This window comes from Chroicocephalus ridibundus, chromosome 7 (genome assembly GCF_963924245.1).
Source record: "Chroicocephalus ridibundus chromosome 7, bChrRid1.1, whole genome shotgun sequence".
Taxonomy (NCBI): domain Eukaryota; kingdom Metazoa; phylum Chordata; class Aves; order Charadriiformes; family Laridae; genus Chroicocephalus; species Chroicocephalus ridibundus.
Genome location: NC_086290.1, coordinates 42,373,980 through 42,656,852, shown reverse-complemented (window position 1 = coordinate 42,656,852; position 282,873 = coordinate 42,373,980). Strand labels below are relative to the sequence as shown.

Below are 282,873 nucleotides of genomic sequence, written 5' to 3'. Positions count from 1 at the left end.
GGGGAGCCTGAGGTGTCTTGCCGGCTTTGTTTAGTCTTGTAAATGGTGTTATGGAAGGCAGACCCTGTTGGGAGGGCTGCTTCCAAAGGCATCGTGTACAACACGTGTGGAATGTCTCATGTCATGGTCCTCAAAGACCCACCTGAAGTCATTCAGAAAGTAGCACCTCAACGTGTGGGGCAGGTGAGGACCAGGTCACCTTCTCCTTGTGACAGTCCCACCCCAACCCATGGAGGAAGACGCTGGATGAGCCTTTAATTGTAACCTTGGTCTCCTTTCCAAGATTTAACCAATGCAGCCCTGTTCTCCAGAAGTGAGTACATGCCCTCTCCCCTGAGGACCTGCTCTGGTTTTGTCATTCAGTTGCTCCGTCCACGGTACGTGCCTGCAAGGCTCACTTCTCCCTCCACCAGGCCACGGGAAGCGTTATCAACCCCTACCTGCGAACCACAACGGAGGCTCAGGGAAATTTAGGACCTCAGCCCCAGAGCTGCCCCGTGTCCTGGGGAGGGCAGGTAGAGTTCATTTGCTTTGTGCTTTTGGGGGGACTTTTTGGAGGGGCGGGAAAAAGTGTGTTGTTTCGGTGAATTTTAGCTTCCTGGGGTAAAAATCATCGTGGCTGTGGGCAGCAAAGGAGACACCTGGAAATGGCCATGGGGTCATTGAGTCATGCAGGATGGAAGGGACCTCTGGATGCCTCTGGTCCAACACCCGGCTCAAAGCAGGGCCAGCTGAGGTGGGGTTGCTCAAGGCCATGTCCTGCTGAGTTTAAATTCATCCAGGATGGAGATTTCACCGCCATCTCCCAAGACATCCCAGTTTCCACCTTTTTCTAAGCTGGAAAACTCCAGGTTACCAGCAGCATCTCAGCGATGTCAGCCTGAATATCCATACTACACCCATCCTCCCTTTAAGGGCCACTGGGATTTCCCTCCAAATAAATGGTTTCCAGACGCTGGAAAAAATCACTCCACTGATGTCCACCATACAACGACAAAACCACGAGTTTCTCAAAACCTCCATTAGACTTTATTTAAAAGTTCTTTGTATAGACTTCCTGACACAGAATCCACAATAAAAATAAAATCCGCCACCCCACCCACCCCCACCCGCCGCTCCCCCCTCCCCCAAATTGCTTCGCTTTGTGTTTTATAAAACATACAACATCAGAAGAATGCCAGAGGCATCCTACACCACAATTTAAAAATTTGTTAACTGAGGCCTTGGTCCCAGCAGTGCATTTGCATTTGGAAACCTTGCTTCCTTTTTCCTTGCTAGTTCGGTTGGCCACATACATGGTTACCAATGCACACAAGAGGTCTGGTTTGAAATCTAATACAGCAAAAGGAGCGAAAATAAAAATATTAAAAAAAAAAAAAAAGGAAGAACGAAAAATTGAACCGCTTGTTTATCAGCATTAGCTACTCTCTTACACAAAGGCTTCCCCTGTAAAGTTATGCTCAGTTATGAAAACGATAAAAGCAAGCATGTAACAGTTGCAGTGAAATTATTATGATTTATTTTTTTCTTTTTGTCTTGTTTTTATGGTGCCTTAGCCAGGCAGACTGCCGGAATCGTAAAGAAAGGGTAATTTAGAGACGTGTTGAGAGACAATAACAATCTGCAATTAGGTAAATATTTGGTAATGTTGAAGCTATACAATATAACCCGGACACACGTAGCACTCAGTCCACAAACAGTTTAGCACCATATTGATAGGTCATGCAGAAAAACACTTTCCTCAAGGTTTGCTTGGAAGTTAAAAAGCATGAAATAGTACAGTGCAAGGTAGTCTATACCCTTAGCTTCTATGGGGGTAGGGTGGCAACGGCTGATGCTCCTGGCTGTCTCAGAGGTATGTGTTGACAGGTCGCTGGCTCTATGTTCCTATCGTCGTCACCATGCCAGGGTTGATGTTACCTGAAAAGGTTTGTTGGAGAAAAAGAAAAAAAAAAGAAAAAAAAAATGACGTTATTCCATGCGTGGGAAGCCATGCAGGGTGTTGAGGGAGTTCATTGCCAGCACGTGCTGTGGAGTCCGGAGCACCACAAGGAAACTCCCTACAGCCATGCCCCACACTGGAAATGCCAGGGACCTTGGCTCTCCAGCCACACGTTGGCTGCTTACCAGGGATGCAAACTTTTTCACATTCTTTCTGCGTGTTAAATCTGTTCTCGTTGCCTCCGCAGCCGCCGTACCAGAACCGGGCGCAGCTCTTGGTCTTGGGGTCGTAGTACCATTTCAGCACAAAGTTCCTGCAGGTCCCCTCGTCTTTTTGCAGCCAGCAGATATCCGTGACTGCGGAGAAAAGCAGGAGCAAGGAGAGTGAGCGATAGCACTCCTGGGGGAAACACAGCCCCTCTGAATGTATTTGCAGGGCAGAGAAGGGCCCACGAGCAGGGCTGGCATGCAAGCTCAGAAAGGGCAACCACAGCGCAGACTTTGCACGTCTCCTGTGACTAAATCCCATCTCTTAGTTCGCAAAGAGAAGGTCTTTCTTTGGAGGTCGCCAGCCCTGATCCACAAGCCCTCGGCCTGGTTGCTGTCAGGCATCCACGGAGCGATGCCGAGTGCTTCACGGCAGGAAATGAGTTGGCCAGTCTCAGAACTGGGAGAGGGCTGTCTGGGCTGCAAGGGAAAAAGTATTTGTGCCATCATTTTCCCCATTAAAAATCCTGTCTTCCCTCGAGAAGAGAAATCCTCTATGTAAAGATGCTCCCGGACCTGCCACACACTGCCCCGTGGCATTCCGCATCCTTTGCTGGGTAAGCAGGGAACCAAAATAACAAAGTACTTGGATGTGTTAAAATGAAATTGCCAAATACATTTAAAAAAATAACGAAATCTGATATTAGCCACTAATTTAACATCAAGTCGCAAAGAAGGCATCCCCTGCACACGGGGAGGGGGTGTGTGCTCAGCACGGCATAACCATCAGCCATCGTGGTTTGCCCTGGAAAAGCCTTGTTACCGCATTCCTGAGTCAGGCAGATCCCCAAAATTTCTGGTATTGCAGTCGTTGCTTCCACTTACCAGCAAGCATGGCTTCAAGGTGCTGGTGTCCAGCCTCGGGCATGCATAAAAATCATAAGTCATCAGTCAAACAAGCATCAGTAAAACAGCCAAAATGGAAAAATGAATGGGGGCAAAGGGGGAGCCAGATGGGCAAAGCGTTGGGTTCCCCTTACTAGAGGGGTATTTGCAACCAGGACCTTTTTTTTTTTCCAACTAAAAAAGCTGTTTGTATTCCCAATGTGAAGATAAAGCAATATATACAGAGTACCTCAGCAACGACTGCTGGGGTAATTCAGGTCTGGAAGTTATCTTCTGGTAATCTAGTTCTTCGAATCATGCCTTTTGTAAACCAGGTGCCAGAAATCAAGCTATTTAAAGGACTTGTCCGAAATTGTAGTTAACAGCCTCAAGCCTTTTGCAGCCCCCTTCCAAATCACGCTGGGTCCCCGGAAACAGCTCTTTGTTAACAACGAAGGTGCCTGAACCGAAGCCTGAACCTCGCGTGAAGGCGGGATTTTGTGAGACCCAGAGCTCAATGCTGGGAACAAATAATTTTATATTCACTTTTCTACTGTTCTGCCTGTCCTGAGCAATAAGAAAAACTAATCGACCGCTAATTGCGAGGGGCTGAGAGATCTTCCCAGGGCTCCCTGTCCTGGGAAACAGAGCCCCAACATACCCACGAATGACTATAGGAATGAGTATAGAGATATAGGGCGAATATATAAGAAGGTGCATTTGCCAGCAAGTTTCTCTGGGGTCTGGTGAGAGCAAAGGCGCGCTAAACCCTTCTAAAGTTTTCAGGGGCAGAAAGGCGCAGATCCTCCCAGAAATCCCAGCTAGAAAGTAGGTCTGGCAACTGAGCCCAGGCAATAAGAAAGCCCTGGCGGCGGGTTTACTTTAAAGGAAATTGTGGCCGGTGCTGGCGGCTGCCCAGAGCCCAGGAACGCTGCAGCAAGGCCGGGACGCTCCCGGGGTAAAAATGGAAATGCCCAGACCAATGTCAGGCATGCTTCTGGGCAGATCCTGCCAAACATCTAAACCCTTTCTGCCAGCTCAGTTTAATTGCATTTTCTTTTTTCCCCCGCCCTCCGTGCCGCGAGGGATTGAACAGATAGCTGCCAGAACAATGCTGTGGTCGAAGGGGTCAAACTCAAGTGGTCATGACGGAGATTGGGTGGTTTGTTTGAGCAGTGGGTTTTCTGTTTAGATAGGAGGAGCTGGGAATATGTCTCTTCCGAGAGAGGAGGCATGTCCGAAGGGACGTGCCTGCCCATCGTCCCACTCGAAATGCAACTTTTTGAAACAGGATTTCTGTTTTAATCTCTGTTTTTCCTTGGAATTTGAAATCAATATTGGCCTTCCAGTTCAGCTTTGCTCTTGGGCTCCTACAACCCAAAGCTTCCCCATGTCTTTGGCAGGCTCTTTGCCTTTTAATATTCAGATGTATTTTTTTTCAAAGTCCATCTCCCTTCTTTCCTGCCTTCCAAAGGCCAGCAGATATGAATACAACACCAGCTACCCCGAACCCTGTGCACCTTTTTGGGAATCCAACCAGTAGCCAAACCATCCAGCTGATGGGAGGTAAGACACAATTTTTCACTGCAGCGCGGGGTGCAGGCAGCCTGGCTTTTAGCCCCCTTGGTTCCCTCTGAGAGTGGAAGCAGCCTTTGGGATCGGCGGACGCACAGGGAAATTCAGCCACCGCTTTAGAGCCAGGTCTGGCTTCGGGAAAGCTGCTGAAAAGCCACTTGGATCATGATCTTCAGTTTGCCTGCCCTAATATTCACACCATGGCGGGGGGGCTTGTGCCACTGTCCAGTCTCGGAGCACCGTCAAACACCATCCAGTAACTAACTCCTCCAGATGAGCCACTGGATGGCGTTTTAGCAAAAACCTCCCCCCTTACCAAAAACCCCAAGCCCAAAACACAACAAATTAAACAAAAGCTTATCCAAAAATTTCAAAGAATTGATGGAGAGCAAGAAGTAGGGAGTAAAACTGCGTTCTGAACCATGGCTGGCTCTGGCAGGTCGAAAAGATGGGGACAGCCCCCGTATGCCAGAGTTTTAATTCGTCCCGCGCAGAAAATGTACCTGGGCTCCCCAGTTGCAATATTGTCACGGTAAATAAATAAATAAATATAAATTTAAAAATTCAATAATTAAAGGTTAGCACGACCTTTAAAAGGCTTCAAACGGGAGGTGGGTCTGGGGCATGGTTTTGCACCTAAAAAGCCCTGAGGTTTGGGAGACCAACTCATTTCTCAGTGTTGCACCTGGCTCTGGTGCCCGGCATGGGCTGAACTTGAGAACCCAACCCAACACTCAGCATTTTAAAAGCCAAGCTGCCCGTGAGCTCCCACATCTCGTTTTCCGTGGTTGAGTCAAGCTCTGGTTTTGCAGAAAACGAGAAGACAGTGGTGAACAGAGCGGGAGACCCTGGCAGGGCAGGCAGAGACGTGAGCGTCCCTCCAGGGCCCCTTCGTTGCTTTTCTTGACTCTCTGCCCAGGGCAGAACGGCGCCAAGTTCATGAAATATCACTTTAGCCTGAACAACAGTTGCTGGAAACATCATCAAGGCATGTGACGATGATCAGAAGGGGTTGGTCTAATGGGATGAGGCTAGCAGAAACACGTGCCCTCTGGAGAAAAAAAAAAAACAAAACACATCGGGAAGGCTTCCCTGCTCTGTGAGGATGAAATCCTGGTCCAGATTGGAGCCATAGGTTTCTGCACAAGCCCTACGCTGCTTCCTCTGCTTGAGAAGTCCTCAAGCAGCAACCAACGGATCTTTGTCCACGATATTTGTTCACAGCCCAGAAGCACCTTGTAATCTCCTTTTGCAGGCAGCTGCCACCCCAGGCATCTCCATGGCTAGTGGTGGCCTCCTCCCCGATTGCCTGTGTGTTTCTGCAGGGGAATCCACAGCTGGACTCAGGCTGCGCCGCTGCCAGTGACAAAAATTCCCAAGTCTGATTGAAGGAGCCTAAGATACACCTAAGAAAATCAAATGGGTGGCAGGAGTCCTTAATTTGCCTTTTCAAACCCTGTCAGGCCCCTACGAGGATTAAACCCCGCCTTTAGGTACCAGAGCTTGCTTCACGCCTAGGTTTCCCTCCCGTCTCTGCAAAGGGCCATGAAACGCCACCAGAAGCAGGAGGACAGCAAGGCTTTGCTGGGGTCAGATTCCCATTCCAACCCCTTGCTGAACCAACACAGGTGATCGCAAGTCTTTACTTCCTTCCCAAGTCTTAAAGGGGTTTGCAAACACCACCTCTTAATCTCAGAAGCTCCGTGAGGTGAGAAAGGTCGTTGCTCTTTTCCTGTGGGCTTCTCCCTCACCTTTGGGTTTTTATCTTTTGGCACAAAAGGAAAACATCTGCACTCAAGACCCAAGCCCCCGTGGCATAATTTTCTATCAAGTGTTTTGGTTACAGGCAGTGAAACGTTCGCAATTCTTTGCACGTCAACAAAGGCCCACCACTGAGTGGTGACATTGGTTAGTCATGCAGTGATAATAAAAACTGCTTTGGGACCGTGCTGTGCTCCAGTTCAGCAACCCCACACTTGTCGAGGAAATCCAGTGCGGGATTTTGCTGTGTAGCTGTGGTTTGCACTCGGGTCGTGCAAACACGACATGTCCTGGTGTGACAACATGCATGCAAGGTGACTTGCTCATGCAAAGCAGACAGCAGGGCATGGTCACGTCAAGGAGCAAATGAAAACCAAGCCTGTACTACTGGTGATCTCGTACTGGACAAGCTTGGATGCATGCTATGAAATGGTTGAGGTGAAATGATGGATTTGCTTTGGTTTGTGGTTATTTATCTTTTTTGAGTGTTACCTGACGATAATCTTTTCTCAAGGGGTGGCTGCTGCATGGCTTTCTCAGCTGCTGCTGGAGGAAAAAGTGCGTGGGTTTGGATTTGGAATGACGCTTTCTCTCCGATCCAAACATTATTTGACAATATGATAAAAAAAAAAAGGATTAAGCCCCACATGGTACTTACATGGTTTTAAGCATTTGCTAATGCACTCAGCTTCGGCCTCAAATCTATTGGCATTACCACCACAGCCACCATACCAACCCTGGCTGCAGATCTTGTTTTTGTAGTCAAAGAACCACACAATCTGATAGTCCTTGCACTGCATGCCCATGTCAAAGTCCAGCAAGCAAGGGTCTGGCCAATCTGCATGTCAAAAGGTGCAAAGGTTAACTGACTCCGAAAGGGTTAAAAGCTGAAAAAGCAAAGAGATTGAAAAGAAAAAAAAAGAAAAGCCCGGTACAGGACTGGCATTTCCTTGCCACGTGATTTCTCTTGCTGAAGGCGAACCTCCAGCTTGCCTCTCCCCATTCTTGATTTCCTCTCACGTCTGAGTCCCTGGACCAAGGTGGTGGGAGCCCCTTACTCCCCGCCGGTGCACGCAGGATCAGGCCCTCACACAACTCCCTCCCTGCCCATTTTCAAAGTTATTTGTCTCGACAGTAACTTTGAAACCTTAAGTGTGTTTGGTTTATCTCTAAAAGCAAGCCGCACCTGGTAGACTTTAAGGCTTGATGAGGATTTAAAGATATGCTCCTTTCCTGCCCAGAAATGATAATTTAGGTGCAAATCACGGAGTTTTTATTAGGAGAGACAAGCCATCCCTCCTAGCAGCTGCTTTGCCTATATAAGAAAGGCAGAATTTGGGGCTTCCTCTGAGGTCCGTCAGAAGATCGACACATGGGTCTCTCCTGTTGCACAGAGAAGACTTGCCCCGGGGACAGGACAAGAGGTAACGGGCACAAACTTGAGCATAGGAAGTTCCACCTAAACATGAGGAGGAACTTCTTTCCTGTGAGGGTGGCAGAGCCCTGGCACAGGCTGCCCAGAGAGGTGGTGGAGTCTCCATCTCTGGAGACATTCCAAACCCACCCAGACGTGTTCCTGTGCCACCTGCTCTGGGTGACCCTGCTCTGGCAGGAGGTTGGACTGGGTGATCTCCAGAGGTCCCTTCCAACCCTATGATTCTATGATTCTATGACTCGGCTAAACAACCCATCCCAAATCCCCTGCCCTGTTTAATGCCTTTATCCTTGAAAAACTTCAGGTTGGCACCCTCAGGGAACATATTCCCCCACATTGCTGGCCGCCATAAATCCTTGGGCAGAGGCGTTTGCCACAAGTGCGTCAAATGAGGAGCTGAGGTCTGCATTGAAGTGCAGAGTGAGCATGCAGCACATCCATTTTCCATCCCCAGGCAGACACAAGGCTGCACACCTTGTTTCCAAAAGGCTGGAACAGAGCGGGTTAAACAAAGCCTCCCCCTGAAAAGGGGTGTGTGTCACCTGGTGAGGGCTGCGGAGGGGATGCCTGTGCCAGGGAGAAGGATCAATCGTGTGGGAAGGGTGGGATGATGGGACATGCAGCATGGCAGAAACGAGATGGTCCCTGCCCAGCACCAGCCCTCAGCCCCTCTGCTGCAGCAAGCTCCGTTGGTGCCACCAGCCAGGCACGAGGTCCATGCTCATCCCTTGCAACACAAACCACCAGACCCCACCACCAGCTTTGCAACCCTTGCTGCTGCTCAGTGCCTTCAGCCAACATCTCCCCATGCTCTCGCATCTCCTCAGGAAGAAAGCGAGCCATAATACAAGCAAAAGGCTTTAAAAAAACAAACAAAAAACCCCCACAAAACCACAAAAGAGTGAAGATTCAGGGATGAATTTTGGATGCCAGATCCACAGTTGGTGCCTGCAACAGGGCTGTGCTGCTTTATGGAGGCTGAGAGCCCTTCCAGACCCATGGAAGAAGGGTTGCAGCCTGGCACTTACGGTACAACAGAGTGGAATAACACCGATATAATGAGCTTGATTGTCAACAAAAGCAGTGAGATGACACATGAACAGTAATTACGGGTTATTAACCCAGGTTAACAGGATTAACCACAGAGCAGGATCTGAGAACTTGCTTGTTTAGCAGTTTACTATATACACCACCAGTGGCAGAGAAACAGGGGATGGGCAGATGGGTTAAACTGGAGGGAGGCTACCATTTAGCCAAATTTGTGCAAATGTTTGACAGTAACTCCCTTGCGATCCCTGGCTGTTGGTCAAGCTCTTGTTGAGAGCTGAGTGATAAACTAAGGACCTAAGACCTACTATTTGCCCCAAATTGGGAGCGAGAGTGTGCACAAGCATCAGGTGATGTTCTGCATCCACACCTACACGTGCCAGGGAGGCCACGGGGCACAGCCTGTCCCAGGAGAGCGGCCAGAACCTGGACACTGGCTCATCGCCCACCCTTGCGCTGCAAACAAGACCTGGTTTGAGTCCACCATGAAGACCACAGCGACTTCAGGGGGCTCTGGTTCCCGACCCCAAGAGAGGGTTCAGGTCTGCATGGACGAGGCTGTCATCTAGCTCATAATCTGCCGGCTCTGCAAAGCAAAGGACTCGCAGATCCATTGGTCCTAGCAGGGCTCTGAGAAAGGCTGGGTTTGGGATCAGGCAAGGGGAAGGCTGGTGCAAATGGCCACGCTCTCGGTGAGGGTCCTGGCAGAGCCCCCCGCCCCAGCCCGGCGCTCCCACCATCACCCATACTCACCGCTCTCAGGCCCTTCCAGGGGCTCAGTGTTGAGCATCATGTTGGCCAGGGACACCTTGGGCTGCGCCGGGGTCTCTGGGGGAAAGAAGCAGTGGGGTCAGCCAAGGGGAAGGGGATCTGCAGCGGCGCCCTCGGCGCAGCCGTAAACAAACTCACTGGCCCCAGCTCCAGCACAGGGGACTCACACCAGTCTCAGGAGGCAGTTCTGGATCTGTTTACCCTAGCACATACATTTCAGAAATGTTTATTGGAGCCAGCTGACGGGATGAGTAATCCACGACCGCCCAGACGCACTGGGACGGGTTCGTCCTGCTCTCCCCAGCCGGCAGCTTTGCTGCGCGGTCGGGCTCGTCCTAGGTGGTGACTGTGAAGGAACATCCCCAGGGCCCCACACTACTGCTTTGGATGGTCCCTGCTCAGCCCACAGCACACAACTGGGCAGGGGCTCTGGAGAAGCAAATGTGGCCTCTCTGTCGTTAGTTTAGCTTTGCACCTCCAGCCTTAAGAGATAGCAGAAAAAAATTATGACATCCTCCAGGGGAACGAGTAGTCCATGATGGATCTTCTCATGCTCCCCTGCAGCCCTCAAGGGTTGTCCATGCCTGCTTCTCCTTGACCACACTCCTCCCATCACAGCCCTCTGAGAACTATGTTGTTGAGGACTGTTGCTGGGGGAAGAAAGCTTTTGTGATGGAAAGGAGAACATGGTTCCTGTTGCATCATGCCCTGCATGACTCCACCATATGGCATCACGCCCCTTTCCCAGGGCAACCTGTGGCTCACTTTCCATGGGGCTGGAGGGCAGAAGGGGGCTGCAGCCACAAGAAGGGTTGGATTTGCTTTTCTCTGGTGGAGGGTTATGAGTGTGGGTAAGGGGGGGAAGGTCCTACCCAGTGTCCAGGTCACATCTTGGGGGCACAGGTAGCATCACTGTTGCCTGCCCAATCTGTTCCCATTTGACATTTACTCAATGGGAAATGCAGCTTCCCGGGGCATCGAGAGCTCCAAGTGAACAACATGAAAATGTTTCTTCTACACATTGATGTCTTTTCTCAACATTTTTGTGGACACTTTTATTGCTCGCGAAGGTAAGAGACTTCAGACCTGATCCAAACCCACTGATGCCAATGGAAAGGCTCTCTGTGGTCGCTGAAATTGGCTCTGAAGTGCCAGAACAAGCCAGATGCAGCACTGGCAGGACCAGCGCAAACTTCTCCACACCACCTCTACGCCAAATTATGTTAAAAAAAAATTCACTGTGTCTTACACAGCAACTTTTGGCCATGCCAAAGGGTTTGATGAGGCTTACATGTGATCTGTACACATGGAGCTTGCTTCCCCAAAGGACTAAACCCTCTGCTTAATCTCTTCTTTATGTATTTTTGGAGGGGTAATGTAATATGTGCAGCAGGCAGGTGGCTATGGAAATAGTAATTGGAGAAACAGCTTTTCTTGCTTATTTTGCAATCAGGTTGGGCTGAATTTACTCTGTGTTAACCCAGTTTGACTCTTATTATTAATTACAGCAATGCTGGCTGGACCCCACCAAGACCCATTGTTCAAAGCCTCCTGCGTGCACAGTAAGACTAAGCCCCCACTCTGGGACTGGCTTTAATTCTCCCATAATCTGTGTCGATTTAACACCACTGAAGTGTCAACTTGCATGTGCTAAAGAAACACATTTGCAGCATTTCGTAACCAGGTCCCTGCTGCTGGTCCGGAGGATGCCAGCCATGCAGTGACACAACCGAGCATTGCCAGGGCCGGGATCGTTGGTACCAACTGATTCCTCCTCCCTTACATGTGTGCATACATTTTTCATGCCCATTTTATGAAAAAAATAAGCGTTGGTGTGTTTTCCTCAAGAGGTACTTACTTGTGCTGAATGTCCCTGTGTAGGTCACTTTGGGTTGGGATTTCTGGTAGCCGGTAACAACAACAAGGTATTTCTGTCCGCTTCTAAGTCCTCGGATGGTGTGCTCAGAGCCGGTCAGGTTTTGCTTCTGCACAAGAGAGTGGTCATGTGCTAAGGTGACGGTGATATCAAAAATGTAGGTGTTGTGTGGCTCGGGGCTGGCCCAGCGCAGCCTGGCACTGTTCTCCGTGACATCTGTGATCTGGATATCGTGGGTCTTTGCTGCAATGCAAAATCAGAAGAAGAAACACTAAGCAAGGACTTGAAGAGGAAAGGTCTCAAGGGAAAAGTGTCTCGGTGCTGCAGGATCTCCTTCCCAGTCCACAGCAAACAAATTTGTCCGCAGCCAGTTGTGGCATGGGCAAACTGAATTGTGACTTTGCTATCTCAGGTGCCCAACCCAGCACTCTGCAGGGAGGCTTTTTTTTTTCCCATAGCCCAGATGATTTACCAAGTGGTTTATTTATTTTCTAATGATCTGCTGCGATCTAACAAAGCAAAGCAATTTTTTTTTTTTTTTTTACGAGATTTACGCAGCTTGAAATGTGGTTCCCAGCACAACTTTCCCAACAACTGGAAACGTATCCTTCTCCAGGGTGCAATGGATTCACTGAACTGCTGAAGACCTTCAAGCAAAGCCTGCTTAAGATCAAATATAACCTCAGACAGGTCAAAGAAACTATTAGGGAAAGGTTTTCCTGCTATGGCAGAGTGTTGGAGGAGATCTTTATAAACATTGCTTGGAAGCAACAGTGGAGCAAGAAACGCCCAGAAATGCTTGTTCCTCGGAAGCTGATGAAAGTATTAACCTTGCAAAAGCTGATTGTTTTTATTTATTGCTTTTTTTATTTAGTATTTACACGGGGGCATGCATTCATTGACTGGTTAAGCATCCCTGTGCTTTGACACGTGTTCTTTGTTACTTGTTCCGCTAGTGCAGAGCTGCCTGCGCTCCCTTGGAAAAACACGTGGGGGAACTCCTTTACATGAGCTGTGCCGATGTGAAAGAGCTTTAGCGTTCCCAAATAGGTCTCTGCACTGATTCAGTGGTGAACTAACTCAACTAACTATTTATATTAGCTGACACAGAATTCAAACAATGCCATTGTATGAATCGCCATAAATAGCAAAACTTAGCCGAGGGATAACACTACAAGGAAAACATAGAAAGCAAATGGGCCACACTGAAAAGAGAAGCGCTCTGTCGCTGTACTGCTGAGCTAGGCAGCACATGATGGATTGTCCCTTCTTTAGATTGCTTGTGTTTTGCCTAGAGGCAGCCTGTCCCCCTCCCGGTTTTGCACAAAATTCTCAACACAAGTTGACAAAGCGCAGATTTCCAGTTTTGCACCTAAATACTTGTTTCTGCAAGCACAAAATCTGGCCTCTGAGTGATGTTCCCCAGAGGAATAATCCTCTCGGGGTGGAAGAAAAGCCACAACCCACTGTGGTACAGGCAAGTGAGAGGCCCTGCTCATTACCCCACCTGGAGTGCTGCATCCAGCTCTGGAGCCCTCAGCACAGGAAGGACATGGACCCATTGGAGAGGGGCCAGAGGAGGCCACGAAGATGATGAGAGGGCTGGAGCCCTTCTGCTGTGAGGACAGGCTGAGAGAGTTGGGGTTGTCCAGCCTGGAGAAGAGAAGGCTCCAAGGAGACCTTAGAGCCCCTTCCAGTCCCTAAAGGGGGCCTACAGGAAAGCTGGGGAGGGGCTGTTTACAAGGGCATGGAGCGATAGGCTGAGGGATAACAGCTTTAAACTAGAGCAGGGCAGGTTTAGATTAGACATGAGGAAGAAGTTCTTTGCACTGAGGGTGGTGAGACACTGGCCCAGGTTGCCCAGAGAGGTGGTGGAGGCCCCATCCCTGGAGACATTCAAGGCCAGGCCAGATGAGGCTCTGAGCAACCTGATCTAGTTGAAGATGTCCCTGCTCACTGCAGGGGGGTTGGACTAGATGGCCTTTAGAGGTCCCTTCCAACCCAACACATTCTATGATTCTGTGTGGGGACAGCCCTTCACGTACCACCTTGTCTCCTCCTGCCGCCTGCCGCGGCAGCTGTGGTGCTCGTGGTGGTGCGTCCGGCAGCCTTGGCGTGGGCGGTGGTGCTTGCTGCACTCTGCGTGGTGGCGTTCACCTGGACCACAGTGCTTGCTGTGGTCTGGTCGGTGGCTCTGGTCTGGGCCGTGGTGCTGGCAGTGGTGGTTCTGGCACGGGTGTTGGTGCTCGCAACTGGCTTGATGCTCGCATTGACTGTGGTGCTGGCATTGAGGGTCCGGCTTATGGTTGTGTTGGATGCCGCATACCTGTCAAAGCAAAAGCATCTGATGTGGCTTTCCCTCCCGCTTCCCCTCCATATAAGCAGAATTTTGGAATTGGAGAGGAGTTGATGTAGAAACCATTGGTAAGAATTCCCTGGAGGTCAATAGTCTTTGTCTGCTTTGGCATGCCCACAGCCAAGCAGTGAAAAGCGCCGCAGAGCACTGCCCACTGCTTGGGGCAGAAGTCTATACACCAAATTCATGCACATAAAAGTGAATTCAGTAGACAGATCTGTAGCGTGCCTGATTCCAAGGGGCTCATCCTTCTAAAGCCAGGACAGCTCTGTGCCAGTGACGAGTGAGTCACACAAGCTTTCACTTCTGTTCAGAAAATACGAGGATATATTCTATGATGGGTCCTGAATATTAGACAGTCCAGGGAAGCCCAGCCCCTGAAAAGAGTTTGTTGAATGGAAAACCCCAAATTAATAGCAATTTCTGGAATTCCTGACCTGCGTGACAGTAGCATATGCCTCCTTCATATCATTTATATGAAATTCAACACAAATTTTAAATTACGTGTGTACTCATCTATCCTTCTCTATTAGATCCGTCGTTGCTCTTTTGCCACCACACTAAAGGAACTGGTAACACACTGATAATCCTGATTGTTATCATTGAAGCTGCTTTTTCTTTTTTTTTTTTCCCAAACAGGGACTTGGAAATGAGTACTTCTTCCCCAGACAGGCTTAATAAAGCTTTTCTTGCAGACAAGGCACTACTTACACTGCTTTGTGCCCGGTGTGCCCGGGGCTCTGGCTCTTGGCTTGCTGGTCACTCTGGAACCACTCACACTGTTTCCTTATCTCTGGAGACAGGTAGAAAGCAAAGTCGCCTAGAGACAGAGAAAGCGTGACATTAAACATTGGCATTGAGGATGGTGGTTACCTACCAACGACACATTACGTATATTTCCTCTTGATTAAAAAACGCCTCTTCTCTTCTTGCTTGCTCTGACAAAAACTATGGAATATCTCTTGACCTTTGGTGTGGTTACTGCAGCATCCCGGGCTGGGAGATTTGTTATTACAATTTACAAACATGAGAACAGTAACTGCAGGATACCAGAGGGCTATATGTCTTAGTCTGTCACATGTAAACAGCTTTCTTATAACAAGGCACTTCCAACCACACAGTTAATATTTTTTCAAGAGTTTGAAGTTTCCAGGACCCCTGTAAGTGGTAAATGGAAAAAGCAAGCTGAGAAAACCTAAACATTTATTTCCAGGGAAAGATATGCTCATGTCTGCTTCCTATTTAGTGCAACACGTTCCCGAATCACTAGTTTATTAGCCCAGTAGACTGATTTTTCAGGACTTTTTTGATAAAGGTAGCTTTCCTAGAAAAGGCTCATTTCTTGTCCTTGCTGGCCAGGTCTGTTTATGATCTCTGGCAGCTGGCTTTAGCTGAAGATCCAGCCTGGGGTCTCCAGCTAAGACGAGATGCAAATTTTCGAGGCACAATCTGCACATCCCAAACACAGCAGCAGTATTTATCCCTCAGCAAAGAATCCTGCTCATCTGGTCCTTAAATCTGCGTAGAGCAACTCCAGATCTCAGACTGAGCCGTCCAAATGCCTGCGAGACATGATTATGCTGAAGTTGGGAAGAAAGATTTGCTGGCTGTTGAGGGAGTTCAGGAGGAGTGCCTGCAGGCTGCCGGGCTGCAGAGGTCCAAGAGCTCCAGCAGGACCAGACCCTATGGGACGTGCGGTAGATGTGACTAGCAAACCAGGCAGGATTAGGTCAGATCCCACAGATGTGCTAATGGAGACCAAGTCAAACCAGACAGAAGTATAGACTCTACTTGGAAGACCAACAGACTGCACGGGATGGGCTGGGGAAGCCAAAGTGAACAAAACCCAGATGTATTTAACTAGGCTGACCTATAAGCAGCAACAAAACAGACCAAACAACACAGAACATATAAAAAGAGATTAACATTCCAGTGGGCCCCGCAGCCCAAAGAGGTGGTTAGTCTAGAGCCCACCCAACCAATGGGCAGGTAGACCAAATCTGGCAGATCAACCCCTCTGAGGTCACACTTTGCTCCTTCCATAATACTTTAGCTGCAGGGTGTTTTACTTACTTCTGATAAAAGATGGAAGCAGTCTCCCAAAGCGTAGTAAGGGCTCTTCATGAAGCTCTCCTGGTTTATCGACCAGTTTGAAGAACACATCGTTTGGCTCACTAGCTAGGCTATAGATATTCTTGGCATTCACCTTCCTGCCGATGCCCAAGACAACGAAGAAGTACCCTTTGCATTTTGCATTGATAACAACCTTCTGCAGGTATTCTAGTTCTTGTTTATTCACCTTTCCGGTCATCATCAGAACTATGACTTTTAGATCCCGAGGGTTTGGTGCACTTTCAAAAATATGAGCCATTGTGTGTTCAATTGCACTTCCTATAGCTCTTGTGCCGTGGAGCTGGGTCATTTGGTTGTGAAGGTAATTAATGATCTTCTCTTTGGATCCATAATCAGTTAATGAAAACTCAGTTTTTACTGGCGGGAAGCTTGAGTTGGTTTCGTATTCATAAGGAGCTTGCTGGAGAACTGCCACTCTTGCGTGGTGCTGAGATACTTTTGGCTCAGAGCTGATTTCCAGGTTACTTACGAGGTGGGAAATGTACTTCTTCATCTCGTTGAACTGCAGAGGGGTGGTGGACTCCGAGCTGTCCATGATGAAGGCGATGTCAGTGTCTACATCTGTTGGGGCTGCCCTTTTGTCTCTGAATACAGGTCTCTGACTACCAAAACCACAGATGGGATCAGGGTCACACACATCTAGGGAAGAAACACAGTAGGTTTCAACTGGAGGAACTGAAGAAGACCCTCCCTTGTCACTGTAAAAATCTCTCGAGTCACATGAAATACTGCTATCAAGCCATGAACATTCACTGGCCCATTACTTGATACCAAAGTAATTTCAGCCCAAAACACATTTAGTTATGCAATGACTATTTTTACATGGTCCTTTGGCCAAAGGGATCCCTGAAGTGCTCTGTCATAAATGGCAGAAAGCCATGTTTTAGAGCACTTAGTTATCAGTATTTGGGCTGTAAAAATGGGAACCGGCCAAAAAAGGAGCTTCCAGTTGCAAAGTGGAGAACGCCCATGCTGAACAGTGAGCCTCATTCACAACGCCAGTGTTTTCTGCTCAACCTAAGAATCCCTTGTCTTCAACAGAAAAAGGGCTGACTCCCAACTGGGCTTCGCTTCTGCACCACTGACAACCAACTGCTGCACGACCAGAAGGACTTGGCACTGTCTAGAGGAGAAATTGGATGCTTTACCCAGACAAATGTGACAAGTCAAAAGCCTCTGGATAGTTTCATTCAGCTGACCGCCACTGGTTGGAAGAACAATTGCATGTCCAACCGCTGTGTTGTTGATCTGGTGAGACGCAAACAGAAAAACATGGTGTTAGTAATTCCACCTTCTGTTATTTTCAGCTCAAAGTAGGGGAGGGCAATCCACAACTCTAAGGGATTCTCTACTCAGCACGCTGCTTTTGGTGGATCCCATTTGGAGGAATCTAACACCCCTGACATCAGTTAGTGGGACTAGTTTAGAGACATAAGCTCCAAGAAAGGGGTGAAGCACTGCAAAAAGTGCTCAACATACTCGTCTGGGGCTTTTTTGTTGCTTTAAATCTCTGTACTTCCTCTCTCTCTCTCTGCCAATGGTACTTCTTATCGAGTGCACCCTCAGCAAGTTTGCAGGCAACACCAAGCTGAGTGGTGCTGATGACATGCCTGAGGGATGGGATGCCACCCAGAGGGACCTGGACAAGCTCGAGAAGTGGGCCTGTGTGAACCTCATGAGGTTCAACAAGGTCAAGTGCAGGGTCCTGCATGTGGGTCAGGGCAATCCCAGTATCAGTACGTGCTGGGGGACTGAGAACAGCCCTGCCGAGAAGGACTTGGGGGTACTGGCGAATGAAAAGCTGGACATGGGCCAACAATGTGCACTTGCAGCCCAGAAATCCAATCATATCCCGGACTGCATCAAAAGAAGCGTGGCCAGCAGGCTGAGGGATTTGATTCTGCCCCTTTACTCCACTCTCATAAGATCCCACCCAGAGCACTGCATCCGGCTCTGAAGCCCTCAGCACAGGAAAGATGTGGACCTGTTGGAGTGGGTCCAGAGGAGGCCACAAAAATGGTCAGAGGGCTGGAGCACCTCTGCTGTGAGGACAGGCTGAGAGACTTGGGGTTGTTCAGCCTGGAGAAGAGAAGGCTACAGGGAGACCTTATAGAGGCCTTCCAGTACTTAAAGGGGGCTTATTAGAAAGATGGGGACAAACATCTTAGCAGGGCCTGTTGTGGCAGGAGAAGGGGTAATGGTTTTAAACTAAAGAGGGTAGATTCAAACTAGATATAAGGAAGAAATTTTTTACAATGAGGGTGGTGAAATACTGGAACAGGTTGTCCAGAGAGGTGGCAGATGCCCCATCCCTAGCAACATTCAAGGTCAGGTTGGACAGGGCTCTGAGCAACCTGATCTAGTTGAAGATGTCCCTGCTTATTGCAGGGGGGTTGGATTAGATGACCTTTAAAGATCCCTTCTAACCCAAACTATTCTACCATTCTAGTTTCCCACCCTTTGCCTTTCTGTCTCAAATTAGACCTTTCTCCCTATAGGCACCATCTTTTCTTCTGTTTCATACCACACCTGGCACCCTGGAGCCATTTTCTGGGAAACAAATGACTCATAACCTCACTAGCGTTTCACAACATGCACTGTGTTTTGGATTTCTCTCCTAATAGACACACTGGATGAGTCTGGCCAGCATTGCTTTCCCAGCACTATGTACTTGAAAGGCCTGTGAAAGCCAACCACCACCTATAAGAGTCAACGCCACCAATCTCCTCAGCAAACCAGACTAGGAAAGAAAGGGTGAATGACCCAAACCTCCAGAGCTCTGGTGAGAACCGCATCCTGCCTGCTGGTGAGGAACACAGGCATGACCCCGGCATCGTAGAGTTTCAGTACAGCGTCGTTGAGCTGTGGGGAGGCTCTCGTGTCCCCATTGCTGAAAAAGACAGCCACCTTCCTCATAAGGAAGCCGCTTCTGGCACGCTTAAAGGTATTCCTGGCCACAAAGGACATGGCGGTCTCCAGGCTGCGTGGCTTCGTAGTCAGGGTTGCCTGGAAGTTTTGGATCTGCTGGAGGAGGCTTGATTTCTTCCTGGCATCAGCAAAGCGGATCTCTGTGGTGACCTCATTGTTGTAGGTGACCAGAGCCACCCGGGCACCCCGAGGACAGTTGCTCTCAGCGATGGTTAAGTTGTTGACCACTCTGAGCACGGTTTGCTTCATCCTGTTGAAAACTTCCCTCACGACACCCGAGGAGGTGTCGATAGCAAAGGCCAGCTCAGTTGGGAAGACTGGGCACTCCTTGGGACCTGCCAGAAACATGCGTTGGGAACAAATAGTGCCCCAAATAGTTGCCAGGGTGCAAGGACCATGTCCTCAGCGGGGGTAAACCATTCATACCACGTACGCGGGGAGAGAAACAATTCTGGCATATGGTCACACTGGGATTTAAAGGACTGAAGGTGACTTACCATAGCAGCAAGCTGTGGAAAAGATGGGGGAAAAAAAGCAGTTTGGTCAGTGCCGTTCATGTAACATGACAGGCATACAAGGGTAGTGGCAGGGAATTAGCAAAGCACTGATGTACTCACGGCATTTGTCTTTGATGTTCCGCACAAGTGCACATTGCTTTAGAAAATAAAATGAAAGAGAGAGAGAAAGGGAAAAAAAAGATACGTGACACAGCCAGCAAAAGAGTATTTCAAACCAAGAGAGAAATGATGCCACACTTACATCTCTGGATTCTCCTTTATCGCCTTTAAGTCCCTGTTTAAAAAAATAAAGTAAAATTGATGAGTGTGTTGTTTATTTTCAGGGTGCCCCATGAACCTAGTTGGAATAATTATTTAACCATGGGTCATACAGAAGCTAATGGAAAACCTGCCTGTTTTCAGTTGCATTTCCAACAACAGGAGGAAGTGTTTCCCCCTGTGAGGGGTGAACCTAGCTGAGACCAAACCCAAAAGGGACATTTACGATGCTCTAGGTTCATGTGCAAAGCAAGCCAAGTCACCTTGGCCTTCCTCGGGTGCTCTGTGCCAGTCAGATTTGGTCATGGACCACATCCTGTGTGGGGTGATAAATGATAAAGAGCTGAGAACTTCCTAGAAGGAGCTTTACGTGGCATGCTGCCGTGGGGACATCCTAGTGTCTGATAAGAACCCGTCTCTTGACATTTTCCTTCTGCTGTGCGTTGCGGTTTGAGCATGGGTGAATATTTATCAATGATAAACAGATAGTTAGAAATTTACAGAGACGCATCCAAGGCAAATAAAGAGGAATTTGCCCAACTTGAAATTAGCAGGAGATGGAGGTGGGCATATTTTTCAACCCCTGGCCCCAGTAGGGACCACCTCGTTTCTCAGAAAGGCAATCAGGAGTCTCTCTGGGGAGGAAGGCAGAGGTTCCATCAGCAATGCAATAAACACTTACAGATGGCCCGGGATATCCAACCTCTCCTTTCTGACCAGGCGTCCCAGGATCTCCTGCATTTCCCTAGAAAGAGAGAGAGAGCAAAAAATATCCTCTCCATGAACCTCTGCAAGAGGACTCCCAGGAGCGTGGGTCAACACTTAGGGGTGAAAAGATGTACACATCTTTCAGGCCATTCATGCAGAGGGGAAAAATTGTGTCATGGTCCAACTTACTCTGCGGCCTCTGTTTCCTTTAGGGCCAGGGCCTCCAGCACCACCACGGTCACCAGGTCCACCCTAGTTGGGGAAAAACACAAACGCGAGCTCTAAATTCTGCACAGAACCATGGGTAATGGCTACATTGCTTGGAAAATGAATGCATGGGTCATGGGCTGCACCATACCTTAGGCCCTGGGTAGCCTATGAAGCCACGTTCTCCCTGAAACAACATAAGGGTTTACATGAATATTGGGTTTTAGAAAATTATCCTGATTCTTCAGGCAGATCTGTAACAACTGAAGGAATTACATGGAGGAAAAAGAAAGTGAGACTGCAAATCCATTTTGCAATTTTGTTCCTCATATGATTAGCGAAAAGCTAACAGCTACTCTTTTTAAGGTCTGATTGCTCCTCTAAGGCTAAGTCCAACTGTAGAGAACTATCAGAGATGCTGGCATATTGTTTTCAAAGTCCGACAGGCATTCATGGGGCTTTCTGGCTAGAAGGTACAAAAGGATTATGCCTCCTCCTTGAAGAAGCTGATTTACATAGGCAAAACCAAGACAAAGACAGAGGGGAAACGTTTGAAGAGTCTTGCCTGATCTTCTCACCAGGGTGCACGCAGGGCTGCTTTTTGTCCCTGTATGCATCTGACTTCACCCAGGCTCTGTCCTTACCCATCTGCACTGGCTACTTCCTTATCCTTGGTAGCTCCTGTGGGTAGATGGGCACGCTGAGCACACACCTACCTTTCTGCCTTTAGGGCCTGGGCCACCAATTCCATCTCGTCCATCATCACCCTAAAATCAGAAAGCCAAAGTCATTAATATGCCATCATATGTGACTAGCTTAAACCTCACAGATCCAGTAGCATCAATAAAAAGAGCCCACTGATGCCACAGGTCTTTCAGAAGTCCTTCTTTAGGTGAAATTATTGCAAGAAAAAAAAAAGTACAAAACGGTGGTGCCAAAACTACAAATCTGAATTAAAACCTGCTTAGTATACACATATAATGTGTAAGACCCAGGTGGAAGCCAGAAATTGGAAGCAGGTTAGCAGGTCAGTCAATGCTAGGGGCGTACTTATAGCTATGTCTGACCCAAGCTTGTCCTCCCTTGCTTTGCACAAACCATTTTTTCCTCAGTTGGCTCCTCAATATACACAGAAATGAGAATCAGGCCCCACAAAAGGGCTCACTTAGTCCATACATCCTTTTTATAGGTTACTTTAGACTAGCACATGGGGTCAGCTGAGGGCATCTACCCATGCCTCATGCAATGAGCCAGGATGAGACCAAGCAACTCTGGACAGCCTCGGCCTTGCAGACTGATCTCCGAGATGTTAAAACTCGTTTTTGAAGTGAATATAATTCACCTCCTCAAAGGGACTACCATGCTCACGCCAGCTGAAGACATAAGGCTGATTTTCCTCTCTCATATTGTACTATGGAGGATGCAAAGACCAGAGGGGAGCTAAACTCTCCACTGTGGCTCTTTTGCCACAGGAGAGGCTTCAAGCCCAGCATCCTTAAAGGTGTGAATGCATGGCCACACTTACCATCTCTCCTCGTGGGCCCTGTTGTCCATTTGGCCCTTTGGGTCCAGGGTTTCCAGGCTCACCCTGAAAACAAAAGCATCTGTTAAAGCCTGCGCTGAAACTCCAGGCAACTCTCAGCCTTCCCCACCCCATCAGCTCTGGTTTCTTTACATAGACCAGCCTGCAGTGGTCCTTGCAGTAGAAAGTCATGGCTGGACCTACGTGGCCAGCAATGCTACAAAATGCTTGCCCTTTAGTGGCACCATTAGTGAATTCAGGAAAGCTGAGCAATGGGACATGGGAGACCAGCCAACTCCCACCACAGGATGGTGTTTGCTTTTTATAAACACTGCAAAAATAAAAGCTCTCAAGCTCTGGGCATTTCGCCAGTGCAAAGGGACAGTGGAGCAGCAGCCATAGACATGAACCAGCGTGTGTGAATCTGGAGAGAAAAAACCGTACGGCAGGTCTGGAGAGAGCCAGCATGACCACCTTCCCATGTGGGCACCAGCTGAGAATCTACCCTAGAAAATTACTCGGGAATCTCAGTTACTCAATTATTTTTGCCTCTGTTCAATGAAACAGGAGCCTAATGAAACATCAAGAGCACAGATCTTGCTCCACTCCACGCTGTGCCATCCAGTGAAGACAAGCTAATTCCACTCCAAGATGTTAATCTCCAGTATTTTTTTAAGCTGACTCTTATCCAGAAGCTTTTCATTGTTATTTTAGTTGCTGATGCCCCAATGTTCGTGAAGACATACCTTTCGTCCCAGGGGACCGATCCTGCCCTGCTCTCCTGGGGTTCCTGGTGGTCCACTACCAGCCTGGAACAGAAACAAGGAGAGGCACATTGGCAACGTGTCAATAAAACTGGGTGCCAGAAACTGGGGGATTGGTTGACCGTAGAAATTATGTATTAACAAGTAGGGCTGGTGCCTCCCAAAGGACCTTAGGAAATTCAGAAGTCTAAGTCACAGTTGGGAAGAGATGAAGAACCGGGTCAGTTGAATGCAAATATCAGCAGCAACCTATATTATTCCCAGGGCTACCACCTGAGAAAGGCGTAAACAGGAGGGAGAAAGTCCCGCTCAAGATGGGGAAATGCAAGATGCGTCTGGCTTTATGGCCACGAGTCTTGCTCGGGTGGGAAGCAGGAGAAAGAAATAAATGCATGGGGGGCCCCCAGCAAGCATGTGAGATGGCCACGCTCTGGCCTCAGAGGCTGAAACACCACAGAGGATGCTCTGCCAGTCACTCAGGGATGTTCTTTAATTAAGATTGCAAACCGTAATGAGCCATATGCTGAAGTCCTGATCCCTTTGTGATTGCCTCTAACTCTTTCTCTTTTGTAACTCCTGATCAAGAAATCTTTAGCATAAGTTGAGGAGGTCTGTACTCAAAGAGCGTGAGGAGGACTGTACTCAAAGACTGTGTTATAAGAGAATGAAACAGAGTTAGGGCCCTAAAGAGGGAAACGGAAAGACACATCGGCCGCATCTTATTAGCTGAGCGAGATGTTCGTGCCGAGCAGGGTTGGGTCAATGGCTGAGAAGTAGCAGAAGGGTTTACCCTGGGTCCAGGAATGCCCTGCTCTCCTCTTATGCCTGGCGTGCCAAGCTGGCCGGGTGGACCCTGTGCAGGGAGAAAAGAGAGACCGTGTCAAAGCACTTGAGCAAAACCACACCAGAGCTACATGAGATTGCAAGGGGAAGCAAATGCTGCAGCACCCGAAAGATGGTTTTCAAGCACGTCACAGCTCGGGAGGTATGAATGGAAGGGGAAGCTTGATGTCCCAGGGAAGGACAGCCAGGCCATAGACCACCCAAAAATAGCCAAATCCCAACAGTCCTCGCTGCTGAGACTCTTTGAGGGAGCAGCTGTGATGAAATAACACAACAGCATCATGACATAATACATACACTTTGCCATAAACTCACTGACCTGTGGCCCTCTCATGCCTTGTTCTCCAGCCGGCCCTGCTTGACCAAGTGAGCCTTTAGTACCCTTGAAATGCAAAACAGGACAACACAGGTTAGCATGGGGGGACGTGGTCAACACTGTGGGGAGGGAGAGGGAATTTGCAGCAGCATAAAGAGCAGGAAAGAACAGTTATTTTAGGGAAGAATAGTTGTTTGGGGTTGTTTTTGCAGAATATGGTTATAGCAGAGAATGAGCACAGAACTGGCAGGTTATTTTGCCTCCTGCAATCAGCAGACATCAATCTCCTCCATGCTTTGGCCCCATTATGCTGCTCCAGCAGCCTATGGAGGAAAAGTATCTGAGTAGGCAACACTGCAGAGGATGGCCAGGCATGTGGTTGCCTGGTTTTGCACCGAGTCCACGAAGGAGCAAACAGGGAGATGAGCCAGAGGGGAAGGAGGGAAATTTGAAGGAGAGAAGAGGCAGAGAGGAAGAAGCAAAGCATGTCTCTTCTCTTGGCACATCCCTTGGGGTCCTGTGGCGGCCTGGCCAGTGGCATGGCAGGGGCCCCAGGTGTTGTCCCCATCACCATTTACCTTAACGCCTATTGGTCCCCTTCGTCCTGTCATACCCTGCGAATGAAGAAACGAGACTTGTTAGGCAAATATGCAAGCACTTGTGTTCTCTGCTGCTTTCAGATCTGTGTGTCACCACTTCTCTTAGCTTTTTAAGGTTGAACCCCTGGCTCTTGTAAAAGCAAAATACTCGGGAAGGCAGGAGGGTAAACAGTTACTCTTGCTGGCTGTGGGTCTGGCAGCTCACCTTCCTCCCAACTCCACCTTCTTGGCCATCCAACCCTGCTGGTCCTGGCTCTCCCTAAGGGAAAAGCAAAACTCAAGTAAGAGCCCTGAGACAATCAGGGGCCAGGAAAATAGGTTGATTTCTCAAAAAATGGGTCCTTTCACACTCTCACCCAAGCTACTTGATATTCCCACATCAGTGGCAATCCTTCAACTCATGGAGACTTGCCATCAAATTTCCAAGCTAGCGCAAGCCGACATTCCCATTCTTTGGGAAATGCCTTCTGACATTTTAAGATGCATTTTTATCCTGAGCTAATATGAAAACAAATGTGTTTTTTTTAATTTTCCAAGGAGCACATGAGGTTTTCTTTTCAAAGGTTTGAGGTGAATCAGGACGTTCAGATTTGGTATCATCTAAACCGTTGTCTGCTTTTGACTATGAGCCTCAAGAACATGGGAAGTTAATTTCCAAGTACAAAGTTGTTTTCACTGACAATCTCCCAAAAAGGCATTGTAAAATAAAATAATAATTAAAAAAAAAAAAGCGCACTCTTTTTACACAAAACATCTTCTAAACTGACGTCTTCCCAGACAAAGTTTTGGTTGCAAAGCAGTAACATTTTCCAGTGGAAAAATATTCCATCTGACAAGTCACGATGAGTTTAAGAACTTGCACCTTTTTGGCAACATCCGCTTTTCTTACTTTCTCTGTCCCATCCTATTGTAAAAACCAAAAAATAACAAAAGACAACAAAGAAACTTTACCATTGGCCCAATTTCACCCTTTTGGCCTCTGGGTCCCCGTTGAGTATTATCAGCTCCTGAATCTCCCTGAAAGCAATAGAGCAATGAGAAACATCTGCGTAAGTGGGACACAGAAGTCAGACATCGTGAACTGCTCTGCTATAGCTCAGAACCAACGTTCCTTTTTTTTTCTTTTTTTCTTTTTTCACCGAATTAGGTGAAGCTTTATTTCAGACAGACACAGCTTTTCAACTGAGAAATAATAATATTGAGGAGGAGGAAGAAGGGGAATTTTAATATAATGAATTGTGATTGAGAGGTTGGTCTCAAGAGACATGCGTCACCCACATGTCTTCTTCGAGTCCCCGGACCTGCCACTGCCAAGCGGCATTTATAAGCCTAAGTGCCAAAGGGGGTCTTGCTGAAGACTCCCAGGACTGGTGGAAAGTGGGTGGAAAAATCAAGAAGATGCCTTAGTGATATTTACCGGATCTCCACGGAGCCCACGGTCACCTCGTTCTCCTCGTTCACCTTTAACTCCCTTATCACCCTGTGGGAAGAGACAGAGAGTTAGCAAGAGCAGCCCGGAAAGCGTCTCTGCTGCTGCGCACCTCTGCCCGGGTCCTCGGCCCTAAGGGGAGCGTGATGGCGTTCCGCTCCCTCCTGGCTCAAAGCCACCTTTTCAGCATCATTTAGCCCCACCGTAAACATGATAAAAACCTACCCTCCTGCCAGAGTATCCCTTCTCTCCAGAGGATCCAGGCAAACCTTTGTCTCCCTAAGAAAGAAAAATATTTTATGATGTTTGCCACTTTCAAGGTGCTTCTTAGATGCTTAACCAAAGGATCTCTTTATAACGAGAAAAATTATTAAAATGACTGACCTCTTCTCCATCAATGCCATCCAGACCCATTTCTCCCAGTTCACCCTGCAGAAGAAAGGCAAGGGACAAATGCTCACTGAGGGCAAAGGGAATTGGGGAGGGGGATACTGATGCGTCCATAAGCTCACCACCATGGCATGAGGAAATAGCTCCATACCTTCTCTCCTGGGAATCCCCGAGAACCCTAAAGAGATCAGAAAAGGGAGTTACTCCGCTTCTGCCCAGTCTGTCACCTTGGGAGGTGGTGGGGAGGGGGTGCTGTGCTTGGTGGCAGACCCAGAGCCAGGACCAGGGCAGGACAGCCAGGGCTTGCTGCACCAGGGTTTAACTGTCCCTTATTTCTTTTACACTAATCTTCTTCTTCAGTTGCCTCCTCAACACTTGTACCAAGATAAAACATGTGCATTATGGGGTTTAGCCAGCTGATCCAATAAAATAGCTTAATACTCAGCCACAACTCCTTCTCCACTGACTCTCCTTTCTCCCTGCACCCATTTTTATATGAGTCCAGATCCAGTCTCAGTGCCTTTGTCCAAGGCTGGACAGCTTTTTAAAGAGGCTCAGTACCTCAGCTGCAAAAAATGGGCTTGGTTCAGGCACTCCTCCGCTCCCTGCCAGAGGATCCTGTGGTCAGAGCAAATGGTAGGAAACATCCCCTTAATATCGCTGAATATTTCCCATAAATATATTATATGTTTCACCACCTTTTCTGGCTTGTGACACAGCTGCTGTCCTGAACCGTTTGCTCAAGGTTCCCCTTTAAAGCAGCAACCATGGCTCACTTCTCTCCCTTCTCCCCAAGAGCGGATTTCCATCCACGTGCCGTCCCAGCACCGGGCCAAGACACGCACACGCCGCTTCTTGGTGTTCAGAACAAATCCATCTCTTCTCACATCTTTCGCCTAGAGCCAAACTGCAGAAAATAAATCAGCCTTGTCTGCAGATTGAGCCTGGGTTGTTGGGCTGCCCTTTTGCTCTTCATAGCAACGCTAAAGCCATGACGCTTGCTGAAAGCCTTGGTGCTTAGCCAGGTGGACACCACCACTCGAGTGGACTTGGCAGCTGTCACATGACATCCTAAAGCAGCAGGAGTGGCCCTTGGTGGACTCCCACCAGCTGGACTCTGGGTCTGCGCCATGCAGGCTCCTTCCGCACGTACCTTGGTTCCTCTGTGCCCAGGACATCCCTGGAAACCTTGCGTCCCATTCATACCTGGTGGTCCACGCTCACCCTGTTGCATGGAGAGGAAAATGCAATCGTCAAGGTTTGCCTGCTGAGAGTGTTTCAGCTAACGACATGCATCAGCAAGCACAGGAGGAGGCTTGGAAGCACAGGAGCAAATGGAGCATCAGGTTTTGAAAGGTTAACTCCTGGCCACCCCACCATCACTTGCCCACAACCTTCTTCACATAGAAAGCAACTGCAAGTCTTCATCACAGAGAGAGAAACATCCTTCCCAACCTCTCAGCTAGGAAAGAGCTTTATAAAACTTCTCCTTCGAAGGTAAAATGACAGGATGAAACCCTCAGAGCTCACATAGATGTCTAACCCCATTCTGACCTTAAAGCCCCAGGAAAACATTTCATCGCACGTGATATCTGACAGCAGAATTTGGTCCCTGACTGTGCTACTGGAAAAGAGATGAGCACCACCAGCCCCTTGGCCTTGATTTCACCTCCTGGGCGTGATGCGTGGGGAGTTGTTTACTCCAGGGGTGACATGGGATTCGTGAAGTCAGAGTTTGGATGGAACAGTGCTAGTAAGAAGTCATGGGACTCATGTTGTCTGCCCCCGCGATGGATAGAAACACCCCTTCTTGGTCCCATTATTGGCCTAACTCACACCTTTCAGCTGCATTTGGTATGGATAACTTTGGGATAGGCTGCAGCTTTGCTGAAGCTGGGGATTTTGTTGTGTTCACAATCACTCTGCCCCACTCACAGGTGTTTGGGACCAGCTGCAAACATTCCCACCTGCCCTGGAGGAGCAGCACAGAGCTGGGTCACATCAAATAATGGGAGTTATTCCCCCTGTCCTGCCTTCTCCAGCTCTCAAGGAGCTCCTTACTGACCTTCTGCCAGGAGCAGCTGGCACCAGCAACTCAGGCCATCAGGTGGGGGAAACACAAAGTTCTGCTTGCTCTCTTGTCTAATCCATGCCCACATTCCCAGCAGAAAATATTTAGTGAAAAAGCCTCCAAATGCTCCACTATGGCGAGTTCCCTAATTTGAGCAGCACCACGCAGAATGAGGGCAATCACTCACCGGTCCTCCTTCATCACCGGGATAGCCTCCATAGCCAAGATCACCTGTGGCACCCTAAAAAACAAGAGAGAGGATTCTGCATTTCTTTCATAGTTCTGTGATCTCCCTCTAAATTGATAGTCAAGATTTCCCTAAATTAGCACAAAGCAGCTGCTTGGTCATGTGTGTAGACAAGTTAATGAGAGAAACCCTTTGACATCCCTAAATTGTTTCACGAGACACTTCACCCACTCCTTCCAGCCACTCATACCTGCCCTCTTGGTTGTTTTACAACACAGAGGCTGTGAGGAAAGGGAAGAAGAGCCGCTCTCAACCGCTGTGCACAGCCCAGGGCCAGTTTTAAAATGGCAGGTAAGTGGAGATGACCTCCCCGTTAGCATCACCTTTCTGCACGTCACCTACCCATCACCATCGTGGTGGACACCGACCTTGCACAGGGACCCTTCATCCCCAGATGAAGTGATCTACCTTTGGTCCTATGGGGCCAGGCACACCTCTGTCTCCTCTCTGCCCTGAGCACTTGCATGGGACCTTGCAGCATGTCCTCTCTGCGATGTTGTCCTGCAGCAAAAGGCACATGAAACAACAGGAAGGTGTTAGAAACCTGGCAGAGCCCCAGCGCCATAGCTCCTGCAAACCCTCAAGTCCGTGCAATTGCTCCAAATGCCAAGCATAACGTTGGTCCGGCAGCATTTTGGGGCCTCTCTGCCTTGAAACACCCACAACTGCAAGGAGGAAGAGGTGCGTGTTGGCAGACTGGTTAGGTTGCATGGTTAGAAAGCGGGAGTCAACATTATCTTTTGGATATCAGAGGCAAGGGTTTAAAAGGGAACCGTGTGGGGCAGAATTTGTAGAGAGCATTTAGTAGAAGATCAGTCCCCAGAGAGGTGCTTGTCACTGAAGAGAGCAATCTCATCTCCAAAGAAACAAACCCAGGCCATGGAAGAGGCCACAAGAAAGTCATTGCAGTGAGTAGCTCACGAGGAACCCGCAGGCTGAGGACAATTTGCGAGCACACAGCGAAAGAGGAAAAAAGAAAAAAAAAAAAAAAAAAGATAGATATGGATTCAGAGAAATCACAGCTTGGTTTTGCATCATCCAATAGAAAGAAAAAAAAAAATCACTTTCTTTGCCAAGTACATTTCTGGCTGCAAACGTTTCCTGCCAACTTTGCACATTTACATTTTGAAAGGATTTTCCTAGGCAACTGAATTACTTGGGAATGGGCTGAAGACTCGCTCTTATCCCAAAAACCAAGGTTCACTCCCAAGGGGCTGCACTTGGATTTGTGGAGAAGGGCCCAGCGAGGTTACCACAGGGATCAGTGGTTAAGCCCAATCTTATTAAATCGCCTGGAAAAGGAGCTTAACGACGCTGGTAGCAGATGTGAAGTTGGGAGGAACTGGACATACCGAGGTTGATAGCAAATGAACTCAATGAACTCAAGAGGGACCACATACATGGGAGGGAAGTAAATCTAGGAAGAAGAAGGGATAACTCCTTCATCTGTTAAAAGCATGTCTGGAATACAGGCAGTGCATCAACTTGAGAAAAAAAACCTAGAAAGCAGTGCTTCTGCAAGAGATTTAGCACTGAAAGGCATGACACTGCATTAGCCGTAAGGTTAAAAAAAGCCAACAGTATAAATATCGGTGGAGGGCGGACTTTTTGGCATGGCAGCTTTCGATGGCATCTTATCCCATCCCATTCAACCTGATCCCATGCGCTGTAGCCTTGGCCGGAGTAGGGCTTCTCCAGGAATGGTACGAGACCAGGCAGCACCATGATCTGCTCTTAACTTTGTTTGCAGTGGCATCTGTAAAAAGAGCTGACGTGAAGTAGGGAGGGGAGAGGACAAGAGCCAAGAGGGTGTAATTCAGCCACAGTTCAGCCCCGGAGGAGTTCCAGCCGTCAGTTTTCCTCCTGCATTACGAGACAGCGCTGCCTGTGCCAAGTTACTTACGAGCTGCTCTGCCAGCTCAAAATCCAAGTCCAGCAGATTAACTCTGAGCGGTCTGTTGTAGGTGAACCCACGGCCAAACTCCAGCTGCATCACTCTGTCAAAATTGCTCACTCGGTCCAGCCCGACGAAGATGAGAGCGTTGACACCTGAGAGGAGGGGAAGCAGAAGGGTCAAGGTGCTCTGCAGAGCCTGCAACACCCTCCCCAGCAAGGATGGGTCGTCATCTGCCTCTTCGATCACAAACGGAGCTTATTCAATAGAGAACAAGCATCTTCGAGCACATTCAGTGCAAGTTACCCACACACTTAGCTGCCAGCAGGTAGCTAACCATCACAGGAAGGCAACGAAGAACAGCAAGTGCATGTAGAGATCGTAGAAATCATTACTATCAAAAGGTGGTGGATTCGCGAGAAACAGTGGTAAAATGGGCCACGTGTTAACATGGAGTATAATCACTGCCTCAAGTAAAAAAGTTACCTTCTGTACGCAAAGTAGACGAAACAGCCTCCAGCTGATCTATCGAGTCATCCGCACCATCAGTAAAATGGATTATGACCTGGGAGAGAAACAAATTTATGTCAGGACCCAGCATATTTCAGATGTGAAACGCCATGAATGTGCAACCTGCAGGGCCTTCTTCCAAGGGACGTCTCATCTGAGAGGAGACGGGGGAATTGCTACGCCCTTTTCAGGCCACGAAACTTTGTATTTCTGTGCCAGCTTACGGTACATCATACCGTGCAGGTGTTTTTTCCTAAAGCACAAATAGGGAAAATTTGGAAAGCAATAGTTTGCAGCCAAGCAGTACTCATGGGTACTGGCTGCAATAAATTTCCATATTTAATGAATAAATTTATTTATTATGGATTCACAGTTGTTCTGCCAACTAAAATACATCAGAAGTCAGCTTTCCTGGCCAACGCCATCCCAGTGGCCTTGGGTTTGACTTACCTTGGTGCTGCCGGAGGGCGCAGATCTGAATTTGTTCAGATAGGACCTCAGCGTATCCACCGTGAGAAAATAGGGCCCGCGGGTCCGCATGCCTTGAAACCTCTCAAAGAGCTCAGGCTGGTACTCGGAGAAGTCCAGTCCCTCCACGGGTCCCTCCTGAGCCTGGGCCATGATGGCTACCCTGACGTTGGGCGCCTGGTTGCCGGTGCAGCTGATCTTCTGCATCTGTGTTATTCTTTTCAGCACGGACTCGAAACGGGACTCCAGAGCTCTCTGGGAATTAAATATCGTTTGGCCGGGCTCTGCATCCGTGACGTCGAAGCCAAGTATCACATCTAAGTCGCAATCTGAAAGGGAAATGCAGGGAGGGGAGGGCATCACCATTGAGCAATACAACCGCTGCGTTTCAAGTAATGACTCTCCCAGTTATTCTATTAGTCGTTAGAGAAGACACTGCATCAAGAACTGCCACCATTTGATATACAAGTGCCTCAGGCTTCCTTTCATCATAGCACTGATAACCCGAGAAAATCTACATTTTATGTATTTTAGTTTTATTTGTTTTTCCTGTGCAATTGGGGCTTAGCGTCATGATGAGCCTGCTAAACCAAATCTAAGGGGATTCTGCATTCCCATCACAAAGACTGCTGCTTTCTCTCCTCCGCATGGAAACCTGTCAGTACTTGCACAGTGTTCGTGCCCCTTCTGCCTGTGCTTCAAGCAACCAGCCCTCAGCCAGGTGGTTGCACAGGGATCCGGTCCCTGAACGGTTTATATCCTTGATTTATATGGGATAACTGGGAATTCGGGAAGAAAGAGGCATTGAAGTTGCTCAGCCCAAGCTCATAAGGCGGTGCACGGTCTGCCTTTCCGTGGGAATATTTATCACGGGCTTGGAGCCACCCTGCAGGCCTGAGCTGCCCCTTGGGCTGGAGCACGGGGAAATCAGCCCACCAGCCACCTTTGGCCTGGATCTCCTGCGCCTACATGGGCTTTCAGGCATGGAGGTGTTTGAAATGTCTTTGACGTTAATCACACAGGTGCTGCACTTGGGAAGCACCCCTGGTTACCACCAGGAGCAGTTTGCTTTTCCCCATGCTCAGTTTTTCATCCCAGCTGGAGCTGCTGCTCAGCTCAGGGCTCCTGTGGCTCTCCTTCAGCTCCTCCAGACATTCGGGAGACGCCTCTGCTCAAAAGCCAGAGGGCTGAGCCGCGGTCGGTTGTGCTGGGAGCAGGATTTGCCGTACCGTAGTAAGTTAAACCATCTGCAGGGACTCTGGTCCAACAGCAATACCATCTCACTTACTCACCCCAACTCCCCTTGCTTGGCTTCTGAAGTAGCCAAATCATACGATTCCTTCTTAAGGCAATTTTACCTTAAAATACAAGCACTAATGCCCTAGCTTTTTCTCATATACCTGTCACGAGATCGAGAGGGCACCCTGGATGATCTGACAAGAGAAATTCTGGTTTCTATCACGTCCTGCATGCCAGGGACTGAACGGCCAATGAGTCCAATTAGCTTGTTATAAATGCAGCAGGCAAAACAAGGACCGTGACTTTTCACTTCTGCACTAAACAAGTTGGTCTGCCAACATGCACCATGTGGCATCCTGTGCCTACACATCTGGAGAGGAAGGTAGTGAGACTTAGGCCAAAGGCAGCTAATTAAAGGATCCCCTCCAATGCGGTAGTTTCGGAGTCAGTTATTTAGTGCCTGCCTGCCATATCTGAAATTCTTCCACCACAACGGCACCTCTGCGGCGATGGTACACCAGTCATTCACGTGTTGAAGCACGCCAACAGACATCTCTCGTACCAAAGGCTCGCAGCCTACCACCACGCTTATGCAGGAGGTCTGAGCCCATGGTGCACCTCAGGCTACAGGCAAAGCACAAGAGCAGGCTGGAAGAGTGCATCAAAATGCCTTGGATATTAAAAGCCACCCTCGGGAATGACCTGAGCACATTATGAAAGGATCACACTTACCTCTTGTAACATCTGTTGTGCCTGGGCACAATTTCTCCTCCATAGCGGCTTCCAGTGTAACCAGGACCTGCTCGTTCAGCTCAGACAGCTCCTGGGCTGTGGACACTCTGAAACTCATGGCGCTCTCGCTGGCCAGCCTGCTGACTTCCTTCAGGTCGATGTTTCTCACACCAACCGCAAATACCTTGACGCCTTTCTGTGTGATTTCCAAGGAGGCACTCGGCCCGTCATCCGAGGACTTCCCACCTGTGACGATGAAGGCGATCTGGGGCACCCTCTGGTCAATTCGGCTGCCAGCCTCCTTCACAAAGTGTTTTGCCTGGATGTGCTTGATGGCTGCGCCGGTGTTTGCCACTCGGCCACCTTTGTAGATGACTTTGTTGATGGCATCTAAAATCTCAGGTTTGGTGGAATAGTCCTTGAGGAAAAACTCATCGGTGACATCTGAGTTGTACTGGGCCAGTCCTACCTGGATAGAGTCGCCATCCCTATAAATGGCGTCCACCACGGAGTAGACAAACTGGAGAACTTCTTGGAAGTTATCTCTCCCCAGATTGATGGAGCCATCCAGCAAAAACACAATATCAGCCTGCTTTTTACCTCCTGGAAGGATTACAAAGAAAACACAGTTATTAATATTTGTTTGTGGCATCTGTATTATTTTAGATGCTTAGTACCGTAGCACTGTGTTTCTCTCTTCTCTCTACCTTTTTAGTTTCATCGGTCTTTGCCATGATTTTACATCCGTACAAGAAGAAAGGTTTTATACCACACACTTATTACCCTTTGTATAACGTTACTTATTTTTGTGATAGACACTCTCATCTCATTTCAAATTTAATTCTATTCTTTCCTATGCTCAACAAGATCTTCTTCAAAGTCTTCTGTACAGTGACGTGACTAAATGGTTGGGAATCAAAAGGTGTTATTATGGAATCATTTTCACAGTATACAAATTCTATCCGTGCTCTATCCAGAAAAGTCTACAGGATGAATGGCAGTCTTACCAGGTGCTAAAAATCCAGGGGTTTCTGTTGTAGGTATCGGAAGCTCTTCAAGAATACTCTGCACTTTCTTTTCTAAAGTTGGGAGTCCTGTGAAGTCCTGTACCACAAGCACACGCTCAGGGTCATTGGTAATGACCTGCAGCTGGCCCCTGTCCACATTCCTGGCTCCAACACCCAGAGGTTTAATGCTCGTTGAAGTTATCACGTTAGCAGGTCTGTTCACGTCATCCTGGGACCGGTCTCCGAGGATGGCGACTAGGTGCTGGGGCACTCCATCTTCTATCCTGCTCCCCGCAGACTTGATGAAGTAGTTCTTCACCACATAGTCTAGGGCTTTGCCAGCATTCAAGGGGGAGCCTCCTCTAAGCCTCAAGCGGCGTATGGCTTGCAGGACGGCATTTTTGGACTTGTGGGTCTTCAGGTAGAACTCCGGGAAGACGTTGTTGCTGAACTGCACCACGCCAATTCGTACTTTGTTTGGCCCAACTTCCAGCTGCTGAACAATTCTGCTAATGAAATCCCGAATGTGAGCAAGCCCATCGGGCCTAACACTGTCAGAGCTGTCAATAAGGAAGACTATGTCCTTTTCGTCACCAGAAACATCTGCAGGGAAGGAAGGACAGAGGAAATTACTTGTGTGCCAAGTCTTTTAAGCTTTGTTGGAGGATTTCTGTGCTATCTGTTCTCGTGCAATGTAAAATTGCACGGCATATTTTAGCCAACTTTAGGCATGGTGCTACTCCAAAAGGGTTTGTGTGCAAGTGTGCATGCGTGTGTTAGCAGTCTGCCTAATATTCAAAGTATGCGTTACTCAGAGCCTTGTCTGTTTCATTCATTAACACTCTTCTCTGGATTTGTCAGTTTTTCCAGCTTCATTTAGTTCCAGATTTATGTTTTTTTCATAGAGAGCTGCTAAATGGGAAGAGATGGTATTTGACTTGAAAATCAAAATATGTAACATATTTAGGTACTTGACTTGAAAAACAAAAGTTATAATCTATTTATGTACTTGGGTAGAATTTCCACATATCTAAAAGTTTCCTTCTAAAACTGCATGTGCTACACCTTTGCTTGTAACTGAGGAAAATCTCAGTTTAGCGAGAAAGGATGGAAAGTTATTTACACATTTGGGCAATGTTTACTTGAATTGCAACACAGAGGCAGCCAGTATTGACAGAGCCTTACCTACGGGGGGTTGCACGTCTCCCAGCAGTCGTCTGATTTGGTCCCCAGTCAGGGTTTCAATAGGAGTCAGCAGCTTCTGCTCAAGGCTTGGCAGTTCCTGGAAGCTGGAGACTTGGAACACATAGTCAGGACTAAGGGAAATCTGTACCATCTCCTCAGGATCCACGTTCTTCGCTACCACCATAGGTGCCACCCCAACTTGTTTAACTTGGAGTGATGGGTACTCTAAGTCATCATCAGACTTGCGGGAGGAGAGGATGACCAAAAACTGAGGGACACCTTCCTCTATGCGGCTCCCAGAGGGCCGGGTGAAGATGGTCTTTGCCACAAACTCAAGGGCCTCCCCCACGTTCACCTGCTGACCACCCTGCGGCCGTAGCCGTCTCACGGCGCTCTGCACCTCATCCTTGGTGGAGTGGGCATTGAGCAGGAACTCCACATGGGGATGCTCGCTGAACTGGACCACCGATATCCTGGTGGTGTCAAAACCCACGTCCAGGTTGTTCACTAATCTTTCAATGAGGTCGCGGATGAGGTAGAACTCCTGTGCGGCGTAGCGGGAGCCGTCAACCATAAACACGACGTCCCTCTTCACACCCGCTGCAGGAAAGAAGGCAGCAGTCAGAAGCTGCATCAGGCATTGCTTATAGAGAGCAGCTAAGCCCATCATCTACTTCACTGGCCCATGCCTTTGGCCGTGGAGAGAATGTTCATTGTTTTGTTGCCTGTGATATCTTCTGGGAGCCCCAGCAGGCAGCTCTAGGTTCAACCCAGAGACAGGACCAGTCTGCTAGGCCCATCCCCAGGCAGTGCAAGAACAGCAACTTCCAGAGCAAAGGAAGCAAGAGGGAGTAGGGGAAACCTGGAACAATAATTCCTTGTGGGCTCTCCACCCAAGGAAGTGTAGCCCGGTGATGCTCCTTACTCAGGGCAGGTTGTAAGGCAGCCTTGGGTTGTTGGGGATAACTTTTTGCTTAATAAAGTGATTTCTGCAGTGGTAATGCAGGTCAGAGCCTGAATTATTGCTGAATATCACACCGATAAATGAGGTTCAAGGAAACCAGTCTGTCTCTGAAGGGAAGGAACAGATAAAGTAGGATGGTGGACCTCAAAAGGACTGATCTAGAGTGGGTACCTTTCATCCCAGGCATACGCTGGCTGGATTTCATTCCAAGCGAGACCAGAAATGGAAGATCTGATCCTTTTCCTGATCCCACTTCCAGTTTCCCTTCCCCCAGTGAATTAACATGGCAAATGTAAGACACATCATCAGGTCTTACATTTAGCAGAAAGCTGACCTTGATTTACAGTGGTCTGAAGGTGTCCCTGTATAATCTAAATGATGCAATTTCCATTCCAGGGAGTCCATAGCATAGACTTAAAATCTATCAACTTACAGTAAGATTAGGGTCGTAGCATCCACTTTGTGGGTCTTCCATGTGGATACAACATGGATCACTTTGCGGGATGGCCCTAAAGATGGCTCATCTGAATTACACAGCTCCTACCAACCCTAAGTACATTAAAAATATATATATATATTGACAGTGAGACCAAGATGGACTTGGAGTCTTAACCCTGAGCATCTTTGCTTTTCTCAGTTTGTGTTGCAACCATGATGTTACTAAACATCATATTTTGCTGCTGACTCTCGGTGCAGACACAAACATCTTCTCACCTGGGCTGGGTGATGTAAAAACCAGATCAGGGGCAAGTGACTCTATCTCTTTCTTGGTCAGCCGGATGACTCTGTTCGAGATGACCTGTTGCACTGTATCCAGCTGGCTGAAGTCGGGCACAGAGATAGCAAAATCTGGGAGGAAAGAAATTGTCTGCAGCTCTGTGAGGTCAGCATTTCCAACCCCGATTCCAAAGGGCACCGTGCCACTTGTCTTCAAGACCACCGAGGGCCTCCTCACATCATCTTGGGACCGGTCAGCTGTCAGCAGAATCAGGAACTGTGGGACACCCTCTGCTATCCTGCTGCCGCTCGACACCGTGAACACATTCTTGATGAGATAGTCGAGGGCTGCTCCAGTGTTCAGAGGAGATCCTCCCATAACCTTCAGCTGCTGGATGGCGCTGATGAGATCTGCTTTGTCTTCGTGGGTGTCAAGTAAGAACTCGGGTTGTATGACGTTGCTGTACTGTGCGACGGCGACACGGACCTTGTCACGACCAATATCCAGGCTTTCAACCACTCTTTGGACAAAGGTCTTCAGTAGAGGGAAACCTCTTCTGACACCATCCGAGCCATCGATTAGAAACACCACATCCTTCTTCTCACCTCTCTCAACTACTGTTTGAGACAAGTAAGGGTAGGGGGGAATAAGTGTGATTCTCTTTTGCAGTGATTATTATTCTCTGCACACATTGAAGCGAAGGAGGACAAAGCTTGGGGAGGGGATAGCGAGGTGTGAGGATGGGTGATTTGGTTCCTTTGCCATCAGATGCAATCCTGGGTGAAGAGGCAGATGGGTGCAAATCGGTGGAAACCGCAGTGCAATGTGTGCTCTGCCTTACCCACCGAGTCATAGAATCATAGACCCATAGGAAATAGGGTGCCAAGGGACTCCGGACGCCATCCCCTACCTGAGGCTGGAAGAAGCCATCTGCTCCCAAGGGGGCTGGGAAGCTGGCACATGGCTTTGCAATATGCAACAGGAGTCTGGGGCATCAGGGATCTTTTCATCCCAGAGAAAACTGAGTTTCTGAAGGAAATGACATACTGCAGAGAGGGTGCTCACAGGGAGCTGGTGAAGAGAGAGAGAAAAGCCTGTCTGAGGCATCTCTGAACTTAGAAATAAATAATCCTGCACATGCTCATACAAAATAAGAATTTGCTGGAAGGAACATCCAACTGAAAATGCTTTTCTAAAATGCATTTTTAACTAATGAAGTTAGTTATTTATTTTTACTAACTTCAAGCACAAAAAAAATGCTAATTGTGACCAAATAGTCTTCTTTTAAAAAACTGAGACTGTGAAAGGTCAAAGATCAGAGAACTGTTGACGTGTTCTGCTGTTGACTAACAGAATTGCAAAGCTTTGTCTCAGCCAAGCAGAAAACATCAGTGCCTCTCAAACACGGCAAACAATGGATGGCATCCCCAAAAACGCCATTGGTTTGTTTATAGCAAGGTCAAGTGAAACAAGCGGGAGCATGATCTGTCCTTCTGACGAAAATCTTAAATATCTGCTTATGAATGCTAGATATATAAAGAATTAACAAGGGCAGTTGAAGTCTCAATGCAGACTTCAGACCAAGTTTTTTTTTTAAGAGGAATGTTGGAAACTTGGTGGGTTAATGCATAGTACTGAAATATTAGTATAGCTTGTTGAGCAACAGAGGCAGGAAGAGAGAGCAGACACCGCCTGGTGTATCCCAGTTTCATCCACTTCCTCTGAAATTCAGGAGCAGGGAACGATAACCCTAACAAAGGTGTCTAAGTAGCAGATATAGAAGAAAAAAACATGGGAATCTTCTGAGGTGGCTCTCTTTTAGCCAAGAACACTAGGAAAAACAGGTGGATGGAGCTATTTGTGAGCAATTAGCTCCATTATTCACAGTACTCGGTGGTCAAAGGGATTCAAAATGATCTTGACAAGACAGAAATGGTTTGAAAATGGAGGATGCAATTCAAGACCACCAGTTGCACTACTCTATGCTGCGGCAAAAGCTGCACAAATATGGGAAAGGCAATGACTCCACATGGAAAGGATGGGGTAAGAGGTGACCAGTGGATACCATCGTTAATCTCCGGTCATTTGGAACAGATTGACATTGGAGAGACAAGGGTGAAAAGGTAGAAAACCTGAAAGACCTACAAGAAAAGAGTGAATGAGCTGGGTACACAGCTGGTGACATGAGGACCGAGACAAGATGTACACAGCAATCTTAAAGTAAAGGGAAGGCTGTCACACAAAACATGGGAATGAGCTAACACCTGTATCCTTGAGTTAAAAGAGATGTAAGAGACTTAAACTATCACCAGGAAGGCAGAAGTTTGTCACTGAGGGAAACTACCTACAGATAAGGATAAAAGCAATTGAACGCATTGATTTTGGAAGCTGGGGAAATCTCCTCCACCAGAGGATTTTCAGAACAGACTAGACCAATGTCAGCTGGTTCTGGACAAGAAGATCCTATTGGGGACAAGGGTACGTAGCAGATGGCACCCTGAGGTCCCTTCCAGCCCTATTTATTTTTATGTTTCTATGATTCTAAGTCCATCTGCCCAGAACATTTACAGAGAGATGATGTGGATATTATTACGCTTTTCCTTGTTCCCACCTGCTGTTGGGAGAGAGGTTAATCCTCAAATTAGGGCTGCCTCGGGAACTCACACAGCTGGACATATGTTGGGGAAGTTCCAATACCACAATTCATAATTGTGGCCGTGTGATTCTTTTAATGTTTGGGGTTTTTTTATTATTCTTTAAGTAATCCATACTCATCTACTGAGCTTGTAACGGTAACTGATTCAAGAGGATCTAATTTATTGGTGAGTAGGTACATAAAGTAGAAACTGCCGTCATATCCTGTAAAAAATAATGGAGCAGGAGTTAATCCAGAGTGCTGCAGTGCTCCTTACTCCCTACCACTCCTCCAGAAAAAGGAGGATGGAAAGAGAAATCAATACAAGCCTTTATTTGCTTCTTCTAGCCCTTACCCAGCATTGAACATCAATTTTTGCAAGATCTCTGCTCCAATGACTCTCTTATTTCAGGTTTGCACCATGTTGTACACACTGGTAACAGCACCTACTGCAGATCTTGCAGCCAAACAAAAGGCTTTTTCCTTATTCACCTTCAAAATTCAGTTTGGACCTTAATGCTTTGCTGGATCAGGGTCTGACCAGAGGAAAATCCAAATACAATAGCAGTTTCTACATAATCGTTTGAAACATCATGAGACCAAATTGCCCCAGTTACCAAATTGAAGGTGGCATGTAAGTGGTGTCTTTCAGCCTCCTGGAAATCCAGGGGGTCCCTGTACCTGTTGGCTGAAGCTGGATAGTTTTCAACAGGTTGACTATGTTTGGCTGAAGCTCTGAAATCCGAGGGAGGGAGTCGACGTCCAGAATGAATTGTGGGGCGTAAACTATTCTTTCCAGCTCTCCAGGGTCGGCATTTTTGGCTTTGATAGCAAAGGTCACAACTCCAGCTTGCTTCAGAGCATCTGACGGTTGCTCCACATCGTCGGTTGATCTCCCAGCAGCAAGGAGGACCAGAAACTGAGGAACCCCTTCTTCGATCCTGCTTCCAGCTTCCTTCACAAACAGCCTCCTTATAGTTTCATCTAGCGCAGCTCCGATGTTCAGTTGCTTCCCAGTTTTTATCCTCATCCTTTTCACTTTCAGAAGCATGTCTTGCTTAGATGGGAGCTCAGCAAAGTCAAACTCAACTTGGATGGTGTCACTAAATTGAGCTACAGCTACTCGTGTGGCATCGGGACCCACATTCAGGTCAGAAATTACTTTGTGTACAAAGTCCCGGACAGCAGGAAAGCTACCCAAGAGGTTGGCTGAGCCATCAATCAGGAATAAAATATCTTTCTTGCTTTCTAGAATAAATTCACAAATGAAGAGAGGGGGAAAAAAAAAAAAAGATATGAAGGCATTTTTCTTCTTAAATGTCATCCTAGAAACTTCTCTGCAAAATATCTGGATTTCAATGTGCAAAGCAAGTGATTTTCATTTACCAAAGTATTCAAAGGCTACAGGACTAAAAGTACCTTTGACTTATTTATCTGGGAAAGAACGGGAAGCAAGGACACCTCTCTCCTAAGTCTCAATTAATTCAGGCACCACACAGTCATATCATATATTGCATTGCATTGTATAATTCATATCATAAATTTGCTGTTTCAGATCACAGCGGTGATGCTTATATTCTAGCAATCTGCCGATAATTCAGGCGTGAAGTACAACAGCAGTGGAGGGGTCTTTCTCCTATTTAAAGGCTCAGTAGGTAAAGAACAGACATTAGTTCATACAGACATACACAAAGCATTTTCTTAACGTACTTCTCCCAGTTGTGACACAAGGAGGCATCTAAATCCACAGGTGAGTTTTGACTCTGGGAGGAGAAAAATCCTGTTACCTGTTTCTGTTCAACGCCTTTTTAATCTCATTGAATACTCAAGGAAAAACCAACCATCTCATGATTTTATGTCTTAACATCTTTCGTATTCATCGTAACGGTCTCCTTTCCACACTAAGCAATCCTGGTTGTTCTTATGTCTCCATACGCACTTAGCCACAGTAAGAGAATTAGTTAGAAAATAACTGTTTCAAAATGGTTAAACTTGCCAACAGCTTTTGGCTTTAATGTTAGAGGCCAAGTTGGAATATCTCGAGTCAAATTCAGCCTCTGTGAGTGCCTGATATGGCACTTTTGACAGTGTTTCTGGGTAAGGAATTGGCCACCTCTACCTGGCTAGACCTCTGCTCCTCTGTGCTCTTGGCACGACTTTAACCTTTCCACACCACTCCCTGTGGAAAAAAGTCCTTGCTCCCATATCCTGAGCTACTGCAGACGATGCATTTACAGGCTGTGACATTATAGCAACCAAAAGGGAACACACGAGTAAGTGACTGGTGGGCGCAGATTCACTCGGCTCCTCCTTCGGTCCTGAACTGCCAAAGGACTTAAAATCGTGCTGTCTTTAAGGTGCGCTAGCAAAGAATTAATCAACAAAATCAAGAGCTTCCAGCGTCAACTCACATATTTAAGGTTAAGCACACCCCTTACTGCTTTGATGACTCAGGGCCTTTGACAGATGTGGAGGTGTACGTTGGGAACAAAGAGTCAAGAGAAACAAGATTAACTTAATGCAGTCAACATGAAGGAAGGTAGATATTACCTGTTGGGGCGAGTGGAACCTCTTCCACACCTCCAGTAACATATGTTGTTATAGGCTTATTTAACTCCTGGGGTAAAGCTGCCAGATCACCGAAATCATCCATAAAATATACCATTCTTGGATTAAAGGCAATCTGTTCAAGTTCTGCCTTATCCGCACTCCTAACTCCAACAGCAAAAGTCATCACTCCGGCCCGAGCTAATTCATTGGAAACTTGCAAGAAGGGATCGGCAGACCTCCCTGCCATCACCAGGACTAGGACCTGCGGCACTTGTTCATTTATTCTGCTCCCACCAGCTTCCGTGAAGTGATTCGAAAGCACAAAGTTCAGTGCAGAGCCAGTGTTCAGCACTGACCCCCCCTTGGGCCTCAGCTGCCCCATACGTTGAATTATGTCTGATTTGGTTTGGTACGAGTACAGAAAGAACTCGGTTTTAGGAGTGTCGCTAAATTGCACTAAGCCAACTCGGATTTTGTCACTGCCGACATCAAGGTAGTTAACTAGGGTGGCAACAAAGTCACGCACATAGGGGAAGTTGGCATTTCCGACGTTGAGTGATCCATCCAAAAGAAAGATGATATCCCTTTTGGTTACTTGAACTGCAGTAGAGCACAGAAAATAACATGAGACATCACAGAAAAACAAAAATAGATTTTTTTTTCATGTGTGCATACAGCATACGCTGTACACACATGTAAACCTTGTTAGGAGGAAGGGGGGAGATTGGGAGACAGAACAGTGTGATCAGCACAGAAATAACAAGGACCTTGCTGGAAATGACTACATTTGGCAAGGGCAGGGGGGTTTCTGACTTGTATTGTTGAAAAGTCTTTTACACATCAGGCTTATCAATAGGGCTCAGTCTCTCTCATGGCAGATGTTTTCAACAGCTGCTAATGCCAGAGATGCATGTTCAGGACTAGGTCGTTATCTGGCAAAAGCCAGCCTCATTGATTTTGGTGGAGCAATGCTGAGTTAACGCCCGCAGACACCCTGCATATCTATCAAGTCACCATGCATTTTCTCGGGGCTTTCCAACAAAGCTTTAGGGAATGTTTCTGCTTTCTAATACCTAAAGTGTGGTTTGACACCCAAGGCTATCACCCCTTTGTTAAGCAATCCCCCGTTCCATGGGGATGCTCCCATACATCCCCAGATGTAGAGAACCATGTCCTGCCCTGCAGCGACTTCCACGGTCGCGCTACCTTCAGGCCGTGCAGCCAGCATCGGCTGGCCCGCGGCACAGCATTAGGCTCCACTTGCATGGGAAAAACACTTCTGCCAAGTGACCAATTTGGTTGGTATTTTGAGTGGGTATTAAAAACAGCTTTTACTCATAGGCATAGAAAAGCTGGTCCCGATGAGGCTGCAACGGCTGCCTGAGACGCCTGCCTTTTTGACGTTTGCATTTGAGGCAGAAAAATGCATTTTTATGTCAGACATACATTTTGCGGGCTGCTGAAGCGGGGAGAAATTTCCCACTTCTGGTAGTAATCAGCCAGTTCTCTGCTGCTTTTTTTTAAGGCTAAACCCTTCCCAGGCTGTCTCCCAGCATCTGAGCCTCGAGACACAGCTCTGCAACATCACCCCAAAGGCACCACAGCATCATCCCCCTGCACTTTTTGCTCTAAACACATCATGTCTAGATGACAGACCCAAATGCCAAAACTTTAATATGATCTCAGAGAACTGATGAGTGGCTTATCCAACGCATCCCCTGGATGCCGTCCTCCAAACAAGTTATTCAAGAATATATTTATGCCCATTGCTAATTCTGTTCAGTATCTTTCTTTTAAAGCATTTACCTATGGATATATGGCTATATTCATCCATCTCTCTAGCTTGCCTCATCCCTGTAAGCTTGCTGTCCTGTATATAAAATATATAAATACTGAGATATTAAAACCAAAATGGAGAAAAGGGATTTTTGGAGTACAGGCATTGCTCTCAGATTTTGCACATTGTCTTGACTTTCTGTATTTTTAATTTTTCCCAGAAAAGTGCCATTCAGGGCCCAGGGTGAGACAATACCTAGTTGAAATGTAACAGAGTGCCCAGTGCCAAAATCAGTTATGTTACTAATAACGGTCATTTTATGGACTAGGATATGATTACTTGGTTATTGTGTACGTGAAGAGCTGTGAGTACAGTAGAGCAAAAGGACTGGAAAAAAAGAGAAGCTGCATGAATGAGCTTTAAAGAACAAGGAAGTACAGGAACATTTTTAATTCACATTCAAAAATAAAAATGTCAAGTTTGGTGTATAGCCATGCAAAACTGTATTAGCAGGAAACACATTCTGAAAAAAAGCTTATTAAATGATAAGTCCCGTGATATTCATATTAATTAAGGACAAGTACTGGCAAACTGATTTTAAAATGTCTGTTCTTCATGTAAATCAGTCATAGGCTTTAATTCTTTAAGGATCTTTTCCATAAATTCAGTTTCTTTTGCACTTGGAGAAACTGCGAAAAACACGAACATGGTTTGACACCCGCTTAAGCCAATGGGAACCTCACTATTGACCTTACTGGGAGCTGGAAGAAGCCCTGTTTTTCTAATGTTCGTATGCCATGAGAAGGAAACGTAAGGTTCAAATATGATCTAGTGCAACACTAATTCAACCTCAAGCACCTCTATTGGGAAGAAATCCTGAGAAATTTGGTATAAAATCTCTATGCAGCTAGAGCACCTCTTGAAATGCAGGGGAAACTGCCTCAGAAGACATGACTCCAGCAACTGGATTGCTTCCAAAGTCTACTGATGTCAATGGCAAGACCAAGTAACAAGAATACACTGGCTTCACAGTGCTTTGGATCATCTTCCAAACTAATTAAATTATAATCAACATTGCAATAGTCTCGCCTTTTAGGGCTTGAGCTGAGTAAATAATAAGAAAACTCTAAATATGTTCTTAAAGTCCAACAGTGTCAGGCTAGCTTTCTCTGAACATCTCCATGAACAAACTTGCTTATTTTCTTTACACTCAGAAGCAACCTTTAAGCTTTCTTGAGCAAATATCCACTATGGATGATTTTCAAACTGGGGAAGAGATTATAACATTCACAGTGTGTCCTGTTCATAGGTTACGCAAACCCTAAGTGAGAGAAAAAGCCTCCACTGAAAGATTTCAGTACCTAACTAGTGAAGCACATCTTCCACGTCAAGGCCTTTAAATCTTGGTGACAAACATGGAATGGGAGAAAAAACTCCAGGAAGGAATGACAAACCTGTAACAACATCCACGCTACCAAATTCACTGATCTGTTCATCCACATTTTGCAAATCAGAGACAACATTTAGCTATGCTGAAACATGTGCTTGATGCTTTTTTTCCCCCTTATCTCTACACGTCATAGAGTAAGAGTTGACAAACTTATAAACCCTATCTCCATAATTAGAACAAGGTACTTAATTACCTGATGGTGGTTCTTGGACAATCAGTCCTCCAGAGAGTGTCCGGATAGGTGACAGCACTTGGGGAAGAATGGCTTGCATGAACTGAACACGGAAGTCATTTGGGTTGAACACAAAATCTTGCTCATGGGCAATTTCTTGAAGTTCTGCCAGATCAGCGTTTCTCGACCCAATGGCAAGGATCACTATTCGGTTCCTTTTCATCTCCACCGCAGCTTGGTCAACAGCATCCCTGGACTTACCACCAGTGATGAGCACCAGCATGGGGAGCACCCCTTCCTCCATTCTGCACCCGGCAGCACTGGTGAAGAAGTTGTTCCTCACAAAGTCCAGTGCTGAGCCAGTGTTGAGTGCTGTACCACCCATGAGCTTCATTTTCTTCACGTTAGCCATCACATCCTTTCTGCTCTGGTGGGTGTTAAAATAAAACTCTGGCTTCACGGTATCTGCGTACTGCGCCACTGCAACTTGGATCAGGTCGGGTCCAACCTCCAGCCTTTGGACAATTTTGGCAACAAAATCACGAATTGCATTAAAGGGGGCAGTCCCCAAAGCAGTTGAGCCATCTATCAGGAAGACTATATCCTTCTTGTTCACTTCAATAACTGCAAGTAACACATGAACATAAATGTTAGTGAAAGCCTTCACCATGCTCTGTGTATCAATTCTACGACAGTTCAGCAACATTTAGGACACCTTGTTTGTTTGAAGCATTGTTACTCTCAACACCATTAAAAGGGTCTTTCTTTCAAAACAGAATCATTTTTTAGGTTCTAGCAGAGGACTAATAAGAAATCGGGTTGAATGTTTCCCCTTCCTGAAACACAGGAGTGTTGCGAAAATTGCATTGTTTATAAAACTTGATATTAAAACGCATATACATCTCTTGCCAAAACAAGAAAGGCAGGCAAACAGTCAGGGGAGATCTTGGCTCTCAGCTGGCACATGAGATAAAAGAAGCAGGTGATGCTCCCTCTCCCTGCAGTGGAGCCGTCTGAATTATGCCAGAGTGTGGCTTGGTCTCAGAAGGATTACGTTCCCAAGAGCAATGACACAAGTAAAGAACAGTCTCCACTTACACAACATACCTGGACTTCGGGTCTTCACATCCTACATGTTATTCCTTATCTAACAAAAACAAGTTATAATTTTTCTTGTCACAGCTAGCCCGGTCATGGAAGAGCTGAATTATATTCTGTTTGCCATATCTTTAACAAAACAGGTCCCCTAGGTTGTAATCTCTGAAACTTTGTCATTGATGATGGCATAGGACACAGAAAGAACATAATTAGCTTTCCAGTTCCCTGGCTAATTTTGAAGGAAGATTGTTAGTGGGAAAGAACCCTGTTGTGCAGCATTGGAACCAAAGCACCATCACATTTAATACACCAAATGTACATGAAAACCAGTAAATATTAACAAGACCAATACCATTACGATAAAAGCATTCTACATGATCATCATGGGAGATAACCTTCATGCCATCTTTTAGACAACCCACAAGTATTCTTTGAAACAGTAAGCCACGGCCAATATTGTAAATAATCCCACTCTCATCATCACCTCCCTGTTTCATGCCATTGAAGTGAAAAAGGAAACCTTGTGTTGCTTCGAGGTTATGCTGGAGCATTATGGATCATTGTGTTTCATTGGACTTGGCGTGTCCTTAAATTGCCTACCCATCTAAGGGCTCCTGAGGTGGGGTCAATACTCAAGGCAGCAGGTACATCACCTCCCAGGCTCACTGCTATGACCCTGGGGGAAGAGGAGACCCAGCACCGTTGGAATCTCACACCCCTCAGGCCAAGTGGTGGAAAACGGCCTCATATCCTGCCTGGATGGAAAAGGGCAGTCCCTTGACCCATCAGGGCTCCTCTGCGTGAAGGCTATTTACTTTGGATTTGAACAAAGAACAAAGCTTTGGCTGCAGTCCTCCTTGGCTGGACACCAGCTGGCCACAGAAAACAGTGCTCCCAAAGGCTGGTTTCTGTCAGGTTTCTCATTACGGGCAAGTGCCATGAGATTGGGGTCCCCCAAGGAGTGATTTAGAACTGGAGATGACATGTGCGACTCATCTGCCCCCTCTGCCCTGGAACTCCAAGAGAACTGCCTCCGACGGTAAGTGCGAGCCTTTGCAAAAGCCTCTCACAAAGTCTTGCTGGAAGCTGTTTGAGTAAGGACTGATTGTCAAAATTTGATGCCTAAAATAGCCTGCCGTGGTGCTGTTGGACACAAAACTATGAGACCCCTGCACGAAGCGAATGCTATGGTGCCCTCCCCGAGCCACAGGCTCATGTGAGCTGCTGGTGGCTTGCAGTTGACTGCTCGGGCTACCAAAACAGAGCTACGCAGAAAGAAACAAGCATTTGCTTAAACTCTCCCCTCCCCAGAGCAGTAAGACTTCCAGCATTCATCCCCCCAGACGGGTTTTTTTCCCTCACCAGTTGCCCTGAGGAGCGGGCTGAAAACAGGAAACTTTCCAAAGGGAATAACAAGGGCTGGAATCCTTGCTGTATATCACTGAGGAGAGACATCCAAAGTGCTTCCTTAGTTCGTCAGCAGCTAGAAACTCAAAAATGGAGACCCTGGAAACTTTTGACTTTATGTAGAAGTTTGCGGGAAACATCAAAGGGGCTTTGCAGAGATGAGGGAGGCCAGGAAGTAAGAGCTCCCTCTGCTCCTCATTCCTCTTGCAGCTCTCAAATCCTGCAGCACATTTCCTTAGAGAAGAGGAATGCAAGAACCGAAACCAAAACCCACAGGAAGAAACACCCCATGGTGCTAATTTCAATGGACACAATTAAAGCAAAAGCATTTAAGGAAGGCTGTGCACATCTCAGAGGGTCTGATCCAGAGCCCAGTGAAGCTGATGGCTGCTCTCCCAGAAATTTGAAAGGATTTGGGATCAAAGCATTGTATCTTTGACTCTAGAAGCTGAGAATGTCGGAGCGTGTCAGCATCAAACCCAGCCCTGCATAGTTCCCTCCTCGTTGCCATCTCAGCTGTCTTTGGTGAAGCTCTTCATCTAATTTAATCACCCAGGCTCCCCCAGTAACTAAAGGAGAGGGGAGAAGAGAGGCAGAAAGGCGCTTCAAGACAACCATTCACATCCCAGGAGGGCTAGCGTACAACCGAGACCTAAAGTGAAGTGAAGCGACTTCAGTATTTCACAGGAACACTTGGCGTCTCAATGGGTTTGGCATCCCTTTTGGGCTGCGGTATGTGTCCCAAACCAGTGCTTTACGCTGCAGACTTCCAAGGCTGCCCTGGTTTGAATGAAGCAGACCAGTCAAAATCAATTTTCATGGACACTAGGCAAAGGAAATGCCCTAAAGCTTCTTTGAAAATGCCAACTTCTCCCTTTAGCGTATCCATCTATATGTAATTGCACAGGCTGGTGCTGTTGTAGTACCTTCTACAAAGGAGCAGGCATTTCAAGTGAAAAATATGCAAGTGCGGATGAAATCAAATGTACCAACACTTTTAATCTTGCCATTCAACACAGAGTTAAAAAGAAAGGGAAGTTTTCCATTGACTTGCATGGCTCCTGGTGCGCACACTTCAACTTAGTTAGCTAAATATGGTTCTTGTGGGATGCTACAAGCAAAAATGCTTTATGTTCTTTCCTGGAATAATCAAGGCAAGGTCATAAAACGATGTTTTAGGCAAATTCCTCCCTTTGATTTGAGCCACAGGACAGCAATCACATTTAGACATAGAGCAGCAAAGATATCTAGAATGCAGTTTTATATGTCGACATACATCATGAGTTGGACGGTATGTACAGAACTCCAGACTGGCACTTAGATCCCAAAAGTGTTGTTTGCATTAAGCGCCCTGGTAATTAAGTGCAGCAGCTCCAGCCTGGCCCTTTTCAGGGGCCTCTGAAGTACAACATATTGTTTCTTTCATAAAGCCACTCTGTCAGTAAATTCAACTTCGTCGTAAAACCACAGGGTGAGAAACTCTTAATCACCTCCTTGCTCCGTAAATCCAGATATTCATTATTCTACTGCACCCAAGCTAATGCCAGTCCAGAAACGATGTCAACGGGGACTTAAGAGGGACGAAGTGACCTAAGTGGAGTATTGACACCTACATTTTCATTTCCCATACCCTCATGGAAAGCTGTAAACTTTCTCAGCTTACAGATTGAAGGGGAATAAGCGCTAGCAAGGCAGGGATTTCACTTCAGAAGAACTAAGGGCTGTTTTGTTTCTAAGCTCAACAACACAGGAATTTCACCCTTTTCCCGAGGATAGTGCATTGTTTCAATGAGGTATGGAATTTTTACTGTTTTAGCAAGCTTATAACTTCAGTTCTGTGAAACTGGAATCCATTTAACATCCCCGTTAGCTTCCCTGTTCAAATTTCATTCCCTTGATGCTTTCAACTGAGATATAATGGAAGCTTATGTGACATAAATGTTTTCAGAACGGACAGTGCTGCGGTATTTACCCCCGGGGTGCTTAGATAGCCCAATAAGTGTTATATGAGCTTTTTAACACTGCTTGTGTCCTTTAAAACCCCATGTCATGCCAGTTATTGACATAAAACCTCACGGTTTTCAAAAGATAACCCACTGGGCAAATGAATTTCTGCACATTAGCCGCAGGACGATTTGTCTTTTCCATTGTTTCTCCATAACCAGACCAGAGAGATGCATTGCAAAAATAAAAAAAAAAAAAAATTAAATATGTTGTTAAAGCGTGCAAAAGCTTGTTCATTCATCGATATGCAACAGTCTAGAAAGGCATACATACCTTCAGTCACAATGGTTGGGGCCTCTAACAAAATGAGTCTTTGGGCCACTCCAACAATGTTGGGCAGTAATAATTCTCGAAGAGCATCAAGGTTACGGATATCCAGGGCAGTAAAGGCGAAGCTTCCATCAGTAGCAATCTGCTGCAGCTCCGCGCTGTCAGCATTCAGGACCCCAATGCTAAATGAAAATATACTAGCTTGCTTCACCGCTAACACGCCCTCTCGGATATCATCACTAGACTCTCCACCACTTATCAGCACTAAAATCTGAGGCACTGCTTCCTCTATCCTGCTGCCTCCCGCCTGGGTGAAGAGGTTCTCCACCACAAACTCCAGTGCCGCACCGGTGTTTGCTTCCTCGCCACCGCGAAAACTAAGTGCCTTCACGGCATCCAGAACATCTGCTTTTGTGGAGTAGCTGTTCAAAGCGAACTCGGTTCTGGGTTGATCACTATACTGCACCACCCCAATGTGTATTTGCTGAGCTCCAACTCTGAGGCTTTCAATCAAATTTACAAGGAAATCACGTATGGCTTGAAAATTGACACTTCCGATGTTGTTTGATCCGTCAATAAGGAAAATAAGGTCAGCGGACTCTTGAGCTTTAAAAAAAGAAATGCAAAAGGTGAAAGCATTAAAACGAGTGATTACATGCGGTTGTACAGTGTTCTGACATGTTTCTTGGAAAACCAGTAAGAAACACGAAAATGAGAAAACAAAACACGTGTTCACTGAGGAGGTGATGTTTGCCTCTTAGTTCTGCATTCTGATTGAATACGAGCTCCCAGCCCCATCCCAGCATCCGCCGCCCACCAAGAGACGGCTTAAGCGGACGCAACCCAAGCCGGTGGTTGAAGTTACCCGGCAGTCAGCGCTATTGGCACGCGAGGAGAAAACTTGGCAAAATGCAATTTTGGGAAATCTAGACCGATTCCATCAGTGGCCAGCGCTGTCCAAATATTTAGACAGAGCCGAAAGGAAAAGGTAGGTTTTGGTGGTAATTCATCCTGAAGACAGCGGGTGAGGACAGTAATATTCGTAGGAGGTTTTCCTCATTGCAGACTTTCTTTTTTTTTTTTTTTTTGGAGGGGGGAAGGGAGAAAGGCCACTGGAAAGTTTCAGCCTCTCTGTTGTAATTCTGTTCTTTTCCTGGTTAAAAACAGCGTCTGAATATATTGGCTTCTCCCACCATGAAGGATTATTATTTGAAATGCACTTGTTAGAAACAATTGAAAGGGTTTTAGGTATTATACTTGCACTGTAACGCTTTTACCAGCTGCCAGCATACACATGATGGCATTTGTCCAGCAAGCTGACCACGCAATTGCCAACCCATGCCGCGCAAAATTTGTCTTGCTTGAATTATTTTGCACAAAGGTGCATCTATTATCGATAGAGGTGTCCAGTCTGTATTTTTCATATGGACTTGGGATATTCAATCAAGGAATGCAGAATCAGGTTAAAACAGGGCGATGAAATCAGTCATGACACAATTATCCAACTCTCTTTGTTATGACCATACCCGTATGATCACAAGCATCTGCTGAGAATATACCCACACAAAACAAAACTTTTATATGGCATGAACATGGTTGTTGAGGGGGAAGCATTTTATGCTGTGAGACTTACCGAAGCAGACCAAAATTCCTTGGTGTCTGCTCTTACTCTTTTGCTCAACTGATTTTACCATCAACATCCCCAAGAGCCGTACGCATGCAAAAAGGGGGAGGAAGAAGACCCCCAAAGCATGCTCAGATGTTTCCATGCTATTACTCTCCAATCTTGCCAAGAAATCAAATTTCAGACTATTTGCAAATGAATGACAAGCAGCGTTTGGAAGTCACACGCAGCTCTCAACTTTTGAAAGCCGAAAGTGGAACCAGTAGCAAAACTGGCATGTGGTTTAGCATGGCCAGGAATAAACCTGCACTCTCTGCTATTAAGCAGCGGTGTCAATCTTTTTTTTTTTTTTTTTTTTTTTTTTTGGCCTGTTTTGTTTAGTTGTTTTTCTAGTAAATGTTTTCGTACATTGCAATGCCACCAAGAAATTCAAATAAATGCCACAAATCCAGTGACAAAGGAGAAGGTTTCCAGGGCATCGTCGCTTCCCTGGGCCAACTCAATAGCCAACGTTGGCTTGAAGAACATCACTGTGGCTCAGAATTGCAAAGGGCTCCAGGATTTATTTTTCCATCATTGAGCTGAAATTTAGGGGTGCTTAGGGCTGTCTTTACTGCGCTGTTTTCAGTTGGGATGTACACGGTCTACTTCATCATATAAACGAAAGGCAAATCTCAAAGAGGTTGTACCCAGTGCTGCTTTAGATACCCTGGACATCTCTTTGAGGAGCAAAGTTTCAGACACCAACGGGTGTCATCACGGCAGCGCGGGTCGCTCCCGCAGGAGAGAAAACAGATACGAAGCAGATGCGTTGGATAATTTGTCATCACTGTAAAAAAAACCCTTGTACTTCAGTGCACATTTATGGAACAAGCTGGTGCTGGAGAACAAATAAAAGCATGCTTGTTACACAACTAAGCGAGGAGGGCCAGGTGAGACAGACAGCTAAGATTCAACAAATACATCAGGGCAAACTTGGGGCTGACTTTCATACTTACGCTAGTCAGCTCCGGGGACTGCCACAGACCAACAGTTTTGGTACTCTATGCTGGAAGTACTGGGGGACCTTCGGTTTTTAACGTTTCTTGTTTCATATTAGGGCTCATTTCCAGCATAACATCCACAGCATTTTTATACATTTTAATGCTACATGGAGTAATCAGCTGAATAAATGTCTTCTTAAATTCTTATGTAAACAGGTATTTGTACCATGCTTTGCACGCTATTGTCCTCCAAAGTTTAGGACCCATAACATCTTTTCGCATCTTTAATGATACTCCGTAGATTGCCCATGCAAGTCACGCAGGAGCAAAGCTACAATAGTAGGATTAGCTTAAATTTGTGTGATAAGGGCGGAAGCAAAAAATATCTTCGAGTAGAAATTGTGTGATATACGTGAAGCAGGAATTTGCCTTTAAAGCTTTTAAAGAAATGTCTGTGGCTCCAGATGTTAATGTACTAAGGGGTTACCTGCTGGTGTGCCCTAGAGGATGACACCCAGCCACCAAAGACCAATTCCCCTATTGATTTCAACAGGGAAGCCCGTCGAAAACTTGTCCTTTGTGGCAAAGATGCTGAGCAGCCACTGCAGTGCTGTCAGCAGGTTGGGTAAAACATTCCTTTTCCACATATATTGACAGGATTTTCTCGGGATTGGCAAACTTTATGTCATGGGGCAGCTGCTTTTCTTCCCTGTGGCTTTCGTGTGATCTGGCTATTTGCCCTGTTGAGCACTTTGCACAATAAAAACACACGTGAGCACAGCATTTTGGTGTTGATTGGTGACATGCAGTGACGGAGAGCACCCAGTGGGGCTGGCGTGAGGGTTAATCAGGCAAGACAACACAGGGGAATTAATGTTACACTGCCTCATTACACTGCTGTTGCCTTACATCACCCCACAAGCTATTGACCTTCAGATGGAGTCTCGGGAATAAAAAGAAAGGTTTGATCTCTGGGACTTCTGTTTTGAAACACAAAGCTGCTCAGAAGGCCCTTTCCATGCTGAAATTTGATAAACAGAGAAGGGATGGAGGAAGACCGTTGTTGGGTTTTTTTGTTTGGTTTTGGTTTTTTTTTCCTCCAGGCAAATTGGGGCCCCGGCTTGCAGTGGGTTGCAGAGAAGTTTCAGTTACGGGGAAGGTCCAGTGCTCCAGCAGGTGGAAACCATCGACTTGTAAAGAGGGCGTTTGAGTGGCATTGCAAAAGGGACTTTCCAACCACATATGCTTTCTCCGAGTGGATAAGGAGTTCTCCCCTGAACTGCTTTTGCTGACTTCAGCCAAGAATGTGACTTTCTGGAGTAGCACATTGCCTATTTGCCCCGCTAGCTGTAAGGGGACATCCCACGTGGTGTTCCCACAGCCAGCAGTGACTTTCTTGGTCTCCAGAGGGTTTTTGGTTGGGGCCTCAAAGAGTCACCTTCGTGGCTGGTGTGTTCATCCCCTATTTCCCTGCCTTGGGAGTGCATAGGCTGGGATGATTTAATAACTCTGCAGAGCTCCCTACATTTGCATTTCCATGCCATGTGCGGGAAAGGATGGCCACAACGGGCCGCTGCCCATCCAAGGGCTCCTGTGCTACCTCCTGGCAGGGATGCTGGCTCAGTCTGCAAACACCGGCACCCCGATAGCTACAAACACGGGGCCGCAGGCTTCAAACCTTTGTTTTTAAACCTCTGAACATCCATCTCAGTCTTGCCCCTACAAAGGCTTTAAACAGCGCAACACCAGCAGATACCATGCTGATGGGAGCCATCAGCAGTCAGCCATTACCTGTGATGTCTTTAACCAGTCCTTTGGCCCCAGCCTTTTCTGGAGTCATGGATGAACGGACACTTGCCACTAAGTCTCCAACTATGCCGTGGAGAGCGGTAAAATTCTCTAGGTTGAAAAGGTGCTTATCGAAGGGTTCGCTCGCTATTTCCTTTAACTCCCCTTCCACTGCGTCCTGCACGCCGACCGCAAACATGTTTACACGGGCCGATTTAAGGACAGATGATGGCAGAGCCACATCATCCTGGGATCGTCCGTCCGTTAACACTATAATAACCTGGGGGACGCCTTCACTGGCTCTGCTTCCAGCAGCTTTAGTGAGATGATTCTCGATTAGGTACTCTAATCCTTTTCCAGTCTTGGTGCCTCCCCCCATGTAAGGCATGTTGGCAATATGGGACAGGACGTCTCGGGTAGAGGGGTAGGTATTTAACTGGAACTCTGTGTGGGGGTTTCCGCTGAACTGGACCAGGGCAAAGCGAAAATCATTTCCTCCCACATCTAAAGCTTTTATAACATCATACAGAAACTCTCGAACGAGTTGGAAATGTTCCTTCCCAATGCTCCAAGAGGAATCCACTAGAAATATTATATCAGCCACAGCAACGGTTTTGACAGCTTTAAAAAAACAGATGGGGGTTTAGGATTTTCTATCGGTCAGCGCAAGCATGCCTCCTCCTCCTCCTCCTCACCCGAACAACCGACGGCCTCTCTCGCATGGTGAAAATGAAGCTTCCCCTTTGTCGCCCGCAGCAAAACTAGAAGCGCTCGAGAAAAAACAGGCAGCTATCAGCGCCCTGACACCACCCCCAGGCGCTGGGGGACAGGAGGGGACAGCATGCGACCCACCCTTCGCGGGGAAGGGGAGGTGAGATGCTTCTCCCCCCTCCCGGACCCTCGCCACAGGGGTTTGGACAACAGCCCTGAGCCAGACAAAGGCGCCTGCAACTTCACGCGTGAATTTAGGCTTGTGCAGCTTCTAGCTGCCCATGGTCTCCTGCACCTTTTTTTTTTTTTGCTGACTCAGGGCTTCGCTTGCTCCGCGGTGGTGCTCGAAGAAGGAAAGGCCGCTCGGTTTAAACAGCCTGGATGCTGGAGTAAGTTTTCCATATTTTTCCTGCTGCTAACAACCCCCCCTCCCCATCATGACACCAGCTCCATTCCCAAAGGCACCAGCGTCTCCTCTTAAAAAAGCCAAACAGCTTTTCTGCAGGTCGGTGGCAACGCTCTTCTCACTGCAAAAATCCCCTCCTACGCATGCAAGGAGGGCAAAAGAGCTCTGCCCCAGAGAAAAGCCGCTCGGGGCCACCCTAGGTGCATATCCCGCACCCCTGTGCCCCCAGAGAGCATCCTCAAAGGCACATCACCGACCAGCAACATGCTCGGGAAGGCACCGCGCGCGTTGGCTAAGGTCTGGGTCTGAAAGGACCCTCAGCTGAGTGGGAGCTGAGGGGCAGAAGGTAAACCACAACGTACCATCAACATGCACGTTAAAAACCAAACGGTTTTTGCAAACTAGCGGCACTTTTGTACAGGCATGAAGTCAGGTGAAGCAGTCCGGTCTTACCTGCTTGCTGCTGGGCACGAACCGAGCAAAAGCCTGAGAGTAGGAGGCAAAACATTGCCGCAAAGGGCAAATGTCGGTGTTTCCTCATTTTGGTCTTTTATCTGTGTTTTCCTTTTATTCTCTTTGTTTTCAAAGCACCCAACGTGAGATCTAAGGGAGAAAAACAGGGTGAGTGAGAAACAGCGTCAGCGCTGGCCAGGCACGGATGAGGCACAAGATAGAAAAGCCAAACCATGTGGTTTTGCAATGCTTTTGCGGCACTTCGGCAGGAATAAAATATTTTAATGCCAGACAGTCTACTTCATAGCAAGCATTTCTATGGAAGAGGAATCATCGCTTACATAATTGGCATTTAATCACCCCTGTGGACTTCGGTATCTTTCTCCTTGTCTATGCTGCTCCAGGTAATACAATATCTAATACATAGGAAAATGGCCAGCCTAGGTTTTTACCACCAATCCTTAAAATATATGATGGCCTCCTACTTGTCCTCTTCATCCAGGGATGAACATCTGGGCCAACAAATCCTCTCTTGCTGTCACCCCCCACTTTTTTTTTTTTTTTTGTAAACAAACACCAGAATAAGAATTTCCCTTAACATCCCCTTTTTGCCTCAGCTCACCTTTTCGGCTGTCCCAAATATACAAATGGAAATTTAATTACTCCAGACCACGTGATCTGGCTGTATAGCAAGAAGCCCTTGGACTCCCCCAAGCTCACAGCCCTGGCAGTGGAACAGCCTGCGCTCACTGATCACATTCTGGAAAGGCACCAAGAATAATATTTTATGTGCTGGAGCCAAAAATATAATTTATGGAAGTTTCTTATCTGTGATCCACCTGGCAAGTCTTCTAAAACAATGTCTCCTTCAGGAAAGCTGTGTATCTGTTGTCATAGAGATGGCCAATTTATTATTTCATCTTCATTTCCAAGCCTACAGAGCAGAAACCAGCAGGACTTGCTTAACCAAGAAAATATCCTCTCAAAAGAGAATACAGTGATTGAATACTTTTCATTCCCCAAAAGGAGCTCAATTACTCAAATAAGCCAAAAGTGATTCAAATAAATCAAGCTATTAACTGGGTCATTGTTTAAAATAAATAAATAAAAATCAATTTTCTCATGACTATCCTTGCCAACTCCATCAGTCCAGAGAGTTGTGACCAATACAAAGGCCTAAGAGGGCTAGGGGGAAGACTAACCCCTCTTTAAGGAAAACCATGGTAGTTACACAGATGGCCATCGCTGGCACAGCTGGAAAGAGAACCAGGTGCCAGGAATTGGAGAAAATTCATGAATAAACATCTGAACAGCTGATCCCTCTTCCACTGAAGAGACATTCCTCAGGGCTATCAGAGATGGAGCTTAGTGGAAAGGCAGGGACAACATCCACCTCGTTTCCCGAAACCAGCCACAATCCTGACGCTTCCCACTGGCTCCCTGTGTGTCGAAGCCGGGTTGGGGTCTGGCCCTCTGTGGGAGAAGGGGTTTGTAGCGTTTGCTCTTCCAGGTGCTCCACACGGCATTTATGAATGCCACAAAGCATGAGTCAGGCAAAAGCTACCCCCTGCCTTTCCCCCCAGAATTTGTGCGTAAGAACAATAACAGCGCCAGGTTGAGAGACGTTGAACAGGCACCCAGAGCCAGCAGCTAGCCCGCAGCATTAATTAAGACATGACAAGTCTTCCCTCTTATTGGCAGCTCCTCCATTTATAGACACAGCTGCTGCAGCCCGGAGGTATTGATATAATTCATAAAAACACTAAAAAATATCATCCTTGTTAGCTGGCACTCATCCATCCCCCCCGGCTATTGGAGTCCAAGCCAAACCTCCCAGTGCCTCCAAGTGGGAGCCAACGTGCTCTGCTGGACCAGATTTACAGCTGATTTACGTCCTGATTTACAGCTTGCCCCCAGAAAACCTAGTTTCACCCAAAGGACAGGTGGGGAGGGGGAAGCTGGGCTCTGCTGCTCCATAGGTGCAGGATTTGCCGTGGCCTTTGCTACGACCTTCATCCCCTGAGCACACACACGTGCAGAAAGGTCTGCAGGTCCCAGAGCTGAGGTTTGCAAAAAGCACTGAGCTTGTGACAACCACCCATCCAACCCCCCACCCCTCCCCAGAGCATCTCTGCTCTGGGCAGAAGAGGTTTACAGAAGAGCTGGAAGTTTTTTGAGGGCTTGCCTTGCAACATCCATTGGGAGTAATAACGCTGCTAGCTATGAATGAAAAATGTGAAATAAAACGCACGCTATGGAAAAACAGCCTGTTAAAATAACGTACACCGTAAAAGTGCTAGTATTTCTTTTCTGAAATGCAGGGGGTTATGTTATCGTCCTGTTTATTAGCTGCTGGCATCCTATCCCTCCGCATTCGCAGCAGCTGGGGGTAAATCGAGCATCAAGATAAACCGGTGAAAATGAATGTCTTGCCAGCTAAGAAATGACAGGACTGAAGCAAACATTTGGGGTTTTTTTGGTTTTAACCAAAGTCTCTCTGCAGCTGCAAAGAGACTTACGGGGCTGTTTACAGCCATAAAACACAGCAGAAGGGAAAAGCAAATCCCCCCGGTGCTACGAAGCTCCTCACAACACTCCCGTGACTCTCTCGCAGTGGTGGGCAACTGGGCTTTACACTGAACGTAGACCGAAACTCAACGGTGGATCTATACCTACATTTTTAGGGCTGCTTTGGCTTGAAACGCCTTGAAGAACTGCCCTGCTCATGTTCAAACAAGTAGCCTGTGGGAGAGCTGGGGCTGAGCCCACCTCCGTTAGTCCCTTTAGGTTACGGTTCAGCCCCGGAGCCTCGCGGCAGAGAAGCCACCGGCTGTATTTCATGTACCTCCATCCTGGCAAACCCAAATGGCTGAGTCAGCCTTTGGGGCACCACGAGATAAACCTGGACATCACAGCGTGTTAGAACAACGCTCAGTCTCAGCTTTGGTTTATTTGACCTGGCCAGCTGGGAAATACAACACCTTTTCCAAGCAATAAAAAGTTGGCTGTTCGTTTTGGTCACCTTCGTTTTCATTTTAGCCTTTAGGAGGCCTCCACATCGATTTTCAGCTTTCTCTGTGACCTCCATTGTGGTATTTTTTAGTTATATGAAAGCAAAGGGACTGGTTCATCAACAAGAGATGAACTTTAGCATCATGCTTCCCCAAAATAATCCTAAACTCACAGGAACTAAAATTAGTTATTAAAAGGAAAGACAACAGCGAAGCCTTGCAGGAAGAGGTGACTGATGTCTCTTAGAGATAGACTGCCGATTTCTGGAAAAGAAGAGCATTTAAGCACAGGTGTTCCTGAGCAGGCTTTTTCCTTACATCCTCCCCTCCACAGAACCCTTATCAGCAAAGGAGGAAGAGTTGGGTGCTTGCAGAAAGCGGCCGGTGAGGAGATGATTTTCCAGTAGGAGCTAGCCCCTGAGAAGAAGCAGCAAGGGCAGCGGCTTTTTTTGTAAAGGTAACGTGCTTTCAGGGAGGGCTTTGAACTAAAACTCTGCTTAGAACCCGTCTGGCTGAGCCAACAGCAAGTCTCTGGCTGAACGAGCAAAGTGGGTCTAAGACAGTAAATGATGTGATTTTTTTTTTGTATTATTTGGAGGTAGGTCTTGCTTGGCTTGCCTTGGTAAGGCACAACGAGTAATGTGCTTTGCTCAATGTGTTCTTGCTTTATGTCCCTGATTACCACTGGTCGCAGAAACTGGAGGGGTCACCACCTTGCAGGGTAAAACCAGGGATGTGCATTTATGCTAATTTGCTTTAATTCTCAATTATGGCAAGTCTCTGTTTTGCAACTTTATTCTCCTGGATTATTGTCATTTTCAATAAGGCAATTTCAGCCTGGATTTTATTATTTTTATTTTTTTTTAATGAAAAGTTCCTTGGAGCCCTAGGGAGGGGGGTGAAAGCTCTGGTAGAGCTTTTGATACAACCACAGTGAGCTGGAAAAAAAAATGCTGTAAACCCTGACTACCGAGCGTCTTTAGAAAAGGAGAACACTTTCCTGAACTGTTAAGAATTAGCACCAAAGCCCGGGGAGCCAGTCTCTTAAGAATTCATGTGCTAAAAGATTAACTCATGTAATCTTCAATAATCTGAAGGTTTTATGTCTGTCTAGAGATAATATAGTGTGTGGTGACCTCTTAATATTACAGTATGTCCTCCATTTCATCAGAAGATATACATCTGTTAGTAATAATGCTTTCAAAAGGCAATCATTTCTACCACTAACGCAATGAAGTGATTTCCTTAAATATTTTTCCCAGCAGCTATTTTTTTTGCTTATTGCATACTTCTCTGTGCATAAAATCTGACGTTTTACATATTTTTTTTATTTGAGGGGATGCTCCAAGTTCACTTTCTAAGCAATCACTCATTTGTGCGTGTGTGTGTTTTCACTAGAGCGTAGTTAAAATAAAATCTGTAACAGTGCAAAGCAGATGAGCAGACTTTAAAAAGCAGAACATAAAAGACAGGAAAAAATTACTACAGCTGTTACATATCACTTTGATTCATTACATGTGCCTCTCAGCTGGGCTGGCTGACTTGGAGAGGGAGGGGAAGTATATGGCTTTGGCGCGAATAGAAATGCAATGTGTCATCCATAGATATGGATGGATGCTATGGCAGGTAGAGGGAATAATTAATGTTATTGCAAAAGAACTCTTAAATCTGAACTCCCAGCCGGGCAGCGCTTCAGGCATTGATGCTATCTACCTCGCTGGACTGCAAGAGAAAACAATTAGCTCGAGCTATCGGAGGGGTTTTCTGTACTAGCGTTTTGTAGTTGCCTGATGCTTTTCCTCAAGGCTAAAGGACTGAGATGGGCAGAACCAACTCTTGGGGTGTGATAACCAAGGAATCCAAAACTAGCGTGGAATCTGTTCCCATCAGCTCTCCTTGCCCGTGACGGTACTGTTGCTGCTGGGAGGTGAGCAGCCTTTGGGAGAGGACGGAAGACCTGAAGCAACTGCAGTAAGCGGAGCCATGACTTGTATGCTCTTCTGGGGATATAATGGCCTGGGTTTGGGCTTGGCCTTGGGCAGCCTGTGCAGCTTTGCTAGCTGGCGCAGCAAGGGACCTCTGGGATGTCTCACTGCCCTCAACCAAAGTGCATGGGGTCCAATATTCACCCCCATGAATAGCTTGAATAGAAGGCTGCAAAGCAGTTGTGTCCCTGATTTTCCTTTGTATGTGGGGTGTGTCATCTCGATCAGGGAGAAAGATGCGGATTTGCACCTGGATCCCAACAGCTTTTCTACAAGAGGAACAGGCAGGACCAGAGGGAGGGCAAAGCACTGTCCTGGAGATGAGATGCTGTGAGCATCCTTGGAGCCCTCCCAAAGTCTGCTCCATGGGGATGTTGGGGTCAAAACAAAGGGACCTCTGCCTTCATCTGTGTTTGCTTTGTGGGCATCTCCCCATGCCTCATCGTCATCCTGTTTCCCAACCAAACTGCTCAGCATAAATACCCTTGACTTGGCTGTTCTTTGCTATATGCACGGCCCCGGGAGGCAGCGGTGAAGCCATGAGGCTGCTGTAAGCCTTGCCAACAGCTTGGAAGTGGACACTGTCCGCCCAGAAGAACTATTTGCAGCCCCGACAGTGGGATGGAGCAAGCAGGGAGGAGGAACGGCTTCTGAAATCCTGACGTGGAGCCATCATAGCACAGATTGCCCTCTGGAGGTGATGCGTGCTCCTCTCTCGGCTGGATGAATCCCACCTTAAACTTCTCTGCACTGTTAAGAGCTCTGAGCTGGGGAAAACATTAGCCAAAAGCCACTCCTAGCAGTGATTTGGACATCTAGGGGCCAGATGCTGTGATTTTTCCCTGTGAGATAGCTCAGTTGCCTTTGAAAAGGGACATAAGCCTCCCAAGCCTCTAGGCACCTGGCCACCCCTTCATCATATGTCACAAAATATCACCTGGCCACACAGCCTCCAGAGAAGCAAGGCAATTTCTAGAGACTTGGGATGAGCTGGATGGGGCAGATTCTGAATTTATTCACAGCTCCAAGCGGTTGAGAGGGGCCATTTCAATTTGCACCAGCTCTTTTCGAGGCTTTCCATTAACATTGCTGCCATCTGGCATTGGTGGCACCGGGAAGGTGAGGGTTGTTGGGTTGAGGGCTGCTCCTGAAAACATTTCTTCCTACAAAGGCAGACCTGAGCGTTAAAAGCAAACAAGCCCAAAAGGGTGGAAAATCTTCCTGCTTCTGCAAACCGCTTGAACTCCGGTTTTTGAAAACCAGCGTTAAGCAAAGCAACGGAGTTATTTAGCATTAATATCCTACCTGGGTGCTAGCATTTAATATGAATCACATTTATTTCTGTTCTTATAAGTGTTCTGTTGGCTTAAAATCTGGTTGTTTTCTTCATCTGAAGACTGAGACCAAAATAGCATAGTTATTAAGAGGAAAGGGAGTATTTGCTAAAAAAAAAAAAAGGGAACTCCCTCAAAGATCAATGACTCTTTATGTATAGTAACCTAAGCCTCCCAGTGCCTCTCCACCCAAACAAATCTGCTCCTTAATGTGGAACACAGATCACTTTAAAAGGTGGAAAAAGTGATGGGCACGCGGAGGGGTAAGGCTGGCTGTGATTCACAGCGGAGAGCATGCATGCCATGCCACCCGCAGCCAGCCCCGCTGCCGTGCACACCCAGCGCGGGGCAGGTTCTCCCCTTTGCTGCGAACCAAATGCATCCAGGCTGGGAAAATACAGTCCAAGGCTGGCAAGGCTCTGCAGTTACCCGAGTTTGCACTGACGGAAGGAATAAGATGTTCCCTTCCCTCCTGTTCCCAGACAGGCACGTAGCAAAAGTTAGGAGAGGAACAACATTTTTTTATTTTTTTTTTTTTTCTCTTTGATGTGTGGGAATACACTGGGGGCTGGTTCAGCTCACCCTGAAATTAGGGAAGTTAATGCATTTCAATGGAAAACTGCAAAGATGTTTGAAAACCAGGAAGGGAACCACCTATACTGCTGATAATTGGAAAAGGAATGAATGAATGACAAGGGGTGGCAGGAGCAAGCGTGCAGCCTTGTGCTCCTGTCTTAGAGATGCCATCACACCCCTGGTCATGGTCTACATCTCTGCAAAGACCAGGGTGGCATGGGGTATAAGGTTGGGGGTGGAAAGCTCATTTTCCTGAGCTCTGGGAACTGTGTCCGTATCTCTGATACTACAAAGTCAAGGGATGGCACCAGGGAGGTGTGTAGTATCATAGAATAAATTTGGTTGGAAGAGACCTTTAAGATCATAAAATCCAATTGTTAACCTGACGCTGCCAAGTCCACCACGAAACCATGTCCCTCAGCACCACATCTGCATGTCTTTTAAATACCTCCAGGGATGGTGACTCAGCCACTTCCCTGAGCAGCCTGTTCCAATGCTCGATAACCCTTTCAGTGAATAAATTTTTCCTGATATCCAGTCTAAACCTCCCCTGGCACAACTTGAGGTTATTTCTTCTTGTCCTATTGCCTGTTCTTTGGGAGAAGAGACAGACCCCCCCTGGCTACCCCCTCCTTTCAGGGGGTTGCAGAGAGCGAGAAGGTCTCCCCTCAGCCTCCTCTTCTCCAGGCTGAACACCGCCAGCTCCCTCAGCTGCTGCTCACAAGACTCGTGCTCCAGACCCCTCACCAGCTCCGTCGCCCTTCTCTGGACATGCTCCAGCCCCTCGGTGTCTTTTCTGTGGGGAGGGGCCCAAAACTGGACACAGCACTCAAGGTGGGGCCTCACCAGTGCCCAGTACAGGGGGACCATCATTGCTCCAGTCCTGCTGGCCACACTGTTCCTGAGACAGGCCAGGACGCTGCTGGCCTTCTTGGCCACCTGGGCACACTGCTGGCTCATATTCAGCCTGTTGTCAACCAACATTCCCAGGTCCTTTTCCACCAGGCAGCTCTCCAGCCACTCTGCCCCAAGCCTGTAGCGTTCATGGGGTTGGTGTGACCCAAGTGCAGGACCCGGCACTTGGCCTCTTTGAACCTCACACCATTGGCCTCAGCCCATGGATCCAGCCTGTCCCAATCCCTCTGTAGAGACATCCTACCCTCCAGCAGATCAACACTCCACCCAACTTGGTGTCACCTGCAAACTGACTGAGGGTGCACTCGATCCCCTCGTCCAGGTTGTTGATAAAGATACTAAAGAGAACAGGTCCCAATACTGAGCCCTGGGGAACACCACTCGTGACTGGCCGCCAACTGGATTTAACTCTGTTCATCACAACTCTTTGGGCTCAGCCATCCAGCCATAAGCAGCCAGTTTCTCCAGGAGAATGCTGTGGAAAACTGTGTCAAAGGCTTTACTAAAGTCTAGCCTTTCCCTCGTCCACTAAGCATAGTTGTGTCTCTGCTCTGCCACCGCATTCGTACGTGACATTGGAGAAGTTCCCTGGCTCCCTGAAACAGCCTCAGGCTGGAGACATCTCTCTGGCCTCCACAAAGCTCCCAAACTGGGTGGCTGTGCCCCAGAAACAGCACTATATAAGCACAATAATTATCCAACCATAAATACTGATTTTTTATTTTTTTTTTTAAACCAGTAAGTAATGGGGTAAAGCCAGAAGTTTGAAAAATGCAGCATTCGTCCCCTGAGAGCACACTTGAGTCATCACAGCAACCAGAAATGAGCTGAGAGTTTCCCATTGCACCCACTGGAACCAGAGTGTCTTTGGCCACCTCCGCTCCAGACAGTTTTGGCCCCTGTGCCTGGTCAGGAAACCGATTTGGCCGCAACCCTTTCTCGCCCTGGCCTCCACTTGGGAAGGGAGGGCTTTGCTGACCCAAGAGGGACAGTGGCCGGGTGTCTCCATGATTAGTCATAGCCACCCGTCGGCAAAAGCATCACTGTGTGCAAAGCCCTGGGGAGCTAAGGGCAACTGGGGCTATGGAGGGAAAAGGCTGGCAAAGGCAGAAGGGAGCAAGGATGGGGGCTGTGGAGGCAGGAGGTGGCTCCATGCAAGGCTGGAGAGCCCTTGGGGAAAAATATCTGACGTTTGGCCCATTTCTCTCTCCATTGATGAGCATGAGAGGATGACGATTGTCCCTAGAGCCACACAGTGCTGGCCCACCCTGGAGCAGCAGGGACATTCCCAGCAGCGGGACCTGCGTGGGGTGGACAGGCTGAGCAGCATCTCTGGCCAGTTCATCCTACCTCGCCTTGAGGCAGGAAGGGTGAGGGCTGCTACCAAAACAACGCCCAGCCTCAGGAGCAGGAGAGGGGGCAGTGAGACACCCCCTTAGCCAGGCTCCTTGCAGGGTCCCATGCATGCACCCGCCTCCTTGTGCCCAAGCAGCTCCCCAAACCACGGCATGCGCTCCTCAGGGCACCCACCCCACCGCTTCCCGGGGCATCCTGCTCCCATCCCACCAAGCTGCCGCGGCAGTGATTTCAGGGCATCAAAGGCAAACACCGTCCTCCTGCAGCAGCAGGGGAAATCCTCTGCTCGGTGCTGTTGAATGGATTTAGTTCTCTTGCCCTGGTGGGACCAGAAGTGTCCCTGTGCACATGCGGTGCATCGGCTCGGGGAGGAGGCTCCTGGTGTGAGCAAGGCTCCGGCATCGCTCCGCTTTTCCAAGCGCAATAGCTTTCCTCTGAGGACACCCCTCTGCGCATAGGATGGGTTTTGTCCAAAATTCCTGGAAAACTCCCCAAAGACAAACACACCGCGGAGGAAGGGGAACGTAGCGCGGCAGCTGCTGAGCCCAGGCTAAGGGCTCCCGTGTGGAAAGCAACACTTACCCCTGAGCGAACCCCCAAAAAAGTTGCTTATTCCAGGATTTTCCACTCCGAAGCACCTCTCACCCTTGCTTCATGGTGTGCTGGCCCTGTTCAGCCTTCCCGGTCCCTGCTCGCCTTGCTTGGTGGGGTGCAAGCGGCGGCGGGGCGAGGGAAATGGGGGTGCACTGGTCCCTGCACGACGGCCGCCGCGGGTCTGAGGGAGGCCGGAGGCGGCGGCTGGCGCGGGAGTGCCGAGGGGCCGGCCGATCGCAAATGGGATCCAGATGGTTGGTGTTGGCGTTCCCGGGGCTGAACGCAGAGCTGCTCATCACATGCGGTTCCCGTCACCACCCCCCACCGTGTATGTGTGTCCCCCCCCAGCTCCAAGGGATGCCTCCACACTGTGTGTCTTCCCCTTCCCGTGCTGGCCCCACTGTCTCCAAAAGGCTTCTCCCTCTTATCGTCAGGAAGAAAAAAAATAATATTTTTTATATATATATATATATAAAAAAAAAGTCCTGTGGGGTCGCAGGAGCTGATTTAAAAGGGCTTTTTGGTCAGGAAGGGCCGGACTTGGATGTTTGCAGGAGCCAGGAGGTGCCAAGGACCATACCAAGTTAGGCAGGGCTCCCTCACAGTGCCGTTCGGAGATGCTGGAGGCTGCAGAAAGCTCAGCCTCATCCCCCCAAACAGTCACGAACGTCGGCGCAGTGGGAGAGAGTCTCTCCTTAATGCAGTTTCCTCTTTACATTAACAGGGTTTTTTTTTACACCTGCCCAGATTCGGAGTAAGAAGTGGAGGGATTATGTCATAGCATAATTTATAAATAAAAGTCAGGTCTTTAGCATAACGACAAGTATCTTAAAATATATGTAGCCTAGTGGAAAGTTTCAAGTAAAAGTTTGAAAGTTGCTGACAGGTGATTTCCGCCCCCCCAACCCCCCCAAAAAGTATGCACCGTGAAAAAAATACCTTTAACCTTTTATTAGGCAGATCTGGGGCAGTTATTTTATTCCTCTGCCTTGAGCGGCAGCATGTCGCTGGCCAAAGTTAAACATTTCAGCCCAGACTGGGTTGTGTTTTGCAAGAAATGATGGTATGGAAACATTAATCCTTATCTCTTGCCCTTGTTTGGTTCCATATAAGGCTGGAACTGAGATGGCGGCCCTGGAATCAAATAGTCAAACTCTCTTGGTTTCAAATGGGGATTTATTATGTTTGCTCTAGGTTTCTTGTGCTGTTTGAAAGACCAGCCACATAAAGAAATAGCTGGAATGCTTCAGGAAAGTGCTGAGCCCTTGAACTGATGCAATAGCTCGTTTTTAGAAATAAATGGTGCTTGGCTTGGCGCTTGCCGGGCCGGAGTGCCGGCCTCGCGGAGGGACTCAGCACAAACATCCCCAGCCGTGTGCCCCAAAGCAAGCAGGGTGACGTGTCCCATCCCCCCCCATCCCAAATCTGTCAAGCTGGGCCTGAAAGGCAGGGTGTTCCCAAATAAGAGCTGTGCCTGGGAGCTGCAGGCACGTCTCCTGTGCCTCGCAAACTCCTCCCCGGGTGTCGGCAGGCAGGTGAACTGGGCATGGAGGAAACAGGGTCCACTGGAAAGCCATGACAAACACACTGTGCTCTCTTGAGACCCCACCTGGAGTACTGCGTCCAGCTCTGGAGCCCTCAGCACAAGAAGGACATGGACCTGTTGGAACGGGGCCAGAGGAGGGCCACGAAGATGAGAGGGCTGGAGCACCTCTGCTGTGAGGACAGGCTGAGAGAGTTGGGGTTGTTCAGCCTGGAGAAGAGAAGGCTCCAAGGAGACTTTAGAGCCCCTTCCAGTCCCTAAAGGGGGCCTACAGGAAAGCTGGGGAGGGGCTGTTTGCAAGGGCACGGAGCGATAGGAGGAGGGGCAATGGTTTTAAACTAGAGCAGGGCAGGTTTAGATTAGACATGAGGAAGAAGTTCTTTACACTGAGGGTGGTGAGACACTGGCTCAGGTTGCCCAGAGAGGGGGTGGAGGCCCCATCCCTGAAGACATTCAAGGCCAGGCTGGATGAGGCTCTGAGCAACCTGATCTAGTTGAAGATGTCCCTGCTCACTGCAGGGGGGTTGGACTAGATGGCCTTTAGAGGTCCCTTCCAACCCAACACGTTCTATGATTCTATGATAACAGTGGCCAAGATGGGCAAGGGACCCATCTAAGGATAAAGGATTCCTTATCTAAGGATAGGACCCATCTAAGGATAAAGGCTAAAGGATAAAATACATATGATAGAGGTGCACTTTGCTGGAAGAAATGTCCAAACCAAATGATTTTCCTTCTAAAGAGGGAAGAGCCCAACTGGGAGGGCACCAGGGCAACACCATAAAGCAGCAGCACGTGGCCACAGGGGCTCTCAGCCCCTTTGCCAGCCTCCTACTGAACAGGCAGGCGCAGGCAATGTGCCACCCTGCATCTTCTCCGGCCTTTGGGCTGTCAGGTTATCACCTCTCCTGCCCATCTCAGCCCCGCTGTCACCTGTACAAGGCACTCGGCAAGAATCACATCCCCCAAGTGGGGTCCCAGCGGTCCCAGTTTGCCGCCACTGGTGGAAACCAGTATGGCTTGGTCATACAAGCTCAATGGCAACTGGGATCTATATTGGCATAGGTTCAGATAACCTTCAAAAAAACCGAAGTTTTCTGCGTGGCAATGAAGGAACGCAGGAAAACATTTTTAATTGACTGGCAAAAAGAAAAGAACAAAACACAGGGAAGCTGCAGACACCCCAGAACAGTAGTGAAAAACGGCCAAGATAGAGGATCAGAGACAAATAAGGTTAGCAATATTGGCAAAACGCGTATGACCTGCAGGGTATGCCTATCGCAGCTCGCTTGAGAACATATTTAACTTGGGAAGTTAAAATTTATTCTTTTTGCACTGCAGAATTTGTCTTAATATGGTTTTAATATTGAAGTGACTTTTACCAAGTGCTCCGATAATTAAACGAGACTACGAGGGGTCTCAGATTCCCATCTGACTGCCTTTATGACCGGATTAACCAAGCTGAAAGGTTTTCCTTTCCAAAAAGGGGCTTTGTGGCTGGCGCACAGGCGGAGAGCAGCCAGCCAGGATGTTGAGGGTGTTTCAGGATGGGTTTGTTTTTTTTTTTTAATTCCTATCTTTGTGTTCGTGACCCCCTGAAAAGTGGTCCCCGTCCATCACGGCAGCAACAGGGAAGGCGGGCAGGTCTCCACTCCAGCTGCTGCAATGTTCCAGGTGTGAGTGAAACCCCTGGGGACGGGGTGGCATCTTTCCAGCCCCAGCCATCAAACAAACCCTCTCTGATAATTAGTAAAAGACCGAATCACATGGCATTGGTAATTTCTAGAGACAGCTGGGACTAAGTTTAGCAAGATTTCCTCCCTGGTGTATTAATAACTAGACGTGATTAATGCTATGAGTCAGGAAGAGGATTTTGAGGAATTCTCTTTCCACCCACGATACAAAAAGCTCTGTGTGCTCTTTTCTTGCCCAGATGCAAAGGGGACCCTCATGTCCTCCTGTCCCCGGCATAAGGGTCTCAGCTTGGGACCCTTAAAAAAATTAGGGTCCCAAATTAATTGAAACAGGCAGCCATCGGTGAGATTTTGCAGTTCTCTTCTGCGTGTGGATGCCCTTCAGCCAGGCCATTTCTACCCCCAATTTAAGAAATGTTGTGTGGGTTTCCCCTGTGTGTTTCACGCAAGCACAGGGTGTCTGGCTCCAGGTCACATATGGGTGGGGACACCCAGGAACATCCCGCCTTGGCTCCGTCCTTGAGCACCATCTGCTGGCTTTTTCCTCCAGGGATTCCTTGGGCATCCACCAAACCCATGGTCACCTTCTTTCCCTCAAACAAAACCTGCTCCTGCAAGATGGGGCGGCTGCTTACTCTGAAATCGGTGGGTACCACCAAAACCAAAGGTTGCTCCGCTATTTTTCCATCACCAGCAGACCAGAGGCATGGGGTCCAGCCGTGGCCCTCACCCACCCTGTTTCAAAGAACATGCTCTTTCTCCTGCTTGCAAAGCAAGGCAAAGAGCTGCTCTGCTAGAAGGGCAGGGTTGCAGATTGCATTTTCGTTTTGCTCCCAGTAGATGGTTTTCATTAGTTCCAAAGGATTTGCCGTTGCTTGCGTCCAAATACTTCCCCCACCACCAGCACCCCGGTTAGGAAGTGGGCCAGGAAATATTTTCTGAAGCTTTTCTTGGTTCTGGTTTTCTCCTACACTTTCTGTTTGCCTGTCTGCCTCTGCGGAAACGTCTCCTGTTGTATTTGTGCCACATTTGATACCACCCTCTGCTTTGAAACAGCCAGGGTGAAAGGAGAGGAGCATCTCTAGAGCATGCAGAGAGGGTGGGGACAACATGAGCTGGGCAAGTCAGGGTGGGAATTAAGGCAAGAGAAGAGCTGCCATTCCCATCCCACAAGAAATTAAAAGAAATTAAACAAAGAAATTAAAACACTGCTGCAAAATCCCCCTCTCACCCTTGAGGCTGAAGTCGCGGTGGCAGGTTCAAAGCAGGCTGCACGAGGAGGGGGCCTTGGGAATGCCACGAACATCCCAACAACCGGGGTGCAAACCGGGCTTAATAGCAATCAAGGGCACATCCCCTAATTTGTAGCAGGGGTGAGAGGTTTGTGCCCCAGCGCAGGGCAGTGTGCTCTCCCCTTTTTCCCCGCCCCGGCTCCTTCTCAAGCCATAACCATCAGTGGGAGCTGTCATGAGTTGCACCTGGACTTTGGGGGATGGCTGGCAACACAGTCAAAACACTGTCTGGAGCGGGGAACTAGGTATTATTTTTTTTTTCCCATGCGAATATGACTGTAGGTTGATTATCTTACTCTATAAATAGCGAACAGACCAAGAGCCCTTTAAGCCTTCTGCGCAGCAGCGGGCTGCACGCCAGCATCTCCCCGTGAGCGGGGATGCTCGCCTAAGGCTCTGCTCCCCAAGGTTGAGAGATTCTTTGGCGCAACAGATTCCCGGTAAGTGACTAATAGCATGCTAAACTTTGAAATCTTATCTAAGGGACATGAAGGATTGATTGCGAGTATATAATCCTTTAGATGTAAACAGTTGACCAAGTCTGGGACTAGGACTGGATCCAGCCGCACCTCGACTCCTCTCTGAGAAGGAGTTTAGAAAGCCAGGGGGTCCTTTCTGAACCTCAACGGGAGGGTGTCCCTGGACAGCTTGTCTGACCCTGGCCTCTATGCAGGAAATAATCAAGCGTACCTTGCCATCAAATCTGGTAAAACACTGTTGCGTTCACTACTAACTTCGTTAAATCACTGTTTTACATTAATAAATATTTCACTGCGTCTCTCTTAGGAGTGGAGTTAATCGCTACGCACGTGACAGTCGTTGGGGAGGATATTAGTGCATTCCCTAATGTAGTGCTGGGGAGCTCTGCCGCTGGCTGTATAATTACAGGTAATTGCTCTGCTCTCAGCTCCTTATCTCTAAGATAAAGGGGGTTGCCTCCCTAGTTTACCTGAAGGGCAAAAAATGGGGATCAGTGCAACTGCTACAGGGGGAAGAGCCGCCTTATGGAGCTGGGCACGGTTTGGAGTCTTTTGGTCTTGGTTCCTACCATTTTAAATAGCAACAGCAGGAAAAGCCTTAAGAATGAAACAGAGAATTTTGGCGCCACCCACACGACTGGAGGAAAAGCCCTGCCTGGGAGGAGAAATGGCTTAAGGCTGATTGAAAAGGGGTTTCCTTCCTTTCTTCCCTCTTCTTAAGTGTTATCATTTGAAATCAAAGGTGAAATAAAAGCTTCACCTAGTGGGGCTTGTTAGGAGTTATTTTTATTAATGTTATTGTTTATTAATATGTATTATTATCGGAGTTACCGAAATGCATTGCTCTGTGCGTCTTCTTTTTTTATCCCCCAATCAAAGCTTTTTAAAATTTCTGCGTATGCTAGAAAATATTTTGCTTTCGAGAAATCGGTGGCCTGTTTTGCTGCAACATTTCCAACTGAGGCTGACACTGCTGAGAAATCGCAGCAACGGGCTAACCCCAGAAGCAGCAATAAAAGCAAACCTACACCCGGGCTGCATGTTTTATCTGAGCGTATATACTCTTAATCTGCGTTTGTATGGCCTTCAGGAGAAATTGAATCTCAAATGAGGAAACTTGGAGCCCTGACCGACTGCATCCTGCGGAAAGCCCTTCTGCTGGAAGGGCTTTCCAGCGTCAGCGATGACAAGGAACAAACTACTCTCAAATATGTAAATAACATGAATATTTTCCCCTCTAACACAATGCGCAGCTTGTAGGTCACTAAACTGCAGTGTGAACTGTGATGCTCAGCTTCTAGGAAAGATGTTAGTTAAGCTCTTTCTCAGAATAAAAGATAACTTGGGGAGCATGTGTAAGATGCGTTTTGGCCAGTGCAGACCTCGCCAGCCATTGCTTTGTGTTGCTCCTGTTTTCTTGGACTAGATACTTCCAAGTGATGCCTTGCACAAGGGGATCAAAAAATCTTTCAAAGTCTTGGCCACCATCAGGGAGTGGAGCGATAGGACGAGGGGTTATGGTTTTAAACTGAAAGAGGGGAAATTTAAATTAGATATTAGGAAGAAATTCTTTGCTGTGAGGGTGGTGAGCCCCTGGCCCAGGTTGCCCAGAGAAGCTGTGGCTGCCCCATCCCTGGAGGGGTTCAAGGCCGGGTTGGACGGGGCTTGGAGCAACCTGGGCTGGTGGGAGGTGTCCCTGCCCAGGGCAGGGGGTGGCTCTGGATGATCTTTAAGGTCCCTTCCAACCCAAACCATTCTATGATTTTATGTCTTGTGGCAACTTCAAAGCCCTGTGCTGCATAAAAAGCCGTTTGAAAACGGGCTGAATTTCAACGGTTCAATGAAATTTCTCATTTTGTGATGGAAACGACTGTTACTAATTACCAGGGAGAGAAGTGAGGTGGCTTGAAAAGAGCTGGAGTCGGGGAGAAGCCAGAAATACTCACTGCCAACACAGGCGGGATGCTGGAAGGGCAGATGAGCCAAAGAGGAATTATAGGGAATTATTTATACCCATGAATGAGTGTTGTGTTAGTCGGGAAGATATGGAGGGGAGAAGACCTAAGGGTTTCCTGTAGCCAGTTCATTGGAAATCTGTGGTCATTGTGCACCAATGACAAAGAGAAAAAATTGTGCCTTATGCTAAGAGGGAGAGGACAGCACTGGAAATGAAAAGCTCCGTACCGATGTACCATACATCCCAGTCTCCAGGGACTGAGTTCTTGTTAACTTTCCCTTTTAAAGGAATAAGAATATATATTATTTTTTTTTTCATCTTGCCCATGTGGGGTTTTCCACAATAAATGGAGCTTTCCGCAAACAGCACTTACTTGCAGGCAGGGTGAGAAGAAAGCCAGGGGAGCAGCAATGCTGGAGTCTCAAACACCCCATGGGGATCGTGACCCACAGCCCAACCCGGCCAGGGCTGCTGCTTCTCCCCTGGGGCACCAGGTCCTTAATCAGACCTCGCCATGCTTTCCTGCCAGGTGATCTGCCAGAAACACTGCTGCTTTTCAATCTCTGGAGGTGATGCTCAGCTAAACAGGCTTAATTCTGCTGTGAAAACTGGCCCACTCCCCTGAATTGAAGAGAGCTGTGAATTAAGGGGAGGAAAAACTCCCACGTTTTGCTCAAGGTGATCTGATGGATTTGAGGTTGGATCCCCATTCCCCTCTCCATCTCTCACATCATGCAGCTTCTTGTTTACCTCGCTGGGCATATTTCCTTTGGCTTCATTCCACACCTGATAGTCCCTCTCTGGTCTCTTGGGCCTTAATATAGGACACGTATTTTCTTTCCTGAGGGTGTAAGTGACTGCCAGAGCTGGCAGAGCGCTGGTAGCAAAGCCTGGGGAGGGTCGTGGTGGGCAGAGGTGGCTGCTGCTCCCCAGGGCACCACGGATGGCTCCGACAGGGTGGGTGACACCATATTTCCCGGTGATAACAAAAAGTAGCGTTAGACACTGAGCATCCTCGCGTTGTGTTGCATCCCAGTGTTGCTGTTGCTAAAGGTGGGTGCCCCAGGGTGGGATGCGCTTGTTTCTCCTCTTCTCCTCCATGGTGGGGGGGTCCTTGCTGTCCCCAGATGGGTGGCACAGGGCCTCCTCCTGACAGGCAGTCCTGCTGAGTGGCCACAGGGGTCCAGGCTGCCTAATCTTGCTCTCTCCCTTATAAACATCCTGTCACTCGATAGGGAGCCGATATAAACAGCATCTCCACATTGTAGCTGTTTTGTTTGGAATTAGCATTGGAAAAAAAAAAACAACAAACCAACCCAGGAAATAGCATGTATGCGGTCGGTATGTATTTATTCCTTGGGGGCCTGTCTGTGATTTGCACCAAGCATATGGAACAACTTGTGCTTGAGATGTTTGTGTCTGAGGCATCTGGAGATGCCGAGTTTCTAAACAAGGAGGTAAAATTGTGTTGTTTCCACCGTGCTCGTCACTGCTTTGGGTATAGCCGATGGGGCATCATTTGGGAGATGCTGAGTTTTCCCCTGTAAATGGCTGGAACTCCTTTGGAAGCTAAAAAGCTAAGGCCTTTGCCCAAATCCATCTAGAAACTCACCTGGAGGATGGCTGCGTTTCTGGCTGGTCTAGGCAATTTTCGGAGCAATGTATTTTTCTGCGTGAGCCGCATCAGAGACGCAGACACAACCTCGATCTTTGATCAGATGGTTTTCCTTTAAGCAAATATCAGTTCCTCAGCACTGTCAGGTTCCTCACGCACAATCAGATGCAAACCAGTAAGTCAGCGGAATTAACTTCAATACCAAATAAAGGTCTGACAGGGGTGGAAAAAACCAAAAGTAATCTGATAAAGCTGGACAAATGACCAGATATAAGCTCTCACTTAAAATCTGAGTCCAAGAGGTGAAAAAAAGCTTTAAGAAATTATTTGCCTGAGGAGAAGACTTGGCAGGTGGATTTGTTGTTTGTTTGCTTTTTTATTTATTTATTTTTGTTTTTCCACTGAGGAAGCCAGGCTGGTTTTGCACAGCCGAAGGAGGAATTGAGTCTTTTCATCCCATAGCTCAGTTTTGGGGAGCAAACATTGGCTGGAGAGGCTCGGGAGGTTATTATCCTCCTTGCCGCACCTGGAAATATCTCCCAGTTACCGGGCCACCTCTGTGGCAATGAACCTTTCCCCAGATTTAGGCATCTCTTTGGGCAATCATCTCCTGCCAGCACCCGCAGCTCCAGCGGTGCCGGGGCCCAGCTGCAGCCCCTGGGCTGGAGATGTCCCTGGATGTGAAAGATCAACCTATCCTGGGGCAGGAAGAGGTGGGGTCAGGTTTGCATGGTTACCGTTGCTGTTTATCACCCTTTCCAACTGCTCATGGCAGAAATGAGTGGAAAAAAAGCCTTCAGCTTTCCTTATAAAACCCGGAGCCAGCAGGCTTGCCAGCCTTACTAATGTGTCCTCTGTCAAACGTCTCATTCATTCATCCTGCAGAGGGGACACGTGAAAATCGCATGATTTCCTCGAGGCGGAAGAACAGCATGCTTGTCCCTAAAAAATCCCTGCGCTACCTAGCAGCGAGGTGCCTCTCCACTACAAGCAAGATGGAAGGAGGCTGATCTTTATGGGACTGAGCCTATATGCGGCTAAACCTCGGGAGGAGTGAGCCCGTGTGCCAGCAAAGCCTGATGGAGTTGTCCTGGCTCCCTGCGGTCCATAAATAACGTGGCCAGACACACTGGGCCCTTCCCTCCGGGATGGCACGTCGCCACTCCTAGGGAGGAGGCGTGTGGAGAGGGTGAGTCTGTGGCAGATGATGCTCTCTCCTAATTTCTTGCTCCCAAACCAGCTGTGAACGTGCACTGTGTGCCGTCACCCCATGGGTTTGCCTGCAAAGGTGAGCTTTCCCTTGGCAGAGTCCAGCCCAGAGCTGGTCCTTCTATCTCAGCCTGCTCTCCGAAGCTCAGACGCTGGAGTTTTTGAGTGGATGGAGCCTGATTGGCTTTCACAGGGAATGTTTTATCCTCTTGTGAGCAAATAGGCTAATTCAATACATGTAACCTCCGTCGTCCTGTCCCAATCTCAGGCTATCTGCAGGCTGAGGTGGTTTCAGTGTGAATTTTTAAAGCGGGGACGACTTGGAGCTGGACTGAAGGTGAACACGCCGGGGGCTGTCTGCCTTCCACCAGGTAATGAGTGGTTTCGGTAAAAAGATGGAGCAGCCAAAACTCTGCTTTTCCAGTCTGATAAACAGGGGAGGGTTAGCAAATTTTCTCCACCTTAAACGCCCTTTCTTCATCAAACCTTCTGGTAAACACCGAATCAGCAGAGGCTTGCTGGGCACAAGGAGACACTATTTCAGGCCATTTCTGGGCTTTGTAAAGGTGTAAAAAGACTGCAGGCCAGCAGCTTTGACACAGTGCTGCTGCCCAGCAAGGCAGCCACGTGCCAGGGCAAGTTCTTGCCTCCGAGATAACTGGTGCTCCATCCCAAAGCCCAGCTCTATCCCCATGGGACGCACCAGTGTGCATCAGCTCTTGTGAGACTGGAGGCTGCGTACCAACACGCTCATCTTCCTCTTTGGGGGTAGGTCCCAAAGCTCGGACCCTCTTGCCTTGCTCCATGCATGGTTTTTCCTGCTTTATCTAACACTCAGGAGCCTCTGGTCCTCCAAACAGAGAGGAGATGGATGCACCATCCACAAACACCAGCATTTCATTCACTGGTTTCCTCTCCCCAGTCACAGTTAATCTGCATTAGGCTTCCTCCCCGCCTTCAGAGCAATCTAATACTTTTGAAGATTTTAATTTTTATTTATTTATTTATTTTTGTCCTCTGGCATGGGCAGCTTTGATTCCTCAATCCATCCAACTTATTGTTCTTGAATTAGAAAGACTCGCATCCATCCTGGCCACCGTTGACATGTGTTTGCGCTTTGTGGGGTCTCGTGCCAGCAGCATCTTGCAGGGAGGATGGGTTTTCTCTCGCTGCCTGCCGTCAACGTGGGAGCAGCTTCGGCAGGGAGGAGGTGGCAGGCACGGTGGTGACATGGACTTCCCCGGCTTTTCCTTTGTTTGCAAGGAAAAGGTACAGGCAGCGGCAACGAGGAGAGCTGTGTGGCGAGTTACTGTTTTGGTCAGGAAAGTGAAATGCTGGTAGGTTGCCAGCTGTCCCAAAATGATTCCTAGCATGAGTCAGGTATGAAGGTAAAAGCTAAATGAGTTCATTGCCCTCAAACGCAAGGCTCCAGAGATGCATTCCCCTACCCGGGGTGGAAACCCAGAAATCCAAGAGGGAATTGCCTCTCACAGCAGCCCGTACTTGCCCCTGGCTCCCAGAATCACTCTCTGCCTCTTGCTCTGCTGGATCCTGCCAGCACACCCGCGGTGACATTGCCTGTGACCCAGTCCTCTGGCTAAACTCATCCCAGCCTCTTCCCCCCCCAAAAAATGGCTTTGGAGTTTGGAGATGAGTGGAGCTTGTCCTTAGGCCCAGCTTTGAGGAAGCCTCGTGGCAGAGCTACCATTGCTATACATCGAGATGCTCATTTTGGGTGCCTATCCCAAACCTGTCTTGCTATGCTGATTCGAGGCGAAGTCGTCACCAGCCAGAAAATAATTGTGCGATACATTGGGTGATGGCGGTCCTTTTTTTGCCTGTAAGGGAAGTATTATCCACCGCGAATGAAATGCTGCTGGCGGGCTAGGGCTTAAGCCTTAATGCATGGCCTTTTCTAACCCAAAATCACATTGAGCACAAACATGGAGGAGATGAGATGAAAGCAACTTGAGGCTCTCTCTGGGAGGAGGTGAAACAAGCACCCTGCCGACGGGCTGCCAAGGCAGGAGCTTAAATCCCACCCCACCTCCTTGTGCTGGTCTTAGCACCACCTCCACTGCTGCCCCTCACCTTCTGCTTCAGCGAGGCCGCCTTCGCTGGTGACAACAGCATTTTGGGTGCTAACGATGTAAGGATTGGCCTAGCGACGGCTGGCCGTGCCAGCACCCTCCTGGGGGTGAATGGATTATTACTTTGCAGCACATAACGTGTCTTTTTCTGGAGACCTCTCCAGCGCAGGGCATGCAGCTTGGTGGCTCAAGCATGACAGAAAAGGCCGTATCCTTCAAAAGCTGCAGCAGTGGGGTCCGAGGCTGTCCATCGGTTTCTCCAAATTGCCATTGCCCCCCCCACCCTGCCCAGTTTGTGCATACACACCAGAACGTGAGCTCTGGCAGGGCATTTACATGATGCCCTGACCAAGGAGGGGACACTGCTGTCTGGCAGCTCCGTGGTCCAGTCCCAGGTGCCACAGCAGCCTTGCAGAGCATCCTGCTCCCTCTTCACCTCCAAAACCTGGCACTGAACTGGCATAAAAATACCCCAGAGTGCTGGGGCAGAGAGCAACCTGGTGCGGAGCTAACACCAAAGGGGTTTTGTGGATCTGAAGCACCGGTTCAGTAATGTGACCTCCTCTGCTCTGCAGCAGGGAGGCTTTGGTGGAGCAGGAACGTGCAGTGATGTACAGAGTACAGCATGTACGTTGCTCGTGCTGACAGCAGCATGTTCTCACTAATTTCTCCATTGATCTATATTCTCGAGCAGGCTGCCACTAACATCCGTCTCGCTGTGCCACAGAGGAGTGCAGGCCTTCTCAGAAAACATCTGGTCATCTCGTTTTGCCAGTTCTCCGCTCTGCGAGTCCCTGGATCAAATTAGACGCTCGCAGGCTGAAGGAAAAGCCATTGTATGTGAAGTAATCCCCCGCCAAGACTTGTGTCTTGGAGCAGGCAGCAGGGATGTCTGCAGGGCGCTGATGCTTTGTCTTCCCTGGAAGGGCTGATCCGGCCGATGCCTTCACAGCGGGGAGGACTGTTTCATGCGAGATGATGCAGTAACTGGATACCTGGCAGGGGGATGCTCTCCCCGCGCCCACGTCATCATCCTGGAAGCTGGATAAACCCCCCCCCGAAAGGGAACAAGCTCAGAGGGTGTTCAGGGACCACCCCTGTGTCCAACAGCTCCCAAAGGTTGCTGGCTTTTGCGATGTTTTGGGGGCTTGGGGTGCATTATGTGGCTTTAAGCTGACCTATATGGCTACGGAGATACCAGGTCCTGTATGGAGGAGTGCCTCAGAGGCAGTGGTTTCCTTCAGCTGGGCTTTGGTGGAGCCCAGGAGCACTGTTTTGGGTGAAGGCTGTGCAGGAGGCTATACACACATCGGGTGGGAAATGACTTTGGTCCCAGGGGCTCAGTCCAAAGGACGAGACCAAAGAGGCACAAAGAGAAGGGGAAAACACTCCTTCCCCTCCCTTCTCCCCCTCTCAAACTGAGCACTTCCATATCACAAACTGGTAGCCCACAGGCATCAAAACAAAGTTGGACATAAGGTTTTTAACTGTTGCAGGGTGTGGGGTGTTCAAAGGAGGATGCTGCAGCGGGGTCTAGATCTACAGCAAACAAGGGTCAAATCTTCTTTGGTATTTAACAGCAGGAGCAATTTTTACGTAAATGACCTGAAACTCTTCACAGAAATGCCAGTTTGGCCTGTGTTCAACTAGGATGAGGAATACCAGAGAGAGAGGAGGAGATTTGTTTTTTCCTCCCACCCCCGTAAGAGGCCAACCCTGGCTGGGCTTCACCAGTCATGGGATAGCAGTCGGGATTTTCCTTTTCTACCAAGAGGAGGAACAGGGAGGAGATAAAAGGCTATTGTAAGCCCTCCCTAGAGTTTGGGAGAGCTTTCCAAAGGTAAAAAAAAAATAAATAAAGTAAGAGGGACTCTTACATAAGGTGTTCGTTTCTTTTCTGTGGTTTAAGCTTTTGGGAGGGTGAGGAGGACACCTCTCCCTTGAGAGTACCTGGCAAGAGTGCTGTGAAAAAGTTGTTTATGAAAGAGAAATACTCAGTGTCTTCAGTTATACACAAAAAGCCCATGTTTTGTCTCCAAGACGGGGCAGTGGAGCACGCAGAATGTGTCTGAGCTCAGGAGGCCAGGCTGAGCTGCTCCTGGGCATCACATTGCCAGAGATCATGACTGCCCAGGGTGGCAAAGGGGGGTTTCTAGAGAGGTCCTCTAGAAAGGACGTCCTTGGTCTGGCTGATTGGAGGAAGGCAAGGCAGAGCTGTTGGGTGGTGTCCAATTTGGGGCATGAGCACTGTACTCCTGGCCCAGAGCTTGTTTGAGCGATGCTTTGGATGCTTCCACCTTTGGGTCATGGCCCAGATTTGCTTTCTCTGAACAGAGCAAGCGGTAGGACGGGGGGCTTCAGCATCCAGAGCTAAGGCAAACACCTCCAGCCTTGGGGTATCATTTGAGGCGATGGCAGGGGGGTTAATATCCTTGACAGATAGCTATTCTTGCTGCTGGGCTGGCAACCAGCACAGAGCAAACAGGAAGGCATCAAGATGCACGTTAGGGAGGGAGGTTTCTCTTGGGGTTAACGTACAGATCAGAAACCAGAGCGCTTGGCTTGGGAGCAGCAGAGAGAGAGCTGCTTTTGCAAAGCAACAACCGTTTTTAATAGAAAAAGGTCCCTTCTCATGCGCCGGCTTCTCATGCTCGCTGCCTGTATTTTTTGCTGGACTCCACAAGGTGGCAGAAGGAAACTGCTTTCTCCAGAGGAGCATCCCCTTGGGCTCCCCAAACTGCACCTTTCAGCGCTGCATCTGCACCAGCAACTGTTTGGTTTTGTTTTTCTTTTTTTGGGGGGGCGGGGGGGGCGCTTCAGCTCTAGCTAAAGAACTGGGAAAATGTGTTTTTTCCAGCAGAACTGGAAAAATCCTACCTGGGGATTATTCTTTCTTAGCTCGAGCGACGCTTTGCTGGGTGCCCAGGGAGGACGTGCCGAGCAGGGTGACGTGCAGCACGACGCCTTTGTTATTGTTGGGGGCTTGCAAAACAAGAAAGGGTTTGGGGCTGGTCCTACTTTGACTGCTGCATCCACAAGGGGATACCTCCCCTTCCCCATTCAAGGTTCATTGGGGCCCTTCTGACATGGGGCACCCACCTTGTCCCCCGCCCTGGGTACACCCCAGGATGAAATCTGAATCACACCGGAAAGGGCCTGGCTGTGGCTGGAGCTTTATCAGAAATGCCAGCAGAGGAGGAAACCAGAGCTGCAGACGCACGGGAGGTTGTTTTTCTTTTATGAAGTGGAACACGCTTTCTGGCTGGGATGGGCTAAAAAGTTTGCCTTTTCCTACCAATTCAATGACCGTGGGAGGCAGCTCTGCCTCTCCCACGGCTCACCTGCAGTGCTTGGTGCTTCTTCTCATGTCTAGAATCATCCGTGTTGTAGCCTGCCAACTCCGTCATGTCCCACGGACCACCCTTTACCCCTCCAGCCAGAGTATTCCTGGGTGGCAGCTCCAGACTGAGCAAGTCATGCCCGCTTCAAGCCGCCAGAAGTTAGATGCTTTGATTTTACATCTCCCTTTGAAAAAAACCCACCAGGCTGCCATTCCTAACCATGCCACAAATGCCTTTCCTTTGCCAGCCCGTTCTCATTGTCACTGTTATTCCTGGGGTTGAAGTGGGCTCAGATTTGGGGGGGCAGGTGGGGACAGGACACATACGACTCACCCAAAACCACACAAACACAGCCAGGGTTCTGGTTTCCCCTCCAGCTTCCTCACTCCGTCTGCCTCCATGGCTGGGAGGAAAAGAAAAGCAGCTTATGTTCATTTATTGCTGGGTGTAACGAGAGGGTGTTGATGAGCAGATGACTTATCCGAGCATCTCCAGCGGCTGAGGGAGATGAGCTGTATCCTGAGGAGCCAGTGTGTCACGAGTAGTTCGTGTGGTTTACAGAGCTTTGCTGGGGGGGTGGTTCATGCCAGCTGGCTTGCATCGCCTGCTCGGTGCTGTGCAAGTCGCCAGGTCGTAGAATCATAGAATGGTTCGGGTTGGAAGGGACCTTAAAGGTTATCGAGCTCCAAGGCCATGCCCTGGGCAGGGACACCTCCCATCAGACCAGGTTGCTCCAAGCCCCGTCCAACCTGGCCTTGAACCCCTCCAGGGATGGGGCAGCCACAGCTCCTCTGGGCAACCTGGGCAAGGGGCTCACCACCCTGACAGCAAAGAACTTCTTCCTAATATCTAATCTAAATCTCCCCTCTTTCGGTTTAAAACCATTACCCCTGGTCCTATCGCTACACTCCCTGATCCAGAGTCCCTCCCCATCTCTCTTGTAGGCCCCCTTTAGGGACTGGAAGGGGCTCTAAGGTCTCCCCGGAGCCTTCTCTTCTCCAGGCTGAACACCCCCAACTCTCTCAGCCTGTCCTCACGGCAGAGGGGCTCCAGCCCTCTCATCATCTTCATGGCCTCCGCTGAACCTGTTCCAACAGGTCCATGTTTACCTCGGCAGATCCAAGGCCTGGCATTGCTGGGGGCTTTTATAGGTGCGGGGAGGTGACAAGGCTTGCAGAGTCTCCGGAGGGGTGGCTGGGAGAGGCACCTAAAGTCTGGCAGAGACAAAAACCTCTTGCCCTTCCCATGTGGCCGGGATGGCAGAGATGCTACAGAGGACATAGACTAGGACCTGAGCTGGGGGACCTCAGCGCAAAGCTGCTGCTGAGGTGCTAGGTGGGACCTTCGTGGGTGATGCTCAGACGAATGACTTCATCCCTCAATATTTCCGCCACCAAGCCTGTGCCACAGCAAGCTGGCGATCTCAAGCTGAAGCTTGGAGGAACAGGAGGGGCAGGCAGAGTCCAGCTTTGCCCCCCGGCACCTTCTGCAGCCCCCCTGTGCCCCATCCAGGTCTGCTCGGGCACAACCATCCCTGCCCCAGCCAAAAAAGCCAAGGCATGGAGCCTCAGGCCCGGTGCATCCCTGAGGATGCGAAGTTGCAGTACCACCGCATCATATATATAATATATACGTGTAATTCTATAATGTGTGCATCTCGCAGTGACACAAGTGGCTCCAGCTCCATCCGGGCGAGCAGCACCCCAGCGCAGTTGCCTGCAGGGGTAGGCTGTGAGCCATGGAAAAAGGATCAGGGTTGATGTTGTCTCTGTGGCCTGGAGCAGCAGACGAGCAGGAACGGTGACAAGAAGCATAGGAGCCGGATCCTAGCTTGAACCTGCTCATCAGACACTTGTTAGATCAGCAGGGAGCAGCCCTCTGGGCTGTCGCATCCCCAGGGGTGGCGGGTGCCTGGGCTCTGGGATGCGCCCTGCCTTCCCCGCATCACCCCAGGGAGTAGTGCCAAGCCAAGGTAATGCAAGGAGCTTTCTGGATTCACTGAGGGGATAATTGCAAGAAGGAGTCTTTCCTCACCCTTCCCCCTCTGCAGCCTCTTTGTGTTTGGAAGAAGGACTCTGCCTTCCCTCCCCCTGCCTGCTCTGAGCCCTGGCGAGTGGCCACCTCATCCCAGCAAGGCGACGGGAGCCAGCAGCACGTTCAAAAAAGGACGGGAATAATGGTGCTCACTGGCGGTACAGTGCAGAGACGGACCCACGGAAACTCATTAGAGAGCGGATCGACCAGCGAGGCTCTCCTTAGGCGACCTTGCTGGGAGCGCTTGCACGGCGCCCAGGCTGCCGGCTGCCTCCCACCAGTTCTTCCCATCCCTCCAAGGTCGTGTCTGGTGGGGAGAGAAAGCAACGTGCTCTGTCTTTTCTAGCTGGAAGGCGTCTCACGTCTTGAACAAGGAGGGCAATGAAGCCCTGGGACAGCTTCAGGAGGGACCAAGGAGCCTTCTGGAAGCTGGAGCTTAAAAATAGAGCCTAGGGCAGGTCGGTGGGCTGGAAAGAAGCTGCAGCTCAAAACAAATTCCATGGCTGGAGCCCAAAACACTCAGCTTGAGAGCAAAGAAGGGCGCTGCTGAAGAGCACGGGAAGACCGACGTGGGGACGGCTGCCAGGGCAAACACGGCCAGGAGGTGCCCAGGGCTGGGTGGCGAGAATGGAGCAGGTCTCCTTTGAGACCAAACCATCACAGGGAGCTTCTGCAGGCTCTCTGCTGGTTGGCCCAAACCCAAGCCACAGCAGGTAGCATGGACAGTTGTAAAAAAAAGCCACGTGGTTATGGAAGGGATGGGTTTCAGCTGGACACCTGTGGAGCTGCAGGCCATGGGGCTAAGCCAAAGGCACTGCCCATCCACCTGTCCCTAGCCTCGGGGCCCATCTCCTGGGCTCTGCACCTTCATTTCCATGCCCACATCTGCCCCATCGTACACTTGCCCGAAGTTTCTCCAGCCTGAGACATGCCTTCCTGCTTCATGCCCTTGCTTGGAGTAAAGGCAGGGACATCTCTGAGCAGGAGGCACCTGGGTGGGTTTGGGAGTGCCAAAGGGCTGCCTCACACGGCAGCAGGTTACTGGGAGGCAACAGAAGACAAGATCATTATTTCTTTCAATGTTTATTGAAAACAGAGCAATAGTCTGAAAACAACCCACAGCATGGGCACACAGCCCCAGCCAGTGACTTGGGCACCATGAGCCCTTACAGACCTCACAAATTAGCTCAGACCAACTTTCAGCCTCTACAGAGGACAAAAATAAATAAGGCTAATAAACAGGGTGAGGGAAGGAGAGTTTTGCCATTAGGGCATCCTGGGGAGGTTGGCAGAGGTGTGCCAAGCCGCTTTTCAGCAGCAGTGACTGGCCCCGACACCGGCCCTCTGCCTCCTCTGGGGGGGTCATGGGTTGCCAAGCTCCAGCCCCGTTCCCCGGTGGTGGCTCTAGGGGTCAAATACACTTATTTTCTGCTTAATAGTTCAGAAAATCATGTCTTCCTCCTCGTCAGGTGCCGAGCGTAGCTTATCTCTACCCCTCTGCTGCATGATACCATGCTCCTCAGGGGCGCTGAGAGATGTGTTATGTGCAAGGTTTTAGGGTAAAAAAGGATTTAGACTTTAGGATTTTCATGTTAGATAACTCCTTCTGCAGACTCGCAACTGCTTGTTTGCTGTTTCTGGTATTTAAATACTGAAAGCAAAAGGAGATTGACTTTATTTGCAACCCAGTGCCCAGGAGCAGCCCTTGGGAAGGAGAGCCCAAGCCAGCTTCAATCTTGGTTCCAATGTGCCCCAAACCCCCCCATTCAGTGAGGCAAGGGCACTCAGGGTACGCAGGGATTTCCAGAGTGGAAACCATCCTGCCTGGCCTTGGAGAGGCCATGGTTTAGCCCGCGGGGGTCTGTGTCGGGGTCCTCTGCCTTTCTGGGGCCTCGGGGCTTTCATTGAGGAAGATGTTGAGCTCCTTCCCAGTTCTTTGTCCTGATCACCACCTTGGGTGAGTTAAAAAGCAAAAGCCAGCTGTGATTGCTTGCGTGGGCAGTCAACAAGACCTCCAGGAGAGTTACTGGTTTGGGGTTTCCCGCTGGTGGGCATGGTCTGCTTTTCCTGATCACAGCTACAAAGCCTTTTCCAAGCTGTTTTTAGGCTTGATTTTTTCCTCTTTTTGACACCTGCAGATCTCTGCTACCTCCAGGGACTTGCTTCTGGTGTCCTTCAGACAAGCTCAGTGCTTTGTTATCATGTTTCCTTATGCTGTCTCCCCAGCGTCGTCTCTTAGCAAAGGCCAGATCTCTGGGGTCTGTTTCTCCTTTGCAGTGATACCAGCCTCTCGTCGTGGGAGAGACCCCCCCGGGCTTCAGCAAAGCAGGACTGGGTTCAGCGATGACAGCCTGTGCCTTCAGACAGCCTGGAGCAAGCACCCTTAGACATGCACAAGCTGCTTTGTTTCTCAGGCAGTCCGCTTTCTAAAACTGTGTTTGTTTCGGTTTTTGACCCTGCTAACCGTCTGAACCGGAACATCCAGTTGGTGCCCTCACCCCACAACTCTCACCTTCTTCACGTCTTTGCAGATGCTCAGGCTGTTTCCAGTGTAACCGGTGAAGCCTCCAGCCCCTTCCACAGTGTTGCTTTCCATATGGATAGCGTTAATGCAAGTCCTCACTGTGGGGTGAAGTCCCAGGCACAGCATAATTACTTTTAAGATTTAAAGGGGGAAAAAAAATAATTTGAAATTGTCAGGACGTGACCCTCTTGGGCTTTTGCTGAGAGCGCTTGAGCTTGACATCTGCAGCAAAACTTCCGCTTCATCATTGTCAAAATGGAGTGAAAAACTGTAGGTTTTCCTGCAAACGGGATGGGACTATCCCAGAATAGTGCAGCTGGTCCATCCCCTGCCTCGAGAAAAGATTCCTATGGCCTATGTTGCGTTTAAGCTGTTTGCAAAGACTTCCACCTCTGCCAGTGACAACTGAGGAGCCCTCAGGTTATTCTAGGATATTGCAATGGAGGGTATTTGAACACGTGGTTTGAAGTTCAGCCCTCTGAGATAGGCTAAAACATAGTTTCCAGAGAGAAGGGGTAGAAATCTGACCATCGTGATCTGTCCTGGTCTCCTCGTGGAGCACTGGGAAGGAGAGGGGATCAGTGCTCTTGTCCGCAGCTGCAGAGGAGTGGGAATGGACTGGCCTGTCTAATGAGCAGTCTCCTCCATCCTAGATCTCATGATCTTTGAAGTATCGAAGTGCTCTTGGCCCAATCCATCAATATTTTGCATTTAAGATGTATTGAACTGTTGGTCTCTGGCATAATTCCTACACCCATGCGAACATCAGTGATGAACTGCAGCAGGACCCGGGGGCTGCCCCTGAAGGTGTTTCTCAAATCACATCTCCCAAACTGTGGGTGGGACCTGTGTGGTCTCTACAGTCCACGTAGCCCAAAACAGTCTTTGTTTTCATCCTTTGCTGCTGGATTGCAATCCGTTAAGACGCCTGTGTTGGAAGTGACCTTGAATCCATATTGATTTTGTAGGGATTTACTCGTGTTTGTTCAGCTACTGTTTACCTTTGTAATTCCTACGAGCTGTAGAGGGTGATGGCCTTTGCCAAGCGTTTTACCACCTGCCCAAAGGCAGATACTTGAATTATATTTTCGATCACTGCAAATGATGCATTCCCACAGGACCAAGCTAACCTAGCGTGCTAGGGGAAATCCTGTTTCTGTGAAAAGCCTTCATTTCTGATGGGATCTTTCCCAGCTAGCTTTTTGGTAGGCAAGTGTCTGTGTTTCTCTTATTATTAAGGCACTAATTGGCAAACAGAGGTTGTGGCATTTGCTCCTTTCCAAAGGCAGAACAGGGATGGTCCAGTCTTTCTCCTGTTAGTAAAATGGGGGAGGGAAGTGGAAATAATTCCTGATACATGGGAATATAGGGCTGAGAGCGATACGAGGGGGTACGGTGAACTTGGGTCAGGTTTTGGAGCATCGTCCTCTCTGTAAACCATGAAAAGACACAGCGCTTCTCACATCAGGCTGACAGTAGGCCTGTGGCATAATCCATCAAAAATATGATTAGATCCACGTTAGAAAAATTGGGGTAGATAAAAGAAGGGAGGGATGACGTATCCTACTGCGTCATCACCCAGACTAAAGGTCCATAACATTCACATAGTTAGGAAAAACATCCTTACAGCTTCAACCCTATAAATGATAATCCACAAACTTTGTTTTCAAGTCTTCCCTGATGGATAGTTTTCTAATTGCAGCAGATGTCAGAGCATCATTTTCTGTGATAATTAATGTGTTGAATGGACATCTTCTTTAAGTGAGGCCGTTGGGGTCATTCCAAATGAGATGGGGTCATGCTGTAACATAATTAAACCGTTGTATCAATAGATAAAACCCGTAACGATCCCTTGCGGGTCACGTACAGAAATAGCAGCGGCATTGTACATCCCTTCCCTGCCCTGCTTGTTCTGCTCCGGCATCATGGGGATGATAAGAGGTCTTTGTAAAACTACCAAGAAGCTGAAGGGAGAAGGAATGCCATCCCAGCCCTAAGACATCTCATGACCAGGAGATGATTGCAGGGGGATGGGAGGAGAGGCAGAGGCATCAGTGAAATTGCCTCTTCCAGCAGCAAAGCCTTCCTTAGGGTCATCACTAGTATGTTTGCTGTTGCCTTGTTTGGTGGAGCTGCCCTGCTTTTGCCATGCTCCTGTGAATAAAGGCCTTGTGTCCTCTCTGCCTGTGCCTTGGAGGTGGGCTGAAGCTGCTGGTGGGTGCTCCTGGTCTGACTCGACCTGGCTTTTCGAAACTCCTCTAGCTTGGCCAGGTGATGGGGATGACCCTACCCCAATGGGAACCAAAACAGTCATTGCAGTCCTCTGTGGAGTAAGGAGCAAAGCTGGAGTTGGCACCATTGTAAATCAACCCAACCCCTAAGCTTCATTTCAGCAGCTTGTCCCAATCAGCCTGATGGTTGTTGCCTGCAAGACCCTGTTTTCCCACCTCTGAGCCTTCAGGTGCACCATGCTCTGCTGCAGTCGCCCCAGCATGGCGAGCCACCGCAAAGCACTGCTTGTGAGAGGTGGAAGCAGCGTGGCGCATCCTTCTCCGTGTCCCCAAATGCCATTTGACCATCTGTTTGGGTCACAGCTACCTGTGTGCACCAGCATTGGTTTTATGTGCATGGTGGTGGAAACCTTGTGTAGGCACATCTTCCCTCTGCAGCACTTGGGGCAGCTGTTTGGAAACCCAGGTATCGTTACACTTAGAGAAATTGTTGGGATTTACCCCTTGGTTTGGCCAAGCAGGGCCCTCTGCACCTGGAGACGCCAGGCTGAAAATGAGGATGGGGCAGTGAGAGTGTTAGCTGGTGTCACTGCGATGGCACTTGCTATCTCTAGAAGTGACCAAATAGTATCTTCATCCATCGTTCTTGTTGAACTCTGCCTATGGGTTTACTTCCAGTTATCAGAAAAAACACTGCAAAACGGACAGCTGGAGAAGGTCCAGGCCACACGTCCTCTCTATCAGTTCACAGTTGTCTTACAAAAGATTACCAAGAACTGAAAAGATAACGGTTCATGTGAATACTATTTTTATAAGAGTGGCCCTGCATCTAAAAGGGCATGTTTCTCTTAAAGAAGACACTCCAGAAATCCAATTCTTTTTTCATCTGGCAAGACTGAAAATCAGAAGTCGAGCCCGAGTTCCATCCATACCTGGTTTCTGAGCAGAGGCTTAGCTTGTAACACGTCTCTCTCCCATTTTGCCACCCAGATGCCCGGACCCCCAGGACCCAGACTTGAGGTCCAGTTGAGCCTCCAGCTAATAAACACATAACTCGCCTCGTTCTTTGCGTCCCTGCTCCTAACTTCCACCCCACACACACGTGGTCACCACAGGTGCTGGTGAACTTCATATCACATCATCTGTCCCTACAACATGTGATAGCATCTGTGTGAGCGGCTCTGGGTTTGGTTGGTTGGTTGTTTTTTTTTTTTTTTCTTTTGCATGAGTTCATAAGATTTGGGAGCCTTTATTCGTGGTTGGATGATGGGGGAAAGAGCTGTGAGCAGGCGGGCTTAATTGTCCTTCTCAAAGCAGAGGATTGCTGGAAGCTGGTGGTTGCTGGGTCTGAACTGCTACAAAATTCAACAAACTGCTTTGAAAGAGGGAAAAAAAAAGAGTCTGTCTTTGCTGGCACACACACCACCGAGCTGGGGGAGGAGAGTTTCCCTAAGAGACGCAGTTCCCAGGCCAAAGTAATACTTGAAATTTATTCTGTGGACCTGAACCTGGGACGTTTCCCACACAGTGGTTTTCTGGCTAAACACGGGCTTTTAGGGGGCATTGGCACTGCTGAGCACTCGTGTTTTTCACATTTTCATTGCATAGCAGGCCACATCTTCCTGATTTTATGCAACCTCCTTATCCTTTCGGAGAGGAAAATATTCGGATCTGGGTGGCGCAAACCCCAGCATTGATGCTCCTGGCATGATTGTACCCACAGGCCTTGAACAGGGTCTCGTTGTGATGTTAATTAGTATCTATTGACCCGCTCTGCTGTTCGGATTCAGTGGGGTGCACAAGGGTGCTCAAATACGCTTACATAAGGAGCAGCTCAACTGATGTCTGGCTCCTGCCCATAAACTAATTGCTTTTGCTGGGATCGCAGCTCCACTGGAAGAGGAGCTAGAAATCCATTTCTGGCTTCCGGCGAAAATCACGCATTCCTGATATCCAAGCTCAACATTACATCTGTAATCATCACCTTCTCCACACAAAATTCACCCAAGTTTGAATTCAAAATCCTTTCCTGGCTCCGCTCGTAGGGTTTAATCTAATCTTTGTTTCAAGTGAGTTACTGGGGTGGATAATTCCCTGCAGTGTCCGAGCAGCGGCGAGGCTGGTCCCACCAGGCAGAATACTTTTCTGCCTTGCCGTCTTACTCCCTGTTTAGCTACCTGTCAGGGGGAAAAAAAAAAGTGTGGTTAGTATCAATATTTGCTCTGATGAAGAAGAGAAACAGGTTTCTTTTAATATCCGAGGTGCGGGGAATTCCTGCCCAGACACACAGGGAGCGTTTTACTGACCAAGGGGGCAGCTTTGGTAGCTGGATTCTTGCAATATCTACCCCTTTGGGTATGTGACGTGTTTAGCATTTTTCTCAAAATCCCATGAAACCATCTTTTCTGGCTAACTGTAAATGAGGGCAGTGTTGTGTCCTAATTAAGCTGTTTGCTGCAAGCAAAGCTCAGCTTCCCGAATCGCTGTGACGGCAGTCAGCAAATGCTGGGGGCCAGCCCCCCGTGTGGCAATACTCGTGGGGGACAGCCAGATGCTCTCGCTTTTTCCTTAGAAAGTTGTTGGCAGGGGTTGGGGGGGAAACGGTTTAATGAGATTAGGCACAGAAAAAAGAGCCAGGGAGCAAGCAGCAGGGGAGCAGAGGCTGGTGGCGGGGCAGGACCCATCCTGATGGAGCCGGTCCCCCTGGGTGTGCTCCTCCCAGGGATGCTCAGCCCCCTCCCAAACCCCGTGGCGTTGGAAGGTTTTGTTTGATTCGCGCACCCTGCATAAAACAGGCAGCTCCGCTGAGAGTAAACATCTCCTTTCACCCCAGGCAGCCGATCCAGAGGAGGTTTGGAGCTGCCAGCGGCTCCGGGCAGGACCCTGGGGGAAGGCAGGGCTGCCCGCCCGGCTGACGGGGAGTCCCCGCCGCAGATAGGCACCGCGCCAGTCCTGCTGGCCGCCCATCTCGGCGGGCAGGCTCACCCGGCAGACCGGCTGCTGTGCTGCGAGGAGCCGGCTGGCCTGCCTGCAGCTCTGCCCCTGCCCGTTCCTACGGGCAGCCACGGCGCTGGGGCCGAGCTCTTCGTCCCCCTCCATCAGCATCCCCGGGTACGGGAGAGCCGGCACTCGGCGTAGCAGGTAACGGGAGCGGGTTGGACTTGCCGGGACAAGATGGGGAGGAAGCTGGACCTCTCCAAGCTCACCGACGAGGAGGCCAAGCACGTTTGGGAAGTCGTGCAACGGGACTTTGATCTGCGGAAAAAAGAGGAGGAACGGCTGGAGTGAGTATCTGCTCTCGGCTCTGCAAGGTTGGGTGCAAGCAAGGGGCCGCAGCGGATCCCTGTACGTCCTGCTGCATAGGGCTTGTAGGAATAAAGCAAGGCGTTGAGGCTGCCGGCGGGGAGGAACGGCCAGGAGCTGGCTGTGAAAATCACACACAGTGGTTAATAGATAACGTTATCAGTGGCCAGGTGACGCATTTTGGGGCTGCAAAGGTGCAAACTGGTGCCGCGCCATTGGCGGCGATGCTGATGGGTGTCGCTACGGCGGTTTGGGGAGACAAATATCTGCTCCCCTGCTCAGGAAATGCCTTTGTGGGGCTTTAGGCTGGCGTGGCTCCCACGGAGAGACCTTACCTAGGGGCAAAGGATGGGATTTGGCTGCCTTGCTTTTGTTTCGTGTGATGATTCTTGTGCATTTAGGGCAGGAAGGGTGTTCAGTGATTCAGTGGGTCCTGGAAGTCCACAGACTCCTGAAAGATCCTGGAAAAATGACTGAGAGAAGTAGTAAAGCTACTGTAGTAGCCTTAAATATGCTGTGCAGGGGGCTGTGCCATCCTGGGGAAGTTTTAGGGGGCTACAGACTGGGAAAAGATTGAAAATCACCGGAGCAGCAAATGGATGTATCCTCTAGGTTCTTATTAACAAGGCATTTGACAGAAGTGCTGTTTAAAAAATGTTCAGCTGGATTAGGCTGGATTTTGAGCATGAGAAATCATGGGGGTTTAGGTCTTGTTCGTTAACTACGTCAGGTGTTGAACTTCATAATTTTTTAACTTCATTTCAAGAAGCTGCAGTGTCCCTGTTCGGGGTCTGGCCAAGTTCTCATGACTATCCCAAGGGGTGGCCCTTGCTCCCAGGCCGGGTTTGGGCAGTGCTCCTCTCCCACTGAGCCCTCCTACCCTCCTACCCCTGCATTTTGTGAGCCGGGGCTGGTGCAGATAGCATGGCGATGCCTGGGGACCAGGACCTCCTTGGTTTCTCAGTCAGATCCAATGGGCAAAGTGAGGGGTGAGAATTCTCCTTCTTCAACTGGGATATCTGCATCTGAGCCGTCGAACCATCCCCCAAAAGCTTGCCATCATGGGTTTCCATGCAAGGCTGTGTGGGAGCCTCTCTGTTTACACCATTCGCCACGAGAAGCTCTCAGTCATATATTCTTGAACCTCCTGATTATTTTTTTGCCTAAGAAAAACCAGCCTGCGTGGGAGGCAGAGATAATTCAGTATCATCAACTCCAGCCTGCCTCTGCTGGTGGCTCTGAAGTGCAGGATGGAGATCAGACGGGGGCATTTAGAAAAATTATCACCCTGGAAAGGGTGAATGTTTCCCTTGTGATGGATCTGAGCTCTGCCCGGAGGAAGGAGGTGGGGACCCACAACGCTGTGCCCTGCAGCAAAGCAGTGGGCGAGGTGAATTCCTTACAAACTTGACCTTGGCGCCAGACTGGCTTGTCTGGGTCCACTCGGATGCCCAGGAGGCTCCCAGATTGAGTGCTATGGCATGGGAGGTGCAAGACAGGGAGAAGGTCCCAGGATGCTTCTACCCCTGGCTGCCATCTCCCTCAGCAGCTTTCCCTCTGTCCCAGCAGTCATGGCTTTTTTTTTAAATTTTGTTGTTTAATCCTTCCCCGCGGAGGGCTGGCGTGAACCCAGCAGTGCCCGGCACTTCCCAAATATCAACGGTAGAGCATGACACATGGACCAAGGCTTGCTCGCCTCTTTCCGTGGGCTCAGTTAAGGCCATACATCAGGTATTTCTCTAATACCTGGCACAGACCGGACCACCAGTCTGGGAAGGTCTGCCATGCTCCTGCATGCCGGACTGGGAGCTGCGTGAGCATTTTCTGCCTGTAACAAGCTGGGACATGATGGGAAGTTAGGGGAGACCCTGCAGCCGACCATCCTCATTTGCTTTTCTATTCATTTCTATTCTTCTATTCACTGGGCTTGTCTCAACCTGCAAGCCTGCAAGAAACGTTCCCCCCCCTCCAGCTTGGTCTTTTTCTTCCCTTTCTGCTGCTTCTTTGCATTTTCTTTTCTATTTTCTATTCACCGACAATGGACAAAGGCTTCAGCTGGCCAGAAACTGCACAGCCATGCGAGGGTAATGCTTTGCCCGAGAAATTTAATAATGGCCACTTTGTGGGGGTCTCTCCGGGCTTCCTTCCATAAACATCCCTCAGAGCAACCCCCTTGTTGGGGGGGACGGCTCCCCACATCTCTCCTGGAGCTCAGCTGGACCAAACCCACCGCAGTTTGGCATCCCACTGCCACTGGTGTATTCTGCCGTGATGAGAGCAGGGAAAGAGGAGACGGGAGGCGCGCGGTTCCTGCAGGTTTTAAACTGGTTTGGCGGAGACTTGTCCTCCCTTCAGCAGGTCTCGTGGGCGAGGGAGGGGAGGTGAAGGAACCCAACCGCTCTCCGGGAACCAGAAAAAGCAGTCCAGTGAAAGAGCAGCTCCTGTTGGAAACAGCCTTAGCACAGGAGTGGGAAAGGAACGCTGAGCAACCCAAGGGTTTTCTCTTTGGGGGTTTGTCTTTAGCAGCCACATATAAATTTACTGCTGAACATTTGCACTAGGTCACTAGAAACGCTGCTAGGATGGCTGAATGGATGAATATTTAGGCGCCCAGTTCATTTTTTATACTGATTTGTACATGTCCCAGAGCCTCCGTTAATGCAAGTTGGTGTCACCCCAGTGTAAGAGCTAATGCAGCCTGGTGTGCTGGCAGCGAGCTGGCGATAAAAGGCTCCCACTGGAAAAAAAAACCAACCAAACAAAAAAAATACCAAAAAAAACCAAATCAAGAGCTGATCCCTAACGTGCAAACTGATTTGGTTAAACAGAGATTAGCTAGATTGACATTCGCGTTGTTCCCACCAGCAGCCACACCGCCGCTCCCGTGGCCGTCCCGGCACCGTGCTGCCACGCCAGCAAGGCTCCTGCTGTGGTCACCCCGGCGTCAGCCTGTCTCCCCAGCGGCTGGGGGGCACCAGGAACATCACCAGAAGCCTTGTGATCCACGCCGTTTTCCTGAAACAGCCTCCAAACCTGATTACTTGAGATTTTTTTTTTTGCCCAGGTTGGCTTCTGCTCTGGAAAACGTAGCTTCCTAACCCTGCCTAGACAGAAAACAACCTTCCAGGACCTTCCCTACAAGTCAAACATTGCCTCCCAGCCATAGCCCCAAAGGCAAACATACCTGAGGTGGTGTGTGGCATGGGGAACAAACAGAAAGCCTTTGGGTAGCCCAGCAGGCCCCCGCCGGCTCAGACGGAGTGTTTGTCCCTGGCTGTGGCTGGGGGTTCGGCACCTTCCCACGTGGGGACCCGCTCTACCGGCCGGGTCTGGATGGCAAAGGGAGCCTGTAGTGATGGGCTGCCAGAAGAAGGTGCTCTTGGAAAGTGCTTGTGCTGGCATGGAAAGCTCTTGTGAAAGCATTTTCACAGGACCATCACGAGCATTTCCTCCAGCTGCTGTCCTCTGAACAGCCCCGCTGCACACCGCTTCTGTCCTTAAAAGTCTGTGCTGCATTTAGCACTGAAGGACTGGATCAAAACCCCTTTTAATCCTTTTTACTCTGATTGCGTTTTGGTTTGCTTTGGTTTTTTTTTAAACTGAGAATTCCAGAAAGCTTTTAATTCCCAGCTGGACCACAGGCTCAGAGATTGGGTTGGGTTGGGATGCAGATGAGACCTCAAGAGCCGCTCTCCCGAGGTTCCTAGAATTTATAATGAATGCCCAGTGAAGCAAACGGTACAGGTTTTGGCACAACCAAATCTAATCTTAAATTTAACAGTGGCAGATCCTAATGTACAGTAAACCTGCCCTGAATCTGAAGCCGCCGCCTTTGCTCAGCCCATTTAACTTGTGATATGTTATTTATTAGATTTGCCCTACAGCTGTTCCCATAAGCTGTGGGACCCTGGATCTTCCCTAGAAAATTGTTCCCGAAATGATGGAAGCATGACGGGGTTTGCCACATGAGAGTTTGCAGCGAGATGCTAACAAAACCAAGTTCCCGTGTTTTGGGCTGTTTTCCGCAGGGAGCTGAAATGCAAGATCGACCAGGAGAGCAGCAAGAGAGAATTTCTGACGAATCAATCCCACCTCAACGAAACCCACTGCGTCCACTGCCTCCAGCCCTTCAAGTTCCTGCTGAACAGCAAGCGCCAGTGCCTGGACTGCCACTTCTACACCTGCAAGAACTGCAGCCGCTACAACAAGAAGGAGCAGGGCTGGGTCTGCGATCCCTGCCGACTCTCCAGGTACCGCTCCCGTGATGGAGGGCGAGGGGCAAGGCGATCCTTCAGGGCTGAAGCTCAAGAAGAGTCGCCCAGACTCGGCATGCCTTTATGCTGGTTAAAAACCAGTTATGCTGGTTAGAAACCAGGCCGTGTTTTTGTCAAGAGGTGGTTTCTGGGTGAGGATCTGGTCACCCTGAGTTGGCTGGACTGTCTCACCCCTATGCGCATCCTCTTTTTGGGCAGGATCGTGAAGATCGGTTCCCTGGAGTGGTACTACGAACACGTGCGATCCCGTTTCAAGAGGTTTGGAAGTGCCAAAGTGCTGCAGTCCCTCTACGGCCGGCTGCAGCCAGGGCAAGGGGTGAACTCCACGTTTCTAGGTGAGGAGGAGCGCCGGGGTTTCTCCTACCCTGCTGTGCGTGGGGTGTCTGGGCATCGGGATGTGCACCAAGGGAGGAACATCAGCCTTGGTGCCCCTCTGAGCCCCACGTGGTTTCGAGACTGTGCTAACCATTTTGGGGAGGAAGAGGAGGTTCAATGCGGTGTGTTCACACTGGGAGCAGCAGAGCAGATGTTCTTGGTGGATTTTTTTTTCCTCTGTTAAGGTTTAAGGTTTTCCCACAGACTGGAGAACATCTCGCGCTTAGTTTTAAAAGTCTCATGTCCTGCAGTTTGTAAGTACGTAAGAGCAATGGCTCTTGGTTTTCTTTCTTTTAGCTCTTTTCGTCACAAGGGAGAGCTTGTGAAATTAACCCAAGTTTAACCTGCGGGTCCAAAACATGCAGCTGGCTGCATAAAGCCAGCACTCATTTCTTCCCACGATCTAATGATTTTTCCAGTTAATCTGATGATGCTCTGGCACTGAGAGAACCGTAGCAAAATTAGTGAGTTAGCTGGCATGCTAGCTATGCTCTTCGGAGTTTATGGATCTTTGGTATTTCTGAAATTGGTCCCATAGCGCATAAACATATGCTGAAAGCTGTTAATACAGTATTATTTACCGGGTAGCTGCTAGTTGGCACTCGTACAGCTCCTGCACTGCTTTGCCTATTGCCTCTGAAAACCAGCGTGGATTTTATTCCCGTCTTGAGGAGCCACAGAAAAGTTTGCCCAAATACCATAGACATGAGCCAATTCAACTGGTCCAATCGTTCTTTTATCCAGACCACTCACGGCAGGAATATCAGAAAGAGCGTGGAGAGTAGAGGCATTGAATATAAAATTAATGGACCGAGAGACAATTTATATAGCGTTCAGTCTGAAAGCACATCAGACCAGGCGGAAAGGACAATCCGAGAAAAAACCAAACCAAGCGTGAGGATAACAGTGCTTCAGGCTTCTTTAAATTGAGATTCTGATGGCTTTGTCAAAAAAGAGATGATGTTGTTGTAATTACTTCATTAACACCAGTGAATTGGCTTGACCCTCGAGCAAGCAAGTGTCTCCTCCTGGGATGTATTTCTGGTTGCAGGAGGTACAGCAGAATGACATGAGACCATTGCATTTTCCATGGCCATCTGCTGTTGGTCATGCCTTCCTCCGCTGCTGCACCCCCAGGTGTGTTGCATCAAGTGTGTTGCATCAGGTGGTGGCAATAAGCTCTTTTAAAAGTCAAGTCCTGTCACCAAGTGCCTGTTTTGTTCTCTCCAAAGAGCCTTTTTGGTGATTGTGCCTTGTGATGGCTAGAGAACAAGAATTCCAGTTAACCATAGCTCTGAGGCTTGTTCTCTGCGAGGTACCTGGAGAAAATGGGCTTGCTTATTTTTCCCCACTATTTTTCTTTTCTTTTAGGTCTTCATGACAGAGTTTACAGCCTGCCAGACATTAACAGTAAGTAACAAAGAGAATTGCAGCACATGGCTTACAGTTCAAGAGAGGTTTCCAAAGTCTTTTTCGCTTCATACCCTCTGGCTATGGGCACTCCAGCACAGGTTGGTGTGGCTGGACCAGGGCGGACAACTCTCCATGGTGGTGGAGGTGGACTGTAACGCTCATGTCTTGCACTGTGGTACACCTGGGGTCTCCAAGGGTAGACTCGGATATACCCGGACTCTTAGTTATGTGCTAAACTTGAAGCTTGCAAGTGCTCATCATCTCAATGCACTTAAAGCTGGCCATATTCTGAAGGAATCCACTGAATTTGTGCCTTGAGGTTGTGTTCCCTAGGAGCCCTTGCAGGAAGGATTCGCTCCACCCCATTTTGTCTACCTTGACTTTGGACTCGATGTGGCTTTGGACTGCTGCTGGGCTTGGCAGTGGTCTGGGCACAGAGATGGGGACCCAGAAAGGAACAGGTCACTGATAGATAGCGGAACTGGCTGAGGGCAGCTGTGAGTAGTGGAGGCAGGGCCATATCGAGCTGAGCTGTAGTGCCTTCAGACACTGGAGTCACCCAGGCTGACCTCACGGCGCTCTCTGTGGTGCGGGTGTCCTTCACCTTCCTGCGGTGGCCACTATGACAACTGTGGTGGTGCAACTGGAAGGGGAAGCAATGAGAGGCCAGCCAAGCTTTTGCAAGAGCACACGCTAAGAGTGGGTGTCTGCGGCAATGCCCGGGAGCTGCACGCCAAAGAGCTTCTACCCTACAGACCTTAGACTGCGTTCACTGAGTGCCAGCTGCAGCACTGGGGCTACCTTAAGATGTTCCCATCTGTTTCCCATCCTTTGTCCCCTTCCCTTTACTTGTGCAACCTACTGGCCATGGTGCAGTGTGCAAAGTAAAAATAAAAATAAAATGTGGGGAGGCATTTGTAATCCAGACCTTTTACCCCATGTAAGAAGCATGGCCTCGCCTACAGGTGCATTGGTGTGACCACCACGGCGGGGACCACCACCTTCCCCAGGAACGGGGTGCGGGAGCTGGCCATACACAGCGTGCCGTTGTCTCCCCTCCAGGTGAATGCCAGCTCCTCACCAGTGGTGGCATTGGGGACGACAGCGATGACGAAGACGATGTCCTTCGTGGAGCTGAAGCAGAGTGCTACAGCAGAGTAAGCATTTTGGTCTGGGTTCCCTCCTGCCTCACTTTGCGCCCTCAGCTGCTGCTGGTCTGTCTTGGGTAGTGGTGGCAGTGCTGGTGCTGGGGGTGGCTTTCTGTGTCACGTTCAAAATGGGGCCTTTCTCTCTCTTTTCCTTCACTGAGATAAGCCCCTCTCCCAGTTTGCATAGAAACAGCCAAGGCAGTAAACTCAGAGATACTTGCCCTCTGGAATAAAAGACCCACTCCAGAGAGTATAGAAGTCCCTAATTAATACGAAAGTCCCAGCTCCTACCTGGATAATGACAACCCACCTGGGTTTTTTTACGAGAAAAAGAGATACCTGGTAGAGTAGTAAAATGCAGCTTTGGTTGTTTTTTTTTTCTGGGACTCCGTGTATGGACTGAAATGCAGATTAAGAAGCCCGATGGGAAGAGTGTATTTATCCTTGAAACACGTGTGGAATCTGCCAGTGTGTTTGAGATGCTGGTATGGTTCCATACATGCTGTTACATACATACCATCTCAGGCTGCGGCTACGGGTGTGTGCTGCCTTTCACACACTTGGTAACTCATTTTGATCTGCTTCTGAAGTCTTAGAGGCTTGTACAAGCCGCTCCTGCCCCCAGGTGGATGATGACCTCCCAAATATCTGAGGAGATCTGCCCACGGCATCCCTTCTCTGAAGACAGGGAGATGCCTCAGTCCTCAAAAGCATCTCCTGGGTCTCTCACTGAGCTGTAACCTGGCTCAGCTTTCCCATGGTGTCTTTATAAAGCAGGAGAGAGCTTCTCACTCTCTGCTCGTGGCCACAGTCCTGAGCCAGACTGTGGAAATCAGGAACCCGCTTTTCCTTGGCTCCAGCATAAGCACACGCTGTCCCTATGTACCTGGCTCCCTGAAAGCAGGACAACATTGGACCCAAATTTTCTCTGCACAAAGCAGGAGCCTTGCTTTGGGCTGTGCGGATTCTGGCAAACTAGGGAGACAAGGGCACTCCTTCCCCCTTTCTTCAAGGTCGATTGTGTTTTATGGTGAATTTTCCTTTCTTGCACTTCCTACGCTGACTAAGATGCGCAAGACAAAGCGCCTGCTGTCTGTCCATCCCTTTGATTTTGAACTGGACTCAGAGTACTCTGCTCAGTCTCGCCGCCAGTCTATGCAGCTCTCTCCAGCAGCCAGCAGCCCGGATGCTTTCCAGGTACTGGGAGAGTGCTGGGGGGTTCCTTTCCTCTCTTTTTTCCTCCTTGCTACCTCTGCTACCTCCTCCTTTGGCCAGTGTTGAGAGGTGGTGGTGCCCACGCTTGATCCCCATAACCCCGCTTGCTGTCTCTTCTCCCATTCACTCCCTTTGCCTCAGGCTGAGTCAGAAGTAGGACATCAGACTGAAGCGAGGATGAGTGGCACAATGAGATAGCAAGAGGCTCTCTGCATAAAACAGTTTTCTTGCGCTGTCCCAAGGCTCCGGGATGCCCTAGTTTCCAACGAGCTTTTGGAGGTTCAGTACTCAAAGGACAAAATGAAAGCAGGCTCCTCTCCTGTCAGCCCATCTAGATTGGGGCTGGTTTTGCCAGGTGGCGGCACTGAGGATGTAGTTGCTCGGGGACACGCTACCCTTCTCAGGTTGAGAAGATGAGTCCTGCAGAGCCAGAGTGAAGATGAGTCCTGCAGAGCTAGAGTGACAGCAGGGACGGCACCTGTGGGGTGGGGGTCCCCATCAGTCAGAGGGGAGAGGGTGGGGGGAACAAAACCTGCATGACCACTGGTTATTTCTGTAGAGGAGACTATATGCGTCTTAGTGTCGGGAGCCCCTGACCAGGAGCAGGAGCCACAGGCAGCTCTGGCACCAGCGACGGCAGTGAGCTGCTCCCCACGATCCCAGCAAGGGCTTTGGGCCAGCCCTCCCCAGCTTCCAGCTCTGGGGAGCAAAAAGTCTTCCAGCCTGAGATACTTCAGATCAAGCTTTTTGAGCTGCCCTTGTTTAGCTTTCCTGGTGAAATTTCACTTTTTAAAAAATAAATAAATAAATAAAATAGGCAGCTTTAAACTGTGCCCCTGGGTAGGACTCGGATGCCCTGAGTTGTGAAGCAAAGGCTTTAAAAAAAAAAAAGGGGGCAAACAAAAAAACCCAACCCAATTCACACCATTCCATGTAAATTGATAAGACTTTTGAACAAACAAGTAGATTCATTCTTTCGTTATCTATGCCCGTCTTTATGCAGCAGAATCCAACAGGAGTCTCGGGAGGGCTGGCCTCTGTCAAGATCATCTGGATTAGATTTATCGGTTGCAGATTATTCGAGGGGCAGGAGGTGGCTGTTGTTGGAGGAAGCAAAAGGGTACGGTGTCTTACAAGACGAGAGCTTTACCCATTCGAGCTGAAGGGACTCTGTGCCTAGTTCTTGTAAAAATTAACAGTGCCCTCTGGCAGTGATGAGAAGTATTGTTCAGGGCTCACCAGCCAGAGAAGGCTTTTAAATGGATTATTAGGAATTGGCATTACAAAAAGTCAATCGATGCATGTTGATGCAATTGATGGGAGGAGAAAGGTAGGAGCTGCTGGCAAAGGTCAGGAGAGGCAGGGAGACCTTGCGGCAGCTGCTCAGCAGCAATCCTTGTCTCTCAGTCCTTCCCAGATTTTCCCAACCCAGCTGAAGATGCCTCCCAGAAGGAGTCCAGGGTCGCGGAGGCGGATCTGGTTTTCCACCACATCCTGCAGGAACAGGGAGCAGGCGTGAGCCCACCGGAGCAGCTCTTCAGCACAGAGGTTCGGCTCACCGTCAATTCACGGAGAAGGAGCCTGGACAGGAATGCGAAACCTGGTAGGTGTCTCTGGCCAGGCTCCTCTTGTATCTTGGGGAAAAGTGGCCACAAGACTTGGACCAATATGAGAATGCCTTTGATTTTTTTTTTTTTGAACAACTAAAAAGCTTGAGTGTTAAGACAAAATACCCCTCTGCAAAAGCGACCCGACACCCCCCCCCCCCCCCCCCCGAAGGAATCGGCTGGAGTTAGTTGTTTGAAACGGGCTGGTCTTGTTCCCAACAAACCCATTTCTCAAAGCCAGAGGGGTTGTCCTTAAGGTGTGAATCCCTTTCATACCTGGAGGTCAGGGTAGAAACTAGATGGAATAGAATGACGCTATTAGGAACGGCGGGATGTGTTTCCTCCTGCAGGCAGTAACAGATGAGTTGAACTCCTTGGCAAAGGATGGAGTGGGCGCAGAAAGCTTACAGTTTTAAGGGGACTTGAACTGGAGTAAGACTGTCCGAGAACTGGAGGCAAGCGCTGGGGATTCCTAAGTAGCTACAGGCCACAGGATCTGTGGTTTTCTGAGTCTGTAAATACACCCCAGCAAATGATGGTGGAGAATTTGCCTTTTACTACCACAGTTTTTCCTGCTGTGATAGCAGAGCCGGGAGGGTTGCATACAGTGGCTTGTGCACGTGCAGCTGTAGGATATATCCTTCTGGGTCTCCGACTGCTTGGTTGTATTTTCAGGGCACTTGGAAACGCTGGGTAAACCTTATTGTGCCTTGTTTAAATTCCCACTCTGAGCCCCTCAGAGGGCCCTCTGGCTTGTTAATCCCATTTTCTCTCATTGTTTTTGTTGTTTGGTGGTTGTTTTTTTCCCTCATTTGAAATTCCCCTTTAAAAAGGAGACTTTCCACTCTTTTAAATGCTCCATCCTAGACTGGTACCTCTCTAGCCTGAGCTAAACATCTTCCAGCACCTGGACAATGCATGAAAGGCAGAGTCTAAATCTGGGCTTCAACAAAAATGGGAAGGCAATAGCAGTTTTTGGTGAGTGGCCTGGCTGTTTGGGGCATGCCAGAGCAAGGACATTGCTTCTTGTGCCCACCGTTATCTCGGCAGCCTTGTGTGGGACCCTGCTGAGCTAGGTGCTGTGCGGCCACAGTGGATGGAGCTGCAGCCTGGCCCAGGGTAGCCATCCTTAACCTCGGTCTCTCCTGCAGAAGCATCTCCTGCCAAAGGATAGAAAGTGTAATTTGGAGAAGTGCCTCATTATTTGCTTGTCTTAAGGATGGGACCTGTGTCCAGGAAGGAACTCAAGGGTGTCAGTCTCTTGTGCCTTTGTGCTGAAGCCTTCTCTCTCCAAAGGCAGCCCCTGGAATGAGCAGCCCCGGTCCCAGTGCTCTGCAGACATGGACACCTCTGATGAGGATGTCAAGGGAGCCCAGTTCCCTGCCTACCCACCCCATCACGCGAAACGCCGGAACAGAACCTCCTCCCAGGATAACGTCAGCCACTCCGGGAATCAGGTACCAAACAGCTGTCAAACCTCTTTTGAGACCAAGTCTACGGCCAAGCCTCGCTTGTCATAAATGAGGCTTGTAATCTTGTGAGGTGCAGGATGGTGCCATCTGGTTCAGAGGAGATGGGAAGCAGTGATGGCAAACTGGGGTGCAACCACAGCAATCCGTCTGCCAGCCAGGATGGTTGTGGAGCACGAGCAGAAAAGCTGGTGTGCTTTTCTGGTGGCACACGATCATTGCCCCTTCTGCGCAGGGGTGGTTTGGTGCCCACGCTTCCCATGTGCAGATCCAAGAGTGAGCAGAGTGGATCACAGATCTCTGTAGACTCAAGATCCCTCTTCAGCTCAGGAGCTGAAGAAGCTGGGGCAATTTTGCATTGCCAGAGCGATACAGTGGGCCTGTGGGATGAGCTAGGAGTTGGCTCATCTAGGTGCCACATCACGGTTGCATGGCACCAGCTAGATGAATGCCCAGGCCATCTCCTGCTCTCCAAGTTGTGAGGAACCTGCCACGGTGGTTGTGAAATGGGAGCAGGGCTGAGACCTGGGGAGGTGCGTTTAAGGCCCCGTCATTCCTTAAGGTGAGGAAGAACAGACTTTTCTCTGCACCGTTAGGATGACACAGAAGTACTCTGGAGCTCTGTGCGGCTTCTCCCAGGTCCTCCTTCCAGCCCTTCCACTTTTACACCTGTGGCAAAGAGAAAATCGGGCACTGGTGCTTTACTCTGCCCATGCTGCTGTCGCAGTAACAAACCTGCCTTTGTTGCTGTTAATTTCCGGCCTGTCCTTATTAATCTGTGAGTTACCTATGGCTTTCTGCGTCCCCAAAAAGGCTTTCTTCAATTGAATGTGCCGGTGCTTTATGATCAGACCAAGGTTTGGAGAGGGATACTTAATAAGCATCAAGATCCTTTTCTTCCCTTGCAGTGCGGAGTGTTCCTGCCCCAGTAGGACTGGGTCGAGACGACCTGTCTTGTATCTCTCCTGAATGATGATAACAGGGGGGAACAGTCTAGAGGAGGGTGTCAAAAAGGCAGCAAGCTTGTGTTTTAATTGTGAAGCAAGGACCCGCAGTTCCTGATGCCACCTTTGCAAATGGTGGGTGGTGGGAATGGTAAAAAGCATCCCTCAGACCTCTGCAAAAGCCGCAAAATGCACAGTGATGTTCAACTACGCAGGTACACAGCGAGATCCCACTGCTTGTTTCTGCTTACAGATGGTAACTTCGCACACCCTGGACCCCTTTGGGGAATCGGTGGGGGAATCTGTCACCACAACCATCCTTCAGCACCACACTTCACGTGCCTGTGTAGGCAAACTTTGCCTTTGCCTTTTACTTCTCTCGGCACATGTTTTAATCAGCAAATGCCGTTCCTTTTTCAGTCAGCGGTAAATGGAAGAACCCTGGAGTGGTTATCCTTAATGAGGCCATGGTACGTTAGGCATGAAATGTGCACCGTGCTTTGCGGTGGGGAAACGGGGACAAATTCCTACCAATGCTTCAGTTGACTTCCTTCATCAGCTGTGTGAGCTCTCGCTACAGGGCAGTCCGGCATGCTTTGTGGTTTGCTCTGTCACACCAGTATGAAGGCTGCTGTGGAGCGTTGTCACTCTAATGGTTACAAGGCATGTTCTCACTCCCAATTTAACCCCATTTTCTCTTATGCCAACATTGATCATCCGCTTAAATGGCTCTTCACCCTTCCTGCCCTTTGCGCTGCTGATGGGTTTACAGCTAGCAACCACCCTCCCACAGAGCCTTCTCCTCGGCCAGCAGGAAGAGACCCAGGTCTCTGCTGGACCATTAACTTCAGAATGATGCACACGTTCATCACTGTTGCTGTTGGCCAAGGAGAGGCCAGATACAAGCCCAAAGAAGAGAGAAGGCAAGAACATCCAGGCTTTGGTGCTAGCCAGCTCTATTGCATTGGCAGGGCTGGAAGAGTTTCAGAAGAGGCTGGTGTCCATCATCTCGTTCTGAGGTTGGAAGAGATGGAGGGGCTGAGGCTGGCACGAGGGCAGAGACAGACCATGAGGGATTTGGGACAGCGAGCAGTTGCATTGTCCCGAGCAGCAAAGCAGCCCTTGAGCTGCTTACAGGCACTTCCAGGGTATGCCAAGTAACCATCATCAGGGCTTCTGAGCTATCCCAGCCTCTCACGGGACATCCCAGGGCACAGCAAGGATGGGTGAGCACAACTGGTCACCCTGGTGCTGCATTTCGGAGAGGCTGCGCCCTTGGGCGACTCAAGATGTTGACCTGTGGGGTGTAGGGTCCAGAAGCACGTTTGTTAACCCTGTATTGAATCCCGTAGCCTGGCTTCAAAAGCTTCAAAACGCAAAAGTTTTCCTGGTAGACACCTTGTTGACGTCTGAAGGTTTCGAGAGTCGGAAAGCTCAGCTCTTTGCCCTGCATCTCTGTGACCCTCTTTCCCAAAACTGCCTTAGGTGCAAGTTTGTCAAAATATGTTTGATCTGAAAATTGCTTTTGCTTTAATTCTGGGAATAATACTCTGTTCAGTCACAAACACAAGAAAATTAACTTTTCCAGTGACAAAAGCAGAGGCTGTTCCCTAGTCCTGTGACTCCAGGAGCTCAGCAATTCTGGATTCCTGAAGCTTTGATGCCATCTGGCTCCTCCTGTTTGCATAAAGCTTCTGCTGGGGGTCTTGGGTAGTTGAGAGACTGAAGGCAGCACCTCTGCTAGAGCAACCTGTCTTCTCTCCCCAGCAGCAAGTGATGGTTTGCCCTAACTGATGTCCTCCTTATGGGCTGTGTTTTAAGTTTCTTTGCTTTAAATATTTTAATACAGAGCAGCATTTGCTAGCCTTTTGTCTTGCGGAGAGCAGCACAGGGCGGTCCGGCCCCTGAAAAGGATGCACCCCTAATGGGGTGGGTGACGCTGGTGGGGTGACCACCAGGCCTTAAAACCAGCCTTGCTTGGGAAGGAGAACGTAAGCAAGGTCTTCAGCTCCTGTCCTTGTAGCCCGTCAACAGCAAACCGTGCGTTATGCTCTGACCTTTCTGAACCTCTGTTACGGTGGTGCCGGGTGCTCGGTTTGTCACCATCTCTTCTTCTGAAGCTGATGGCCCATCACAGATTTCTCATTGTCACCAGGAGCCATGCAGGAGTCAGGCCTTAAACAGTAGGGAGAAACCACTTAGAGATGGATTGGATTGCGTCCTGCCTGCGGGTTTAATGCTGCTTGAAGATGCATTGAGTTCGGGATGGTAATTACAGCGCTCTGCTCTCCGGAGTGTCAGGTTTTTATATTCATCTTCCCTTAAGCAGATGCAATCTCTCCAAGCTGTTGTGAGGATCTAATTAATTGAACACTAGGAAGCACAAAAACTAAGTGAGAGGACGGGAATGTTATAAAAACAAAGCCAAGCCCTCGCATCTCTTTGTTAGTGCATTTACTTACTGCATTTGCTGCTCATTCCCCTTTGAATGGGAGGCAGCCACTCAGAACAGGAGTGATGTGGGAGACAGTGTTTTATCTATATAAAATGGGCAATATTTCTCATCGTTTGTGTTTTATTTGTTTGCATCAAAGGAGAAAGACTTTTTTTTTAAGGAAAGCAAAATGTCGATTTCTAAAAGAAGAAAAAAAAAAGCTTCATTTTATGTTTTCAGTGATTTAACCACAAAAGTTTGTCTTGGCTCTTGAGCATGAAAAGCAACCCTTTTCCCCCTTCCCTTCCCTTTTCCCCCTTCCCTTCCCTTTTCCCCCTTCCCTTCCCTTTTCCCCCTTCCCTTCCCTTTTCCCCCTTCCCTTCCCTTTTCCCCCTTCCCTTCCCTTTTCCCCCTTCCCTTCCCTTTTCCCCCTTCCCTTCCCTTTTCCCCCTTCCCTTCCCTTTTCCCCCTTCCCTTCCCTTTTCCCCCTTCCCTTCCCTTTTCCCCCTTCCCTTCCCTTTTCCCCCTTCCCTTCCCTTTTCCCCCTTCCCTTCCCTTTTCCCCCTTCCCTTCCCTTTTCCCCCTTCCCTTCCCTTTTCCCCCTTCCCTTCCCTTTTCCCCCTTCCCTTCCCTTCTTTCAGTTGGAAGAGTGAGGGCAAAAGGAGGGCCAAGCACCTTGTAAATCAATGCAGGCAGAAGTCAGAAAATTTCAAAGTGTGTTGCCGTAAACTTTCAATTTTAGTTTTTCTCTCCAGAATTTGCCATGGGAAATTCTTACCTCTTCCCTCTTACTTTCCTGCGCTGTATTAGCAGGGGGGGTGATGGGGCAGTCGCTGCTTAAAAAAAAAACATGTTAGTAGGAAGATAATACTCCTGTTGACTTGAAATTGAGGCAGCGAGTGAATGATGGCAAGATACCGGGCTTTGTTACAGCCTGATTCTTTTTTCTGGACAAGGGACACAACGAGGCCAGTGAATGAGGCTTTATGTTCGCTGCATCAAAGCTACCGACGCTGCTTTGGTGAGAATTGCGGTGTGCCGGGTACTCCGCATCGCTTTGAGTTTTCCAGATTTGAGGAGAGGCCGTGCATTTCCTGGAGCTCTTCAGGGTATCCAGGGCTGTATTTTCAAAACATAATTTTTTAATGTCTTTTAATTCAGCTCGCGGGGGCAGCGTCTTGCTGCTTGCTTTCTTCTGCTGGTTGTGCTGTTTTCTCCCTGCCCTGGCAGCGGTGGCTGGTCTGTTCTCTACGCCTTCTCTCTCTCTCTCTCTCTCCTCTTCTCTAGATTCATGAGCTCAGCAAACGCATGTCCGCAATCGAACGCATGCTGAACCGCTTGGAGGAAAAAATCCTGGTGCGGTCTGATGAGGTAACTGGGCAAAGCCAGGCGCTCTCTCTGCAGGGAGACAGCATGGGACGCACCGGTCCCTTCCCCTTGTCATCGGAGGGGCTGCTCTGAAACAGCCGGGGTTGCAGGGAGAAAGCCGGATAGACACAAAGACTCACTTTGTTCAATTTTAATCCTCTGGTTTGGCCTTGGAGGCTCTTCTCTAGTTTCAGGTGATGGAGCGCTTTAGAAAACATTGCATAGCAGGACAGAAACAGAAGCAAATTTAACCCATGCATATGGGCCCCCGTGCAAGCTAGTGCCTCCCTCGCCCCTCCTGCACAAGGACAATTTGGCTTCAATTTAATATTCTATGAAAGGCTAATTTCATGGGTGTTGGTACATCTGCAGAGCTGTGATGGCTCATTTGAAACCATGGGAGAATCAATTAGTACATACGGGGAAGTGACCTGGTTGTTGTGAATATGAGATCTGAGTCAAGAAGGGTTTCAGTATCTCTTCTGAGCCGTCCTTGTCTAACCATGCCATCAAGCTTGGAAGCAAACAGCCAAATTAAGTTAGAGCTGGGCAGCGATGTAGAGTCTGTGAATGCTTCGATCACTTAACATTGATTTTGGGTTTCTAATTTTGGACTAGGTACCCTTTTTTTCCTTTGCGTGAACCCATCAACACGAGCTGCTCTGGCGGCTGAAGGCTCAGTAGAATGGACAGTGATAATTACAGACAAGTCCCCTAGACATAGATGAAACAATGCAATTTCTTCTTTTTTTATCTTTTTTTTCTAAAATTCCTAATGGGGATCGCCAGGTTTGTAACCATTCAGCGTGTCTGTCAGTAACTCTGACCAAGGGAGTAGGAGATGTGCAGGTTTGCAGGTTCCCATGACTTATTCCTATGTCTAGGGCAGATCAGAGTAGAGGCAACAGGTCCAAACCGCTGCGGGACAGGCTGAGGTTGACTATTAAGCAAAGCTTTCCAGGAGAAAGGATGGCAGAGCCCGGGAATAGATTGCCTGGGAGAAAGATTACCTGCTGCGGATGCCATTGCTCAAGGCTGTGAAGAACAGCTTAGACAAAAACCCATCAGGTATGACACAGATAATCGTATTCCCGTCTTAACGCGAGGGACAGTGAGTTCAGTAACTTCTGGAGCTCCCTTCCAGCGCCTGGGAGTTTAAAGGATGCTTCTCCAGGTAAGGTAGATTGCACCTAATAACAGGGTCGGGTGGAAATATGCCATCTATCCTACAGGAAAACTTGCTGTGTGTTTTCCCTTTACAAGTAAGGTTACCTAGATGCTCTGAAAGCTACCTCGGGGAGCGGTACTTCATGTGGCTGCTTCCCTTAGTTTGGTGGACCGTGTCTTTGGGTTGCTGTGATCTCCGCTCTCAGAGCCAGCGTGGTTCTTAATGAAAATACAGTGGGTTTTCACCCCAAATCCCTCATGCACACCTTTTTAAGGAGGGGGAAAAGGCACTTTCCCATAGGGAAGAACAAGCAAGTTCTGGGGGCGGTGGGGGGAGGGGGAAATGGATGGGAGATTCCTTAGATCACAAAATGATAGGGGTTGGAAGGGACCTCTGGAGATGTATTCCTTGGTGTGGAGCTGGAGTGCTGCTTCCCTGGGCAGTCTGACCACCCCTTGTGAAAATGGGCACTCAAAGGGGGTCTCAAAGTCCCCTTTGCAAAGTCCATCTGCGGAGCACTCCTTGAGTTCCTCCACTGGCCAGTCGTGGTGGCTGTGTCTGGATCTGGCCATACCCCATTGTCCACCACAGGGGACTCTTACACAACTCCCTTCTTCTCCTCCTTCAGTCTCCAGCCCCAGAATCCCAACTTGACCCTGATGCCGAGGAGGAGGAGTTGAAGAGGAAGCTGGAGGAGTTAGCCAGCAACATCAGTGACAAAGAAGTTTCTTCTGAAGAAGACGAGCATGAAGAAAAAAAGAGAGGGAAGAAACCAGAGATGAGTTGCTCCAGTGATGACATGGCCAGAGAGGCTCGAAAGGTAATCTGTGTCCTCCCTGCCACACTGTTTTCGGCTCCGTCTGCGGCTCCTTCTGCTCTCAGTGGCTTATAGCTTACACCGTGGTAATGCATCTCTTGTTCTGTCCCACACCTCCACTTCGATGCCTCCCAAGGCTGTCTGGTCAGCTGCCTGCTTAAATGGGGTGTCAAGGGATAGGGAAGTCCCCAGGTGTTGGATCTGGTCCTTGTAGGCTCTCCCAGTCTCATCCAAGAGTCAAAAATGAAGTCTCCTAAAGGTTGCGTGGGCTACTGCCTGCCACGGAGAGGTACACAACCTCCACATCTGCTTAGAAGAGTTGTCTCAGGATCTGGATTTCATTACGGAGAAGAGTCCTGGGCTGGGGGAAGAGCTCGGCGATGATTTAGTACTGGCAGCCTTTGTCGGGCACCTGCTACAGCCTGAAATGTCTCTTCCAGACCTGTCAGTGCTCCTGTGCTAGGGAAGGGGCTCCCAAAATCCCTGGCCCTGCTTTCACTCTGCTGGTCCAGCGTCTCCTGTACTTACAGTGCTGTGCTGGCTCCTGTCCCCTGCTCCGTGCTGGGTGATCCGCGGGGACATGGGTTGGGGAGAGGAGGAGGGACCACAGCATCTATGCAGCCCATCACCCCAGAGGGTCCCTCACCCCCATGGCCCAGCGCAGCTCTGATTTTATCCCCCTGCCTGCTGGCTGCGTTTCGGAGATCTGCTTTTTTCCCCCCCGCGGGAAGGGGCTGGAGGGGCGTTCGTTTGTGTGCAGCCTTGCAGGGCAGCGGCTCCCCTGGCTGGGGAGCGAGAGCTGGCAGAGGTGCTGGACCACTTCCCCCTCACCTGGCCTGGCAGGAGGCAGGGCTGGGTGACAGCATCGGTGATGGGCAGCCGGTGACAGCCCGGGTGACTCAGCCACACATCAAAGAAAGGGAGATATTGTGTGTCTCTGGTAGCACAGAGCCTCCTGAGACAGTCCATTAGCACAACACAGAGGTCAGCGTTCCTGGTTGGGTCTCTAATGGCTCATTTGTTCATCCCCTCCCTTCCGCCATGGCGCTGGAAGGGGGTACGTGTGCGTTTGCTCTGACACATCCATCGCTGGCGGCCAAGGGAGCGAGCGGGGGCTGCGCCGCCCCTCTCCTCTCCTGCGAAGCTCCTTCGTCTGAGGCTGTGGAGACTTTCCTGGTGCCACGAGGCCCCTCCTCGACGTGCGGAGCAAAAGCTCCTCAGCCTCGCAAGGCAAAGCCTGGCTGGGCTTGGAGAGCGTGGCTGCGTGTACACGCTTAGGGAGTCCACGCGGTGCCTTCAGCGAGTCTCTCGGGTACGGGACTCTGCACGGCTCTATGTAAAATCTCAGGATTAGAGCAAGCGACTGTTCCCAGGACAGCTTCCCTCGTGGTTTGGGGTACCATTTCCTGGGCTCTTACTGCCACAGGATCAGCGATGCGCTGCATCCTTACCAAAGGCTGCCTTTACTGCCTCCTTTTCCCTAAAAGCTGCTTTTAGATTACTGCCTCCTTTTCCCTAAAAGCTGCTTTTAGATGATTGCTGCAGCCAGGCTTAACTACTTAACTTGGGCTGAACGACACGCATCTTCTCCATAAGCATTTCCAGCTAATTGCAGCACAGGGGTGAGTGGTAACTCCCCAAGCCGAGGTAACTTAGTCCCTGTCTCCGATCAGCAGCAGGCTCAAACCCCGACCTGCACTGAGGAAGACATTAGCCGGGTATCAGTGTAAGCTCCTTGATTCTTGTAAAATGAAGCCTGGATTCTCTAGATTTGCTGCTTTCTTTGACCAAAACCCAGCCCCAAAGTAGGGAGGATACGGGCACGGTTGTGTCTCAGTGGCGTTGTGCAGGCAGTTTACGACAGCAAAGAGAGACCCCGCCAGGTTGCAACAGCTCAAGCAAAATCATCTGAGAAGCGAAGCAAAATTTAACTTTTCACATTGTGGTAACGCCCAAAGCGTCAAATACCTTCTTGCGGTATTGAGTTAGAAACGCCTGCAGTGATGTGTAGATGGCCCAGCCTTGGCTAAAGGCTGTCGTGTCCGTGTGGATCTTTTTAACAGCAACTTCCCTTATACCGGACCCAGGGTTGGTGTTTGCATGAGTCTGACTTTGTTTTTATGGGAGTCTCCTCTCTGGTCAGGAGGAAGTCTTCTAACTGGGGCACGTGGCGATGAAAGCACACGCTCCTAATGGAAAATGGGGGAAAAAAAAATTCTGCTGTGCTGTGAAGGCACCATAAAATGATAAAAACATCAGCTGGACTGAGCGTGCTGGTTCTCTGCAGGGTGGCTTGCCTGGAAATACATGGAGTTGTAAACACCACTGTTTGCCTTTGTCACCAGCGCGTATATCACCCCCATCTCCTTGGTTTCTAGGGAATTATCAGTTGAGAGAGAGATGATGAGTTTCTTCAGTCTATTTTAACGTATGCTTAGTGCCTTAGCAAGCAAATACGAGTGTTATTGCCGTCAGTGCTCCTTGAGGTGGGAAGGGGACATTAGTCCCAAGTTCTGGCGGTGTGGCAACACAACAATTTTACGGGCTGGATTATTTTTTGCCACAAGCTTAAGGAGTTTATTTGCCTCCGTGCTAAGGTCTGCTGAAGTGTAAAGCAATATGCCGCAATTAGACTTTAACTGCTGAGTAACTGAGTGGCTTTCGGGTGGCCAGGCGCTGCTGCTCTCAGCCAGCTCCGGTGGCACCGCTGCCAGCGAGCTACGCATCCCTTGATAACCTATTTTCCAAGCCTTTTGAGGCGACTTCTTTTGTCACAGCCATCCTCCAGCAAGCACGGGCTGAGATCAAAGCTCTGCTTTAGCCACGCATCCATCTCCGGTTGGAGAGCCCTTCAGGAACGGCATAAGCCCTTTAATTATCGCTTCTCCGTCTTTCTCCAGCTCCTGAAGGTCTGATGCCCCTTTCACCCCCTGACATGCGCTGGTTTTGTACACCACGTTAAAATAACGTCCTTTTTTTTTTTTTTTTTTTTTCTTCCTCCCCCACCTCCTTCCCACCCTCTGCTTTGGCTGTGCCGGGCCTTTGCAGAGGTCGTCGGCTCAGGCTTTGAGCGAAATCACGGCCAAAGTACTGAGAGCCATAAACGCCACGGAGCAAGCGGTGTGCGAGTCGTTGCATGGAGAAAGCCAGTGCAACGGTGGCTGTGCCCTCCCCGCCGGGCGGCTCCCCAGCCTGGGAGATGGGAAAGAGGTGGCCGAAGCCTACCGTGAGCTTGAAGAAAACGTAAGGTTCACGAGAGCTTTCCGCAAGCAGGGAGGGCATCGTGGTGGGGGGGGAGGGGGGGTGGGAATAGAGAAGAAACCCCTCCCCCCCAAAAAAATTTCTCGTTAGCAGGTGGTTGAGCATTAAAGGGATGGGCACCACAGAGGGATATAAAAAGTCTGGTCTCGTCTGACGGTGGCATGGGCTGTGTTATGAGGGAAATGGCACAGCAGCAAGTGGAGACGCTCTCGTCTTGTGCCTTCCCTTGCCTTGGTCCCTGGTTCCCCCCTGGGTGAGCGCCAGGGAGAGAGAACAAGCGTGGTCCCTAGCTCGCGGTGGCGTTGCTTTGCTGGACGTCGGCAGTCCCGCGCTCCGGCTGCAGCAGAAGCTTTTGTCCCACTTCTCTTCCGCACGGCGTTTCGCTGGGGCTTTTACGAACGAGGATAACGTGAACGTGACCTGTCTGTTGGCTGAGGCTGACTTGTGCCTGGGGCTGGTAGGCTCGCGTGGGTGATAAGTTTACGTCCAGAGCACAATCCCCTGCTGGGTTTGTGTGACTGTGTGAAGCACCGACAATATGGGGTTTTTTTTAGCTGCCATAAACCCGGATGAATCGATTCCCCCGTGGGAAATGGATTGCATCCGCAGTGCCATTTACCAAGCGGCAAAGAAACAGTTCACAGATGGGGCAAGGAGTCGCGTCTCCATCTGGGTGGTCGTGTTTCACTGTCAGAAACGACCTGCGATGGGGGAGCAGGGTCTTAAGACACGCTCTGCAGCTCATCTCTCGTCGGGGAGAGCTTACGCGTAAAAGCAGGGAGCAGAGTGCGCTCAGAAAGCGCCCCACCTGGCCGGTTTCTGGCCAAACACAGCACCCCAGGGGAAGAGGGGTGGCTGGGTGAAGGTTTTGAGGTCCCCCCCTCCTCCCAGGAGAGGGGACGGGGCTGGGGATGCTGTGAGTTTAGTTGCCATCAGCGGTGGGGAAGCGGCAAGGCGGGGGACAGACGATGGCCCCGGGGAGCTGTGCGCTCATCCTGCCCTCCCCTCAAGGGCCCCGGCTGAGTCACGGCTGACTCGCGCTCTGAGGGATGCCACCGGCCTCGCAGGGCGCTGGGAGGGTTTGATGGCCCAACAACAAACCACGTCCCTGTGACTCACGGGTTGAGCGGCTTCACGGATGGCGCCTGCAAGTGTTCGCAGCTGGTTACAGCCTCGGGGTCTGCACGGGGATCGGTGGGACCTATGGGCCGTGGGGCGCGTTGCTGTGATTTGGGTGGATGCCCGGTACTTCAGTGCGTGCAGGGGGCTCGTGCCAGGCAGTTCAGTTCCGTGCAATGGAAAAAATGGTGAGGGCTGGAGGAACGGGAACTGCATTAGTAGAACCAAGATTTTTGGAATCATTCAGCAAAAACGTGGCCCCACAACCCATCTGATCACCTTGTGTGGTTGCATACCAACATCCTAAATTGCCTTGCTTGGACTTGCGTCGTCGTAGTGGCCCAGGAGGAGGCAAGTGACAGTAAAACCAGTGGGTTTATTGGGGTAGGACCTTTTACCCTTCTTACCTAGGCAGCAAAGGTAACGTGTTGCTTCCCGTGGCGGCTGTGCATCCCCAGCCAGCCCTGCCATCTTCACCCCACCGCTGCACTGTGCTCCGTTTGCACCCGTGATTGCTCTCAGCCAGGATCATTCCTGCGTATCCAGAGCAGTTCCTGAGCAAAGCTGCCTTTTGCAGGGGTCAGGTTAGTTAACTGCCTGGGGCCAAACTCCCAAATCCTGACCCAGGCAACCCAGCAGCACCGACTGAGCAGATTTGGAGTCAGTCAGTCTCTGTCCCAGCTTGCTGCCACCACGCGTCATGGCAGCCAGCGCCTGTTTGCGGGTACCTGCCTCCCCTCTGAGCACGCAGCATGAAGATGCTGATGCTACTCAAGTAGGTCATCGAGTTTTGGTCCTTCCTGTGTTCCCATTGAACCTCTTACCATTTCACCCCCTTGGTAATTGCTCTCAAAAAGCCTGGGGAAAGGAGGAAATGAGACGAAAAGCCCTGCCAGAGCTGGCTGGTACTGTCTGTGCTGCGAGGCAAAGCAGCAGCCGTCAAATAGCGGCAGGAGCTGATGCATCTGGGGCTGTAGCCGCACCAGGAGAGGAGGACTCCAGGCAGATTAACTCTGTAATGTGGTTTTTTTTTTTTCTTCTATTTCAGGTGTACCTGACTGCTGGAAAGACCTACCAGCTTGAGAAGACCCTGAAGGAGCTTGAGGAAGGGGCTCAGCACAGCGGCACTACCGACTCAGAGCTGTCGGAGCTGGAGGACAAAGTGGCCTCAGCAGCTGCTCAGGTGCAGCAGGCAGAGAGTGAGGTGAGGGCTTGGCTCTGAGAGCGGCTCTGCCCAGACCCCTGGCCAGCAATGGCAAACAAAGCCGGTGCTAGACCCTTCCACCTCCATCTGTGCGTTTATTTCCTCCCTCTAAAGATATCAGACATCGAATCCCGAATTGCGGCTCTGTCCGCTGCAGGGCTGACGGTGAAGCCGGTGGAAAAAGCGAGGAAGAAGTCGACCGGGCAGGTGAGCATGGAGGACGGTGGTATGAGAGGTCCCAGCCCCAAGACTCATGTGCACCCCCGGGTCGTTGCTGCCGTCCCCGGGCGCTGTGAAGGGCTGTTTGGTCTCCTGAGCTGAGCCCAGCTCCCTCCCTGCTGCCCGCTGCTCTCCCCAGGGCTCCCAGAGTAGAAGTCTCGTGGAGGATGGTGGACGACGCTGATTCCTTACGTGCATCAAGGGAGGGTTTTGTATTTGGGGACTGATGCTCTTCCTGGGGCTGCTGGAGGGCACAGTGGGCTGCTGCATGCACCGCAGCCTGGACTCAACTCCTGTGCTCCCATACTGATTTTCATAATCACGGTCCATCGGGCAGAGTTGCTGCCATGGCAGTACGCTGCCTCTTCTGCTCGCCTTGGGATCAGTCCAGGCTAAATGGAAGAGGTGAAAAAGCAAAGAAAGGCAGACCAAGTCGTCCTTTGCACCCCCAGAGAAAACTCTGCCTTTCTTTGCCTGCAGGCTGCCTGCCTCCCCTCTCCTGGTCCTGCCAGCAGCAGTCCCGGGGAGTCTTCGGATGACATTAAAGTGAGTATGTGCTTAAACTGTGCCGGCTCGTGCACCTTCTCGGTGTGCGTGTGGCACAGCATTAAGCCTGGGGACAACCAGGGTCTCCAGGGAGCTGCTTGTGAAGTGGTGGTTCCCGAGGGGACCTCTGTCCTCCCATCCCTTTCCCCGCAGCAGGCTGCTCCCCTTCTCTTGCAGGCGATGCCCGGACTGCAGGGGTTCAGGAGGAAGTTCAACAGTCCCATCGAAATCACCAGTAAGGACCATGGCTCTGCCTGCGGGAGGGGGGGACATGTGGGTGGACGGGCTGGGCTTTGGGGGAGGCTCAGTCCTCTCTCTCTGCATCCAGTGGCGTATCTGCATTGAGGGTCCCCTTCCCCGAGATCGTGCGCTCCTGTTAGGACAGATGAAGGGGAAACCTCTTCTGTAGTGGATAACTCCAAAGGAGGAGGCAGCTGGCAGGATCAGGGACAGTGATGGGAGAGCGGAGGTCAGGCTGAGTTGGCTCAGTCCTCCAAGAACCAGGACTTTCTCTGCAGCTTGGGCTCCTGCCGCCCCAGGGTCCAGGGAGACATCTGCATTACTTCTTTTGTGGCAATCCCGTTGGGTGTTAGACCTCAAAGTCTCGCCTAAGACCATCATCTCTTCTGAGAGCAATTTCTTCCTTGCTTGGTCATCTTGGGGAAGGTATCCTTGACCCTGTTGGCCACCTGCCACGGTCACTGGTCTCTGGTGGGGAGCAAGAGGGCCCTCCACAGCCAAGCTATGACAAATGGCAGCTTGGGAGTGCTTCAAATTTGGTGGTGACCTGAAACTTGGCACAGCAGCTTGTGTGGCAGGGGGCAATCACTGGAAACGTTTCATCCTGCCCGGTATCAGCAAGACCCATTAGGAAATTACTTTTCTATTTCTCTCTTATCTTGCCTCTTAAGCTGACAGGCAGAAAGAATGGCACTTCTTCCAGATAATGGAAGATGAAGGGAGGCAAGGGGGGAAAGATCATTTAATGCAGAGAAGGAATGGCGTTTCCCCTGTGTGTGCAGGCAATTAACGGCCACGTTTCCCACGCTGAGGTTGGCAGGTGGAAAGGTCCCTTCTCCTTGTGCTGAGGAGGAGTCATCTGCTCTCCTTCCTGCGAAGGGCAGGCAGATAAAGGCAGCCCAGGGGACACGTCAGCTCCGCAAGAAGATGGAGGCATGTGCGATCCGGATGGACGTCACCAGGAGAGCCTAATCCCCTCTGCCTGGGATGGGTGATGGGGCGACTCAGTCTCCTGACCGTCTCCTGCGCAGGTCAATGACTTGCAAAGTTGGGCGAGCAGAGGTGCAGCTGGCGGAGGTTGATGACAGAGAAGGAGAGATGACTTAGTAGGTCAAGGGAGGGTGAAAGCCTTGGGAGCTGAGATGTCCTCCCAGCCTAGGCTTTGCTGTACCATGGAGGTTTCCAGAGTGAAGGCCTTGGCAGTTGACCACTGGCTGGCTGACCCAGCTTGCACAGCGCTCTGCAAAACACAAGTAGCAGCAGCTTTTGCCTCCCTGTTGGCAAAGGGCTTCCCACCACCCTCCTGGAGAGCAAAGTGCAGTCATGCGTCCAAAACCACAGTAAGCAGGGGACAGTAAAACCCAGATGGCTTGGTGGGTAACTGAAACCTCTAGCGGGGTGGATGAGGACCTGCTGCCCATCTCTCTTCTTTTATGACAGGTCTTGATGACTCCTTCGACCGCAACTCTGTTTACCGTGGCTCCCTGACACAGAGAAACCCCAACGGAAAGAACAGGAGAGTGGAGCGGCTCTTTGCGGTACGAACCCAGCCACCCAAGAGGGTGTCTGGCCAGGGGTCCGTGTGGGACCCGACTCCCTGGGCACGCAAAGAGGGACCTGTCCCTCCCCATGCTCCCCTCGAGCTGGTGGAGCCCCAGGTCGCAGCATGCTGGCCGGCGAGGGCAGGCACATATATATGGGCATCACCCCCTGGGGTCTGGGATGTCATGAACCCCAGGGTGAAGGGACCAAACAAGACGTGTGTTTTTGAATTCCTACTGCCCGCGTGGCCCATGGGATGAGGCAGGTCCTCACTGCATGCAGTGGTAGCTGGAAGGGACAGGGAGCACGCTGGCCTCGTCACCTGGGGTGGCAGATGTGGCTGGGGGTGGTGTGGGCACGGCAGTGAGCTGAGGTTTCTCCCTCTGGTGCCTTGCAGAAGCCTGTGATGACCCACCTGTCCTGAGGAGAGGGGGACCCTCCTGCCACCGCATTTCACTGATGATACAAGACCTCAGCACAAAGCCTCGCTGCCTTCCCCCCAGTGCTTGCTCTTCCTTCTTCCCATGCACACCTCTCCCTGAAAGCCTGGACAGGAGGGAAGCCAAAGGCCACAGGCAGGGGTCTTGCTGGGGAGAGGAGCAAGGCACTGGGGTGCGGACACGTGGCCAGGGGCTGTCGTGAGAGGATGCAGGCATGAGACCTCAGCTTTGGGCAGCTCTTTGGTACTGGGTCAACCAAGGGGACCAGGGGGCTGCAGAGCGGGAGCAACCTCCTCAGAGGGAGCTGGACACCAGTGTGGCTTCCCAGCATGAGAACTGGGAGCAGTGACATGGCCCTCACTCTGCAAAAGCTAGTCCCAACCCTTGATAAAAGGCCAATGTCATCTGCCACAGCCATCTCATCGCTGTCAGGGCCTGTCCCTGCTCTCTCCCGGGTTGGTGCTGAGTGGGGACAGGAGCCGGCAGCAGGCACGGGATGCCCTTGGGGTACCCCGGGCAGAGCAGGGACCCAGGCATTCCAGGCTGGGATTTGCATCCCAGTGCTGATCCCGACTCCCTGCGATGTCCCTTGGAGTATCACTTCCCTTCCCTGGGCAGCAAAGCAGTGCGAGAGCAGCACTGGCTCCCTCCCAGCAAGCATTTGGCCAGCAGATCTTTGCATGAAGCTGCGCAAACACTCGCCGAAGCTTCTCGCCACCGTGCCTGAAGCAGCTGTGACCACCTGGGGACATGAGTGAGGCGAGGCTTGCAGGAAGCAGTGGCAAGAAAGGTGGAAGAAAAGCCGGAGGGCTCGTTAGGGATTGGTTTGTTTTTCCAGCTCTCGAAGATGTCCCCTATCCCTGCAAGGTTACACCAGCAAGTTCAGAAGGACTTTAGCAAGCAGAGTGTGGGTGCTTCTCTGGAGGCTTTCTCTGCCCCACAGAGGGGTCAGCCCATGCCAGGAGGCGCTTTGTGGACGAGCATGTCCCCTGTCCCTGATGATGGGATTATAGGATCTGGTAGGACCATCCGATCCTTTGGAGGAGCCGGGGGCTGCGGTGGCCCTGGGCTCCTGCCAGTTGACAGCAGCATTAGAAACGCCCTCCCCCAGAACCCCCAAACTTTTCCTCCAGCATTTAATTCTCCACATCCAGTGATCCCGGTGGATCAGCGCCTGGCCCCATACCCACTCCTGGGGCATCGGGACAGGAAAGGGGTTGCTTTCTCTTGCAGGAAACTTTGGAGAAGGTCCATGGTAAAAAATCTTGCTCGGTACCCACCGGTCCCTCTCCTTTATAGCCCCCACCTTCCTCCCTCCGCAGCAGGCAATGTGGGGAGGATCGCTTACAGCCGGAGCAGGGATGTCAGACAATGCTGGCAGTTTCCCATCGACAGCCACTCAGACTGGGCCATTTTAGGCTATTCCTGTGAATCTGAACTAAAATCACTTTAATTATGAAGCGGTAGTGTGAACTCTCACGCAAGTAACACGTACACTTGCCTTTGGTAGTAGTAGAGGTCAGTAGAAATGGGTCACGCGGTCAGCGCAGGGCAGTCTTGTAAGTCCATAGTCCAGGCTTCCCAGCTGGAAACAAAAGCAGTTTCTTATTTTAAAATTAAATCCTTCTGGCCTGAAGTTGAAAAGGGTAAGTGCAAACCACTGCCATAGTAGGAACTCTCCCAAGGGGACACCATGGCGTTGCCGGGGGCATGTCTTGCTGCCAAGGCGCCCTGGCTGCTCGGCTGGCAGAAGGGAGCCCCACCAAGAGCTGGGCCCCCCTAGGGGTTTGCACCCCTCCTTCTGGCGTCAGGGCTCAGCCTTCGCCCCAGAGGCGCCTCTTGCTGCACCCGGTTGCAGCTGCAACTCGAGCCCTTCCCCGCACCTGCTTGGATGCTCGTCCCCAGGGAGAAGTCCTCGCAGCGAGCCTCAGCGCTGCAAAGCAAGGTGTCCTTCAGGCTGTAGTCACCCACGTTGTTATTTGCTGGTTTCCTGCCCCATCTGCCTGTGTAGAGAATATATATATGTGTATACTAAATCATTCAATAAAGCCAACTTTGTGTCTGGAACCTAGAATCCATTTTTCAGTGTTCTTTCAGCTCGTTTGAGCAAAGGCTCCTCTCTCTCCCTGTCCTCTCCTTTAACCACCTGGTGCCCCCCCCGCACCGCGCTTTAAAATTAAGCAGGTGAAAGCAGACGGGTGCCACATTGACAGCACCGGAGCAGAACGGGGGGAGATGGGGATGAAGGGGATGGCAATACGACTTGTCAGACGCCGGCGACAGGCACACAGACGGGCTGAGCAGGGTCGGTGGTACCCAGCAGTGAGGCCGGGCGCAGGGGGTGCACAGTGTGGGGATAAGGAGGGGCTGGCTCTGAAATGCGCCGCTCCAACTTCTGTGGAAAACCAGGAGCAAATCTGGGAGCCACCCGAAACACAAGCCCACACTGAGAGGTTGTTTTAAAGCTGTATTAAATCGCAGCAACAACCCTGGGCTCGAGAGAGCGCTGCTGAGCCTGGGGTCTGGGTTTCCTTGGCTGGCGGGGTTTTTTTTCCTCCGCTGTTCATCCCCTTCCCTTGCCTTTGATGCCCCTCCACAGCCACCACCCTCCATCCCCTCCCGTGACCACCCCCGGCACTGGCAGCACTCAGGCGTCAGAGCCGACCGCAGCACGATACGGAGCTCTGTCCCGGGGCACTGCCAGCCCCACGTGGGCCGGGGGGCAGACAGACCCTTTCCCCCTGCCCACACCCCCCTCGTGACAGCGTCTTCACCATCCTGCCAACGCAGAGATGTCCTTGTTTCGGCATGTGCCTCAAAGTCCCAATAATTCCAGTTTTGCCGGGGGGTGGATGTGTGTTTGGACCCTGACCACCCCCCCCACCCCGTGCTGGGGACCCGAGCTGGCTCCAGTGTTGCATCTGGCAGAACAAACGCCATCAGAAAACCTTCACCTGGGGGTGGTTTATCCCCTTGAAAATGGGAGGTTTGAAGCCCTCACACTGCGGGGACGAGCCCGCTCCTGCCAGCCTGCATGCCCCAGCAAGTCACCTTCCCCTCGTCTCCGTATTTAATTTTCTGGTTTCCTTAAAGCAGCCTTTGTGGGGGGCGGGTGAAGGAGAAAGGGTGGTGGCGCCCAGCATAACTCCTGCAGTGCAGCAGGAACAGCACACCCCACAAGTGGGGTGACAGAGCAGAAAACTTCCCCTTGTCCAAAATAACACCGGCTGAAGGATGGGGATTTAACACGTTCCCAAGCTATCCGCCTCGGCCGGCGGAAGATAAAACGCTGGTCCCTTCTGAGTCATGAAAATCCCTGTGCTGATTTGATGAGAGGGGACGGCAGGGAGGGGAGATGCCCCAGCTCGGTCCCCGCGGGGCCTCGCCTCTGACATCAGCACGAAAAACGGCCATAAAAAGGGCTCCTGGCGGGGACTCCGGCTCAGACGGCAGCTGCTGGGCTCAGTGGGACGGCAGCCGGGCACTTCGCCTTGCCACGCCGCGGTAAGTGCAGCCTGCCTCTCTCCCTCTCGTGATGCTTTTCTTGCCGAATAATTTCCCCAGAACCGCTTTGCCTCTGTGCGTGCATCCTCGTGTCCGTCCAGCTGGCTGGGGAGGGGAGTTCCGTAAGGGGATTGCAAACCTGAGCCCTCAGGAGCCACGACTGGGTCCTGCCCGCCACGCTGCAAACTTCTCCTTTGCTGAACTCCCCGGAAATAAAGCTGTCGCTGTGTCCCCTCCGTGTCCTGCTTAACCCGGCTCTCCTGCTTCTGCCCCTGGCCCTGCTCCCTCGTCGCTCGAGCCCATCGCTCGGCGCACCCTGCACGGTCCCCGCTCACCGCCTCGGTGCCATAAGGCGTGTTACAGGGTGGTCCTGGGTTATCATTTGGGTGGTGGGGGACCAGGGGTGGGTGCCAAGGGTGCAGACGTGACCGGGGTCCATCCATCACCCAGCATCTGGCAGCAAAGCCCCTTTGTGCCTCCAGCCCTGCGTTTCGGCACTGGCCGCCCTCCCCATCTCCTGGGCTGCAGGGTCCCACCACCGCGGGCATGCCGGGGGTCCTGGCCAGAAAGAGCGATGCCAGGCCTGGCCTAAGGCGCTAGGCTAGGACAAAAACCTATTTTAATTGACTTGAGGTTTGTACAGCTCCCGTTTGCGGGGGATATTTTCCCTAGAGGTATCAGCTCCAGCAAAACCCCCGGGTTTTGATCCAGCTGCCTCGTGCCCTTTGCACGGCAGCCAGTCTGGGGATGCTGCGACAGGGACAGCAGCCCCATCCCCTCCATTGCAGCTGTCCCCTCCTGATGGGGGGGGACACCCCCTGATGAGCTTTTAACCCAGGAAACCCAAGCGGGGTGTCTCTGCAACAGCCAAACCCCTTCCCACCCGCAGCCGCGTCGGAGGCTGCCGTCTTCGTGGTACCAGCAGGAAGCGCCAGGGGCCAGGGGGCTTTGGTGCCAAGCCATCGTGGCCAGAGAGTGTCGGGGATGAAGCTGGGGACCACCTGCCTCCTCTGCCTGCTGCTCACCTGCCTGACTCTGCCCATCGCCCACGGCCACATCCGCGAGCGCTCCATGGAAATCAGGAGTAAGGAGAGCAGGAGTAAGGGACTCCCCCAGCCCACCCCCCACCCCGCCTCCAGCCCCTTCTGCATCCCCAGACTCAGCTGCATGGATGGGGCCGGGGGGGGGAGGGAAGGGGGTGACTACGCAGAAGCAAAGGTTTGCTTTGAAACAGCCTCTGCAACAGCTTTTATACTCCCACCCCAGCCCCTTTTCCCCCTCCCCTGGGGTTCATGCCCCCCTCACCTCCACGGGTGCAATGCACCATCACCCCTCTGTGCCCCCCCCTCATCACTCCCCGACGGTTCCTTGTTTTTTTTGCCTTGCAGACCCGGACATCGACCCCTCCTGGTACACGGGGCGCGGGATCAGGCCGGTGGGGCGGTTCGGCCGACGGCGAGCCCTGGGCCAGGGCATCATCCATGGCGGGGGGGCTGGCCGGCCGCAAGCCTGCGCACCCTCCCGCCCGCACCCCCAGCCCCCCCGGGAGGAACGCAGCCCCTGAGGTGAACCCCACAATAAAAGCCCTTCTCCTCTCAGCCCCTGTGTCCTAGCCTCTCTGCTCCCAAATGCAGCGCAGGGGGGGTCACGGGGGGGTTGCAGGGAGTTGGGGGACGGGACGGGGTTGGGTGGGGGGATGCGACCCCCCAAATTGCTGGCCTCGCGGCAGTTTTGCAGCCTGCCCCAGCGGTGTGTGCAGTCCTGCATGACACGGCATGTTTATCCCACACACACCCCCCCACGCACAAAAAAAACACCCTAAAAATAAGCCCCAGAGCCCCTCCCCCATTTCCCAGGTGCATGCCCTGGGGTCCCTGCAGCATGGTGGCACCCATGGGTGATGCCAACACCTTAATTTCCATGGTGTTGGGGTCAGAAACAGACACTCCATTTCCCCGGCCCGGGTCAGAAACGTTTGGGGAGCACGTGGGGCCCCATCCATCACGCTGCATGTCCCCAGACATCCCCTCGTGAGCTGTGACCCCCAAGGCAGATCATTTTCTCCACTTTCCAGTTTTGGGGGCAAGAGGGGCAGGGGGGAAGGTGACCCCCAGCCCTCAGCATCCCCGTCTGCAGCTCCTGGCCCAGCACTGGGGGTCTGGGGCTGTTTGGGAAGGGAAGGGTTAATCTCGGGAGGGAGGGGGCAGGTGGGAGGGGATGAGGGGCAATTAGCACCCCTGCCTCCCAGCTGCCCTAAGGATTGGGGATTTAGGCAGGAGGAGACAGCAGCTTTCCTTTCTGGCTGGGAAGGAGTTCCTGTCCTGTACTGGGACGGCTCGTCACGCTGGGGAAGCATCGCAGGTGGGCACCCTGGCTGGTGTGGGGTCCCTGGGGTGGGACCTGACCTGACAAACCTGGGCAAAGAGTGCTGTGGTTCCCTCCTCAATGTGGGGAGCATCTTCGAGGGTGTCTGCTGCCTTCGTGGCCAAGCCCAGCCTGGCCAAGCCTTGCCCCTCTGTCAAGGGGTGCCTCAAAAACCCAGCGGTGCATTGGGCAAGCGGTGCCACCCTTCCTCTGTGGCCATGCTCGTGGTGCCGCAGCTGTCCTGGAGAGGGCAATGTCTCCCCCTGGGTTTGTTGGGCACTGTCATAGAACCATAGGGTCAGAAGGGACCTCTGGAGATCGCCCAGTCCAACCCCCTGCCAGAGCAGGGTCACCCAGAGCAGGTGGCACAGGAACACGTCCGGGTGGGTTTGGAATGTCTCCGGAGACGGAGACTCCACCACCTCTCTGGGCAGCCTGTGCCAGGGCTCTGCCACCCTCACAGGAAAGAAGTTCCTCCTCATGTTTAGGTGGAACTTCCTATGCTCAAGTTTGTGCCCGTTACCTCTTGTCCTGTTGCCGGGCACCACTGAAAAGAGCCTGGCCCCATCCTCCTGACACCCACCCTTTCAGTATTTATAAGTGTTGATAAGGTCCCCCCTCAGCCGTCTTTTTTCCAGTCTGAAGAGACCCAAATCCCTCAGCCTTTCCTCATAAGAGAGGTGTTCCTGTCCCCTCAGCATCTTTGAAGCCCTGTCGTGCTTTTGGAGACAGACCAGGTGCTCTGGGGATGGAGGAGGTGAGAGAGCATCCTTCCCTCGAAGAGCAACAGCTCTTCCCTCCTTGCAGCTTGGCCAGGCTCCTGCTAGAGCTGCGTTGGCACGGCAGCCGGTCAGGGAAGGCTTTGGTAGCCCCATGACACCTCTCGGCACAGCTCCCACCTTCTCCTCTTCTAGCCAAGGCATGTTCCCCCGGCATAACCCATAATGGGGAGGCCCTGCAAGCCACAGGGTACCGTGATGCCTGACATTTGCTTTGGCCCTGCTCTGCCCCCAGACCTGGCTTTTGCATCAGTGACAAATCAGTGATTTCTCCTGAGGATGGGCTGTGACCCCATCCCGTGGTGCAGCCCCAGGCAAGCAGGGCTCAAAGGGGTCAGGCAAGGGGAGCGCTGGTCCTGGCTGCCTCTGGGCTTCCTGCAGTCCCTACTTGTGGGCTGACATCCAGGTCAGGAAAAAAACCCCAATGCCTTTAGGGCAATATTCTCTTTATTTGCAGCCTGGGCGTAAAGCCCCCAGGATGCACCTGCTTCGCTCCAGAAAGTTAAACCCTCCCTTTTCAGATGGGAAGGGATGCAGAGGAGCTGACGTGCAGCTGGAGTGGGGGGGTGTCACCAGTCAGGGCTGGTGGCAGCAGTGCCAGAGGGTCATGCTCCTCTCTGGATACAGAAAGTTGGTAGAAGAAACCCCCAGGCCCTACCTCCTGGAGGAAGCCAGAGTTGGAGGGTTGAAGAGGTCCTGTGCCCCCCAGGACAGGCTCTGACCTTGCTCCGAGGGGGAGGGTGGTTGGGCCGAGCTGCCCCTGTGGTTCTGTGTCTCCCAGCTTTGTCACTGATCCTCTTGGAGACCTCATCCAGCCACTGCTGGCACTGCAGCCTGAGGTCCAGAGCTGCCCATCCTCAGAGCTGGCAGCACCCAGTCCTCGCCCCGCTCTCCCCCAGCTCAACCGTTGACCTCCCGTGTGGGGACGGGGCAGACGTCTTTGCTTGCTCCCTCTGCAGGAGCTCTCGGGCTGGGAAGAAATACAAGGGGAGAAAGGGGGCTCAGTTCCCCTGCCGTTGGGGTGGGATGGGATGGCTGTCCTGTCCCACCTCAGGGGAGCCGCTGATGGCCACCAGTACCACCCCCCAGTGACCCTGTTAGATCTCTACTGAGCAGTTACGCTGGGGATGCCATTACACCTAGGGTAGATACAAAAGCAAAAGAAAATTGTAGCTTTGGGAGAGGGTCTGACATCCTTCTCTGATGCTGGAGCGTCCTGGGATGGGTCTGTCCATCCTTCTGCCCTAAGAAGCATGACACAGATACCACGGACTGCTGCGGCTGCGACCCTTGCAGCTGCCAGGTGTGGCACAGGCTGTACCAGACAGGAAGAAGATCTTGGTGTCAAACACAAGCAATGAAGGGGGTCAGCTTTGCAGGGGAGAAGGCTTTTACAACCTTGAAGCAGAGGTCTGGGGCCTGTGGTTCACCTGCCTCTGCTGTCACCTACAGCCGTCACACAACTCACCGATGGCCATAAAGATATCATTCACTTGGTGGTTGGATTTTGCGGATGTCTCCATGAAGAGGAGGCCTTTGGTCCTTGCAAACTCTTCCCCCTCCTAGGTGGAGACAAGCAGAGTTAGTTATTCCCCCAGCCCCCTCTGGGGTTTCTCATTTGGTTACGGTGGCGTTCCATGGCACGTCAATAATTATTCGTGAACTCTGGAGGTGTCTGAAAGCCTTTCAAATTCTCGGCCTTACTAGGACATACCCCATTGCTTGCTGGCAAGCGGGTGAGATGAGGGGGCCTGGCAGCTCACGGCAGATGCTCACCTCAGTGGCGACTTCTCGCTCAGCAGCAAGGTCTGTCTTGTTGCCCACCAAAGCAATGACGATTTCATCAGGAAGGAATTCCTTCTCCAGGTCCCTCAGCCACAGTTTTGCTCTGTTGAGTGTTTCCTGGAGAGATGGAGACAAAACCACCCAGTCATCTGGCTTCGATTTAATCCCTTCATCTCAGACATAGGGATGCTGGGCAAGTGGCACCAAACCAAAGGGGGTGGAAGAGATGTGGTGGGGAGGCTTTGATTGCCCCCTCTCTTGGGGAAACAGGTCCCCGGCCCTCAAACATCCTTAGGGATAAATCAGCCTTGGATGGGATGCAGCTTTTCTGCGTGGCAGCAGAACTCCCCGCTGGGGTGGTGGCATGGTCCTGCATGGGCAGGGACAGCCCCTAGCATGTCCCATGTGGGACGTTCATCTTCTCGGGCGGTGCTTGTGTACCATTTCCTGTTCTACCAAGGCCAAACACCATCATCTGGACACCTCTGCCCCGCCAGTGCTGCTGCACGGCATAATTTCGGCACAGATGGGATCGGCATCCCCTGTCTTACCTTCTTAGCGATGTCGTAAACGAGGAGAACAGCATGGGCGCCCCGGTAATAGAGGTGGCAGACGCTGTGGTACTTCTCCTGGCCTGCAGTGTCCCAGATCTCAAACTTGATGGTGGCTACCTCCAGGTTGACCGTCTGTGTGAAGAAGGAGCCTGCGAGCAAGATGTAGGACGCATGTTCACTTGCAGCAAGAGCAGAGAGCTCAGATCCACTGTTGTGAGGTCAAACCCATCCCGAGGGCCGGTAACAATGCTCTAACGTACAAAATTGGGACAGGTTCCTCATAAGCACCAGCACTGTTGATGGGATGGCGTGCCGCAAGGCAGGGCAGGCTGGGAGCCCTTCCTGGTGGCAGATGTCGGTGGATGCACACCAGTTTTGATGTCAGACAGCTCTGAGCTTTGCAGAATAGACCCCCAAGAACCACCTCCACCTTGCTGGTGGGTCAGACCTGTGAAGGCTCTGAATAGGAATACCCACCGAAAAGGGCTCCCACTGAAAGGGAGCCTCCATCCCTGCTCCCAGGCAGCAGATGGTGGCTTGTGGACCAGCCAGAGCCAAGGCAGAGGGACAAGGGAAGCAGCTCCACTAGCTACCTCTTCAGGTTCCAGGTGGGACCACAACCTCTGTGCCTTCTTAGGGCAAAAATCATGTAAAAAGAGCATCTATATTGTCTGGGTGGTGTGGGAAGCTGGGCTGATGCGAATGTAGAGGGGAGGCAGCTTGATCCCAGCAGGCACGTTGGCCCAAGGGAGGTTATAGAGGGAGTAGGGCTCTTGCAGCTCTCCAGATGGCATCCATCAAAGCATGAGCATACACATGGCCTGCCTTCGGTGGTGGGTTTTTCAGCATGGCCTGTCAGGACAGGACACGCAGGGGCAGATGCTCTCCCCTTTGCCAGCGGGGCAGTGTGGGGTTTGCAGACCGGCACTGGGGTTTGCAGCGTGGGGAGGTCTGTACTCTTGTCTCTGCAGGCAGGCCGGAGGAACGAGACGCTGCTGTGAGCCTACCATCAGGCGGTGCTGGGGGGGACCTGCCGCAGGTGGCCACCACCTTCGGGGCTGTCCCATCCACCTGCACCCCAGCCAGAACCTCCTTGCTCCAGCGGGACATTGAGGCTGGGGCAGCACATGTACAGGAGAGACTCTCCTGGGGTGTCCGAATAGCTGTGGGGGCAGCACAGGGCCAAGCACGGATAAGGCAGATGGGGCCACACAGTTTGGACCCAGCGCTAAACCAAACCTGTGCAATTTGGACGTGGCTTTGCTCACAGCCTGGCGCTGAGGAAAATGGGCTGCGGAGATGAGAGGGTGACAGCAATGGGGGAGGTCTGGCTCCGGGGCAAGTCCATATCACGTTCAAAAGTGGGTCTGTCTTCCTGCAGGATAGACTAACGTGTTCTCCTGCATCCCACCCCGCTGCAGGGAAGGGCATCAGGCCTGGTCTCTTGTCCAGAGCCATAAAGCTACTGAAGCCACTCACTCACATCCCACAGTTGGCAGCGACTCCTTGAAGTCATTTTTCACGTATCGGTAGGCCAGGCTTGACTTTCCCACTGACGTGCTCCCCAGCAGAACCACCTTGTACATGTAGGTGGGACGAATTCCCTCCGGGGAGGTGCCCGGCATTGCTTTCTGTGCCATGCTCTGCAAGGAAACCAACTCTGTTCAAAACACGTCTGCAGTGACCTCAGCTGAGCCTCCTGCATCAACTCCTGACCAGTGGCAGCGGGGCAGGTGGGGTTTAACCTCAAAATAGGCTAGAAGAAAACCATTGATACCCTGAATCAAATTTAATACATCAAACCATCTGCCACTGTCAGTTATGACCACAGGGTGGAGATCTTTAGGAGGAAACTTGATGCAAGAAGCCTTGCATGTAGACAAGGAGATTAGATTGGGGGCGTCTCCTTTAAAGAAAGAACACGCTGGAGAAAATTAATGGCAGGAGGACATCACTTAGGGATGTGCCTTGCTCTTCAGCATGCCTCCTTCCCCAAAGGCCTGGTGAAGAGCTTAGGCTGAAATTCCACATTTATTGCGGGTCTTGGTTAGAAGATATACCAGGGGAGCCCAACCCAGGCTGGAGGTGAGCTCAGAGGTGGAGGCAGTGCTGCTGCCAGCTTGCTGAGAACACTGCCCAGGGAATGACAGGGCACCTCAAGAGATGATGGGCTTTGAGGCAGCACCGCTTCAAGTCAGCGTGTTGCTCACCAGGGTGAAAAAGCAGGAGTGAGAGGACCTGACCCAAGCACCCTTGAGGAGAGCAGCACATAAAGCAAAGGAGGGTGTAGAGAGGTGGGGGTCGGTCTCTTCTCCCAAGGAACAGGAGATGGGACAAGAGGAAACGGCCTCAAGTTGCGCCAGGGGAGGGTTAGACTGGATATTAGGAAAAATGTTTACACTGAAAGGGTTGTCAAGCCTTGGGACAGGCTGCCCAGGGCAGTGGTTGAGGCACCATCCCTGGAGGTATTTAAAAGCCAGGCAGACACAGTGCTTAGAGATATGATTTAGTGATGGGTTTTGTCCAAAGACCTGGACTCGATGATCTGAAAGCACCCTTCCAACCTCCGCGGTTCTATGATTCTATGACCCTGCACCACGGGTTAAGAAACCCCAGACAGACCAAGCCTGTGAAGTCTCATGTCCTCATGACCATTGCACCACGGCCTGTGACTCTGCATCACTCAGGGTGGTGCATCACTACACTGCGCAGTAACCAGGGGTGGGGTGTGGAAACAGCCCAAAATAACGGTGGTTGCCTCAAACCTGGCTCAAAGAGAGCTACTGCAGAGCATTGGCCATACGCTGGGAAGATAAACGTTGGCGTGAGCCCTCCTGGATGGCACGTGTCCCCTTCTCCCAGCCTTGAGCCCAAGGAAGTGACGCTGCCCCGCTGTCGATGGGAACTGTCGGCGCAGGGTGGTGAATAACGCTATCTTGCAGCTGGCCAGAGCTTTGCCCTGGCTTCTCCTTGCAGGGCTCTTCCTCCAAAAATACTGAGCTCACCTGGAGAGCTACGCAGGAGAGAGGGAGGTTCACGCAGAGCTTGAAGACGAAGGGTCATGGGGTGTTGAACTGAGCAGGAGAGGGCATGAGATGACCTTGTGTGCCCTCATCCCACCTCACACGCCACAGAAATATGCCGCCAGCAAGCTCGTAACTGCCGTGTGCAGAGATGGGATGTGCCGTCTATATAGACCTAGCCTTCTAACGCCCAAAGGCAGCAGAGGATCCTTGTGAAGGACACCGAAATGTTCATGTCCTGCTGCTGGTCCCTGCCTATGTGTCCTGACCTCACTGCTATTGCACACCAGATGAAGAGCCTCCCACGCCGGGGTGAACGCTACTGGCGTGGGGTGCTTCCCTCCATGGGCTTTTGAAGAAAGCCCTGGTCAGTCAGAGAGAGTAGGGACCTGCAAGACTTATAATGAAGATTTGGTGCAATTACTGCCTGGAGCTCATAGGAGTTTGGTGTGTGGGACTTGCAGGTGAGCGAGAAGAAGTGCCTTTATAAAGACACCAAAGAGCAGTGCTAGCAGTGTGGCTCCCGGCCCGGGAAGGTCTCTGCGGGTCCCTCATCTGACAAAAGCCCCTTGTTCCTGCGTGCTGCTCATCCCATGCGTCTCCTTCATTTTGCCCGTCTTCCCCCTGCAATCTGGCAGCCTCCAGACCTTTAATTCTTCCGCCTGCCCTGAGCTGTTATCAAAGCGGGCTGTCATTAAGAGCATTCCTTGGTGCTGGCCGAACCGCAGCTGTAGATGCGGGTGGTTGTTCTTCTATGTGAGATGGGCTTTCAGCCCCTTAAAAGCCAGGGGATTCCCTGCCTTTCAGGCAGGGATGAAAAAGCTTTTTCATCCCCTTAAAAGCCACCTTCCCCCACCCCGCCCCCAGCTCACACAGCCCAGTGGTGAATAACAGGGTCGCAGTTTGTGCAGAACGGCTAGTTAGGGGTGGGTTTTGTTTTTTGAGCAGGAAAAATATAAATCCCGTGGCACAGCATAAGAGGGCTCCTTATGGTATTAACTAAACACATTTGCCTCTTTGTAGGCCTGGAAATAAGATTGCAACCCTTTCTGGGCAGTTACGTTGGCTACCGTAGGTGATATGCCGTAAAACTCTCTAAGGAAACAAGAAGCTGCGTGAAACCTCCCAATATTGTCTATATTTCTAAATCTCCCATTATTTCACTCTGCTGCTCTCTGTTTAACCCTAGAAGGCAGTATTGATGCTGGAACAAAGCTCACCTGAGAATTACTGTAATGATAGAAATTTCCTTGAACACTTTTCCCGCTAGCAAGCACCTCTTAGAGGGGGGGAGTTTTGCCAAAGCTCGTTTGAAACAATTTCTTTTCCGTTTTAAGAGGCAGAAGGTGAATCTCCCCTTTCCACCCGAGGAGAGCGGCAAGGAAGTGAAACGAGTGGCTTTGTTTTGATTCAATGGGAAATAGGAGTTAGGGGAAACTGTTTTCTTTCTCCTTTTTTTTTCTTTTTTTTGTTGAAAAAGGAGTGAACAGAGTAGAACCCTGTGCTCGCTGGCTAAGGGGCTATGGGGAAAACCTTTCCAGACATCTCATGGGGCTGGTAGTCACCCTTCTGTGGCTGCTCCCTGTCCTGGGGAAGAGCCTGTCCATGAGATTAGGGTTTCAGTCAGCTCTGCAAATCCAGGATGCTGCTCCGGCAGGGTTACCGATGCCCACTCCGGGTGCGGGTAAGGATGCTGCTGCCTCACAGCAAACAGCATCCCTCTTCTTTCAGCCTGCACTGCCAATGAAGCAGAGGAAGGTCGTTCTTCAGGTGGAAACCTCCCTGACTTCCCTGGGCTCAGACCGACTGAATGTAACCAGGAGAAACATTTAAAGCAACTTTCCTGGTGATTTCTGTGAGTTAAAGCCCCAGCAGAGTGCACCTGCATCCCAGAAAGCGTCTGTCGGCGTAACTAGAAGAAGTTTGATTTATCTTACTGCAAACTCAAAACTGTGAAGAAGTCGCCGATGCTTCCATGCAAAATGCAAATTTTAGCATCTTTTCCCATGTGGGCTTTGAAAGTCTGAGGTGTAACCTGAACTGGGACTGCTTAGATGCTGGATTTTGGGGCTTTTTAGTTTGATCCTGGTAAAGAATAACTCAGCAATTTAAGGAGCAGCCTGGGGAACAGCTGAGGTGTTACAAGACCTGTCCTCGTGCCTAGAAGCCATGCCATGGGGCAGGGAAAGCTGAACCTGCTCAAATTCAACATAAAGAGCCAGAGATCGGTCGAAACAAGCATTTCTCTTCAGTTAACTGCAAAAAATCCTGTTGGTGGATTTAGTCTCCAGATACGGCTTAATATTGTGTGACAGCTGTGTCTAGCAGCAGATATTTGAGGCAGACTTGCCTGATCTTACACTTACCCAGGAGGTGAGCACGGAAACGGCCGCAACGCAGATCATTTCTCACTTCCTAATGGAGGATTAAGCATCGCTGCAGCTGGGAAATTGTGTTCTCGGCCAGACAGCCCCGTTCCCCCATCTCGCCATCTCCTCGCTCCTCCCCGTGGGCAATGGGTGGGTATCCAGAGGCAGCTTTGACCAGCGTTAACCAGCCTCCCCTCTGGAGCCCACTGGTTTAATGTAAATCAACTTACAGGTAATCTGTTTGCTGGGTGCCGCGGAAGGGCCAGATCCGTGACACTGCGCTCGAACCGCCTGCCCTCACTGTTTCCAAGAAGGAACCTGACAAATCTGTTTATGAGGGTGAGTCAGTTGTTTATAATTAGCAGGAAAGTGGACTTTATCTAAGGAGCATCCTTTCAAACTCGTGTTTTATGGGCGTAAACACTGGTAATAAAAAGCAGAAACTTGAGGTGGCAGAGTGGATATTTGCACTGCAATGCAACAGCAAGGGCTTAGCTTTCGCTACTTGATAAATTAGTACCTCTGCAGTATTTTTAACCTGGGGAAGGGGGATCCTGGTATATTTATTGTCAGGAGACAAGGCTTTTATTTCCAAAGGAAAACAGTAAAAAAATAAAAGAAAGCCAAACCTTTGGGGATTGGAGCCACTGAGAAGTGTTATTTAAGACTCTCTTTAACTTCCTGGGAAATTAATGATATTTAAGTCCAATGATGTCTGATGTCTAAGCTTTTCTAACCCACAAGCTCTAACGAGATCCTAAAACTGTTAAAGACATTTGCTGAGTTTCTGCAGGGGTGCAGCAGCAAACGATAGCCCCAGTTAATGAGTTCCTCAGACAAACCGGGACCCCGGTGTTACCCAGGTGAGTCTGCAGTTATCCAGCCCTGCAGTTTTGGGACACGATGTTTTTAGGTTCTTTCAGATCTAGATTTATTTATTTTTTTCCCCGCCAGATAGTGGTCAATCCACCTACCACCCCAATTAACTTCTAGTATTCATCTCAAAGCACTCCTCTGCTTCCGGGAGCCTCCTCCTGCCCACTAAAGCTCTGGCAGTCCTGGTGTAGGAGCGTGGCCGCTTGGCAAGTTTGCTAAAGCCGAGGTTACCAGGGCATACGGAAATCCCAACTGCAAAGACTTAAGGCATAAACAGCGTTAGATTTACATAGTGCCCATTTCTCAATGCAGTCAGCCCTCCTCAAAGCGAAGGCGAACAGAATGAGGGTCATTAAGCAGGTTGGGGAAATAAGGCAGCAATAAATGGAGACCGCCCTGGGACATGGGTGAGACCAAGTGCTTCACGGCAGCTCTTCGGCTTCCCGAGAGGATGGGGGTAGGGCAAAGGGCTTCCTAAGTCTTCCTAAAATCTCTTCTCTTGGGCAGAGAGCTGCTGAGGATGATGCCGCCCTCCCTGCTGGAATGCGGGGGCTGCTTCCCGGTGGGAGGATGACAACCCCAGGAGCTTGCCTGGGAAAGGCAGCTGGGAGATGGTGGATCACGGCTGCGCCTGCCCTGCGGGGAATCCCGTGGCAGAGGATGCCATTACCTTCCCGAAGCCTTGCTCTCCTCCCGGCGCTCCGGTGCGGGGCGTGAGGGCTGGTGGGGCGAGGGCCCCCTCCGGCTGCCCGAGCCTCTCCGTGCCGGGGGGGTGGATAAAAGTGAAACCACCCAGCGGCTCCCGTGGAGCAGTGTCAAAGGTGAGAGGCGACCGCAGATCAGTGAACCTTAGACCCGGCGGCGAGCCAGGCAAGGCGGGACCACGGGGCTGCCGTCACGCCGAGAGGGGCCGGCAGACATGCCCCCCGCACTCCCTCCATCCATCCATCTATCCATCCCTCCCTCCCTGCTCCCCATGCTGGGGTTTGGTGGTGGGTTTTGACAGATGGATGAGTGGGTGGGTGGGTTTTTCCCCGTGCCTTGATGCCCGAGGCCAGCCCAGCTACCAGGGGCACGGGGAGCAAAAGCAGCCCGTACCCTGCCCAGGGTGGGCTGGCTGCAGGGGGGGATGGAACCATGGCGTGCCAGGATCTGGCCTTCTCTGGGTTTTAGAATACAGCAATTTCTGCTGACGCACGTTAGTCCTGGCTTTGGTCGAGTGCCAAGGTAAGGACTCGGATAACTTGGGCCGGGGATTGCCAAAGCGATTTGTTTTCAGGAGCGCGGCACACCCGCTCCTCTTGCAAAGCGCTTCAGTGGATGATCCGGGGAGATGCAAAGTGAGCAAAAACCAAGCACCTGGGCTTTTACTGCCTTTTAATTAAGGTAAAATAGCTAGTTAGCACAGGCAGCTGGGGCTTGATGCTTTGGAGAAGGCTGCTCTTGTTAAAGCTTTAATATCTTGCGAGAGAAATCACTGCGTATTAATGTATTTGGATAACAGGTCTGGATCAAGAACAGGAAGATCTGATAATTAAAAAACTAAATTAACAGGTTGGGTTTTTTTATTTCTGTTACTCATCTTGTCATAGTGCCTTTCCTTCAAGTAACAGCTCTGAAAGTTTTCAGGAAGGGAAACTGATTTTACAAAATCCAGTCCTAATAGTTGTAGGGAGCAGGGTGAAAAGCAGGAGTCCTACAAGCAAGCTGCAAAAAATGTCATCCCAGTTGTGAAATGAAGAGCACGTCTTGTGATTTCCAAGGCCTGACTGCCACAGCTTGATCACTTCCCGTTTCTAGGATGAAAACCCATTTACAGATGCCCGACGGTTGCACGAAAGTCATACGGGAGTGGTGCCCCCACCAAGTTTAATCATCGTGAGAAGTTTTGGTATGGGAGCCAAATGAGAGCATATTTCCCTTCGTTTGGGAATGTGTCCATGCACAGATTTGCACTGACACAGCTAAACTGGCTTGAGTATCCACGCATAGCTCCTGCCTGAGAGCAAATCTTACCCTGCACACAGCTTTTTTCCCAGAGGGAAGGAAAGCTTGTCCTTCCCAGGTCCCTTCCCGTCAGCTCTACAGAGGTGAGAACAGGATTTGGGGATCCTTTGAAGATATTCCTAACAACTCTATGGAAATCCAAACTGTTTGAGGCTGGTATAACTTTTTTCAGCAGAGAAGGAGTTCAGGTGCTCCCATCCTGCTCCCACAACTTGTTTCACCAGGCTGTGCTGTGAAATGAGCAGGCTTAAAGCCTTATTTTCTTCCAGGGCTTTGGGTAGATTAGTTCCTCGGCGAGAGTCCCTGTGTGACCCTGGGAACTGTGGCATTGGCACAGCGGAGGGCCAGAAACGTGTTTCAGGGTTTGGGAAGGGCTTGGGGCGTGAACACCTTAGGCTGTGATTGCTGCAGGACACTTCCCATTGTGAGCGTAAACCTCTGACAAACCCGGATTGTACCTGTACATTTAGGATGCTTATCGGCCCAGGGAACGCAGATGACCCTCAAAATTAATTTTCATTTTTGGAGGGATGTACCCCATTGCAAGGATCTTGTGCTTATACTGTTTGAGTGTCTTACCCGCAGCGGTGGGCGATGCTGAAAGGCTCTGCTTTGGACCCACAAGCTATGGTGACATCACGCTCCTAAACTCTCAGTAGAAAACAAGGGGCTCGGACTTGGCTGGATGGCTTTGAAGCCTTATGAAAGGATTGCTTTGTACCCAAGAGAAACTTCATTTCCAACTTGCGCCACCACAACAAGCAGCCCTCTCATGCACTGTTATTTTCATACCAGTCTCATCTGCCCGAGCAGATGTTATGCCTCAGATGCTTTTGTTAATGGCTTTTATAAAAGGAGATGGTGTAAATGAGATGCCTGCACAAAGTGCTACGGCCTGGCTAGTGTAAATGCCCTTGAGTCCTCTGGAGCCCAGGGGAGCTTGCCCCTTGCATGGGCTGGGACATCTGCCTCCTGGATGGGTCCTTCTCCAGCTCCTGATGAGCCAGACCCCACTAGAGGGCACAGCTCATCCACGATCTAAGACAACGGGGACGTCTGCTCCCGAGTCTCATTTCTGAACTGGGCAACCAAGCGGACACCGGTCAGTGAGGGTGACGAGAGAGGTGGCCTGAGATCTCCTGCCAGAACTGCTTTTCCTTGGGCGAGCTCTGTTCTCCAAACAACGGGCACCTGAACCTTTGTGAAAAATGCTGTTGCAGTGTCAGGAAGCCAGAGCTTTTTTTTGCACCGTATCTTGGTCTGCTTACCTGCTTCTGGAACATGCGGATACCTTGCTGTCCTGGATGCTCAGGATCGGACCTCCTTCAGCAGCAAGTGCTTTGCAAATAAAGACCATGGCTGGATCTAAATGGGATGGCGCCAGGAGTGACCTGCACAAAGCTAGGGATACGCCTTGCTTGGTTGTGCTTCTGCACTGAAAGGTTCCTTACCTGAAATAAGCTTTACCGGTAAAAACTGGGCATTGGTTGTTTTTCTGAGGTTAGGGATTGCATTTAATTCTATGCTTACCTAATGTAATTATGCCGCAAGAATTTGTAGGACAGGTCTGGCTGCAGGGGTGCTATGGATCAAATATTCCAGCCCAGCAAGGCAAGATCTGAGCACCTGGAAGCCCCTTGTAGACCTTCCCCCACTGCTCCACCTCAGCCTCGCTCTTTGATTTTTAACTGTGAAGGAAATGGTGACACAGTAGCGCACAGGAATGCCAGAAGAGGTCAAAATAAAGCTCCTAAGCATGCAAGAATAATGCCAATAATCTCGACTTTCTGGCTCTGCCTGCTGTGTAACTTTGGGTAGGTCGCCTCTCCTTCCCTCTTTCTCTGAGTAAAAGCGGGCACAAGGACACAGATCTTTTTGGGGCAGTTTGGGAGCTCATGGAGGGCTCTTTTTCAGTGGTTGTGTAGCACTCAGTTCCTCCTGACTCTGACTGCTGTGAGGAAGCATTAGCTCACTGATATGAGCACTGTAAATCATCCCTTGCTCAAGGAAGAGCGGTTGGGTGGAAAAGGCAGCAAGGTCTAGTAAAAAGGGCACTACCCTGAGCTGAAAACAAGAGTAAAACTTCAGCTTTGCCATTTGTCTGCTGTCTGCCTGTGGGAAGAGTTATTTTGTCTCCTCTGACTTGTTTCTCCCGCTCCCCCTGGCTTGTCCACTCAGTTTCTGTGTGCTCCCTGGTGTGTCCCATGCGGGCAGTCCAGTGCAGGAGGCCTGATCTCCACTGGGACTCCCACACTGCCAAACCGACACGTGGACCTTGTATTCCTCAGAAATTGTTAACTACTTAACCTCAGCTTTAGCATTTTTGGACCCCCTGAGATCCTTAAATACTGTCAAGTTGTTCTTGATGGGTCAGTTTTCATCTGAAATGCTCCCGTTTCTTCTTATTTAGTGTGTTTCAAGAATAGGGCTGTGGTCTTGGCAGCCCTGTGCTGTGTGTGCGCTTCTGTTGTCCCTTCCAACCCAAACCATTCCATGAAGATGGGAGGGTTTGGGGGGAAGGTGTTTTAAGATTTGATTTTATTTCTCATTACCCTACTCCAATTTTGATTGGTAATAAATTAAATTAATTTCCCCAAGTTGAGTCTGTTTTGCCTGTGTCGGTAATTGCTGAGTGACCTCTCCTTGTCCTTATCTCGAGCCGGGAACCTTTCGTTATTTTTTCTCCCCCCTGTCCAGCCAAGGAAGGGAGTGATAGAGTGGCTTTGGTGGTCACCCGGTATTCAGCCAGGGTCAACCCACCACATCTGACAAGGAACAGCCCCAAATACCCGGGCACCTTTCAGCTGCCCGGATTATACCGTGAGCACTGCTGTCCGTCTTGCCTCTTGCTCTCTGAAGAAAATGTCTGAAAGATATGGTGGCCTGGAAATCCTTGTTTGCTTTTTCAGAAAGCCACGTATCTACAATGCAGGTGCATATGTATGCAGGCATTTTAGAAAATATGGGGTGTGGGTTGGATAGTCTGGTGGCTTCAGGGTTCTGGGCTATGCTGGAAGCCCACAGTGGCCACAGGCCACTACTGACCTGATGTAAAGCCTCTGCTGTTGCAGACTGCCCTATATATAGGCTCTGATGGGCTGCCTCTGCATTGCCCGGCTTTCCAAGAGTGTCACCCGTCATCTCGATGCTGTTGCAAAGCCAACACTGTGTCTATTGTGAGCTCTGGCTAGCTGGACAGAAATGAGGTTATGGTCAGATTTAGACAGCTGGCGATGGGCATGCAGAGCCCAGAATTAACGGTCATAGAAACCTGGCTTTCATTATGACCTTGCCTAAGTGATTTTGGCTCCTGGGCCAGCTGTAGGACAGACAACGTGTCTCTGCCCCGCCCGCCTCAAAGGAACCAGTCGCTTGTGTGTGGTATATATAGCAGGCCTTGCTTTTGGGATATAACTATTTTGGTTTAGCTGGTATTGCTATAAATGATTTCATGGATCGGAGACCACCTGCAGTCTTGACCCTACTCTTGCCGAAAGGCTCTCCTCACCACACTCCTTTGAGCAGGGCTCTGAAATGCTGGGTGTTGGTCTGGGGAGCCACCGGCTAGCTTTGAGAGAGGTGGGCACGTTGCCTCTCACTGAACAAGCCAGCCTGGCCCTCATCGGCGGCCAGTAGATACAAAGCCTCAGAAATAAGCTGAGGCTCTTCTATTTTTAAAAGCCTATTGGCTTCAAGAAGAAACGTCTGAAACTGCGACTGAAAGCAGGGCGTAGAGAGGTGGGGTTCAGTCTCTCCTCCCAAGGAACAGGTGATGGGACAAGAGGAAATGGCCTCAAGTTGCGCCAGGGGAGGTTTAGACTGGATATTAGGAAAAATTTTAAACTGAGAGGGTTGTTGAGCATTGGGACAGGCTGCCCAGGGCAGTGGTTGAGGCACCATCCCTGGAGGTATTTAAAAGCCGGGCAGACACGGTGCTTAGAGATATGGTTTAGTGATGGGTTTGTCAGAGTTAGGTTGATGGTTGGACTCAATGATCTGAAAGGTCCCTTCCAACCTGGGCAATTCTGTGATTCCAAGCAAAATGAATTCAAAATAATTAGTCCATCCAGAGGTCACAAAAAATTATGTTCTCAAAACTGTTCGCCATACCTGTGCTGTTAAACGTGTAATACCTTGTCTGCGTGATGGTTCTCACAGAAAACATGGGTTAATCACAGAGGCCTGACTTGGCATGGAAATGCTTTTTCTAAGCATCCTGGTCTTTGCTGTTTCCTTTTCTGTGCCTGCAGGAACGTCATGAACTGATGCAATAAGATGAACTAGAGGTCAGCTCCTGAAGCCCGAAGACCCGCAGCAGCATGAAGATCCACTCGTGATCATACAGGCAAGGTTTGTCATTGCTGCAATGGAGCCTTAAAAGATCATTTTGTCAGTTTTGAGAAGAGGGAGGGCTGTGCTTTTGTTAATGAAAAAAGATTGGGCTCCTCACTGTTGCACTGGTAGAGAGTTAAGAAGTATTTTGAGGATTGGTGGAGTTGTAATGATGAGCAGATCATTTACGCTGAAGCTTGAAACTGAGCCTGCCATGAACTGCTTGAACTGCTTCAGGCTTCTAAAATGCTAGTCTTCCCGCATTAATTATTAACATCACTAAAACACTCTAGAGATTGGCTTGGAAACATTAAACAAGCTTAATATTAATAGCTCCCAGATTAAAAATGATGGTGAACATTAGCATGTGTTAAAGACCGAGGAGGGAAAATAACTACTGACTACAATAAACATTTTAAGTATAGCGGGATTAAATTACAAAAAGGATACAAGTGTGAACCACAAGAAAGGCTTTCCTCTAGCATTGCCTGCTACCTGTCTGGAGAGACAGGTAATATTGTTTACACCTTTGAAATTACACTTGACGGGCCACAATAAATAGCCTTGAAGCACGGGGATGTGCGAAGGTGGGAAATCTCTGCAACACACCTCCTTACTCTTAAAAGCCAGGCTCTGGCTAGAGGCTCTTGCAGGCAGCTGCCTAGCCATGCTGGGTACCTGCTAGCCACAGTCCTTTGCCATTTATAGGGGATTCTTCAAAACTTGCTCAAGCGTTGCTACGAACAGCCCCTGCCGCAGGTGCTGGGGTGGAAAGAGATACGAAAAGTAGTCAATGTAAAGTAGTCAGTGTAAAAGTAGTCAGTAAAAATATATGCATCTAATATTTTGCTTATCCCAAACTCCCACATCTATTTTATTCAGCCGGCTTGGGCCAGAAGGACCCTGCGCCTCGGCAAGTCCAGCCCACCTTGCCATGCAATGCAGAGCCCTTTGGCTCTAGCTTGGGTCGCTGATGTGAAAGGCAGAGCCAGCTCCTGAAGGGTGTGGAAACGAAGGAAACAGTTCTGCGAAGTAAGAGACATCGTTACCTAACAAGGTGCAGGTCTTGCAGCGTTTCACATGATTAAAGCACTTAAGCGCCCTCTTCCACGCGCGGGGTCGGCCGCCTGCCGTCAGCTCCCTGTGCTGCTTTTTTGCCAGTGGGGATATCGCATTTGGGATGGACCTTGACTCCCCACCCCCACCCCCGATAAACTTGGTGGCAACTCGCCAGCCAGCTGAAGCTATTAGTCTGGGACCGGTGCAGGCTTACAGAGCGATCACACATGTTCCCTTAGGAAACTAGGCTAAAAATAGCTGTCGGCAGTACTTTTCTACGCGAAGGGCTACAGAGGAGCTCACTGACAGCCAAAAGTTGCTCCCGGCTCCGTCATCTCCCCCAGAACTGTTTCATCTGTCTGTGTTTGTGAAACAGTTGTAATGAATGCAACTGAAAACGGTTTGCCGGTGCTTGGAAAGAGAAATATTTAAGTAATGCTGTCTAGCACAGACTTGGAGAACGCGTGTGGGTGTGTATATAACTTTATTTTCCCTGAAGCCCCCATCCAGCTTTTGACTGTACAGTTGGTGTGTTGGTAGGGCATTTTGTGATGGGTTTTGCCTCTCCATGCTTTGCAGCAGGCTGGTGGCCACATCATGGTCTTGATTTTTAAGGTCACGTCTAAACCGGGTAAAACACGTCTAAACTGGCTGGGTTTCAGCTGGTCCTCAGTCTCATGGACTGGGTGTTACAGGCATGGCCTGTAAAAGCACAAGAATAGAAATTATTTCATCAGTATGAGCAAATTCATTTTACGCCAGCCACTGCTGGAAGAGCAGTGAAGCAGTCAGCGTTACACAGAGGTGAAATGAGTCATCTCTTGCCAATAAAATAGGAAAGAATGCAGCTGCCTCGGGGCTGGGGGGGGGAACCGTTATCTGCTGTTACCTAGAGCAACTCCTTTTATAATTGAAAAATGTATTAAAAATTATTCTGGGAATTTCTAATTAGTTGAATTGAGTCACGAGTGCGCTCAGGATGTTTCAGAAACTTAAAGTAGTAACTGCCCCAAAAGAGGCCACCGCAGGGAAGTGTCTTTCCTGCCTTTCCCCTCTGACACCGCAGCTACAAGGTCAGGGAGGATGAAAACTTCTGGAGAAATTGAGGTTGGACAACAAAGGCAGTGTCGGTCGATCCCTGGGGAGATGCCTCCTTCTGACAGCACCCAGCCCTACATGGCTTAAGGCTGGCAACCCTGCAATAAGTAGCTATATATTGAGTAGCCATCCGTAGGGAAACGCACAGCCAGGAAAGGCAGGAGGCAAAAGAAAGGAAAAGCAGAGACTTGTGGCTGAGGCCATTCTGTTCCTGCCTCTGGCATATATCTCCAGGCTGGTCCCCGACGAGCTGTTCAGCTGGCTATGGAAGTTGGTGGTTTCTGGATGAAAGCACGCATTTTGCTTTCTGTCCAGTTTGGGGCATTCAATGCTTTATTTATTTATTTCTTTTTACATGCAGCTGAAAGGAAAGGGTTCTGCGGCAACTCATCGTGCTCGGGGGGGGGGGGGCGGAAATAAATCTTCTTTTAATTGTTTCTACCAACGGAAAGGAAAATAAACACTGGAGAGTTTGACAACACTTGCCTGACTGTTCTGGCTCTTTGTTGATGGAGAGCAGAGGAACTAATTCCTTCACATTCCTACAGGGAAGGATCAGGAAGGTTTTAGTGCCGTAATAATGAATTCTGTGGAAAAGCACGGCAACTGCTGCGGGGCTGGGATGGGGTGCAGCAACCGACGGATGTATTGGCTCGGGGGTGCACAGCGAGGCAGCAGGCAGGGAAAGCGTGCTGGGCTGATGACTCAGTTCCACATGCCATTCATCAGTCACGGAAAGACAGGAATACTAGGGATGCCAGAAAAAACGTGTTATGACTTAAAATCAGACGTACCAACTCTAACGCACTGTAACATCTGAAGTGTTTTGCCTCCGTTTCCCCTAATGTTTTGTTAGCAGTATCTTCTTTCACTTCCCAGTTTAGGCAAACTTCTTTATTTCAGGAAACTATAATGACCCGCCTTCCTGCCCTACTGGTGATTATCACAGCTGGAATCTGAAATCCTTTAGCACCAGCATGGCTTATTTTAGGTAAGGCAGGATTTATTAGTTGACACCGCTGGTTTGCTGCTGTTTTGTGTAGGTGGGTGAGCGGCGCGGTGACAGGAGGTGGGGGAGCAATGCACGGCTCCAGTTCGTAACGCAGAACCATGAGACATCAGACACAGGTGCTCTTCTGTCTGATGTTGAGCGGTTGGAACCGTTCCCTGAGAACAGACGCGGCAATTTTTCATTTCGCTATAAAATAGGTGAGTGGAAAATATCCCTTCCCTGACAAGCCTGAAAGATGGTTAGAAGCAGAGCATGGTTAAGTTCTGCTGTGCTTGAGAAAAGGGATGTTTTGCGTCTGATTTGGGCTTTGGATGAATCTGGATGGATTTCCACAGGGATAACAAACGGCACCTCCTTCCCCCTCTTCCGCTCCAGCTCAGGGAATTAAACTGTGATGTGGTTTCACATAAACTTTTCCAAAATGACGTTCATATGCCATTTTACAGGACAGTATGACTAATTAGTGCAAGCACTTGGTCTGCTACAAACAATTGGTTGTTTTTAGACCATGTGTTGTGTCTATTTTTCACTGCAGTCCCAAACAACTGGAGTTTAAGAAAGCCTGGAATGCCTGATTGGAAAATGTGTCTCAGCTTAACTGCAACATTTGGGATGGGAGTGGATGAGGCCACACAGCATGGAGCAGACAAACCCTGGGGAAAAATCAAATAAGTGTCGAGCCCTTGTAGCTGGGCCATGCAATTCCTCGCTCTCGTGTCTACGTGCTGTCAAGCAGGGCGAGGACACCGCCACGACGGCAGGAGGAATGCTTTGATATATTAATCCCAAAGAGATGCAGAGCCAGTTCCTCGGCTGCTTCAGCTGATGTAATGCATTGTTTTTGCCGAAGCCATCCTGATTTTGTCTGGCTGAAGGACTGACTAGTTCAGACTATTTTTTTGGACAGATGCAGAGGCTGTATTCCCGAATTAAATATGTATATTGATCTCTTGCCTGCCTTCTACCTAGGCTCTGGGAAGAAAAGACAGGGCATATGCAGGTCTTGTCACTGTAATACCCAAGATTCCCACAGCCTGGAATGGGTTTTGAGGTAGGAAATGAGGAGTGTTTTTAGGCTGGGTGGAAGAGATGTATGATGTATTTTCTTCTGAAAATCGCCCAGGGCTCTCTTAAAGCTTAGATTTTTTTACACGGCAAGAGGGGAACCCAATGGAGGAGAAAGAGACAGATTTTGCAGCTCGCTGTGGTGCAGGTGTAGGAATAGCAGGTAGGAGCGCTGATAGCAAACAGCAGACCATACAGGCTGTCTTTGTGAGGCAGGAGCGGCAACCCATTGCTGTTCGGCAGCCTAGGATAGGTTTGAGTCCCTGCAACTACAGCTGCTGGTGAAACCGGCTTCACTGACACACTCTGAGCGGTGGCATGTCTGCTGCTCATTAGATTAGGTCCACAGAGGCAGCGCTGAGCGAGTCCCCATTTGTAGCCCAAGATGGGCAGTTTCCAGCGAGCTCAGTGACGGTTTGCAAATTGCAGGTAAATTCCCTGCTTAATCTGGTAATGGAGAGGTTGCGCGATTGCAGTGTTAGTCTGGGTGAGGGCTGGTTTACGTCCTCCAAACAGGAGCATCAGTGGGGCCAGGCCAACCTCTTTGGGGCTACTGCAGTGTCACCTGTGATGGATATTCATGTCCCAAATTTAGTGGCAGGGGGGAGAGCCCGTGGTGTTTGGGTTAGCGCTTGTTAAGGCAGGCAGGCTCTCAGTATAGAACTTACCACAGACGTAACATACTTCACCCCGGTTACCCAAAAATTGCTTTTGGATGCACGTCCAGAACTTTGGCAAGAAACCTCTGATTTCCAGACTATGATTATATATGGCCTGTTTAGCTGTATGCTTTTGTTCTAACTTGGCTCTAAGCCTTACATAGCATCATCCCCACCCCTCTTCTCCAAAGTAGTTTAAAGACAAGAGACGCCTTTGGCTAGCCAAGCCGGCCCCTTCTCATCTCAGGAAAGGTCCTCCTACTGCTTACCCTAGGAGCTCTTCTATCTACAGCTCTGCAAGTTTGAGTTCTTAACAGGGAAAAGCAGACTTGCAGGCACCATTTTAGGTAAGGTCTTGTGGATGGTTGTGCAATGGTATAAATATTTGCATTGGTAGACGCTTACCTGAAGTGCTCTAACGTTAGATGTAATTCTTTGGTGTTTGTGTTGGGATGGTGGCACACAACTAACCTGTGGCCAGTTTATGACCCCAGAACTTCCTCCTCTCCCCTCGTTTACAGCGGATGAGACCATGAATTTAGTCTTTGACATGATATTTACTGTCTGCTTGGTTTCATTCCACTTGTTTCTCAAGTCCTTAACCTCTTCCCATTCTTGTATGACTTTATCCTCCTTAATTGGTAATGCTTCATAGCACTGTGTCATCAGCGTATTTCATTAGTGCTGTCCTACTTGTGTCAGGGTGCTAATGAAAATATTAAATGAAATCAACCCCAAGCTTAACCTTTGAAAAACTCCCTCCAAAGCAAGAGTCTTCCTCAACCTTGAAAGGGATCCAATGCTGAGACCTCGAGATCCCCAAAGTGGCATCTTCGGTGACCTGTGAAAAATTTACAGATGAAAAACTATCTCTCATGATATACCAAGGTGGCCAGAGGAGGCCAATAAGTCACTGAGGGGTTTTTGCAAGATGCAGGCAACAAATAAGCCCTCTTCACAAAAAAACCCACATCTTCGGTATAGCAAGTAAGTTGCTGTTGGTGAAAAGGGAACAAGATAATCATCTGCTGGTGGTGTGGAATTATTTTTTTTCCAGTCCTCCTAAAGCTTGGCTTGAAAGCCCACCACTTTATGGACTGTATTCTCCTTGGTCAATCCAAGCTCATCGATCTCTTTGCTGGACCACCTAGGAAGGCAGTTATCAGTTTTGCTGTGACGAGTCGCTGTGTGACTACAAGCCCCAGGCTAGACACGAGGAAGCTAAGCAAGGGTCCCAGCGTGCCAGAGCCCTGCTGATGCAAACAGCAACTCCGTTGACTCGAAGAGCTGAAGCAACAGTAATCAATCTCATCCGGACAAAATTTGCGTGGACGCTACCAGTCTCCTGAGCCTTGTCTTTACACTGCCCAAATGTGGCAACAGCGTTTGAAAGCTTTTTGCAGGTGGTCTGATTTGCTGAAGAGGATCCCCTTGGGCTCCTTAGGAAGTCTAATAAAGTACAAGCCCTTTAGTTGCACCAGTGGGTTTTTTTTGGCAGTATTTCAGTGCCAGCACATACTTGTCTGTGATGTAATTCTTTTCCATTAATAAACCCGCAGACCCTGCTGGATACCACTGCTGTTATGTTTGCAAAATGTTACAATGCTAATGGAGCTCTGCTCATTTCACCTACCTTGACAATATGAAATATTGGCCTCCTAAGTGTGCGTTTTCCAAGGTATTTAAGCAGTCCGCTCTCCTTGGACTAATGGACGTCTTGTCAAAGCTGTCAGACGTCATTTCTGCTTTGGCAGATGCCATCATTTTATGGTGGAGTGGAGAAGTGCCCTTGTGGGTTCTTTTAACACCCTCAGCAAGCCACTGGATTCCCCTATCCCAGGGCTTGCTGCTGATAAAGATGTAATCATATTTTGCTGCACAGAATATAAACCCATCCATTTTTATTATGTAAAAGCAGCCTGTTGGGCACACCAGCAGCAGTTTTAACAGCTGATTGCTTGTTTTGATTCTCAAGAGTGAAGTTTTACAAGACAGTTTGGTTTGGGAGCAGCGCAGAGGGAAAATTGTACCTTTGGGGTGTGCTCGGCGTGAAACGGCCTCCTTGCATGCAGGATGTTGGAGAATGAGGTACGTACCGTGCTCTTAAAATAGAGCCCTTTGAAACTGGCACGGAAAACTCAGTCTCGTCCGAGCATCATTAATCACAGTTATGACTCTCAGACAAAATGCGCCTCGACTTCATGTTGCTTGTTAAAATAAGAAATGTGCGTTTCAGTATTTCATTTTCAGCTGCACTCCCTGCACTTCACAGTGTAGCCAAAACTAACGTGTTTGTATCATTATTTCATATTTGTTTGGAACAATTCTGTATGTATGGTATTTTTATAACAAGATAGCTTATTTTGACTATATTAAAAGCAAAAAAATTACTATAAGTGTCTGGAACGCACACAAAAAGGAGGATTTCTTACATTGCAGCGCATGTTCAATGTGTGATTTGAAATCTGACTGCAGTCACCCAGTGGCGGCTTTTCTTCCAATTTCTCTCCTTTTTTTTTTCTTTAAAAAATATTTTCTTTCTTTCATTCTTTTGTCAAAGCCATCTCAATAGTAGGTTTTCGGATGTAAACCTGTCTAGCACAAGCCTCAGTTTGCCTGCAAGGCTTTCAGCCACGAAGGCAAACAGCACTAATGCAGATCTTACTGCACGCCTGAACTGGAAATTCCTTGCATGGATACTGTCATGCAGCTGCCCAGGTGGCTGAAATCCCTGGGTAACACGGACCTAAAAATAAGGCGCTGCCCTACATCTTTGGCCAGAATTCATCAAAGGGCAGGGCAAACGCAAGGGTAAGGGCTCAGAAAACAAGTTAAGTGGAGCATGAAAGGGTGATAGTGCTAAGCCAGGTCTTGGTGAGGTGAGGTTGGAGCTGAGGCGGGTGGAGAAGGGAAGCCTGTGGGATATCTAGGAAAGCCAGACCCAGCACGGCTTTGTCTCCGTAGCAGGGTCAGAGCTCACTTTTAAGGCCCCTGCACTGCCTTGCAGAGCGGGTGCTTTTTTTCCCTACTTGTGTGGGGTCAGAGTAAGCTTGACACCAAATCTCAGGATGTGTCACACTTGGGTTTAATGTCCAAGTAAGGTGAGGAACTCATCTATCTGCTTCTGCTGACAAAATAATCATTTGTTTCTTGTAAAGATAAATAGTCCCAGAGGTAAGAAGTAGTATCAACCCCCTACCCAGTCATCCGAAGAGCCACGGTTCCCCAAACAACTGTGAGTGGTAAGTGCACGCACAGCCCAAATGCTGTCTAAAAACCAAAAAAGAGATAGTGTTTGGTTGCTCTGAGAAAGTCGTAGACATTGAAGCACAGCTGGAGCGATGGCAGGGTGAAGGAGAGGATGGCCTTTGGGTTTCCTCTTGAAAGCAACACTAAACAGGAGAAAACCGTCGGCAATGGAGGGATTCCTGTTCAGGCTGCAGATCCCAGGGCTGAGAGGAGGGGACTGTTACGGTTTGAGGAACCCACAACAATTTATTGTCATTTAGACAATTATTCTATCACCCGATGACCCCTCCCTGCCCAGGAAGGGGAATCAGGGAAAAAACAAGGTAACACAAGGGTTGAAATATAAACAGATTTAATAGAATAAGACTAAATAATACTAAAGAACCAATATTGATCCTGATACCAACATAAAATACACAGGATTATACTCATCCCATTCCCTCAGCAGGAAGCTGTGCACTCCCAGCGGGGGACAGCAAATGTGGGACACTGCGAGCGCTGCGGCTTCGGGAGGAAGGGAAGGGCTCAGGGCTCCGGCACCAGGGCAAGGAGTTCTCTGGACCTCCGCCATCAAGGGAGAGAGAGAACTCCTCGGAAAACTTTCTAATTTATATTGAATGTGATCTTCATGGTAAGAAATAACCCTGTTGGACAGCTTAGGTCAAGTGCCTGGGTCTCGCTCCTCCTCATCCTTGCACCTGGCAAGCTCAAAAACACCAAGACCTTGAAACCCATGTAGTCTAGCTGGCTATAAAGTAAATATTTTCACAAATTTAGACACTAGTCTTCTGAAAGTGCAGTTTTCCCAGGTGTTAGAAATTATTCCTGTGTTGCTCAAACCAGGACAAGGACCTACCTGCTGGGGTGGCTGATCAGGAGGAATTTGTTAGGAGCTCTCAAATTACTCATCTACTCTAAAGCATCTCAGAGATCTGCACAATCTCTTGCCAAGTCGGGACCACGGCGTTTCCGCGTGCGGTGCCGTGGCTGCGGAGGAGCAGAGGGAGATCACACAGAGCCCATCGCTTCAGCGTGGGCACCAGCTATAAATAGGTGCCTTGATGTCACTCGTATAAAAAGCAACAAGTTAGAATTAAGTAGTTTCTCAAGAGCAAGTACCAGCCTGGGACTGATGGAGGGCATTGATACCCTCTTGGGGAAACGGATTCTGCTAAAACTGTTTTTTTTTTTTCTTTTCCTAACACAGCCACCACTTGCTTTATGCTCTGATACATGCCCTCATGGGAAGAAGAGGTGATATATTAAACCACTTGACACAGTTTTGAATTTGAGGATGACCCAAATCTCGGTTGTTGTACGCGAAAACTGCCAGATAAACATTGGGCTGACCAGAGCACACAGGCATTGCTTTTTACCTTTGTCAAGTTCAAATTGATGGTAAAATTAAGTCGTAAAGATTAAATGCAGCTCGCTGGCCTTTGTCCGGAAGGGGGTGGGTGGGTTTTGCAGCCCTTTTTTCAGTCACATGCCTGTGTAACGCGTTTGGCGTCCTGAGCTTGAGAGACCTCTATTTAAGGAATTATTGTGAAAATTGAGGTACCAGGGCTGTTACAGGAATCCCAGAGAATGCACGGTCCTTGTCAATGCGAATTAATTAAGCACTGGTGCGTTTGACACTGGATTTAATCACATCCACTTACACTCAATGGGAAAATTCACGGTTGAAGGGATCCCGTGGGGCTGCGCGGCCGGGTGAAGGTTGGGGGCAGGAGGAGAAGGGTCCCTGGCCCCACTCCCCCCATATTTGTGGCAGACAACCACACCACCCCCCCCCAGGTTTACAGCTGGTGAAGGTTTCGACGCCCGTTTCCCCGATTTCAGAGAAATTTTCTTCAGCTTTGCGGACAAGAGGCCTCGGGAGGGCAGGTCACCGGAGGGGCGGCGGGCGGCGGGGAGCCCGGGGCTGTGCCCGGCCAGGGGCGCGGGTGCCGCGGGGAGGGGGGTCCCCAGCGGGGCTGCCGCCAGCTGAGGGAGCGTTAGCGAAGGAAGGAGGGCGGGCGAGGTCCCCCCCCGGTAGCGGGCGGCGGCGGTCCGGTGAGGGGCGTGAGGCGGCGCCCGGCCCGTCCCCTCAGAGCGGGGGGCGGCGGCGCATGCGCGGGGCGGGGGGCGGTGACGGCCCCGCTCTTCACGCCGGCGCCGGCGAGCGGCAGAGGCGGTGGCGGCGGGAGGGCCGGGGCCGGCGGTGGTGAGGGAGCGGGTCTACCATGGGGACGCAAGGGGCCGGGCGAAAGCGGCTGCCGAACCGGGAGCGCCTGACGGCGGAGGACGATGCGCTCAACCAGATCGCCCGTGAGGTGAGCGGCGGACGGCGAGACACTCCCCCCCCCGCCCCCGCCTTTCCCGCTTCTCTGCCCACACCCCCCCCCCCCACACCCCCGCTGCCGTCGACCGCCGCGCAGGCGCCCCCGGGCCGCCCGCACCGCCGCCGTCCAAGGGCAGGTTGATGAAAAGGGATAAAAATCGCCTTGGTCTCGGCCGGTGTGGTGATGCGAGGGCACTGCTTCGGTCTGAAGCGATTTAAGTGTTCATCTTGGGGGGGTGGGGGGACGGGGACACGGGGTGCGGCGCCAGCCCCGGCAGAATTCCCTCCCTCCATCCTTCCCTCCCTCCCTCCTTCCCTCCATCCCTGCTCCAGCCCCTCAGCCAGGGGAAATTAATTGTGTGCTGTGCCGAGGTTGGTACTACCGACCGAGAGGCAGAGAATAGGCCCCTCGTTTTGCGCTTGGTTTCTTTTTAATGGATGCATATAAATGAAAAAAAAAACCGTACAGCAGAAGACTGCAGAATGGTGCTAGATGTAGGCATAAATGCACCATCTAACTTGGAAACACACTTATATTTTACTTGATGAGTTAGGCTTGCTGCTCACTAGGCACTGCATTGTGCTTGATCTGACTTTTAAACCGCTAAAACCAGCTGATGGACGTTTTCTTTCGATCTCCTTATTCTTGCCCATCGTCTACAGTTATGTTGGTTCAATGGAGAATAGGATGACATGAATTTGGCCTTTTTTTGTGCTTCTTACATCTGACACAGGTTGTTCTGCATCCTTCTTCCCACGGCCTTCCGGTGGGGAAGATGGGCAGCCCCAGCCTGGGATGGGGATGAGCGGCCACGGGGTTGTCCTTCACCATGTCTCAGCTGGTCCCATGCTGGCTGCTGCTGAAGGTGGCCATCCTCTTCCCCTCACTCGGGTTATGTGCAACTGCTCCCTGCCTCCCATTGGTCTGACCCTGAGATGGTCTGCAAGATAAATGGTTTTGGAAGAGATTTAAGTCTTTCTTGGTTTCCTTTCCTCAGTCACGGTTGCAGCAGGATCAGATAAATGCTAACGTGGAGCTTATTTTTTTGGTGGCAGCTGGCTGTTGGATTGAGTTAGCTGTAACATCGTGAACCTCAGATATTATCTCTAGCCCTGACGTGGGAATTCTTTACTAGTCTCGTGTACTGTTTTGTAGTGGTTTGTAGCATCTTTGGAATACACACAGTAGACTAGTTTCTGTGTGAGTGATTTAGATAGTTGTGTTTCCAGAAGTCATTTTTTTGTGGTGGTTGTGATGAGAAGATGGGGAAGCTCCTAGGGATGGATTTTGAGGTAGGAGGACGAGAATGTCTCATGTCCTGGATGTAAGATAGCAAGTAAGAGTGACTGTGCTGTCTATTAGAGTTTGAGTCATGATAACAACCTAGGAATTGCTTTGGGATGACGTTTTAAATTCCACAAGTGTGCCCTGGCCATGCTGTCGCTTGATCATGGAAAGCATCAATCTGTAACAGAGGGCCTGCGTTGTCCTTCAATGTTGCCTGTTTCTTTCCCGCTTTCACTTTTCTTTGGCTTACGTACTGCTTTTCACTGTATTGTGAAGTGGTTTGAGGCCTTAAATATTGTGTTGTTTTATGTTGTGTTTTCTTTTTTTCTTTCTTTCTTCTGGGGATTGTTTAAAGGAGAACTCCATTTGGTCAAAAAGCCCAACACAAGCATGTCTTTTATCTTTTCCCTTGAGTGATAAAACTGTGAACTGCCAAGTTCAAGGTTCAGCATTTTCCCATATTATTTCAACTCTTTGCATTATTCTTTCTTGGGTTTTATGCACTAATAATAGTTTTGTTGTTTAACTGCCTGTTCCCCGCACAAGGGATCCCAGATGAATCCTTCCGTATGACCTTAACAGCTTTTAAAAATATAAAGTAAGCCTTTTGTCTCCTCCTAATGAAGTTGCTGAGAGTCTTCATTAGAGAAGGGTACAAGTGTTACTGATGTTTTGGCTCTTCCAGCCTTCCTCGCAGGTGTGTCGGCAAAGCTGAGACACAGACGTGTTGCGTTTGTGCACAGGTTTTCACTCTTCTCTTTCCTTTGGTCTTCCTTTGTTATCCAGAAGCCACAGGCGCTTGCAAGTTATTAGGAGGTTCTAGAATCTCATTTTGCCGTGTTCAGATGGGAGCCTTAAAAGAGCATCCAAACCAGACTTATTCATAGAGGTGTTTTTACCCTGGGGTCTTACTCTGGGAGTAAGCTGAAATGTGTGCATCTTCTCTCCTTTTGGCTTTCCCCTGAAAGGAATGTGCTGCTTTGACACTTTCCAGTTGTTTTATTTTGTAATTGTCAGATGATCTTGAAAAATCAACAGTTCTTGCTATAAGGGCACATTAAAACTTGTAAAGACTCTTAAACTCCTGCTGTTTGGAGCAGAATTTTTTTATTTTTTTTTTAATTTGCAACCAGGATGTCTTGCTGTGTGTGTGCGCAGTCTGGTGTAGATCGAAAGAGAGCCTTGTGCAGTGAAGAAAGCAATCCTCGCCCCCGCGGGATGCGGGAAGCGTCTTAAGAGGAAGCAACCGGGCGAGCGGAAGGAAATTGTAAAAGTGAAGCGTATTGTAGTGACAGGGTTTTAGTAGCAGTATTGCTAGTGTTAAGCAGTAGTAGTAAGTTTTAACGTTTGAGGCAGTTTCTGAACTAGATGGGCTGCAAGTAGTTTATCACCTTGTCTTTCTAGAATGGAGGTAGAAGGTGCAGTTACCGTAAATCACCTTGCCTGCCAGGAGAGAGTAGTACCGTACCGCTAAATCTGGCTGTTGAGTTTCTGACTTACTTGATTTACATATTCGCCATCGCATTTAATTACCTGGTTAAAATAAGAACATGGCATTCTGAGTTTCTAACGGAAACAGCTCACTGCCCCTCAGGATTTGCTGTACGCACACCTAGCTTGTATTGCTGAGGTTATTTTTTTCCAGGTGTCAGCTCTTACAGACGAGAGCGAAGCCGATCGATGATGGGCTTCTCCGCTTTCAGACTGGCGTTGACGCCAGTAGATTATTCTGTGTTTAGGTCAATGGAAACTTTTGGGCTATTTCATTCCTCTCTGTGAATACATGCCAGCAGTGTTTGCAAAATCTAGCAGTCTGATACTCCTCGAAGTCTGTGCCAGCGCGGCCGGCAGTCATCGTGTACTGCAGTGATCTGCAGCCTCTGGCTGTGCTCTCAGGGTACGATGGCAGAGTCCTGGGATGCTAAACCTTACAGGGACTGCCTTCCTGCTTGGGTTAGGTGGGTTTGATGTGATAACTTGAGACGTTGTTTCCTGGGGATACTGTATTGGTTTTTTTCCCGACTTCCACTCTGCTGTTTGCTAGCTACGGTAATAGTCAAATGTTACATGAGCAGAAAGAAATTTGCAAATCCAATGAGGAACTGCCATCTGTGTAAATTGAGATATTGCCCTTATAGGCAGATGAGATTCCTTACTGGGTTTTATTTTCCTGAATGAGGAAGAACAAGGTCAAGGTAAATGTCTTGGTTTTATTAGGAAAGTCACTTACACCTTGTTTTGCTAATGTTTTGCAAACGGATGTGTGTTGTACTGCTCAGAAAAACAATCCTGCCTTGTGTCATCACTGCTAGAAATCTTACCTCTTTCATCCAGCAATTTATAGAGTAGAACTCTTTAGCTGGTAGCTAATTTGAAGTTAGTAATTCCAGCAACATAACTTTATTTTTACTATTAAAGACAGTAATGTTATGAGGGTTGCTTATTCACTCTTTGTGCACTGTATGTCACTTTCAAAGCTTCAAGAACTGTCACTGCATACTTATACATACATAATTACTATTTTTTAAATAACTGGCGTGATTGGTTTATGGACCGTAAATATGATTGTTTCACTGAAGCTTTTAGTTCGGGCATTAACTTAGTGATTCAGAAATTGGGATGTTACGCTCCTATGAAGGTGCAGAAGTGTAGTGGATTAAAAATAGCTCAAAAGGCAGGTGAAGCCAGCCAGATTTACCAGCTACAATAAGAAGGCATTAAGTAACTTCAAAAGCCTGAATTGGAGTTTCAGGACTAGTGAAGAGATGCCATGGTCATTGTGTATGGAATCTAAAGGCCCGGCTTTTAAATTGAGGGGATAATTTGAGGGGAGAGCTCTCTGGTTTATACAACAATTTGGGTGGCCTGCATAAACAGAGAGAGAAAGAATTTGTTAGAAGTTGAAGCTAACACAAGCAGAATGGATATTTATATATGGGAACACAAGCCACGCAAACTTTATTGAACTGTTGTGCAAACCAGAGCATTTAAAGCAGAGTTTTCCCTAAGAATATACTGGTGTGTATCCTTATGCCCGTGTAAGATCTGTGTGTCTCGTTAATATAGTGGTGGAACTCTTTTGAGCAGTATTTGGCATTTAAGAGATGCGTGGAGACTTGTAAGCCAGATAAATGTTCCAAGAGAAGCCCTTAGAAACAGTCTGTTTTATGTCGCACCAGTTGCTTGTACTTGACTTAGTTTGTTTTGTTTTTTTTTTTAAATTTCATGACTTTCTGCCTCTCTGAGTGTTAATGTATCAGCCCAAGAGACCAAATGATCTGAAAAAGCATGCCTGGCTGTGAGGGTCTCTCTTCTGGAATAGAAAGATAAGAAAGCAAGGGATGCTCATGGAGGGCTTGACTCAGCCTGGTTGACCTAAATATACGAAGGAAGGAGGACCTTATAGGCAATGCTTGCCAGTAGGGTGTGGAAAATTTTTCCAAAATTGAGATGGTTTTATATAGCAAATGCGCTCTTCTTCATCAAATGCTCCTTTTTCCTAATGTCTTACGTCTGTATAGCCAACAAATGGCATTGGCTTCACTTATAATCCTTCCCAAAGGAAGCGTGTGAAGGAGCAGCTTTGGATGGTTTAAGAAGTGAAATAAAAATCTTAAGACGCATCTCATTTTAGTTTAATGGGTGATTGTAGCCCGTATCCCACTGCACAGTCTGCCTCACAGTGTGCCTATTGCAACTTTAAATAATTAGTTCTCTGTTTTTTGTGTCTATGCCTGGCCTGAGTCCTCTTCAGCTGTCCGAGGAAACAGCTGTTTAGGAACTGTGATTCCTATTTCAGTCAAGCGAGAGACTGCTGTTAGGATTAACAACATGGGAAGCCAGCCTTTTTCTTTGCAAGCCCAGATGCTGAGCTTGTCTGCAGGATGTAATACTAATCATTACCTCATCTAGAAGGATGTTTTTCCAGGCTTGCTGCTGAATAAAGTTGGAGCTTAAGTGTACTTGCAAGGCTTTCAATGCTGTTGGGGCGTTGGCTTTTTTTTTTTTCCATCTTTTGGTTGCACGGAGCATAATCCACATAGCATTTTGGGCTTGTGAAACAAGGTATTTGTCCTTCCTGTCAAGTCAGCAGGTTGCCAGGGACAGTGAATCTGTCTAGCTAGACATAAGCACTCATAGGCAAACCTTAAAATAGCAGCTCTGAAATATCAGCTGTTGTCTCGCTTGTGTTGAAATAGTTTTTGGGGGAGAAGTTTCCCATTGGAATGGGGGGCAGGGGGGAACTGCAGTGAGCTGAAATTTCCTTCAGATAGTTGTAAGGTGGCTTTGAGAGGGCTGTTGTGTTTTTTGTTGTTGTATTTTTTTTCTTAAATACACGAGATGCTTCTGAGAAGGGAAAGTGGACGTAGTTGCATGGACATTTCATCTTGTAGCTCTCTGCTTCTGGTGTTATCTGGGGCTCTTGCTTAGTGTACCAGAGATGAGTAGCTGGCCTTGCTCATCATAGAAAAATAACTGATGTTTGGGCTTTTGTCACACAGTAACGATGAGGCTTCTTATAGGAAGACATCTGTAACCATCTACTCCCAACACACACTCCTTTTCTCATTCAGTTTCAGTTAGGGAACAAGAAGTAGGCTGTAGAACTTTACCAGCTAAAGCCAGAAAAACAACCTGTACGTACATTGAAATAAGAATATTGCATCCGGCAAAAATACCTTTAAAAACCATCTGTATGGGTGAGCTTGGTCTTCAGTTTTGCAAGTTAAGAGTTGGCCAGTTTGTGGTGAATGTACTTTTCGTACCATGGATAGCTGAGATTAGTTGTTCTGGTGCAGATCGCTGTGGTTTAAGGTTACTGTGATTGCTGGATTCCAGCCTAGCATCTTTGCCTGTAATTCTGTTTTAAACTTTTAAAAGTAAGGTGGTGTAAGGTCAATTGCCCCTGGTGAAGACCTGCTGTATGCTGCTTCATCCTCTGCCCTGTCAGTGGTGTAACCATTACAGGAGAATGAGACTAGCAACTGGAGATAGTAATCTCTTAAATTGAGTAGCCTGATATTCTAGGGCTCATTTGCAGGTATCCTTGGTGTTTTGAGGATGGAGGACCACCAGTGTTGCTGGTAGGTAGCAAGAAATGTAAGGTAACTCTTAAAGGCCTGGTTGTAGAAGCTTTAACTATTGAAACTACAGCTTGGTGTGGCATGATAAATGCTAAAATAAGGCGATTACTGTTAGTAATATGAAGGTTTTAATTGCCTAACAGAAACTGAACTAGTTGCCATGCAGTGCTTGCAGTGTGTAAAGGACTTCTGGTAGGTGAATGACCATGTGACGTAAGTTTCTGTTATAAACATGTGGAAGTTCTGGTCAGGCTGTTAAAACCTACGGAAACCTACGGATTCTTTTTTTTCTCTTTTTTTTTTTTTTTTTTTTTTGAGGGTACGGAAATCATGTACTCGGAGGCTGGGAAAGAGCACAGAAGTAATACTTTCATGTTGGCAGGAATGTGCTGTAACTGAGTGCTGTTCTTGTTTGTCAGCTGTCCTTACCTAGGGTACTTGCTGGTTAGACCTCAGCGCCAAAGGCATTTCCTATGCGTATTTGGATGGGTTTCTAATTTTGCCTTTAAACAAACTTAACTAAGCAGTATGAAGTGTGGAGGGGCAGTGGGAAGGGCAAGGCTTAGGAAGTATTTCCTGATGAGCAGAGCTAGGAGAAGTCTTATGACTGAACCAGCTGAGTTTAGGGCATTGAGAGAGGAGGAGACATCGGCTAACTCTGACTGACGCTGTTTCCAGAACTGAGGGTTGCATGTTTTGGGACGTGGATGTATGCCTAAACCAAAAACTGGGCAGAAAGGAGCGTATCCTTGGTTAAATGAAGCAGCATCCCCAGGACATATTTCACCTGCATTTCAGCATCTAGCCTGCAGTCCTGTTCTCTGTTCCCCTCAATGTGTCATGTTTTCTTCTAAGTGAATTTCCAATACAGTGTGTACCCCTTTAGGGTGTGGAATTCTGAAGAGGGGGTGGTTGTCTTCAAACCCTTCAAAAATTTATTGTCGTAATTTTTTTTTTTAATTTACATAAAAAATGGATGTTTTAACTTCCTATTTCTGGGTTACTAGCTATTTCTGGGTTAAGGAAAGATGGATGTTTTGGGCATTGGATATAATTGCACATAAAGGGCACAACTCTGATATAAAACTTTGAGTGACTAATTCTGACTTGGAAGCTCTACTGAATAGATTGAAATAACTTTTGTTAATTTAGGGACTTAAGATACTGTGCGGTGCCAATAAGATGAGTGTCTGAGCTAATTGCTCATTAAAAATTTCTGACCTAGAACTGGAGAGTTGATTGCTTCATGATGTACTTTCAGTAAAATATCCTGGGTGTGCTGTGAAAAGAGGGGGACTTGTTCAGTTGCGTCTGCTTTGCCTTTCCGCGTGCCTGCAGCCTGTGAGCTGGCAGCTTGGCATGGGCTGTGGTTTTATCCACCTAAATACTGCCGCGGCATTTAAGATTGGAGCTGGAGACAGGGGTAGTGATCCGATAGTGCCAAATCCGAGCTGTGTTCCAGTCTCGGATGTGGTGAGGAAGCCTCTTCATTTCCTATTGCTTCCAACTCCTTGCTGGTTCGTCGCAGCTCTTTTTCATAGCCCTTTTCTCCGTCCTCTGCTTGTGTGAGATGAGAGGGTTTCTCTTGTGATACAGCTTAGTCCTAACACTTGCAAAAACACTGGGTGCCTTCTAGTTCTCTGATGCTTCATGTGCTCTTTGAGAAAACATTTACATTTTCTTTTTGAATTATATCTTGCTGTACAAGAAACCAAGGCCTTTGGTAAACCAAAATTGGCAGGTGCATCACCACTGCTGTGTTCCTATTTTTAATACTTGGTAATTAGGTAGGGCAGTGCTTGTTATCATTGGCGTGTGAAGAAATGCAAAAACAATAGTTAAGTTTCAGAGCAACGGTTTTTCTTTTCTCTGTTGTCAGGAGGTTTATGTGAATGAGAGTGGATTGCTCAATTGTATCCAAACTTCTACCAGAGAAACAAGCAAGATGGTATCTCCAACTGCTTCTGGCTTCCTCAAAAATAGGTTCTCAGAGTTGGGCGTTTCCCACCATAACGTCATTACTTGCAGTTTTTAGATGTAATTAGCGTCAGATTGATTTATCTTTCCCAGAACGGAAAGCTTACTGAAAGCGAGTTCCACAAAAGCAGTTTATTTGTGTGCTTACTGGTTTAGCTGGTTGGTCAGTGCCTTGTGTTTGGATGTTGCCTGCAGTGAAGTGCTGGTGCCTCTGTCCTGAGTGGTCCCACTGGTGATTCTTTGCAGACCGTTCTTGTGATCCCACGGATGCCTTGAGCATAGAGCTCTGCGCAGACAGAACGTAAAGGAATGACGTTTCTTCCCTCTTGGTCTCTGCTCTTACATATCTTGAGACCTTTCACTTTGCTAGTATCTGATTTTAAACTTAATATTTTTTTTTTCCTTGCCGTCGTCTTTTGAGTACTTCCTACATCTCAAAATATCCTTTCTTTAATCCCATGTTTGAATACCAAATTCAGTTGAGCTTGTCTCTTCTGTGTGCTTTTGCCAGCCTCTTCCAGTAGACAGAAGTGGAATACGGGAGTAGCTGGCACGCTAAAAGCTGGGTCAGGTTTTTAAACTTGTTCCCTCAGGTCAGATGGATTTCAGGCATCCCCGCTTGGGTCTTCTAATTATGGCGCGTTTATCAGCTAGCATACTAGGATGATAGGAGAGCAAGGAAAGGCTCTTGGTGTGCTTCACATGCAGAAAAGTCCCTGGGCTCTGGTCTCCTATCGCACTCTTGTAGCTTCACATTTTTTCCCTTCTAAAACACACATTGCTTTAGGTTCAGATAGTTCGGATATGGCTGTTCACAGTGGTGCCAATGTACTACAGTCTTCACGTGGAAACATGAAATCGTATTTGCTTTTGCTAACTATGAACAGGAAAAGATAACAACCTACTTTTTTTTTTTCATCTGTGTAATCGCTTCTTGTTTCTCCCTCATTGCAAACTTGAAGCTTTCAGTTGAGTTGAGAGGAAAATAGTAGATATAACTTTACATGTTCTTAGAAACGAACTTAGTTTAAATTTTAAAGATCTACAGCCCTGTTGCTTTGCTGTGCAACTGCACATTTCCCGTTAGCTGTTTCCTTTAAAATGTCCGTTCTTCCCTATGAAATGTGTGTGTGCTGGTCTTGAGTGTATTCCTTTGCCAAATGTGTCGCTGAGCTCTAAGAGGATTTACGTTGACAAATATGTTGAATCGACATCTGTTGAAAATTGAAGTGGGCTTTGGGGACGTTTTTTGTGGCACCCAAAGGTCATGCTATTCCATTGTCTCTTAAATATGAAATTTAAATCTGCCCTGATATGAAACGAGTACATTGAAACAGTGATGTGACCTAACCTTTACATGAACTCTGGAGGAATCTAGGGGCTCTGGGAAATAGTATGCTTGTGTGTGGATACAAGGGATAATGTTGGTATATGTAGAGAATGTCAGTGTTTTGTTTATAGAGGGTTATACAGTGTTTTTAGTAATATTTGTGTATTCTTGTCTAATTACCCTGGGGAAAAAAAATAATTATTTGATGAACTGGAGCAAGCGAAGAAAGGTTCTCTGTATGTGCTGGTGAAATGCTTTTGGATCACTGGTGGAATAAACATATACCATCAAACTTAACAATTTTCAGGCTAGCAGAAAGGCATCTGGTAACCCAGAACTGGTCACCTGACAAAGCAATCCACAAATTTAGCATTGGAAAATAAAGAACAAACAGGTCTGTCTCTGGTTTATCTCTCACTGTTTGAAAAAAAAATGGCAAGTAACAGCTGTTTTTGACATTGAACTAATTGATCGACGCAATTTGAGTGCTAAACAGACTGTGAGACTGGGGGTAAATTTATAATTGTATCTGCTGGGTGGTGATCGCTGTTGCGGGGGGGGAAGGAGCAGGCAAAGAAAGGACTGTACCAAGCGATGGCTGCCTCTGTCTTATGCTGTTGATGTATTCTGAGTGGCATTCTGTGACTTCAAGAACCCCAGTAAATAGCCGTGAAGGTCACTTTTGTTGCACAACTAAACAAGGTGTGTGTAGCCTGGTCGTGTATTTCCAACTGAACTCATTTGTCAGTAAGGGTTAGGACGCAGATTCTCCAGGTAATCCATTATAGCTCAGACCTAGTTTGGATACAGTAATCCTGTCCCACCCCCACACAAATGCTGTCCAATCGTTTCTTTAACAATGCTGTTTTTTTAGCTTTAATCTCAGCTGATGGGTTGTTCAGTGCCGACTCGCTTGGGGCAAATTGTCTTGACATGTCCTGGCTCTCTCCGGGAATTTCTCTTCCCGCGAGGGGATGGGTTGTGGAATGATATCGAGCATGAGAAGGTAACTCCTGTCTGCTGGCCAGGTAAGTTTGTCTTGTAGATAAAAAATAAAAAATTTTGAATTGGTTGCAATGGTGAGGTATGGAGGATAGTGTGATTTTTCTTTTTTTTTTTTTTTTAAATTATTTCTTGACAGGTCTCTTAAAATTCCTTGGGAACCATGAAGTTTTAAAACGTTTTCTCTGTGAAGTTTCCTCTGTGTGCTTTTTCTGCAGACTGAATGTAGAACTTGGCTCCTCTTCTGAAGAGAAGTGGTTAGAGTGCTGTTACTAAATGTTTGAAGCTTGAGATTTGTGCTTAAAGGACAGAAAATCTGCTAAAGCACGATGCAGCAGAACCTGTTATCCGTGCGCTTCAGCGTACAGCTGTACTAACAAGAAAAGGCAGTTTCACCAGGCATTTATTTAGGTGGTTTCTCTGGATATTGACACTTTTCCTTAAATCACATTTGCTTAAGCAGGTTTTGGCATTTCTTTGGTTGATGTTCCAAATGAAGAATTTCAGCTTGTATTTGAAGTGCCCTGGCTGTTCCATCAGAGTCAGGAAGGTGGTACAGCTGGAAGGGTTGCATGCAACTTCTTTCCCACCTAGCTATCCCTAAAAGCTTTTTACACGTGGGTAACAAATGTTCCAGTGCTCCACAGGAGTGTAAAGTAGTGAGTGGCATGAAAATATCTTTATTTTATCAAGAAAACATACACACATTTACTGTATACAAGAGAACTATTGGAAAAATTGTGTCTCCTGTGCTGATGCCTCTTGTAGGGTCCTTCATACAGTCTACGTACTAGACTTCCAACCTTCTCCAGTAGTTATGATGCCTCTAGGTCCTTTTTTTTTAAAATTTGATATAAGGTCAGTGTCGTTGAAGTAATGAAAAACAGTGCCTTGCAATTTGTAACCGTTAAACTGCAGTCCCACAAAACATCATAGAGTAAACACAATAAAATGGTCTATTGCCAGATTGCTTTATTAACTCTAATCAGTCTAAAGAGCTAAATTTAATTAAATCTGCTTGTGGATGAGAACATTCCACCCATGGAAAGGTGCACTAAAGGTCATCTCCAGTTTTAAATCTTAATGTTACACTTAAAAACATGTTTTGTCTTTCATTTGCTTGAAGCCAGGTAGGAATGTAGCTTTAAGGTTTTTTTTTTTTTTTGTGTTAGTAATCGTTATTTGAAGAGGTCTGATCTCCCTGACTTTCTGTGACAGAAAATAGAAGTATGCCTGCAAGGTGTGAGGAAATAATTTTGTGTATTAGATGTATGTAGCTGTAGATATTTCTTGCTTACTGAAGGTGCTATGTAAACGAAGATTGAACCCGTTGTTCTGACTTGATGCTTGAATGTTTGTTTTGAACTCCCACTTACTGAAGTACTTAACTGTAAACAATAATTTGCTTTTTAGATACCTTGAATTTTAGGTCAGCCCTTTCCAGGGATAAAGGCTCTTAAATGAGGAAGAAAGAGAATGTCTATTTTCAAATATGTGGCTGGGAAAGGAAAGTGCCCCAAGTGCATATGAAAACATTTTGGAGGTAGACTCTGCACATCTGTCTTGACATGAGAGGTTATGTTAAGCATCGCAACACACTGATTTTCCTTCTGCTGTCAACGAGCTGTAGGATTGAGGATCGAAACTGTTGTGGGGAGATGGAGGGGAAGGAAGCAAAGGGCACTCGAGGGAAAGGTCTGATGCTGGTGCACAGCAAAGAAGTAGCTGACAAGGCCTCACACTGCAGCCTAGGATAGTAGGCAGGTAACCCTCTGTGTAGTACTCCTGAAGTATTTTCACAGAATTGTAGGGTCTGGAGATCATCTCCTCCAACCCCCTGCCAGAGCAGGGTCACCCAGAGCAGGTGGCACAGGAACGCGTCCAGGCAGGTTTGAAATGTCTCCAGAGACGGAGACTCCACCACCTCTCTGGGCAGCCTGTGCCAGGGCTCTGCCACCCTCAAAGGAAAGAAGTTTCTCCTCAAGTTGAGATGGAACTTTCTGTGTTCTAGCTTGTGCCCGTTGCCCCTTGTCCTGTCACTGGGCACCACTGGGAAGAGTCTGGCCACGTTCTCTTGACACCCGCCCTTTAGGTATTGATAAGCATTGATAAGATCCCCTCTCAGTCTTCTCTTCTCCAGGCTGAACAGACCCAGGTCCCTCAGCCTTTCCTCAGCAGAGAGATGCTCCAGGCCCTTGGTCGTCTTTGTAGCCTCCGCTGGACTCTCTCCAGTAGTTCCCTGTCCTTGAACTGGGGAGTCCAGAGCTGGGCACGTCTACTTCTGTGCTCCAGTCTTTATTTCTACTGCTTTGAGCGACATGCTTTATGAAAGGCTTTTACTAACTTGAAGAAATTAAATAATCAAGTATAAGTGGTAGGTGTGATGAGTCTTTCCAAAGGTTGGGTCATATTTTTGTTTCTGTTCTACATGCACTCTTGTTCCGTGAGAACATTCTGCTGTGCTTTGGTCATAGGAAAGTAAGTCCAAAGGAAGACTTCTTTTTTTTTTCCCCACCCAGGGGAAACTTGCATTCAGTGTCAAGCAGGCCATATTATTCAGTCGTACTATGAACCAGATAACCAGTTTATATATAGAAACAACACACTTCTAGTACTCTCTTTAATGTGCTAAGCTCAACAGAATTCCACGTGAGACGCAGTAAGTAGTTACTCTGGCTGTATTTTAAAGTATGGTATGACAAATAAAGGCAATCCAGATATTTAACATCATGGACTGAATTGTTTCCGTCACAATATTATACTTGCTTTAGAAACGGCTAATACAGTTGTTATGTGATTTGTTTAGTATTTTCAGACTGTCTTCAGTCTGCTTTTGCTTTGGTGTTACAACAGGAATAAAGGCAGACTGGGTGCAACGAGATGTAATATTCATCCTAATGCTGCCAAACCATGACAATTGCATAAATGGATTTAACTTCCAGTTCTGTAGCGTTGCAGTGAGTTCTGTCTGAAGTGTGACCCGATTGTCCGGGGAACACCTTGGAAAGTACAAAAGTGAGATTTGTTTTTATATAACATAACGGTCTTGTTGACAGTCTTCTGTTCTCTTATTCATTAATGTGAAATAACTTTTCTTGCACAATAGTTTTTAAACCACGCCTGTTTTTATAGCGCATGAAAATACTTCGGCTGGGTGGGAGTCTGCAATAAATATTTTTATTCCCTAAAGTGTTGGCTCTTGCCCAACTTCTGTGCTCTTGCTCATCAGCTGCTGGTCTTAATTCTCCTGAATTCGAACTTTTTATCTCTGAAGAGCAGAAATAATTATTTATGCATGATTCTTACTCCTGTGTCTTGTTTCGTTAATGGGATGCTGAGATTCCTGGGTTCTTGAAGGCAGTTCGTTCTGTAGCCTGGCTCTGCCGCTGCTGTTTGACGCTGTGCGGATCAATCAATATAGATACTGGCTTCAAAGCGTTTTTGTTGTTTTCTCAAGTTTTACTAGAGCCGGAGACTCTTGAAAGATTGCATGAATGGCAATGCCAAGTACCATGCTCCTCTTCTTTTTTTCCGTTAAAAACAAAAAATTAAATCAAGCTTTCAGCATGAAGATCTGCCTTAAATAAAGGAGCTCCAAGCTGAGGGCTGAGTCTGAGCAGGGCAATGAAGTTGCGCTCTGATGGCTTATCTCCTCATCCTGTTTGGCTGCTTATGCTGTGAGATTATGCTACATAAAAAATGAAACCCCAAGACAAAGGCAATATCCTCCAGCTTCCTAGAAGCCTTTTTAGTTTGTCAAGCAGTGCTTATTTTAGAAATGGGCTAGTTCAGGGGCATGAGAGAAAACCACGGTAATGCCATCAAATGCTTCAGTAGTCACATGTCAGAGTACTCAGCATTTGTTTTGCTTGAATGCTTTTTAAAGTTATTGGTTTTAGAAGATAATCCATGTTCTATGCAACTGCTTTCTCATTTTCATGCATCTTGTGCTCATGTCAGCTGTCTTCATTATGGAATATTTTAAGCTCATCAAATCAAAAAGTTTTAGCCTTTTTTTGGTTACACTTTGAAGTGCAGAAAACTACAGGAGCTTGTTTTATTCTGTTGTCTGGTGGCTTTTTCTATCACAGCGTTGTTGGAAGTTCCAAGGGAACGGGTTATGGCTGGAATGGAGAGTGAACTTTCCTCGCTTGGACCTTGAGTCAAACCAAGAACAAAGTGATCCTGGCAGAGTACCATGGGAAAATCTATGCCTCTGGGATGGTCAAATGGCACATTTCACAACTGCAATGCTTATTCAGAAAGGGGAAAAAAGGAAAACTAAGTTGATCATGCAAAAAGGGGAGGAGAAAAAGGAGGGAGGTGTTTTATGCCTTAAAATATCTTTGAAAGCTAAGTGCTGGTGTCAAAATCAACAGCTCCTTGGAAGTTATGCCATCATTAAGGGAGCAGGCATGATACTGTAGGTCATAGAATCATCCAGCTTGGAAGGGACCTTTAAGATCATTGAGTCCAACCATCAAAGGTCTGTCCAGTGGACCAGTAAAGCAGTTGCCCCTCTGTAAGAGATGGGGGAGAAAAATGGTGCTTAAGTTTTGCCTGCCCAGCGTAGAGGTGAGAGCAGAACCCAGTGATGGTACATCTTTGTCCCCCGTTTCTTAACTCCCAAGCAGTCGCTTCCCTCGCCTTGCTGTTTCCCGTTGTTTGAGAGGTGAAGCAGTGCTGGTTCTGGCAGGGTTTTCTGTGGTTTAGCTCCGTCGGGTGTCATAGGAATGAGCTTCCTGGCCCAACGGTTGTCTCTTCTTCCCCTCCCTGCCGCTGACTCATGCTTGCCACCAAATGACACAGTTAACCCCTTAAAACAGAAAAAGTAACTTTTCTGTGAATACAGAGTACGGGGAAAACTGGTTTCTCTTCTTTTTTTCTTTTTTTTAATGTTTTTTTTCCCTCCCTTTGGAGTTTATATTAGCCTCAGTAATAGAAATGTACTGACCAGTTGTTCGGGATGAAGTAGGTCAAAACGTGAACTGGCTCCGTCTCTCCCGTTCGGGTGTCACAGGAAGGCGGCAGAGGTTTTCCGTGTTTATGTGCTGCTGGCTAATTTGCAATTCCATTCTGAAACAGATTAGAGATCTGCGGCAGCTTTTTTGGGTTCAGGGTCTTGGACATAAGTGATAGTATTACTAAAAAGGCCTTTTTCTTTGTAGAAGACCTGCTTTTTCCTGCCTGGATTTGGCATGATAGGAAGCCAAAATTGAGGGATTATTGCTGAGATAAATGGATTGGAAAGTTAACCTTGATGCAGCCAGTCCTTCACCTATCTCCTTGTCAGGATGGTTGTAATCTAGTATTCGTCTTTAGCATCTGAAATCTATTATAAAGGGATTATATTGGATGGAATTGCACTTTATAAACCACAGCCTGAGTTCAGCAAAAATTGCACTGGACCTACTTATTGTGAGTATAAGTTCCCTAGGGTGATGGATGTGGTATTTTAGAAGACAAGGAATATGTTTAGAAGCAATGCTGATTTATTAATAAAGTCTAGAGAAAAGGAGCTTTTGTGCTTGGCTGTTTTTCTGCTCCTCTGTCTTCCCCCCCCGACCCAGTACACATTTGAAAAGTTCCCCCTCCCCCCCAAAAAAAAAAAGTTTGGCAAGTTCAAACTATGTAACTTCAAATCTTTATCTCAGTGAAGAGAATCGGTAGGGGTAGGACTTAGGAGTTAATGAATGAGATGGAAGAGCAGATGGGACAAGCCAAGACTCTTGATAGTTCTGGCGGCTTTTGTATGTAGTGCACCTTTTATCACTGCGTTTGGACTGGAGTCATTTCCTCGCATCCAAGATTTCTGGCATCCTCGCTCTTCGCTTGATCTAGTTGTAGAGGCTCTAGACCATGATTGTTTAGTGGTAGTCTCAAAAAGCTTTTTTGGAAAGACGAGCTAGAAAAGCATCCTGGTAAAGTTCAGGGACAGGACTATGGGCTTCATCTGTTCCTCCTGCTCTCAGAGTGACAAAGTTAGATGTGGGAAGTGTGTGAGCAAAGGGAGCAAGGTCACAGCTCAGCTGCTGGCACCAAATGGCATACATCTCTGAATGGGCTGGGTGACTTTGTGGACGCTTACTTCTGGTAAAAAGACTGAGTAAGAGTGGAAAAACTAGATTAGAGCTTTGCACTGTGATTGGAGTTAATTTTTTCCTCCACGTAGGAAGGCTGAAAGCTTAGCTGATTTCTTTTCTAAGGTTACATTGCAACAGCTTGCCATCCAAAGCTAGAGCTTTGTCAAAAAAGACATTGAAATTGACAGCTGAGAGCTGAAAAAAACTCGCACACCTGAAAGAGGAGGGACTCCTCATGCCTGTTGCTGTTCAGGCGCCAGTAAGGGCTTTTGCAGGATTCTCTGACAGCACCTCCCTGTGTTACAGATGTACTGACATTACCCTGTGGTGGAACCAGGTAGCGGTTTTGCAGCTTTGGTCTGCAGAATGATTTTGTGAAGTCTGTGTGACACAGTAAGTCTGTGCGTTAACACCTAGAGTTGAACCAGCCTCTGTCCTACCAGTTTGAGATCTCCCTGTGGCCTCTGTCCTCTGCAGCTGCAAATCTCCCTATTTCTCCTCCTCTCCAAAGGTAACAGCATCTACTTTTCCTGTTACGATGGGCCCCCTGTAGACCCCTGACACTTGGAGTCATTGAGATGTCACTTGAGCCTAACTCCTTAGCCAAAAACTACATTTCCTAATTGCCACAAAGTGTGAGTTGAGGTACAAACACATGTGGAAGTGAGATGATTTATAGAAAGGCTTTAAGAGTAGCATGAATTCTTTCTGACACTTTCTAAGAAGTCCATTTTGTATCTCCAGGTGAATTTCGGGGTTTGCTGGAACAGAAGGGGAAATACAGACTCATATTTGGTTGCTAAAACTTGTCTGCAAAGATGTTCATTTGCCCATTTCAGCTGCTTATTGTATTGAGTGAAGTAGCTCTGTCATGCTGAGCAATTCAGTGCAATAGATTATCAAATTGATTCTTTAAAAAAAAAAATCAGAAAAATTATTCAGAGCTTTGATTTGTGGTGGTAATGACAGCGAAAGACCTCTCTGACTCCTGTAATTAATGTTAATAGCCGTATAAATATTCTCCAAATATAATTAAAGGAAATTACACGTTAGAGAAGTAAAGGTTAAGTTGCTATGTTGGTGAGGACTAATAGGCTCTAGGAGAACTCAGATTTAAAAACAGGACCTCACAGAGAAAGTGGCAGCTTTCTAGCAAAAATTTTACTTATGCCTCTAGTTTGAGGAAATGGTATTGTTCACATACCTTGTGCATCAGAATTAATAATTTCATAGAATATTTTTCATAATCGGAAATATTCTACGTGCACTTACTCATGTAAATAGTGTTGAATTTCTGGAGTGTAAAAAAAAAAAATAATATTCAGATAAACTCTCCTAATCTGTGTAAAACTGTAGCTTTATAGTGTTCTAGTGTGTCAAGTCCTTAAAGCTGCTTTTTTTTGATGGCGTTTGGCTTTTCAACACTGAATTTTGATGGCATTGAGTTGAAAGTGGCTTTGCCTTTCATGAAAGTGGGGGCTTTGTGTGTTTGACAAAAGGAGGGGATTTTAAGATCCCACACCTTTGGCAAGGCTTCTTGTGATTCACGGGGTGGGGTGTGGAAACTGGTTTCTAAAATTAAACCAAACTTTCACATAACTTTTTTTTTCCTCTTCCCCCCCCCCCTTCTCCCCGTGCGAATGTGTTACATGGTCTTCTATGGATATGGACAAGCAAAGAGTCCCCCCGTTAAAGAATTTTTGCACCAGGGCTGGTCAACTCTAATATCTCCAACCTCTGCTTGGACTTTTGAAGTCTTGAAGGATAAGTTACTTATGTCGTTTTGAACCTCATCTACTCTCTTTACCCTTTCCCCCGTTGGATGGGAAGGGTGAGAGTGTTTCCCACAGTCATTCCCTCACAGGGAGGCGAGCAAGTAAGGAAGGGTTGTGTTACATGCTGTAGTTATGGGAGTTATTTGGAGATGGCGGAGTTGGTCAACAGCTGCAGCGCTCTGCTGTCGTGTCAATGGTTTGCCTTTTGCCACACTGCTTATTTTAATGAGCTCCATCTGTACCCAGTGCGGTCCCTAATAGAAACCAGATTGTTGGGGCTGATGGTGTCTACGGTGCTGTATAGATGCTGTGAGTTGTCCGGTCTAGTGAGCTGCAGATGAAGGTTGAATATGAAAATAAGGCAGATACCTTCTTGTTTAGTGCAGAAACAGTTTCCAAAATATTGAGATTTTGCCTGAAAAGGAAAAAGATTGCGGGGTGGGAGTAGGGTGAAGCAGCAGTTGCTTACAAAGGAGCTGACGTTCTTCTGAAAGAGGCAGCTCATAATCTCTGAAGTTTACTTTGTAGTTAAATCCCTGGGGTTTTTTTTCCTCTTTTTTTTTTTTTCTGTCTCTCCACCTCCAAAGATCATGATGATAGTGGTTTACTATTTGGGATTTCTCCATTATTGAAAGCGATTTTCTTTCTGGAATCTCTGTTTTTGTTCAGATAGCATATTGGTGTAGAAGCTCGATGTCCTGTCCTTTAAGCTCTTCCTAAAACAAATGTGGCAAAGGAAACATGGAATGGGTTCATTTTAGGATAAATTCCAGCAAAAGTCAAAGCACTTTTCTTAATCAAAACAGAAATAAGACAAATAACTTTTAGATTAGGCTTTGTTAATAAGACTTAAATGGCGCTATTTTTTAGCTGCAGCTTATTCAGGTAAAATTACTTCTGCCCGAGTCTAAATATATGAAGTATGGCATCCAAAGCCATAGTTAGCTTATTGGGAATGTATGATGTAGCCTATTTTCCTTTTCCTCTGCCATAGGTTGAATATAAATCCTCAAACAGCTTACCATACCAAAAATAAGGCTGTATAAATATCTGAGCACATGGAAAAATAACTCTCCTATTACCTCCATGGTAGAAATTAAAAGAATTACTCAATTTTAGGCACTCAGTGAGGACCTCTCAAATTAGTAACAATTCCATGAACCCAAGCATCCAGATTTTAGGCAGATTTCTGGAAATGAGCAAGGCAGTGCTGGCCCACGCACTGAGATGACCATTACTAAGTACTATTTCAGAGGAAGTGTTTGTCTGACAGCTTGTACTTCCAACAGCTGACGTTTTTTCGGCCAAAAGCGTATGTCGAATTAGGTAACTTTATGTTGTTTTTTTACTCTTTGTATTCCACCTGCTTGTCCTTTAGATTGCAGCGTTGACATAAAGAACGCCTGACTTAATCTGTGGTGCTCCGAATGCATAAATCAGTCACCTGAGCACTTGTAATAAACTTAAAATGATAATATGTAAGGGAATGAATGCCTTGGACTGTCATTAGTGGGATCTGTAAGCGCTCATCTCTAGCTGTCAGGTCCGTATTGGTACTAAGGAAGATGCCGTTGCAGTTGGGTGCCTGCGAAAATAATTAGGACAGAGGAGATGCAGAAAAGAAACTCACCTGTTTATCTTGGGAGAGTTCTCTGACGGAGACTTCTTGATGGAGTGTGAATTCCAGGATTGTGGTCTGTGGCGGTACTCTTGCTTACACTAGAATAATCTCGGTTTTCCAGGCAGATTTGTGAGTAGGCTGTTTGCTAGCGCTTTTCTTAATGAAAAGTTAATCACCACCTACTCGCTGCAAAGCCTGTGTAAGGAAGGAGGGGAGAGTGTTTTACAACTTCTTCTGAATGACATGATTAAGAAGGTGCTAAAATTTTAGATAGTAAAGCTGTCTTGGTCCTGTTCCTTAGGTATTTCTTCAGTTTAGCTGAAGGTTAAACATGAGTTTAATGTCTTAGTCATCAAAATACACAATGTTCATTCCTAGATTTTAACCAGTTGGTGTTGCTAATCTAAGTTTGAGATTCCTTTGTCTGCCCTATGGAAATGCTTCAGTGTCATTGCTCCGAAAGTCACTTTGCCTACATTTCTGTCTTGGTGGCATGAGGGACTAGGAAACAGTCATTCTGGTTTTTGCACTGATAAATCCCAGTATTTTCACAATCTGTTTTGTCATCGGTAAAACTGCAGTTTCTACTCTTTGCTTACGCTTTATGCTTTGGTATTTTAATATTGGCAACTCTTGGATTTCAAGATGGAGTTCCTGTGTCATTTACAAAGTTACTAAGTCATCGAGATAAATTGTCGTCCCAGTTCTGAGCTTCCCTTTCCACCTCCGCTTGGGAGCGTGATGCAGTCATCCCCCAAAAGGTACGTAGATTCACGCGGTGTTGAGAAAGAAGGGTTTAGGTGAACTGCCGGTTAATTCTTGGGGGTGACTGTATCTTTTCATGGGTCTGCACATGTCCTGAATCTACTGCCACTGAACTTGGTGGGAATGACGGAGAAGGGATCGGGGAGAAGAGCTGAAAAATACATTCAGACACTTGTGTTCAGTTGAGCTGTTTGTGTCTGGCGTGGCTGAGTCTTATTTCTGTGTGAAGGCAGTGAAATTTGGGCAGGTGCTGTTACTCTCCTAGTGGAAGCAAGAATACATTGCCATGCTTCTGGAAAGCTTTTTGCAGCATACGTGCTTTCATCGCTTCCAGCCTTGAAGTTGAGAATAAAAACACTCTTTCAGGTGAAATCAAGAGTTCATGAAGAATCTAGCCTGTATAGATTTTGCTTTTTAGGGCTGAAGTTCTTCCGCTGCTGCCAGAGCTACAGATCTTCTCTTCTGCTTAGGCAGTTTGGGTGACTCACTTCAGCATGTTGGTTGTTTACATGAGCCTGTCCTCTGCCTGTTTGTGATAAACAGATACTCTCCTCAGATATGTGGACAAACTGACAGTGTCAGTTGACGAATATAAAAACTAATGCTACACACGGGATGAAAATAAAGGCGTTTTGGCTGGATCGACCAGGATTTTGCTGCAGAACTGGGTTAGAAATTCACTGTATCATGTGCCAGGGTTCCTCTCTTGATAAATTTGCTTCAGCAAATTCAAAAGTTTATAAGTTGTTGCAAACAGAAAACATTATTAGACTCTGCTTTACTAATGATTCAGCTGATGGGTGTTTCAAATTTTAATACAGGCTGTTGCTGATGTTGGTTTAAGTATAGATTTGGAAAAATCAAGACGCTGCCCATTCTTAAATACCATTTTATGGAAATACCTCTGTGCTAATAGAGCTTAATAACTTTTTACTTCAGACCACTTTGCCCATAAAGTCTCCTGGAGCATCATGCGCGCTTTGAAACCTGTTGACTACCAGAAAATTGGAAATCAAAGCTTAATGCTCAGGTGCATGAAAATATTTTCTTGAGTATCTAGCTCTCAGTGACTTCAAAACCACCTCGTGCTTGCCGCATCTCTGTAGTTGTCTGTGTTTTTTCTTCTGTGTTGTGCAATTAAGGCTCACCTTGGAGACCTTGGGGTGGGATGTTTAGGCTGAGTGCCTCTCTCCAGTGTGGCTTCAGCCCATCGAGGCTTGCAGAAGTTCAAGAGCCAGACGCCCTTGTTCTTCCTTTCAGTAACCAAAGATTTAATGATGAGAACGTTACACAGATCCCGATGTTGTGTTCTCCGAAAGCTTTTGGTGATAGAGTTTTGCAGGTTTGCGTCCATGAGGCTGAAAACCTGTTTAGAAGTATCTAACTCCCAAGGAAAAAGATTCATATTTAAAAGGTTGATTCTCATAACTTCCAGGCTGAGCAATTATTGGTGAAGGTGTTGACAAGAAGAGAATCTGTGCTTAGATCTTAAAATAATAAAAATTAGAACTTCTCAACACTTTTTTTACATGCAACTATTTCAGTTGCTCTTTGAAACAGATTCCTAGAAAGGCCAGTGATGTATAGATGGACCATTGCTTGGCGCGCTGGGACTGAGGATGCCCAGTGCAGTACGAATCCATTGCAATGGTCTGAGTGTTTCAGTGAACACATTCGAAGGATAAAAGGCACAAGAACTGTGCTGAATTGAGGGTGAAATGCCCTTGTAGCATAAAAGGTTTAAATGTCACTGTGAAGAACGGAAGGCTGATTTAAAGAGAAAAGACTATTTTTATATACAGCTTCTGCATTAGAAAAAGGTTGGTTGCATATTGTCAATTCGGATAATTCTTTAAGATCAGGAGTATAATATTCTATTTATATTTAGCAGAGCTCTGCCTCTGTATGGACACTCGAACACTTGTTTTTTATTGTCAAGGCTATAGGCAGTTCCGTTGGATTCAGAACGGAGCTGGTGCCTTGTGTCACTGAGGGACTGCGACGTTGGGGACTCTGGTACTGCTTATGCTACAACAACATTGAAGAGCCCATGAAAAAAACCCTAATAATTATGTTTATGAAGAGCATCAATACCTATTAGACATGAAGAGATCTAGTTTTGGAGGGTGATGTGCCCTGTGAGGAGCACACAGCTTTCTGGAGTCCTCTTTTGGCTTTCATGTCATCAGAATGGCATCTGCTAGTAGTAAATATATTTAACTAATCTAATTTTGGAACTATAGGTCAGCACTTAAATTTGTTTTCTCCTTGTAAGTCTCACAACTACATCAGCTTTTAGATTTTTATAATAAACAGGACTTTGAAGTCTGATTTCTTCCCCCTCTGCCAGGTACTGTCACACTAGTGAGAGAATGTGGTTGTTACCAGTTGTGGTACTCTTTATAAGTCAGACTCCATTTTTTAACACTTGAAACACATTTCCAGCACTAGAGGGTGGCTTTTCTTTTTTTTTTTTTTTTCCTTTCTTACCCAATTTTCCTTTTGTTCTTGATCTTTTTGTATCTTTTGTTAGCGACAGAAACGCTGTTGCACAAATCAGCTGTGTTGTCATGGGGAAACTTCCCAGTGCGCATGTGATGAAAAATGGCCAATTTTAATTTTATTTTTTTTTTCTCACGGAGATACCACAGGGGAACGAGCCGAGAAATTGTTTCCCTGCCTTGTGGGGCAGTCTGTGGGTGGACGAGGAGTGACGGGCAGTCTTGGTTCAGCTGTGCCACCGCTACTGGCTTTGGAAGGTGAATAAAGGAGAAGGGAACAGTAATCTGCTCTCATACAGGAATATCCCGTGGCATCCGTCAGCAGTCCAAGTCAGGTTTTTTTTCTTAGTGCAACAGATTTGTGAGGCAGTGTATCTCCTGCAGAAAGAAGCACATGGTGAATACGCTTTTGCCATCTGTCCCTTGTCTCTCCCATCCATCTCGTTACGACCGGAGGATGCTGTTTCTCCAGAGGATGGAGCAGGACAGGCGGCAGCTGCCCTATGGTAGCAGCGTGTATTAATGCCCTACAGAGATCGGATCAGGCGGTGCCCACCCACGAGTCACGAAACGGTGCAGGAGGTAATGGATTCAGACCAGGAGAAACATGTGAATTCCTCGTGTAAATGCCAAAGTTTTGACCGTGCAAACATTGAGGTTCTGCAGCTGCCTCTGTGGGCTGGCCCATGTGTACCTCGTTGATCCTCGGTGTGGAGGTTTTTATGGAATTGATGATGATCAGCCTATTTAGAGTTTTTTCTGCTGCAGGGAAATTAATGTAAGAACGTGGCAGAAGCTCAATCCTGAATATCACTAGGTGAAAATAAACCCCTCATCTGGCTTGGTGGTGGTGAGGAATGGCTGTAATTTCAACTGATGCGATAGCATAGAAAAACTTCAAAGGTCAAATAGATACAGTTTCTTATATGGGCAGAATGATCAATACCCCCAACAGTATGCTTATATAAAGTTTACAGGACTAACAAAAACTACACAAAGAGGGAAAGATGCTAAAGAGTTTGTATATATTTTAATCTAGTCATAGAAGACATGGCTAGAATGAAAGCTGTATGGTTGGTTTTTGTAAGGAGGTGGGAGTATATGGCTTTACAGTGACTGTAGCAGAAGGCTTTCTTTTTCTGGAGTATTTAAGCCACGTGAGTCCGCATGAAAGCGAGGAATGGATTCTGGTAGTAGCATGCTAAAGCTATCACCTACTCTGCTATCTACATGCCATTTGGCAAACAAAGCCAAAACAGCATGCAATATCTAATGTAGAGCAAACATCATGTTTAATCCTGATCCACTAAGTAGTTTGTTTTGATGTGGATGATGGTATCAGCCAGATCGGTTGGATCCTATTGACCCAGTAACGTGTCAGTGTTATACTTGGTCTGCATTGTCCGTCACAACTACAGCATCTTATGTAGCGTAAATATTTAGACGGGCGAGTTGTGATCTCAGTTGGTGTCTGGATGCCACCAAAACATGAACAGTTAAAAGGTTATTTTATAAATAAGAGAGCAGAAACAGATATGTATTTGTGGAGAGTAAATATTGCAACAGAGCTGTAATGATATTCCATTATACTTAATCTGGATGATTTATCTCCAGAAGTGTTAAACCTGAGCCTGGTGAAGAAACTAAGGGCAATTTAAAATTTTAAAATTACGCAGCCTGCTTGTGTTTTTAGTGGGCAAGAATCACCTGTTAGAGGAGATCAGATCATGGCACATAATTTCTGGTTCAGGAGCAGCCGCTGGAGAGGTGGGCTTGTAGCCAGCAGCGTGGTGTGCTCCTGGTGTGTGCGTTGCATCCTTTGCAGTGTGCATTCAGGTGGCCTCTCTTCTTAACCTGTATTTAAAAGTGGCACCTCCCAAGTCAAGCTTGGCTGTGATTTACCTGCAAAAGCCTGTGTTTGCTCTGCGCTCCGTGATGAGCTCAGTGGGGTCCTATATCTGACACAGAAAGTGAAATACCATCAGCGTGTATGGAGGGGAGTGCGGGGCTTGTGGGATTCGGTGCTTGTGTCCCAAGTGTAGCCCCTGCCTGATGTTCTGTGTGCAACTCCAGCTTCGGTCTCTGCTGGGAAGTAGGACAGCCGCAGAGCGGAGCGTCCCGCTGGGCTGGCTGCCAGCTGCCCTGGAGAGGAGCTGCCGTGTCCTCAACTGGAAGGTGCACAGCCCCAAGGCATTTCTTAAAAGCTGATGTTTAGTGAGTGTTGCCCGTTGAAACCATTGCGCATCTCGGTGACTCTTTGGGAACGTGGGAGAGCGAGGACATCCTTCCCTCCCACCCCTCGAAGCAGTATTTGTGGTGGGGGGATCCTTATTTCTGGGTTGGAGTGGAAGACCTGGCCGGTGAAGAGGACAGAGGGATGGGGACCTGGCTGTCCTGGATGATGCACACCCAGTGTTCGGTATCAGTGCTCAGCACTTAAGCCTGCCATAAAGCAGATTAATTAAAGTGCTTAATATGAAGTGACCCGATGCTCCTTCTGAATTAGACATTGCCTAAATTCTTCAAAAGCAGGCAATTAGCTGTTTCTTGCATAGCTAGAGAGCTGCTTCCACAGACATATCTCTGTATGTAGAGTTTCCTTAGGATGCTGCTCTGCACTTCTTTGTCTCTTAAATAATCCATGGATGGATTTTTCTCCTGCTTTTCAGATAAAAAATAATATGGGGTATTTGACACACTTAGAAATATTATTTGACATCTTAATTTCTAGCTACTAAGTGTGCCTTTGATAACAATTACTTGTTCTTGTGTATAGTGTTTCCTTGCATCCAGGTAATTGCCAGGACGCTAGCTGTAGTCTCTTTGCAGGTGTAGTGTGCCACGTTGTGGTGATCTGATAAATACTCTTGAAGCATGTGAGCATCTGCGAGCAGTTTATTGCAGCAGAATGGTTATAATGGCATTTTGGTCAAAACCTGCACTGTTTATCATGCTTATTCTTAATATGTAGCTGGATTTGTGGCAAAGCTTCTCCCATTTGGAGAGATTTAGCCTTGCTTTTCCCAGACCTGGTATGGACGCTATACTGGATTTGCATAACCTGTGAGTTCTGTGCTCCAGTGGCTTTTCCAGTCTTGGTACTTTGCTGACTGTGGCTCTTGTTGAGCCATTAACGTAACGGGGGACGTCTCCTCTGAACATTCAAGGTTGTTTTCAGATAACCTTCACATCTCCAGCATTTCAGAAGCCCTGTATAGTTCATAATGATATAATTCCACCGCATTTCCCCCCTCCCCCCCGTACGAACGGAGCAGTGATGAGATTTTGTGATATTGCTTCCCCCTGTGAAGTGACTGTTTCATTAATTGTGTAATGGTGTAAAATCCTCCACATGTTTTATTTCAAGGAAATCTTAAGCCTGCTGTTAACTAATGGATCGTGTACTATCTAAAGAAAAATTACTTATTTCCTTAATGGATGAATTTTCATCATTTACCTTGAAACTTCAAAGTTCAGGTTTGGATACCTAGTTCTGCTTGGGCTAAAGAGGCATTTAGCTTCGTATTTTTTTTTTTTACTAAGGAACAAAACCATAGGACTACTACAGATTCCTAGGGCCACTAAGAACAGGTACCTGCTCTTAAAGGGTGGGATTCACTCATTGAAATTTACTGGCCAAATACTCAGCACTTCTAGCTTCTCTCTTTGCTTATTTAAATGTGTTATTTCAGAGACGCAGTGCATCGCTCCCGGGATTTACTTTATTCTGCTTGTTCTCTGCTAGCACCTATATGAAGAGCTGGCTGTGTAGCAGGAACACCATATCTCCTAAATAGACTGAGGCTTGATGACCTCAAGGTTTGTTTTTTTTTTTTTTTTTAAAACCTTTTTTGGCACCTTTATCTCTGCGTATAAATAGCTCACAAGTCTGTTCCTCAGCATTTGCTAGACCTAAAGTAGTGTTAAATGCTTTTGCGAGGTGAAAGTAGGCTTTCTCAGTTACATGTAGATGGAACATGTCCAAGCTGTATGCTATATTTACACGCTTTCATCCCCTAACAAGTTTTACTCCATAAGACTCGTGCAGTATCTGCAGATTCTGTATGGTGTGTTTAAAATGCACTGCTAACAAAAGGTTTGTGCTGGATTTAAAGACAAGTAAGTCATTCCATAATTCAGTTTGCATCTAGCTGCTCTCAGCAGCTCTACCTTAAATTTATTCGTGCAATTTTTTTAGGTAATCTTTTGATCAGCGGCAATTCTTAGATTTTTTTTTTTTTTTTTTTTTGAAGAGTCATTTAAAATGGTCAGGTAGTGCTGCTTGCTTCACTGGTGTTGGCTGTGAGTAGCTGAATACGTTTGCCATTCATGCCCTTGTGTCTCAACTACTTGATTATTTTTTTTTTTGGAATTCGCTTGGCAAGTGTACGTTTTTTATCAGCAGGCTACTTGTAATGCAGGAGACAGGAGTGTTCAAACTGGATAAAGTGCGCTGGCTCAAGATCCTTGCGTAACTGCCAGGGAAAAGCAGGTGGATGTTTTGGAGTTCAACAGGGACAAACGAAGGGATTTATCTGCATTTGCAAAAGGTCACAAGGAATTCTCTGTGACCTCAAGGAGATGCTTTACCTTCCAGGCAGCATCTCAAATTTCAAGGAGCTCCGTTAACTCCCCTGGTTAATTGCTGCTGTTGAGCCATGGAGATTTGGAGATTTAATAGAAGCTGATGCTACCTATTAAAGTGTCATTGCTTCTGGCAACATGGAGGGCTGGGAGGTCTTCTTTCCGAATTTTAGTTGGTTTAAACTTTTATACTACCTGGCTGTGCAAGGTGATATGGCTATAAGCATCATTAAAGCTTTGGAGAAGTTATTGTGAATATTTTCTGAAACACTACTACCTGGGAAATGTGAACTGTTGTCAGAGCTAAGAAAATAAATGGAAGTTATTCTGGTGTATAACTTCCTTATGTGTTGCTTTTTTTTTTTTATATAACCTAAAAGACTGCTCTAGCTTTTGTAGTAAACTGTATTATGATTATTAATATTTGACATTAACATTCTTGAATGATTACCAGCAAATCTTGTATTCGCAGGCAGACGTGCCTCTAAAAGCAGTTATGTTTTGTATGTCTGTGGCTCCGAGTAATTCTGCAACCGTAACAGACGGCTTTAAAAACTCAGGGAAGCATGAGGAGCAGTCAGAGCTTTTATTGAAGTCTGTATTGGAGCGACTGGTGTGTGCAAGGTCAACTCCCAAAGGAACCCAGAACATGTGAAAATGGGTTGTTTTTTCTTTTTTGTGTGTGTGATATTGGCTTGCTAGCCACTGTGCTGGATTTTGCAGATGAATGTAAAACCCTATTTTTTTTTTTATGATCCAAGGCATAGTTTCAATTAAATTCAGATTTATACTTTTCCCCCATTTTTCAGGTGAGTAGTGTGTGCACAGAATCAAATACCTGTTGAGCTCACTGTGGATAAACCAGAGGGAGAAACCTGGGAAGGGAGAGCAGTAACAACAGCTACGGGGGGGATGAGAAGTCCAAACTCATCCTGCAGGAGCCACAAGAAGAATAATAGAATTGCCTACGTTGGATTTGGAAGGGACCTTTCAGATCATTGAGTCCAACCATCAACCTAACTCTGACAAACCCATCACTAAACCATATCTCTAAGCACTGTGTCTGCCCGGCTTTGAAATACCTCCAGGGATGGTGCCTCAAGCCCTTCCCTGGGCAGCCTGTTCCAATGACCCTTTCAGTTTAAAATTTTTCCTAATATCCAGTCTAAACCTCCCCTGACACAACTTGAGGCTGTTTCCTCTTGTCCCATTGCCTATTCCTTGGGAGAAGAGACCAACTCGAGGTGGGGCCTCACCAGTGCCCAGTACAGGGGGATGGTCACTGCCCCAGTGCTGCTGGCCACGCTGTTCCTGAGACAGGCCAGGATGCTGCTGGCTTTCCTGGCCACCTGGGCACACTGCTGGCTCACATTCAGCCTGTTGTCGACCAACACCCCCAGGTCCTTTCCCACCAGGCAGCTCTACTCATCCCCAAGCCTGTGGTGTTCAGGGGGTGGTTGTGATGGCACTCTCCGCAGCCTCACTGCATGGGCCTGGCTGGACACAGCACTGGCAGCTCAAAGCCCGTGGGTGCCATTGCCCAAGCCCGGCTCCCCAGCACAGGATGGGGTGGTAGGTGGCTGATGGAGTGGCTCCTGCATCTGTGACCTGCTCAGATACGCTTCATCAGCCCTCCTGGGATCGCCTTGAAGCATGAAAAGAAGAAATCATGTCTTGAAGTATTCGTTTGAAACTCTTCAGTATCCTCCGCTCTCTATCACAATTTATAGTTGAATGTGCTCTCTTTACAATTCCTGCTCTTAACTAAGAAAACGCAATAAATTATAAATAGATCTTGAAATACTGGGCTGGGAGGTGGGATACAAAGTGATGCGGCAGGTTCTGCCTCAAATAAGAGTTTAGTTGAGTCCTCAGCTTCTGCTTTGAGCTCTGAGGTGCTCCTACTTAAAAACCATCTAACTTAATGAAGCAAGCTGCTCTCATTTCTTTCTATTCCTCCACTTACAAACAGCCTTGGTTTTGTGACCCTGCAAGAAACAATGTTGTGAACCTGTGAATTTTTTTTTTTTTTTTTCCTGCTGTGTTGATGTGATGCTGAATGCAGAAGCTGTTATCTTTTGAAAGGCTGGTACTTAGAGAAAAAACACGGAGATTTTGTTGGGGTTCTTCAGAAGCACTGAGGAAGAGAGGAGCGAGGATACAAAATATGAATTGCTAGCAAAATAAATTTTTGTAGGATTTGCATTTTTTTGGGTGTCTGGGGGCTCTGGAAACTTAACACAGACTCTAAATATCCCACCCCCTGCCACCTTTATTGTTTTGCTTCTTTACATAGGTGGTTGAAATGCATTTGGTAAGGGTAATAATAAATTCAACCATGTCCTTGGTAGGAATACAGAAGGGTACATCTTCTAACTGTGGTCTCTTACCCTCTTTCTTATCCCAAGGTCAGATTAAAAGTTGCTAACAATTTTCATCCACAATAGTCAGTGACTGAGCAGTCAGATAATTAAACATTTCTACTGACCAGTGGGGAATACAGATTTGTGTGGTGGAAGTACTGTCTCTTTAGAAACACAAAACATGTTCACCTTGCTTGATTGCTGCTCCCTCTTGTGGGTTTCAGGCCAGATTAAACAAGCTTGAAGTTCATTCTTGGCATTTTTAGAGGGAATGATTAATCAGCAATACTCCCCTCATCTATCCTCTGGGTGGGATATTGACCTTAAGACTTGCTTTACTGCGTACCTCTACAAATTAGAGTATTCTTTTATATCAAGAGGACTAAATCTGTAAACGCATTTAATTTGCTTTTTAATTTTTTTCACCAATAACTTATACTGCTGTGCTGTTAGTATATAGTATGACTTACTTTTTTTCTTTTTTTTTTTTTTTTTTTTTTGTAAAAGCAGAGAGAAGCCTGTATTGTAACTGTACCAGACTTGGCAGGTGCCTGCTTTGCTGCCGGTATTAAGATCTCTTTCGTCTCTCCTCTCCTGTAGTCAGCACTTCTGAGCTGCACTTCACGGGCTGCTGTTCTTGGCTGCAGAGACCTGCTCTGTTATGCAAGTTGTTCCTGAAAACGAAATTCAAAAAAAAAGCTCTTTTTGCTTCCTGTGTGCCTTCCTGTATACCCAATAAATACAAATGCTATAGCTGTGTGAAAGATTAATATTTTTTTTGTGGTTTCTCAATTGCTCTGCTGGCGTAAAATCTCTATACGTAGTGCGTCGTGTCTGAAGATTTCAAAATACTAATTGTATTTGTTTTCCTCTAGAGGGACGTATAATCCCTGTTCTCTGGGCAAGAAACTAAAGCGCAGTGGAATTCTGACTTGCTCCTAATTGATGGCGGAGACCTGTGCAACTTCACTGGCTCGTTCTTGGCCCGAAGCTCTTAAAAAAAATTTCCCACTGAAACTTCGGAGACAAATTGTTCTGACCTATTGCAAAATGGGGAGGTCTCACATTAGTGTGGCGCTGAAGTAACAGCAGTTCACATGATCTAATTCCAATCTTACACCACTTCAAAATAATGATACAATTTGTCTTAGCACTGCAAGCTGTTGAGTTTCATTCACTTGACTGATGTTGAGCTGTTTGTGTGCGGGAACTGAAATATGGCTGTTAAATCTTGGGTCCCCTAGGCTTTGGTGCTCATCTCTTAGGCTTTTATTAGGCCTTTTTTTTTTTTTTTTTATTCCCCTTCCTGATTTTTTTTTTAATTTTCCCTAGTATCTTATTTCCCTTCCTTCTTGTGCGCTCTTGTTCTGTAGTCATCATCTATTTAATCTATATAATGTTTTCTGCACATCCCACTGTGTGCTTTGCTTGATCTGCAGTTATTTTCAGCGCCTTTCCCCTTTTATCTCTTATCTTCTTTACTTCACGCTATTTGTTGGCATAATTTCTCACTGCCACATAACTTGCATGGCCAAGAACCGGACGTTTCATTAGTGTCTGACCAAGCGGCACCAGCTATTGGGTATCTGATAACATTTGAGATCTATTAACTGTGTCTTGCAAGAGTGTATAATGTAGGGGAGTATTCAGTGAATTACCTGAAATTTCTAAGCATCGTTTTACTTAGCCTTAAAAGAATAAATCGGTCTGGAAACTTGTCTGGATGCACAGGCTGCAGTTCTGTGGAGACACGGTGGTGGCAGTGGATACATAAATTCCCTGCAAATGGGTTTGTTCTTACTGTGATGCAGGTAATGGTGTGTTTTTGGTTGGGCTTTTTTTTTTTTTTTTTAAGGTGATTAAACCAGAAAGCAGGTGCACTTGATTTGAGAAACAAACCAGAACTTAATCTTTTATTTACGCCCTTTCTTATAGCTTTATATAACTTCTTGTCACAAGTTGGGTGATCCCTAAAGCAATATCAGTAACCTTTATTTCAGAACGTGTTAGGGTTTTCCTTTTTTTTTTTTTTCTCTTGACTGGTAGTTTGAGCATTGTTTTAAGCAGGTGCTGAGGTTTGTATCTGCGTTTTAATGCGCTATAAGTGCAGAGCTGTCTTCAAGATTTGCTGACTTCTATTCAGATGAAATTTGCAATTTCATTGTAATTTCATTGCAAATTTCTAGTAGAGACCAGAACGCAGTACCCACAGATTACATTGCTTGTAGCAGTCCCTGAATTTCAATTCCTATTTGTATTTCAGATATTTTTGCCAATCAGGAACAAAAAAAAAAATATCTGTTTATGTCAGTGTTCAAAGTGATGTTGGCGCTTGCCCAGCCCTGGAGCCTTCCCTAACCTCTGTTTATGCTGTAAAGAAGCCGGATGAAATATTGCTGTTTATTGCAGGCTCCAGACTTGGTTATTGTGCTTACTTTCCCCGTCAGCATGGTCAAGACAAATGTGTTTGCTCTTCAGTAACGTGTACCAATGGCTGAATCAATTTTGCCTGTGTGCTTCCTTTACTCAGAGTCTCTTGGCTGAACTCCTCCAGTTGCAGCTTTGCTCCATCGCTCGAAGGAAATGGTAGTCGAGCACCAGCAGTCTGAAATAGAATTAAACTTATTAATTTATTTTTTTTAATTTGTGGTATCGCACAAAGATATCAAACTAGCAAGAATGCATGGTCGTCAAGGTGGTAACTAATCTTTCATCTTTCCATTTATATGTGATTTAAGCAAAAGTTCTGGATGTTGCTGGTTCGTTTTCACCTCCTGGATAACCTCCTGTATTATAGCAAGCATGTGGTCTTTTTCTCTCCAAAGAGAGAAATTCAGAAAGCCAAGCCTACAGATTTTTTTTTTAATAAAGAAATATTTAAAGCTTTTTGAGGTGTACATACAATAGCCTTACTGTGGGATGGGTTTTCTGAGCTCGTATCTCCCTTAGGTGCCCTCTCTTTGCTCGCTACCCCTCTGTCAGCCGGATTTCTTTAAGGTCTCTAAAGTCTGCTGTGAACTCTGTGCACCTTTAATTACAAAGGCTGTTCTACAATCAAACAGAAATACAGTATTTAAAAGTACTCTGGAACACAACCGTTCTACTTGTGTCCTATTGAGGTTCCGTTTTATCTAAATTTTAAATGAGGAAAACAGTTGCCGCAAAGCACTTGGTATCTAACAGAGGGAGAACTGAAAGGATCGGCGTGGTCACTGCAAAAGCGATATTTCTCTGTTCTATAAAGAAGTTGGGGTAAAGCAAGTGGAAGAAGCCCCTGAATGCAGCTTCATGCAAATAACTATTTCAGGAGTCAACACTGGGAAGCTTTGTATGCTTTTCTTGTGAAATTCCAGTTTAGTATTTGTTAATATTGTCAGTTAGCTGGTTTTGTTGAATTTTTCCCACATAGGTATCGCTGTAAACTCAGCAATTCTCATTCATGTACTTGAATGAGTGAGCCAGCTGTTTCCAAGGCCAATGTTGACTCCCTCAAAACTATTTTACATGAGTAACAGTTTTGATCTAAAGTATATGAGCGCGGTATTATAGAGGGCGTATAAAACGTGTGGTTTTGTTCCTTGAGATAACAGCTGTAGGGTGACATCCAAATTCTCTGGTGGCAGCAGCCACTCGTGGATTTAGGGGTATTTTGAGAGGAAGCGCCAATTGGAGAAGTGACGTAAATGTGGTTAGTTGATACTGCGTTGGTCGTTTGCCAAGGACGCTACCTATAGAAAACTGGGCGGGATTTAAAGCTGTAACACGCTTCTGCAGAGCTGCCAGCCACCATTCTGTACTGGAATTGTCCTGTTTCCATAACCTGGGGAAAAAAAAAAAAACAAACCCAAACACACCAAAAAAAAATCCCTCCTCCCCCACCCCCACAAAAAAAAAAAAAAAAACAAGGAAGAAAGAAAAAAAAGAACAAGTTATTTATTGCTAAACAGCAGTGCAAGTGGTATGCCCTATATGTACAGACTCTTGTCAGTTTAGGATCCCTTTCCATTTGTAAGCAGTTGATGTTCCTGTTCTCCAGGCTCTGGAGCTATGTTGCTTATGAAAAAAATCTCTGTTTTTACAGGATTCTACAGAACTGTTGAGTTGTCACGCTAATTTTCTTTGGAGTCTTGCCTCTGAAGCTGCTTTGAACCGTCATGGAGAGGGTTGGTTTGAACTGAAGGACGTGCTTCAAGCACTTTTCCTAAAAAAAAAAAAACAAAACAAAAAAAAAAAACCAACCCATTTAAACCCATTTACTCAGGGAATAAATGCCTCTCAACCACTGCTAGGATCTATGGAAATGGTTATGGGATACCTCACTTCTAACAGGTGTTTTGAGGTCTAATCCCCGTGGCAGGATTTACTTTGGTAACTCACATGAGCTCACAATGGAGCTTGGTTATTGTTTAGGCTGTATTTTTAGCAGCGGCCCCTTGTGACTGCCCAGCAATATAATTTATGAAGCAGGACGCAACTCCCTAATTGTCTCTTACATCGTGGAGCTGTACATGCTGTTCACTGCGGCCTTCTGCAGAATAAACATTCTCCTTCTTTATGGGGGGGTGGGGGGGAAAAGTCCGTGTCAACAAGACTTTCCAGCCTCTGGTCACATGCTTAAATTATATCTCCGAGATGGGTTTCCTGGCAAACACATAAGCAAACGTTTCTCCAAAGGGGACAGTGTTCATGTCTAAATTCCTCGTTAGTCGTGGGTCTCTTCCCCTCCTCCTCTTCCCGGTCTTTTGGCTCAAAATGTGAAGCAAGAAGACCAAGAATGCTGAACCCTTAAACGCAGATAACTTGCAACAGCACCATCGGCATGTCAGAGGGGAGCGTCTGCCTCTTCGTACTGCCTGCTCCTGGCGCTGGGGAATTAACGGAAAGAGAAGAACAAAGCTCTGGTATTCTGAGAAACTTTAAGAACGAAATAAGAAATCAGTCTTGGAACACCCTTGCAAGAAAAACTTGCTATGAAAAGACTTCTTATTTAGTCTCCCACCAAACTTCAGTCTTGTAGGATTGCATCGTGTGATCGTTGCACGTTCAGGATGCTGTACCAGTTTGTTCTCGGTGGTGAATGTAGTCAAACCTTTGGGCTGAAACCATAATTACGCTTAGGTGTAAGTCTGAATTTTTGGACTTGGCTTTTACTGTGAGTTGGATGTTGGTTGCCTTCTTGTGTGTGTGTTGAGCTGGAGTTTGATGAGGTAACCATGGTGCTCCCAGAGTTTTCAAGTGCTTCTTGCGTTTCCCCACCTAATGCCCCAACGGGGGTAGGACTGAGGTGCAGAACCTCTGCCCTTCTGCGGGGTACTCCTTGAAATTACTGTTGGGTTTCCAGTTTACAAAACTTCTGGTCGTGGTGGAATTAGTTAATGCAGCTTCTAACTCTTTAAAGCTTCTGAAGTTTGAGGTAGAGCCTGGGAGATGATAAAGCCTAATATTGTGGGTGCGCCAGCAGAGAAGCACTTTTTTTACAAGGCAAAGTCTCTTACTGGATCTCCTTTGCATATGGTTTTTTACACAGATATCTGTATATTCAGGTTCTACAAGATGCTCCTAACCAAAGCTTTTTTGCTCTCATCTTTTAAAATTCTGTAGCTTTTTTTTTTTTCTATTGTTAAGCAAAGGCACAGACATGTTTAAGACTAGGTCAGGAATTCATTGGCTTATGGGAACTACTCTTAAATCTGTCTTTTCCAATATGGAAAGATCATGTAACTTTTCATACGCCTTATATTTCCAATTTCTGAAGCTTTCTGATAGTAGCGAGGCCTTAATATATTCGATTTCCAAACATTCACGACAGCGTTGCCTTTGAGTTTTGAAGTGGAATGGATTCCCTGAGCTGAATGATAAACGTGCCACCTATAGGCTGCCCGAGTGTCTTCCAGTTTCCCCACTAATGTCATCCAGTTTGTCTGACTTGAGTGCGGCGAGAAGCCCTTGCGCCTGGTTCAGCAGTTTCCTTCCTCCTCCTTCCTGCCTCGCGTCCTGCCCTCGACAGAAAATCATCTGTTGATACTGGCAAGTACATTTTGGTGATGAAAACCGGACATTGTTTTCCTAAGCAGCACTTAGTTGTGTATACTTGAGTTCATTGCCTTGGTTACGGTTTGCAAGGAGGTTTTGTTAGCTTTGCCAGCGGAGCTGCGAGGCTGCCAGGATGCCCACAGCAGACAGATGATGCAGGGACATGCATGCGCAGTTTCTTCTGTCTTTGTGGCTTCAGATGGGCGTTACTCCAGAGATCTTTATAGACTTTCTTGAACAGTAGAAGTACAAGATTACGAACTTAAAAAAGGCTCGAGTAAACAAATTTTTCTAATTTCTCTTCTAATATGGCATACTTTCCAGCCTTTTTATCCACCCAGTAAGACTTGCTTTGTCTCTTCCCACAGGAAGACCACTGGTAAATGTGGTATGGAGGGACATTACTGAAATTCTAAGAGATACTACTTGAAGAGAATAAAGGAAAGCCACAATGGAATTTCTTTTTTTAGATCTAAATGATGTAAGCTGAGTTACGCATGTAAGTGACAGGTAGTGTTGCAAGGTGGCTGTTGATACTGCGTAAGAATTAATATTAGGGTGGCCCAAGCTGGAGCCGCCGTGCGCTACGTTGCAGGTTTTTTTGGTGTTTAAACCCGTCCGTAAAGGTTTTGACTGCTTTATTCCTACTTGAATCACTGCTTCCATGCCCCTTCAACTACCTCTGGCACAACATGCCTTGAGGACAGAAATAATCACTTAGGTGTGACCTGTGCTTCCTTGGAATTTGTTTGCATGATCGGCGATTGTAACATACCTCGAAGATGACTGTGTGATCTTTCCTTCTTCCTTTTGACGCAGCTCCTTGATAGTTCTGGGTGAAAGGTTGCAGTTCTGTAAAACTGATTTATTTATTTTTTTTAGCGTTTAGGCCTGGTTGGTTTTTTTTTTTTGAGGAACGCGTTGTGTTGTGTGCCTTTTCTCTGTGTGTGTGTTTGCAGCGGTGAGGTGTGTTCCCCAAGGAGAGACGAGGAGTCTGTGCCATCAGAAACTGAGCTGCTGTCCTAAGCACGGTCACTTTTTCTGCTTTAGAAGTCCCTAAGATTAACTTGCAGTTAACCTGTTGGGTTTATAACAACGCCAGCTTTTTTTTTTCCTTCTAACTCTCTTCTGTTACCTGTTTTTTCTTATGCTCAGTTTATCACGGTACTACATGTAATGTATATTTCCATCGTGAACATTCTCCCTGGTTAGATGTTTCTTGCTGAATTCGCGGCGCTCTTGCAATGTCCTGTTCCAGCTGGGAAACACGCGGACACAGGAACCATGTACTGAAGGCATGATATTTAGCAGAGCTTTGGATTCTTTTGCTATCTTTCTGAGTACAGGGGAGGTATGACTTAAATAGATGCTGCATTTTTGAGGTGGGGGAAGAAAAAAAAATAGACTAATACTCACTTTCAGTGTTCTCTAGGTGCTGCGAGTCCCCCCCTGCTCCCCCAAGTTACAATAGCAGCGGTTGGAAGGGCGAGGAGTCAGAGCTAACTACTATCAGCTTAATGATGTTAAATAGCTTTGGCAAGCGAATCAAGTAAAATGCATCACTGGCTTCCTAGATGGTGGCTCAGCTCCTGTAGTCGCAGAACTGCATGTGCTCGCTTTCTATTTAGCGGTGTCTGAAGGATCCAGCGGAGCGTCGAGCGCCAGGAGGAAGGAGAGGTGAGGAAGAGAGCGTGTACATAGGTATACAGAGAATTCCCGTTCTTGGGAAATCTGTCAGGATCTGTTTGGAAATTCAAGCAGAATGGGCGTCACTTCATATAAAATCAGTTCAGACACGCTGAAGTGCATTTTGCGTGTTGTCAGCTGTGTATTCCCGAAAAATGGAAGTTCACTACTATTAAAGAGACCTCCTGATCCTTCAGTTCCTACCCAGCGGGTCCATAGCACGCTTGTCTATTTGAATTTGTCCTGAGGTATGAAGTGCTTCCTCAAGTAAACCAAATAAACCCAAACATCTTGGCTTCTGTGTTGATTTAAAAAGCAGTTAGAAAAAGGTGTGTGTGGGGAGGGGGGGTCCTCAGTCATTTATGCCTTGTATAGGAGGTACTCGCATCCCTGGTGTATCTTTCAAATGACAGATAGTACAAAAACTGTACAGATTTGCCAGTAAACATAAAGGGACGTTAATTCTCATTAACCAAGAAAACCAGAACAAATTGTCTATTTTAAGCTAAGACGGCAATATGCATACTTCTTCATGCTGAGTTGTTGTGATGCTTCAGATTTACATAGTTAACACCAATTTCCTTTCCTTTGCTGTTAAAACTTCTACATATGAGGCGAGGCATGTTTTGTCTGTACTGAATAGTGCCTGCCTATGAAGCGTGCTGGGCAGACTCTATTGATTGACTTCCTTTTCCTCTTTTATTTCACACATCTTGCTATGCAGGCGTACCTGCCGTACCCTCCTGCTAGCAGGCTTACCAGCAAGAAATTGAACACAAGTGTATCCTTGAATTTCCGGTTATCAGCTTTCAGGGTAGCTTAAGCCTGACTTTTTCTAATTAAAAACCCAATACCTTTGAGGCATGTGATTATGTTCCTGCCTCACTGGAACATACATTATTTATATATCTGTTAGTTGCTTTATTTTCATACACACATTGAAGTGGATTTAAGACAGTTCAGATTTTTTTTTTTTTCAAGCCAAGTTGGGTCCTTTACCCTGTAATGAAGGAAAATACAAATGAAGAGGAAACAAAATGGCTTGTAGGCTCAGCGGGTGGTTTTTGGAGTTTAATGATAGGTGGAGACTTTGGAGACATTGCAACTTTTCAGTACTTAAAGGGTGCTTATAGGAATGATGGAGAGAGACATTTTATCAGGGCCTGTAGTGACAGGACGAAGGGTAGCGGTTTTAAAACTGAAAGAGGGAAGATTGAGACTAGATATAAGGAAGAAATACTTTATGATGAGGGTGGTGAGACACTGGAACAGGTTGCCCAGAGAAGGTGTGGATTGCCCCATCCTTGGAGGGGCTTGACCTCAGGACAGGGCTCTGAGCAACCTGGTCTAGTGGAGATGTCCCTGCCCATGGCAGGGGGTTGGACTTAGGTGGTCTTCGAAGCTCCCTTGCAACCCAAACCAGTCTGTGATTCTGTGACTTATGTAAAACCACAGCCTGTTTTACAGATGCAAAGCTTCCTCTCACTTCATCAGGGTTTCCCCCGGGGACGAGGTGCAAGTTAGACACCCCTAATGCCTTTTATTTAAAGGAAGCATGTCCCTGTCCCCATGTCCAGGGACAGTGGGATGTGTCTGGGGTTCAGGGACTCAATGAATCCAGCTCAAGTATTGCTCACAAATGTAAAATAATGCCAGCTCTTATAAATTAGCTTAAATATTGTCAGCAGCATGGCAGCATGTGCTCTGCCAGCCGGAAAAAATATGGATTCTCTGTACTGGATTGGCAGCTCATGGAAAAACTGGGCTGAGATGCTGGGTGGAGGCTTCTCTGGGCTCCCCAGCTGACTGGGCAGGAGGAGCCAGCGTGGGGTTTGGTCGCTAAGGAAAGACCTGTTGTGCTTGTCTCTGCAACTGGGGAGAACCCAGTGCCAGCAGGAGATGACTCTCCGTGTGTTCTGCTGTTGCTGCCGCTGCAAAAGTTGCAATGGGTAACACACGCTGCTTGAGCCTCCGTAACTCTCCCTTGCCCCGGTGGTTCCCCCCTGCCCTCTCGTCGCTGCGAGGGGGTAGGTGTGTGCCCTTGGGGTGACTTCGGGGCAATCAAGAGATGGTAAGGATGAAGTCAGGTGGAATGCAGAGATGGTGCTAATTTCCATGGAGACAGGGTTTCTGCTCTGTCTGTCCCTTATTCTTGGAGTGTTGTCACACTTAGTGTCGTTTACAAACACTTGTGTCCTCTAATCCTTCTGGCTTTTCCCTTGGTGTGTTTTAGGCACAAGAGACTTTTGAAATGCAGAATTCCCTTTTTTTTTTTTTTTTTTGGTCCAGACACTGTTCCCGATTGTTCTTCTGCAGTACTCAGACCTCAATTAGATGCTTTTTTCCTTCTTTTTTTTTTTTTCCTCCCCCGTCCTTTTCTTTTGCTCCATTTTTTTTTTTTTAATTATTTTATCGTTGCCTGGAGCGTACTGCTATTTCTTAACGGATAAAACCGCCCCCGGCGCACCCAGCGTGTGGATCGCCCGCTTTCGGCTCAGCTCAGCTCTGCGCAGCACCACCACCACCCCCCGACCCTGCTGATATAATTGCGCCAAATTAGCGGCAGTTAGGCGGTTTATTTCCCAGGCTCACACGCCGGCTGGTGCCTATAGGTGTTTAGAAGCATCTCCCAGCAGCCGCGTCGTTGCCGGGGCGGGGTGTTGTTTTCTGGGCCCTGCAGCCGGCCCCGGCGCCGGCAGCGCCCCGCTCCGCCCCCCGGGCCGGGCCGGGCCGGGCCGGGCGCCTTCGTGCGGCGGGAAGGAGCGGGGGGAACCATGGAGGAGGAGGAGGCGGCGGGCGGCTGCCTCAGCCCGGCCGCCCGGCAGCAGGTAAGGGCGAGGCGGTGCTGGACACCCCCCCCCGCCCCGCGGTGGGCTCGGGGGACAGCGGGGACAGCCGGCGGCGCTGCCCGGCGCTCCGCGTGTGGCGCGGCCCCGGCAAGGGCTGTCACCGCGCCGCCTCCCGCGGGCAGCCCGGCGTGCCCTGGGTGTCCCGGCTCACGGGGGTGGGGGGCGTCCAGGCGCCTGGGGAGGGTTTCGGGGCCCCGGAGGGTTTGCTGCACGTCCCGCCTGGAATTGGGTGTCCCCCTGGAGTTGGGGTGTCGCCCCCCGCAGCTCCGCAGGGGCGGGTCCCGGGGAGGTACTTACTGCTCCGCGGGTTGACAGCCGCCTCGGGTGGCCGATTCTTCACGTTGCACGGAGTTTTCTAAGGCTTTCTTTTAAAAATCGGGACTGACATGTAAGCTACTTACTGCTCAGCCTGGTGCAGGGAGCAGATATCCCAGCTGAACCTGTTGCACGTTTTCTAGATAAAGTCTCAGAACAGCCCCCTGTGACCATAAACTGGTAATGGGTTGATTAGTCACCCATTGACACAAACTGTCACCGCGGGAGAGGAGCTGTTGGACAAGCCCATCTGTCCACCCATGCTGGTACGTGGATATTGGAAGGGAATCCTTATGCTTATGTGCAGGCTGAGGTTCAGGAACACGCTGCCTTTTAATACTGATTTGCATTTAAGAGAAAGGCGAGGTGTTAAGCAGGATGTGGACTGACCGAGCCCGAGGTGACTCACACGCTCATTGGCATATGAGTAAGTGGTGCAAAGTATGTTTATATTTATAACCCAGATTAAAAAAAAAATTGTCAGGTAAACGTACTGGTTTGACCTCTAAACGCAGAAGTCGTTTATGGAGGCTCTTGTTTCCATGCTAAGGAGCGCGTGATAACTCACAGCGAGCTCCTGGAACTGGTTTAGGTCACTTGTTACTCAAGTGGAGATGGGGAAAGACGTTGCCGTGGGTTAGCAGTTGTTTTACCCCATAGCTATATCGGCCAGGTGTGCTACAGGAATATTGCAAGTCAGGTGCTGCTTGCCCAAATAGCCTTTAAATTCTTTAGAAGTATAACGAAGCTTAGCAGATTTCTTTTGTCTAATGAAGCGTATGACTTATGTAAATAGAGTGAACGGTTGTATAACACTGGAGGAAAAGCTTTTATGTGCAGAATTTGGAATGGATCAGTCACGAAAAACTATGCTTGCCCCAAGATGACTTACTGGCTGTATCTTAAACATGTTGGCAAGAAGTTTAAATTGGCCTGAGAGCAGTCATTGCAGAAATACATAATAATAGTTGCATCCAGCGAGCAGGTGTAATTTAGTTGGGCAGACTTGTGTTTGAAAGTTTCTCTGGCAGTGGAATCAGCTTTCGGAGTATGGTGTGGTGCTGGCAAACTAACTCTCCAGTCCTCCCCAAAAAACATGGTGCTAACTTTGATTACTAGTCTTAGGAGCAGATAATTTTGACTACGTTGAAATTAAAGGGTGCGTTGTATAGATGGAAAACTCTTACCTATGTAGCGATGTGGCAAGTCAACACAGTCATTTTTCACTGCTGAAAAAAGCAGCATAATTTCCTGCCTTTGTTGGCTGTTTCTTCGGGTTTCCAGTCAAACAATGAACTCTTGGACATTTCATAAGGGAAAAGCTCGGAGAATGCACACCTTCAGGATGTGTGTCATTAGCCTCTACCTAACGAAGTCACCTAAATAATTCTGTCATCAAAATGATAATGAATGTGCAGCTTCCTCGATGCTGCGCTCTGGGCCAGGAAGTCGTCGCTTCCGTAACCATTGTGCGCTGGAGGCAGTGCTGGGGACGCGGGTTATGGGTGCAACCAGACCTCGCCTCCTCTTGAGGAGTGGTGGTTGAAAAGGGTGCAGTGGGGTGACTCCTCGGCAGTTGCAGATCTCGTGCTCTCACTTCTCCCCCCTGCCTTGTGCTGCAGGCAGGAGGAGGAGATGCTTCTCACCCTTTCCGGCTGATATCAAACATCTCTTTGGGCTTTTTATCTTTTTTTCTCTCTTTCTCGGCCCCCCCCCCCGGTCTCTTTTTGCCCCCCCGTCTCTTTTTGCCCCCTCCCTCCCTCTCTTCTCTCTCTCTCTCTTTTTGCCCCCTCCCTCTCTCTCTCTCTCTCTCTTTTTGCCCCCTCCCTCTCTCTCTCTCTCTCTCTCTTTTTGCCCCCTCCCTCTCTCTCTCTCTCTCTCTTTTTGCCCCCTCCCTCTCTCTCTCTCTCTCTCTTTTTGCCCCCTCCCTCTCTCTCTCTCTCTCTCTCTTTTTGCCCCCTCCCTCTCTCTCTCTCTCTCTTTTTGCCCCCTCCCTCTCTCTCTCTCTCTCTTTTTGCCCCCTCCCTCTCTCTCTCTCTCTCTTTTTGCCCCCTCCCTCTCTCTCTCTCTCTCTTTTTGCCCCCTCCCTCTCTCTCTCTCTCTTTTTGCCCCCCTCTCTCTCTCTCTTTTTGCCCCCCTCTCTCTCTCTTTTTGCCCCCCTCTCTCTCTCTTTTTGCCCCCCTCTCTCTCTCTTTTTGCCCCCCTCTCTCTCTCTCTTTTTGCCCCCCTCTCTCTCTCTTTTTGCCCCCCTCTCTCTCTCTTTTTGCCCCCCTCTCTCTCTCTTTTTGCCCCCCTCTCTCTCTCTCTCTCTTTTTGCCCCCTCCCTCTCTCTCTCTCTCTCTCTTTTTGCCCCCTCCCTCTCTCTCTCTCTCTCTTTTTGCCCCCTCCCTCTCTCTCTCTCTCTTTTTGCCCCCTCCCTCTCTCTCTCTCTCTTTTTGCCCCCTCCCTCTCTCTCTCTCTCTTTTTGCCCCCTCCCTCTCTCTCTCTCTCTTTTTGCCCCCTCCCTCTCTCCCTCTCTCTCTTTTTGCCCCCTCCCTCTCTCCCTCTCTCTCTTTTTGCCCCCTCCCTCCCTCTCTCTCTCTTTTTGCCCCCTCCTCCCTCTCTCTCTCTCTCTTTTTGCCCCCTCCCTCTCTCTCTCTCTCTCTCTTTTTGCCCCCTCCCTCTCTCTCTCTCTCTCTCTCTTTTTGCCCCCTCCCTCTCTCTCTCTCTCTCTCTCTTTTTGCCCCCTCCCTCTCTCTCTCTCTCTTTTTGCCCCCTCCCTCTCTCTCTCTCTCTTTTTGCCCCCTCCCTCTCTCTCTCTCTCTCTTTTTGCCCCCTCCCTCTCTCTCTCTCTCTTTTTGCCCCCTCCCTCTCTCCCTCTCTCTCTTTTTGCCCCCTCCCTCTCTCCCTCTCTCTCTTTTTGCCCCCTCCCTCTCTCCCTCTCTCTCTTTTTGCCCCCTCCCTCTCTCTCTTTTTGCCCCCCTCCTCTCTCTCTCTCTCTCTTTTTGCCCCCCTCCTCTCTCTCTCTCTCTCTTTTTGCCCCCCTCCTCTCTCTCTCTCTCTTTTTGCCCCCCTCCTCTCTCTCTCTCTTTTTGCCCCCCCCCCTTTTTGCCCCCCCCTTTTTGCCCCCCCTCTCTCCCTCTCTTTTTTGCCCCCCCCCTCTTTTTTGCCCCCCCTCTGTTTTTCAGATGCAGTGGTACCTCAGTAGCGCACCAGGTTACAACCTCCTTAGTTTTTTTTTTCCCTGCTCAGAGCTAAACGTACCGAACTCCTTAAGGCAGGGTGAAGATCTGCTGCTGCATAGGACTGGATTTTAGTTTTAAAACTAATGACCCTCAAGGGTGTCGAGTGCTGAGCAAGTGGACCAACAAAGCCAACGAGTGCTGGGGAGTGCAACAGTATATTTCTTTTGGGCCTTGGAGGCTGTAAATCTTTCAGGGCAACTGCAATAAAATGACAAAAATGCACGATGTGTAGTTGCAGTATTTGAGCGAGTTACATAAATAAAGGTGACTATTTTTCAGCTGGGGTGGATTTCCATGTTCATCTCAGCAGTGTGGTTGCCATCTCTTCTGATTTTGCCCGCGGGGCTTTACAGAAGCCCTTTAGGAGGATTTTGGTGTGTTTGTGGTGGTTTTTTTTTCTGTATGACATGCACAGTATGGCTGAAGCTGCCAGCTCTTCTTGTCAGATGAGCAATACTTCATAAAAGGGAAGTTGAAAAGGCTTTGCAGTGAGTGCAATTAGGCTTCATATTTTTATTCTTCTGTTTTTGCCAGTGATCTGTCACTTTTGATTGAGGCCTGTATTGCTCACTGAGTCACTACTGAATTTTAGATGATTTTAAGATTACTTCCTTCAACCTTCGGGATTTTTTTATTTTTTTTTTGTCTTGAATCTGTTGAACAGTTACTTACGCTGGCAACCTTGAGGCTTTAATTTTAGCTGTTCTAGTTTGAATTTCAGAAGTCTGTATGCATTTGTTGGTGATTTCATGATCTTCAGCTGCGTTTCTTGCACGGGACGGTGTCTGTCTCTGCTGGCGCCCTCAGAGGTGACTTGGGTCTGGGCTCTGACAAGTGCTTGGGCTGGCTGAAGGCCAGAGCCACCCGGACAGAGCCTGTTCTGGTTTAGTCAGCGCTGAGAGGGAGAGAAATGTGAAGTTAAAGTTGCTGTTTGCAGGGTGGGCAAGAAATCAAGGTATTTATAGCACAGAACTATTAATGGGAGAGCAGAGTCCAAGACTTTCAAAGAGCGTGGTTTGACAAACTCAGGCGAGTTTAGTCACGCTCCTGCTTTTGAGGACGAGGTCCGTAATAAATCCGATGCTCTCGCATATTACTCTAAAAGTCCGTAGGTGACAGCGGAGGTCGTGTTACGAATGTCTGTGCCATGTGGCTTGCCGTTGGGATAGCCACTCCGGTCAGTAGGTGAGCTATGCTTCCGCACAGGAGAATCCCTATCTAATAGTCCCTGTTTGCCTCCCGCGCTGGCTGCAGAATTCGCTGGATGTTAGCGTTGCTACCAGATGTTTAGTATGTTTGACTTTGAAATTGTACGCAATGAGCGTTAGGTGTGGATTTATCCCTGCCCTGATTGATTTGCTTCCTCGAAGCTCATGAGCAATGCCTGGTTTGTCACCGATGCCACCTACAGAATATCAAAAATACTCGAGTTAAGTAACTATAGCAGTTCAAGCGTGGTAGAAACGGAATTATGAAGGGCACAGGTTGATCATTACTGACCAGCCTGATGATGGTGTAACACATTTCTGCCGCGTTGGGGAACACCCTCAAAGGCTCGGGGGTTGGAAACACTGCAGTGGGATATGGGACCTGTGCAGCTGGGGCGCTGCTTTTGCTCTCTGTCAGGTGAGGACTTTCCTGGGGACCTGTGAGTGTTCAGGAGCTCTGACTTACCCTCCCGCGGACTCTAGTGGTCCTGTTTTGTTGCAGTGCCAAAGGGAGATGGATGACAGTAAGAGCGTGCCAAGTCTTTCTTAACCAATCCTTACGCGAGGAAATGAAGTACATTTTATTTGATGGAAGTGTTTGGTTCACCCTTAATCATTATCTCAATGCTGTTTGTATCACTGATACCATCAGAGGCCATTCCTTATCATATTGATCAGATTGTTGCGCCGAGAATTTGTTTTTCTTGTGTATTTCTTGTCACCTGTAGTCTCTTTTGCTGTGGATTTGAAAACCCTCTAGGGAAGGATGGCCTGTCTCTTACAAACCACCGTTGTCCAGCACAAAGGAGCTGGCGTTTCTGTTGGGAACCATGATGAAAATAATTGTGTGATCATCCAGATAGCACCCAGACACCGTTGTGAATGTGTTTTGAAATGTCACAGCCGGTTTGCTTACAGTATTTGATGCAGAATACCAGACCTTAAGGTAGGAACTAACAGCAGCCTTCCGACATACGAGATGAGGTTACTGGGAAGCCCAGAGCCAGGCTCTTTATGGGAGTGTGTGGAGGGAGGATGAGATGGTGGGTTTTGACTTGAAAGAGAGCAGGTTCTGACACTGATGTGGGGTGGGGGAATAATTCACTGTGAGGATGGTCAGGCATCGAAGCAGGAGCCCAGAAAGGCTGTGGAGCCACCAACCTTGGAGGTTTTCATGAGTCAACTGGACCAAAGCCCTGAGCAACGTGGTCTTGAATTTGATGCTGACCCTGCTTTGAGCAGAGGGTGGACTGGAGACCTCCTGAGGAACCTTCCAGCCTGAACAATTCTGTAATACTTTGTTTTTGTGTGATAAAAACGAGTTGCTTTAAAATACTAGTGTTCTGGGTGGAATAACAAATTGTTGGCTTCTTACAAAGGTACCAGTATGCTCTAATGGCAGATTTTTAACTTAAAAAAGGTTAAAAAGCTACTTAAAAGGATCCAGAATATATTGGTTCTCTTATTTGTATTGAAAGATACTTCATGCTGAAGAGCCATGTGGTCACCGAAAGAAAAATTTCATAAATAAAAAATATGCTTGTGGCAAGATGTGAGCCATTGTTAGTCAAAGATACTAAGGGAAAATGCGTTTTTCTTCTGGTATGTCTTAAAGGCTTGCCAATTGGCTTTGCATAGGCAGGTGGAGGACTGCAAAGCTGAAATGGAATAAATTAGAGACACCCCATGGATTGACACTTAAAACTGAAACATATCATACGGGCAACCTGTCATTTACTGGGATGTTGCACAAAGGAAAATTAATTTAACTTATTGCAGTTGGTATCGGTATCTAGGGAACCAGCAAGCCTTGTTCTCTGGCAGGCTTTAGAATAACTTGCTAAACTCTTTTTATTTTTTATTTTCCCCCTTCCATTTTTCAAGTAGCTTAATTTCATTATATATCGTGTGCACTTCTGGAGGATGTATAATTCTGCAACATAGCTAGCAAGCGTGTAAATCCTGTAATCATGCAAGGAAAGCAGAAGGGGAGATACTCATGTGTGATAAGCACAATGTCTGAATTTTCCATACAGGCGTAGGGTTTTTCTAACATGAAAGCTCAGCTGGTTATTGACATTCATAAGGGCAATATCTACAGTAGTTTTCACATCAAGATAATCTTGTTTCTGTCTCTTTCTGGCAGGTGGGAAGTTAAGATGCAGTTAGTTCTGTGCTCTTTGGTGTATTTTGCTTGTGGAGACTTTAGGGTCCTTTGTTTCCCGTAGGAGAAAAATAGACCTAACTGGTTGCACTGATGTTCTTCATCAGGTGCAGTTTTCAAACGTATGCATGGTGTTAAGTCTGACTTTCGTTTTTGTGCTGTTTTTTAAGACTACTTACAGTTTGGCTGTCAGGGTGAGGGAATGCATCTCTAAACCATGAGTCAAAGGTGCTGTCTAAAGCTGTATCTCCCGTCCCCTCTCTCTCCCAAAAGTCGTTAATGAGCTGGAGTCCTTGGAGCAAGATTCCCCTTCCTGGGGGTATGTGGGTGTTGTGTTTGCGCGGCTCCTGGCAGAAGGCAGTGGTTGTTTCCCGGTGTCGGGGGTGGCCTGGCAGCTGCTGGGGATGAGTAGCCCGGAGCAGGTCCTTGTCTCCCACACTGTCCTGTATTTACAGCGGTTCCGACCGTGGGACAGGCTTACGCTAGTGCTTCCTGAGGTTCTGGTAAAATAAATACCAGTTTATTTTCAGATAAACAGAAATGGATCACGTCAAGCCAATATCGTACTTGTTCCATTACCGTCATTTCTTACCTTTAGCGTACATCGTACAGTGTGTTTATATAGTGGTCATAAATGATTTCAAACAGGGCAGGTAAATCCTAATGCTGCCTGACAGGGATTCTGCCTTTTATTTGCCCACCATCGGGGCTGCAGGGGATTTTTTTGGACAAGATACTTCAGGTTGGGAAGTGCTGTTGAAGCCACAGTCCCTGGAAAACGCTTGTGGTACCCATGCCCGGAGCCCACCGTTGTTTGGTTTCGTTATAAGTAACGGCGACCTGCCATGAGGAGAGGAGAGGGTTTTCGGGTGCGAGCGTGGAGGTCTGCAGTGGGTCTGAGGCTGCGGGTTTCTCTCCATGGTTGCCTCGGTATCTCAAAATTCAAGCCGTGAACTGAAGAGAGCAGCGCTGTGTACAAAACCGACCCTTTGCTCTTGTTGCCGCGGGCATTTTTACCCTCCGAGAAGGGTTTTCTGTTGTTACAAGTAATTTTTCAGGCTGAATTGTCTGTGTTGAAAGGATTAAAAACTCAGTATGTTTAAATAGACCATATTTGCACAACAGGGAGCTGTGATAGTCCTCAAAAGGAATGTCGACAACTGAATGACGGCGGTATTCAGGGATTGGGGCTGTTTGTGGTGGGGTTTTGTAGAAGGTGGATGATGTGAACTTAAGTATCGGCCTACTGTCTGCGTACTTTGGATTTTGTTATCATTGATGAGAACTTAAGATCTACAGCGCTGCACGGCTCCTGGTCCTCCCATACACCAGCTTGTGCTTGGTTTTCATTAGCCCTTTTCTGTTAGCCGAGAGTTTCAGCCAACCTTCTCCTTTTTTGTCTTTTTTCCGTGTTTTGTTTTGCGTTTTTGAAGGTTGCGGCCCTTTTCTGCAAGTCTGAGCGGTGAACAGATTTACGGGAGGGAAAAGAAATTACAACTTTCTTTTTTCTGGTTTTCCTTTCTGTTTAGAAGCGCTAGTGGAAGCGTTGGTGTTTTGATTTTTCTGCATGCTTAACCTTGATGTTACTGCGTTTTTTTTCCTGTCAAATTTGATGCTGTAGTTACTTACAGTAAGAGGTTTCCGAAGCAGTTTTGCTCCCTGCTGAGCTATTCTGAATTAAGCTGGGTGAACCCCTCGCAGTCGCACTGTACCAAGCCCGAGCTAATTCTATGTTTTTCGCTACGAGACTAACTGGTTTTGCCTGGGATTAAAAGCAGAATATTAAAAATGTTACTGTATAGCATGTTCCAGCACTTCCACCTGTGCTGAAATGAGAAAGCACTGGAGTTTTCCCGTTCTTGGCGGATTTCCACGCTGGAGAGGTTTGGACTTGAATATGGACGTCTGGAGATTTTGAGTTAGTGCATTTTCTCAGGTTTCCTAATCCTTCGCCTCCGTCATTTCAGCCCTGGTTGTGCATCGTCATGCTGAACAGCAGTGTTTACCCGACTGCTGTGCCCACGTATGCGAGCGCAATGTCAGCGGTTAGGAAAAATGGCACATAATGTGTTCACTGTTGGTCAAATTAATTCATCAATGAAAAATAATCTGTGCTGCAAGGGGCAGGGGGGAAGAGCCAAACCTGCCTTTCTTAAATAAATCTTGCTGTTTCTTCTCTATCCACACAAATAGCAATTAAACACAAGTGCTAACTGAGGGTAGTGCCTGCACGAGGGTGTATTACCTGCCTGTGAAGCATAACAAGTTATGGAAGGCAGGGCCAGTACGTGTAATAGGGAATTAACTCCTACAGATGTGTTTACAGTCTTGCCGAGTCTCGTCTCCTTATTTTGTGCCCTGCTTAATGAGTGTGTTGCACGTTGAATTGTCCAGCCTTTGTTTCATTGCTGTGCTCCTGTTTGCAGGCTGAAGCAAGGCTGGCAGCAAAGCGAGCGGCGCGGGCCGAGGCACGGGAGATCCGGATGAAGGAACTGGAGAGGCAGCAGAAAGAGGTACGGTCAAGGCTTGGGGGGTGTGTTTCGATCATCTTCTTTCCCAAATATGTGTGTACGTAATACGAGGTCCTGGAACAAAGGGTTAATATATGTTTGGCTGAAATGTTTAATAGTCTGCGTGGAGTTAGTTGATCATAGGATGTAGCCTGGAAAAAAAAATTGGGATTGTAGCAACAACTTTATCTTGGTGAAGCCAGTATAATTATTCACAGAAAATGCTGGCGGTTACTCAGTAATCATTGTTTAATAGTAAACTTTGAAGTATGCAGCTTGTTTGTGTGTGCATTGGGGGGCGTGGGTTCTTATCACTTCATTAGGAATCTAATGAATGTGGAAGACTCTTGGCCCTTGTCTAAGTCTTCACTTGCACGTTGTTTTGCTTCGTTGCTGTGAAGCTGGCGTTGCGGTCGCCCCCGTTTGCTAAAACGATGGTCTGCTGTTGGCAGAAGTATGATAGACACTGAATTTGGGAAGAATGTTACCTTCTCCAGAGTGGTTGGGTTAAATGCCTGGTGTAGTCTCTCCCAAATTCTGGAAGAGCTGATTGTTTTATGCCATCAGCAAAGTTACTGTGCCCCTGCACGTCAGCGTGTGGGAGATCACAGCCTTCCAGTGTAGGAATGATGGTCGAGACCAAAAAGGCTTGTTCTGCTCCTGTTGTGTTTGACAAGTAGGAGCTGTACTAAATGTCATTCTCTCCAGTCCAGGAAGCGGAGAGCAGCATTTGTTGTGAAGCTCTGGAAGCTAAAGCAGGGCTGTTCAAACGGGGCTGCAAGCGTGGGGTGGCACAGGTGGACCAAACCAGCCACGAGAACAGAAAGGCTTAAAACTTGCATTTGTTGCTGTGCGTTCAGTGGAACAGCAGGGTAGATGTAACAGGGCCAACGGCAATCATAATTTAATTGTTTTCAAATAGATTTGGAAGGAAAGGGAAGAAGTAAGGAGTTTGGGGGCAGGGTGTGGGAACACAGAGCAAGAATAAACGTCCCATTGTGCTCTAGGGCGCAGAGAAGGATTCCATTTCGCTCTTAAAGAGCGAACAGGGATGTGATAGTAGAGCAGCGTCGGTGCAGGCTGCAGAGATCAGCCTGCAACAGAGGCGCTTGGGCAGTTTGCCCGTGCTCAGCTTTGTGCTGGAGTGTCTCCTCTAGTTGAGGCACGTCTGGATGTGTCTTGGCACCCTGCAGCCACAGCAGGGTTAGACATACCTGCGGACGCAGCAGGAGCGAGCGCTGCGGGGGAGCGTGGCTGCTTGTGGGAGAGAGGAACCTTTTACCCCCGTGGTTGCTGCTTTTTGAAGGATGTTTCTTGCAACCTGGGCCACGTTTGGAAGGCCTGGAGTGCGGATAAGCGTCAGGGCTGTCAAGCTTCCTGCTGTGCCTACAGCCTGAGCAATGGGACTGGCCGAGCAGCCTTTGGGAGGTCCATGGTAAACAACCGCGAGGTGTTTTGTTTGGGCAGCAACGTAAATACAGGTGTCACGGCACCTGCCGGTGGTGTTACCATCTCATTTGGAGATAACTCTAATGCAGCTGATGACCCCCTTGAAGATTAAAAGCTGATGCTGCAAAGGGTGTCCTAGTAAATTGAAATTTTGGTATGAAAGCTAAAGCTTGTGTGCGTGCTCGTGCAGTTAATAACTGGAGAGCTAGTGATCTGAAAATCTGTGATTTCTTTGTATAGAGACAAATCGCGTGGTGCAGGACATCGCTCTGAAATACCAGATCCAGTGAAAGCTAAGCCAGATATCCACTGCAATCTGCTTTGTAATTCACTGGCATAAACTGCATAACGTGACTACACGTTGATTTAATATTTTGCAAGCTTGGGTATTGTTTAATTTTTTTCAAATAGCTTCATCTCAGCCCCTAGATGCAAGGTAGGGTTGGTAAGGATGGCTGCAAGAAGCTTTTCAATGCCACAAGTATCTTGCAGATATAATAAAAGAAAGCATAAATACAGAAAATCCCAAGCAGTGTTGAACAGGAGAGGTTTGGCACCTAGCCCTTCCTTGGAGGAGAACATACTGTGATGCTGGTGTCCGTACAGCTTGTTGTCTGCTATCTTCGTTTTCCTTCGCACACTTTTCAGAGAAATAAGTAGCACGTTCCCACTACTGCCAGGTTGAATAACCAGAACTTAAAGCACTTGTTTTACTACTCCAGAAGCTTTTCGGAGCTGGTTTCAGGAGTTAAAAAGCAATAAATAAATTTATTGCATATGTGTGTACTTGTTCATGCTTAGAGCAATGTACGTGCCCTTACAGGCTTCTTGTGGAGCATGGATTACTTGAGAATATATTTATATTGTTGGTCTGGGTTAAAAGTTTCCAGATGTTACCATTAGAAGCTATAAACATGGCAGTATACCTCTGGCTGGCAGTGAAATAGGGTGCTTTTATGATTTGGATTTGGACTGGAAATTGGCTCCTTTTCTGCCCACTGTCTAGTATTAACAACGTTTCTTAACGTGCTTCATTTTCCTCATTTTAAAATAACTGGATGATTTTTGCATCATGAGTCTACCTATGCATTTTAACGAATGTTCTGCTTGCAGAAAGGAATGCAAAAACCCCAGGTGTCTGAGATTATTTTTTTTTTCTTGCTCTGTATCTTACGAAGGCTGCTGTGGGTAGAATGAGCAGCCACTTCATTAGAAAGCTGTTAAAACGCCCCGTGCTGGTTCTGTAGAGTAGCCATGTATGAAGATCACACCAAAGATCAGTCTCAACTGTGTAGTAAAGCTCATCGATACGCGGTGAGGGCCACACGATGTCATCCCGAGCTCTTCTTTTGGCAGAAATTATTTCACGTCGCACACAGAATGGACAGCAGAAATTGCTGTGTGGTCTGTTCTTTTGGAAATTTAAGATTCTATTTCTCATCAGCCACGCTGTTGACGACATCCCTTCCAAAGGAGCATGGGATGAGAAGCTCGTGGCAGGCAGCTCGTCTTTAGATGGTGGTGAACGTGTTAGCTGGAGGTGGGGGCTCAGCCCTTGCTTAGGACCTCTTGCCGGTGGTCGCTGCTCTTCATCTCGTGGTTGTGTGCTTGGAGGGGCAGCTTTATAAACCTGGCTTGAAATATAAGGTGACTCTTAAGAATTCTTCTGGAAACTTAATGGGAAGCAAGGTACTGCGGTAGCAGAGCAGTAGTTGGAGAAACTATATTGCACCAATCGATGGGCTTTTGGAAGAAAACGGTCTGAATCTCAGTGCGGGATGCAGGGAAGTTGCGTAGTGGAAGGCTGCCACTGTTCGCTGCGGTGGGGCAGGATTGCAGGTGTGCTCCGGAGGCGGTATCATCTCATCACCTGGCAGCAGAGAGAAGGATAAGTGTGCCAGGGTGGGTGGGGTTTTTTTGGGTTGTTTGGTTTTGGTTTTTTTGTTTGGTTGGTTGGTGTTTTGGTTTATTGTTTTGGTTTATTATTTTTTTTTATTTTTTTCCCCAAGGAGAGGAAGGTAAGGGGGAGAGCATGACTACAAGTTTAATAGGAAAGCAATCCAGGTAAGTTGTTTTCTGAGCCTGAAGAAAGAAAACTAGCACAGGAATCATGATCTGATACATGCTGATTTATGAAGATAAGGGGAATGGTCAGTTTCGAATGATACACAGGTGTGTAAATTTGTGTATATAAATATTTATATGTTTAGTAGAGAAGGGGTTCCTGGACATGGGGTCTAAGAAAGGCTCAGGTCTAATAAATGGAACTGCTTGAACATTTCTGGCTTCTTATTCCGTGCCGCTTTGTTGTTGTTGTCCACCAAAGATGTAAATAATTAATCTGGAGGTCACGGTAGGTTTTCCTGGTATGCTTCCACGCATCATAACTCAGTAGAGGAGAGCTCTGACGTGAGGCAATGCCAATGCATGTCCGAAGCTGAAGGGACAATTCCAATAGATGATACTTACTCTTTTGTCATACCGCTGGTACCCACCCGGCTGGTGGGAGTCAGAGCAGTGATGGGTCCCATGTTTTTGACCATTCCATGCTGCCATGGTCTTTAGACACTGGGTTTTGCAGTTGCAGAGTCTAAGGCCAGTCTGTTTGGCTCGTACTGTAGAGATGTGTTTGGTACTGAGACAAATTTGACTCAACGCTTGTGTGCGTTCAGAGATTTATTTTTAATTCATGCAGAAGAGCAAGTCAGGAGTTGTTGGCTCAGTTTTCCTGAGTAACAAGTTGTTAATTCCTGTGCGGCTATGAAGTAAAATGGAAGAATTTTTTTCTGTGATTTTTTTTTTTTTCTAAAGCCTTTTTTCCCAAGAAATATTTAACAGCACTGTTTCAAGACACACAAAAGCTGCAGCATTGGGGCTAATTGCAGAGAATGTTTTATGTAGGAGTACCGTCTGTGTGTTCTGCTGGCAAGACTTTAAATGTCTCTTCGAGGACTGAGGCTTGGAGACCACAACTTAAGCTGATATTAGTGCCTGAAGTGAAAAGAGAATGATCTCCTCCCACTCCTTAATCTGCAAGACGAGGTTCTTGCGTGCCAGTTCGCACAGCAGATGAGCCCGTATGTTTAGTTGAAGGCAAGAGTGCTGTGCTTGTCTCCTAGCTTCCTCTTCAGCTCTTGCTTTAAGGGCACAGCACAAAACTTGGCTTTGCTGTTTCGTAAACTTGTTCTTTACCAGCATACTCATTTGCACGTACTTTTCCTCCTTTGGATTTGTGTTTCTTTGGAATAAAATGTTACCAGTGCGTTGTGTTGTGGGTTTCTCTTTTTCTATGGCAGTTCCTGCAGCATGGAGTAAATTTAGTAAATGTATTAAAGCCAAGATAATGTGGGCAAAAGACTTGCAAGCACTCTTGATCTGCTCGCCTATCATTTTGACTGTGACTTGGGCCCCTTCTTCCCTTACTGGGATTTGGTCTGAGTTAGCGGGTCCCACGGTGCAGCTGGCATTCGAGATTGTTTGAGGCTGTTTAAAATCCCGGGCAGCGCAGGAAAAACCAGAGAGAAGCAGAATTCTCATGGCTTGAATGGGAGGGGAGAGGCTGACTATTAAATTTAGTGCTAGCGTACGCAGGGAAGAAGTTACGGAGGTTTGTGATGGTTGATCTGTATCTTTCTTATAGAACCAGTGTGAAGATGCCCAGGAAAATCCAGAGAGGGACAATGCTGAAGGGGTTTTTAGCAGGGTCTGGATATCTGCCTTCTGCTGCCATCTAACCATGCTTCACTGGCTTGTTCTGTCCTGTTCAAAAGTTATTTCTAAGAAAAACTTCACTTCTGTGGGAAGCCTCATATGATGAGGAAACGAGGAAAGCAGCCTGCTGCTAATACTGTGGACAAACCCACGGTTTTTTTGTCATATTGTAGTACAGGAAAGTGCTATTTCAGGCGTTTGATGGCTTAGGTGTCTGTGGACCATGTTAAGCTCTTTGCGGGGAGCATTCCTGCAACAGAGATTATTGTTTAAAGGTGTTTGATTTTTCCTGTAACATTCTATCTAAGCTGGACAGTACGCTGATGAGAGATAAGTCGCTTTGGAGCAGAGCTGTTGTAATGCCTTTTAGCTGACGGATGGCCAAAAATTTCCAGGTTTGATAAAAAGTTGGAACAGTTACGATGACGCACTTGGCACTGTCCTCATGTCCCCCTCCACTGCCCTCCGTGGTGTCTGGCCCTGAACAAGGGCCTTGTTGTTATTTTATCTCATGGCAATCTGGGTCCTGGACACAAGGTCTGGCTTTGTGCTCGACAGGAATAACTGCTACACCGAGCCTGAAGCATTGGGGTTTGGAGAAGTAAGATTTCCATGGTGTTGCCTCAAAGCATGGGTGAGACAGTGGTGTGGGAAAGTTAAAGCTTAAAGGTTAAACAGCTGCATGGTAATCGCCACCAGTGGTGGTGGTTGGCTTCTCTGGATGGATGAAAGGTAGCGGAGAAGCAAAAGGTCAGAGGCAGCATGTAGTCTTGGGAACGCTGGGAAGGTTTAGTTCATTTTCCTCTTGAAGGTTTTCTTAGTAAAAGGTAAGCGAGGTGATTAGTGTGTGGGAATGCGAGCTTCAAACGTGGGTCTCAGTTATCCCCCGTGCACTTGTAGGAATAGGAATTAGCGCTTCTGAGTTACTAAGCTGGGTTCTGCAGTTGTCCTTCACGATGACGAAGGGGAACCTGATCAGGCCATGGAGGCAAGGGCTGAAAGAAGTACGCCCTGCTTCCCAGCACTGGCATCTCTGCCACACAGCCAGCAGCGTGGCCAGGAAGGCCAGCAGCATCCTGGCGTTCTCAGGAACAGTGTGGCCAGCAGGACTGGGCCAGTGACGGTCCCCCTGTACTGGGCACTGGTGAGGCCCCACCTCGAGTGCTGTGTCCAATTTTGGGCCCCTCACCACAAAAAAGACACTGAGGTGCTGGAGCGTGTCCAGAGAAGGGCGATGGAGCTGGTGAGGGGTCTGGAGCACGAGTCTTGTGAGGAGCGGCTGAGGGAGCTGGGGGTGTTCAGCCTGGAGAAGAGGAGGCTGAGGGGAGACCTTCTCACTCTCTGCAACCCCCTGAAAGGAGTGGGTAGCCAGGGGGGGTCGATCTCTTCTCCCAAGGAACAGGCAGTAGGACAAGAGGAAACGGCCTCAAGTTGCACCAGGGGAGCGTTAGACTGGATATTAGGAAAAATTTTAAACTGAAAGGGTCATTGGGACAGGCTGCCCAGGGAAGGGCTTGAGGCACCATCCCTGGAGGTATTTAAAAGCCGGGCAGACACAGTGCTTAGAGGTATGGTTTAGTGATGGGTTTGTCAGAGTTAGGTTGATGGTTGGACTCAATGATCTGAAAGGTCCCTTCCGACCTGGGCAATTCTATGATTCTGGGTTCACCTGAGGAGGCCCAGAAGAGCAACGCATGGCAGGGACCCACTGGATATATCCCAAAACATGGGAGCCTGACTACCACCAGCTGACCAGCTGAAGATTGGATTCGGGGCAATGTCCCCTTCCCCCCGGTTGTGCTTGTAGAGCGGAGGGCTGGGGCTGGGGTTATTCAGTGTCAGGGCTTATCTAGGAAGATAAGCAGTGAGGCAGCTGTGGGCTTTCCAACCAGAGCTGTGATACCTTTCCTGCAGGTACAAAGCTCGGTGTTCGGCAGAGAACGAAGCTGCAATTTCCATCAGGATTTGTAGCTGGTTACGTGTTTTTGAACAAGAAGCATTTCTTACTTTAGAAATGCTAGGAGAAATGTGAGGGGGAGGAAAAAAACCAGACACGTTTTCTGTTTTCACATGGATTTACAAAGCTGATCAGTCAAGGGCAGTTCTCCACCTAAGTGAAATTCAGATGTATCAGAGTGGTGGTAATGCTTCTGTGTATTATTGAAATGGTTCAAGGCTATGGAACAGCTTTGTAGAGTCAGCAATGCGTTTATTAGGGCCTGCAAATGGTGTGAGACTCCATGGAAACATTAAAAATTGAAAAAGCAACCTCTGGAGATCCTCCAGTGCTGGCAATGAATGTGCAAAGAAATTTTCACTTTTAACAAGCTGACACTGTGCTATACACGGGTGAAAGATGTATAGCATTGGTGCTTTTGTAACTGTGCTTCGTCAGTTAAGGACAAAATTTGGCCTTAAAAGAAGGACGGATTTTCTGTAGTTACTGCTGTTGTTTTTATTGTGATGGTAGATGCACAACTGCCATCCAGGGTGAGTATTTGGGCAGCCGTTGCTTTGAAGAACGGGGGTTAAAGAAGGGAGATGTCCTGGCTCACAGCTGGGTTCGGCTCTGGGCTGGTGTGGTCTAAGGGACCAAAGGTTGCGTGTGCCTCCAAGAGCCCAGTGGAATGAGAACAGGAATGCTGTATTACAGCTGGGCACACGGAGGACGCATAGAATGTAAACGTACACTTTCATTCTACCAAACGCTACAAGGCTTCGATGTGCACTTTTTTTTGTATTTGTGTTTTGCTGTATATTCTGTATAAATGATTTATTTTTTTTCCCTTTCGAACGAGCTATGGAACATTGCATTGCTATTTGTTCATTCACGCTAGCTTTTGTTTCCTTGTTTCTTTCCTTTCCCTTTTTCCCCTAGATCTACCAGGTTCAGAAGGTAGGGCTCGCGCTTTTTCATTCTCCTTTGCATGTGTGTGTGCTCCCACGTTCCGAGTCTTGCTGGCATTTCAGTAAAACCTCTTGGGAATGGAAGATGCACAGCAGGCTTTGCATTTCCATGCCATTCCCTCCGTCCCTCCCATGGTCTTGCGGGGTGGATAATAAAGGGGGGAGCTGGGGGAAGATGACCCGTGTAAAATGTGTCTGGTCAGGCACTTCATGTACTTTTTTCTACAGGCTGTTTGGCAAAGAACAAGCAATGAGCAGAAGAGTAATTTAGCAAAGCAGCCGTCCTAGGAGAGTGTGGTGGCTCCATGTGTCCCCGAGAACCATACAGACAAATACGTGTTGAAGGCCAAGAGTTAATGCTGAAAGATTTCAGGCTGGGCAAGCACTTAAGAGGTGCCGGCAGGAAACATGACTGACTTTCAGATGACTTTGCAGAAGGTCCCTGAAGTAAATGGGGGATGCTGGGCTTGAATTTGTAATCTTTTGGTAAATAAACTGTATGGCCTTTCTTCCAGTGTGACCTAAGCATCATAGATGCTTTTGTATCTCTCACCTCAGTTTAAAGGCAGTTTCCTCTTCATAGTTCCAAATGACGGCAAAGAGGACGATAGTAATAATGCTAATAATAAGAATAACTCTAATAGCTCTAACTGAGGTCACTTGCTATGTAAAAACAGAGAGTTTTTAGGGTTTGTGTTATGATATTTGGCTGTTCTGTACTTTCAACACATGAACTGTGTGGTACCCAGAAAGAGAAATAGCTCCAAAGACATTTTGCAGGGAGGGAGAAAGCTTTCCTCAAGCCTGTCGTTTTCTACCCTATTGAATATTTCCTTTTTTCCTGTGATATTTTTATTGCTTGCTGACTGATAAACATGTCCTAAACCCCCACAGCCTGTTTGGGTTTGTCCTGGCACTCCGGCAGCCTTACCTGCACGTTTCACTGGCTTGACCTAGCAGTGCATGCGCTTCTCGGACGTTGCTCTTCTCCTCTGTAAGTGCGGCCGTGTGTGAAGACGGCTGCTCAAATCATGTGCACTGGTCTTTAATCCTCACCCCATCAATTGGCAACAAACATATCGTACTCGTGTTTTTATCTGTGGAGCTGACCACGTACTGAGCGACTCAAAATTTAACATCTGCCCACGGATCAAACAGGCTCGTTATCAATCTCCTTTATAGAAGCTAATTTAATCTTCTGGTAGAAGCGCAGCCCTGTGGGAGTGGAGGAGGTTGTTTACTCTTGGTGTCCTGGCATGGATGAGAAGATAAGTGGGTTAGCCTCACAACATCCCCTCCTGAGTTTGCAAGTCTAGCAGTTTCGCTGTCACTTAGTGAGCAAATCTGATCCGCAATTCTCTCTCAATGGTATTAATGTCATTAATTATTTAATTGTAATATCGCTTTTCAGGGTAGAAGAGAACTTGAGTCTGGCAAAGGCCACTAACTAAAATCCAAATGAATGGATAAACACCTTTTTTTTTTTTTTTGTTATTCTTTTCCCTTTAACCCTTATAGTCCCCTCGGGGCAGAACAGAAGAGTCACCATAGAGGAAGAACTGGGAAGCGGCCGTGGGGGCAAACACCCCTGAGCCTCCAAATGCCGCCGGTTCTGTCCAATGCGAGATGTGCTATTTAAAAGATTATACATTAAAAACAGTCTCAAGGCAATCGCATTCATTAACATTTTTCTTTTGGGGGGTATCAAGCATGTAGCTATGTAGCTTTAAATGGTGGAGGAAAAGGCGGTAAAGTGGAACTTCACTTGTGGCATGACAAGTTTTTTAAGGGGTATTTCCTTATCTCCCTTTTGCAAAACTGAATTCAGAAGCTTCTGTTAAAGTAAGGAGAACAGAGAGCAGGAAGAGGAAGCAGCCAACCTTACAAAAATTACTAGCCTGTTTATGGATCCTTCCTATGCGTGAGAAAAGGATTCTCCGTTTTCGTAGTGGTTTTTATAAATTGGTTTCTAGTGTTAGAAAGTGTAATACATCTCTTGGGGAGGAAAGAAAGCCTCTAATAAGGCTTTACCTGACCTGATTTACTACAAAGCATATAATCGGTAGGTTCTGATCTTGTACGCAATCCTGACCAGCTGGAGTTCATAAAATTTTCAGGGGTCACTTTCAGGACGGGATGTACCTAAAACTCAGTTTTACAGCGGGCTGTTGCATGTGTTTATGCTTCTGCCTGGAAGCAATTAATCCGAGCGTTTGTGAGGGAAGCGCGTAACGCTTGAAGAAACAACCGTTCGTGTCACTCACTCTAATTTCACGTAGTTTAAGGGAGAAATTTCACTTGCGTGCAGTTTGGCTAGGCATTGTATAGGGTATTAGGTGTGTTTGAACATATGCTGAGGTGAATTGCAGGGAAAGCAGAGGGGAACGCTTTCCCTCTCTCATGGGGATGTGGTTAAAGAGCTTGTTGAACCGTTGTCTCTTTTCCTTGTTCCAGAGAGATGTTTGCATACTATTTACATCCGCAATGCAGGGTATTTATTTCCTGTTTTCAAATTATTGGCCTGGAACCTTATTTTCTAATACTTTTCCAATAAGTGGGATTGCTGTGAGCTCCTTCCTTTTCCCAATTTGACTCCAAAGGTGACAGCATTTAAAGGTCCTTGTACAGTCTGGGCTCTCCAGGACGTGTAACTGAGCACCCTGCTGCCCGTTCTACTTCCTAACGGACTTTCTTCTCTCCAGAGCTGTTAAGATGAAAATGAAGATGACCTTAACATGAAAACCATTTTGTTGTTTAATGAGGAAGAGCTCTGATGTGGGAATAAACCGATACGGTATCAAAGAACAGGCAGCTGCTTGTTCTGGTTTATTAATAAATAGTGAATGAGGTTTTTAAGGGTGAAAGTAAAATTACGTTAATACCATTGAGCGAGTGCTAAATGCAGAGTATAATACAGAACAGGTTTCTCTTTTTCTGTTTTTTTTTTTGCTCGTTACCTGAGGTTTTGACTGTTGATGCTCCTGCCTCCTCAAGCCTCTAGGAAAGCTGGCAAGTACAGGCTTGTTTTTTCCACAAATACATGAACCTCAAAGCACATAATCTGAATTTTTTCTAAAAGACATATTATACTTCCTTAAGCAGGATTTCCATTTGCCGATTATTGTGCTTTAAGCCGGTGATTTTCCTTCACACAGGAATGTTATGATCACCGTTATAAACGCAAACTTCCTGAGACTAGATGGGAAGCGTGTGTTCGGGGAGGAAGAAAAGTCCTGCTAAACTTTTCTGTTGAACCGTTTGCTGCCTGGTGGAAATGCCAGTTCATTGGGAGGTTCCCAATGTTGTGCCAAGTATTTATGAACTGAGAAAACGGTTCAGAAGAAGACAAGCTACTAAGGAAACGCAGAGAGCTCCCCAGCCTTGCCTGCTCTTCTGTCCTGGGTGGTGGTACCACCGCTGGCGGGATGGCTGAAGTGTCGGCAAAAAGCCCGGTGCTCTGAAAAGGAGCTCTGGGAATAAGAATGCCCGGAGATCAGTTGTATTGTATTCAACTTGTCTTCCCTCTTTGACAAACCTATACAGTAAACATGATTTGACAGCATTTTTTTTTTTTTTCATCCTGAAAAGTGTTCTGCGTTCGGTTGCCTTGTAATGAGACTTGACTTAAATGGGTCAGGAATTCAAGACTCATCACGCTTCTTGCTCCTGTCCCCGCAGCATTGGGGTTTTTTGCACTCCTGAGGAAGAAGCATCTGTCGAGTACCCCGGCCGTACCCCAAACACCCCTGTCCCCTTGCCAGGTGGCTTTTCCCATCCGCGTGCTGTGGAGGGCTCTGGTGGCATGTGGCATGGCTTCTCCCCGGCATGTTTGTGTGTGTGGAACTGTGCGGCTCGGCCGAAACCTGGCAATGCATGTCGAAACATTCTGTGTTTGCCTTGCTCATCTAAATTCTGTTCTTTTTTTCCCCTTTTCTGTCTGTAGAAATATTATGGTCTGGATACTAAATGGGGAGACATCGAGCAGTGGATGGTAGGCCTTGATCAACGTAGCTAAACAGCTTTCACGTGTTGAAGTTTTGTAGAGTTCATAGAGTTTGAAATCCCACAAAGTAGGTATTTTCATGTATTGGAAATGGGAATTCCACTCTTATCACAAGGATTCTTGCAGTCCACATCGATAGATGAAATGATCAGCTTAAAACTGGGCAAGGGTTTGGTTAGAGACCTCCGTCTCCACCCTGTCACTTGAAGATTAGCTTAGCATATACACAGGTTAAAGCCACTTGTGATACGAGGAATATATGTACACATTTTACTTCTTGTGGATTTTGTTACAATTTGAGTCTTCTCAAATCTGTCTTCAGTTAAATTTTGGGCAAGTTTTGTCCGTGTTTCTTCAGTTACCTTTTTGCTCACCAGTCCAGGGGCACTGCTCAGATGCATTATTGCTGCTGCTATGGCAACGCTTGCTTTTTCCAATAATGCAACATCCTGCATTTTACTATTTAACGCAAGTGATTTCATAAATGTACCGGTGATGCTAGACAGAAACTGCCATTTGTGGCCTTCCCCTATGAGCTGGGTAGCGCACGCTGAAAAAAGCAAAACTGAACATCTGACTTCCAGTGTGGAAGAAAACTTTTCAAACTCCCCAACTTCCTTCACCCTAGATAATTAATCGGTATAAAGGCTGGTTTGCTCTCTGCCATCCTCCAAGCCTGCTGCCATATGGACCAACCATCCACCCAGGATGCTCCAATCTCAGGGATAAGCTGTTAAGTCTCTTCAAATCCTTGCTTGGTGAGCTTAGCTCCACCTTCCTAACAATTCCCTTGCTTAGAAATCAGCCTGTGAGAACCCTTAACTACAACGGTGAAAATCTTCTATCGCTGTTTCTAAATTCCATGTAAAACCGGTTTGTGGAAACGTAGAGCATCCTACGGCATTTCCAGCGTTACCACAGCCTTTGGCCCGCGAAAGGCAGCGGTGCTGTGTGTCACAGGGGCTGGAAGCAGCGCACGGATGCATTTTGTCTGGAAGAAGGGGCCAGGCTGTGCCCCGCTGGGGTACTCCCTAGAGAGAGATCATTGCCCTGCCACGTGATTTCAAATAGAGAAGATATTTTGAGCTTTATTTTGAAGGACTGGAAAACTGGAAAGCTTAGTTACAAAAGCACTGTAAGTATCCCTATTCCCAGATGCAGAGAGACGCGCTTGGAACGTTTTTTTGAAATAAGAATAAAGACGTCACCGTGTACAGTTTTATGTAAAAGTAAGGAATGTATGTAGCTGAGTAAAAGGGAGGGGAAGAAAGTTGAGGTCACAAATGAGGGGGGGGGGGGGAAGGCATTTTCTGACTTGTCACCTCCCAGTATTTGGTTTAACCTTGGTCCAAAACCTTGCTGAAGTTTCGCTGTGTCTTTCGGAAAGCGCTCGGTTGGTGTATCTGTCCTTTCAACCCTTCGCTCTTTGTTTTTTCTCTGCTGCCTTGGTAGGAAGACAGCGAGCGTTATTCCCGTAGAGCCCGAAGAAATACCTCGGTTAGTATCTGCTTTTGCTTTTTTATTTATAGCTAGACGTTTCAAATTAAGAAAACAGACATATATAAGGCAGTTCCTTTTTAAAAGAAAAAAGCGAAACAAGCTTTTCCCCCCTGCCCCAGCCCAGTGAAAACCCCGAAGCCACTTCCTGAATTCTCTGCCCTCTCCCAGTTGCTCTGGGGAGTTTTTGCAAATGTGCCTAAATAAAGGGGGGCAGGGGAGGGGGAAGGTGGGGAAATAACCTGCTTGGAGCATTTAACATGCATTTATTCAGAGCATGGAGCAGGGGACACCCAAGCCAAGCTTGTCATTCATCCTATAGTAAAATGCTTGACAGTATTTCTTGGGCAGGATATGATTTAATTTACTTTCTGCTTGCAGTTTTAGTGCAGTTCATTTTTTAAAGACATTTATTTTGTAAGGCTTTTCTTTACTTCTGTTCCATCAGAGCCATCTGCATTTACCTCACTGCCTGTGTTACTTGTGTTCTTTTCATTGTTTTCTTGTCTTTATACTTTCTTTTGCTAGGCTTCGGATGAAGATGAGCACATGTCAGTGGGTAGCCGTGGAAGCCTGAGGGTTGGTAAATCAGACAATTTAAGTGTGCATGTGTGTGTGTGCTGATGTTGCTGTCCCCTCTACCTCCAGACTGGTCATAGTACTCTGCTAACGTCATCCTTCCAAGGTTTTGCCATGTTCCATGTTCAAGGAATATGGGGTTTGGGTTCTTTTAGAGTGTACGTAGGTCAATAATTCTTTCAACCAGGGGAATTGTCAGATTTGTGCATGCTGTGCAGGAACACCAGCAGAGCACGCGACTCCATAAAAGCTTTTCAGGTAAATGCTGTTCACCCTTACTGATGTGGGAAGTACTCAGCCAAAACACTGGTATACACACCTATTTCTCGTACGCACCTTGTAAGCTCCCTTGTGTCATCGCCAAGAATTTGGGAAGAAACAGCAGTGTCTTACTCCATGATCAATGTTTATTAGCTCAGGAAACCAAAAGCAAATTATCAGTAGAAATAGGTCTTAAGCGCTTTGGGATTGCAGGTGAACGTTCCTCTCAGAACTGCTTTAGAGATAGCGGAAAATCATCTGCAGGCTTGAGTTTTGTGGAGGGGAGGGATTAGTAGAGCACAGGGTGCTCCAATGCATCGGTACTAATCTGCAGAAAAAAATTCAATTTTCTCTCAAAATATCCGTATGATATCTGTCCAGATAATACACGTGTGTACGAATCTTAGCTCCATTCTAGCATAGACCTAATCAGCTCTCGTAGGTGTGAAGCTAGTGGAAGCAGTTGAGCTGTGAACAGGTAATGCTGTTGTCTCAGCACGTGTTGATGATCAGAGGATGAGCAGAGCGCGCTGCCTCCGAGACCCACGGAGAAGCTTCTGAGACCCACGGAGAAGCATTCAGTGAACCACAAAACTGAAAATGTCTGTAACAACACTACAGAGGAAGTTCTTGGCAGTCCTGATTTTGAATCAGCTGCGACTAGTTTACGTGATGGAGCCATTTGTGCCTAAAACAGTTGTGTTTGAGAATAATTTGTTCTCCTGATGTTGTTCCTAACAATCAGTAGTGGTAATTACGTGGTTAAGCTGGATGATCAGTTCTATTTTTATAGAAAAAGCAAGACCTGTATCATTCATAGCAAGATCTTTATTTGTAATCCTTGGTTTCTGGATTCTTTGGAGATTTATGTCATAAATGCTTTTTTCTTTTTTTTTTTTTTTCTCCTTAAAAAAACTTGCTAATAACTATCTAGGCTAGAATTACCTTTTTTCCCCCTGACAAAGTATCCCCCAGAGAACAGAATTGAGTGAAACACCTCATATGCCTCTAGAAGTTCTGGAAAATGAAGAAAAAATTTAAAAAAAAATTAAAATTACTGCTTCAGAGCCTGCTCAATGATTCCTAATGGAGTTTGCTGTAAGATAGCATAAGATGTAGTTAAAAGCAAGTGTTGCCGTGTTCCCTTTTTAGTGGAATCCTTATTACTACTTATGAAATATTCTTAAAATCTTTAAGATTGCAAACTTGTTCAGTTGCTTTTCCAAGCTAGAAGATGCCTTAGAGCTCCAAAGATTCAATGAAGAAAAGCTTATCTTCACAGCTGAACTTGAAACCAATGTTTATTTTACTTAAATTTGGACATGTTCATGAAAGTGGTTTTTTTGGAGGTGAAAAATCTCTAGGTCAGTTGAAATGTCAATTTTTTTTTTCTATTTAGAAGGTGATTATGATACAAATAGATTATTTAACCATGGCTATAACTGTGTGTCCCTTGATGTGGCAAGATGCAAGTACACTGACAGCGTATCTGTGGTGGGAGCCCTGTTCATCTGAAACACCGTTTCTTCATGGAAATCCTTTTGATGTGATTCCTTTTAATGTGTTTTTGTAATAGGACCCTGTGTTTCATTGTCACGTATTTAAACAGCAGAAGCCTTCCATTCTGTTTCCCCACCATCCCTTGAGAAGAAGCTTTTTCTGACCATTTTTCCCCCAGAGCAGCCAGTCTCTGGGCTGTGATAACCGCTGCTGGTCTGGTGAGCATCGGTCTCCAGCTTCTGTACGGGATGGCCCATAAATACCTCATACTTCTGCAAAGAATGTCCTTTTCTGACATTCTGACATCCAGAAGGATCTGGTTGAAGCAGAGGTATACCTGGTATTTGCAGTGATGTTGCACAGACTCCCCCCCGTCCTGTCCTCATGAAGTGGCATTCGATGAACATTCTTGTGCAAGCTGACACTCGGGCACGCACAGGAAAAGAGTTTTGACAGAGCTTCCTTCCCTGACCCAAGTGTCTCTGGGGTGGTAGAGGAAAATGAGCAAGTAAATGTGCAGGTTCGCTGTTTTACCCTTATACGCCTTTTAGTTGTTTTACTCCCAATGAATTGGCCATTGATAATTTTCTGTGAGTGGGTTTATAGTAGGTGAATTTAATAGTTTGACCGCATCTGTCTTTGCCTGTTTGAGAAGGTTTAGCTGTTGCTGGGTGTGTTCAAAACAAAGCAAAAAACCCAACAACAACAACAACAAAAAACAAAACAAAAAACCCCACAAACTACCACCAAAGAAAAATTACCTCTGAGGACTCGAGTTCCCCGTTTGGTTTCTGAGCTATTTTAGCATGAAGAAAACACCAAAACCTGTTACCGTGTGTCCACCGAGGGTTTATAAAACTAGTCGGAGAATTCCGTGTGCTCTTCTATTTTTGGATATTTGAAGGCGCCTTCCGTAGTTGTGGGATGCCGTTGTGTGTAATTGCTCCACAAGACTTTAGTTTTCTGAAAATGGACTTTGCATCTTTGGTGCTCAGGCTCCACCGCACTGCGAGGCGGCCTTTGGGGTTGCTCTTTGAAGCTCTGCTTCTTTTCCGTACAGGAAGTTTTCAGTGAAATGAGCCCGTATCAGAAATATATTTCTCACTGAAACTTTACCACCCAAGTAATCTCTGTGAGTTTTGCTCTGCATTTTCTCCTGGAATGTTTTCTAAGCGGATGCCTGAGCTGCAGACACCAGAGATCTGCTGAGGTCACTTTTGGGGAGCTGGCTTGGATGCTTACAGCCGAACAACCATCAATATGGACTGTAAAACCAGCTGAGGCGTGCATTAGCCCAGGGGAGCAAATTGACTGAAGCTCTACAAGCTGTGGCTACTCGGTAAACAGTGGCCCTTTGGCCTTGGGATAATGCTGGCTTGAGGATGTCTCTGCCTCCTGCCAGCAGATCTTCAGCTGCGATGGAGGGGCATCTTTAGGAGCTTTTCTGTGGCTCATCCTGAACACCGTCCTGTGTTTAAGACACTGGAATCTCTCTTCTACTGCAAGTCTCCTCGTTCTCCCACGTCTCAGCTGGCGGGCTCTAGTCCGAGACCATCCAGCATGAAGTGTTTCTGTGTTATTAATCGCTAATGGTGGAGCCTGTGCGTTTTCCTTGTTTTGCTTGCTCCGAAGTTCCTGACTCCTGGCTTTGCGCAAGGAGTCCTGCGTTATCAAATCCTTTAGTTGGGATTTACATCTCTCTGCCTGTTGTGTTTATTTTTGTTTGCTTGTGTGTTTTCTTTTGGTTTGGGGGATTCTTCTGATTGCCATAACTGACTTCAGTGTTTCCCTTTGTATTCTGATTTGTCTTTCCTCTCGTGCCTTTCCAGTCTCAGCTGGAATATGCCAGCTCCTACCCAGCGGTGAGAACAGTCTGCAAGTTGCAGTGTGTGTTTAAAAACTAATCATTCAAGAAGAAACTTAACGTCAGTTGTGATAGCTGAGCTGAGATAAGGGATGAGCTAAAATGCTCCTGAGGCAGGTCCCGGCCCGTGATGTAAAGATGCTGCTTCCCTCGCCTGCCGCTCTGGCACGGTTTGGGTGAAAAGCACTGAATAATTAGATCTAAGCTGGGTCTCGTGCAGTAGTTACCGCAGGACAGAGCAGAAGAGTGTTTATTTCCCCAAACAGACTTTCTCTGTCACCTGGTCAAACAGTGGACAGCTCGTATGTCTGGTTTTATTTTAGCATAAATCTGGACAGGAATTAAACTCTCTCAAACTCACTCCGAATAGATCCCGCAAAGGTGACGGGACAAATACCCGCCCGCTTGTTGTTACCTTTTCTTTGGAGGATAAAATCAAACTCTGTAGGTAGTAATAAGATGAGAGCAAGTATTTGCATTGAACATGTTGAGTTAAAGCTGACTCTTGGACGAACAGAAAGGGCGCGGAAGGGAGAGTGAGGATGAGGACTTTAAGCTCGGTTTAAAAAATGTCCTGGTCCTGTTCGTGCTGTCTCGTGGCAGCGCCGGGGTGAAACACAGCTGCCTCAATTTCCGCAGAAAACAAACTGCGGAGAGCAGTTTTACAGACCCTCTCTTCGTTCCCCGCACTATTTCAAATGAGGAATGCAATGTGTCTGTGAGTGACCTATATACAGAAATAGCGCAAGCACATTTGGATTTTTGCATGGATGTATTCATGGAGTAAGTATAGACAGCTGGTAGCTCTTCTAATTGACTTAACCCGGCGAGCTTGAATGATTTTAACTGCGACTACTAAATTTAACAGCGCTATCATCACTTTCAACAATATTCCTTAATAACTAGTCATTTGACTTTGAGATTTGATTATTATTTTTTTTTTCCCTCGTGTGTGTGCTTACTGAGCTATGTTGTGTAGAGCTGGAGGGAAGTCGGAGCGATGCTTCTGCACGTTGATATGCATGCCTGGCTGCGGGCGGGTGCACATCCCTATTGATCTTTTCACCCTGCGTTCTTAATCCCACTGCAGGCTGGATTAGACAATGAGAGGACCAAAAAGAAGAACTACTCCAAAGCAGTATGTATCTCGACTAACTTGTCTCGGAGAGATTTTTTTGCATAAAATAACCACTGCGATAGGACAAAGAATACGCGCAAATGTGGGGGCGGTAAGAGCTCACCAGCCCAATGTCAAGGATACGGTGTAACTATCGGGACTTTTGGGGTCTGTGAGAACACTGAGCATCACTTCAGCTGCAAAACGTGGTATTATCCAAACTTGTACATCAGTGTTGTACACGAAGAGCATCTTGGACAAACTCAAAACCTAACTTGAACTTTAACATTACACAGAAATAGGCAGTACTGATATAATGGTATCTATATATGGATCTAATACGTAGTAAATGTTGCATCTTTTCATACTTTTCTGCATAGTATCGATGCCATACTAGCACCTGAACAAATAGGGCACTACTCAGAGCACTGCAAAGCCAAAGCCAGACCTGGGCAGAAGGTGAAGGGTAATGTGCTTTCACACAGCCAGGATTTCAGGTGAATCGCATGGGGAGCAGTTCCAGGGAGGGAGAGAGTACATGAGAGAGGGCAAAGTGGCGTACTGCTGCTGCGGGGGGGGAGGCTACTCACCGCAAAAAGAGGTTGCCAGGCTGGGTTTGGCTTCCTCAGTATGTCGGAAATCAGCAGAGAATTTTCTGAGAAGTGGAAGCTGGCTGTGGGATTGAGAAAGCCTGAAGGAGAAGCATTAGCCACGGTCTAAGGTAAAAAATCTTCCAAGTATAAATGGACATAACGGCAACGAGAAAGTTTTCTGCATCTGTTAAAAGCAAGAGGAAAATGTAGAAAAGAATGGGGTCAATTGCACGTTGAAAGGAGAACAAGTAAAATCTGAATGTTTTAGCCTCCCCAGTACGCAGTTTTATTTGTTCTAGTTTCCAGGAAGGTTATGCTCAGGTGCTCAGCATGGCAATGTGGCACAGAACAAAAGTCAGCGAGCTCTGATAAAATTGACCCTGCTCTTCAAGAGTTGTCTGGAGTGTTGGCTTTCAAAAATACGTGCTGGAGAGGTTTCTGGAGAGGATGGGTCGTAGTGACAAGGGAAATGACCTGAGCTGTGGGGCTTCCATTTGAAATCTGAAAGATAACAGGGAGGAGGCCTATAGAGGTATTTCAAATCAGTTCTGCCTGAAAAAAATGAAACTGGATGTTGGCCCTCCCATTTGTGGTGATAAGAATTGCATTTCGGTAGAGAATCTCAGCTTTTCCCAGAAGTTGCTTCACCAGCTTGGGTCTAAACTGGTTTCTAAGCTAATTTGTTTAATTTTTCATGGGAGCCACTGTATAGTATATGATAAATATTTTGCTTGGAAATTGATTCAGAATGGGTTTAGTGGATTTTCATTTCTGGATGCGTTAAAACTTGAATTTCGAAACTTAATTTGAATAGAAATCTTAGTTAAATTTTCACTGAAAAACCCCAACCCCAAATGCACAGAGTGCTTCCTCATTTTCAGTGTTTCGGGCCTTGTGAAGTGATGCCAGAATAGTGAATTGCTTGAGAAATCTGAGCTTTTAATGGTATCGATTGAGCTGACCTTTGGGTCTGTTCTCTTTTCTTCGACGTCATGTTTCCAGACTAAAAACTGCATCATAGCGACAGTTTTGTTTTATTCCTGACCCTGCTGCCGTAGAGACTTTGAAGCATCTCACCCTGCTTGTGAAATGCTCCTTCTGAGCCTGTTTTTTCCTCCTTTGAGAGAAAACACGTTAATAACAAGACGGCAGGCTATGGAGCATCTTGGAAGCCAGTTGAACCAATTAAAATCTCTTTATTACTCTTTGGACTGCCACACAAAACACTGGGATGTGGCACATGGTCACTGTCTGGGTTTAATTTTGATGTAATTGAGGAAAGCTAAACATTTCATCCAGCGTTGCATGTTTACTAAACCGAATTTCTCAAATATAAACTTAAAATTAATATTTTTTTGGACAATTTTCTGCTTTTTAATTGCTTAGCTGCCAGAGACATAAATAACTACAGTGATAAATTTCTTTTATTGTAGTCTCTCATCCCCCGTGCCCCCTTTTTGTCCCGTGTTCCCTTCACAGAGTGTTTGAAGACACAGGTGCTATAGTGCCGTAATAATAGGGGAAGCAAAAGCGTTTCTTAAAAGAAAAAAAAAAATGGGGTCAGCAAAGGCAAGCAGGAGTATCCTTGACATTTTTGGCTGATCTACAGGTACTGACAGACACACAAACGTCCGTGTCCTCGTGTTTGAAATCATGACCTAATCCTGCACTTCTGGCGTATCTTTGAAAAGTTCTGTCTCTGCCGTTGCTTTTCATAAATGATGACTTTTGCTAAAAATTCCCTTTTGGGCCTGCATCAATTTTTCTCTCCCCCCCGCCCCTTTTTTTTTTTCTTTTTCCTTTCTTTCCATAACAGACCAATGGGTATGAGGAAGACGTGTATGGATCATCCCAGAGTAGAAAATCTAGCAGGGTTAGTAGATGATTTATATTGCTATAAAATCTATTGCTCTATTTAATAGGATTAAAGCTAATTAGCACATTCTTTTCTGTGGTAAAGCAGGTTTTTCCTGTCTTGCATGTTGTGGGTTTTGCAGTTTGTCAGACGCGGAGGTGCAGCAATAAACTGTCTTTAAAAAAAAATAAAAAATAAAAAAAAATGAGGCCACGAGTGGGATGTCTCTGAATTTGGCACAAGTAGAACTGGGAAGCCAGAGCTGCTTAACTCGTAAACAAAATTGGGTAAAAGTTAAATTGTGACAAGAAATAGTTTGGTGGCGCCTGGCGTGGAGGATTTCCACGTGCCGGACAGCGGGACGGCGGTTCTCCACCCTGTGCCAGTCGGGTCCCGTCGCACCCCAACACGGACGCTCCTGACCCTCACCTGCATCTTCCTCTGTGTCTTCAGATTTGCATACATACGATGGACTTGGATTTTTGAATTTTCCCCAAATGTATGTTGTTTATTTGAAGTTTGCTTAACTAAACGTTGTTGGGCTTTTTTTCCTGTATAAACTATATCGTAGGGTCTCTGGAGCCCCCCCTCCCCGAGGTGAAGAGCCAGTGCAAGTGTTACTGCTTAGCTACTTACCATTGATGTCCTTCTCTTGCTCAAAAAGTTCTTAATTAATAACTCCATTGTGTGTATGTGGGTCACAATGTTCCCTTCTGTTCCAGCACAAGTGTTTTATGTCAATTACAGGAATTAATTGTCCTGCTTTGTTAAGTATTGGGGTTTGTGCTAATTATTTAAAGGTATTGTCTCAAGCAGAGCCTCCTTGGGGGTAGGGAGGGGAACTCGGCAGGCTTTTTTTTCCCTTGCCTTTATTTTAACAAAGTCAGACAAAAGCCCAGAGCCTGTTGATCTTTACGCTACCAAGAATTCTAAAGAAATTCAGTGGTATGCAGACTAAAGCTCTGTGTTTAGAGGAAAAATAAACTACTTCTAAGACTCCATTTAGTTAAGTGTTTGAGCAATACATGCTAAACATCAGAGAGGCTTCAGCGAGTTACTTTGTAAGCATGAAGTTAAGCAGGCGCTTGTATAAATAGTGAAATGAAACCTTGTATTTTACGTCCATTTTAAATTTTTGCTTCCATGTGGTTTCATGCATTTAGCCCATATATGTGGATAAGAGAAAATGAAATCCTGTTGGTTAAACTGTGAAGAAAACAGCGTGTCCTGCTGTTGGCACTCTCGCTGAACCGTTTGACAAGTTCAAGGAACTTTATTATGTAGTGCTTCTGACAAACGATGTTCTTATTCTTTAATGGCATACTCCAGAGCTGTAAGTACTGCAGGAAGAGCAAAATAGCCGTAAGTCATCTATCTAGGGAAAAGAAGTTGGTGGTTTTCCATTTAAATTATTTAAAATCATTTTGGTATGAGGGTTCGGAGCATGGCGGTTTAGCGCATGTAGAGCATAATTACAGCAATGCCATTAGTTCCTCGCTGGTTTCATTGCTAAGCGTATTTAGATACTTCATTATTTAGAAGGAAGATGAGAGTTTGGGGGTGACTGAGAATGGCTGAAACACCAAACCAGTTGATGACAGCCTGGCTGGCATTCACCATTAGGAATCCTGTCCTCAAAAACCCCAAACTGCACCATAAAGATTGTCAAAGTGACAACGAAAACCCGAGAAGAGGCGGAGTTCTTCAGGTCAGCAAGGAAGTGATGACTCTGCTGATAAAACAGTTTTTTCCAAAACAGGTGTCCAATTTTAAGTCACCAAATGGAGAAATCTCCACGCGGAGATCAACCTTCGCACGTTTTACTTGCAACGTCACAGGTCGATTCCTTAAAAGCGAATAATGCCACGTGCCTTGGTAGCCCCGTGCGGATTACAAACTCTCTAGGTGGGAAAGAAAGTCACTTCTTTAAACTCAGTTCAGTGTGTTCAGATTTTCCAGTGAAAGCCTTGCTTTACAGGCATTCAGGGAGAACGAGGCAGAAAGGGTCTGAGATTTGTGAGGCTGGACAGTGATTCACCCTCGGTACATACCCGTGGTTGTTGTCTTACCCAGAGATCTGTTTGCCTGCAGTGACACAAGTGCGGTGTCAAGAACAAATAAGTTTAATTTGCTGCAGCTCCTTCGTTTGTAGATGGAGCTAACGCCTACTTGATTTATAAAGTGGTGACGCAAGGCTTAGTTAGGGCTCGTAAGAAAGCTGAGTAATTGCTGACTGCTAAAAGCAGAGTATCTTGGCTGTCTAGACCGCCGTAAGAAGTGAGTGCAGAAGAGCTGGGAAAGGGGAGCTGTGGAGCACAGCAGAAACGGGAGAGGGGTGGAGGTCTCTGAGAACAACCCTTCCCCCCTGCCTGCCCCCACCCCTGGGAAACGGCGCCTGGGAGGCTTTGAAAAACCCCTTTGTGACCCGTGTGTTATTGCAGGGCTGGTCACAGGAGACGGAGCGAGCACAGGAGCCATCTCTGGAGGGCTGGGACATGGGGAGGTGGGGTCTGCATACATGCCTTTGGAAATGTGGTCCGTCTTCTTCCAAGTCCCATAGAAACCCTGTCCTTGCAGCATACTGTCACCTTGGGTCATAGCAATGAGGAGGGAGGAGAGAGCATGAGGGTTTAAAGCCTTTTCAGTGGAAAAGACACCAAACGGGTATTTTGTGCGTAAGAGGCTGTAGGGACATAGGAAAGGCCTTTTGTTTATTTACAGAAAATCTCTACCTTACAAACGGAAAGGGCACACAATTTTCACACATCTTCCTGTCTTTAGTGCAGTTTCCTTAATGCAGTTATCTCTTCTTTTTACATCTGTGGCCGCTTTGACTCCTTGCTGTTCGTAAGCACCTAATTTACTTTCTCCTTCCCATTTAAAGGAATTTAGAGAGTCCTTCATGTTACGAAGCTGAGTTATCAAGGGGTTTTTTTTGTTTGTTATTAATGCAGGCTTCATACTACCCTGATCTGGGTCTCCACAACAGCGGCTATGCTTCCACATCTCAACCTTCTTCCCAAAACGGAAACTGGGTCTGTTGCCCTCTGGCTTTATCTGGCCTGGATTTGTCCTGATTTCATTCGGATAATGCAACCTCTTGGACTTAGGAAGGAATCTGGAGCAATTGTCAACAGCCTCTGTAGCTCTTCTTAGTGAAACTCAACAAAACAAACCCAAAACAGACCTTTTGAGATGGGAGTGAGTAATGGAAAGCTGTTTTAAAACAAGCACAATTAGTTTTCCTTTGCTGCTCCTCCCTTTCCTACAGTTATTTTGGCCTCAGTCGGTCTGGAAAAATAAGGGGAAATCTTAATTAACTGAAGTTCTTTATTCTATTTGAGGCAACTCTGCTGACTTTGTCAGTCTAGCAAGCTTAAGACAATCCAGTCTGCGTCAAAACGAAATTACAAGCAAGCAATTCGCAGACTGCTACAAGAAAATCGTTGAAGCTTCAAAGTTGCCCGGGAGGTTGGATTGTCCTCAGTGTGTGGGCAGAGCCCGGCCACGCGGTGCTCCAGCAGTGGTCCGCAGCCCATCCTGCCCACGGGCGGCAGCGGGAGGACATTGCCCGCTGCTGCGTGGTGGCCGGCGATGGGGACGTTGCCTGCCAGCTGTGGGCTGGGGATCGCTGTGGGGTGGCTCTCACGCCTGATTATGCCACATACATGATGCCGTATGTGCTCTCCAAACTTAATTGCTTCGTCTAGTGAATGATGGTTACTAACAGCAAAGTAACTTCTTTTATGGTCCTCTGACTTAAGCATTCGTAATTTTGTCCTGAATTATTTGGGTTTTCTCTGCATTTTTGTTTAATAATGAAATACATGAGACATGATCTTATTGCTGTGTGAAACCCATAAAATGTGTATCTTAAAACACTTGTGCCTTTGTGCGTAGCTCTTTTTCTGGCTTTGGTTGAAGTGAGGAGAAACACCCTTTCTGGCTGCTATACACAAACGTGTGTGAGACAATAACAACTTAACAACCTAAAACTAAATTATGCTGTTTTCCTTTTGCATACTGTCGTGTCCTCCCTTCCTGTAGGAAATGCACGTGTCTGCTTGGTATTCTTAGTCTTTGGGAGCCGAGATCTAACGCTTTTATGGCGCATATAACTAATATTCTCTACATGGGGTTTCCTTCTGTTGTAGTTTATGATCCTAATCTCTCACCGAGGTGGTTAATTCTGCCGTAGGCGCCTTTTTTTATGTTTCATTTTCTATGCAAAAAAGTGTTGTGCTTGTCTTCCTCAGCCCTCCTTGCTGTACAGCGATGCTCTGCCAGCCAGAAGTTACAGGGTTTGTTGTACTAATGCTCTAAACACAAATACCGCAGCCACTCACCTTCAGCCATGCACATCTTGTCTCTTACCTCCGTAGTTCCTGTTGGGTCCATTTATTTCACAATCTGGTGTCTAATCCATCTGAATGCACGTGTGCAATGCTGTTTACACAGTCCTGGATTTGCCGGTCCTTCCTTTTATTCCCATTGGAATTGTGCTCGTGGGGTTGTGATGCTGCCACAGGTTTCTCTCTGGATGGAGACGGTTGTCTTCATTTTGGTGTATTTGCTACAACGTGCCAGGAGCAGGCCGGAGAGAGGCAACATCAATTCTTTCTGGTTGTGAAACAGCTAAGAAAACTCTGAAAAAAATTTTTGTAGCCAATTTCCACTCTTCTTGTTCAACCTTTAAAATGAGCTTCTCTCAGATTTTATTCTCAGTGCTTAAAGGTAGAGTTTCCTGTGTTTCCTGAGCCAGACATTTATATGCTCAACTGGAGCCAGCGTCTTAGAATATGCATCTTCCTGCTTTTTATTAATTTGGTAAACTGGCTAGCAACGAAATTTATCAGGCGTAAGCGTGGGCGCTTTTTTACCCGAATATTTTGCCAGAACTGGAAGTTAAACAGAGTTGAACAACCTGAGAATTGATGTAGCTGTTTTGTTGGAAGGCAGCACAAACTGTTGAAGTGATGATGGGGAGAACGGTTAGAAGTGCATGAGTGTGCGATGGACCGGGGGGTGGTTGTCAGATTCTGCACGTCCCTTACGGTGTTTGCCAGCTCACTGACTCTAGGTCGTGTTAGATCTTCACTTGCATGCTGCTCGTGGTTGTGTACGGGAGATGTCCCTGTCCTTGCACCTGCTGCTCGTTCCCCCGCGTCCTTCGCCCTGCACCTCGTGGATTTGCCATGCTCCGGACTGAAACGCGGAACGAGGTCTGCCGGTCCTGTTCTGACTCTGTCTTTTGATTGTAGGCGTCTGTGTATGACGAAAGCGTTTACAGTGGGAGTCGTCGGTATAGTGCCTCTAGTTCTCGTGCTGTAAGATGTTTTCTGCATTTCCCTGTTGTCTTGTCTCTGTCCTGTCTGTACCAGAACATGGTCTTTTCTGGGCTGAGGAAGGAAAGGTTTAACACGGACTGTGTGAGACTCGTAGCCTGCTGCTGTAGGCAAAAGTACGAGCACAGTTTCCACGAGCTGCTTCTTTTGAAAACTGAGAATAAAACAGGGTTTTCTAATAGATAAGCAAATAAAATCACTCCCCCGTTAGCACTTACCTGCTGGCGTGAAGTAAAGGATTGTTGTGAACATCTGGCTTGCTCGGTTTTGTTTCTTGGGTTTATATTCTCTAGTTACGTCTCAGGCAACTCGTGACAACATTTTCAAAACACATTTTCCTGTGAATGGAGGGCTCTGTCATTTTGGGGGAGAGACAATATGAGGAATGACAACATAAATTCTTTCCTTTCAAAAAAGAGAGGCTGCAGGGTTCGGTTTACGGTTTGGAATGCAGAAAGTGCCTTCAGTTCTTCTCAGATGGGGCCTCTGTGTCGTGGTGGGTGTTTGGGCCCGGCAGTTCATCTGCTGCTGGTGTATCTGCCTGGAAAAAATAAACCACTCTTTTTTGATTTTTAAGTTCTGCTTTGTGGACCCAGTGCTTATTCTGCCTCTGAACTCCTTTGCTGATTATAGGAGAGAGAAAAAAAAAACAACCCAAAAATCATGGCCAAAACAAAAAATCCCGCAACCTACAAAAACACCACCCAAGGCCTGAACAGAAAAAAGCCTCAAGACAAAGCATCAGTGTTAATTTAATGTTAAAAGTTACAATTTTATTAGCTTGGAGAAGGAAACAAACTTTCGAGAATGCTTCCTAAGTGCTTGTTAGTCTTTAAAGGGCTGTGCCATCCTCTTGCAGTCGCACTGATTGACTAGTTGGGCTGCGCATCTTGCTGCTACTGCTGTTAAGCTTCAGATTACTTTTTGTTTCACATTTGTGCCTTGTTTTCGTTTGGCTGCCTTGGAAAATTCATGGATCCTTATGTGTTTGGACTGTTGTGGCAGCCTGCAGTTCAGCGAGGCTGTGCTGAGGTGGTTGTAGCCCTTTGTTTGGATGGGGTGTCATCGTTTGTTTGAGATAAGGCTCTCCCAGAGTTCCAGATGATACACTCCTACTCTTGGGAGAAGCCATTGGCAGTGGGCTCCGAGCCCAAGCGCTGTTTACAGGTCTTTCAGCCACCGTTAATGGCTTGAGCAGGGAACACAGAATAAAATGCTGGTGCTCGTTCCCCTTCCTCCATCCCATCCCACCCTGTGCCGCAGGTATTTGGAAACCTGTAGCCCAACCTTCCCAGATTCTGTTGCACAGTCGCCTGGAGTAATGAGGGAGGTGAAGCACGAGGTTTTTGCCTCTAAGGGAGTAGCCCCGTCAAAATTGCCAAGTTATCTGTGGTTGTTCCAACACCTCTGAACCTCGTGGCACTTTTACTGTGTAGAGAGCATGCCAGTTGGGTAGCTGTCCCCAAAGAATGCTTTTGGATGATCAGATGACAGGTGAATGCAGGGGGCGAGGCTGAAACGGGCCTTGCTCGGTCTCAGCTGAACAAGTGGCACTTGCTTCCATACTCTGCCCTGCGATACAGAGGGAGCAGCTTCGGAATAAATAGGTCCTGTGAAACATTAATATGGGATTCATCACCACTGACGGCGCAAGGCTTCTCTGCTAGAACTACTTAATAAGAAAACAAAAGCTAAATATTTGCTAGAGCGCTTTTTGCTTTTAATTTAGAACTTTTAAGTGGCCGTGATTGTGCACCGTTTGCAAGTGTTCCCAACACGGTTCTAAATTTTGCGTATTCTCATGTCTGAAATGAAGCTCAGTAGTTCAGGTGCACGACGCCAGTGTGACTTCACATAAGACACCCGAGGACACAGCTTGGTCACGTTCTGCCCCACTTCTGGGGCTTGCTAAGGGCTGCATACCTTGGAACGTAATCCTTTGTGGTTAGTAACTAAGCTTACAGTTGTACCGTAGCTGAGGTTATTTCCAGCTTACCCTCTTATAATTTATTAGAGCTGTAAGCTTAATTTTCATGTAATCCTGTGCCGCTTTGTTAGCGTGACTAATGATGCTGAAACAGCCCTCCAGTAGCTTGGTGAAGACCTGGCTGTCTCTGGAGCTGAGATCTCCAGGGGATTCCTGTAGCGGCCAGGTAACTTCATAAAAGAAATCTTTAAAAAAGGACAGAATACATGCATCTCAAAAGTAGGATAATTCTTTAGACTTCAGTGTTTCTGTGTCTGAGAAACAGTCTTAAGTGCCTATAAAATAAAGGCATAAAGGTCATGAGCAGGCAGATATGAGCTGTTGAGCAGAGCAACTCCTCGTGCTGTTCCCATGCCCAAACAGCCTCCACCCTTGTGCGGGTACAAGCTTTGCCAGTGACGTTGGATGGACTGACATGCCTCTTTACCAGGGCTGCGTTCAGTTGCCTTGTCAAAATTGCCCCGTTATCTGTGGTTCGTGGGCTCGGAGCCCACTGTCAATGGCTTCTCCCAAGAGCCAGGAGCGTATCGTCTGGGCCTCCGAGAGGCTTATCTCAAACAAACGAAGATATCCCATCCAAGGGATGCAATAGGAAAAACATCACGTCAGGTAAACCTCAAAAACTTCCTCAGTTCCTCTCTGCTCTGAATGTATCAAAACCTTCCTTTTATATATATGCTTATGTATCTTTCCATAAAGTACATCTAAATACAAGATTGAGTGTGAAGCTGCTGCTCTGAAATCTGTGAAAATAGAGGGAATAATTCTAAAATGCATTTCCAGAATTAAGTTTTAGTTTCTGTTGCCCTGATGCTTTAAACTTGCATTTCCCTTCTCTACTTCTGCTCCGTTATAACCTCTGGAAATAAAACAGCGTAGACACGTTCTTTGTCCTTGTCGGCGACAAGTCAGCACTGTCTGTTCTACGCCGCTGCTTAGATGTTTGCTGTTAAGAAAGACTGAAATACTTTCTTTGGCAGGAGATGAGGACTGCAGGTGCTGGAAGAGCAGGAGAGATACTCAGTCTCTGAGACGGGCTCAGTTTTTACTTTAGTCACCACGTAGATGGATGTTTCTCGCTTTGGCCTGTGGAGCACGGATTCATTTTATATGTGCACAATGTTGGGAACATGGGAAGAAGGCTCACCAGAGAACCTCAGAGCTCTTGAAAAGTAGAAGGATTGAGCCTTTTGTATGGAGACTGGGAGTTGTTTACTTGTGACTGGTATCTTAATATGTATAAATAAATCATTAGTATTCTGTCATTCTAAGAGTTGAATCAAAGCTCTACTTGGTCCGTCAGCTGGAATTACTGCTTGCCTTAATTTTTAAATGAACGGTTGAGGTGTCTTTTCTCTGACTTCCACTGCTGTTCCTTTGTCCAGCTGCATGCAACCGTTTTTGTAACTAACCTCAGATGTAATGCTCTGAATCCTCTCTTGCTTCCCTTCTCCATTCTAATGCTTTTCTCTTTTCTCTGCTTGCTGTTCTCGGCTTACCTGCGGCAGCCTTCTGAGTACAGCTGCTACCTTGGGTCAGGATCTCGGGCATCTTCAAGAGCCAGCTCTGCTCGGGCCAGTCCAGTGGTGAGCTCCTCTATATTTTTCTTTATCCCTAAACTGTTTAATTCCTCTGTTCTTCAAGGTCTTTCTTGTACTAAGAGGTCACTATCCCTCGTGATACAGTTTCTTATGGTATTAATTGAGCCATCTGGGCAATGCTTAACACAAAAAAGGGGTGAACCAGGTAAGAAATTACAAAACCAAAGTAACTCCTATGCAGGTGCAGATGTTTTTACAATAAAAGTACACTTTGGACTCATGTGACAATGCTAAATTTTTTTAAGTTGGGCGTAAAGCACGTCGCCAAGGGTGTTCTGAAAAAGACTGTGGTGCTGATGCTAGCGCTGCATCTCCTTTGGTTATTAAAATCAGGAGACCCTAGATCTTAGCGCAGCATTGAAGTAGTTTACTATCTCTCCGTTCAGCAGTGTTTTGGTGTTGTGTTGCTGCAAAGCTGCAGGGGCTCTCCAGAGATTGAATTGGAACGTATTTGTTGGACTGGGGATTACCAGGCACTGCAGAGTCTTTAGCATGGAGAAGTGCTAGGAGGATTACGTGTTCCCGGCACGTCTAGCATCATGAATTCCCAACTAGTTATGGCTGAACAAGGCTCAAACGCTAAAGGTTTGACCAACCCCTGTGGCTGCAGTTGACCAAGACAAGACCTTTTCCTCTGCTTTTTACAGATATGAAGTAATTGTGGTCTTTTTTTTTTCCCCAATGGCATATTGCCGCTTTCTCTTTGTGATTGTTCCATCTAGCTGTTTACAACTCTGAATATCCTTCCTGATTAATTTCAGAGCGAGGCCTGATAGCGTGGTGACAGTAGCAGAGTGCAGTAGCACGTCTCTTAGAGGAGATGTGCAGCTTACAGTAAACTGGTCTATTACAACATTAATCTTTCACAGAAAGTGAGTTTTGAAGTGTTGCACTGAATTTCAGTAAACTGGCTTTGCTTCATGGAAGTGTTCCTCCTAGTGAAGCTTTAATGTGCTCGTTTTCCTGGGACCTGCCACATATTACCTACCACATCCCCAAGGTACGAAGTGATGAGGAGGGTGATATCATCAAGAAGGACATGGACCTGTTGGAGCAGGTCCAGAGGAGGCCACGGAGATGCTGCGAGGGCTGGAGCCTCTCTGCTGTGAGGACAGGCTGAGAGAGTTGGGGTTCTCCAGCCTGGAGAAGAGAAGGCTCCGGTGAGACCTTCTAGCAGCTTTCCAGTACCTAAAGGGGGCTACAGGAGAGATGGCGAGGGACTCTTTATTGGGGAGTGTGGTGATAGGACGAGGGGGAAAGGTTTTAACTGAAAGAGGGGAGATTTAGGTTAGCTATTAGGAAGAAGTTCTTTGCTGTGAGGGTGGTGAGCCCCTGGCCCAGGTTGCCCAGAGGAGCTGTGGCTGCCCCATCCCTGGAGGGGTTCAAGGCCAGGTTGGACGGGGCTTGGAGCAACCTGGTCTGGTGGGAGGTGTCCCTGCCCAGGGCAGGGGAGTTGGAACTAGATGATCTTTAAGGTCCCGTCTAACCTGAACCGTTCCATGATTCTGTGATCATAAATTAACACATACAGTGTGCTCCTTTAGTCACGACATCCTGTTGCCTTCGTTGCTTTGCTGTAAATGTTGCCTTAAGGACTAATTAAAAAGGAGTATCGGGATAATGGAAGAAGCTACCACGGCACACAACACAGTAAGCTGTAACATGGACATTTGGAGTGTTCCTCTTCAGTAAACACACATCGTCCGCAGTAAGGAATTGCTTTGTATCTGACATCCCCCATCGTGCTGGTTCCCCCTTCAAACGCAGCCTGTGGTTTGAAAACCCGTGCGCTCCGGGGGTTTTCTCCTCCAGTTAGAACTGTGCAGTAGGTCTGCACCCGGCGGTGAAAGGTGCCTGAACTCTCCCTGCGGGGTTACTTCTTGTCATCAGGCAGGGAACAGGAGAGCCTTTTGATCATCAAGCAAGCCCTCTCCTAAGTGAGAAAGAGCTGAATAAACTGACTGGAACAAAAGAAAATGGAAGTGATAGAATAGAGGTATGTGCTCTGAAGTGTTGGCTTTTCTTAAAGACAAGGGTACATCCACTTTTTAAAATGATGATTTTATTTTTTTCATTAAAAAAAAAAAAGATTTTCATCAGATAATGTATGGCAGCTGGTGACCTATAAATAAATCAGTATTTTAATTAGTCCTGAGCTACGCATTGTTGCAGTATATATCTTACATTACTAATACTTCTTAAATGGCTTTGCGAACTGAATTTCAATTATCCCCAAAGCCGAAAACAATCAGAATAACCAGCGATTCCATTAAAGTTCTTTAAGCGGAAGAACTGGGTTCCCATACATTAATGTTGGTTTCCATTACGTGTGTTTTGTATGCAGTCTGAGTCACTCCTGCCAGTTGCTTACAGTCATCACAAAACGCAGCTTGCCCCTCCTGGGAGCTATAGGGGATTTCTTGTCTCTCAATTCTTTGCTTACCCCTTGGACTGTTAGTGTGCAAGTGGCTGGAGATGATTAGCTGTGTCAGCACTGACGCTGGAGAGGTGCCAAGCCAAATCTGCTCTGCAAGGAGACACCAGACACGTTTTATTTTTTAAAAATTAGTGGTTTATTGCAGGGTCTGAAAAGCTTCTGTTACTTCCGTGGCCTTGAAGAGCTGAGAGTTAATGCCATAGTGCGTCGAAAAGGCCCCATTGCCGGGGCTTTGCTTCTCCTGATGCGAGTTAGTACGAGCCTTGTTAACGGGGTGGCGTTGCTCGTAAAAGTTCTAATTACTACACGGGGTCAATGCAGCAGCACCTTGTGATTTATTTTTTTCCTTTTTTTCTTTTTTTTTTTTCCCCCTGTATTAAATAGGCAACACCTTTTCATGTAACTCACAGTAAGGAATCCCTTGCCTTGCCTTTTACCAACAGAGGGTGTGAGGCATTTTGATAACATTTCCAGCTTTGTACTTCATCTTGGCAGTAAAGATGCTGAAACGGAGCCCTGTCTTCCAGTGGGCTTAGCAGTGTATCGCTTCCACTCATTCGTTCCCGAAACTTCATCTGCTTGGACTTCCTAAAGGAAGAATAAAAATCTCCTTGGACGATGGTGATAACTTATGAGAGGAAAAAAAGTGGTTGGTTTTGGCTATATCAGTAGTCTTTGTTAGAACTGTTTTAATATTGCCTACCCCCAAAACTGAGTTGTTTGATACCTTAATGTATCGAGACGCGTGCGTTCCAGATTCTGCTTTATGTATATTCTGGCGTTTACACACGTGAAGATTTGTTTCCAAGTTTACCTCTTAAATGGCTGGAAAGAAGAGTATCTGATGGGTTGAAAAGCTGAATTTCCAGCTGCTTACGTCCCTTGAGAGTGTGATAGTTTACAAAATCCATGTACTGTAATCATGAGTGCTTAACACTGAAGTTAAATGTGATTTTCTTATGATTATGGGCATTATTAGGCAGAAAACCAAAATGGAACCGTTCCCAAGCCTGACTATCGTTAGAAATTACATATTGAGAATGGAGAATGATTCAATTTAACTTTCTAAATTAAAGCGTGCAGTATCTTGTTACTGCAGCCCTTAAATCTTTTCTCAGAGTTGTTTCCCCCTTTCACCACTGCTCATTAAACAGTGAGCAGAAAGCGACAGTAGTTTTCCTGCTGCATGCAGCTTCGCCAGCTCGTGTTCTCATTTGCGTTATCATGTTTATAATATAGTAAAAGCCAGGAAGATACTTAAACACAACATGTGAATATTTGTCTTTTGTATGCATTTTTAAGAATTCAGTATATCTGCATGAAGTTTGCCATTTGATTATTTTTCTTCAACATCTTTCCCATTATCCCTGCTAGTAATTATTGTCTGCCGTCCTTGCAGTTACTGCGGATATGCAAATGTGTTGTTTAATATTAAGGCATTAGACTCGATATAAAGTTACAGATCTTAAGACTACTGAGAGCAAACATCAGGCCTGTCTGCACAGACGGAGGTAAATCTTGTGCCTGAGCTAGCGGCATGTTTTGGCTGAGATGGGCTTTTTAGTATGAATTGCTGGAATATTGCTTTTTTTAAAAATTAATAAATTACTAGTGAGAAGCAGTTATTTATACATTTGAAATAGAATGCAGCAGTATTTATCTGAAGACTTTCTGAGCAAAGGAAGGGAAAATAATAGGAGAGGGCACTTTTTGCTACCCTGGGAAGATGATCTTTCATATTAACTCTCTCTTTTCTTGTGGCGTCCCAGAGGGCGGGCACAGCCGTTGGCAGCCTGGTACCGACAGCAGCACGAGCCTAAAAAGCGCGAGACCGAAATGCAAGTGCCGCCGAGCCAGTGTGCAGTCTTCAGGTCACGCATTAATGCACAGTTGCAAATAGCTTTTTTTTCCTTTATGTGAAGAATCTTATCATGTTCTCACCATAAGTAAAATGCAGACAGTCAGAATTTTCACGGACGCGGTTATCAGTGTGCTCAGGCTTTGCCTTCTCTCCTCTGCGCTCCCAGTTTTACGGTAAGGCTCATATCATAGCGCAGCCACCCACAGCCCAGGTGTGCTTTCGGCCCCTCCGGAGTGAGGATTTGCTGCAGCACCAACACTTCAGAGACTGATAAGTTTGTTTAAGCAACGATGTTTGGCATAACACTCATTCCTGAGCAAAGATACTTCTGACAAATCCACTTTAGACCTGACAAAGTTCAGCAGTGATTTTTTTCCCCCTGCTGACTTTCAAAGGCTTATTGCTAATTGCTAGTGTTAAGGTGCCTCCTCACTGGAAAAACACGCAGGAGCCCTCTGTGGTACTGCCTGCCCCAGCCCAGCTCATCAAACTGGTAAGATGGGGATTGTAGCAGGGGTTATATCGACTGCAGTACTTCTTGGTAGTTTTAATCCCTGTGTTTATAGATACCATCCTGTGTCCAGCACTACCTATTGCAAGATTATTATTTTTTTTCAGTGTGGGCCATATTTGCATTTCAAATTGTGCTGTGCTCCTTTAAGAGCCGGAAATTATCTTTATTTGATTTGTCATCCAAAAAAAAAAAAAAAACCAAACCTAAAACCAACCCTTGTTTTGATGAGGAAGTTGATCTAAATGCACGATCTTAGGTGGAGCTGAGCCGTGACGGCCACGTACTGAACACGCTGCAGTTGTTCCCATACCCCAGGGTGGTACGTGGTGCTACCCAACTGCGGACGTTTCACATTGCCCTTCCTCTCTAGCCTTGTTTAGTAGGCTGGAAGCTGGAAATTGTGCCTTAGTCCCAATTCCTCCATCGATCTAAACATATTTTTCTCTTTACTTGCTGCTGGTGTGTAATGCTCACCTGTCCCAGGGTCCCTGGTCTCTTCAGTAGGTGTTTGAGAGTCATCTCAAACGGGTGAATATGATTTTTGTCTCGGACACTCGCTGGTGGCAAAGAGCTTCAAGGGTTAACCCACTAGCTAGTAAAGAGAAACACTTTTTCAAACATTATACTAAAATGTTTTTATTATCTATGAAAAATAGGCGCTATATCCATATATAGACTTGCGGGATGATTTTTGCTCTTGTTAAGTTTCCAGCTGCCATGAGCCTCTGATATTGGTGACATTTTTGTAACGTGGCTCTGGATTTATTCTGAAATTGCTGTCGGAAGAGGCTGAACTCTGAGCCCATTGTACTTATTTTGCAGAGAGCAACCTACCTATTCCCCTTGACAAAACAAAGAAGCACAGGCTGGAGTTCCTTGGAAAATTACTTCCTTTTTCTGCTTTTTTTACACACTCAAGTAAAAATGGCTCAAATTTGTTAGTGAAGGGGAAGGTAATCTGTGATTAGAGACCCATGCCCTTGGGGAAATGAAAAACGGTATAATGTTCTAGAAGTTAAAGGTCTGGTATCATTAGGTGGGTTCCTCTTTAGCTCTCCTCTTCTAGCAAGTATTCTGTTAGTCCTTTCTATTTCCATGTGAAAAAGTCCCAAAGGCAGTATATTTGTACAAAGGGCTATGCCGAGTATAGACTGTGAAGGTGGAGAGGTTGCTTTCAGCCTGTTTAATCATTACGGTATTCTTTGTTGAATGATAATAGGGAAGGCAAGTATTTTGGCACAAGAATTCTGTGCAGCTTCAAATAAAAATAAACTTTTTCTTTTCTTTTTTTTTTTTCCTGATCTTTCTCTGTTTGATTTCCTACTGGATCAAATGCCAAAGGGCTTGTCGGGGACCGTGCGGGAGCTGAAAACCTGGAGTTCCCTCTGGTGGCTGAGTGCTGTTGGAAAGCAGGATATACCTTTTTAAAGGAGTGATACTGTGAATACATTAACCTAAAGAGGAGCAGTATGAAAACTCTATAAATATTCACCTAAAATAGACTTCTGTCTTTCTACGAGACACTTTTTACAGCTTTTTGGTGTATCACTGCCTCGTATTCATAAAATTTAAACGCTGCTTGTTTCAGACTGACTTTTTGCTTAGAAAAGTGTTGCGTAGCAGGAGGCACCTTTGTGATGAAAGGACGCTGTGTTAAAATGAGGAACTGACTTTCCTCAAGACATACTCAATTTTTAAACTTTAATATTTAAATAAACTGGTAATGGTAGTTACTGTATTTGAGGAGAAAATGCTCTGACTGTTCCATTCGTGGCACTAAACGGATGAGGGCATCTCTAGGGAAAAGGAAATCTTCTGGGGTTTTGTGTTGGGGTGGTTTTTTTTAAAACCGCTGCAATTTTAGAAGTTACTTAATAGCTTTAACTATTAAAGATTATGCCACCTCAGAGAATTATTAAGGACTGTTTTGCAATAAATGTGTGGGAAGCTTCAGAGGCGTGGTTATGAGTGTGCTGAGTAGAAATGTCCTCGGTATGAATATCTCTCACCACATTGTCTTCAACATTTTCCCCTTTCTAAATGGAAGCTTTTATTTAAGTCGTGACGCATCGTTAAGAAGTACCAACATTTGCTCCCTTCTTTATCTATTAAAAACGGTGGTTGCACATTTTTTTTTTCAGAAAACAGAGGACATTCTGCAAATGGCTTAGGGAGAATAATATTTTGAGTTGTGCCCTGAGCCCGTAAGGTAGACTTTGCAAAAGGCTGTATATAAATAAATGTATATAGATAGATTGGGGGGGGGGGGGTGTATATAGTAATGGTTGGTAGCACACAATATTTACACTGCCACAGCCATCTGGATAAACAACAACAGAGTGTTTGGCTGGGGTAGAAGGCTGCCAATACACCACTGGGAGCTGTCTGGCGTGAAAATAATAGGCTGTTTGCAAAAGTCAAGTCCATCTTGTTTACTGGGTCTGAACTGAAGTATCTGCCTTCATCAGTGACCTTAGCTTATTGCATCCAAATTCAGAGATCTAATGGTTTCCCCCCCCTCCAAGTACTTTGTGTATTCAGTGTCTTAGCAAAGTTCATATCCAGTGCTCTAAGTCTGGCTTATTTTACTTAGAAGCCCAAGTCTTAAATTTTCTTAATGCTAATCATAGGGAATTTATGATACAAGATGTGTTGTCAGTGTAAAAGGCTGATTTGTAATAGGCACCTTTCTGGGATTTTTTTTTTTCCTAGGATACCATGGGTAATATGAAAAATAGTGAGTGGGATCATCCACATGTTGCTGTGTGTAATTCAAAGAAAAAAAAAAACCAACCCTATGCCAAATGCAAACTGATTGGAAAGAGGTGGTGTTTTGGAGTGCGTTTTCAATGAAACTTAACTATCCCTTGGCTTCCCCTGAATCGGATCTATCCTGATTATTTTTTTTCAGTCATTTAAAAAACACTGTTCCCTTTGGCTCTCAGGTTCTTGGTCTGGGGAAGCCATTAATTTTCTATAAATCTTTTGGGAAACCATCGTCACTGTGGTGGGGCACGTTCCCAGAAGAAGTTGACATCGTCTGGATTTCTTGAGTTCTGCTAAGTTTCTCCTTTCATGTACTCCTTTTTTTAAACTGAGTTTCATTTTTAGATAGAGCTACTCATAAAAAGTATCCCCAGCCCCAGTAGCAAGATGAATAATGATGAAACACTTGATTTTAAATTTCCGCTCTTGGAAACGTGTATATTTTGTTTGGTTTCAGAGCAGGAAAATGTTGATAGGATGGTTCCTATCAAGGAAAAGAAAAATTCTGCTCAGGTTGTACGTGGGTTTCGCTCTCTAATTTTCTTTTAAGCGTTTAAGCTGCCTGTGTCCGTGGTAATTTTCTGTACTCCTAAAAGCTACTTTGGCTCTGTTTTGTTTCTTCTAGACTAGTTTTAGCGCAGGATCTCTCTTCTGAATTGGTAAATTCCAGTGAAGTACTGAAACCAGAAAAGAGCTGTTTATTTAGACTTTGAACTGGTCCCTGATATTTCACTTGAGCATCAGTTTTTGTAGTCTCAGCCTTATTTAGATCTTTGCTTGAAGCCTTTTGTCTTGAGCGAAGTAAACTTTTCAGGGGGTTTAAGCTTTAGACTTCTTTTTTCTTTTCTTTTTTTCTTTTTTTTTCCCCTGTTCCTCTTCTTTTGGGAGGGGTGCAGACACAGTGCAGTCCTTCAAGTCTGACTTGGTACCTTGCTTTTTGCAGTGGGGGAGGATGTGCTAGCAGGCTTTGGAGGTAGCCTTTTTTAGTTAAGGTCTATAAAAACATGTAACTTCAAGAAACTCTCTTGGTGTGGAAATCTAGTGATCTTTCAATTTAAAAACTTAACCTCTCTACTTAAGCGAATTGCTGTTTGGGTCCATTTGAGGCATATTTTTAAATTGTTCTAAAGTAAATGGGAGTAGCTGCATCTGTCAGCACAGCTGGTTTTATGTCCGGAGAAGGATATCTGGGGCTTCAAGTTCATGCCCATGTAGGTCTTTGTGTTCTTGCTTTGTTATCTCCTAGATCGAGTGCCATCTTCATGTTTGAAACACTGTGATGTAGAATATGGAAAAAAAGTATTCCTCTGTCTTATTTAATAGACTAAATAGGTTTTTATCGATAAGTATATTCCGCTCAATTGTGTACTGCTTAGAAATCTGAGGTGAGTTGTCTGGCCATGTGCCGGAGCTGCCAGCCAGGACACCGCTGTTCTGTGTGAGCCGGCTGCTTTTTGAGTGGAGAGAAATTGCTAATGAAGTCTTTCACAGGTTTAAGAATTCCCTTTCTGATATCTTGCTGCCTTCGCTTCTCCTTTATTATCTAACGTTTCCTTCTACATCTTTGTTTTACAGATTGAGGAAAGGCCAGAAAAAGACTTTGAGAAGGTAAGAAGGATCTTCTGAATTATTCTGCCAATAACGCTTTCTTCATGTCCTTTTTGGTAGGTAGTTGAGTGTACAGAAGTCGAATAGAAAATCCACTGTGGGGCAGAACTTTGAATTAACAGAGCCTTCTACTACTACGGTTTTTTAAAGACAAACTTCTAAACCTCTGGTTATTCAGAGGTTAAGTAGCTGACCTTCAGTAACAGTTTGCTGAAATTGCTTTAGGCTAAGCCAAGTGAATACTGATTTTATTTATTAGATTTTAATTATGGTATTATGTAAAAATAAATGACTATAATAAAAGGGGCAGATACTGTAGTAGTGAGGCATTGGCTTAATGCAGAACCCTCAGTACACTAAAGCAGTTAATGTGGCTACTGCTGCAGAACAGATAAATGCCCGCGAAAGGAGAGCAGCTTGAGGGACAGTCAGAAGCATCCACAAAATGTATTATTACAAGTTTTGAAAATATCTGGCAAGATGATACTAGCCCCTAAAGACTTTGTCTAATTTAGAATGAATGGTTAGAAGCTAAGCCATGCAAGCTCCTGTTTCAGTGGTGTTTAAATACATCTGACCAGCCTTTTCTCATGTTTCCCTTGTTAAATTTTGACATTTTGATTTTTCTTCTTAGAAAGTTACATTTTTAATCAAATTTGCATAATTTAGAAGTGCAAGGGTTGGTGTAATGTGTCTATTTAAAAAAAAAAAAAAAAACAAAAAAAACCCCCACCAAAACCAAACAAAAACCACTCCCCAAAAAACAAACTACAAACCCACACTGTATCTGGAAAAAAAATCATAACCATTTTTAACTGTGTGTGATTGTAGGGAGCACGTACTGTTTCAAGTTTATCTGCAGCTACCTTAGCTTCTCTGGGTGGGACTTCCTCACGACGAGGCAGCGGGGATACATCCATCTCAGCTGATACAGAGGCATCTATTAGAGAAATCAAGGTAAGAAATACTTTAAACCAGCATAAATTTTTCGGAATCTGTCTCTCAGCTATGGCTCTTTTGGTCAGAATTTTTTGATGCATTGCATGTGATAATAAACTGTAAGATTCTTGAAAGTAGTGCTGATGTTCCCATTACTGATGATAGAAATTGTCGGCCGGAATTGGGACTGACAGGCTAATGCTAACTAGGACTGTCCCCTGCATTATTATTAAGTAGACTAATATTATTTAAAGGCTATTATTAAATATGGTTTAGACTTCTTTCCAAAAAAGAAGCTGCCTTGTCTCCCCCTCTTGGCAGTTGAATTGTGTGCTATAAGTGAATAGCTTCATTAGAGGGAAGCTAGTGTGTATTGCAGGAATATTTGGGTGAAGTCCTGTGGCGTACGATATCGGATGAGACTGATGCTAACAGACACATCTCATCCTACCCTAATGAAACAGGAAATGGCGTCAATATAGCACGCTGATAGGAGGATTGAAATAATACAAGAAGCACTGTACTTATGGGATGCTGATCTGGGGAGGGGGCTGTATTTTGTAGTCTTAATTCGTGATTCCATGAAGTTAGACACCTTTGAATAGCAAATAGCTGTGCCATCCCCTGTTTGTATCATTGCGTGCCTGGCTGGGTAGTCCATGGCTAAATTGTTTTTTGTAATCTGTTTTGTTTTTTTTTTAATGCTCCAATCTGAAGACTATTTTAAAATGGGGAATCGGAGTTCTGTTAACTTTCATGCATACGACTTACAACTCCTCTGAAATTACAGCCAGTTAAAGTGTCTGGAACTTGTATTAGGACCTCAGGTACAAGCAGGTCTGTCCCACTTCCACAGCGCTGTAGAACAGCTGAAAGATAGCCGTTTGCTGGTGACCAAGGACAAAAGGGGAGAGAGACTGTGAAACAGGACACACAATTAACTTTAGTGTGACGGATGGTTTTCATACAGTCTCTCCTACGTCTCTAGCGTAGCCTGTATTTTAGGCTGGCTTTGGCAGCTCTTACCCTTAATAGCAGAATTCCTCAAAAAGGGTGATAATTACTGAGAGGGACAGAGAGGGGCGGTGTAGCTGGGGCATATAATTATTGGAGGCTTTGAAGCTGGGTCCGTATCTTATTCTTAACATTGAAGATCTCATTTTTTCCAGTCAAGAAGAGCAGAATTAGCGTAAACTTCTAACCAAGAAATTTCCTTGTCTGGCAAGGCTTCAGGTTAGGATCAGACCACTTAACCTACGTGGTAGAAATACTTAAGTGAGAACTTTGGATACTTGCTTTTTGCTATCAGCCGCGCTTCTGCCCGTTAGTTTCAGTGGCATCATTCACCTTTCTTGCCGTTTCCCTCAGGATATCTATGAGTTAAAGGACCAGATTCAGGATGTAGAAGGCAAATACATGCAGGGACTGAAAGAAATGAAGGTACTGGTTTACTGCAGACGGGGAGTGTGATCATTAACACCAGCTGAACATTCAGAGAGCCAGTGTGAGACCTAGAACTGACCTTGCATGCTTTCTTCTGGGGGGGAGTGGGGTGTAAATTGTGTGAAAAGCATTTCATTAACTGGAAGAGTATCCCGTTCTGAGCTCGATTGGTTGTGGTGAGAAATGCTTCCGAATGAAAGGCTGCTGATTACTAGTGCATGTTGTCTTTGCTGTTTTGAGAAGGTAATAATTTTGCTAGGAAATTAAAATAATTAGGTTGTTTTTTTCAGTTTCCTAATCCGGGAAGCCTCCCAATATTGGAAGATGAACTAAAACTCATGTCCTACAGCTATGAAAAATCAGAATGTAAAAGCTTGTATATTTTTGTTCCAGCATGCCTTTGGAAGGCTGTGTGTGTGAGGTGGTGACTATCCCTTTGGTTTCATATTTAGATGACAGAAGACACCCTTAAACAATTCTTGTACCAACCCTTCATGTAACAAAGCTTGTTACGTGAAGAACGAACCCTCACAGCAGTTGGGACAAAGGAAGCGTTCACCACTTTCATGAAGCCATAAACCAGTTTTGGTGCAAGAACTAACCTGTGCATCTGCCCACCACCACCTCGTACATGAGTAAGCAGCAACATGAGCTGCATTTTTTTGAAAAAGGCAGCTTTGCAAATATGTCTGTAGACATCCAGGCATAAAATGCAACATTTCTCAGCATTAATTGCTGACTTTGTCATCGGCCTAACGCTGTGACAGGTGAAGGTGCTGCCATGTTAAGTGAGCTCTCAATGGAAAAAGAGTAGTTTGGCCCTTTTTCTGTAAAACCGTTTTTTTTTTTCCCTGGTCACTGTATAGCACGTGTAGCAAAATAATCATACAGCATAAAAATGTAGGTCACTTTTCAATCCGTGTCTCTCAGATTGCCTTTTGTGGTGATTTGTACCTAAGCCGCACTGCTTGATGCTAAGAAAACAAAACGTTGCACGCTGAAGGAGGGGTGCAGCAGCTGCCTTAACTTCTGACTTGCATATACTTCCTTGCCAGCTAATTTCTGAGATTTAATCCTAACCACTGTTTCCAAATCCTGGCTGCTTTCCTTTGCTTGGGGAAAGGAAAGGATTTCTCATCCTTGGGCTGGAAAGTGCACTGAAACAACACAGTTTGTGTTTGGAACTGTATAACTTTACGTCCCTAAAGACAAATTCTCTTATTTGTCAATAGAAATGTAAACTAAACTGATTCAAACTTAATTTTGCCGCTATCATCCCGAGTTCCATTGACTGAATGAAAAGGGAAGTATATGAAACTCACCTGTGCTTTAGATGTAATTACTAGAATTACTTAAGTTCCGAGAGAAATTGCTTGATCTGTAAACTAAAATGTTGACACGAGTGTCCTCCTCGTTTGCATATTTGCACTGTTTTGTTAAAGTAACTCTTTTATTTCCATAGTAAATTCTGCAAAGTTTGACTGCACAACATGGAAAATGTTCCTGATCTTTATTTTGCCATCATCTGTTGCTCTAAATACGTCAGTATCTTATATTCAGGTCAAGTTGACAGGAGAGGTTTTCGAGACCCTGGGAATTGTGTCTTGTAGCGTAAATTTGTGAAGAAGGGATGTGATATCGGAAAACTCATGAAAAATGATACATCAGGTCACCAAAGCTGCAGTTTTTTCATGGCAAATTCTAATTCCTGAGGCGGTATATTTAGCGGTTCCCACGCTGCAAGGATCCCTGAAATTTGTGTGAAGTGGCTGTCAAACTGCCTTTAAATTAAAGCCTAAGATCATCTAAAATGATGTTAAATCAGGGCCAGTTTACCTTTAAAAAAAAAAAATTCCAACTTGTCATCTTCAGCAGCTGCTTTTGAGCTGCCAACGTGCAGGCAGAGGGGGAGGAGGGAGAAGGAAGAAACCTCTGAGAAAGCAGAAGCTGAAGCAGCAGAGAAGAGGAAAGGTTTTATCTGTCCTGAGGTGAGGTTCCTCGCTTGTAAACAGAGGTCTGGTGGGAACGCCGGGGAGGTTATCCTCACGCTGGGACAGTCGGTAAGCCTCGCTAGCACACGATTAGCACTCGTCTCCGTAGGACTACTCAGCACGCTTGTGGTTCATCCTTAATTTTCTTGTTGAAGGTCTCGATTGGCAAAGTATCCTTTATAACTTGACTCTGACTGCGGTTGCTTATTCTTTGCAGGACTCTCTAGCTGAAGTTGAAGAGAAATACAAGAAGGCTATGGTGTCAAATGCTCAACTAGACAATGAAAAAACAAATTTCATGTACCAAGTAGATACCCTAAAGGATGCGCTCTTAGAGTTAGAAGAACAGCTGGCAGAGTCTAGGCGGCAATATGAAGAAAAAAGTAAAGTATGTATATAGCTATGGCATAAAGTTATTGAACAGGGAAAGACTCGGGGGAGGGGGGGGGCGGGTGGGTCGCAGAGACCTTTCAGAGGAGGCAACCAAATTACTAGTCAAGATTTTAAAGAAGTTAACGGTTTAGTTACTGCTAAAGCAAGTGGAATAGCAGCATGTTATGTGGTTGTGATCATACAGATGGGAATCTTCCCTAAATTTCTCTCTTATAAAGCAATTTCTGAAGAAGTGAAGAAACGTTTTATATCGTAAGGCTGTATTAATATTATCACATGTCCTTTTATATTCCATCTTTACAGTAAATTCAGAGGGTTTTTTCAGAGTTGCGCAGTTTATATAGTTAAGGCAGCTACATGGTTGAGTGCTGAATTAAGTTTTACATGAATTTAGCATCTGACAGCTAGTGAGTTGGTGTTAAATACTAAAGCTGTGGCTTGTGTTAGCTTTTCAGAACTGGCTGTTCCCCTTGGGGCATTTGACTATAGTGTCACTTCAAAACACATAGTTCCTGGAAGATACCATGTGGTTTTTTTAAAGCCCACGATGCCTAGCTAACTTTTAGTACAGGGAACGAGTGGGTTAAATTCTCAGCCATTCATCTGCGAAGTCTGCAGGACTTGAGTGTAAAAAGTATTTGCTGCCAGCCTGCCGCTCGGCTCACAAAACTGGCTAAATGATGCCTGTCACTTCTATATTTGATGGAATAATAGCATCTTGGAAAAATTGTGTTCTTGTGGAAATGTGATGAGAGGAATATTAAAGCATTGCATTGCAGTAAGCATTTTCTTTGCGTTTGGGCTTATTTTCTCCTTTTTCATGGGATGCTATTTTTGATCAATAAAAATGTCATGTCATTATTCATAGGAATTTGAGAGGGAGAAGCACGCTCATAGCATATTGCAGTTTCAGTTCATGGAAATCAAAGAGGCTTTGAAGCAAAGAGAAGAAATGCTTGCAGTAAGTAACTTTTTTTTTCCCTAATGACTTCTTTGGTTGGTATGTTCCCAGTTAGCAGTAGGGGTGTAGAAGGTGAGGCATGGAGAATTTTATTCCCTACTCAAGTTTCTCACCTGAAGAAATACTAGTGTTTCAGGCCAAACAGGTTCAGCGCTGACTAGCAGAAATAGTACTTTCATAAGTATTATCTGAAATTGGACTTCTTTTTTGCCTTGTCTGTAATATGAAATAAGCTGTATTTCGGACAGCTGTTTGTGAAGATGCAGAGGAAACGGCTACTGTCTCACTTTGTTGCAAGTCATCTTGTGGTTGTCTTCAGGGGTGTAGGTTTAGTTGAGATGTCAGAAACTGTGAAACTCTGCATGAAGATACCCTTTAGCACCTGACTTTTTTCATTCTTTGGCATCACTGCAATCTTGACCTCCTTTGTTAACCTGTTACCTGCTTTCTGTCTTCTTGTTTTGCTCCTGTCTCTCAGGAAATCCAACAGCTGCAAAAGAAACAGCAGAACTATGTCAGGGAAATTTCTGATCTTCAGGAGACAATAGAATGGAAAGACAAAAAAATAGGGGTAGGACTGTCAACTCCTGAAATGTGTTCAGAGTGGCACTGTCATTGTCCAGCTGATCCCGCTTTTGCAAAACCTCACGAATAAAATCCTCCTTAGTGACTTTGCTTGGTGTGGCTGTCTTACTATATTACCAGGGAACTAGCAAATAGCAGATTTTGTCTTTGGGCAGTATCATGAAATCCAAGAAAAATTTAGCAGCTGGTCTGACTTCAAAACCTAGGGGTAATTTATTTGCTGCGGTGCACCAATTTGTATTTGCAGTATTGAGAAAGGAAGTGCTATTTATAATGCAATTCCATCAGCACTGAATTTTCGCTTATGCAGATTTAATCTGCGGACTGAGCAGAAACTGGAGTGTGGTACAAAAGCAATAGAGCTATTTAGGGGCTATTGGGATGAAAGTCTCTAACTCTCCCTCGCTTCTCATCCCTTCCCACCTCCCTCTATCAAAGCCAAATGGAAACCCACTCTTAAATAAAAGCATGGCTTGCTTTTTTAATGATGAGCACTGAAAGACTTTCTCAATATAGGAGAAAGATATCTGGCAACTTGCCCATGGTTGCAATGTCCTCCAATAACTTGTAGGAATTTGAAACTCAACATTTTCTGATTTTTTTTTTTGTTACTGTTCTATTTGTGCATTTATATCGAAATATTGGAGGGGCTGAGTAGAAAAATATGCATTTGCACCTGGTACATCCCAGTCTAAAGATGACTGATTTTTCAGCTTTCGAATTAATTGAAATGTACTGCACCCACGATGGTAACCCGTGGAATAAAAAGACTAGTAAAATCTGCTGGCCCTGCTTTCATGCCGTTCTGTTAACACATGGGAATTGCATTATGCCTTCAATGTGCACGTTGAAGTAATACGGATATGAATTAACTTGTCTAACAAATAACAATGAAAAGCGGATCCTCGTTTGAAGGATCCCTAATGAAAGATTGAGCTCTGGCTGTCTGTAGTAGGAATTCCTGGTTATTGAATGAGCTGAGCATTTCTTGGATTTGAAATTTATCTGTGTGTATGTAAACTCGGTCCTTTAATCTGTAAACTTTACCTTTTTCACATGTGCCACTTCCATGAATCTCTGAATATCTTGAATCTGCTCGTTTTTGTTTACACTTGCTTTTCATGGTCTTTACTTGTCTCCCTTCCTTTCTTCACATCTCCTCGCCCTCTGTCTGTGTTGGGAACTCAGGCATTAGAGAGGCAGAAAGATTTCTTTGATTCCATAAGGAGTGAGCGGGATGACCTTAGAGATGAAGTGGTTGTGCTGAAGGAACAACTGAAGGTATGCAAGAGGAATAAAAGAAACTTATATTCAGCTGCTGACTTTTTCCTCCTGTACATTTCTGCAGAAAATTTGAATCTAGCTTAATAGCAAGAGTTCTATTTTCATGTTGCCTACAAGTTGCCATTTCAGGGATTTTTCTAAATAAAGTCCTTCCCTCTAATGTTGATGGTGAGCGCTTAGTATAGACTGTAGGATTAAGCAGTTGCTTTTGTAGGAGACGCTTCTCTGAGGAACATTTTGTGCGTCAGATTTATGGTTTTTAAAAAAAAAAAAAGCTGGGATCACAGCCTTTCTGTCATAATGGTTAAAGTGAGAACTGTGATATTCTGTGCCCTTTTTAAGATTTCCAGCCATTTTTAATGGAAGAATTGAAGCAATTGTTTATTCAGAATGTCAAGGACAAGAACACCTGAACTGTCCTCCCCTTTCTGAGCAGCAGGCTTTAAAGCATTTCTTCTGCTTCTCCACAGAAACATGGAATAATCCCAGACTCTGACGTAGCCACCAACGGGGAGACATCAGACGTTCTCGATAATGAAGGACACTTGGATTCTTCCAAAAATGTTGCAGGCACAACTCAGGCATTAAAGCCAGGAGGCGATGGGATGCTAGGTAAGTGCTGTATATCCTTTCACATCTTCCTGTCTGTCTGTCCGTTCATTCATCTTTGCTTGGAGTTTGGGCGTTCGTTAGTAGGACAATTAACACATCACGCAGCATGCTACTTGTCAGATCACTTCCTATGCATTTTTCTGCTTAATATTTATTAGCACTTCAAGTATGTTGTGCAGTTTCCTGCAAAGGCAGACTTCATTTCCCATTCAAGGAGTCAAAGGACAAGAATACAAATATTACATTACAGATAAGTAGCAATCATTTAGTTACTATTTGAACCCTGAATTTGAAAATTGTCCCGGAATAATCCTACTGTTGTTGAATATTATTCAGCACATGTCCTAAAGAATCAGAAAAAAAGCATTTTAGTTTCCTATAAAGAACTTATATGTTGGTTCATTTATATACCTGAGAACTATAAGTGTCTGCTGAGCAAACGGTGCTGGGCACTGTTAAAACACACAAATGTATGAATTCGTTGTTCTTGGTATCTAGGACTACTGACCATTTCATATTAACACTTCAACATTTTTACTTGCTGCAACAGGATTAACATTGGTAAATTCAAAGAGAGATGGATAGTACTAGGAAGGAGAAATCTGGATGGCAAAACCTTTGCTCTTATGCAGTTGTGATGGATGGCCTCTCAGAGAACTATTACGCTAGTGGAAGGAAAGGAAATAATAGATCTTTTTTTTTCTGTTGTTTTTGTTCTAAATGAACATACTCATAAATAGCAACAGGCAGCCAACTATTGCAATTGCAAGCTATCTTGCTTTTAGCTGTTGGCTGCTTTTTCCTCACTCAGTTCTTGTGTGGAAACAATATGGAAACACCAAAACCAAGGTAAGGGTGTATTTTTAAGGTAACATGTTTTCTACCTCTTCTTATTCTGGTGTTTGTTTTTGTTTTGGTTTTTTTTTTGGAAATAGGTACAACATAGACCCAAAAGCTAACTGCTGAAACCACAAACACTGTTGTTCTAATACCTGTTGCTTCTAAATATTAAGTTGAAGAAAAACTGTTACAGAACCCCCCCCAAAACCAGAGAACTCCCCATGCCTTTGGCTGGATGAAGTGGCTGCAAGGGGCACTAAGTGCCTGAGCTTTGGTCTGTGTTGGTGATGTTAAACACCTGAACCACTTGCTTGCCAAACAGATTTTTACCTTCAGCGTTTGTCATATACACTGATGATGCCTGTTTATGATACTTAAGAGTAAAACATTACTCAGTAATCCTTGATTATAATGGCATCAGATCCACTCTTGCATGCATGGAGTGGTGTCAGTGTTACAGTTGTAGATAATACTGCTGAGAAAGAACAATCTTTACTGTTACCTCTGCAGGTATTACTGTTAAATTGCACTGCTTGAAACAGTTGTTCTCATTTACAAAAGCTGTAATTCACACAGCCAAGTGCATAAATCTACTTTACAACAGCGCAAGCCAGCACCAGAGACTTCTTGCTTTGAGAGGGTGGTGGTAAATTTCACTGGTCAAAAACCCCAGGCCTTTACTAATTCAATTGCTGCTTTGCCTCACGTAATTGGCAAAAGCTGACCTCTTATTAACCTATTCTTTGATTCATTCTCTTTCGGGTTTTAAGTTGGGGAGGTAAGTGCTATGGTGTGGTCCCTTCAACTTTCTCAATGGTCTTTTAGGCAAAGCCAATGAAGTGGACATGAAAAATGAGATTTTGGAGGATGTGGGGAAAAGAGAAATCTTGCAGAATACTGAGCGTGAGGAACACAAAGAGGAGTCTGAGGAGCAGGAAGTACAAACATTGCATGCTGGTGAAAATGCAAAGGCAGAAAAAATGGTTGAAGAATGTGATGCCCTGTCAACAGTGATGTTACCAGACAGTAGGTTCACAGAACAAATTCAAAACCTTACCGAACGTGTATCAGGGAGCACTTCTTCAAACGAGGATAGTGACGCAGATGATTTGAGAAAGGAGACTGAGTCCACAGGCACAGCAGTCCAACAGCCTCTTAGTACGGAGGCTGAGCACCATGACTTAAACGCAAGGACAAATCAGAACTTGGAGGTGGGCTCTCAGCAAGGTCAGCAGATTTTAGAGACTCCTCAGGAAATGCCTGGTGTCTCAGGTCCAGAGCATGAACTGGAAGAAGTTGCACCCAAACAGGAAGAACGAGAGGATCTTAAAACTAGCCATGGCCCGAGTGGTAATGAAATGGATGAGGGAGCCAATGTTGCAAGCGAGAGCCATGAGTTGGTCTGTAACCAGGCAGGGCTACCAGAGGTTACAGAAGCAGGCTTGCTTAGTGAAGAGATAAACGTGGAGAGTCCTGTTGAGGGACTCCAGCACTCAGAAGAAAGTGCAGAAAAGAAGGTTACAGATGTCTTGGAGGAAAAACTCGTTGAAAGCAAAGACTGCACTGATGGAAGAATTGGTAAAACAGGAGGGGATAGAGCTGAAGAAGAAAATGAGGTTGGGAACACAGTTCAGGATCAGACGAGGGAAACGGAGTCTGTGGGTTTGGAAGGGACGGAGTCATGTGAAAGTGGTGTCCCACCAGATACAAGTGAAAAGGAACGTGGCGAAAGTCAGGCAGACATGCAACCAGTTTCTTCAGAGGACAGTCCTCCAGCATCATCAGAGGAACTAAATATGCAAGATAAAAATGAGTTTGAAAATGCTACGGCTGAGAAGGATGGGCAGAAGGAAGCATTAATAGAAGAGCTGGAGAGGTGTTCAGATTCTGCAGAAGCAGGTGAGCAAGATGAGGCATCTGTGGAGGCTGTAGGCTCTGTTCCTGAGCCAAAAGGAAGTGTGCTGCGGCAGGCAGAGCCAGACACAGACCTTGTGAAAGAGGTTACGACTCAGGAAACCAGTTTAGACCCAAGTCTTTTAGATGACAAAATTAAGGAATCAGAATTGGAAACAGGGGATGAGTCTGGGAAAGGAAAGGAAAGCAGGACAGAATGGGTAGAAGACTTAGAGCCAAAGGTAGAAGTCCAAACAGTTCAGTGTAGTGAGGAAACAACAGGTGATACGGTGGGAGAGAAAAGTATTCATTTAGATGGTGAAGTGCAGAATATAATTAAACAAGAGAAAAGTGAATCTAAGGAGTCAACTGCAGGTGTTAGTGTAACTACTGAAAACAAAGTTGATAAAGAAACAGTGAAAGAAAATGAGGAAGGGTTAGAGCTTGCAGACCACCATGCTGGTGGATTTGCTTCTGAGGAAGGTGCAAATAATTCCCTGACACAGGAAGCTGAGCAGGATGAAAACGTTAGCGAACAAGTTAAATTGGAGGCTCAAGCAGAGGAGAGACTGGAAGATGATGGTGATGCATTTGATTTTGATGAAGAGTCAAAACAGATACTAGAAACTGATGAAAAATGTGATGCGGAGAAAGCTGATACACAGAAAGAGGGTGGTGGAGCAAATGGTGCTGTTGGAAAAACTGCCCAAACAGACGAAGCCAGAGAAAGAACAGACAAAATAGAAACCAAAGATCCCTTGACAGAAGATGACAGCTTGCAGCATAAAAAAGGAGATGAGCCTGAAGAAGCAGGGTGCTTGCAAGGGGAAGCGTCATGGAAAACTGATGAGAAGACTGATGTGATGGAAGATGAAATTAAAGCATCAGATTCTAACAAAGTGGAAAAAATACCAGATGAAAATGTTTCAGAACAGGATTTGGAAAGTGCTGGCAATAACAGGGATGAAAGCAAGGAGGATTTGCAGGGTGGTAGAAGGGGTAAGGGTAAATCTAGAGATGACTGTACAATATCATAAGTTCGGAATCTCAAGGCTACACGAGTTATATGCCGTTCGATCGGTCCCAGTACAGAAACATGCACTTTGCACAGTACATCAGAGCTTAGGAATATTCTTTAAGTTTTTTTCGTTATAGATAGCTCTCATCATAATACAATGTTATGTGGGTGGTAACGATGCAAATATTAAGTTATTCACTGACGTACCTAGCCACAAGAAATTGTGCGTGGGTTTGGTTTTGCTGTGTCTCAGGTTTAAAGTTTATCACCAAAAGAGCAAGCTTCACAAATCAACTATTCAGACTACCTTGCAATTAAAGTACTTCTAGTGTGGGTAACTGCTACTGAGGAATTTCTACAGGGAATTCTTTTTTTCTAGCCTAGATGATAGATGTCTTGAACGTGCTTATGTGCATTGGACCTTTGTGAATTTATGCACATACTTGTGTGTACTTACGTGCATTAGACCTACAGTAAGTACATTAACACTTCATGAAGGAACTCAGTAAATCAGCAACACTGATCTGATGTTGGAACTTCTTTCTGAATGATTAAAGCCTAGGAACCAATTTTTTTTATTATTATTTTTTTACTATGGAAAAAAAAATACTTGCATTCCACCTTTTGTGTATTTCTAATATGGTCCTATTCCAAAATATAGTCCAAAATATAGTTAGAACACTGTGAATGTGCTTAGTCTAAACTTTTTGGAAGAACAACATACAGTTTGAAGACAGTGGAACATACAGGTCTTAGTTTGCTGAAAGGAATAAATGTATACATGTTTACTTTGTCTAGGCACTTTGCACCACGATAGGCCTTTTACACCATGTCTCACATGGGGTTTTTATTTTTTCTGAAGAAAGTGTCAATACACACTGTAATGTGTGCTTAGGTTTGCTATCAAGTACTGTCTAGCTAAGAATATATAAAAATATCTATTTTTCCGGGAAGTTTTTTGTTTAAAATTGCATATCCTTACTACATTATTTTTTGCAAACTATGATTCTGAAGGAATGTTTTTATTTCTGAAAAAATTCTTACCTCTTCTTTTCTGGAAAGAAGACAACTTTGCATGTCTTAATTCTTATTGGATATCAGACCAAAGAGAATTGTTCTGTATATTATTCTCTTATTCTCTGTGCCTTTTTGAAAAGCTAGATTGCTTTGAATTGCTGGCATAAATTAGATGCTCCATTGGTATATTTCTTCTTGCATTTTTGCTAGTACTTGGGAGGAAGAGTATGTTTTGCATACTTAAAAATTCATTTAAAGTTGGTTTAAGCAATGAACATCCCAAGGGAATGCAAGCTGAGGAGCTGGTGGGGGTGGGCAGGGGGACTGTGGAAGGCGGTATTTGTGTTGATGTTACAAAGTTGATGGAGTACAAACAGACTGCAAAATTTCAAGATGTATATCAAAATGTACTGAGCTGTATATAATTGAAATAAACATATTTTATACTTCAAATTGCCTGTTCAGAGCACTGTTTATAAACCTGCGTAAATATTTATTTAAATCTATATAATTTCAAAAAACATTTTTCTGCAGCTTTGTTAAATTTATTGCGTTGGGCTACATAGCTAGAAGAGCTATCTTACTAGGAATGGGCAGCCTTGGTGTTTGAGGACCTTTAATATATGATGGCATCCTTAACTGTAAACCTGTAACTCTTTGCATGTGGCTTCTCTCCAACTTACAACAGTTCCAGTATGGTTTCTGTAAGTATTAGCAGTTGTTCTTCTTAAGGGTTTACACTAAATGCTAATCTAAAAAGTCATAGATCTTAAAATCTACGTTTTATTATGTAGCAGTGTTTATTTAAAGATTTGTCTCTGCTGTACTCGCAACAGTAATATATAGCATAATAGAATGGTTTAATGTTGGAAATATTTTAAATGTATGTATATTTAAATGTTAAATACACTTAGATATATAATTAAATGTGCTTACCGGGCTTCACCTATACTTGTGGATAGATGGATAAACAACTCTCAGTTAAACTAGGCACACACCAGCACTTCCTGGGGTTTTTGTACGAGTTTATTTCTAATAGAAATCCTTCTGGATGGTTGAGGGAATTAATGCTGAGCTGTTTTTAAGTAGTTTTTCCACTTCAGAAAACAAAGCATCTATAACAGAATTCTTTTTTTAAAGCCAAGTCACGGAAGAAGAGATAATGACAACTCTAGTCTTAACTGACTGTCCGGGTACCAGCTTTTATCCCACAGTCACTAGCCAGCTCTTGGTGAAACTAGGGTAGAAGCAGGGACGTGAACAGGCCATGAAGAACAGCTGATGTACTATAAATCCATTCTTGACCATTAGCTGCTTGGTACCTCTGTTGGCAGCTGGTCCCCGACTGCTGGAACTGGGCAAGTACCGTGGAGGGAGAAGGTCATGGTGTTCTTTACCTCTTTGGTTTTTGCTTGAGTATATGCATATCGAGGGATAAATCATCTTAAAGATAAAGGGAACTGCTAGATCTGTACTCCAAATTTAATAACTTAAATATTATATGCCAGCTGGCATTTGAGTGAAATGTGTGCTGTAAGAGAGAGGGAGAGGACAGTGTCTCAGGAGCCCTAGAAAAGGAAACTTTTGTAAAGCTACTCAATCGAAAACTGGTTTTGGCATTTTCCCTGCAATATCTAGCAGATAAAAGAAAAGATCCAGCTTGTCCCCTTCATTGGTTTTGACTTTCAAAGACAGCAAAATATCAAAATCAGTCTTTTCACGGAGTCTCACATGAAACCAAGAAATCATGAGATGAACTAACATCAAGATTCATATTTGCTGCTATTACGTTACCCATTTTCTTTTGAGCAGGGACAGCCTGCTGATGTGTGCTGCAGTGGGCACCGCTCTGGGTGTATAAGACTTTTTGACTTTCAGAATAGCTCCATAGATCCAAATGCTCGCTGGGTTTTCCCCACAGCACGTGTAGCCTGTAGCCCAGGTTTGTGCACTACTGCCAGTTCAGAGCTAGCCTGAAAGCAGTAGCTGAAGAAACCTTTTTTTTCCTTATTCAGCAAGTAATAGTGAAAGGCATTGGTCAGTATTACCTTTATTATGGAAAAGAACAGTCCTCCGCTCATTATGGGATGTTAGATCAACTGTGCCACTGAAGCAGCACTCTAATTAGCAATACCTTGAGTCAACTGCATTACCAAGGTACTGAGAATAGTCATTTGACTTTACAGACAGACCTGTACAATAGCAGAAGACACCGATACCCACCGCCATCCCCAGTCTGTCCTGCTCTCTCCCAGGCCTCCCCAGGGTCCCGTTCCTCCTCGGCCCTCTGTTAACCTCCTTTGCCTATGAGAGCCATGAATTGGTGCTTGGGAATCATGTTACCAACGCTAAATTTAAGTGAGATGAATGTCATGCTCTAATTATTCGTTGTAATATTTTCATCTGTGAAATAAGGATAATGATGTTACAGATGAGAACTGTAATTAGCTGCTTCATGTCCTAATTCAGTAGATTGCTCTTTTCTGCTCACCTGTTTCCCAGGGTCCTCAGGTCCTTGATTTGTTGGGAAAGGCATCTCCTAAATGCGAAACTAAGGTGGCTCTGCTCTGTGAAAGCTAAAGTAAGTTTTCTATCTTAGCATGGGGTTTTAAGATAAAGGAAAGCTAAGAGACCTTCATCTATGTATGCAGAAGACTCTTCTATGTACACGGCAATTTTAGCAAGCTAATTTTTCCTGTGCTCTTGGAAATCCTGCTGCTGGCACATCATCTGTCCCAGTGGGGTGCACAGCTGTCTGTAAGGAGGGAAGAGAGAACTGATGGTGAGATCAGATTTGAAGGCTCATCCCAAAGTGCTAACATGCATTTTGGAGGGAAAGGGACTAGGAGAAGCTGCTGTGCTTCCGTACTGGAAACTGGAGGAGGTGCCCTTTCTTCAGGGAGGCATATTTCACCCCTCAGCAGTGGCTGTGCTAATGGAAGTTACTTAGCTGTGTGCACGACTAAGTTATTTTTTGGATCAAGGTGAATTATGTGGCCTATTTGGAGTCAGTGAGTTTGGGCTAATTTTGCAGTGGCCTAGAGGTTTCCCTCTGCATCAGTCCTTGTTGTCTTTGCAGTTCTTAGTAACTTCATTTCGTGATCTCTGCTGACGTGTGACTCCCAGCCCTGTCTCTAGGTCTGAATATCTCTGACCTTTCTTGTACTGTTTGCTGTCCATGCTTTCTTCGCTTCTTCATGATTTTTCTTCCCTTTCTTTCATCTTTTGCAGAATTTCTGTCTTAAGTTTCCTTTCCTTCCCATATAAATATGTGAAATTGTTTTATTATTTTGAAGGGGTTTATACTTGTAAATTTTTGTTACTCTTGATAGTTTACCGAAATGTGGTTTGTTTGTTGTTTTTGTTTTATTTTGTTTTTCCATGTCAGTGCTCAGGCGTAACAATGTTGAGTGTGTTACAAATGGCTAAAAAAAGGATAGGACTGGAGGAGGTTCAAAATGAATGCATAGATCTGCTGAACGGGGATGTCACTTTAAGATCTGTATTTGGGTATTGCATCAGAAGCCAAGGTAAAGGTTTTATTCCATGCTCTAGAACAACTGCTGGTATATGGGAGCTTATGACTTACCACATTATTACTAGCTAATGGACTGTATGTGTTTGCCATATAGAGGGACTTTCATTTGAAAACTTCCGTTTTTCCCCATGATTTGATTCAATATAGAGTCTTTATTCCCTTCAGTTTGTGTGTTAACAAGCAAAAATGGCGAACCACAAGACTTTGGCCTGTTCAGGATTTCACAACCAATGGGGACTACAGCGTTGATATTTTTAAAGCTTTTAAAAAATACTTAAGTCTATCAACAGAATTTACCTAGTAAAAGCCCACCAGCCTTTTATCTGCAGTTTGGGAATTGCTTTCCTTATGTTTACAAGTCCTTTTTCTTGAGTGACGTTTAGATTTTAACCATTTAATTAACAGGCCAGTCATTAGATGTGGAGTTGAGCTCTGGACGCCTGCTGGCTTGCTTCTGCAGAGGTGACCACTTTCTGGCACAGGAGGCAAACTAAATAAAACCACAATAAACATACGTGTCAAACTTGTGGAGTAAGACCACTTGAGGTCAATATATCCTCTTCTAATAAGAATATTTGAATCCTATGTTCCAGTGTGCTTCTGTTGAGGTGTACCTGAACAAACTAAGGTTGTTAATTAATGAGGTAAAGTAATTTTAGTGATATGAAAATTTGTGAGTACCTGCTAAAATGCTTTCACATTTTGCATCCCTTAATAGGGAAGAAAAAAAAAAAACAAACCCAAGTGATTTGATTACTTACTTCTATTTGTTTTTTCCAGTTGTCTCACTCTGTGTTGTGTACTTTATTAATCAATGCCACACATACCAATGTGCTGATTTGAGTTGAAGTGTAACACAACAGTTGGTCCAGACTGATGTCTCACCAGGAGAATTGACTATGAAGGATTAAAGAGAAAAGAATGTTTTACTAGGCTGCTTGAAATAAAAAGAAGTTAATGGGCAAAAGTTTTTCTGGTCATAATACTGGAGATAACACAAAAAGTTATTGCCATGCTGTTTAGTAAAAAAGTTAAGATGTGCTTAGCTATGATTATAGGTGTTTACAGTATTTTCCTTATGTTAAACTGTAAAGATTTGTGAGATTTTGTGTTGCAGTTGTGTTTGACCCTAGAGTTCTTGCATGCTAACCTAACGTAGAAGATTAGCCTCTTTGCATGCAGCTGGGTGCTGCTACTGCCGAGACAAGCATGTTCTGTGAGAATGACATAACCTCCCCTGGCTGCAGCCCCTTCCCAGCCCTGTCTGTGGCCTCATTTCCTGTGGTACGTGCATAACTACCTTCATCATTAGTCTCACTAACCTTAATGGTTCAGTCTTACATCAGATGCACTCTGAAATGTGCGGCTCAATCAAATCGGCGCTGAACTTTCAGTTTTCTCTTTCAGACAGGCTGAAAAAGCTCATTGATGAACGAGAATCCTTACTAGACCAGGTAATCACGGGAAAACTGAAATGCTGTGTGTTTACTAAATCTGTGATAAGAACAGTAGAGATTAAAAAAAAATAAATAATTGAAATAGCCCTAACATAAGGTATAGAACAGCAGTGCCGTTGCCTTTCAGAATGTGTGCTGGGTTGCTCTTGCTGAGGACTCACAGCGTTGCTTGCCACTTTATTCTTCCTCTGAAACGTTTATCCTGCGTGTTAATTCAGGATGTAGGGGAAGAAAGATAGGACCCAGCGTGCCTGTTCCGTGTTGCTAACCAGTCCCATTCAGTGCTCAGAGTATTGCAGATCGCTGTCCTTCCTCACCTAAAACTCCTCCATGACCGTTCCTGAAAAACAATACTTCAGGCTGGTCAAGCCCAAGGGGAAAAAGCAAATACGGTCCAAGTTGTAGAAGCAAATTTTATCTCCAAGAGTAAACCTTTCCTGATTGCTGGATCTGTGGGCAGTGGGCCATTTGAAAGGAAGTGCTGGAGGAATTGCAGTAGATGAGCAAATACCAATTAAAGTAATTATTGCTGGTACTGTGATATTCCACAGCAGATACAAAGCTTATTCAAAAAATTTTAGCTTGTCTGTTGCTCTGCAGGATGCTCTATGCTTTCATTTATGGATTATATCCTTGGCCTTGAGACTTCATACACAACCACACAGGGGTTTGGGTTTTAAGAATGTTTTATGTGAATGTGCCTACAGAACATTTATGGCTTTTCTAATAAAACAGTCATCTTCCACTTGTTATGGTTGGTCCTGAACCTATGCATAAGCACTGATACTTAAAGATATGATGAGTCATTTGCCAAAAGAATTTCTAGAAAATTATTTTGTAACAAAAGATTTTTTGGAATTTATGTTTGAAAAAAAAAATAATAATTTTGTTTTATAATACTTGAGTGAATTTGAGAACTGAGTCACAATTTTCCCTTGTTTTAATAACTAATTATTTTGTGTCCTTCAGATTAAAAAATTAAAGGGACAACTGGAAGAAAAGCAAAAGAATGGCAAGATGGAAAATACCCAGTCAGAAGATGAAGTTCTAGAAAACGGGACAGATATGCACATGATTGATCTCCAAAGTGAGCTACGTTTTGATTTTAAGACAACTTTTGTGTCCTGCATGTGAGCGAGAAAATGTATCTGTACAGTAACCACGTGGCTCTAAGTAAAAATGAGCCTTTGGTTCTAAGGGAGCTTCAGACTGGGAGCCAGCCATGCACCTCTACTAGAGGTGAGGGAACGATTATCCTTTGTTTAGGGAGACGGCAATTGGAAATCTCCCTTACGTTCCCCAGGAGAGCTGGGGCGAGTTCCTGATTAATTCTGCTTTCAGAGTGGTCAGAAGGGAATCAGGCGAGACTGGGAATAGCACCTATCTGCTGAGCACTTCTTTGGCAGAGAGCACTTGCTACTCTACCGCTGCCCCAAGTAGATTCCTGTAGCATGGAAATTTTATGGCAGACTTGTTAGACACTTTTAACGCTTGTTCTGACATCTCTGATAAATCTGCAATTCTTTTAGGAGACGCCAACAGACAGATCAGTGATCTCAAATTTAAACTAGCAAAGTCTGAGCAAGAGATAACAGCATTGGAGCAGAATGTAAGTTTTTGGCTTGTTCTTTTTGTTTAGACATGGTGAGAATGCAAAGAGAAAGTGTATTTTGATATATGATAAATGAAATCATAATTACTCTGATTTTTTTCCCTTAAAATAAGAAGCAGGAGTGTTGGAGCATCAGGGCTACTGCACTTAAGTCATAAAGACTAAAAGGCTTTCATTTATATATGGGGAAGAGCGAATACATTATTTATTTTCACTGAAGGAAAAATGTTCAAAGGCAAAGGTATATGGAGAGCACTTACTGAACTATTCATGATACAATTTTTAAATGGCTCCTGGCATATGATGTAGTATATATGGATTTTATACAAGTCTCTTCAATTTTGACTGTTTGCGCTTGTCCAGAATATGTCAGCAATACTCTTGCTAAGATAAATTTAGTCTTTTTTTTTGTTGCTGGAAGCATATTAAATATGGATACGTATAAAAGGTCTGGAGTAAGTTACCATGCCCAGGCTTCCCTGGTATATTTTCTTTCCCCTCAAAATATGCCTTTATTTTATTAAAGAAAAGTGAGCATCTCTGGTTATTTCCTAACTACTAGCAGAAGAGTAAAGCTTCAGAGTAACTTCTCGGTACAGCTTTTCATTAAAAAAATTTGCCTTCACCTTAGGTAATACGATTGGAAGGTCAGGTAGCCCGATACAAAACTGCTGCTGAAAATGCTGAAAAAGTAGAAGATGAACTGAAAGCAGAGAAACGCAAACTACAGAGAGAGGTAACTCTAAATGCAAACTGTCACAGGCTAGCAGTCAGCCTGCTCTGCTTGGGGGGAGACCTGTCCGGTGCATTTTAGAGGAGGAGCAAAGAATATTAGTCGAGCAAAGAATAAACATCTACTTTCAAAACTGCTTTAGTTATTTCTTCTAAATGTTTAACCAAACTTTCAGCACTCGAACTGGAGTAACAGTCGCAACTGTGAACTCCTGCTGCCTTTTCACCGTTCCTTCCTAAACTGACTTGTAATGCTTTGCTTTGTACCAGAGTTGGTTCTCTGGAGCAAACTCAAGTTCTACTTGTACAACTTGAATCTAGAAGCAGCCTTCAAATGCTCAGGTTTGCATGCTACTTTGCAGCTGTGAATGTTCATGTGGTTCAGCATTCATCAAGCTGAAGAATTCCTATTTCTACTGTGCTGTCCCTGTCCTTTGTTGTACCTGAAGGCTCATTACTTTGGGTGTCCTAAGTTCTGGGTTTGTAAATATAAAGCACTGGTCTTCTTAGAACATGTGATTCAGAAATTATAGCAGTAGAAAGATATAGCAGGAAATCCTGCTGTAAGGTTAATTTGAGCGCTTAATTATTCAAGCACAGTACCACACCTTACCAGGAATGACAGTCTAAACTTCCAAGTTTCCGAGACTAAACTTGAGCACCAAATGGATGTGAACGATTCTTACTGAGTCTGTTTGTCTTGCTCTGTCAATCCATTCATGCCTGATTGCTGTAGTGTGTCCATCTGCAGACTCTGTTCATGTTTCTCTCTCTTAAAAACACTGCATCTTCAAGCTGTCTGTAATTTTGACCTTATTTGTCATACCAAACTTCATGTTCTCTCCAAGTAGCTAGTACAACCAGCTTAAATATGTTTGTCAGCTTCTTTCACACCTGCCTCCCGAGTTGTGGTTTTTTTTCCAGTGTGGCTTTTTGCTTTTTCTAAATACTCCTGCTCTGCTGCCTATAAATATTGCTCTCTGCAGTCCACCTGTCTCTCCTTACCTCCATCCTGCAGTGGGTTTTATAGAAAACTAAGGCATCGAAGTCGTGGCTGTGGCTGTAGTTCTGGGAACCAGAAACATAAAAGCCAGGCAGCAAGACAGGCATATGTCACCCAGCAGATACCTCTAAGCATCAGTGCCTCTGAAGTTGAGGCAAACTCTGAGCCTTTTGTTCAACATTCTGTAAATACCTCGAATTCTTGACACTGTGCTTAGAAAATATCAAAGCACCAGCACAGGCAGTAACACAACATTTACTTTTAACTCCGCTAATAGGAATTTTCAACTGGTTTGTCTTGTAAGGAAATTCCAGCAATATGGACAGTTCATGTTGGTAACTACAAAACCTGCTTTATCTTTGGAAAGGGAAAACGTGAAAGTCATGTGTGTTGTTTCTTTTCTGCTTCCTTCAGTTGCGTTCAGCATTGGATAAAACCGAAGAGCTTGAAGTCAGCAATGGTCACCTAGTAAAACGCTTGGAGAAGATGAAAGCCAACCGGAGTGCTTTACTGTCTCAGCAATAACCGCCACCTTCCCACGGAGGCTACTACTACTTGACAGATTCAGAACAACGTTGCAGATGCTTCTGTCTCTTGCTGTCCGGGATGCTTTGTGTCATGCCTTCTGAGAACAGACAACCCCAACATTTGCTACGTGCCACCCAGCTGTGGTTCTCTCTACGCAGATTCAAACCTACTGCACTGTATACATAGGAGTAGCTGATCCAAATGGCTGTGCCCGCGGGAGCCCTTCTACACCGTTCTTTGGGTGCATTTGAAGTACAGTATCTGCCTGCCATATTAGAAGCACATCGGGCGTCGCGTTAAGTTCTCCATCCAGAAGGCACAGCAGCCATTTATTGCCATTTAAAATGGTATTCAAAGAAAACACTTTAACTGGACTGGAATTTTGTGTCTTGCTGAAAAATTAAAAAAAATACAAAACACTGTACTTTTTGGACTTTCTCATGACAGTAATTTAGTGACTACGGTAGAATTATTCATAGTAGGTTTTTCATTTACAAATCACTGTGGAACCACAAGCCATTACAAAGCAAAACTCCTTCAGTGGAAACCATGGAAGAAGATGGTCTTGGAAGCAAAAGTGACCTTAAATGACTTTGCCAATAAAACAAAGGTGTTTGGAGGGATTTTTGCACCAGTTGAATCATAAGACTGTTTTATTTCAGGGTAAATAGGCAATAGCTTCATTGAATTTTCAACTTTTATTCATATTATTTAATCCCTGCTCTTGGAATTGAAGTAAACTACTTTTAAAGGATGTAAAGTTGCATTAATAAACCAGCATAAGGCCGTGTTTTAAGAAATGGTGGGTTTTGCACTTAGATCACTCACTTTGGTGCATTTGTCAAAGCAAGTGTCATTTGCTTAAAGTATGTAATGGGTTTTTTACATCAGAAACTATCTACTGGTCCATGAACTACTAGGAAACTATGCCGCTACAAAATACAAGTCTAATTTTTAAAAAAGTAACTGATAAGTAAAGAAGCACTTTAGAAAATATTCCTGCCTATGGTTTTTCTACAAAGAGAGAAGTAGCGAATTGTTTCCTTCTAAGGTCATTGTAAAGGTTTTCCACTTTTCATGAAAAATAACATAACCGATAAAAATGTTGCAGGCAGTTTATTATACACAGCTAGCACTACAGCTCTGGTTTATTGGAAATCGTTCTGAATGTACTACTCAAAGGAGAAACAGCAGTTACCTGAAGAATAAAGCTGTCCTTCCCCCTTCAGCCCTAACAGAAAAGCTTGTAAGGCAGGCGACCAGTCCCTTAGGAACCTCCTCACGCTGTGAAACAGCATCTCCTGTTCGACAGGAGCAGCCTTCTGTCGATGCTGACTGCCTCAATAGATACCGTTCTATCAAGCCAAATCCAGACCTGGGAGACCAATTCTTCTTAACTTGGTCTTCAGCCTCTCCGGCCCAGTTCTTTTCCCTGGCCTCTTCCTCGCAGACTGGAGCTCAGAGTATAAACCGCTGCTATTTATTTTTCAACGTTAAGAGGATCACTGGTATCTTCTTAGAGCACCTTCACAAATTAAATAAACCAAAAACAGTGTCTGAATGTGTTTCTCTGGTTTGGCTAGAAAATAACACCTTTGTCCTTCCTCTCTTCTGAGTGCACTCGGAAATTTAGGAATGAAGTACTGAAATTTGTATTCCAGGAAAAGGATGAAGAAGGTTGGGTTTGGTCTTTTTTGTGCCCACGGGCAAAAGGATGAAGGTTTTCTTTTTTGTGTCCGTGGAGAAATAACTATGTCCTTGTTGATCAGATGTGGTGGAACGTGGGGATTAAAGGAATCATTTAAATGACATTTCCACTCTGGATAGGGCTTTGGGTTCTTTTTATCTTTCTTTTTGGTTTTTGAGAGGAACATTCAGGTGCAGAGCCAGGTTACTTGTGGAATACCTCAAAATCACTGTAGATACCAATTTACAATTTTCTGTGGTTGACTTGTGTAATTTCTGGTGTACAAAGCCTCTGTGGCCTAAAAAATAAACTAAGGGTTTTTCAGAATGCAAACAAACGTGCTAAATACAAATATAAATACGTCTTACTAACTGATGATAAGGTGTGTGTGATTGGCACCGGTCATCTTTTTATATGTGGTAGCGGTGAAAACTCTCTCTCCCGGCAAGATTCATGAGAAACAACCTAACAACTATGCGTTGGTCCAAAAGGCTAAAAAATAATACTTTGCTCATCAAGAAGTGATGTGTTTATTATTTCGAAGTAGATTGCATCTCGCACCCTATAAGCATTAACCTCATGCCAGAAAATCAGATGTGTATTTCAACCTGGATATGCTCTTAGTAGAAATTTTTGTGTGTGATAAAAGTAGCTGAAATGTTGAAGCCACATTTTTTTTTTCCTCCCCCTAACTTTCAGTATGACTTAGCTTTAGAATAAGGGAAGTACTGGTTGGCTTACTGCAAACTGTTTTATGTTTTCCTGTGAAGAATGTACAACAAACAGGGCTTCGAATGGTAATACTAGCACATGCCCCGGTCCTTTTAATTTGAGCTCCAAATGGGAGAGCCTCGGTACCCAGAGCGGAGCCGAGGTGGTGGTAGCATGGCGAGGAACGGCTCCTGGGGGAACCAGGACAGTTTTTCCCTAGAATTTGTATTTAAAATTGCTATTCTTTGTTTTATTTTTAAATGTTAAATAATTTTATTGTTTGCAAATGGAATGTTACCCGAGTTTTGTTTTGTTTTGTTTTTTACATCAAATCTCTTAGGAGATACAAGCGTGGAAAAGGAAATTCATTAGCAGAACTCGCCAATAAAAATGTCACTTGTTCGGGTAGTTTTTATGGAGCGGTCTGTCATGATGATGTTAGTGGTCGAAGTTCTCTTGGAAAATACAGACTTTTTGGATGATACTGGTGTAATGGGCTCATTTTCCTTTCTAATGTATTACTGTAGACACAGACGTGAGCAACACTGGTTGTAAAATGTACAAATAAGGTGCTTGTGTGAGTAAGGGCACTGGTGTGAGACATACCCCCAAATATCGTGGGGGATGGCTGACACACTGGAAGGCTGTGCCGCCATACAGAGAGACCTGGACAGGTTGGAGATTTGGGCAAAGAGGAACCTTATAAAATTCAATAAGGGCAAGTGTAGGGTGCTGCACCTGGGGAGGAATAACCCCACGCACCAGGACAGGTTGGGTGCTGACCTGCTGGAGAGCAGCTCAGTGGAAAAGGACCTGGGAGTCCTGGTGGACAACAGGATGACCATGAGCCAGCAATGTGCCCTTGTGGCCAAGGCGGCCAATGGCATCCTGGGGGACATCAAGAAGAGTGTGGCCAGCAGGTCGCGGGAGGTGATCCTCCCCCTCTACTCTGTCTTGGTGAGGCCGCATCTGGAGTACTGTGTCCAGTTCTGGGCTCCCCGGTTCAAGAGGGACAGGGAACTGCTGGAGAGGGGACAGCAAAGGGCTACCAAGATGATGAGGGGAACTCGAACACCTCTCTTATGAGGAAAGGCTGAGGGATTTGGGTCTCTTCAGCCTGGAAAAAAGACGGCCGAGGGGGGACCTTATCAACACTTATAAATACTGAAAGGGTGGGTGTCAGGAGGATGGGGCCAGGCTCTTTTCAGTGGGGCCCGGCAACAGGACAAGAGGTAACGGGCACAAATTTGAACATAGGAAGTTCCACCTAAACATGAGGAGGAACTTCTTTACTCTGAGGGTGGCAGAGCCCTGGCACAGGCTGCCCAGAGAGGTGGCGGAGTCTCTGTCTCCGGAGACATTCCAAACCCGCCTGGACGCGTTCCTGTGCCACCTGCTCTGGGTGTCCCTGCTCTGGCAGGGGGTTGGACACGATGATCTCCAGAGGTCCCTTCTGACCCTATGGTTCTATGATTCTGTGATTCTATGATATTAACATTTCTAATGGCAGGGTGCGCTGGGTGACAGCGTCCCATCAAAAGAAGTTTGAATAGTATTGCTAATGGGATTAATCCTCCACTTAGTTTTAAGTATTTGTGGTGAACATATAGGTAGCCCACATCGTAATTCTCCCTGGAAGAATCCCTTCACAAGAGAAGGCAATTAGGTTCACCAAAAACCTGTTAATATTAAATTTCATCTTGCGCTGATGATGGGCGGTGTCACACAGCGCTCGCTTACATAAAATATACTGAGGAGGTTACTGCATCTCTACTTTTTTAAAAGCTCCCAATATGGGTTTGGGGTTTAGCTTGTTTTAGGCAACTAACAGATGTTTTGCACATTTTACTAAGAACTTTACATGTATGTGTTTAAAAGGAGTAGTAAGGGCCAGAACCAACCTTGTGAAAATAAGGTGTACATTTAAAACGGGTAACGTCCATAGCAGAAACTGGTTATTTATGGGGTGACATTCTCCACTGCGTTTGTCTCCACCACCGGTAATACACTCCTTCAGCCTGAAAGCCTTCCAGCTGCCGACAGGCTTTCATTACCGTTCAAGACACGCTGCTGTCCCCCACCGGCTGCAGATCGGGCTCTCCCTGCCCCGCGTTAGCACAAAGCGGCGCCGCCATGAGGCAGGCTCAGGAAACATGGCCGCCTGCGGCGTCGAGGAGGGGAGTTGGGGGCGGGACGCGGTTGGCGCGGGCGCCGCGCCGGCCAATCAGACGCTCGAGCGCGTCCCGTCGCAGCCAATGGGCTGGAGGCGCGGGCGGGGAGCGGCGGCCGTTGAGCGCGTGCTCGGTGGGGCTGTTGGTGGGGCGGAGGCGGTGGGTGTGGGTTCCCGGTCGGCGGCTCGGTGCCGGGGCGGAGGCGGCCGCGGTCGGGCAGCAGGGAGGTTGCTCAGCCGGCCCTGGGGCCGGGGTGAGGGCTGTAAGCCGCGGTTCCCCGCCTAGGGGTGCCCCTTGGGCGAGCGGGAGCACTGGGCTGCTCCGAGGGCTTTCCCCCCCCCACCCCGGCCTCCCCCGGGGCTCAGCTGTGGCTCTCCGCCCCCCACTGCGGAGTGGAAGCTGTGCTGTAACATCGCTGCGGTTTCTGACTGACTTGGCCGTTGATAAGCGTCTAGCTGCGTCATGAGTAGTCGCAGCAAGGTTACTGTTATTTGTCTGGGGCGTACATAGGGCTTTTGTCGTTCTTGTTTGTTCTTAGGGAAAAAAAATGGGGCAAAAAAGGCACTTCTCTGTGATATGTGTGTTGTAGTTTGTGTATAGGCACCTGAGATGCGCTTTGGTAGCGTAACTGCAAGAGTTTTAATTTCACAGATAACGGTTGTTCAAAGTTTCAGCTAGGAGGTGACGGTAAAGTTGGTGTAATAAGAAAGCTAGCATTTCTGGAACAGAACTGTAGAAGTGTGAAATGAAATCCTGGTAAGGTGGGGTTTTTTTTGGAGGGTGCCTGACTTCTATTGATGACTTCTGTTGAATGATTTAAATGATTTGTATTAAGTGATTTTAAACCATGTCACTTTAATGATGATCCTTAATGGAGGAGAATCAGTGGATGCAGATTAAAGAGGCAAGCCATTTTTCCTTGTGAGGGAGGGCTGTCATGAAGTTACCCCTTAGGGGTCCGTTCTGCAAACCTTCCCGTACAGATATGAGGCCTGGGTCACGCTGTTTATATCAGGAGTGGATGGAGCTCACGTAATTTGTATGTTAATCCCAGAGCAGTAGCCGAGAAACAGGCCTGAGTTTTCAGTCTGCCCTGGTGCTCCACCAGCAGCCTGTGTCTCCCTTTAGGATTTCATGTGGTTCCGTACGGGCTGTGTTTTACCAAGCTGGAAGCTTCCTCTGGAGGATGATCCAGTGACTTGTGTCTTTAGAAGCACAGGCTGTTAGTTGGCCCGCATGCCATCGCAGGGCAAAGAGTTACAGAGAGGATTGTAATCTGCTGTGGTTTATGTAAGATTATAGTAGGGTTAGAGGCTGGTGACTATAATATAAAATTGTTATTTTTCATTTAAGTCATTTAGAAAGCATACGTAGATGAGAAATATGTTTAACATATATGGATATGTTGATATGGATATGATATATGGATAACATATATCCCTCGCTTCATTATAAGTTTCTGGGGGAAGGCAGAGAAGAACTGACAACTATTTACAAGAAACAAGCTTCGTAAAGAATGTCTTCTATCCCCACATGCCTTTTCTCTGCTTTTCGTTCATGTTTGCTATAAAACTAGTTTCTTGCAAGTCCAGAGCAGGTGTATTGGTTTGGTGTATTGTCCAGCCTTCTTCTGTCGCTAAAAGAAGCGCACTGATCCAAGAAACCATCCTCCTGTTTTCCTTTGTGACTTACACTTTCTGGTTGTAAAGATTCTCAGGTTTTCTTACAATTGTGTGCTTGATAACCGTTTCCCCAGAATTAAAAGGAATATGCTTCCATTTCCCCCTTGCCTGACACCTGAAGGGTTTTTAGTTCCTGGGAGGCACAGAGCTCTTAAGTTCACCTCTTTACTCATTTAAGTAGTTTTTAAATTTTTTATAGCTCTGGACGGAAAGATATTCCCTACAGTAAAAATACTGGTAATGGTTCAAGAAGCTGTAAGCTTTCTGTGTCAAGGAGTGCTTACAGGCCAGTATACAATCGGGAATGATGCGAGGTCAGTTTGTGGTCACTGAATCCGTGACCATCAGCATCCTGACTCTCAGAGTCAGTACATGCATCAAAACACCTTGTGTGCTGTCATAAAGTTAGCGTACAGTGTAAATAGCTTGCTGTGTATCAACGGGGATTCTGATGATTCAGGCAAGGAATGCTTCAGTGGTAAGAGGACAGAAACGTTGCCCAAGAGTGTAAGAAAATGGGATTGATTGGTCTCTGAGGACGCTTTTACTCAATTGAAATCACACAAGCAAGAACGGCAAATTCTTTTAACAGACTTCCGTGAGCTTTAGGGTTTCTTTGAGAATGTACCATACAATTCCTAGCTTCTATACTAGCATGCAGTAGGTAAAAATAAGGTGGCTAATTTAACAGTTTTTTGAACAGTAATGTCCTCTTTTATACTATGGAGTATCTCAAACTTGTCATAATTTTTATTAAGGTGAGAAGCTGATAGGAAGAGACAAGCTGATGACTTTCAGAGTTTGCAGTGGAAGTGAGTGGTGGATTACTTCAGAGGAGGAGGAGGACTTAAGTTTGTACCATGGATTTTGAAAAGAACAGTGATGTTAAACGCAAAAGAAAATGCTTCAATCAGACCTTGCATCTTTTTTCTTATTCTGAGGAAGCTGAGCACACGCTCGTCAGAGATGTTGCAGCAGGAGCCAACTGCTCTGGTTTTGGCCAGTCACATTCTGTCAGCATTTCAGAATTAAAGTTGTCAGAGGAAAGCTTACCTTATTTAAATTCATCTTTAGATGCAGATATTGAAATGCATAATAAAAAGGGAATGAGCATTTGCTGCGCATGGGTAGAAGAAAGCAAGAAAGAAGCCGATATGCTGGGAAGCGGATGTAACAATACGCACTCTAATTGTGGGGTGTGTGATGATTGCAGACGAAGCCATTTAGGTGAAGATTCACAGCTGGAGTACCTCAGTGCTCACGAACATGATTTTGATGATAGGAATAGCTTGTGTGAGTTTTCAGAGCAAAAGGAAATGATAGGAATCGAAACCTTGAAGCTGATAGATCCAGTTCATGAAGTTCCAGGGGGTGGAGTTGCAAAGGAACAACATCTTGTTGGCGTGTCAGAAGGTTGTTCTCCTGTTTCTGAGTGTGGCGTAGGTGACCAAACCTGCCCAGAAGCAGCTATGGCAGAGCTTCCCCATCTGCTTCAGGACACTTTGTCTCTGCCAGATTGCAATGGCATGACTTGTGATCATCAGGAAGAGCAAACTGAGTATCATAGTGTTGTCTGTGGAAGTAGACATGAAAGTCATTTTTGTGGGAGTAAAGAAAGGATCTGTCCAAATCTGCTTGTGTGTGATGGTTTAGAAAATGGAGAGGTGAAAGACACCCAACTGATTAATAGCACCCTGACGCCCAAAACGGCTGCAAGTGAAGAATCGTCTCAAAAGAATGACAGACACGTTCACAGCGTGTCAGTGAAGCGAGACAGTCCTTTGCTGGCACACAGGGAAGGGGCCCCTGCAGCAGCCATGCAGTTTGGCGAATATGCAGGGGACTCCAGTTTATACAGTTGTGAAGAATCTGGTGCGTTTGCACGTGCTGCCAGCTGCACTGACTGCACTGCAGAGGATGCTGAAACCCAATTTCCAGCCTCAGAAATTCTCACCAGCAAGAATCCCTTTTTTGAGGTAGGAGTTGCAGATAAATCCTCACGTGGAAAGACCAGCTGTCCAAACTCAGAGCTGGAGCATCATGAAACCTTCAAAAGGGTTGCCAGCTACTCCACAGTTAACCAGGCTGTCGATGCGAGTTCTGATTTTAGAGCTTGCTTTACAACAAGCAGAAGCACCAGTGCTCAGGTTTGTCTCTTGTCCAGGGCTATTAATACAGAGATAACAATGATGAACAAATCTCGACCCGTGGGGTGGCACCGTGAAACCTGTGCAGATGTTGCTTGCAATACTGACTGGTCGTGTGGAGCTGGTAGTACGGAGGAAATTTGTTCACACCTTACTGACACACTGGAAAAACACTCAGATGGCAATACTGCAACAGCTGAAAGAAGTTCACAAATTCAGGTAATTAAAAGAAAAAAACCAAAACAACCAAACAATCTTGAGATATAGGCCTTTTTTAACTTAAACTTGCTCACAAATCTGTAACTTCTTAAAATGTTTTTTTTCTGTTTAGGAACAGCGGGAATCAAAAAATGAGCTTTGTAGCAGCAATTTAAAGATAAGTACTGACAGGTGGGTCATGAATTGTTCTTGGTTTGGAATTCTAGATGCTGGGTAAGATTTTTTTCATGATTGAAAGGTTGTCCATGACTTGGCAAAACTAAAAGATTGCTGGGCAGTGGCTCCTATGCTGGAGGCTGCCTTTTGGAGGGACCTAGACAAGTGAGAATAATGAGCCGAAGACCACCTGAAGTTGAACAAAGACCGAAGCAGCCTTGATCTGCGGTTGCAGACTGGCCAAGAACAAGTCGAGTGTAAGTCAGCAATGCTCCCATATGGTGAAGAAGGGAAGCCACATCTTGGGGCCGCATTAACAAAAGTGCAGCCAGCAGATAGAGGGATTCTCAGTTTGGTGCCCGTGAGGTTGCCTCTGGAAAGGTATCTCCAACTGTGGGCCTTGTAGAGCAAGAAAGAGATCGGCGGACTGGGGAAAGTCCACCAGAGGACCATGGAGATGGTGAGGGGAGCTGGTGGAGCAGTTGGGGTGTGGAGAGAGTTGAGGGAACTGGGTTTGGTCAGTCCGGAGAAGGAAAGATTGGGGAGGTGGGGAACTTCCCTGCAGTTCTTGGCAGTTGGGCCGTGGGTTTCCCAGAAGGAGATAAATTCTTTGCAGAAATGCATTTTGAAAGGGCAAGAGACAGCAGTTACAGTGAGGGGAATTCTAGGTGCGTGTAAGAGACAGTTTCTTAAAGTGAGAGTGGTATTGGAACAGCATCAGAGAGAGAGTACAGTGTCCTTTCTTGGAGATTTAAAATAAAAAACAAAACCAAATCCAACAACAAAGCTGGACTGATTAAAACCCTGAGCTAATTTTGAAGTTAGCCCTGCTTTGAACAGAAGTTTGTACTGCAGGCCTCCAGAGAACCTTTCCAACCTAAGGTTCTGTGACTCTGGAAACAAAATAACTTTGTCTGTAGATGAACAGAGTTGCTAAGTTTCTTTTTGTTCTTACAACCGCACTTTTTAGATAGAAATGATTATGGTGCTCATGCAGTTTCCACCTTTCAGTTAAGGCTGATCAAAATGTGACAGCTGCTGTAAGATACCATTTTTTCTGTGTAGTAAATAGGAGGAACTGATTTCTTTCTTTTTTTCTTTTTTTTTTTTTTATTTTATTTCCTTAAATTGTATCAGCAATAGCTTGTGGAAAGCTACTTGTTTCATAATAAAACATAATGAGCGTTCAAAGGCTTCAAGATTTTGTTTATCATTATTATTTTATTTATTATTATTATTATTTTAAAGGCCGGAACACCTTGAGAAACAAGCTGTGAAGAATTCTGTATCAAGCTACTGTCAGAAAATCCTGCAGAGAGCAATTGAAGCAGAATTGCAGATTCTTAACACTCATTATCACATGTGCTATCAGCACTGCTTGAAGATTTACAAACTGGTTTTGGAGGAAAACACGTGTTTTAGCAGGCACGTACTTTAATGTCCTTTTAAATGAAATTGATAACTCAGTTAAAAGGCACTACTTGCTATATACTACTGATATATTTGATCCATAGCTTGTAATAGTGTTCATAGTTAGTATTGTTGTCCAGAGCGTTTACATTCTTGTAACTGCTAAGTCTTATTTTCAGCTTAAAATCTTCTATAGCCCTCATAGACCCAGCAAAAAAGTGTTTCCAGGCATGCCTTTCTGTACAGGAGGAAGCATACAGAAGGGATAGTACAGAGATTGTCCAGGAGTGGCCAAGATGCAAAGAGGGGGAGCTGGGGAGGAGGCTGTACAGGAGAAAGAGAGGAGGTGCAGAATTGTTAGGAGGTGAGGCAGGAAGGGGGTGGCCATTGCAGAGTCTCTATCTGATAAAGCATATGCCCTGTAACAAACCTGGAATTCAACCAAGAAGTCATGCCTCTGAGTGCTTTACTGTGCCACAGGAAGGTATAAAACCTCGTTACTGCAGTGTCTGCCCCGTAGCTCAGGAGGGGGTTCAAGGGAGCATCTAGTGATGCTGTGACCTCCAGCGCGCTGCGGTGTGCATTAGGGGTGAGATCCTGTTTCCTGTGCGATGTGGAGGAATCTTGGAAACACTGTAAAATATTTGGGCAATTCTGAAAGCAGTGAAATAAATTAAATGTCCATCTAAGTTGGTCTTATTTTCTTACGTGTATTTTAACAGGTGTAATGGAAACACTGAAATAGGTTCGTCTCTCATGTTGGTTTTGGAAGAGCTAAAAAAGAATTACAACAGTATGAGAATGAAAATAAAAATGGGCGTACCTTTAAATGCACTTCCACCACTATCAGTTGAGATTAAGTTGTTCCGAATCACCTCTTCTTATGTCCCGTGCAAGGTAATTTCTTAATTGTTTTTTGTTTTTAATATAAATTGTTTTCTTCAGAAAATTAAGACAAATCTTTTCTTTTTTGACAGTTGTTTAAAGAGGATCTTTGCTATGAGTAAGTATATATATGCCTCATGTGTGGCATTTATTAAAGGTCAAAATAAATGATAAGTGAGTTTAAAATATGTTAAACTGAGAATGTCTTTATTTCAGGATGTATCTTGTTGCTCCAGACTGTTTATCTGAAAGACTAGCGTAGCGCTTTGGGTACAGTGATTTTATTTTAAGGAAATTTTTACTCTGTAGTGTTTGATTATGCAAACTATGGTGTTGTATTTTTACTATCTTGATAGCAAATGCTTTCAATTTACAGGTAACTTTCCTGGTTCACTACTTTCACTACTAAAATCCTTGTCTCTAATCTTAATGCTCTGTCTTAGAAACAAAACTTAAAAAATATCCCAAACAAACCGAAAAAAAAACCCCACCAAAACAAAAAGACTGCCGCCAACAAAGATAGTGTTAGGCATATAAGCAGCTGTTGTGCTAAGATTGCCGTTCGGTTATGGAAAATGATAGAAAAACAATGTTTGAGGCAGATGTATGCTACTGCATGTTCAAGAACCATGTCCAGTTACTTTGTGTAAGTGGAGATTAAAACAAATTTGGCAATAAGGTTTTACTGCAGCAGATAAACAACTAGAGGTCTTTTTCAAATTTCTTGTAAAACATTAGCAAAATTAATAAAAAATTGCACAGAGATTTCAAATTGTAAAGACATACATCGAAGTATCACACAGAGAGCCATCTAGGTACAAAGGACAAACTAACATAAACCTAGAACATAGCTTTACGTTTCAGATTGCAACCAATGCTTTTATAAAATACAGGTATCAAAAAAACTTTGGTTCTCATTTAAAACCAAGATTTATTAAGCGCATTGTGTTTATTTGACTGCAGGCTTTTGGAAATATTTACATTAATATTTCAGAGTACCCGGTATCATTGCAGAATTTAAAACGGTGGTGCCGTATTTTGTATGAAATTCTTGGATCTGTTTTAGTTCTGTTTCAGGTACAAGAAAAGCTGACTCTGAAGCACCAAAACTGCAAGAAAGCAAAACTTCTTTCAACATGGTAGGGACTTCTTCATTACTGAGTTTCCTAGATGTTATGTTGTGAAGCCTCGTCTTCTCTTAGGTATATACAAATACAGTCACAGTCGTCAGGGCTCAAGCTGGGATTCTCTGACGGTAATTGCAAATGTGGCTGATGTGACCAAAATTTTTATCGTCCTTTCAAAATAAAATAACTTGGGGGTTCTTGAAAGCAATCAGTAGCTTAACTCTTTAAAATTTACCTGTTTAATCATTTAATATTCTGAAGCTCAGAAAAATAACGTATAATCGGGTGCGAGTGCCAGGACATAACTGAAAGACATTTATAGGACAATCCAGAGACCGTTTGTTTAACGGGTGGCGGGCAGCCAAGTGACTCTACTTCCTCCAAAACACTTGAAGAGCAACATACAGATGAGGATGTGGAATGTGGTAAGCGATCTGCTCCTAGTACACATAGTATATAACTTGTTCGTTAAGTTGTTGGAAAAAAAACAAACCATTTGTAAAACACATATGTGGATACTCGACTTTCCTTTCTGTGAAGGAGTGCTTGATGTTGTATCAGCCCTATATTATACTTCATATCTTGACAAAAACATTGCTATGTAAATCAGAAACTAAAACTGATATGTCATCTCTTCATAATGTAGAACCAAATCATGTAGGCAGCTGGAATCCTCGTAAGCACACAGAAGTTTGATATTCATTCATATGACGTACCACGGTCTGAATTTTAACACGCTGAAATTTATTTTAACTGTTAAGGCTGTGTGAAAAATGAAGAAGGGAATGAATATTGGTTTGATGCTAAGGAGGACTTGACGGTAGCAGATATTTCAGTAATACCTGAAGAAACAAAAAAGCAAGAAGAAAAACAAGACATGGTTGATTTAAGAGGTGAGGTTGTGTGTTTTAAGCTGCTATACCTAATAATGGTGTTTGTTTATTATTTGAGTATTCTTTTCCTTCCACAAGCATAAGTAAACTTGGAAAAAATGCTAGCTGGGTTTTCAGATTTAGTTTTTCATTGACTTGCAGTGAGTGCTGGTACAGATATCCAGCTATTTTCATCCATGTTTTTCCTCGAAAACTTTACTTACAGTGATTAAATGATTTAGTAAATCACATAGCTGGAAATGTCTTTTTCTGTCTTCCTCTTCATTCTGCTTCTTCCCCATGGTGGCTGCTTAAGGCTTAGCTGTGGGCATGGTCAGTGTTTGGAGACCTGGGTCGCAGTGATGGGCATGGGTAGACGTCTCTGTTGAAAGCGGAGAGCTTGTGTGCTCCGTGGTGGGGACTCGGAGTGCGCTATCCGTGCTTTAGCACTGCTGCCTGTTAGTTCAGACCAGTGTTCTCTCTTCTGCCTCTTCAAACCTCAGGATATACCCAGGGAAAAAGAGATTTCACAAACTGAACTGTTCCACTTCTCAGGACACTCTCAATTTTCTGTTAGGAAATACTCTTCATTCTCTTAGGTTTTGTTTTGTTGTTTTTTTTTTTAAAGGCTTTCAGTCTATGTTTTCCAAAATCTACGGAGAAGATGTTAGCTTGAACTGAAACAAGAATAGTTAGTAACGCTTTGCTTTCTTGCATTTATTATTAGAAGCGAAGGTAATGGTGACTGGAAATGAGTGTTCTTTTGTTCGCGTTGGTGGCCTAAGTTCCTCGGTGTCTGAGGTATGCCTCTTTGGATTTACATAGTAGTACTGCTGTCTTGCCTCTTTTCTGAATTCTTTTGTACTCTACATTTGCAACCAAAATATGTTTCTATTTTGTAGGGTGATTTATTATCGCATTTCCAGAAGTATCAGATTTCTGACATTGTTACCTGTATGGATTCTGGTAACTCCAGGTATATTAATATAAAAGTTTTACTTGTTTCAGATTGTTCTGCTGTCAAAGTAAGTGAATTACGGGAGAAGGGAGGGTATTAGTCATTAATTTATTTTCATTTTGTTTCAGTAATTAATATAGATAGATATAGGTTATAGGTAGATACAATGTAGCTTCAGTAATTAATATAGGTCGGCAAAAACTTGTCATTACAGACAGCTTCTCATCTTATGAGAGCTTAAGCAGGCTGAAATTTTCTGTTGAGTTTAATTGAGATACAGCTCATATTTGAAAGATGAGAACCATCATCTGTTCTTTTACTTAGTTTCCTTTTTTATTTTTATTTTATGTCTCAGATATGCATTTCTTTGCTTTAAGGAGACTAATAGAGCAAAGTTAGCTGTAGAGGAAATGGACCAGAAAAAAATAAAAGGAAAACCAGTAAGTGCTGAACTTGTAAATAATTCATCAGAGAACAAATCTTTGGCTTCCCAAATACTTAGAAATAAGCTTTGGCATGAAATCCAACCTGTTGATAACAGTCAAAGAAATGATCAAGATAAAACGCTTACTTCGGCATCTAATTCTGTGAAAGCACCTGATGCCATCTCTGCTTCTGAGAAAATGCGTCTCCTTCCCTTAACTTCTTCAAACGTTTCTTGCTCTACACAAGTACCTTCGGAAACAAAGTGCCCTGGTCTGAAATCATCTACTGAAGATTCAATACATCTTTTGCTTCAAGCTAATCAAAAGGTAAATAATTATTACTAAGGCTCCTTTATATGGCAGATTAAGATCCTTGAAACTTCTTGTTCCATAATACGTTACATCTAGTATATATATAGAATGATGTTAGGAAAACAGGTTATGTGTCAGTAATAAATTTCCGGCATGCTGCAGAAGAGTGAGAGCAACATTTATTTGCCCCCACATCAAATTGTCATACTTCGTCTTGCTTTTCTCCTCTTTTGGAGTTTCCACTTTTAAAATTTTTTTATGTCAGTGTTTTGTGATATTTACCCAGGAAATATTTTGGGACGTTATAAGGGAAAATCCTGGGTTTTAGATATAAATCTAAAGGAACATCATGTGTATAATTTTTTTTTTATTAGGTTGGTCCTTGGAGAATAAGGCAAAGTTAGTAATTGCTGGTGTTGGTCTCATAAACTGTATAGATAATCTACCTTATCTATAACTTTAGGGATATAACTTTAAACATGCTAGTCCTCTGGGAAATATAAATTGGATCTATTTTAATGTAGCTGGAGTGTCAGTTACATATAAATGCATATAGCATTTTTATTTCTAATTTACTGATTGGATAAGATGACTGGCTCTATCAGAGTAAGTTATTGATCTGAATCTGCGTCTGTCATTTTTTTTCTTTTTCCATAACAGGTATATTTATTAATAGTAAAGATGTGTTGTATTACTTGTACGATACTTAACCCATTCACTTTTTGCTTATTTTGATGCAATTCTAGGATACTCCACCCGTGACAGATACTGGAGACAATTTCCTGCCCAAAACATCTGCTTCTTTCTCCACTAATTCATATGATGCCTTTATTTCTCCGAATACGTTGAACTTGAGCAGCTTTACCAAATTAATGAAGAAACTTCAAGAAATTCATCCAGAAGCTAGCAGGTGACAGTATTTGGATTTCATTTCTGCTCTTATTTGTGGTGGATCCGGTATCCGTGGTAACTGTGTTGCACAAAGTGTGCTGTAAACAGTTATTTCTTTTATTCATACAGAGACAGAATTGTGGATGCTTTGCTGGAGGTGAGGAAAAATAACAAAGGTATCCTAAGTGGCTTGTCCATCAACTCAATTGTGAAGAGGACTTCTGTAATTCTAAAGAAATCGACCCCCAATTGTGGGTGAGAAAAGCAATGTAAATAAGTGAGTATTCTAGACTACAGCAATATATTGAAATAAACCCACTTGAATTTGTGTCCCTGTATAGCCTGACTAGATTAGTAAGTAACTTAATATAAAGCTCTGCGAGAAGTACCTGAATGAATCCACTGAAACAATAGTTTCTAAGAATTGTTAGCTGTTTTGCAGAACATCTGTAAACAGATTAGCTTGCTGTTAGCTCGCTAGCTCTGTGCCCACCATAAAACTTGGTATACTGGGGCGTTTATTATGGAAACTGGTTTATTGATTAACGTTGTGGAGAATGTCATCATACATATTCTAGGCAAAGGTGACACCTACTGGCCAGTCCTTGTGTAGCAGTTCATAAAGAAATTCCAGCATAGGTTCAATTCTGCTTTAAAAACTGATGATTTCTGTCAGATGTATGCGATTCAGTTCTGGACTAAGAGAGTAAGGTTGTATGTCTGTTAGTTTTTTCTTGTTAAAGGACATCTTGCGTGATGATGCAGCGCTGGAAGCTGCAGGAAGCTGAATGTGCTAAACCCACAGCCTGGAATTCAAGGGAGTGTATATATGTTCTCCTGTAGGAGACATCCTTGAGTTGGCGCTTGTTTCGGTCTCCTACTAAGCTTGAGATTCTGCTTGCTTTAAGGCTGCTAGCAGTGCCACTGCCAGGTTTCTCGCACTGTCCTGTACATTCTTAGCAGTGAGTGCTCCAGCTTCACTTTTGCCCACAGACACTATCTGTCCAGTTGTACGATATTTATTCCTTCTGTAGTATTTCCTCCCCAAACTGCACCAAATTCTTAATGCTCTGATTTTGGTCTCAAAGCTCCTGTTTCAAGGATGTCAAGGAGTTAGTCTGGTTTTAATCGATACCACCTCTTCCAAGATGAGTAGTATTTATGATGATAGCTTTGTGTATACATAAATGTACTCATTGAATGCTGCTTATCAGACTAAATTCTCCTGGTCAGGTGCCTGTGCATGTGTTACTGTGGTGCAGCAGCAAACCATAGCAATTCTGTTCACGTTAAGGCAGTGTTGCGCATTGCATAATAGAACTGTAATGGGAGTAGAGCGATTCTTAAGAAGAAGCAGAAGCCTGGGCTAGAAAAGCTTCCCTAAATGCATTAAATATACAAATAAATGCTTATAGGCCATATGTCTCAGTCTTTGTTCTGGGAAGCAATCTCAGTGACCAGAAAAGTCTTTCAGAAAGACTGACTGTAGGATACAGTAGAATGTTGGATACACAGAGACATAGGATAGGATTTTACATTCAGCGTAAGATTATACCTCCCATAGTGATGAAGAGCATGAAAGAATCTCAACCAATATGCGTGTTTGGCCGAGTTCCTTTTGAAAGGATTAGCGTAACTAAGTGTGTTAGTTTAGTGTTTGACTGACCTGTAAGCTTTTACAGACGCCTCCACAGATCAAAATAAATTTAGGAAAGAAGAGTCTTCATATTAATCTACTGACTGACTTCCGCAGGACTGCAGATACAGACATAAACTCAAAAAAAAAAATAAAACTCTTACTAACTAGAAATACTTTCAGGTGTAAGGTTTTAAAAGCCTCACATGTGTTGTCCTTTCCTTGTCAAGGGATTTTTTTTCCTCGTTTTATTTTTTTAAATTGTGTGTGGGCTTTACATTCATAATTGTTCCTGTGATGGTATTTTTTTCTGTTGCTTTGCCAAAGAGATGATGACTTATAACCAATTCTACTTTCATCATGAGGGAGCTGTGAAACAGCCAAGTCATTCGTAAGTTAGAGGGGAAACAGAATTCTCATCTTTCCATAGTAAGAAACAAGTATATAATATATTAAGAAAAGATTATTCTGCTCAAAGCTCGTCTGTACTAATTTTCTGGTATGTCGATAGCTTCAGACTTTCCTGAAGGGTTAAGTGTCCACTGAGAAATACCATCTCGGAGCCTTATGTTCTTCCAAGCTGATGAAACATCCAGAAATACTCTTATGTCAAGCTGTATTACATAGTATTTAATGCGTAACGACTTAAATTCAGCTTTTAAGTAAAGCACCGTAGAACCTTGCTTTTTTCTTTGGCTGACTTAACCCACAGTTGGACATCTGAGTATTTATAGGTCTTGTATATTTGTTGATTTTGAAGGAGTAACTTCATTAGAAATGGGAAGTTAGGTTTTTGGACTGGAAAGTCTTTTTATTCTCATTAGTGAGCTGCTGTCTTTACCTGAACCACGCACTTAACCTTTTTCTCTTCTCTAAGCTTAATGGTAGGCAGCAGTTAACAGGACTTGTGATGCTATAAAAGTTATTCAGAGCAGCATTAAAAATGGATGTTCCCTTAAATTTTATCAGTACCGAATGTCCACACTTAGAAGCTTTCTGTGAAATGAATAATCTGCAGGGTAAAAATTTAGAAACAGACCAATAGAGAAAGGTCTTATTAAAACATAACTAAAACAGTGCTTTGAGAAACATAAAGAAATGCATAGATTCTACATATTCCTAATCAATGATTTGATAACTTGATTTTTAATTAATGGAATTAATAAAAAACATTACCACCAGATGCGATTTGTTGCCTAAAGATTTTATATTTTATTTTATTCTGGTCCTTTCTTTCATGTGATTCTTGAAGCTAGGAAACCTCACTATTCTGTGGACTTCTGCAAAATTATTATAGCTTCTAGTGGTTTTCTGGGGTACTAAAACTGCTGATGTTGCTTTTATTTCAGTTTGGGCTTGTACACGCAAAATTTATCTGCTGCTTTTGTTTGTTTGTTTTCTTTTTTTATGTAGATGGCTTTCTGATTATGAAGAATCGATCATCTCCCTCTGGAAGATTTTTTGCAAATTCTATACTCCAGCTTGTTCCGAGATCATACCGCGTTTCTTGTTTGATTTTATTTCAGCAAATCTTAATGAAAACTCAAGTAGCATCGCTGTGTGATAAGCACTCTTAGCCAAGAGAATATAACCTGAAGGTCAGTTTGGGGTGTTTTTCTGTTTATGCAGCTATTAAATGATTCTTCCCAGTTTTGTTGTTCTCCGTAGTTGGTTCAAGCATTTCAGGAGGTTACTTTAAGGTAGAAAAATCACATTTTGGTGAAGCAAGACTTCTCCAATACCAGCAGGGCTTTTCTAGGCTGAAGTACACAACCCCCGGTTCTTGTGTGACACTTAATTTTAGGCATGGTGGTAGCTGCTGAAATGTTAATAAATAGCCGAGAGGCATGTGCTTTCCAGATAATCTGATTCTGAATAGTCTGTAGAAATTCCACATATCCTGTGAATACCAGGGAGGAGCGGGGGAGGCAGTGAGGGTTTCATTTTAGAAAACCAGGCTTCGGAGCTGGCAGTGCCGCTCGATGCGTTTCCATATTCCCATGCTGCAGCCGAGCCACCTCGTGTCTGTTTTGACTCGGAAGCGTGTTGCAGACCACAGGTTACTCATACGGCCAGACCATTCTTTCAGGGTGAAGCCTGGAATTTATTTTTTTTTATTTATTAATTTTTAGAACATGGCACTTTGTTGTCTCATATTCTACTTCTGTTTCTGCAACCAGAGGATGGGTTTCTAAATCCATTTTTTTGTGGGTCCCATGGCCTGGTATAGTGGGAAGCATACGTTCCCTGAGACTTTTGCTTTGGGATGATTTGTGGGGAGGAGGAAAGCTGGGAGCGTCCAGTCTTTCATGTTTACCTGTGTCGTTACTGTACAGAAGAGGTCTAGATTTTAAATCCTCTTCTGGTAAGCGAAGGAAGGGCAGCTTAGGTGTACGTGTCTGGTCAGGAGGTGAGGAGAATTATCCTTGATTGACAGGGCCAGGCTCATGCTGTGATATTGCACAACAAGACAGTACTTTGCTGTTGGCCATCTCTTTGTTGTACTTTGTTCTAGATCCTGGCTGCATTTGCTGCTGAAAAGAGCAGCCTTACTTACCTGTGAATAAAGGTTAAAATTCCTTCTTCAGAAGTTGTGCTGGTATTCTGCTGTGTCCAGATCTCACCCCTTCCCTCTCCTCTTAGCAGAACCACTGTAGGTGACCCTTTCCGAGCCCCAGCCTTGTCTTTGACAGCCACTACTGTAAACTTGGTCTGGGAGCTGCAGGTGAGCCCTCAACTTTGGTTTCCTCCCTGTTCATACCAAGATGAAAGCCAGTGTAGGCTTTGCTCTGACACATCATTAATAGCAAATGCTACCCTTTGTGTTTCCCAGACTTGATTCTATAATTAGTTGGGTGTTATTAATAGTTTAGGATAGAACTGGCTTTCTGGCGTGCAAGCTGTTTTGTTTCTGTTGGGAAAGCAAAAACGGTGATGATACAAAACGCTAAATCGGAAGAGCTTCTCAGGAACGCTCTGGTGTTTGTTCAAGTTTTCCTGATGCTTGTCTTTGCAAGGAAGAGCTAACTTAAAATGTGAGAACCAATTTGGGGGGTGACGACCTCCCTGCAGCTGGAGCCCTCGTTCATTGGGATGCTGCACTCCTAAAGGTACATCCTAATCTTAAATGTGCTCCTGAAGAGCC

General features: G+C 46.6%; 6 protein-coding genes and 1 long non-coding RNA gene across 22 annotated transcripts; 4 read left to right on the top strand and 3 right to left on the bottom strand.

The window, feature by feature from the left end:
- Positions 1 to 1,124: 1,124 nt before the first annotated feature.
- COL6A3 (collagen type VI alpha 3 chain) lies at positions 1,125 to 66,857 on the bottom strand. Its single transcript, XM_063340410.1, has 46 exons — positions 66,592 to 66,857; positions 56,833 to 56,982; positions 55,266 to 55,883; positions 50,871 to 51,473; positions 46,110 to 46,712; positions 42,690 to 43,289; positions 40,821 to 41,387; positions 37,501 to 38,121; positions 35,823 to 36,422; positions 34,638 to 35,240; positions 33,631 to 34,233; positions 31,642 to 31,988; positions 31,168 to 31,246; positions 30,691 to 30,836; positions 29,196 to 29,288; positions 28,728 to 28,781; positions 27,623 to 27,694; positions 26,621 to 26,647; positions 26,464 to 26,508; positions 26,305 to 26,358; positions 26,068 to 26,130; positions 25,602 to 25,667; positions 24,856 to 24,909; positions 24,630 to 24,665; positions 24,055 to 24,117; positions 23,683 to 23,745; positions 22,875 to 22,937; positions 22,132 to 22,194; positions 21,323 to 21,373; positions 20,758 to 20,793; positions 20,589 to 20,651; positions 20,374 to 20,436; positions 19,675 to 19,707; positions 19,533 to 19,569; positions 19,413 to 19,424; positions 18,757 to 19,250; positions 17,136 to 17,235; positions 15,928 to 16,626; positions 14,566 to 14,674; positions 13,544 to 13,824; positions 11,481 to 11,741; positions 9,605 to 9,679; positions 7,028 to 7,207; positions 6,862 to 6,915; positions 2,128 to 2,298; positions 1,125 to 1,920 (listed from the first exon to the last, which is right to left on the bottom strand). Exons 2-46 carry the CDS (start codon positions 56,918 to 56,920, stop codon positions 1,880 to 1,882), a joined length of 9,654 nt encoding a protein of 3,217 aa, XP_063196480.1. The 5' UTR covers positions 56,921 to 56,982; positions 66,592 to 66,857; the 3' UTR covers positions 1,125 to 1,879.
- A 24,270-nt stretch (positions 66,858 to 91,127) lies between these two features.
- On the top strand, positions 91,128 to 119,983 carry MLPH (melanophilin). Of its 7 annotated transcripts, XM_063341274.1 has the most exons (17): positions 91,129 to 91,896; positions 95,944 to 96,165; positions 96,388 to 96,524; positions 97,936 to 97,974; positions 99,040 to 99,134; positions 100,194 to 100,322; positions 101,748 to 101,943; positions 103,244 to 103,404; positions 108,082 to 108,165; positions 109,959 to 110,150; positions 113,196 to 113,390; positions 115,576 to 115,731; positions 115,846 to 115,938; positions 116,431 to 116,496; positions 116,674 to 116,731; positions 118,177 to 118,274; positions 118,676 to 119,983. In XM_063341274.1, exons 1-17 carry the CDS (start codon positions 91,787 to 91,789, stop codon positions 118,700 to 118,702), a joined length of 2,058 nt encoding a protein of 685 aa, XP_063197344.1. In that variant the 5' UTR covers positions 91,129 to 91,786; the 3' UTR covers positions 118,703 to 119,983. The 7 variants fall into 7 exon arrangements, with proteins under 7 accessions (XP_063197346.1, XP_063197348.1, XP_063197344.1 ...); XM_063341276.1 differs by lacking the exon at positions 100,194 to 100,322 and having other exon boundaries at positions 91,128 to 91,896; XM_063341275.1 differs by lacking the exon at positions 108,082 to 108,165.
- Positions 119,984 to 120,466: 483 nt separating this feature from the next.
- RAB17 (RAB17, member RAS oncogene family) lies at positions 120,467 to 134,770 on the bottom strand. Of its 2 annotated transcripts, XM_063341283.1 has the most exons (7): positions 134,643 to 134,726; positions 133,094 to 133,423; positions 129,188 to 129,347; positions 127,702 to 127,853; positions 127,142 to 127,267; positions 126,834 to 126,927; positions 125,866 to 126,335 (listed from the first exon to the last, which is right to left on the bottom strand). In XM_063341283.1, exons 2-7 carry the CDS (start codon positions 133,130 to 133,132, stop codon positions 126,223 to 126,225), a joined length of 684 nt encoding a protein of 227 aa, XP_063197353.1. In that variant the 5' UTR covers positions 133,133 to 133,423; positions 134,643 to 134,726; the 3' UTR covers positions 125,866 to 126,222. The 2 variants fall into 2 exon arrangements, with proteins under 2 accessions (XP_063197352.1, XP_063197353.1); XM_063341282.1 differs by lacking the exons at positions 125,866 to 126,335; positions 133,094 to 133,423 and adding an exon at positions 120,467 to 120,721 and having other exon boundaries at positions 134,643 to 134,770.
- PRLH (prolactin releasing hormone) lies at positions 123,207 to 123,786 on the top strand. The gene is made up of 2 exons (XM_063340997.1): positions 123,207 to 123,306; positions 123,611 to 123,786. The coding sequence occupies exons 1-2, from the start codon at positions 123,207 to 123,209 to the stop codon at positions 123,784 to 123,786; spliced, it is 276 nt and encodes a 91-aa protein (XP_063197067.1).
- Positions 134,771 to 150,610: 15,840 nt separating the features above from the next.
- Positions 150,611 to 265,319, top strand: LRRFIP1 (LRR binding FLII interacting protein 1). 9 transcript variants are annotated; one of them, XM_063341347.1, is made up of 26 exons: positions 150,611 to 150,768; positions 201,055 to 201,141; positions 209,177 to 209,194; positions 213,149 to 213,196; positions 214,661 to 214,705; positions 215,234 to 215,284; positions 218,875 to 218,907; positions 220,000 to 220,047; positions 222,436 to 222,492; positions 225,429 to 225,509; positions 226,731 to 226,775; positions 227,736 to 227,801; positions 231,315 to 231,392; positions 240,561 to 240,593; positions 241,425 to 241,550; positions 242,901 to 242,972; positions 245,184 to 245,354; positions 246,228 to 246,320; positions 246,799 to 246,891; positions 248,094 to 248,186; positions 248,660 to 248,801; positions 258,515 to 258,561; positions 259,534 to 259,651; positions 260,094 to 260,173; positions 260,808 to 260,912; positions 262,326 to 265,319. In XM_063341347.1, exons 1-26 carry the CDS (start codon positions 150,679 to 150,681, stop codon positions 262,434 to 262,436), a joined length of 2,031 nt encoding a protein of 676 aa, XP_063197417.1. In that variant the 5' UTR covers positions 150,611 to 150,678; the 3' UTR covers positions 262,437 to 265,319. The 9 variants fall into 9 exon arrangements, with proteins under 9 accessions (XP_063197417.1, XP_063197418.1, XP_063197411.1 ...); XM_063341348.1 differs by lacking the exon at positions 226,731 to 226,775; XM_063341341.1 differs by lacking the exons at positions 218,875 to 218,907; positions 258,515 to 258,561; positions 259,534 to 259,651; ... (1 more) ...; positions 260,808 to 260,912; positions 262,326 to 265,319 and adding an exon at positions 250,467 to 254,273.
- Positions 181,648 to 192,289, bottom strand: LOC134518488 (uncharacterized). Its single transcript, XR_010071976.1, has 3 exons — positions 192,015 to 192,289; positions 183,585 to 183,754; positions 181,648 to 181,823 (listed from the first exon to the last, which is right to left on the bottom strand). It is a non-coding gene; the product is annotated as an uncharacterized LOC134518488 (long non-coding RNA).
- Positions 265,320 to 269,550: 4,231 nt separating the features above from the next.
- RBM44 (RNA binding motif protein 44) lies at positions 269,551 to 281,488 on the top strand. Its single transcript, XM_063340447.1, has 15 exons — positions 269,551 to 271,056; positions 271,169 to 271,227; positions 272,461 to 272,637; positions 273,345 to 273,519; positions 273,600 to 273,625; positions 274,106 to 274,153; positions 274,574 to 274,646; positions 274,957 to 275,059; positions 275,396 to 275,527; positions 276,234 to 276,307; positions 276,409 to 276,482; positions 276,820 to 277,216; positions 277,948 to 278,111; positions 278,222 to 278,369; positions 281,142 to 281,488. The coding sequence occupies exons 1-14, from the start codon at positions 269,551 to 269,553 to the stop codon at positions 278,349 to 278,351; spliced, it is 3,138 nt and encodes a 1,045-aa protein (XP_063196517.1). The 3' UTR covers positions 278,352 to 278,369; positions 281,142 to 281,488.
- The last annotated feature ends 1,385 nt before the right edge of the window (positions 281,489 to 282,873 follow it).

Coding starts and splice junctions, on each gene's coding strand:
- RAB17 (XM_063341282.1), bottom strand. CDS start 129,344: ATGGCACAGAAAGCAATGCCGGGCACCTCCCCGGAGGGAATTCGTCCC. Junction 127,268..127,701: donor TTTACGACATCGCTAAGAAG/GTAAGACAGGGG, acceptor CCATCTCTCCAG/GAAACACTCAACAGAGCAAA. Junction 120,722..126,833: donor TGATATCTTTATGGCCATCG/GTGAGTTGTGTG, acceptor TTCTCTACACAG/GCAGATGGGGCAGGAAACCA.
- RBM44 (XM_063340447.1), top strand. CDS start 269,551: ATGGATTTTGAAAAGAACAGTGATGTTAAACGCAAAAGAAAATGCTTC. Junction 272,638..273,344: donor GAAAACACGTGTTTTAGCAG/GCACGTACTTTA, acceptor GTATTTTAACAG/GTGTAATGGAAACACTGAAA. Junction 276,308..276,408: donor TAAGTTCCTCGGTGTCTGAG/GTATGCCTCTTT, acceptor TCTATTTTGTAG/GGTGATTTATTATCGCATTT.
- PRLH (XM_063340997.1), top strand. CDS start 123,207: ATGAAGCTGGGGACCACCTGCCTCCTCTGCCTGCTGCTCACCTGCCTG. Junction 123,307..123,610: donor GCGCTCCATGGAAATCAGGA/GTAAGGAGAGCA, acceptor TTTGCCTTGCAG/ACCCGGACATCGACCCCTCC.
- MLPH (XM_063341274.1), top strand. CDS start 91,787: ATGGGGAGGAAGCTGGACCTCTCCAAGCTCACCGACGAGGAGGCCAAG. Junction 100,323..101,747: donor GCAGCCCGGATGCTTTCCAG/GTACTGGGAGAG, acceptor CTTGTCTCTCAG/TCCTTCCCAGATTTTCCCAA. Junction 101,944..103,243: donor GGACAGGAATGCGAAACCTG/GTAGGTGTCTCT, acceptor CTCTCTCCAAAG/GCAGCCCCTGGAATGAGCAG.
- LRRFIP1 (XM_063341341.1), top strand. CDS start 150,679: ATGGGGACGCAAGGGGCCGGGCGAAAGCGGCTGCCGAACCGGGAGCGC. Junction 241,551..242,900: donor CATCTATTAGAGAAATCAAG/GTAAGAAATACT, acceptor CGTTTCCCTCAG/GATATCTATGAGTTAAAGGA. Junction 246,892..248,093: donor GGAAAGACAAAAAAATAGGG/GTAGGACTGTCA, acceptor TTGGGAACTCAG/GCATTAGAGAGGCAGAAAGA.
- COL6A3 (XM_063340410.1), bottom strand. CDS start 56,920: ATGAGGAAACACCGACATTTGCCCTTTGCGGCAATGTTTTGCCTCCTA. Junction 17,236..18,756: donor TTCTCACCAGAGCTCTGGAG/GTTTGGGTCATT, acceptor GCGTCTCACCAG/ATCAACAACACAGCGGTTGG. Junction 7,208..9,604: donor CCTGGAAGGGCCTGAGAGCG/GTGAGTATGGGT, acceptor TTTGACATGCAG/ATTGGCCAGACCCTTGCTTG.